This window comes from Copadichromis virginalis, linkage group LG18, assembly GCF_057382275.1.
Source record: "Copadichromis virginalis isolate Kocher_CV1m ecotype Utaka linkage group LG18, C_Virginalis_male_GT1.1, whole genome shotgun sequence".
NCBI classification, from domain to species: Eukaryota; Metazoa; Chordata; class Actinopteri; order Cichliformes; family Cichlidae; genus Copadichromis; species Copadichromis virginalis.
In genome coordinates, this window is record NC_140635.1 from 29,545,327 (window position 1) to 29,751,138 (window position 205,812).

The 205,812-nt window shown below is 40.6% G+C and overlaps 15 protein-coding genes and 1 long non-coding RNA gene across 29 annotated transcripts in view; 6 read left to right on the plus strand and 10 right to left on the minus strand.

Annotated features, from left to right (window-relative positions):
• The first annotated feature begins 6,784 nt into the window (after positions 1 to 6,784).
• On the plus strand, positions 6,785 to 19,905 carry xirp1 (xin actin binding repeat containing 1). Its single transcript, XM_085440424.1, has 7 exons — positions 6,785 to 6,909; positions 7,050 to 7,104; positions 7,186 to 7,425; positions 9,381 to 9,477; positions 11,368 to 11,519; positions 11,735 to 11,776; positions 12,758 to 19,905. The coding sequence occupies exons 1-7, from the start codon at positions 6,785 to 6,787 to the stop codon at positions 19,616 to 19,618; spliced, it is 7,572 nt and encodes a 2,523-aa protein (XP_085296550.1). The 3' UTR covers positions 19,619 to 19,905.
• A 7,362-nt stretch (positions 19,906 to 27,267) lies between these two features.
• Positions 27,268 to 29,149, minus strand: LOC146688242 (uncharacterized). The gene is made up of 6 exons (XM_085439015.1): positions 28,997 to 29,149; positions 28,808 to 28,879; positions 28,607 to 28,725; positions 28,460 to 28,520; positions 28,237 to 28,331; positions 27,268 to 28,153 (listed from the first exon to the last, which is right to left on the minus strand). The coding sequence occupies exons 1-6, from the start codon at positions 29,030 to 29,032 to the stop codon at positions 27,367 to 27,369; spliced, it is 1,170 nt and encodes a 389-aa protein (XP_085295141.1). The 5' UTR covers positions 29,033 to 29,149; the 3' UTR covers positions 27,268 to 27,366.
• Positions 29,150 to 32,689: 3,540 nt separating this feature from the next.
• LOC146688243 (solute carrier family 22 member 13-like) lies at positions 32,690 to 43,849 on the minus strand. 2 transcript variants are annotated; one of them, XM_085438536.1, is made up of 11 exons: positions 43,121 to 43,849; positions 38,803 to 40,761; positions 38,586 to 38,689; positions 36,025 to 36,179; positions 35,236 to 35,404; positions 35,033 to 35,153; positions 34,657 to 34,751; positions 34,245 to 34,459; positions 34,042 to 34,150; positions 33,729 to 33,935; positions 32,690 to 33,640 (listed from the first exon to the last, which is right to left on the minus strand). In XM_085438536.1, the coding sequence occupies exons 2-11, from the start codon at positions 39,229 to 39,231 to the stop codon at positions 33,580 to 33,582; spliced, it is 1,665 nt and encodes a 554-aa protein (XP_085294662.1). In that variant the 5' UTR covers positions 39,232 to 40,761; positions 43,121 to 43,849; the 3' UTR covers positions 32,690 to 33,579. The 2 variants fall into 2 exon arrangements, with proteins under 2 accessions (XP_085294662.1, XP_085294663.1); XM_085438537.1 differs by lacking the exon at positions 38,586 to 38,689 and having other exon boundaries at positions 35,236 to 35,376.
• Positions 43,850 to 49,509: 5,660 nt separating this feature from the next.
• LOC146688244 (solute carrier family 22 member 13-like) lies at positions 49,510 to 59,292 on the minus strand. Its single transcript, XM_085439680.1, has 10 exons — positions 58,864 to 59,292; positions 58,645 to 58,748; positions 55,020 to 55,174; positions 52,898 to 53,066; positions 52,695 to 52,815; positions 50,874 to 50,968; positions 50,456 to 50,670; positions 50,253 to 50,361; positions 49,940 to 50,146; positions 49,510 to 49,852 (listed from the first exon to the last, which is right to left on the minus strand). The coding sequence occupies exons 1-10, from the start codon at positions 59,290 to 59,292 to the stop codon at positions 49,792 to 49,794; spliced, it is 1,665 nt and encodes a 554-aa protein (XP_085295806.1). The 3' UTR covers positions 49,510 to 49,791.
• Positions 59,293 to 68,047: 8,755 nt separating this feature from the next.
• On the minus strand, positions 68,048 to 74,458 carry slc22a13a (solute carrier family 22 member 13a). The gene is made up of 10 exons (XM_085438790.1): positions 74,084 to 74,458; positions 73,899 to 74,002; positions 73,595 to 73,749; positions 72,339 to 72,507; positions 72,135 to 72,255; positions 71,719 to 71,813; positions 71,407 to 71,621; positions 70,440 to 70,548; positions 70,136 to 70,342; positions 68,048 to 70,054 (listed from the first exon to the last, which is right to left on the minus strand). Exons 1-10 carry the CDS (start codon positions 74,456 to 74,458, stop codon positions 69,985 to 69,987), a joined length of 1,620 nt encoding a protein of 539 aa, XP_085294916.1. The 3' UTR covers positions 68,048 to 69,984.
• Positions 74,459 to 77,270: 2,812 nt separating this feature from the next.
• On the minus strand, positions 77,271 to 88,117 carry LOC146688246 (serine/threonine-protein kinase OSR1-like). Its single transcript, XM_085438587.1, has 17 exons — positions 87,877 to 88,117; positions 86,872 to 86,984; positions 85,786 to 85,894; positions 84,797 to 84,938; positions 84,044 to 84,099; positions 83,832 to 83,941; positions 83,605 to 83,706; positions 83,277 to 83,410; positions 83,093 to 83,141; positions 82,923 to 82,988; positions 82,612 to 82,734; positions 82,098 to 82,133; positions 81,833 to 81,982; positions 81,302 to 81,404; positions 81,137 to 81,205; positions 80,430 to 80,494; positions 77,271 to 80,268 (listed from the first exon to the last, which is right to left on the minus strand). The coding sequence occupies exons 1-17, from the start codon at positions 87,944 to 87,946 to the stop codon at positions 80,194 to 80,196; spliced, it is 1,572 nt and encodes a 523-aa protein (XP_085294713.1). The 5' UTR covers positions 87,947 to 88,117; the 3' UTR covers positions 77,271 to 80,193.
• A 2,933-nt stretch (positions 88,118 to 91,050) lies between these two features.
• Positions 91,051 to 100,658, plus strand: LOC146688247 (1-phosphatidylinositol 4,5-bisphosphate phosphodiesterase delta-1-like). 2 transcript variants are annotated; one of them, XM_085438910.1, is made up of 15 exons: positions 91,051 to 91,596; positions 93,305 to 93,463; positions 94,035 to 94,263; positions 94,840 to 94,969; positions 95,234 to 95,462; positions 96,857 to 97,058; positions 97,927 to 98,071; positions 98,172 to 98,324; positions 98,479 to 98,622; positions 98,703 to 98,856; positions 98,936 to 99,052; positions 99,149 to 99,327; positions 99,419 to 99,551; positions 99,632 to 99,781; positions 100,009 to 100,658. In XM_085438910.1, exons 1-15 carry the CDS (start codon positions 91,563 to 91,565, stop codon positions 100,098 to 100,100), a joined length of 2,250 nt encoding a protein of 749 aa, XP_085295036.1. In that variant the 5' UTR covers positions 91,051 to 91,562; the 3' UTR covers positions 100,101 to 100,658. The 2 variants fall into 2 exon arrangements, with proteins under 2 accessions (XP_085295036.1, XP_085295035.1); XM_085438909.1 differs by lacking the exon at positions 91,051 to 91,596 and adding an exon at positions 92,955 to 93,090.
• A 1,703-nt stretch (positions 100,659 to 102,361) lies between these two features.
• On the minus strand, positions 102,362 to 118,866 carry LOC146688248 (CTD small phosphatase-like protein). 5 transcript variants are annotated; one of them, XM_085440071.1, is made up of 9 exons: positions 118,149 to 118,861; positions 112,251 to 112,408; positions 112,006 to 112,038; positions 110,243 to 110,344; positions 109,547 to 109,603; positions 107,459 to 107,551; positions 106,770 to 106,955; positions 105,558 to 105,679; positions 102,362 to 102,535 (listed from the first exon to the last, which is right to left on the minus strand). In XM_085440071.1, the coding sequence occupies exons 1-9, from the start codon at positions 118,222 to 118,224 to the stop codon at positions 102,451 to 102,453; spliced, it is 912 nt and encodes a 303-aa protein (XP_085296197.1). In that variant the 5' UTR covers positions 118,225 to 118,861; the 3' UTR covers positions 102,362 to 102,450. The 5 variants fall into 5 exon arrangements, with proteins under 5 accessions (XP_085296197.1, XP_085296199.1, XP_085296198.1 ...); XM_085440074.1 differs by lacking the exon at positions 102,362 to 102,535 and adding an exon at positions 104,347 to 105,474 and having other exon boundaries at positions 118,149 to 118,859; XM_085440073.1 differs by lacking the exon at positions 109,547 to 109,603 and having other exon boundaries at positions 118,149 to 118,866.
• A 775-nt stretch (positions 118,867 to 119,641) lies between these two features.
• On the plus strand, positions 119,642 to 128,611 carry hhatla (hedgehog acyltransferase like, a). 3 transcript variants are annotated; one of them, XM_085440068.1, is made up of 13 exons: positions 119,642 to 119,953; positions 120,940 to 121,067; positions 122,495 to 122,562; positions 122,661 to 122,774; positions 123,204 to 123,224; positions 123,463 to 123,657; positions 124,510 to 124,719; positions 125,049 to 125,220; positions 125,516 to 125,660; positions 125,770 to 125,805; positions 125,897 to 126,098; positions 126,957 to 127,098; positions 127,366 to 128,611. In XM_085440068.1, exons 2-13 carry the CDS (start codon positions 120,962 to 120,964, stop codon positions 127,506 to 127,508), a joined length of 1,554 nt encoding a protein of 517 aa, XP_085296194.1. In that variant the 5' UTR covers positions 119,642 to 119,953; positions 120,940 to 120,961; the 3' UTR covers positions 127,509 to 128,611. The 3 variants fall into 3 exon arrangements, with proteins under 3 accessions (XP_085296194.1, XP_085296195.1, XP_085296196.1); XM_085440069.1 differs by lacking the exon at positions 123,204 to 123,224 and having other exon boundaries at positions 119,644 to 119,953; XM_085440070.1 differs by lacking the exons at positions 119,642 to 119,953; positions 120,940 to 121,067; positions 122,495 to 122,562 and having other exon boundaries at positions 122,750 to 122,774; positions 123,204 to 123,219.
• A 2,637-nt stretch (positions 128,612 to 131,248) lies between these two features.
• On the plus strand, positions 131,249 to 136,351 carry LOC146688250 (kelch-like protein 40a). The gene is made up of 6 exons (XM_085437858.1): positions 131,249 to 132,483; positions 132,630 to 132,790; positions 133,084 to 133,191; positions 133,619 to 133,804; positions 134,059 to 134,208; positions 135,861 to 136,351. The coding sequence occupies exons 1-6, from the start codon at positions 131,362 to 131,364 to the stop codon at positions 135,970 to 135,972; spliced, it is 1,839 nt and encodes a 612-aa protein (XP_085293984.1). The 5' UTR covers positions 131,249 to 131,361; the 3' UTR covers positions 135,973 to 136,351.
• A 1-nt stretch (position 136,352) lies between these two features.
• LOC146688251 (vasoactive intestinal polypeptide receptor-like) lies at positions 136,353 to 159,604 on the minus strand. The gene is made up of 13 exons (XM_085437859.1): positions 159,392 to 159,604; positions 158,017 to 158,110; positions 156,932 to 157,045; positions 148,360 to 148,466; positions 148,187 to 148,284; positions 146,968 to 147,094; positions 142,050 to 142,203; positions 140,689 to 140,749; positions 140,173 to 140,239; positions 140,000 to 140,091; positions 139,649 to 139,778; positions 139,057 to 139,098; positions 136,353 to 138,940 (listed from the first exon to the last, which is right to left on the minus strand). The coding sequence occupies exons 1-13, from the start codon at positions 159,449 to 159,451 to the stop codon at positions 138,749 to 138,751; spliced, it is 1,338 nt and encodes a 445-aa protein (XP_085293985.1). The 5' UTR covers positions 159,452 to 159,604; the 3' UTR covers positions 136,353 to 138,748.
• Positions 159,605 to 161,248: 1,644 nt separating this feature from the next.
• Positions 161,249 to 164,191, minus strand: LOC146688252 (uncharacterized). Of its 3 annotated transcripts, none has more exons than XR_014916505.1 (5): positions 163,911 to 164,191; positions 163,439 to 163,474; positions 162,928 to 163,080; positions 162,481 to 162,571; positions 161,249 to 161,886 (listed from the first exon to the last, which is right to left on the minus strand). It is a non-coding gene; the product is annotated as an uncharacterized LOC146688252 (long non-coding RNA). The 3 variants fall into 3 exon arrangements; XR_014916503.1 differs by having other exon boundaries at positions 163,439 to 163,502; XR_014916504.1 differs by having other exon boundaries at positions 162,928 to 163,474.
• Positions 164,192 to 174,333: 10,142 nt separating this feature from the next.
• Positions 174,334 to 177,022, plus strand: mul3 (mitochondrial E3 ubiquitin protein ligase 3). Of its 2 annotated transcripts, none has more exons than XM_085439057.1 (5): positions 174,334 to 174,446; positions 174,849 to 174,973; positions 175,049 to 175,136; positions 175,224 to 175,344; positions 175,422 to 177,022. In XM_085439057.1, exons 2-5 carry the CDS (start codon positions 174,857 to 174,859, stop codon positions 175,912 to 175,914), a joined length of 819 nt encoding a protein of 272 aa, XP_085295183.1. In that variant the 5' UTR covers positions 174,334 to 174,446; positions 174,849 to 174,856; the 3' UTR covers positions 175,915 to 177,022. The 2 variants fall into 2 exon arrangements, with proteins under 2 accessions (XP_085295183.1, XP_085295184.1); XM_085439058.1 differs by having other exon boundaries at positions 174,341 to 174,411.
• A 4-nt stretch (positions 177,023 to 177,026) lies between these two features.
• On the minus strand, positions 177,027 to 182,684 carry eif2b5 (eukaryotic translation initiation factor 2B, subunit 5 epsilon). The gene is made up of 16 exons (XM_085439056.1): positions 182,469 to 182,684; positions 182,120 to 182,244; positions 181,851 to 182,036; positions 181,586 to 181,763; positions 181,418 to 181,498; positions 181,256 to 181,333; positions 180,852 to 181,164; positions 180,606 to 180,751; positions 179,708 to 179,849; positions 179,531 to 179,632; positions 179,341 to 179,442; positions 179,120 to 179,210; positions 178,899 to 179,022; positions 178,655 to 178,780; positions 178,418 to 178,528; positions 177,027 to 177,275 (listed from the first exon to the last, which is right to left on the minus strand). The coding sequence occupies exons 1-16, from the start codon at positions 182,625 to 182,627 to the stop codon at positions 177,213 to 177,215; spliced, it is 2,127 nt and encodes a 708-aa protein (XP_085295182.1). The 5' UTR covers positions 182,628 to 182,684; the 3' UTR covers positions 177,027 to 177,212.
• A 1,363-nt stretch (positions 182,685 to 184,047) lies between these two features.
• Positions 184,048 to 189,822, minus strand: LOC146688255 (crystallin J1A-like). Of its 3 annotated transcripts, none has more exons than XM_085439448.1 (10): positions 189,682 to 189,801; positions 188,997 to 189,063; positions 188,129 to 188,305; positions 187,627 to 187,725; positions 187,461 to 187,553; positions 187,224 to 187,380; positions 185,369 to 185,484; positions 185,072 to 185,149; positions 184,784 to 184,923; positions 184,048 to 184,700 (listed from the first exon to the last, which is right to left on the minus strand). In XM_085439448.1, the coding sequence occupies exons 2-10, from the start codon at positions 189,061 to 189,063 to the stop codon at positions 184,599 to 184,601; spliced, it is 1,029 nt and encodes a 342-aa protein (XP_085295574.1). In that variant the 5' UTR covers positions 189,682 to 189,801; the 3' UTR covers positions 184,048 to 184,598. The 3 variants fall into 3 exon arrangements, with proteins under 3 accessions (XP_085295574.1, XP_085295573.1, XP_085295575.1); XM_085439447.1 differs by having other exon boundaries at positions 189,649 to 189,801; XM_085439449.1 differs by lacking the exons at positions 184,048 to 184,700; positions 184,784 to 184,923; positions 185,072 to 185,149; positions 185,369 to 185,484 and adding an exon at positions 186,109 to 186,493 and having other exon boundaries at positions 189,649 to 189,822.
• Positions 189,823 to 196,757: 6,935 nt separating this feature from the next.
• casq1a (calsequestrin 1a) overlaps positions 196,758 to 205,812 on the plus strand; it is an 11,947-nt gene continuing 2,892 nt past the window's right edge. Inside the window, exons 1-10 of the mRNA XM_085438559.1 lie at positions 196,758 to 197,239; positions 200,682 to 200,775; positions 200,938 to 201,038; positions 201,202 to 201,313; positions 201,564 to 201,637; positions 204,898 to 205,028; positions 205,134 to 205,179; positions 205,284 to 205,338; positions 205,484 to 205,584; positions 205,710 to 205,784. Of these exons, the coding sequence (XP_085294685.1) occupies positions 197,003 to 197,239; positions 200,682 to 200,775; positions 200,938 to 201,038; positions 201,202 to 201,313; positions 201,564 to 201,637; positions 204,898 to 205,028; positions 205,134 to 205,179; positions 205,284 to 205,338; positions 205,484 to 205,584; positions 205,710 to 205,784 (1,026 nt within the window). The 5' untranslated portion in view covers positions 196,758 to 197,002. The remainder of the gene's footprint in view (positions 197,240 to 200,681; positions 200,776 to 200,937; positions 201,039 to 201,201; positions 201,314 to 201,563; positions 201,638 to 204,897; positions 205,029 to 205,133; positions 205,180 to 205,283; positions 205,339 to 205,483; positions 205,585 to 205,709; positions 205,785 to 205,812) is intronic.

Consider the following 205,812-nt stretch of genomic DNA (forward strand, 5'->3'; position numbering starts at 1 on the left):
TACGTGATCTTTTTTTCCTTCTTTACTTCAGGTTTACTCATCTCATATAATTGGTATTTGTGTCTGACGCAATCACATCAGAATTTTAGTCTCTAGAAGTTCAAAAGGATTTTCTACTACAACCCCTAAAACTTGGTTTTAATTATTAGAAGGCTTATTCTGCTCATTTCTAGCTCTAACTTTTTAAATTCTTAGATTTTATCAGAGTATCTCTGCATGATTTACAGGTCAAAAATAACTGATCTTACACTGGTCCCAGCTATTTTTTCCATGAACTGCTGCTGACTCACTGATCATCTAGCTATTTATCTCTATGAAATTGATTTTTTAGTAAAACTGTAAGCCCCAAATAAACTAGTAAATTATTTCATATTTGGGTACCCAGTGGTATTTCAAAATAGCAATAAACAAAGTTGTAAAAGAGCACAGAGTGGAATCTCACAGTTCATGGAAAAAGAAGAAGAAATGAAAGTCTCACCTTCTCCACTGAAGATACAGATAAAGACTACCGGTAAAATTTCGCAACTGTGACACCTTAAGTGATAGGTCAACTGCCATCCTTTTGTCTGTGCAGTACTAGCAGTTCAGGGGGTGACACCAGAGAGCTTCCTGTGTCTCTGTGGCCACAGAGGGTGATATGTTATCTCTGAGGCAGCGTTAGAGTGTGCTCTACATGCTTAAGCTCTACAGTTGATATGGAAAAAGTGTCATGGTTGTGTGTAATGATAAAATGTTTATGCAAAAATAAAATGATGTTTGCAATAAAGTGCATTTACTTACTATCACTGCAGCATTAGTTGCGGCAATAGTGGACGTAAACACACTATTTTATGTGATAACACGAGTATATTTCCACACTTATTTCCCAAACACCATCCACTACAGTACTGTTTTTTAATGCGAGTCGAGCTGCAGCTCAGAGTGCAAAGTAGGTTGCACAACAATTTTCTAGAGAAGTGATCTTATCTGTAGCTTCATGTGAGCGACTCAAGCTGTAACAGCAAAGCAGCTGTATGATTGGGTTTGACATCTCCCACCCCCCTCCCCTTCAACAATGAGCCTTTTGTCAACAAGAGAGCTGTGGTGACCTTTCTCACAAAACTTAAAAACTTGCCTGAGTGATGCATCGTGCACCCACAAGGCATTTTCCACCAGGGTACATAGTAAAACGCATCACTGAGTAGAGATATATTTCCTTATGTCTGTGCTGCAGCAGCTTCATTATGCATTCACAATTAGAGACTACCAAAGTTGTGTGAGTGCACAAAGCGTGTCTGTGTGTGTGCATGTGTGTGTTCCCTTTCTTATGTCGCCCCAGCTGATTGTGCCTGGCTGTCAGCCCTGCAGTGGGAGCTCCCGTGCTCGCTGAGTCCCAGCACAGTGTGCTCTGCTGTTGGTGTTGCCTGTCACATGTGGCTCCATGTGAGGCTTTTGCAGGAGCATGCAGGAGGAAGGAGACCTGCTCTGTTCACAGCTGTTCAGGCCAGTACTGACTGTTCTGTGGAACTGTGTGGGTGAGACTGTCTGACTCCCCCCCTCCCTCCTCTACACGCTCACTGATTGCCTCTCTCTTCTTCCATTACAGCTGGCAAAACACATGCTAAAGGCTAACACTGTTAGAACCACAAATCTTTAATTCTCTTCGTGATTTCTGACCACAGTGTTCCTGCTATGCATTGTAGTGTTTGTGCACAGCAGGTTGCTTCTCCCAAAGACAAGAACTAACAGACTTAAAAACTCCTTTGTCCCACACGCCATCAGACTGTTTAACTCCTCTCTGGAGGGGAGAGGGAGGGGAAACAGGAGGACAAAGGAGGGAACAACTAAGCTGTAGTGCCTCTTCACCTCACTGTGCAATACCTTTTGTGCAATACTTTTGTAAATAGTCAACGGTGCAATAGACTCAATACTTGAAATGTGCAATTCACTTGTATTTTTATTTTTATTCCTATTTATTCTATTTATCCCCTTCGTATATTTTATTTATATTGTCTCTGTATTTATATATATGTGTGTGTGTATAACTCTGTAACTTCTGTCGGTGCTGTGCTTTTTTGGAAATCGAATTTCCCAGAGGAACCCACCCGAGGGATTAATAAAGTTCTATCTTATCTTATCTTATCTTAAATGTGCAATGAATATATGTTTGTATGCGTGTGTGTGTGTGTGCTTGTGTGACCACACGCATTTTTTGCTCTTGCAAAACTGGTGTGATTTATACATGAGCACATGGCCAACTGTAAAATATGACAACAATTTTCCGTAAACAAGGAAGTAACTATGATGCCCTTTAAACTCATCTACTGCATTGTAAATGGGGGGAAGGATGGCACTCTGGCTCCATCTACTGGTGTCTCTTTTCTTTGTCCACAGATGACGTTAAAGGAACCACTTTCCTCGCTCAGGTCGGCTCAGGCCTTACAACTTTCATATTGGAAACGTCTTTTTTGTGTACATTTGAATCAGAATGACACCTGACAGCAAGCCTTCGGGTCTATTTTGTAAAGTTGTGGGGAGTCGGAGGGTTAACTCCGATAAAGTTAACGAAATCTTTGTTTCTTTTCCTGAACCTACACAACAAATTTATTTCTTTTTACTCATATAGTTTGTACATGTATGGTCATTTTAGAGCTCTACATGCAGATCTGCTCTGACACTAAATACAATTCTGTTCAAAAGCATTGAAGTACCCCTCATTTCATGCCTCAAGGCCTCAAGATGCTCATAAAGCGCCTTGAGGCAACTTTTGTTGTGATTTGGCGCTATATAACTAAAATAGAATTTAATAGAATTTCTTTATATTTTGTTAAGCCATTTAACACTGTTATGGGCCATTCGATCCCTACACAACCGTTGCAAGAGCTTGGTTCACATTGCCGGCAATAAGTCGGGCTCCGCCAGGGCTGCCCTTTGTCACCGGTTCTGTTCATAATTTTTATGGACAGGATTTCTAGGCGCAGCCAAGTGGCGGAGGGATTTCACTTTGGTGGCCTCAGAATCTCATCTCTGCTTTTCCTCCAGTTTTAAATTGTATCTTAATGCACGTTGTTGCTAGCCGCCTGTCACAAAAACACACAATATTTTCTCATTTCGTTCGCTGAATTTACAAAAAATGCCAAAGTTAACACAGTTTGACAGACATAAAACTGTTCTTTTGCACCAACAATGTGATTCCTAAATACTACATTACAATTTGGTACTTAACCATGGTAAATGGCCTGTATTTGTATAGCGCTTTTCTAGTCCCTAAGGACCCCAAACACGTTCAGTCATCCACCCATTCACACACAGGTGATGGCAGCTACATTGTAGCCACAGCCACCCTGGTGCGCACTGACAGAGGCGAGGCTGCCGGACACTGGCGCCACCAGTACCTCTGACCACCACCAGTAGGCAACGGGTGAAGTGTCTTGCCCAAGGACACAACGACCGAGACTGTCCAAGCTGGGGCTCGAACCGGCAACCTTCAGATTACAAGGCGAACTCCCAACTTTTGAGCCACGATCGCCCATAAATCATAAAGACCATAAATTGTTTGGCAGGTTGCTCTTTTCTTGTTTATTGATGTTGTTGTCTCAGAGCCTTTAATAATGAATACTTTAAAACTGTCTGAAACTACAACAAAATACATATGAAGGTAAATATGCTGCAAAATGTGAGATCTTGTAGAATAAAAAGTGAAATGCGTCGTATTTTACAAAATGAGCTCACAGTTCCTGTTTTTGGCCAGATAGGGGCAGCAAAGATAAGTAGCAAACACCTCTCTTTTCAGTTTGGGGTTGCTGTTTGTTGGCCAGCAGTTACCAATTTACAAATTTATCTCATATGGAAAATATTTAGGTTTGTTTATTTATTTATTAATCATTTGTCCACCCACTGATAAATTTGAGTACTTTCTTTATAGCTTTGTTTTTGCTAGGAAACAACTCCTGCAGTAACGTGTTACTTCTAACTATCAAATGCTCCACTAGCTGTCAGCTAACTGTGCATTTTCTTTTATAAAGGCTACAGAAAGCTTGATCACTATTACAAGCAAGAAGTGTGACTACAAGCAACAAAGTTATTGCTGTGAATTTGTCCTAAAAGATAAGTAAATATTTATTTAACTCATTTTAAACAAGATAAAAAATGAAAAAACACAGCTCATGGAGAAGCTTGTGTTGCACCTCCCTTTGCTTTCACAACTCTCTTAATTCTTTATAACATGGTTTCATTTATAGCAGGTGCTGTAAACATTCCTCAGAGATTTTCTTTCAATATGGACATGACAGGATCAAACAGTTCCTGCAGATTTGTCAGGTGCACATCCCTGATGAGAATCTCGGTTACATCAAATCCCAAAGGTGGTCTGTTGGATTCAGATCTGGTCATCTGGTCATCTGTAAGAAACCAGTGTGAGATTATTAAGGGTTTGTGAAATGGTGCATTATCCTGCTGGAAGCAGCCATAAGACGATGGGCACATTGTGGTTATAAATAGATAAACACAAGGAGACTGTGACATTTAAAACAATCCTCAGTTACTATGTGGCCAAAGGTGTTTAAAAAAATATCCCAACACCATCCCCACCATGCTGTACTGTTGATAAAAGGCAGGATGGATCCATGCTTTCATGTTCTTTATGCCAAATTTTGATGCTACCATCCGAATTTTGCAGCAGAAATCGAGACTCAGCAGACAAGGTAACCTTTTTTTTTCTTCTATTGGCCAATTTTGTCGAGCCAGTGTAAAATGTAACCTCAGTTTTCTGTTTGTAGCTGACAGGAGTGTCACCCAGTGTGGTCTTCTGCTGCTGCAGCCCTTCCGCTTCATCGTTTGATGTCCATTCAGAGTAGCACTTCTGCATCTCTTGGTTCTAACCAGTGGTTATTTGAGTTACCGATGCTTCCTGTCACTGCAAAGCAGTCCATGCTCCTCTGACCTCTAGCATCTACAATGCACTAATGGGATATTTTCTATTTTTCAGACCATTTCAGACCAAAAGCAGTTTTTAAAAAATACTCAGACCAGCCCCTCTGGCATGTTCAAAGTAATTTAAATCACTTTTCTTGCCCATTCTGATGGTCAGTTCGAACTTCAGCACCTCATATGGACCATGTCTACAGGCCTGAAAGCAATGAATAGGTGCCATATGATTGGCTGATTAGACATTTGTAATAATGAGAAGCTGAACAGATGTACCTAATAAAGTGGCTGGTGGATATGTATGTCATCACGTTCACTTGTAAACACAGAAAAGCAGTTGCAGGTGAATGCAGGCCTCGGCTCTCTCCTATTGTGACAGAGCTGCTCTGTGAGTCCTTTGCAGGTTGTAGGCATCATAAAACTGTAAACCTCTGCGAACTATAAAATTCCTTTGGGATAATTAGGGTATAAAATTGTATGTGCCAACAATTTAGAAATATAATATCACCCTTTGAGTACTAGCAGACTGTAATCATCAACAGAAATGGGTTCATCATCAACTTAAAAGCACCGTCAGCGTTTCTGGTACTGGTATCAGCAGAATCAGCTAAACATGTTATCTGTTTGAGCACACTGAGGAACAGTAGATGGGTGAATGTGGCCCTTGCTGCTGCTAACACAGTTTCTAGGGTAAGGCGTGAGAGGTGCAGATAAAATGCTGCCGCTCTGGGTTTTGGTTTGGAATCCAGTAACAGAGCGGCTATGCCAGGCATTTCAGCACGGACATCTGACTGGACCAGCTGTCACGCAGGTCGGCTCTCTGGCTTCTCACTGTTTTGAATGCCTCAAACTGTCAGCATGGTCATTAGTGTTTAAAGTATCAAATAGAAAGCATTACAATTTACAGACACATGGATACTAAAAATGTGTTTTGGTGATATGTTTAGCGTAATAAAGACAAACAGAATTTTGGGAAATGCGACTTTTTACTCGGCGTACATGTCTCCTCATTTATAAATATCAGAGTTTTATTGCTCCATCAGACAAATTCATCAGGTGATTCTATCATGGCAGATATCACATCCGGAAGACTTGAATCACAAGGTGTTTGAGGACTTTGACCACCAGAAATTGCTGTGTCTTGTGAGAGATGCTCCTAAACCACGAGTAAGACGGAAAGACAGAAATGCAGTGGTGACAACAACTTCTTCTTTTCAGGTTTGGAGCTGAATATTTATTAGATTTCTTTTAGGTAAAAAAAACATTATTTGCATCATTATTATTGCAACGTTATTGTAACTGCTTTGTAGCTGACGGAGCGGCATCTCATATGTGAGTCAGACAGAATATATATATGTGAATATGAATTCTCTGTCCAGAATTAAGATGTCTTTCTTTCTTTCTTTCTTTCTTTCTTTCTTTCTTTCTTTCTTTCTTTCTTTCTTTCTTTCTTTCTTTCTTTCTTTCTTTCTTTCTTTCTTTCTTTCTTTCTTTCTTTCTTTCTTTCTTTCTTTCTTTCTTATTTGAAAGCATTAAATGTCCTTTCAGCTACAGCAGTCGTGTATGTATCACACTGTTATAAGACGGCATCTCGAGCCAGGACTCTGGGTTTGCTGCTTGAGTGCATAAATTCATAAACATTAACAGAGTCAGATGACTGTCAGTGTCAGTGTCTATTGTATAATAACTCAAAAGAAGTTAAACCTCAGTTATGTACTTGAATTTAAGAACGTCAGATTTAGAGTTTATTGATGAGTCAAAGGAAAACATTTGTGGATTTGATCTATTCTGATTTAAATGACAGCCTGGTTTTAAAAGCTTGCAGTTTGGTGAAAAAATGCTGTTGCTTTAAATTGCAGCTGTTGTTTAAAAGAATACAATGGAGGTTTTTGGCCTGAGGAGGACCCAGTCCTTGAAGAGTCTTTCTGGGATTCAGGAAAAGTCGTGGGTCAATGCAGTTTCCCCCAGCTGGAAGAGAAAGTCTGTCTCTCAACTGGTGCAACAGTAAGTTCTACTGAGGCACAAACTTGTGACATTTACAGTTTATTTACATTATTCACAGGTGCTGGCAACGTTTACTGACTGTGTGTTGTCTTCATTCACTCATCTGTTAATATATATTGGTATTAAATTTGTCCTAATAGTTACCAAAGCTGCTCTGACCTAAGGAGTCCTGATAGGGCAGAGCAGAATCTTGAGGTAGGTGTCTACACTTGTGTTTGTTAAATGGAAATACTGCTAAAACTGAAAAAACACATAAAAATCAACTACTCTCTTTAGCTGTCGGAAAGCTGGGTGGATGGCGGATGGAGAAGAGGGGACAGCAGAGAGAATGTGGTCCTCTGGGGCTCAGGAAGGCGCTCTAATCTTTCCAGGAGTCGCTCCATGGAGTTCCTTCCTCAGAAGGAGGCTACGGGCACCAAAGCTCTGTGCGCCCTGTTCGAGTCCAAAGCTACCCTGCAGCAGTGCTTCAGCAGCAGCCCTCGGCTGAACATGGCATCTGAAACTGACAGTGTCACAGTGAGAGACTACCCTCTGCAGGACAGGAGAAGTCATAACACTTTTCTTAAGGACACAGCTACACAGGTGTGTCAGCTGCCTACTTGAGCAGTTACAAGTAGTGTTACAATACAGTGCTGGTCATCCAAATGACACAAGCACGTGATGTGAGCCTGGTTCTGCTAAAGGTTTCTTCCTGTCAAAAGGGAGTTTTTTCTTCCCACTGTCGCCAAGTGCAATGTTGGGGTTTTCTCTGTATTATTGTAGGGTCTTAAAGCACCTTGAGGTGACTGTTGTTGAACCACTCACCTGATATGTTTGCACTTTACATCCAGAACCAGGCAGTTACTCTATTTGTGTAAAAAAAAAAAAGAAGAAAAAAATCTGGACCAGTTAATGTGGTTACTTACTAATCCTGCATATCTTTCCTGGCTATGTGTTACTGAAAGTGACATGAGTGTCATCCAACTCTTAACCCAGCTATCATGGATTTTAAGCTCCCTCTATTTTAAGTCTCGACAGCCCGACTCCACACCCACCAAAATGAGACACAAAACAATCATATATTGTCTGTTATAATTCTCTTGACAACATAATGTGCTGTTTATCCACAGAAAGCCACTCAAGTGGGTGGAAGAAGGGCTGTGAATGGGCTTCCAGAGTTTCATGACAGAGCACGCAGACACTTGCCTGGTGAGCAGTGGTACTTTATTTCATATTTACTACAATCACTGACATCTAGGACGGGATAAGGGATGGGTGCCAGAGTTTCCTTGAAGCTTTGAGGTTCATTGTCATGTAAGGTAAGACGAGTGGACACTTCTCAAGCTGTTTAATATATATGTTCCTGACAGTTCTTTGAAATATGAATGTAGGCACATTCATCTTTGCATGTCAAACAGCAGTTCTCAAGCGTATCAAATGAATCTATATTAGGTTGCCACAGAGCAAACAGTTCAGGATCAAGGCCTAGTATTTAAAGTGTCACCATGTAAATCCTGACCGAGTTTACGAAGCAGTGGCAACCCATGTGGTGTTTGGTGGTGGGAGGAAAAAGAAGCTAAATAAAGACAAGGATGTAGTGTTGTAAATGCATAACTATGTGCCCGGCACACATGCTTAAGATAGAACTGAGAGTGTCACCACCAGTTCTGACCGTGACGCAGGCCTTGGCCCTCTGAGCCATGCCTGTCCGCGACACATTACTGATATTGCTTCAGCAATACTGACGTCCTTACCCTGTGATGAACCTGGTATAAGTAAGGAACAACCAGTAACGTCAGCTGTGTTTGTTCCAAAATAAAGCTGAAATATTTGGTAGCATTTCATAATACAGCCCATGGCTTATGGTGTAATTTCCCAGTGTTTGCCATCTAATTCTGTTGAATTTAGGGTGAGATTTTGTCCTAGTGATACTTAAAGTGTAGGTAGTGTGGAAAAAGAGAGTGAGAATTAGCATTTTAAAAGACTGGACTGAGATCAGGGCAGTTTGGAGGCCAGATCAGGTCCTTTGGATCTGTGTCATGTTCCTTGAGCTGTTCATGAGTACGTTTGGCAGTGCGGGGGGTGTACATTGTTCTGTCCAATGGGACACTTGAAGGTGTATGTTGGCCGAAAACACTGTTTAGGCGTGTGAGTGACATCCTCATGAATGCCAGGACCCAAGTAGAACTTACCAAAATAGGACCATTTGTCTGTATTTTTTCTTTCAATATATTGGCTGCCGAGCACCCACTGACACACATACTATTGGTCCCACCCAGTTCCTGTTATAGCAGGTGACAATGTATCTGTGGAAATGAGGGGTGTCCCAATCCAACAGTGACTAACAGAGGTGATTGACTCAGGCGAGTAGCAGCAGCCAGCCCACCATCCCAAAATAGCCAAAGTCTTCCACTGGGGCAGCAGGCACTGATAAAAATCAGCTGTCACCAAGGCCACGGGACTAGAAAGAGTTCAGTCACAGAGAGCACTGAAAGAGGAGACAGGCTCTACTACACATCACACATCACAGGGGTCCTGGGAGTGAACACAGCAGAAATACACAGGGAAACAACGCTGGATGGTGTTTTAGTGAGTATTTATTAACTTTCTTCATATGAGGCCAAATAGCGTGACTGTGCCGCTACAGTAAAATGACAATAGCACTATATAATGACAGAGAAAGGTTTCTGGATGTACATGTTTTGTATTATTGGACTTTATTTTGTCAAATTTCATGCTGTTATTGTTGAGACAAGATGAAGTTGTACTGGAAAAACAGATTTTTTTCAACAGCAATCACAAAGTATAGAAAATTCTGAAATTTGCAATTTTGCTCCTGTCTTTTTATGACTGAGCTATAAAGGCAGTAATTTATGAATATAATGCTCTCTTCATTAAGTGTTAAGTGCTCATCAACCGTCAGACCCCATCGGTACGCTATCCCTCAAGTTTCAAACAAATGGTGGAAACTGGAAGTCATATGTTAGACAGTCTGTTTTCTTCTCTATATCTTCAGAAACATTGGAAAATGAAAATCAAATGAAGGGGAAAAAATGAACTCCTAGAAGTAGGCAAATGGTGTAACACACAGTGCTATATGGGGGATCTGGGACCCTATAATACAAGTTGTCCTTTGAGATGTTGGTTTTCATTACAGTCTATGAATGTAGCTACAATTGCCAACAGCTGATGGAGGTAAAAGGCTGCGGTGGTGGTGAAGAACAAATGCCAGCTGCATTTAACCATCATTTGTACAGCTGCCAGCATCCCAAAATTTCCTCCCATTAGCATGCTGCTAATAGCTCCTCTTCATTCCTGAAGAATTAACCCAGATCAAAGAGATGTTGGCAGACATTGCTCAGAAAACGCTGGAATCACTGAAAAAAGTTTCCAGTTGTGTCATTGACGCTTAATTTCATTTTCGAGTCTGTAAGAATGAGTCTTTTCATTATTTCCTCTGTCGAGACAAGTTTGCGTGGATGTTTGTGAACACACGTCGATGATGAGTGACAGTTGACCTCTCGGTTTACTGGGTGAGGACTTTCATGGGGGGGCATGGCAGTCGGTTGCATGATTCTGTCTGCTCACCCATCTGTGAAAATACTTTAAGTCCAGACTCGTGAGAGGCGCCGGCTCGCCAGGCCATCCTTTTGTCCCGTCAGGGCTTAGTGCGTGAAAAGGGAGGTGTGTTTAAATCTGGCCATTAGTTACAGCTGGATGGCCTGTGCAGCATACTGTGCTGTTGACCTCTGAACATATTTTTCATGATGCTGCTGTTGATTTTTTTTCTAAACTCATTATATTTACTTAACTCCAGCTGAGGAACAAATTTCAGCTAATACAGTCTGATTGCAGGGTGTTTTTTTGCATAAACAAAAATCAGTTTCAGAACATGCATGTGGTTTACTGGGCTGGGCTGTTGCATTCTTTTGGTCAGGTGTTGATGGTTTGATGGGAGAGAGCCCATTCAAACAATGTGCAAACAATCTGTGTCCCTCAAGCTGAGCTAGCAGTTGCTGTTTTTTCTTCTTCTTGGGTGTCATGGTCAATCCGTGGAATGCATTTTGATGATAGTCCTGTGCAGCAGGGAGGGCTGTGTGGGCCTATTTATCTCCCGGGGATCAAAGCTCGTAATCTGACTTGATTGTTACAATATCTCTCTTTACTAAAACATATGCTGTTTCATGGCATAATGCATGTGAACTAGAATCCATGAGGTAACAGGAAGCTACAACAGTGATAAGACAGATTCCACCATAACTAAAAATACACAGACACAGCGTTATCATTCAACTTGTTGCTGACACTGGACACGCACAGCTTTGCTTATTATAGGATACAGCAGTATCCTGTTGTTCCACTTTTATGCATGTGTGTGCCACTAGGTTTAAACTAGAAATCCCAAGACTCCAGATGTATTATTGGGCAAATCTAATAAAGAAGTCAACATTAATTTGATGTCGGATCTTGCTCTTGCAGAGGACAAATACAGCTCTTCACTGACTAAAGGGGGCACCCCAACGAGACAAACCAGAGACAGAACATCTACTTCCTTCTCAGTGAGAGACAGATCAACTCTCTATCTGTCAAGAACAGCAGCCACTGACACCACAGGAGGCCCAACACAACCAGTGAGTTCCTGAAATGCTTCTCATTCCTCCCCACAAAGTGAGGTCAAAGGCTTCAATGGGGAATTTTCTGTGTGCTAGGTCACAACAGGAGCGCCTCAACACTTTAGTGCATGTTTGAAATGTGTGGAACACAGTGCTAATGGATATATTTAACAAATAATAAAGTTCTGTGTGATTCAAACTGATTTAAATCACTCTTTGCTTTTGTTTAACAGGAATTCATTGGTACACTAGGAAAAGGGGCTAAAAACAGTAAGGTACAGTATACGTCATTTAGAAACCTTTACAGGAGAATGTGGTTTCTCAGTATTGTGTGCTGTGCATCTAAGTCTTTGCTTCCACCATCAAACACACAGTAAACCTACGAGCTCACATTAAATGCAACATTCAGGATGTTACTTTTTCACAAAGGGTCAGGTATGTTTAAATCATTTAGATAATTTATTTTTGTTTAAATTTTTCTGGTTTGTAATTAATTGTAGTTGTATGTAGTTATGTTGTTATGTTGAAAAACTGAGAATGACCACAAGGTGGTGCCTCCATCCTTTCTGTTGAGCTGAGCTCCAGCACAGAATTGAACACAGACACAGAGTATCTCCATCAGAATAGTAAAGATCAAGGGTAATCATTATACCAGTGAGTTGCTGGTTCTCCATGGACACCAACAACACAAAATCTAGCTTTTGTTATTTCTTCTGAATGTTTATTTTGGGATTGAAAGTGAATCATCTCTATTAGGTGTTTTTGTATTCTGTTTTTTGTTTTTGTTTTCCTGTTTCAACAAGCGTCTCTATCAGTGCATGTGGCATATCTCTGTGAACATATCAACAATAGCTGGTTGACTGATGGCAGCCTGTCCAAAACTTAACAATGCCCAACCCTAGTTTACACTGCAGCCAGAAAAAAAACTTAATGCAGATTTAAATTTAACAACGTTTTCGCTTGTTTTCACCTAAAAAAGTTAAAAACAACTAGCCACACTAGCAGCCTCGGCGGCGTGTATGTGTGATATTTGCCTACTAACAGCTGTGAAGTGTTTTTGGTAACCCTGGTGTGACTGAGGATGGTTTGGGGTGAAAATGCATAAAAGAAGCGAAGCGAGCATAAAAGAAGGTAAAGTATGGCTTTCCTTGCTATGCATGTCATTCTAATATTTGCATGTATTGTTTTAATGCTCTTTTTGTTGACTAGATCACTAGATCCTGATAATATTCTTGAATTTCTTTTATTGTTTCAAGATGGCTGACCAGACCAGAAAAGTCACAGTTTTACAATCATCTCCTGAAGAAGATGACTTGCCCTTCCCCCCACCTCCCCCAGTACCACCTAGACCTCTCAACTATGAAGGGCCTTCATCGTTAAGTAGCCTTCCCCTGCCTCCACCTAAAGAAACCTTCTCCACATTCTACCAGCAACGGCAGAAAAATGAGCTGAAGAGGCTCTTTAAACACATCCACCCAGACTTACGGGCAAGTCTTGATGACGCAGTGGATGATGAGATCATGAAGGCAGTGCAGTCAGAAAACACTCAGGCAGCAGATGCAGCTTATCAGGGGGAAGTGCAATCCATGAGGTGGATCTTTGAGAACTGGACTCTGGACAGTATTGGAGATCCTCATTCAACCAAAAAGCTGATGGATAATGAGGAGTTAAAAGGTGGAGATGTAAGAAGCACCTCCTCGATGTTTGAACATATTGACAGCACCCAACTACAGTCTGCCAAAAGGCAGATTTCTGTCAGGGGGGATGTGAGAACATCAATGTGGTTGTTTGAGACCCAGCCCTTGGATTCCTTAAATAGATCCGTAAATGAAGAGGGTGAACTAGTTGAGGCAGTGCTGAAAGAACCTGTGCAGCCTGGGGATGTAAGAGGAACTCGTCTGCTTTTTGAGTCTAAAGCACTGAGTGACTTGGGGCGCTGCAACTCTATTGAAGATCATAGTTTCCTGAAACTGAGGTCTGAGCTTCAGGAGCTGAAAGGTGATGTCCAAAAGACCGTGAAACTGTTTCAGGCAGAACCTTGCTGTGCTATCAGAGACAACAGTGGCAATATGCATGAGATTAAATCCATCTGCAGGGAGGAGATCGACAGTAGTGGTGTTTGCACTGCCCGCTGGCTTTTTGAAACCCAGCCTTTGGACCTGATCAGTAAGGGAACTGATGTCGTGAAAATAATTCGGGGCATATCGCTAGAGGAGGGTCAACGAGGAGGTGTTGACCGGAAGAGGTGGATGTTTGAAACTGAGTCATTTGACAGAATACCTGAGGTTGTAGGAGAGAACACATTTGAAGGAGCCATAGCTGAGTGCACAGGAGAGGTTGATGTCATCAACAAGAAGAAATTCTTTGAAATGAAACCACTGGCAGCAGGAAACATGGCAGAAAAGTCTTTGGAAAAGGGAGACGTAATTGGGGGAGATGTCAAGACCTCCCTTTGGCTGTTTGAAACGCAGCCCATGGAGACGCTTAGTGATAGCTATGAAGTCGGGAGCCTGAAGAAAATTACCCTTTCAGCTGAAGAACAAGGTGAAGTAAAAGACAAAAAACAGTTATTTGAAAGCTGCAGCATTCAAAAGAGCACTTCATTAAAAGAACAAGTGATTGAAAAAGGTGACGTGAAGGGATTCAAAGAACTTTTTGAAAAAATTCCTTTGAGCAAAATTGCTCCTTCTGGGGAGGAGATTACCGAGAACGAAGAGTCTATTGCAGTTGGAAATGTAAAAGGTAACAGAGAAATATTTGAAACAACTCCATTATATGCAATAAAAGACAGCTCTGGAAACCTTCATAAGGTTACAACAGTCAGCCGAGAGGAATTCACTCAAGGGAAAGTCAAAAAGTATAAGTGGATGTTTGAGACGAAGCCGTTAGACCAACTGGTAGAAGGAAAAGGAAATGTGGAAGTAATCAAAGGCATCACAAGACAGGAAGACAACACAGGTGATGTCAAAATGGCAAAGTGGCTTTTTGAAACACAGACAATTGATGGGATTCATTCAAAGTTCAATCAGACAAAGCAAAACTCTTCTTTGGAGGAGGAGCCGCATAAAGGTGACGTGAAGACCTGTAAATGGTTGTTTGAAACACAGCCAATGGACATTTTGTATGACAAATCCGAAAAAGCAAAGGATAAAGAAGCCATTGAAGATACCAATGTCAAGTCCATTACATGGCTTTTTGAGTCACAGCCTCTAGATAGCATCAAAGATGGGGAAAAGTACAATTTGAAGCTATGCAGCACCATACGAGATTCAGTCCAATCAGAGGTTGGTGTTCAAACTGTGAAACATCTTTTTGAAACAGAGGCCTTGGACAGAATAAGAAAGGATACAAATTCAGACCAAAATCTGAGATGTGTCAGCCAAGTGAACTTTCAGTCAGGGGAAGTTTCGCGAGTCAAAGAACTCTTTGAATCCCAGTCTCTTGACGAAATAGGATCAGAAATCATGGCAGCATCTGATCAGCAGAACCAAGGAGAACAAATCGAGAAAGGTTCTGTAAATAAATTTACTTGGATGTTTGAGAACTGCCCCATGAGCCAGATCAACAAGGACAACAATGACACAAATACGCCAAGGGTTGAGAGTATTGAAAGTGGTGATGTCCAGAAGAAAAAGTTTATATTTGAAACATCGTCACTGGATAAAATTCACGATGAACCCGTTGAGCAGAATTGGGTCAATGTGGAGCAGCCTGTGAGCAATATAGACGTGAAGTCAAGCACTATGATGTTTGAGTCCCTGCCACTGTATGCCATCAGAGACAAAGAGGGCCAGTTTCATGAAGTTACAACTCTAAAAAAGGAAGAGGTAATGAGTGGTGACGTAAGAGGAGCAAGGTGGATGTTTGAGACAAAACCACTTGATGCCATCAAGGCGGAGAATGAAGTTTACGTCATACGAGCTGTCACCCAGGAGGACGTCAAGAAAGGAGACGTTAAATCAGCCAGGTGGAAATTTGAGACACAACCTCTTGACTCCCTTACGAGTCGAGATGAGCTCTCAGTCAGGGTGACTGAAGACTTTGGAAGCAGTAATGTGCAGCTAAATAAACAATTATTTGAATCTGAGCAGCAGTGCAAGAAGTTTGTGAGAATGGTTAGTGTCACTGATGTGCAGCGTGGCGATGTCAGGACCTCCACCTGGCTCTTTGAGAATCAAACAATTGACAGCCTGAAAGGGGAGCCTCAGGAGCAGGGTCCAGTAAAAGCAGTCCACAGGGAAGATAGCCAGAAGGGAGATGTGAAACGCTGCACCTGGCTCTTTGAATCGCAGCCCCTGGACAAAATTAAGGAGCCAGAAGAAACCACAGTGCAAAGTGCTAAAGATATCCCAAAAGCTGATGTGAAGTGCACCACCTGGCTCTTTGAGACCACTCCACTAGACAAAATCACCGCCAACAGTGTGGCTGATACCCTTTCGTATTTGAATGAAAATGCTTTTGTTCACTCAAGCGGCATCATAATAGAGGCAGATGGCAGCAGAAATGTTAACATGGCAAAATACATGTTTGAAAACAAAGAAGGGGTGCAGATTGAGAAAGAGGATGTTGTTGAGGGTAACATCAGGAACATCATGCTACAGCTCTTGGTCAGACCGACTCTCAAACCACAAGTAACTCTTCTGAGAGAAACTGAAAAAGGTAAAGTTAACATAACAGTAGTCGAGCTTCCAGTCTCCCAGGCGACCGGCACAGTCAACATCGAACACGATCAAAGACTACAAAACATTGCCCAGGTAATTGATGACTTGCTCATTCCACAAAATAATTTGAAAAAGGGAATAATATTGCAAGAGACTGCAGCGGGACAAGCAGAGATGTCCGTTTATTCACTCATCTGCAATTACGAAATCAAAACCGAGAGTCTGGTTACAGAGAGGGGAGATGTCCAGTCTACAATTGGAAATTTGTTAGCTACTGCCAGTTGTCAGAGGATAGCAGCGTCGTGCAGAGTGGACGAAACAGAGAAGGGAAATGTGAATTTGTACAAAAGCTGCATTGAAAAGGGAGATCTGCATTATCTCAAAAGTCTTCACACCGAGGCGTCTGAAGACGAAGCTGATCAGAGCCTTCTGACTAAGGAACAGATTGAAACAGTTCAGGGGGGTGTGAGGGAAGCAAAGAGAAGCCTCTATCAGCAAAAAGAACAGGCAGAACGAACAATTTCTGATGTTTTACCAGGGGACGTAAAGAACACCAAAAAGGTTTTTTCATCAGAGTGCTCTATCAGTGTTGACAGCTGTGTACCAAAGGAGGAAATTGTCCCTGGAGATGTCAAGGCAACAATGCAATCATTAGAACGTGCAAAGCAACAGAGTATGTGTGTGGAGCGGGAGGTCATTACACCTGGAACTATTTATGACATGGACCTGTCAGCTCAAGGTCCTGAAAGCGAAGGAAACCAAGCACAAAAAGAAGTCATTATATCTGGAGACGTAAAAGCAGCTAAAAGGTCTCTTGAAATGGCAAAGCAGCAAAGCATGCAAGTAGAGCGGGAAGTCATCATTCCTGGAAAAATATACAACCTGAATATGTCCGCACAAGAGGAAAGCTCATCAACAGTGGCACAATCAACATGTTCGTCCTCCTCAAGATGCCAGCAAATCAGGACTTCTCCGAAGGTCAGTGATACAGAGAAAGCTCAAGAAAGCCATATCTCCTTTGAGGCTTGTCAACAGATTGCAGCTATAGACAGTAATAGTGCCCCAGAATCACTGCCACCTTTTGTAAGTTGCGAGTTTAATAGTCAGACAACTGAAGATGAGACAGAACAAGTTATCAGAGGAGATGTGAAAGCAGCTATTAGAGCTCTGCAGAGTGCAGCGACAGAGCAGAAGCTCCTAGATAAGGAAAATATTATAAGCGGTAATGTGCAATTGGCTCTCAAATCTCTTGAGAAGTCTAGCGTAAATGTATCCAAAGGAGACTATAAAGCTGCCATGATATACAGAAATTCAGGCAGGGCTTGTTCAGAGAGGAGCAAGACTGTTCACAAGCAGTGTGTTGTGGTGCCTGTGCCTCCATCTGACGCAAAATTATCTCCTTCAATTTCAGTAACCTGTGAAGGACAACCATCTATTTCAACACAGAATTCAGCTCCCAACCCCGTAGCAAATGGAACCTCTAAATCACCCCGCTCTGAAAGGCCAAGTCCACCTCCACTGCCTCAAAAGACTGAGAAACCACAGGAGCAGAAGCCAGCTTTACCACCAAAGCCACAATGGATAAAATCTGTAGTTGTGGAAGAACCAAATACATCACCTAACAAAGTTTCCTGCCCTGTTAAAGAAAATACAAAAAGTGTAGTAATTCGTCCAAAACAAAGCCAGTCGTTTTGCTCTGTGGGTAGCCAAGAAACTACAACGCATGGAAAACTCAGTAAACAATGCTCACATGAAACATACCAACAACAAAAATGTGTTAGTGAAGAAATGCAAGTCGCAAATCAAGCAAATGTATATCTGCCAATCAAGCCAAAGGCTCAGGAAAGCAGCAAGAAACAGGAAACAGCACAACTCACAGAGAGGAAATCAGACTGCAAAATGACCGTGTCAAACAGCAGTGAAGTGAAAACAGAGAAAAATGTGAAACAGAAAATCAATGCAGCTGAGGAGATACAGATACGTATGAGGGGTTATGAAGATGGTGAGCATGAAATCAACACGAGCTCGAAGGCAGCACTAAATAACTTTGAAGGAAAGGACAGAGACACTTCCAAGAAGGCAGCAATCACAGATGATAACGGTAGAGGTCATAAAAAGACAGAAAAGACTTCTGTTCAAGAATACAAATCAAATCTCAAACCTCAAGAAAAACAGCACGAGCCCGGACTGCAGACATCAGTCACTACGGGCCATGTGCAGGAAAACAACCCGGACCAAAAGCAACCAACTTTTGAGGATAAAGTTGTTTTAAGAGAGAAGAAGGCAAGAGAGACAGAGGATGAAAGACGACAAAGGCTCTCTGTACACATGGAAGACATCGTAAAAGGAAATGTAAAGGCAGCCATGGAAATCTTTGAAAACTTTAGGAAAAGAGAGGAACTCAAGGGGATCCTGTCTCAAGTGCAAGAAATAGAGGGAGAGGCCAGCAGTGTAGATGACACTTCACTGAATACATTATACCAGAATGTCCCTACTTGGATGGGTACATCAAGGAGAAACGCTAAGCAAAGTAAAATGGAGGGAAAGAAAGTTGAAGCAGAAACCCAGGATGATGATCTTGAAAGCATCTCCTCAGTTGAGACGGCATTTGAAGATCTGGAAAAAGCAAGCAAGGAAATAATGAACCTGAAGGAACAGACTTTAGCAAAGCTGCTTGAAATCGAAGAGACGATTAAAAAGGCTCTGTACTCCGTGTCTAATCTGAAATCTGAGGCCGACATTGCAGGGTTGTCGGGGCTGTTCGATGAGTCTTTGAAATCTGAGCAAAACTTTCAACCTGCCAACAACATCAGGAAGATAAGCATTGTTTCAAGCAAGGCCAAATCAGGTCAGACAAAAGAGACAAGCGATGTAAATCTCCAGACAGATTTGGATTCAAGTCTTTCCAAAGAGGAAGTGTCGAGAAAAGGGCACAATAAGCCCCTTATTAGACAGTCTTCCTCTCAGTCTTCACCATCATTCATCTCCATTCACTCAGCTGCCAGAAAACCAAGTGATCAACCAAAGCCAACCATGTCAACATTTAAACCAAAAACTAATGGCTGCTCTGACAGTTGTCAAAATGTGAACAGCGATCTGGAGTCCGCAGCTGCCGAGTCTTCAAAAAATGGCCCACAGCGCAAGGTCAGTGTTCTTGAAGTGCAAACCGCAGAGCAACCCGCAGGAATAATTGGCACGAAGACTGTCAGTGAAACTTATGAAGAGAGCGACGGCTTTGGCAATGTATTTGTTTCCTCCAGGACCTCAACATTCGTCACCAAACAGTCTGACAGTAAAACATCGGCCCTGTTTGAAATTAGTCCAACCAGATACGAAGTCATGACATCCCCACTGATGCGAAGGTCCGGGCGCTTTTTTGAAGATAAAGTGTCGAGGAGCACCAAGGACGACGGGACGGTATTTGTAACATTCGGCCCACCAAAGGAAACGCACTGAACGAGCCACTTATTAGTGCGTTCCACGGTCCTTTAACTTTAGGAAAGCAGTTTTATTTACGTGTGTTTTCATCCCATTTTTGTTTTATTAGTGAAACTGTTTTGTTAGTCTTTAAACTGAACTCATGAAATCATGAAAATGTTACCTTTAAAAACTTTTTGTCTTATAGATTTTATACTGTAACCACATGATAAAGTGTTAAGATCTTTTAACAAGGCTAAACACAAAGTTAGCACTGTTTATTCTTCTGTTTTAAACAACTGTCAAATAAATGACAGGTTAGAAGATGTGACTGTTATCGGTGATTTTTTTCTTTATTCTCATTCCTTGAATTATAAATATAACAAATGGCCACAGAGCAGCCATATCATTATCACCAACCACTGATGCTACTTTTCAGCATACTATAAGTAGATTAGCTCACACACAGACAGTGTTGGTCAAGTTACTTGAAAAAAGTAATCAGTAACTAATTACTGATTACTTCCCAAAAAAGCAATCCCGTTACTTTACTGATTACTTATTTTCAAAAGTAATTAATTACTTAGTTACTTAGTTACTTTTTAAAAACACGATTTACAACCTGAATAGGTGATAAAGCGATAGATCTTTCAGCCCAATTCTACTTTTTCTACATAATCCATCATACACAATGTAATCAAATGGAAAAATCTATTTTTTTAACTTGTTTTATCAGTTTTAATCTTTTAACTTTATGCATCAAGCAAAAATTTAATTATATGCAACATTCTCTGACTTGAATAAATTAGTTTAACATTTAAACCTATTTTCTGCACATTCCAGCACATAAAATAAAATATTTTTTGTGTTTACACTCACTCTTTCAAATAGATGCAAGTCAAACACAGCAGAACATAAATAAAGTCAAAGACTCAGCGGTCCTGTTGCTCTATTTTCACCTATTAAAAAGCACTGCGGTAGGCGGAGGTTTACCCTGGTGCAGGTGTGCCGCGGTCAGTTGAAGAATCCGCGAGTTTCTCTGTGAATTTCCCATTACGTCGTTGCGCACTCGGTGCTTGCTCGGAAGTTTAGGGTTTTTTTCGCTGTAAAAAGAATTTTTTTTCCCACGCACAACGGACGCTAATGTTTTTGTCACTTTTTATGGAATCAAACTCAAAGTAAGGTCAGTACTTCCACGCTTTAAACGCTGCACGCTCATACTCTCTCCCACAATCGATATGTGATCCATTGTTGATCTGCACGCAGCTGTTGTCACTAACGGCGCACTCGCTTACGTCACTGTCGTGAGACATTCTCGCAAAAAATCACGGTTTTAGTAACGCAGTAACGCAGTGTTCCTACGGGAAAGTAACGGTAATCTAATTACCGTTTTTGCAATAGTAATCCCTTATTTTACTCGTTACTCGAAAAAAGTAATCAGATTACAGTAACACGTTACAAGTAACGCGTTACTGCCCATCTCTGCACACAGAATTTATAACTCAATTCCGTGTATATCGACTTTGCTTGGCCCGAAATCAAAGTGATGATAATAAAATGTAGAATCTCTAAAGTTAAATGTCCCTGCTGATTTGAGATCTTGTCTTGGTGGAGATGCCAGGCAAAATGCAATTCAGTAATGACAATTTTTTTTTAAAGGGGTAAAAAGAAAATCAAGCAAAAACTTAAATGAATCTAAAATCTTTGTGTGGCTGAGACATGGCTTGATTATTCTACAACTCTTAATTTGTTGTTTAAATATTTTGCCCAGCAAAATTGTCACTTAACTGTATATAAACAGAGATGAAATGGCGCAGCCACTACGCCTTGCTGCCATTTTTTTTTTACGGCAATGGAAAATGTTCCCGTGGCTCCCAAAGCCCATTAACTTGTAAACCACAAATATAAAATTGACTCCTTTTTAAAAATCCAGTGGTATTTAGTTTGAATGAATATCCAATCTCTAGGCTAATATATGAAACAGTAGTACATTGGTGCACAACCAATAATTCACACAATACTCCTAAGTTACTTAAGTAAATTCTACAAAGAGTATTTCTTCACCAATTTACTTCATAAATTGCCTTTTAAAGGAAACCTGGAGTCAGATGTTGCACAGTTGTAATGGATCTATGATGAGAAATCACACCACCGCTATGCTTTTTAAAATGTCAGTTTCTGTTTTGGTCACGTTTTCTCTACTTTTGCTCCAGACCTTCATTTCAAAATACCTCTCTTTTCTTCTCCTGTTGTTAGTTGGTTTGAAAATACAGGATTTTGCAAACATCAAACACATCTGAAAGCCTCACTGTTGCTGTTTTTACCTAAAGTTGAATACCTCATAAATGTGACATTATCTAGTTATGTAATTGCTAAATACCAGGAATCAAACTTGTCAGTGGTCATGCGACATTAGGAGTACACCTTAAAACATCTTAGATGTGAGTTGTAAGTAATTCCTGTGCGTTTCTTCTAACTTATTATTTTAAAAAAGTACACATAATTGTAGATCATAGATCTCTCCACTACAGGTGGCTGCATTTGTAAAACATTACAGAAAAGATCCTGTCATGTCAAACCTACAAGACAAATTAACCTTAAACTAAGTTTGTTTTCATCATCGTAGTTCCAGCCGCCTGCCAAGGAAATGTGTTCTGCCTGTTTGACACCAGTCTACCCAATGGAGAAAATGGTGGCTAATAAACTTATTCTGCACTACAACTGTTTCTGCTGTAAACACTGTAAGAAGAAGCTCAGGTGAGATGTTAGAACAAAATTATAGAAATTGGAATATTTATCATATAGAACCCAATCAAAACTACCAAGATGAAAAGATTTAGTATTTGCATTAATAAATGAAACACATACATGAAATAAATCCTCAATATCAATGAATAAATCATTCACACAAGCTGATCTAGCACAACAAATCAATAATGTGAGAGAAACAAAATTAGATCTGATTTTATATTTGGGCTTTTTCATTTCATTGCAGCACACACAACTATTCTTCTCTTTATGGTGAATTCTACTGCATTTCTCACTACAATCAGCTTTTTAAAAGAAAAGGAAATTATGACGAGGGCTTCGGTCACAAGCAACACAAAGACCGCTGGCTTGATAAAAATAAAGGGACAGATGAGCCAGATGCTAAGCCCACTCCCAAAATGTCAAAGAACAAGTTAAACATTTCTAATGGCTGCAGAGAGGCTTCTGCTGAAGCGTTTGCCACAAAGTCATCCCTGAGAGCGTCGGGAGATAAAAGTGTTGCTGATGTTAAAGGTAAACTAAAAATGAGCTGGCCACCAGAGAAGAAGAATTCTCCGCAGCGAACATATGAACCAGCTCTGAAAAATAAAATCTCTGACATCAGCAGAGCAGGTGCAGTTAGCATGAGCTTTTCAGAGCATTGGAAAAGCGACAGGCTCAGTAACAGAGAAGGAATGAGAGATAAGAGGGGGAAGGAACAGTCTACAACAGCAAGCTTTATCTCAGCTGAGAAGTTTCCCTCAGAGAAAACAAAACCAGTCAGTCCTGTCCAAACTAACCACTCAGAAGCGAGAATTTCTGTCACGAATCAAAAAACAGTTCACACAAATGTGGCCCCCACCTCAAAAGCAAACCACAGCCCAGTGGCCAACAGGCTGGACACTTCTCCAAATAAAGCTCGGAAATCCGTAAGGTTTGCCCCAAATATTGATGTCGCTCGATACGACCGATCCTCTCAGCTGAGCTCAGGTACAGAAAATGAAATGGTCGCAGATCAGTCTGAACAAATAAATAAAACCAATGATGGAACAGACGTGAGGGAAAACACTATACTCGACGATTTGGCATCTGAATCCAGCGAAGAAAATAGAAAGAGTGAGATGTACCTTGAAATCCCTGAATATAAGCACCGTGAAGAAACAGCCAATATGTCAAACCAAGAGCATGATGCGAACGTAGGGAACAGTTTCAAAACTCCGCAGAATGATATTGCAACTCTGAACGGGGATGTGCACAAGGTTAATGACTCACTCATCACCCAAAGTCTTACTGAAGCTTTCACTTCAACTCAAGACATCATGACACAAAAAGAGCCTTCTGAGAAACTGGATGTCAGTCCAGGGAACCCTGTTAGCGAGCATGAATCAGAAAATGCTGACACAGCACAAAGTCCTGCAGGACCCGTGAATGGAGAGGAAGTCAGTCTTGAAAAAAGTAAAAATCAGCCTGAAAAGGTTCATGAAGAAGGTGGTGATCAGAAGAAGCCTGTTGGGAGAACAAATTCTCTGAAAGGCTCTGACAAACAGGCTGAAAAGGCCAAAGGCAAACTGGGATCCTGGTCCAAAGGAAAGAGCCCCTTGTCAAAACTCTTCACATCGAGTGGAAATGACAAAACAAACAAAGCAGAACAAAAGGATGCCAGGAAAGCAGATGTCAAACCTAGCAGTGGACTCTTAGGAAGGCTACTTCAGTCATCCGCAGAGAAGGCTGAGGACATCACAAAATCAGCTGCTCAGGACAAGCGAAGGGATGAAACTCATGTTGATGACAAAAAAACAGAGAATGAAAAAGGCTCTGTTACAAAAGATGCACAAAAAAAAGAAGACCCATCTAAAGTCCCTCCTCAAGAACAAGCGCTTCAGAGCGACATCACGGACAAGTTACAGTCCGCCGAGCCTGATGCACTTAATAATGACTGTAGATCTTCAGAACCTTCCAGCCTGTCCATGATAAGTAGTGAGACAGGTGATGATTTAACATCCATAGCGCAAACGGATGCAATTCTAACTGGTGATCAAGAATCTCATTCACAGAGCAGTGAGGCTACAAACCTGCCCGTCTCTGATCTGGAAATAGAGTCTAAAGATCTTGACCCTGCAGCACAATTACTGAGCACACCGCATGGGCAATCAAACAGTGAGTTAATACCTGAGAAAGGTGATGATGCATTAAATGACGTTTTTGGAGATAGTGTCACGTCACCCTTTGCTGACCCACTGGCCACAGAGATAAAAACAGATGAATCTGCCCAACAGCTGAACAAACATGACCCACCGGTTGAAGGAGGAGGGAGCTTGAGCAGTGGAATGCTTTTTGATCTCATCCACAACAGTGCACAAGATTCCTCTGATTTCTTTGGTCTGCCTGACACCCCCAGCACATTTTCAACTTCTATGACTGACACAGCTTTGCTTGAACCTGCTTCTACTCAAAGCTCCAGCCTGGTTGACTCTGGACCAATATCATCTGAAAATGAAGCAATCATTGGCATGTCAGATCAACTCACCATCCCTGACTCAACACCTATAAGCCAAGATGTTAGTCAACCCTTGGATCCTTTTGGCAGTGAGAAGCAGACAAGTGAACAGGACTTTGACATATTCAGCTCTAATGATGATCTCTTCAATCAGCCTCCTCCGGTTAATGTGCTCGATCATGGAGGAACTGCTTTCCCTGATGACATCTTTGGAAGCAGCAATGTCTCAAACAGTGCAGATGGGTTCACAGGTCTACCAAGCGGTCAGGCTGCTCAGAGTTCACTGAATGATTTGCTCGGCTCTGAAGCATCCTCTGTTGTTGCACCTTCAGCTCAGATGGACCTTTTTGCTGATGATATTTTTGGATCAGAAGCACAACTACTGCCAGTGTCTGAGCCAGGTGGTGCAAATGTATTAGCTGATAGCTTGTTAGCATCTGAAGAAAACAATACTGAGCAAAAATCAGAGAACAGTAGCTGGATGGATGATTTGTTGGGTTAAAGAGATGAGTGTTATAGTAACTCCAGCTCAGCCTACCTATGCATATGTGGACGTCTTACTTTGTCTCTCTTCAGCATTGGGTGCCACCCTTTTATGGAGCTGGTTGTACTTGGCATTCAGGCCAGAACAATTAAGCTCAGGGAGAGGAGGGTGTTCAGATCGGTTAACCTGTTTCAACTTATTCTTTTGTTGAGTGATTTTAATTTGCTCTTACGACTGCCACCGCTACTACTAATAGAAATAAAATAAACACTTTTTCACACACATGTATATAATTAAGCACTTGACGTTTAAAAAAAAAAAAGTATAACTGATTATGTTTAAATTCAAATTACATTTTATTCAGAAAACTGCATCAAATATTGTAAAAGTTAAAACTTTATGGTAAATAGCACATCTTCACATTACATCTGCAAAATGCATGCATTTTATTACATTTTACAAGGGCAAAAACTACATTCAATGAATAAATTGATGTGCAGTGACATGTTTTATTAATAAATACTGTATGAAAAGTAAAATATAACATTTAAAGAAGATTGTAGATGAGATTTTCTGTTGTCTGTAGTGAGTGTTGTCAATATGCTAATGTGAAAATTTAATTATGAATTATTAAAATTAATAAAACAACCTTTTTAATGTTTTCTCAGGATGACACTTAAATACAATGTGATTCATTAATAAATTTAAATAACCTAAAAATGTTTTCTTGAGCTGTGTCTTGGGTCTCTTTCTGCTTTATGTGTTCTACACTCACAACCACTTCACTGGGTACACCTGTTGAGCTCCTCATTATCTGATAAGCCAATCACATGACAAAAACTCAATGCATTTAGTCACATAGGCTGAGACTTCCTGCTGAAGTTCAAACTGAGAATCAGGATGGGAAACCTTTGAGTGATTTTACACACAACACGGTTGTTGGCGCCAGACAGTTTTCTGTGTATTTCAAACTGCTACAAAATCATCTCATGGATTTACAGAAAACGGTCTGACAGAGAGAGTTTTCATTTCTGCTGTGACTGGGTCAGAGCTTGGTGTAAACAGCATGAAAGCATGGATCCATCCTGCCTTCCAGCAACAGTTCAAGCTGCTGGTGTTAAAATCGCGCCCCTTAGTAACACCTGAGCATTGTTGAAATCCCGCAGCCTAACTGTGTATGGAACATTGTCCATGCCCATCCCTTTATGATTGCAATATGGTAATAAAGGGCGTCAAGGGTGGAGAGCTATAAATACAGCTCTTGCCCTTCATGCTTGACGGTGGGAACAAACACTCCGATGGTGCTTGGAATTCTATATCATCGATTAAAAAACTAAGATAGTCAAATTGATGATTTGAGAAAGTGTCCTTGTTCAAATGACACATTGTTCTGAACCTAAAGTTCTATGCAAATGTAACATTTCTGTAAAAACTGGCACCTCCATAGAGCGGCTCTTAAAATAATTTATCTGAAAATCAAATCTTTTGGAAAGCTACGAGAACGTGTGTCTTTTCCCGATACCAACTTCTGCATAGTTCTCCTTGCTTTCATATTTTCAAATATTTGCAATTACCCAACCAGGTACTCCGTTTTCCCTATTTGAAGATTTTGATTTTACAGATTTTTACTTTGGATGAAATAATGCACTCACTGAAATATATTGTGACTCCATAACAGGCATCTGTTTCACGCATTCTGTTCAATGACTAACCATTAATGAATGAAACTTTATAAGTTATAAAACATGAATCTTTAGCTAAAATGGCAGTTTTTGTAATGAATCCCTTAATGCTGACAGTTTTATGTCTGACCAGTACAGCTCTGTTCCTAAACAGACTGCTGAGGATCAGCTTTGCAGAGTGTAGCTGCTCCCCTACTCACTTGAACACTGCGGTCCTGTTGTGAGCTGATTTTTTTCTTGATCCTAACAAAACAAAGAATTTCCAGAGTAGCAGACATGAAGCAACGTGAAACTTTATTGAAAACTCTTTGTTCTTGTTTGCTTTTTGATACAGAGAAAAAATAAAGAGAAGGGGTGATAGGAGTCTTAAAGACAATCAGTCAGTTGCTGGGAGACTGACGCAGAAACAGAAACAGCACAGAGCTTTGAAGAGTTTTTGGAGGAAACCTTTTTCTTTCTTCTTGGTTTTAAGGTCTTCACAGCTCTCTGCAGTATTGGTAACTGGTATAAGTGGTTCACACATGGATGATGTTTCTGAAGGGTGTTCCTCACTGGCTTGAACCTCAGACAAAAATGGAGATTCAGCAGAGGCTGATAGAGAACCTGGTGTTACCATGTCATCGTTAATTTCTGGACTTGTTGATTCTTCCTCAGTTCCAGTAATGTTTAAGTCGTACTGATCTCTTGTTGGGCATTGAGCAGCTTGTGTGTGATGAACTGGCTCGTTGGGGATCTGGGGCTGCAAGATCTTACAAATGTGGTTTGTTGCTACACCAGCGATTGTAGTGAGCAGGGTAGTGTGGTTTGCAGTGTTGCTGAGCACAGTGTCGTCTGGGTGTTTCTCTCTAATTTCTGCCAAGATGGTTTGGACCATGTCATCTTGCATGGAGCGAGAGAAGATGGCCTTGCTTTCCTTTGCTCTGGGAGTGTTGGAGAGTTGATCCAGAGTGGCTTTCGTAACACAGGTGGAGAGCTCGCTCAGACTCTGAGATGCCAGGTTCAAAAGGGGGTAAGGAGGATGCTCCCAGAAGCCTTGCAGGACTCTGGGAACTACCTCTATCCCTACTTCTTGGGGGCTTAGCAGTCTGGAGGTCTGTGTTTCCTGCAGCTTCTCTTTAAGGATCTCAAGGTATTTGTTGAACATGCTGAGGAGTTTAGGCGTTCTGTAGATTAAAGTTATAAGTATTCAGATATATTGAGACACTGTAGCTGAATTTTACATAACTGTATGTCAAATGGGACTCACTGAAATTTGGGAGGTATGGCCTCTGGATATTTGAGGAGCAGCCGAGCCTGTAGCTCAATGTCCTTCATTTTATTAATAATGTTCACTGCCCACACCTGAAACAAATCAAATCAAAACAAAACAAAAGAAGAAAAACACATATAAAGTGCATTTCAGTTGTTAATGAAAATGCTTTTTAAAAATCTACAAATTACTATAAGGTCCATCAGTTTTCTTGTCTTACCAGTTTCAGAAGACCTTTGGTTTCATTTTCTTCCAATTTCTCAATGTCAAACTCCCAAAGTCTTAAAATGGACACAAAGCAGGTTTTATCTCAGCATCATCACAAACAGACGTTCATCTATGGTCTGTTGGTGTCACAGTAACTCACCGCTCTCTCAGTGTTTTTTTGTTCTCCTCCATTAAAAGGTTGATCATATCTTCAGCAGTTATATGAGGTGGTATCTGATTTTCCTGCTGAAGTCCAAGGAATGCCATCATCACTGCAATCTAAAAATAAAGAGACATTTAATCATGAGCACTAAAAAAAAAATCAAAATTTACCAGATATTTTACGCCAGTTGGTTCTTACCTGAGTCTTGTAGCTTTGAGGGTGCCAGCAGGTCTTTAAAGCTGTGTTGTACTCAGGTGTGTCAAACAACACCTGTCAAAGAAACAAGAAGTTACTCATTATTAGTTAACTTGATTCATTGTATTTTTTAAAAATACACCAAATTCTTCATACTGTTCAAATGCAGTAAAATTAAAGACTCTCACATACCCCAGTAGGTTTGTAGACTCCAATACTTTCCTCCATTAAAATGTTGTTGCTGAGTATAGCAAAAATGGTCAAATACAATGTGAGCACTTAGCTAAAAGGTCAAGATGAAAATGGTTGTTTCTCCTGCACAAATGAAGTTTGTTATGATTGAAGCAGAATTCTAGAACTGTCTTACACATCGCAGCAGGTCACTATGGTGACACCATGCAACTTTCATGTTGTTAAGTACTATCATATTTGTGTTTATTTTACTACACTTTGTTTTCTGAATAAATAAAGTGTAGGCTATAGCTATCCTTAAGTTGCTGCAGTGAAAAGATGCATGCAAGTCGTCATTCAGAAAAAAGGGAAGGAAAAACAACCTGAACCATCATGTTAATTCATATTATTTGCCTGCTTATCTCCATTTTCTCATTGTAGATGTCAACTTATAAGGTTTCTTTAAAGCACTGGGTTATGAGTTGTGGAGAGGAATGATGCATGCATTTGAAGCGTGACAGCACCGGCCCTTAAACAGCCAAGAGGGAGAGATCTTTGTGTGTTCTGTAGTGGGATTGTCACGATACTAAAATATGAATTACCAGGTAAATTATACCATTTTTGATACCACTGGAAAACGTTTTACCCCATCCCACAAGAACAAAAGTTATGGTGAAGAAGTCATATTTAAAACAAGTTGTTAATTTTCAACGAATGTTCGAAGATTTAATAAAATAAGAATTTAAGATCAGTTAAGTTTAGATGGTCTTGATGCATTCTCAATCATCCAGGTAAGTAAATCTCCAAAAGTTGATTCTGTTCATCTGGACGTAGCGTTTTGTGAGAGAAACATTTAGATGGTTTATACATTTTACATATTATTTAGACAATTTCATTAATGACCATTAGTTATAGTGATATAAAGACATCACTATAGATGACATTTTAATAAATTACTGTGAAAGGAGAAAAGTTAAAGTTCATTTTCCACATTCCACATCTGCCTGCAGCCTGTTTTTTATCCACGACTCACACGGCTCCGCCTCAGTCTCCAGCTCTTCTAATTCTTCTAGGCAGGTCTGATTCTGCTCTGGATTTCACTTTTTATTTGCTTGTATTACGTCTTCACACTCTGGGCTCTCAGTTTCCGCGGCTGCTCTGCACAACCACAAACCTGCTCGGTTCTTCACCCGTACTTAATCTGCTCTGCGGCATCTCAATATCTCACAAGCATCCCACAGTCCGGCAGCTGCTATGTTAGTGACAGGTTGATAATGTGCCTATTGGTTAATTCCTAATAGTTAAAGGTCTACTATTAGCGTGTGCGACAGCCAGATTAACATTCTTGATAATTGTTTAATGCTTGAATGTTGTTGAGACGGGAGCTTTACTGACACCTGAAATTCCTACTAAAGTGCTGTTTAGTGTTATTGTCACAGTCCTGGGTCAGTTGACCCAGTGTTTTGAGATTTTGGGGGCTTTCCAGTTTTTCTTTATGTATTATGAGATATTTGGGATGTGTAATGTTTGTATTATTTCTTCTACTCATCCCATTTATGTGTTTAGTCTTGTTCTCTCTCTCGCAAATTGCTCTAGAGCTCAGCTCTCCCCTAGTGTTCGATCCTCGTGTCTGTTGCTCTTTTGTCTGTCAAGTTTGTGTATCACATCCTGGTTTCAGTATTCTGTCACCTCCTGTTTTCTCGTGTGCGTTATGATCTGTTTTACTTCCCATGTCTCATTAAAATAAACATCTTCCCTAATCACCTTTTTGTGTATGTATTGTTTTTTTCTCCCATGTTCACTGTCAGGATGTTGAGTCACCATCCCTCCTAGATGTCTCCTCGGTCCAGTGTTCCTAGCCCTTGTGTTGTTCCACGTTTACTTTTCAGTAGATGATAGTTTTCAATTTCCTTTCTTGTGTGTTATGTAAGGCTCACTTTCAGTTCACCATGGTCTGCTGAGTGTGTCTGCATTTGGCCCCTCTCGTTCCTCGTACACCCTTATACATGACAGTTCTGAATGTTAACTACTTCAGCTGTTAATGAGGGGAGGAGCTGTGTTCCTGTCTGTGAAGCTGTGCTAGTTTGGTTTCTTCGTGCCTATGAAGCAGACCATTTTTCAAACCAGGATCTAGTGCTGAGACGGTGAGGTCTGCAGCTGTGCCAGCCATGCTCCAGCTTCCCCCCACAGTCCAAAAATATGCATGTTAGGTTCATGCCTATGGTGTGAATGGTTATCTGTCTCTATGTATTGCTCCTGTAATAGACTGGTGAACTTTTCAGAGTGTGCTGTAACAGCCCCCCTGCTAGTCTAAATTGAAAAAGTGGTTAAGAAAATGCATGTATGGATAATATATTGTGTGTACCATACACTGCCACTGTGGGCTGTATCAGGGACAGGAGGAGTGTGGTGGACAGCTTTGTTGAGTGGTGTGAGCTAAACCATCTACAACTTAACATCACAAAGACAAAGGAACTGATCATGGACTTCAGGAGGCATGCTCCTCCTCCTCCCCCTGTCACCATCAGAGGGGCTGACGTGGTGGGTACACATTGACTGTAAACTGGACTGGTCCAAGAACACCAGTGCTGTCTTTAAGAAAGGGCAGAGTCGGCTGTTCCTACTGAGGTGGCTCAGGTCTTTCAACGTTTGTGGGAAATGCTGACCATGTTCTATCACTCTGTGGTAAACAGCGCTGTGTTCTTTGTGCCGGGGCAGCTGATGCCAACAGGCTGAACAAGCTGATTATAAAGGCTGGTTCTGTCCTGCGTGTCAGACTGGAGAACCAGGTGGAGGTGTCTGAGAGGAGAATACTAAAAAAGCTTCTCTGTGTCATGGACAACCCCTTCCATCCCATGCACGCCTCCATGATGGACCATCGGAGCACACGCAGCAAAAGACTCATCGCCCCTAAATGCAGAACTGACCGCCACAGGAAATCCTTTCTACCCATGGCAATAAGGCTGTCCAACTCTTCTTTTGTTTTACCTGATATAGTTACATCATTACTTGTTAGAGTTATTTTGATACTATATTTGCACTATCCTACTGTATATTACCTTATCCTACAATTCTTATAGTATATTATTGTATATCTTTATTCCTCTTGCTTTATTCTCTTGCTTTATTGAGCATGTGTCTTGTCTTATCTTATCTTGTCTTATATAACAAAGTAAAATATTTCAAAGCAAAAACAGAAAAGGCTCAGTATTACACTATAAAGTGTATTACACAGTATGGTGCACTAAAGTAACTTAGTGTGTGTGAAGAGTTGTGATAGTCAGTGCAGGTTGAAATAAACTCGATGTGAAAGAACAGATTGGAGGTATGGAGAGAGAGCAGTCGACCGCTTTTACTTTATTTTATTTTATCACATTTGAAAAAAAGTATTAACACAGAAGCAATTTTTTGTTTCTTTGTTTCATTTCTTTTATTTGTGGGAAACAACTGGATTTGTGTTATATAACATGCCGCCCATGAAATTTAAATTTGGTGTTAAATCTTTTTTATATTTATATTTAAATTACATCAGAATGAAATTATGACTTTGCACGAACGTGCCAGATAGTTTAGGTGCCAGTCTCAGGTGATGCCACACTCTACTTTCACTGAAGAGTATTTTTGGATTTAATGTTAAACTGTTTGCAAACAATGCCTTTACAGAAAAGATTGAAAGTCAATAATTTATCACTAAATTATAACATAAAAAACATGTAGTGCTTAGAAAAAATTAATTTATAATTATGATGAACAAAGTTATAATAAAGTAAGTCCATAAACTGATGCCAAATCGTTAAAAAGCTCATATAAGACTGTATCTAAATGCTTGCATTATATAAAACTAAGAGATCTCTTATATCAAAAATCATTAATACAATAACGGTATTGTTTCACAGTTGGTCCATACAATACAACTCTGTGGAGGTACGGAGAAACATACAAAGCAAACACTATTACAGTGTATCTGCTGCAGAATAAAGCAAGGAATGATAAAGGGATCAGATTATTATGAATCATGGATTAATTAGTAGAATACGTGTCTTCAAATTTGAGGATATTGATGATCTCGACAGTGCAGTGATGCTCTGTCATAATCTCACTCCCTAGTTTAGTTATCCATGGTTCTAATTCTTAGTCCCTCTCCTGATTTAGTTAGTCCCCTTTCGTGTCCAGTTGTTCCCTGTCTCATCTGTGTGTATGTCTGTCTCCTGTATGTTGTCATGTCTTTCCCTGTTTGTCTGTGTCAAGCTCACATCTTCTGTTTTTTGTTCTTTGTCTCTGTTCCGTGTTTGTCACTTCCTGTTTTATTTTGTTAGCCGTGGTCTCTGCATTATGTTGAGTTTTGCTTCCTCTGCCTCGTCAAGCCTAATTTGTTCCTAGTGTGTTCCCCAGCTGTTTCCACTACCCTTATCACCCACCTGTGTATATATGTCCCAGCCTTGTTTGTCCGTGGTTGTGATTTCTCTTATCTGTCTGTGTCCTGTCTTTTTAGAGTTTCCTGTGTTAGAATCCCCACATATTTGAATTAAAAACATATAATTATTTTGGTATATTTGTAGAAAGAGTTAAAAACTCAATACAAAACAAAGTCAGTACACAAACATCTACATCTTGGTTGAATATGAATGTGGACTGGTAGTTGTTCTTCTTGTGGAACTAACTTGTCTGAAAGATATAAAGCAGAAACAGATGAAAAAAATGATGACTGACAAAATAACATGTTTGAGATGCTGCAGTAGTTAAACACTGATACCCATTGCGCTCAGCCTCTTCAGTCGTCTCAGGAAGCTCTTTTCTTTTGGTTTCGGGAAGCAAGAAGCCGAGAAATCCACCTATCAACGTAAGGCAGCTGAAGACTGTGATGGGTATGACCGAGTGGTACATGGCCAACAAGTTCAGCAGTGGAGCCAGTAATCCACCTAATCTTGCTGATATGGATCCTAAAGCTGTGGCTGTTTGTCTGAAACAGGAAGACAAATGGTATACTCACTAATTCCTCCCGTGTGTTCTTTTCACACAAGTCAGGGTATTGTTCACAAACATGAATAAAAACTGTGACTGCTTACCTAACCGATGTTGGAAACAACTCCTGCATAAAGACCATACAAACAGAGCCAGCCCATATCAAGAAAAAACGAGACGCAACAGCTAAAGATGTGACAGCAATGGCGTAACCTGACATAAAGGAAATAAATAATTAATAAAAGTGAACGTAAACATGATAAGCAGACAATTGAAAATGTATTTTGCGATATAACAAAGCTTTTACCATCAGGAACAGCTAGGATAAGTATGGAAGAGACTCCTCCGATCAGAAGGGTTGCTATGAATAATATTTTCCTCCCCAAAATCTCCAGCAGCCACATGGAGAGTAAAACAGATGGTACTTCAAAAACACCATAAACCAGTTGGGTTACAAAGATGCTCAAACCAAAGTTTTGCATGTCTAAGTACAAACTGTAGATGGAAAGATTCACGGAAAACCTTTAAAAGAGAAGAGAAACACATTTAATCAGACACAAAAGTCCTGTATCATGAACCATTTATAACACATTTATGAATGGCCATTTAATCATCAAAACATCAAATTGCCAATCTTAGCATTTAAAAACAGCAACATGTTTTTGCATTGAAATATTTCCCTTTTAATGTATTAACCTCACTATAGATGTTGAACTTACCATGACAGTATTATAATAAAGAAATATCTGGTCAGCAGTGATGATCTGAAGAGGATTTTTATTCCTCTGTTATTCACAGAGTTATTCACTTCAATCTGTGGGAGAAGTCACGCTTGCTGTAACACCATCATAGCAAATTAAGAAAAAGGACTTGAAATGAATCCATCAGTCTAGTTTTTTCCAGTTCCAGTTCAGGGTTGACATTACATACAGTGAGAGACACCCTGACCAGGTCCCCATTCTATTGCAGGGCTAATACATAGATACATCTCTTGTCATGAATATGTTGAATAGTAAACATAACAAATAAACAGCTATTTTACAGGTGTCATCGATGTTCTTGAAAACTCCTCCCCTGATGAATGTGATTCACTACCTTGTCCAGAAGAGACTCTGACACAGGGTGTTTGTTAATGGCTGCTGCTTTGACAATGAGCTGTTTGGCTTCTTCTTTTCTGCCTCTGCTTAACAGCCACCTGGCTGACTCTGGAATAAACCTGATAGGAAGAAAATTGAACTTCAAACAAACAGACATTTTGAAATGTATAAATAACTCAATAAATAGAGTGAAATACACACCATATGTAGATAATAAGCACTGCAAGCGGAACTGCTGTGATCAGCTGAGCCAGTCTCCAGTTTCGGATGCCATAGATCATACCAGCGAGGACGCACTCTCCAATTGCACTAAACAGCTGAGTCACACAAGCTCCCCATGATCTTTTGGATGTCCCAATCCATTCAGTGGCTGCAATAAGGAAAATATGTTAATTGTTTGTTTATTTTAGATTAAGACCTCAGCTCAAATGGAACAAAATAAATACATAACAACAAAAATAAGTAAAAACATTGCACATCAGCTGCTATGAATATCTCGGCTGACTGTACATATATTTTTCTATTACTATTTAATACCTAATCAGACAGAACATCTCAGTGTGAATGGATAATGACCCAAACCAACCAACAACAACCCAAGAGTTTCTCAAGTATGTGTTTAGTTGAAGACAAAACCCCCTGTAGAAAGATGGACACAAAATTACATAAATGTGTCTTTGTCCTTTGTCCAACATCTTTATGTTTAGAAACTGATTATCTTTTGTCTCTTATGTAAATGTAAATATGTAAAACGGTCACAAAGGCAACAGTAAGATAAAAGTAACAATAAAAATAATAAATGGGAAGAGGTGGAAGTAGAAAGTTTGAATGGAAAATATCAGATCAGTACAGCCTTGTTGGACCTCTAAAACATTATAAGAACATCATCTTAGCCATTGAGAGAACAACTGGCAGATTATTTTACAATGAAAACTACTGTTAGTTGTAGCCTTGTCCAGAAGATGTAAAAAGTTAGTGTACTCTTCATACATAGTATGATGCTGTTGACTCGATATCCTCCAGCTCCAAATCCCACCAGAAACAGAGATACTAAATATAAGTAGACGTTGGGACAGAGAGCTGTTGTCACGGTGAATACAGACAACAGAACTGCTGGAATCTGAGTTGCTCGTTTGCGGCCGAATCTGAAACACCAAGACAAACACACAGGGATACATTAGCTTCTGTTATGTAAATCACAAGCAGCGTTGGGGAGTAACGGAATACATGACCCGCTGTTACGTATTTATCAGAATCAGAATCAGCTTTATTTGTCACAAGCAGGTTGCCCTGCAGTGAAATGGGAGAGCCGCGAGCCTCCCCATGATGGTATCAAACTTCTGTTCCGTGGTGTTGTCATTCTTTTGATTCTGAGACCTCACAACTGCAGTGATCCGTTCCGCGATGTGTTCCAACTCAAGGGTCTCATTTTGAGCAGGCCTCTCTCTGATGTATCCCCCCATACGCTCAGTGGTGTTGTTTTGAGCCTTCACAGCAGCTGTAAGCATCTCCAAGGTGTTAACCATATTACGTTCATTGTGAGAGGTCGCGCCTCGTCCCATCGCTTCGATTCCAGCGGGCAGCCTTGGGGGGGTTTGAACAGCCGGTTCCGCTCTCTTATTTCTCCAATAAGCCAAGGGCCAAGCCAGCTCCGATCAGCAAGAACCCTGTTATCATGGTTCCGAATAGGTAGATATCTTCAGCGTCCTCGATCGATGTATTCTGTTACAGTTACCGTTTTAAAAGGTGGTATTCAGAATACAGTTACTTTGTTGAAATAAAGGGATTACACGGCAGTCTTTTCGTGTTTCATATGTTAGGCTGTCCCCTCTCTCTTGTTGGTAACTCCACGCCAGTGGAAACCCAAACAAAACACGCATTATGAGGCTCTAATGCCTGTGTCTCAATCTTGCGGCCCATGTCACCTCTACATGCAGCCCGCATAATGATGTGAAAGAAATATTTTTTAAAATTAGGTGTTTGTATGGCAAGTAACCTTCAGTAATAGTAATAAATCACACAGCAATAGTACATTCATGTAGTTGTAAAACGCTTGATAATATATTAAGTAATCCAAAGTATTGAGAATACGTTACTCTCATTGACTAACGCAACGGAATATGTTACAAAATACATTTTGGGGCATGTATTCTGTAATCTGTAGTGGAATACATTTTAAAAGTAACCTTCCTAACACTGATCACAAGAGCTGCGGGTTAATGTTGTGCCATTAAAGAGATAACAGTAATGCAATCATGTAAAAATAGAGTTTTTTCACGGGCAGTCCTGTGAAAAGCCACACCCCATGTTTCAGTAACACTGAGGAGGGTAAATAGCAAGTGCTGTTAATCAACTGCACTATCACATAGAGACAGACAACCATTTACACAAGAAGCACCAGTTAATGTGACCCTAATAACTGCATGACTTTCAACTGTGGGAGGAAACCAGAGTACCCAGGCAGAACCCACTGCAAACTTGACCAGATAGTGGTTTTGAACCCAGGACCTTCTTGCTGTGTGAGGCAACAGTGTTAATCACTGCGCCACCAAGCTGTGAAGTGAGACTTACAAAAATAGGAAGGTTATGATTACAAGGCGTGATACAGAATTTTCTGTACGTTTTTGTCCTCGACAGGTTAAACCACAATAAATAGCAACAGCACATATGTGGTGTGTGTACGATTGTCTGCCTCTTATTACCCCAGTGATTTTCCTGTGGTTTGAAATCGTGTATGATCTTGTGAATTTTGTTAGTTCAGTCAACTAACCACTCTAACTAGATTGTATTATGTCATCTCAACAAGAATAAATTAAGTTGCTGAATTTCATGCAAACCCTGCATGATTTAATCATTAACCATAGAAACAACAAGTTTGAATCTTGTTAATATAACAACCACCCAGTTTCATTTTTTTGAGTGCACCTAGATTTCCCTCAGCATCAATCTGGGGAATTGCTGCCAAAGCAAGTTATTTTTTTCACAGGACTGCACAGAGACTACACAACAGTCCTCTAAAAACTCTCTTTTCAGATGACTGTATTTGCAGTTTTGTTATGTATGTAGGGAAGCAACCCTTTAACATACTACATTAAAGATCTATAGAAACGCATATGGAATACTGACTTCATACAGATTTCATTGTAAGTCTAATTTAACATCAGCACATCAGGAAAATATGGGTTTATTTGAAAAATATTCCATTCTGTTTCTACTCAGATTTTACACACTGTCCCAACTCTTTGGAATTGGGTTTGTAGAAATATAGTTTTATATTTTGAGATACATATATCTTTAATGCTGACTAATTATTAGGTAACATTTAGTTTGTTGAAATCTTGAAGAGTGTGTACAGCAAACTCTTCACACGTCTATTTGTTGTTAAACTTTGAAAAATTGTAAAAATTCTTTGGTTAGCTGTTGCTAAGATAGAGAAGCAAACATTTGTTTTGTAAAGGTGCTGAAAGACAAAAGTTATTCATTCCCTGTGAAATTGTATTAAAGTATTTCTGTATTTTGGAACAATGAACTACTGCAAGGAGCACACTTACGATTCAGCAAAAGGTCCAAATACGAGAGAACCAACAAGAACTCCAGCCATGAACATTGCTTGAATCACTTCCACCAAGCTGGCCTGGCCACACACTAGATCAAACTGTGAGTATTTGTAATAATAATAATAATAATAATAATAAAACAGACAAACAAAATAATTAATGTAATGTTTCATGGAGGTGAGAGATCTACTGAACAACAAATTTCACTTACATCAGTGACTATGGTGGCTTTATAGAGCATGTTCCCATACACCCATCCATCCTGGCACCCTGTGGTCTCATTGAGTCTGTACTCTCTGATAGTATCAATGTCCCAGCTCACTGGGACAAACATCTCACACTTGCTGAAGGTCCCATCCTCCTCCCGAGGCACGGTCAGGTTGAGCTGCTCCTCTGAGGTCAGGTTAGGAGCAGCACTGAGGATCCAGTCTGTGTTGCAGTGTCTGTCTGGATCTGATTGGATGAAAACAAAACTGGCAAAGAGAAAAGTCTGAACAAAGTTTGGAAAGCAAAGTGCAATTAGAGTGATCTTCTGGAATAATCCAAATTCCCCAATGTTCCTTAGAATCTCTCCAAAGTCTGTCATTTTGAGCTTGATGGTGAAGGTCTGAAAAACAAAAGAGCTGCAGCGCCGACTCATACAGTGACTGAAGGAAACGGTTTCCAGGGCCTACTCCGTGGATCGACTTCCTCCGAGGCGTGGACGTCTATCAGCAGAGAATGTACCTTCACCTATCAGCAGAGAATGTCCCTTAGTCTGTAACACAGTCAAATATATTCTCAAGCAATATTCAAGCATGCCATTCAGCGTGTTAGTACGAGCTCGGGAGCAGCTTGGGAGAACAAGAAAACAGAGACTGCTTCAGGTTGTCTTCCCAAATTGACTCAACTTTATTCACAAGTACAACAGTTTATATAGAGGGTAAAATTCATGAGACAGCAGATTTATCAGTTTAAACCAGTACAGACCAAGATAAGGCAGCGTCTTCCTGCCCTTGGGTGAAGAAGCATCCTTTGTGTAGTGTATCAGTTCAGCTACAATTGTGATTATCTCAGCGACATATTTTCAAGGCACAAAACAAAGAGTTCTTACATTAGTGAAATCTGAAACAAACCATTTGGCCTCAACAGGCGTCTCCTAAAAGATTAAGAAACTAATGTAGCTGAGGGAGTGATCTCTGTGGTATTTCAACCTTGTACCAGCCTGTGATTCTCACACATCAATTCTTGGGTCAAAGAGAAAAATAACTAAAACAAAGGGGCCTTATTGAATGACAGAGTTTTCCTGTATAATGTCACTATAAAACAATATCCAGTAAATGCTACCATGGTACTAAAATACCTAACAGTTCCCCTCTTTTATTATTTTTTAAAATAATAACTCAAATAGAAAGGAAAAATCACAAATGTAATAACATAATATAAAAAGCAAATCATAAAATGTAATAGTTCACAACCTAATGTTCAATATACACATCAGGAACATCATTGGTAACATCTGGCACATCCTCAGGATCAATTTGTGCTAATTGCAAATACATTGAAGTAGCTGTACTGGTAGCTATATGGGTTATCATTGAGAATGTGGCTTGCAGAAATGTGAACAGGGTTGCACTTTACAATACGAAATAGTAAATAAAAATCCTAAGGTTAATGCAGTAGATATGATTAATAACCTAAATATATAAAAAAGACAGTTCTTTAGTCGTCTCCTGGCCTGGTCCCAGGTTCGAGAGACACCGTATAAGCGTCGTGTGATGACAATGGGCATTTCATTTTCTCCATTATCAGGATGAAACGAGTCTATCTTTATCAGGTTAGACATTGTGTGGTACTTTCGGCTTTTTATTCCTGTTGGATGTTCGAGTACCTTGCTGTGGCTCTTTCAGGCGTTGTGTGTTAATCAGTGATTGTGTGTGTGTAGGTGTATTGAATCCGGGCGTTGGCTCGCCTGAGTCGTCATCTACTTGATCCGACGCCTTAGGTGGTTTGGTGGGGCTGGTCTTAACCCTGCTGGCATGAATCCACTGAGGTTGTCCGTCTGTTAGGATGCTGGTTCTCGTCACTGCAAGTACAGTCTGGGGGCTGGAACACGCGGCCTCCCCGAGTGCCCTTGGTTTTAGCGACTTTACCAACACCGCATCTCCTGGTTTCCACGGATGGGTTGGATCTATGGAAGGGCAACCCGTTCTCACACAAAGCGTAACATTTTACGCTAGGTGACAAATCGTCACCATATTACGTTTTCGGCTACCCACCACGTTCCTAAATGACGACCTCGGAAAAAGAGGAAATATGAGAACCGTCTGGACTGAACCTACACATGTTCGCTCTTTTTCTTCAAATCGCTTAGAAACACGCTATTTAACATCATTAAAGTCCTGGTTAAGGTCAGGAATAAGGTTATGGTCAGGGCTAGGGATAAGGTTAGGTTTAGGGCTGGAATACAGGTCTGGAACGTCTACTACCGCGGGAGCGTCATTGCACTGGATTCCAGCCATAACCCGCCGCGTACCATAAGAACGCCGAAGGTCTCCTTTCGCGTTCCTCAGGAACGCCGCGGGACGTGACAAAACGTCCACATGTTACGCCTCGGGAGTGAGAACGCTCTGGGAAGGGAGAGGCTGAGAGAGACAAACTTTCTGATAGTTATTATTCAGTGTTTCTACCAGGTTATGAACATAGTCAGACAATGCAGTGTCTATGTCCCCTTCCAATAGCGGTGCCCCTCTGGAGGCTGACCATGGTGTTGGAAACGGTCTTCCCATGATTATTTCAAATGGAGATAATTTGGTTGCTGCGGATGGAGTCATTCTAATCTCGCAAAGGATTTGAGGAAGTAGTTTGATCCAGGTCATTCCTGTTTCTATCATTGCTTTAGTCAGGCGATTTTTTATGGTCCTATTCATTCTTTCTACAACTCCTGAACTCTGAGGATGGTATGGCACATGATATTTCCAGTCTATTGCTAGAGTTTTAGCACACTTTTGAATTACTTCTGATGTGAATGAAGGTCCTCTATCACTGTTAATTTGGTGAGGTATTCCAAATCTGGGTATTATTTCATTGCACAACTTTTGACAGACTACTTCTGCAGTTTCTTTTGATGTTGGGTAAGCTTCTACCCATTTACTAAATTGGTCCACTATTACCAGTAAGTACTTGATGCTTCCTTGTGCTGGCATGTGTGTAAAATCAATTTGTAATGTATGAAATGGGAAATCTGATTGTGGTAAATGCTGATGTTTTGCTTTTGGTTTTCCTACATTAGTTCGTGCACATGTTAGACAGGTTGCTAATATGCGTTTTACTGCGTGTGATGTTTTCTCGATTACAAATCTTGATTTTATTGCTCCTATTACCCCTCTTTGTCCGACATGACTCACATCGTGAAAATGGCGGACAAGGATTGACAGTAGTGAAGATGGGAGGGCAATCAAACCCTCAAGATTTTTGTATAAGCCGTCTCTGTTATCTAAGGTACAATCATTATTTTCCCAGTAAGTGTAATCTAAGGCAGAGGCTTGCTCTTGTATGAATTTTAGGTCAACATTTGTTTCTAAATAGTCTGGGAGTGTGACAAGTGGCAGCTGTAAAGGCAAAGATAATACTTCCTTTCTGGGTGGTTGCTGTGAGGCAGCAGCTGCTTTCGCGGTTACGTCTGCAAGAGCATTAGAAAACATAGCTGTTATCAGTATCTGCAAACATTTCACCCTTTGTGTTAAATCATGACATTCTATCATATATTTTTTACAGGACTTTTTAATCAGCCTACTTTCCTTATCACAAATAGTATTTAACATTTCTACTGACCTGTTTTCTGGCGATAATCGTTCGGGATAGGGCTCTGGAAATACACTAGGATGCATTAAAGTTATAGTTCTTAAGTTCGAGACGAAATCAGTCACGTAAGCACTTCCGCATGTTCTGGATACGTAATCATGGAAGTCTTCATTGATTCGCGAGCGTGGGTTAAACGTAACCGGAAGTGGGAGTCGTACTGAGCCGCTATTTGTGATTTTATATTTTATTTTTTTCGGTTTTACAGTTAATTTTGAGTTTTTATCGGACCCGTCTAAGGTCTTTGAATTATTCTGACCCATGGTCAGTGATTTCCAGAGGGGTTTAGACGCTTTGAAGGATTTAAGTTAGTTTTTATTTTTGCTGTGGCACACCTGAGGTTACTTGATTTTTTGCTAGCAATTTTATCTTTTTAGTGAGCAACTTCTCACTTTTTAATGAGCAATTTCTCGTTTTATGACCCCAGGCAACTTCCTGTGTCCTTTCTGCTGGTGAGCAACTTCTTAGTTTATGACAGCAGGCAACTTCCTGTGTCCTTTCTGCTTTTATTTACAAAACAACAGGCAACTTCCTGTGTTTCTATGTGGGCCACTAACGAAGGCTCCTCAGCGTATCCCACTTGTTACTATGTGGGCCACTGAAGAAGGCCTCGTCAGCGTATCCCGTTTCTATGTGGATCACTGAGAAAGGCATAACACAGTCTTATAAAATAAAAGACGAGTGCCTACCTTCGTCAGGATCCCACTTCTGACACCAAAATTGAAGGAAACGGTTTCCAGGGCCTACTCCGTGGATCGGCTTCCTCCGAGGCGTGGACGTCTATCAGCAGAGAATGTACCTTCACCTATCAGCAGAGAATGTCCCTTAGTCTGTAACACAGTCAAATATATTCTCAAGTAATATTCAAGCATGCCATTCAGCGTGTTAGTACGAGCTCGGGAGCAGCTTGGGAGAACAAGAAAACAGAGACTGCTTCAGGTTGTCTTCCCAAATTGACTCAACTTTATTCACAAGTACAACAGTTTATATAGAGGGTAAAATTCATGAGACAGCAGATTTATCAGTTTAAACCAGTACAGACCAAGATAAGGCAGCGTCTTCCTGCCCTTGGGTGAAGAAGCATCCTTTGTGTAGTGTATCAGTTCAGCTACAATTGTGATTATCTCAGCGACATATTTTCAAGGCACAAAACAAAGAGTTCTTACATTAGTGAAATCTGAAACAAACCATTTGGCCTCAACAGGCGTCTCCTAAAAGATTAAGAAACTAATGTAGCTGAGGGAGTGATCTCTGTGGTATTTCAACCTTGTACCAGCCTGTGATTCTCACACATCAATTCTTGGGTCAAAGAGAAAAATAACTAAAACAAAGGGGCCTTATTGAATGACAGAGTTTTCCTGTATAATGTCACTATAAAACAATATCCAGTAAATGCTACCATGGTACTAAAATACCTAACAGTGACTGTTACAGTTTTTTCTGAATGCTTAAACCCTAACTGTGATTCCTGTAGCACAATCTCTAAAATTATTCAGACTTATAGCAAAACCACTCACTGAGTCTGCAAAACTAAAAGCACAAAAACTGCTTTGCACTCAGTTTGCAATTTTGTAACACACACTTTGCAAAACTGTAGGCACAATTCACTGCACAACACTCAATTACCAAATTTCCAACACACTCCTAGCAAAAGTATACACATGTATGGCTATCATTAACACTAATTTGCCAACTGTCTGGCACACTTTCACATGTGAAAACTTTTTTAGATAATTAGTTCACTTTGCAATCAGCCTAAGCACTATAATACAGGTAAGCTGTGTGTGCGGAGTACAATGGAGGGAGCAGAAAGAGTGAGAAGTAGAGGAGGCCGAGGAAGAGGACGTGGAGGTGAAGAAGTAGGATGAAGAGGACGACAAGGACAAGGAGGAGCAAGAGGAAGATGAGGAGGGGGGAGAGGAAGATGAGGAGGGGGGGGAGAGGAAGGGTAGGAAGAGTAAGAAATAGAATTGCTGATGACATCAGAGCTACAATAGTGGACCATGTAATCAACCGTGGAATGACCCTGAGGGTAGCTGGCCAACGGGTCCAGCCTAACTCGAGCCGCTACACTGTAGCAAGCACCATAAGGACATCTTGAAATGAGAATCGGTTAGTACAGTCACTTCGCACAAAGATTTGTAGCACTGCCATATGCCAATGAGAAACACACCAATACCATTGATGTAAAAATACTGAAATTGTTACTTTACAGAATTGCTAGATGACCAGATGCTGGGGGCAGAGGAAGCATGTTCACTGCAGACCAAGTAACCCATATAGTCATTATGGCGATTGCAAATAATCCTATACTTGGAAATGAACACTTGTGTTTGTTTTGATGTGTTTGAATAAACACCAGTACTTGAAGTTTGGATCCCTCTATGCTTATGGATCTATGACAGAAGTATGAGCTCAAACTGACATAGCCTACCTTGTGCACAGAGAAAGCAAAAGCCAGATGTGTTTTATATTCATACCATCAGTGTGCAGTTGGCGCATTGTGTGCTTAGTAGATGATGGCTTGTGTGTACTGTTTGATACGGAAACACCATTTTTATGAAGGTGTGAAGAGTTAATCTAGCTGTGTTTGCTTTTACAAGAGAACTACAATGTTTTGATGATTGGGTGACAGGTTTTCTTATTTGTGTGTAGAGTTTTGCAAAATTAGCCAATAGTTACAAAAAATGTGCTTAAGCAATCAGAAAAAACTGTAATCTTTAACCCAGCTATATTATCTTTTTAGCACACAAGACCCTTTATTTTAATTGTTCTTACTTGAAGGTACTGAACTGCTGTCATGTCAGCACATTCGTATATCCTTTATACAACTGTGTAAAAACTCTTATCACTTATCTATATGCTTACAATCTGATCATTTCTTTTAGTGCTGTTTCAAAAGTCATCACACACACACACACACACACACACACACACACACACACACACACACACACACACACACACACACACACACACACACACACAAACCCAACCTATTGTTGATTTTAAGTCTGCTGCTGTAAATATTTAAGTTCATTAGGCTGCAGAATATCTGAGTCGGCAATAAGCAGTAAACAGAGCTAAGTCTCTTAGTGGTGTGTAATCAAAATAGCTGACACAAAAAAGCAGAGAAAGAGAGACAAGTAATACTGCAAGTCAAAAGAGATGATGTAACAATGTTTGCCTGCAATCAAGAAAGATCATATAGTTTATAATTTATGCCTGAACAGTAAAGGGATTAATGAGTAAAAATGTAACTAAGGAAAAACTAAAGGATTGTTTGCTTTTCGCAGTGTTAGCACACTCAAGGTATAAACTCCAGTTGTATACATTACTCAATAGCAGCTATAAACATTCTCAGTTTATCCAGGAATACATTTGCAAAACAGACATTTAAATGTGTAATGGATGTGTTTCTAATGGAGGTGTTTCTACGGTTTGTGTGGATATATTCACAAAAATGTGACTGATTTATACCCAATTAAAAGGTTCAGAAATCCCTCTTGTTTCAGTCTTGCACAATATGCAGAACATAAACACTCAATGACCACTTTATTATGTACGCTTACTCAGCTTCTTGTTAAGACACATTGGCAAATGGGCTAGATATGACATTAGGGATGGATGATATGGCCCAAACATAATATCACGATATTTCAGAGTATTCTCATGATAACGATAAATTTGACGATATGACAAAATACAGAAAAAGTTATTAATTTGACAAATTAAACATAACAGGTATATTTTTATATTCTATAAAAAGAAAAACATAGCTAAATTACACAGGTAACTTTAATGTATTCAGTCTTAAAGTATAAAAATAAAAATTCTCCCTCTGTTCTTTGGATTGAAAAAGTTTGTATAAAACATAAATACTAAAAGAATAAAATAAAATCCACCACAAAAAAGTGCCGTTTAGAAAAATAAAATGAATAATTCTCAAATCTTTTGAGCATAAACAATCAAACAAAAAAATAAGTTGCTTTTACAGTTTTTTCTGATTGCTTAAGCACATTTTTTGTAACTATTGGCTAATTTTGCAAAACTCTTCACACAAATAAGAAAACCTGTCACCCAATCATCAAAACATTGTAGTTCTCTTGCAAAAGCAAACACAGCTAGATTAACTCTTCACACCTTCATAAAAATGGTGTTTCCGTATCAAACAGTACACACAAGCCATCATCTACTAAGCACACAATGCGCCAACTGCACACTGATGGTATGAATACAAAACACATCTGGCCTTTGCTTTCTCTGTGCACAAGGTAGGCTATGTCAGTTTGAGCTCATACTTCTGTCATAGATCCATAAGCATAGAGGGATCCAAACTTCAAGTACTGGTGTTTATTCAAACACATCAAAACAAACACAAGTGTTTATTTCCAAGTATAGGATTATTTGCAATCGCCATAATGACTATATGGGTTACTTGGTCTGCAGTGAACATGCTTCCTCTGCCCCCAGCATCTGGTCATCTAGCAATTCTGTAAAGTAACAATTTCAGTATTTTTACATCAATGGTATTGGTGTGTTTCTCATTGGCATATGGCAGTGCTACAAATCTTTGTGCGAAGTGACTGTACTAACCGATTCTCATTTCAAGATGTCCTTATGGTACTTGCTACAGTGTAGCGGCTCGAGTTAGGCTGGACCCGTTGGCCAGCTACCCTCAGGGTCATTCCACGGTTGATTACATGGTCCACTATTGTAGCTCTGATGTCATCAGCAATTCTATTTCTTACTCTTCCTACCCTTCCTCTCCCCCTTCCTCATCTTCCTCTTGCTCCTCCTTGTCCTTGTCGTCCTCTTCATCCTACTTCTTCACCTCCACGTTCTCTTCCTCGGCCTCCTCTACTTCTCACTCTTTCTGCTCGCTCCATTGTACTCCGCACACACAGCTTACCTGTATTATAGTGCTTAGGCTGATTGCAAAGTGAACTGATTATCTAAAAAAGTTTTCACATGTGAAAGTGTGCCAGACAGTTGGCAAATTAGTGTTAATGATAGCCATACATGTGTATACTTTTGCTAGGAGTGTGTTGGAAATTTGGTAATTGAGTGTTGTGCAGTGAATTGTGCCTACAGTTTTGCAAAGTGTGTGTTACAAAATTGCAAACTGAGTGCAAAGCAGTTTTTGTGCTTTTAGTTTTGCAAACTCAGTGAGTGGTTTTGCTATAAGTCTGAATAGTTTTAGAGATTGTGCTACAGGAATCACAGTTAGTGTTTAGGCATTCAGAAAAAACTGTAACTGAGCAGGCCTATTACAGGTGACAATGTTCTCTTCTGTGCTGAACAACCTATCAGAGGCTGCACTTTGTGGCTTGGATGCACAAGTACTTTTTTGCCAAATGACTGACCTGAGGACAGTTAACCTCGTGCACTTTCCACCATTTGAGGGGATCATTGTCACCATCTGCTGGGGGACAATCTAGGTCGTTTTTAACTCTGCCTGTCCCTTGGAGATGGTCCCAGTCCTTGCTGCTACCCTCTTAAAAAAGCTTCCAAGGGTCTTCTTTGGCAACTTTGCGCTTTGGCCCAGGTTGTCTTCAGCTGATCTTGAAGCTTGTGGTGGTGTTTCTGATTCTACTGACCACGCAGTAATGATACAGTTTCGCTGACTGCTCATTCTTTGATTGCCTGGCTCTTTACTAGAATCAGGTGTTGATGCTTGAGATTGTGAAATAAATTAGAGGGATTTCCCCTTTAGATATTATAGCCTTCGTGCACTCCTTACATATTATTGTAGTTTGTTCTGTAGCTCCTCGTTTGTATCCAAAATAATTAAACAACACTGAAGAGCTGCGCTTTTGTGAATTAAATCTTCAGCCATAACGTTTTCTTCACCTTAACAACTTTAATAACTTCATGCTGCATGACCCACGTGACTGTAATCCACTGTGTGATGGGGTGATGTGTTTACACCATGAAATATCATGATATCAAAAAAAAAAAATTACCTGTATTTTTGTGAATGATATGACATGGCCCACCCTCATCCCAATGGCGTTGAGGGTGTCATTAATTAAACCGTTGCTTAAAAACGCATCACGTGCCCCAGCTGTCTTAGATAATTATAGGCTAATCTCCAACGTTTTTTTTTAAAATCTCAAATTCTTCCTCGCATTATGGAGTTCCACAGGATTCTGTGCAGTTCTGTTTATATTATACATGTTTCACTTAGGAAGTATTATTAGAAGACATAATTTACATTTTCATTATTATGCCAATGATACCAGCTTTACATATCCATGAATCCAGATTACACACACCAATTAGTTTAAACTGCAGTAATGCAGTGATTTGTGCAATACCTCTAAAATTAGAAAGATCCTCTTTAAGAGTAATGATGAAAAACTAGTTCATTAATTTATTACTTCTAGGCTGGACTAGAAGTAACTTACATCAGTAAGTTATCAGGGTCTCCTAAAAAGCCATCAGTTGGCTTCGGGAAACAAAGTGCTGCAGTGAGCAGTGAGAGTACTGACAGGGACTAGAGAATCGGTCTTAAGTAATCTTAAAGACCTCATACTACCACACCATCCCAATAGAGCACTTTGCCCTCATACTACTGGCCTACTTGTGGCTCCTAGGACATAAAGCAGAATGGGAGGCAGTGCCTTTAGCTTTCAGGCCGCTATTCTGTGGAACCAGCTCCCAGTTTGCATTCAGCAGACACACACCCTCTCTACTTAGCATTAAAACATTCCTTTTTGATGCAGCTCATAGTTAAGGCTGGATCAGGTGACACTGAGCCTTCACTTAGCTATGATGCAGAAGGGCTAGGTTGCTGGGACCTTCCCATCATGTAGTGAGCAATGAGTGATTGTTGCTCCTTCAGGTCTTTTCACTGGTCATGTGTTTGCACAATATTTCAAAATAATCACCCAAAATAGTTTCTAATGCTGAGAATGATTATTATAATTATAATTATGCACACAAACTACTTGGTGACATTTATGAAAAGATCATAGTTTGGATTAAGATTCACCTTCACAAAGTTAAACACATGATAGAATAACAGCAGGGTTGCTTTCAGAATGTGATGCTGCAGCAGTTAATGGGAAACAAGTAGTGGGAATAGTGTTTAATTTTTTCAAGGTGATGGAAACAGTGTTTATTTAATCACTTATTATTACACTTGGTTCTTTGTACTGCAGAAAGTTAGCCAAAGTTACACTGTCTAAAAACTAAAGTGTTAACAAAATGATAACTTATTAAGACTGCGGTCTCCTCAGATGTATCTTCAGACCCTGAGTCCAGAACCAGGGACGTCTATAGAACATGATGACTGAGGTTGTGGTTCATTTAAATACATCACATATTTGTAAAGATGAAATCCGTACAAAAACATCTACATCTTGGTTGAATATGAATGTGGACTGGTAGTTGTTCTTCTTGTGGGACTAACTTGTCTGAAAGACATAAAACAGAAACAGATGAAGAAACGATCATTGACAAAATAACATGTTTGAAATGCTGCAGTAGTTAAACACTGATACCCATTGCGCTCAGCCTCTTCAGTCGTCTCAGGAAGCTCTTTTCTTTTGGTTTCGGGAAGCAAGAAGCCGAGAAATCCACCTATCAACGTAAGGCAGCTGAAGACTGTGATGGGTATGACCGAGTGGTACATGGCCAACAAGTTCAGCAGTGGAGCCAGTAATCCACCTAATCTTGCTGATATGGATCCTAAAGATGTGGCTGTTTGTCTGAAACAGGAGGACAAAAGGTATACTCACTAAGTTGGTCTTTTTTTTTCAGCGTTCTTTTCACACAAGTTGTTCACAAACATGAATAAAAACTGTGACTGCTTACCTAACCGATGTTGGAAACAACTCCTGCATAAAGACCATACAAACAGAGCCAGCCCATATCAAGAAAAAACGAGACGCAACAGCTAAAGATGTGACAGAAATGGCGTAACCTGACATAATGAAATAAATAATTAATAAAAGTGAACGTAAACATGATAATCAGACAAAAATAAAATGTATTTTGTGATATAACTAAGCTTTTACTATCAGGAACAGCGAGGATAAGTATGGAAGAGACTCCTCCGATCAGAAGGGTTGCTATGAATAATATTTTCCTCCCAAAAATATCCAGCAGCCACATGGAGAGTAAAACAGATGGTACTTCAAAAACACCATAAAGGAGTTGGGTTACAAAGATGCTCAAACCAAAGCTTTCCATGTCTAAGTACAAACTGTAGATGGAAAGGTTCACGGAAAACCTTTAAAAGAGAAGAGAAACACATTTAATCAGACACAAAAGTCCTGTATCATGAACCATTTATAACACATTTATGAATGGCCATTTAATCATCAAAACATCAAATTCAAAAGTCAAAATCTTACGATTTAAAAACAGCGACATGTTTTTGCATTGAAATATTTCCCTTTAATGTATTAACCTCACTATAGATGTTGAACTTACCATGACAGTATTATAATAAAGAAATATCTGGTCAGCAGTGATGATTTGAAGATGATTTTTATTCCTTCGTTATTCACAGAGTTATTCACTTCAATCTGTGGGAGACATAATGTTTATCGTAACACCATTTTAATAATGGAGATTTGTTATGCCTCCAGTGGTATTACTTTGAATCAAGGTAGAATTTCTTTTAGCAAATTTAGCACAAAAAAAACCAAATACACATTGATCAGGTCACCACTCTAGGCCTAACCCATCGACATCAACACCGTTTACACCTTCTGCAAATTTAGAGTGAGCAATTACCCTAACATGCATGTCTTTAGACTGTGGGAGGAAGTCAAACAGACACAGGCAGAACATACAGAGTCACTGTGTTGCCTAAATCCATATCTCTTGTCCTTAATATGTTGAATAATGAACATAATGTCTTCTCTATTCATGACTCTACTTTCCTTACTCAATTTGTTTATTTGATTAGCAACATTACGCAAAAAACACCAGGGACAGTTTAATGTCACTGGGTGGAGGGGCAGAGGCAGAGCTTAAAAACCTTTAGACACACCACCACCACCATTTGCATGAGTAATAGTGGAGGACTGACTCTTTAGTAGTCAGAGGTTATTGCCATCTTGATGAAAATGGCATAAAAGTCCATTATAAGAAAGCCTGTGCAAACTTTATTGAAAAATAATTAAAAGAATACCAGGCATGGTACCAAATCTAACCAGTGTTGGTCAATTTACTTGAAAATAGTAATTAGTTACTAATTACTGACTACTTCTCCAAGAAAGTAATTCCGTTACTTTGCTGATTACTTATTTTCAAAAGTAATTAGTTACTCTATTACTTAGTTACTTGTTAAAAACATGATACACAACCTCAATACATTATAAAGCAATAGACCTTTCGGCCCTGTTCTACTTTTTCTGCATAATCCATCATAAAAAATGGAATCAAATGAAAAAATTCTCTTTTTAAAACTTGTTTTATTAGTTTTAATCTTTTAACTTTATGCACATTGCATCAAGCAAAAATTAAATTATATGCAACAGTCTTTGATTTGAATAAATTGTTTAACTTTTAAACCTATTTTCTGCATATTCCAGCATGTAAAATGAAATAACTGTTTGTGTTTACACTTACTCTTTCAAATAGATGCAAATAAAAAACAGCAAGAAATAAATAAAGTCAAAGGTTCGGCAGCACTAAGTCCTGTCGTTCTTAAATCGATTGTCACCTGTTTAGCAGGAGTGGGGCCGGTGGAGGTTTGGCCAGTGCTGCAGCGGTCATGTCAGTGGGGGGATCTGGGGATTTCTCTGTGAATTTCACACTCCTGTGGCAGGGTGCTCGGTGCTTGCACAGATTTGAAGTTTAATTTTTCGCTGTAGAAAGAAGTTGTCTTCCCACGCAGAGTGAACAGTGGTCGCTAATGTTTTTGTCATTTTTTATGGAATGAAGCTAAAAGTAATGTCAGGACATCCACGCTTTAAACGCTGCACGGTCGTACTCTAGCTCGCATTGTTGATCTACACATGTCTGTTGCTGCAACGGACGTCGTACGCTCGCACGTCAATGTCGTGAGACACTCTCACAAATAAAATCACTGTTTAGTAACGCAGCGTGCTTACGGGAAAGTAACAGAAATCGAATTACTTTTTTTTGCAATAGAAATCCCTTTCTTTACTTATTGCTTGAAAAAGTAATCAGATTACAGTAACCCGTTACTGCCCATCTCTGAATATAACACACTTATTTTGAGGTATTTTACAGGTGCCATCGATGTTCTTGAAAACTTCCCTGATGAATGTGATTCACTACCTTGTCCAGAAGAGACTCTGACACAGGGTGTTTGTTAATGGCTGCTGCTTTGACAATGAGCTGTTTGGCTTCTTCTTTTCTGCCTCTGCTTAACAGCCACCTGGCTGACTCTGGAATAAACCTGATAGGAAGAAAATTGAACTTCAAACAAACAGACATTTTGAAATGTATAAATAACTCAATAAATAGAGTGAAATACACACCATATGTAGATAATAAGCACTGCAAGCGGAACTGCTGTGATCAGCTGAGCCAGTCTCCAGTTTCGGATGCCATAGATCATACCAGCGAGGACGCACTCTCCAATTGCACTAAACAGCTGAGTCACACAAGCTCCCCATGATCTTTTGGACGTCCCAATCCATTCAGTGGCTGCAATAAGGAAAATATGTTAATTGTTTGTTTATTTTAGATTAAGACCTCAGCTCAAATGGAACAAAATAAATACATAACAACAAAAATAAGTAAAAACATTGCACATCAGCTGCTATGAATATCTCGGCTGACTGTACATATATTTTTCTATTACTGTTTTATACCTAATCAGACAGAACATCTCAGTGTGAATGGATAATGACCCAAACCAACCAACAACAACCCAAGAGTTTCTCAAGTATGTGTTTAGTTGAAGACAAAACCCCCTGTAGAAAGGTGGACACAAAATTACATAAATGTGTCTTTGTCCTTTATGTTTAGAAACTGATTATGATGATGAGATGATGATGAGATGAGATAGCCTTTATTTGTCAGTTGCAGGTCTTTTGCCCACAACCGAGATGACAGACCTTGCTGACCGTACATACAATACACAAACATCACATTGGGGAGACAGGTCAGGCTAGGTAGCGAGGAAAAAAACATCGAAAGGTGTAACACAAAAGGATATTGCAGGAATGCACAGATATCAACACACCATAGCACAATAAACACAGACAAGCAACATGGGAAAGTGTTCCAGTGTGTACATCTGATCTGGGACCGCTGCAATCTTCGACTGCGCCTCCAGCTGACCCGATGTCCACATCAGAGGGGAGGTAAGCGTTGGAGGTGGCGTTGGATCCGGGTAGGGAGGGTGATGCGTCAGTGAGTGCTTATCAGTATCAGTATATGTATGTGTGCGTGTCCATAGTTCAGCTGAGACAGTGTCCTTCGCCCTGCCAGGCTAAGTAAACAGCCTTCCAGCCAACCCAGGTGGCCTTGCATGGAATGAGAAGGAACAGACTCAACACAGTCGTTATCAGGGAGTTTTTGTTCAGCTTCAGCCTTGAGCCCACAGCTGGCGCCGAAGGGGTAGCCGGATTATGATGGTAATTTTTCATTTGCAACAACTCATGAGAATTTCAAGCTGTTCTTTAACACTCCGACACTGGTCTCTCAATCTCCCGTTGGATAGCCGCGAGTTTCTCCATGATGTTATTAACCTTCAGTTCCCTGGTCCTGTCATTCTTTTGCTCAAAGAGCAGATTCTGAAAACTCACGACTGCAGTCAGCTGTTCCAAGATGTAATCCAACTTCTACTCAGAGGTGTTGTTCTGAGTATTCACGGCAGCCACAAGCTTCTCCAAGATCTTATCCATGCTGCAGTCAGTGAGCCCATTCTGAGAAGTTGCGCCTCGTCCCATCATTTCAATCCCAGCGGGCAGCCTTGGGGGGGTTTGAACAGCCAGTTCCGCTTTCTTAATTCTCTGATAAGCCAGCTCCGATCAGCAAGAACCCTGTTATCATGGTTCCGAATACGTAGATATCTTCAGCGTCCTTGATTGACAGTCCCGCCAGGCACATGACCCTCCATGTCTGCCACCCGTCCATCGTGTATCCAGCGGGGAAAGTCCCTCCAGGGCACTCAGGCTCTCCCGAGCCCAGACTTCTCGTTGAGAAAAGGGTGTCAATAGCATTCAGAGACCAGTTTACCAGGGAAAGTAATACAAAAAACACGAGACTAGACAAGGACATAAGAACTAAGCAGGGAAGATAAGGGAGAGGAGAAAAAGTGCGTCCGCCTCCTCCGAGAGCCAGCAGAGTACATCTTTTGTCTCGTATGTAAATGTAAATATGTAAAACGGTCACAAAGGCAACAGTAAGATAAAAGTAACAATAAAAATAATAAATGGGAAGAGGTGGAAGTAGAAAGTGTAAATGGAAAATTTGAGAAAATTGGAAAATTGGAAAAAATTTGGAAAATATCAGATCAGTACAGCCTTGCTGGACCTCTAAAACATTACAAGAACATCATCTTAGCTATTGAGAGAACAAGTGGCAGATTATTTTACAGTTACAACGATTGTTAGTTGCAAAGTTTGTGCAAAGTTAGTGTACTCTTCATACATAGTATGATGCTGTTGACTCGATATCCTCCAGCTCCAAATCCCACCAGAAACAGAGATACTAAATATAAGTAGACGTTGGGACAGAGAGCTGTTGTCACGGTGAATACAGACAACAGAACTGCTGGAATCTGAGTTGCTCGTTTGCGGCCGAACCTGAAACACCAAGACAAACACACAGAGATACATTAGCTTCTGTTATGATACTAAGCACACTAAATCACAAGAGCTGCTGGTTAATGTAGCATCATTACAGAGATAACAGTAATGCAATCATGTAAAAATAGTTTTTTATGGGACTCTGTGCAGTCATGTTGGAGTCTCTCGCTGTACTGGCCATATCTCGAGTTTTTTACTGGCCTATAGAGGTACAAGACATTCCTTTAATTGGAGAGGGTCATGAGTGACTAGAATAAAAGCATGCAAACAACACAAATATGCAACATATAAAAACAAACTAATAAATTACACATAAAACACACAGAACACAACATTAAATTACTTACACTGCTTGACAGGGGCAGCTGAATGAAGAAATAAAACCACTATGGTAGGGAACCAGAGCTAAGAGATAAGCTTCTTATATTTGCAAAGTTATATTTGAATAAAACTACAAGACCTTTGAAACAGGAGGCAGTTTAGCACACTGGTTGTCTTATGGCTAAAAATACAGCAGCCTGGGTTTGAGTGTGACCTTTGAGGGTGACCTTGCTGCATGTCTTCCCCTTTTCCCCTTCTCTCTTTCCCGTTCAATTCAATTCAATTCAATTTTATTTATATAGCGCCAAACCACAACAAAAGTCGCCTCAAGGCGCTTCATAACGGTCTATCCTGTCTACTGTCTACCCCCCCCCCCCCCAAAAAAAAAACAAAACAAAACAAAACAAAACAAAAACACAGCACACATGCACAAACACCTCGTACGAACTGTCAAGCACAGCGGTGGAGGAGTGACGATGATTGTTTTGTAGCCACAGCATTTGGCCATCTTGCAATCGTTGATACAACCATGAATCTTTCTCCATACCAAAGCATTCTTGAGTCAAACGGGAGGGCAACAGCTGTCCAACAGCTAAAGCTTGGCTGAAATAGTCATGCAACACAACAATGATCCCAAGCACAGAAGCAAATCTACAACAGAATGACTGAAAAAGAAAAGAATCAAGGTGCTGCAATGGCCCAGTCCAGACCTCAACCTGATGTTTGACCTCTCTTCTTCAGTTCTAAGAGCGAATGGTGGAGAGTCCCAGATTTTAGGCCTTAGTGGGAGTTGTCAATTAAGGGGGTCGTTGACCCATTATTGATCACGTGCCTCAGCAAATGAGCTGAGGTGTAAAAAAGAGTGTGGTGTCATTATCAGCAGAGGTTTTGGATGAAACCATGTGAGACCTTGCCTCATCCTATCATGTGACCTATTGAGATCAACTGACGCAAGATTAGAGTTGGCATTAAGGCACCTGGGAAGGGATCTCAAAACTGGATTGTAGCTAGCAGAGAATTGGTGCAGTAAGCCACCCCCTCTGTTCAAAGATGGTCATTCACAGTGGACATAGGTGGCTTCTTTCACTCCTCTTTCAAACCATGTGTCTTGGTCCTTTAGATGCAGATGTACAGCTCAGTCTCGTCCAGTAGAGGTGGCTCTTCTATGTTGTGCCATGGGTTTGTCAAGCGGCTCTGTGGTTTTTCCTGTGTAGAGGTCTGAGCACTCCTTGCTGCACTGCACAGCACACACTATGTTGTTTAGTTTGGGTTTGGGAGTTTTGTCCTTGGAATGAACCAGTTTTTGTCTGAGTGTGTGCATGGGTCTGAAGGACACTGGGATGTGCACTTCTTGAGAACCTTCTATAAGCACGACATCTCAGTGCATCCCAGTGCATCCCAGTGCACTTTAAACCCAGCCACAATAAAAATAAATAGGTCACTAAGATAAAGGTCACTATGATTACTATGTTACTATGAGCTGGATGGCTGGAAACCTACACAGACGTTTCTTCAAGTTATCTCCTCAAGATGGTTCTGCAGGCTGCTGAATCATCGGGCGCACACAGAACTGCACAGAGTCCCCTCAAACTTATTTACATGATTGCATGTGCAGTTTTGGTATATATGCAGGGAAGCGGCATTTTAACGGACTGCATTAAAGTATTAACATAAGGCAATAGAGTACATACTTAAATTATTTATTGATTTATGAAATACACATAATAGATTCCATTCTAAGTCTAATCCAACACAATTGTGGAACATTCATGTTATAGAAACATTATAATATTTATTTGGTAACTGTCAGCTCATAGTCAGAATGTAAGATTCAGAGAATCTGGAGATATCTCTGTGCAATGCCGAAAATAAGTTTTTCAAATGTGTTGTTGCAGTCAAATGCAAAATGAGCAAATATTTTCCTTAAAATAGCATTAATTTAATATATTTTCTGTGTTTCATTGGGAAAAAAATACAGGTTTATTAGATTCGCAAATCAAAGCATATGACTCAAAATTAGTATTTATTTTTGAAGTTAGTGAAAATATTTATTTGATAAGCTGTTGCTAAGGTATCAAACCTAACAAATTAAAAGAGACATTTGTTTTGTGAATGTGTTAACAGACAAAAGTTATTCATTCAGTGTAAAATTATAGCAGTGATGCACTGTCAGGACAACCAAGGCAAGCTCTGCTTGTCCTAAAAATAGACATAAATAAAATGTACCAAAGTAAAGCAGTCACTCACTTTTCATCTCAGACATGATGGATGCATGGAGCTTTATGACAGTGCTTGTCATAAAGCTCCTCAACTGTTTGCCTCTTGTGGCTGCAGTTGCCTATTGTCACTGAAAGCTCTGCTTGTTTACTGCTCATAGAAACTGTGGCTCTCTCTGCTTTACAGCTGCGTCTGGCTTCCATTAACAATGACCTCAGCTTGGTAAGATGTGCTATGGTTTCTGGTGCTATGCACGTGTGCAAACAGCTGGTCTGACAGTAACCTGATGAAAAACCAGCATGGGAGGCAAGCTGCTGCTGGCTCTGCTTTTACTGCTTTGAGGTCAATTACAATTTACACTCTGTGTGATGTAGAGAATACAGAGCGTGGAAATTTTAATATACTTTTTTGAAAAGGCCTGTGTTTTTGAACTCATCCATTTAATGCAGTTTTCTGCAGAATAAATATGAATAATTGTTTTGACTTGTAATATTTTATGCACAATTATACAGTAATAAAGGTTTATGTGTATAGAGGTATTTTCAAGATTTGCTTCTTTTCCTAAAGGAATGGTTTGAAACATTTCTCAGTCACTCATCTTTTTCAGCTAATGGTAAATTATTTTTGGTAATATAGCAGATATTTATTTATTTAACTGTAGAAGTATTAATATTTTACAATTTTTCAGCCAGGAAGGAGTGCAGAAAGATGAAGATGTTTATGTACAGTGTAGACTGTTAGTGCAAACAATATTTTTTAATCTGATATGACTGAGCTTGTGAAGTTGCAAAATAATGGAGGAAGATGTTTTCATGTGTGTGTGTATTGGAGTGGAGGGACTGTATTCGCTTGCCTTTCCGTAAAAAGCTGCCATATTTCTGTATTTCGGTGCAAAAGGAACCATGAACTACTGCAAGGAGCACACTTACGATTCAGCAAAAGGTCCAAACATGAGGGAACCAACAAGAACTCCAGCCATGAATACTGCTTGAATCACTTCCACCAAGCTGGCCTGGCCACACACTAGATCAAACTGTGAAAACAAATAAATATAATAATAATAACAATAACAATAATAAAACAAAAAAAATAATTAATGTAATGTTTCATGGAGGTGAGAGATCTACTGAACAACAAATTTCACTTACATCAGTGACTATGGTGGCTTTGTAGAGCATGTTCCCATACACCCATCCATCCTGGCACCCTGTGGTCTCATTGAGTCTGTACTCTCTGATAGTATCAATGTCCCAGCTCACTGGGACAAACATCTCACACTTGCTGAAGGTCCCATCCTCCTCCCGAGGCACGGTCAGGTTGAGCTGCTCCTCTGAGGTCAGGTTAGGAGCAGCACTGAGGATCCAGTCTGTGCTGCAGTGTCTGTCTGGATCTGATTGGATGAAAACAAAACTGGCAAAGAGAAAAGTCTGAACAAAGTTTGGAAAGCAAAGTGCAATTAGAGTGATCTTCTGGAATAATCCAAATTCCCCAATGTTCCTTAGAATCTCTCCAAAGTCTGTCATTTTGAGCTTGATGGTGAAGGTCTGAAAAACAAAAGAGCTGCAGCGCCGACTCATACAGTGACTGTTAATCTTTAACCCAGCTATATTATCTTTTTAGCACACGGAGCTCATTATTTAAATTTTTTTTTACCTGAACATACTGAACTGCTGTCATGTCACCACATTCAGGGCTCTTTCAAAAGTCATTACACACACACATAAACACAATTTCTGATTTTAAATCTGCTGCTTTAAATCTAAAATCATCAGGCTAAAGCATCTCTGAGTTAGTAGTAAGCACTGAACAGAGCGGAGTGATAAAGTGGTGCCTTCATTTGCAGTTTATTTACATTTTTTAAGTTAACAGACCTAAGTTTCTCTCAAACCAGCAGTTTGAACCGCAAGAGTCAGACCTTTCTGCTTAAATCTATCCAGAACACTGAAGCTGACCTCTGTCAACATACCTAATTAGAGGTGAAAATATGCTTTTTCTCCTTGACTTCTTATATGTGTTCAGGGCCTAATGTGCATTTTCTAGTTTTATTTTAGGAAATCTAATTCTCATTGTGTCTGTAATGAGAATTTAGTCCAGTGTGATCAAGGGAATGAATCCCAAAGTGCATCTTTAAAGGGAATAAACTCAATTTAAAAAAATATATGATGACTGCGTGACGTAATTAATGTATAACATGTATCACAATTACTTTGTGTGTATTATAGGAGACACTGTACTAGCTGCAAAAGACTGTGAACACAGTAAAACTGTGAAGGAAAGCAAAAATTATACAGTAAATAAAGGCTTAAGCATTCGCTGGGTGCTGGTCTTTAATCTGGGGAAGTTCTGCTCTTTCTCCTCACTCCTGTAAAAAAGCTGACCCAAAAAAGCAGAGAAAGAGTAATGCTCTGGCTCAGAATCTGATTTTGAAGAGGTGTTGTTGGGTAATGTAATAAAGAGCGTTTGCTTGTAATCAGGAATGATCATACAGTTTATAACGTATGTGTGAACACTGAAGAGGTCAGTGAATAAAACTGTAACTAAGGTGAAACTAAAGGATTGTTCGCTTTATGCCGTGTCAGCACACTTAAGGTTTACTCAAGTTGTATACACTGCTCCACTGCAGCTGTTACATACATTTGCAAAACCTACATTTAAATACGTAATGGCCATATTCAAATTGTAGTTTTCAATACTATGTATGGCTATTACTCCCAAGAATTGACAGAATTATACCCAGTTAACAGATTCAGAACACTGTCTATCTATTTGCAGTCTCCTACGTGTAGAGTAAGTACACCTACCCAGCTGATTGTAACACAAATGTCAAATCAGCCAATCACATGGCAACAACATGGCAAAGACGGGCTGCTAAAGTTCAAATCAAGAATTAGAATGGTGAAGACAGGAGAAGTAAGTGACTATATATTCTGCATAGATGTTGGTCCATCCCTTTATGACCATAGTGTACCCAGTTTCCAATAGCTGCTTCCAGCAAGATAATGTGCCATGTCACAAAACTGATATATATGTGGTTATATATATCAGAGGAATGTTTCCTTGTTGAATCAATGCCATAAAGAATTAAAAGTGTTTGAAGGCAAGGTGGTCCAACCTGGTACTAGTAACTTGTTCCTCATAAAGTGGCTGGAGTGTGTGTAAAATCAACACTGACTTGAAGTCTATAGATTTTATGTGGTACACATTGTACATTGTATATCCTCCACACATTATATCACCAGCCTGAGCTTATTACACATGGCAGGATGGATCCATGCCTTAATGTTGTTTACATTAAATTCTGATCCTATTATCTGAATTTCTGCATGTCTCAATAATGTAGACAACATTTTCCAGTCATTTTCTATTCAAATTGTACTCTGTACTGTACTGTGTGATCTTCTTTAAGATGTGATGAGTTATGCATTCAGAGATGCTCTTCTACCTTGTTTGTAATAAATGGATATTCCAGTTATTGTTCGCTTCCTACCAGCTCAAAGCAGTTTGACCATTCTCCTCAGACCTCTGACATTAACATAGGAGAACAAACCTCTTAATTTTGTTTTTGAACTGAAGAAGCCTCCTGGATGAGAGGTGAAGCATTGTCATTAAACTTAATGAAATCCAGACACTTCCTTTCCATCCAGCCTTATGTTAGAAGGGGCACTTGGGCCAGTAAAGTATCATTACTAAAAGTATTTTTATGAATATGGGTTATAGTTGTGCTAGAATTTTTTTTTAAATTCAGTAAAAGGGACTAGATGTTACAATCCCTGATTATCCATTGCTTTAAATGGAGAAAATCTTGAGGGATGGCTGTTATGAGGAAGGGCAGCCCAGAAACTTTACCAGTGGCACACATCGTTGTGTGCCTCAACCTTTGGTCTTTTACCCAACCTAATCTGCCATTTTTCCTATATGATATTTGCATAATCAGTGACACTAGCACCACTGACTAACAGTGCCCCCATAATCATTAATATGCAAATTGTCATGACCATTGATCAATGACCAGGAGTACAGAGAGACCTGGAGAATGGCTGCAATCACAGCATTGTAGGATAATGAAAGATGTGCCCTTAGGCCCCCTCCTTGATTCAGAAATGGTCTTTCCCTTTTGAAATAAATGGCTTCCTTGACTCCCCACTCAAACCAGTAGGTGTAAATAGACTGCAGAGTCCTGGCCTGACAAGGTGGCTCTTCTGTGTTGTGCCATCCGCTTAGCCAGAGGTTGTTTGGTTTCCCCGATGTATAAATCCTGCCAATCCTCCTGGCACTTAACAGCGTACACTATATTACTCTTTTTGTGGGTGGACCAACTTTTGAAGCAGCACATTTTGGGGTTTGAAAGCCACAGAGACCTGGTGTTTAGAGAAAATGTGTCTCAGCTATTCTGATACTCCTGACACATGGGATCACTAGAGGTTTTTGCTTAGGCAGCAGTTGTCCTCTCTCCTGGATCACTTGGAGCATTCTCTATGAGCTTTCCCAGCTTTGACAAATGCCCAGCTGGGATAACCACATTTACTCAGGGTCTTATTGATATGATGTTTTTCGGCTTTGCTGGCCGCTGTATCTGTGCGGATGGTGTTCGCTCTGTGTTGTAGCGTCCTGATGACACCCAGTTTATGCTCCAGTGGATGATGAGAGTCAAACCTTAAATACTGATCCGTATGCATCGGTACACATCAACTTTAAATGTCCCCCATTACTGACAGGGTAGCCCAGGGGTCAGCAACCTTTAAGACCCAAAGAGCCACTTGGACCCGGTTTCCACACAAAAGAAAACACTGGGAGCCGCAAATACTTTTTGACATTGACATACCGGTACTATGGGAGCCTTGACCTGACTTTTAAAAAAATAATTGGAAAAAAAGCACTATGCTGCTAAAAGATGAAAAATACTGCCTAAATATGTATTTTACCTGGTTAATGTGTGTGGCGGGGCGTGGTCTGCAGCACCGCTGCAGGGGAGGCGGACGCACCTGAGCGGCACCCGCAATCACGCCTCGCCGCCTTAACGTCTGTGCTATCTATGCTGTTGTTGGTATGTGTCGGGCTGTGAGCTGAAAAGCTACAGCCGGCTGTATGCGTACAGCAACCATGTGTGAAAAGTGGTCAATAAAGAGATGCTGAAAAGCGTGTTCATGCAAACATCGTCGGGTCTGCCGTGGTATGTTTACAATGCGACTTCTGCTCCTGAACCTCTGCGCACAGCGTCTGCAAATCGGGGCTGTACTTTCATCTTTACTCAGGACTGTAAACTGTCATCTGTGAGGCGTGAGCGGTGTTTGTTTTTAACATAGTTCATGGTGGAGAATAGCTGCTGACATAATGTGGATCTGAAGATCCATAACTGGCCTACCTGGGGCTGAAAGTCTCGATAATTGCACGGCGTTTCGGCGGGTACACCGGCTTCTGCGAGTGTGACGCTTATTTTGAGCGATGAACAAAATAATAAAATATAATTTTATTTTTATATTTCAATGTCGCAATAATCTTCCAATTTAGAACTACAAGTTAAAAAAAATAACTAACATAAATAAAATACACTTCAGCTAATTACTTCTAATTTATTTTCCCAAACCACGCGAAGCCACACTATAAGGACTAAAGAGCCGCATGCAATTCCGGAGCCGCAGGTTGCCGACCCCTGGGGTAGCCTGTCATTTTTCACATCCTCCCTGGTGAACTTGATGCGTTTGTCCACTGATTATTTACTTGTGGCACATCCTGAGATTTGATTTTCACCCAGATTTTAAGTTCAAGTTCAAGTTCAAATTTTATTCGCCACATGCAGTGGCAGGTTGCCCTGCAGTGGAATGAACCCGCCCCCCGACCATACACAGACAACACAGACATCACATGGGGATACAAGTCAGAGAGCGGTTGCATTACAGAAAAAAACACTGAAATATACACTACAATGGGAAAGTACAAGAGGAAAAAAAGAGACCTCTGCTCATGCTGGGCTATAGGAGGACAGCATGAGAACAGGAAACAAAAAAACTCCTCTACACAGAAAGCACATACAGTGGGGCAAAAAAGTATTTAGCCAGCCACCGATTGTGCAAGTTCCCCCACCTAAAATGATGACAGAGGTCAGTAATTTGCACCAGAGGTACACTTCAACTGTGAGAGACAGAATGTGAAAAAAAAATCCATGAATCCACATGGTAGGATTTGTAAAGAATTTATTCGTAAATCAGGGTGGAAAATAAGTATTTGGTCAATAAAAAAAATACAACTCAATACTTTGTAACATAACCTTTGTTGGCAACAACAGAGGTCAAACGTTTACTATAGGTCTTTACCAGGTTTGCACACACAGTAGCTGGTATTTTGGCACATTCCTCCATGCAGATCTTCTCGAGAGCAGTGATGTTTTGGGGCTGTCGCCGAGCAACACGGACTTTCAACTCCCGCCACAGATTTTCTATGGGGTTGAGGTCTGGAGACTGGCTAGGCCACTCCAGGACTTTCAAATGCTTCTTACGGAGCCACTCCTTTGTTGCCCGGGCGGTGTGTTTTGGATCATTGTCATGTTGGAAGACCCAGCCTCGTTTCATCTTCAAAGTTCTCACTGATGGAAGGAGGTTTTGGCTCAAAATCTCACGATACATGGCCCCATTCATTCTGTCCTTAACACGGATCAGTCGTCCTGTCCCCTTGGCAGAAAAACAGCCCCATAGCATGATGTTTCCACCCCCATGCTTCACAGTAGGTATGGTGTTCTTGGGATGCAACTCAGTATTCTTCTTCCTCCAAACACGACGAGTTGAGTTTATACCAAAAAGTTCTACTTTGGTTTCATCTGACCACATGACATTCTCCCAATCCTCTGCTGTATCATCCATGTGCTCTCTGGCAAACTTCAGACGGGCCTGGACATGCACTGGCTTCAGCAGCGGAACACGTCTGGCACTGCGGGATTTGATTCCCTGCCGTTGTAGTGTGTTACTGATGGTGACCTTTGTTACTTTGGTCCCAGCTCTCTGCAGGTCATTCACCAGGTCCCCCCGTGTGGTTCTGGGATCTTTGCTCACCGTTCTCATGATCATTTTGACCCCACGGGATGAGATCTTGCGTGGAGCCCCAGATCGAGGGAGATTATCAGTGGTCTTGTATGTCTTCCATTTTCTGATGATTGCTCCCACAGTTGATTTTTTCACACCAAGCTGCTTGCCTATTGTAGATTCACTCTTCCCAGTCTGGTGCAGGTCTACAATACTTTTCCTGGTGTCCTTCGAAAGCTCTTTGGTCTTGGCCATGGCAGAGTTTGGAGTCTGACTGTTTGAGGCTGTGGACAGGTGTCTTTTATACAGATGATGAGTTCAAACAGGTGCCATTCATAAAGGTAACGAGTGGGGGACAGAAACGCTTCTTACAGAAGACGTTACAGGTCTGTGAGAGCCAGAGATTTTCCTTGTTTGAGGTGACCAAATACTTATTTTCCACCCTAATTTACGAATAAATTCTTTACAAATCCTACCATGGGAATTCATGGATTTTTTTTTCACATTCTGTCTCTCGCAGTTGAAGTGTACCTTGGTTGTCCACAGTACAACATTATAGAGCACGTGACCAGCAACAAGGTTGGGTAGGGGATGAGGAGTAATCCCAGGCAACACAGCAGCCATCCTGCCACTGCGCTGACTCTCCAGCGCGGGCCCAGACCCGCCTCGTGTTCCCAGGAGGCAACAAGCATCGAAGGCATTGGAAGGGGAGGGGGGATGTGTGAGTACTTATCAGTGTAAGTGTATATGTGTCCTTTGCCCTATCAGGCTAAGTAAACAGTCTATCAGCCAACCCAGGTGGCCTTGCATAGAGTGGGAAGAATAGTCAACACACAGTCGTTATCAGGGAGTTTTTGTTCAGCTCGTCTTGAGCCCACAGCTGGCGCCGAAGGGGTGTCCGCATTATGATGTTGATGTTGTTGATTTTTCTTTTATGCGAGCAGCTCATGAGAATTTCAAAGCTGTTCTTTAACACTCCAACACTGGTCTCTCAATCTCCCGTTGGGAAACCGCGAGTTTCTCCATGATGTTATCAAACTTGCGTTCCGTGGTCTTGTCACTCTTGTGCTCAAAGAGCAGATTCTGAGACCTCACGACCGCAGTGAGCTGTTCCAAGATGTAATCCAACTTTTGCTCAGAGGTGTTATTCTAAGTATTCACGGCAGCCGTAAGCCTCTCCAAGATCTTAACCATGCTGCACTCTGTGAGCCCATTCTGAGAAGTTGCGCCTCGTCCCATCGTTTCAATCCCAGTGGGCAGCCTTGGGGGGGTTTGAACAGCCAGTTCAGCTTTCTTAATTCTCCGATAAACCAGGGCCAAGCCAGCTCCGATCAGCAAGAACCCTGTTATCGTGGTTCCGAATAGGTAGATATCTTCAGCGTCCTCGATCGACAGTCCCGCCAGGCACACGACCCTCCATGTCTGCCACCCGTCCATCGTGTATCCGGCAGGGAAAGTCCCTCCAGGGCACTCAGGCTCTCCCGAGCCCAGACTTCTCGTTGAGAAAAGGATGTCAATAGCATTCAGAGACCAGTTGATCAAATCCATAATTCTCTTATAGGTTTTAGAGAACAGACTGAGAGAGAGTGTTCCAGGGAAAGTAATACACACGAGACAAGACAAGGACACAGAGGCTAAGCAGGGAAGATAAGGGGAAGGAGGAGAGGAGAAAAGTGCGACTGCCTTTGCCGAGAGCCAAACGAATACCTGAACCAATAACTTGGTGTTCCCAGGTAGGATAACAGAGCCCTCTTTTCCACTTTTTCCATGTAAGTGTTGGCCACAATGGATGAAACTGGGAAACCCATGGCACACCCATCTTTCTGCCTGTAGTACTCACCCTTGTATGTGAAATATGTGGAATGAACACAGTTCCAAGAGCAAACAAACTTGGTCAGTGCTGAGAGTGGTCCTGTTGCTGAGATTGGGGTCATCCTGTAATCTCTTACGAACTACCGGCCTAGTCTATCCCAACCCCACCCTGTGACCACCTGGACCACTTTGAACTTAAAATGCTGGTGAGCCAGATACCACCGCATCCATGCGGTTGAGCCATTGCAGCAAGGCATGATCCGAAAAGAGGATGAAAGGGCAAGAGGTAATAACAAAGATAGTTGACTGACAGTGGATGGCCAGGCCTTCCTTCTCTACAGTGCTGTACCTGCCCCCCTGCTCTGACAGGTTTCATGCTGATGTACACCACTGGAACAAAACGCCCCCCAGCCCTGTGTTTGGGGCATCAGTCTGAAGAATAAAAAAAGAGGGATAAGTTAGGCATCTGGGTTCCCCACAGAGACCCTCCTTCCCCCGCACAAACGCCACCTGGCACTACTTTGTCCACTGGGGCACCCTTCCAGGTGAGGTCGGTTAAGGCTCCACAAAGCCTTTATGGTGAAATAATGTTCTTTCCACTTCAGGATTATGGCTCCAACAGTGCAAATTCTTCTGTAACCTATGCCATCAGTATATTTTGCAGCAATACGGTTGCAAATATCTCGAGGGAGCTTATTGGTTTTATGCATCAAGAGATGTTTCTTATGTGACACCTTGGTAATGAGACACCTTTTTATATCAGTTGGGACTGAACCAGCTGATATAAATGTGCACTAAGTGGCAGGGTTACTTTCTAATTTCCAATAGATGTCAGCTGGTGTCATGCCATTTCCCATCTCCCTTTCTTTGTGTGTTCAATACTTTTTTCCCGTGTGATTTCTCATTATTAAACATAACTTAGTTTATGGATATATGTGGTTTGATTACTTTACTTGTGTGGATTGGATGGGTCTTGGATGTTTACCTAAAATATTGTGGCATGTTCAATACTTATTTTACCCACTGTATCTTTTGATAACAGCTTGCACCAATGACCCACTGGGTTTCTTTCAGGATGAAGCCAGATGTTCTGGATTTTTGACTTCAGTTGTTGCCATACTGGTTGGACTGGACTGGTTTTGGGGAGGTTGCTCTTAAAGCTACAGCATTTATAAATGAGCAGTGTGTTTGTGAACAAAAAGACACAATCACTGCTCATTACTATTCAGAATTAACCTCAGACATCACTCTGAAAAGTTTGAATGAATATAAATTTATTTGTATATCTCTTTGTCTCTTTATTTAATCAACTTGTTACTATTCAACATAAAAGCATTTGAGAATGAAATAAACAATTCAGTCTAAAGTAGAAGATATAACGTTATTGATCATTGCTTATTCAATTAATAATTAAGTAAAAACATAGGACATCTGAACAAACCACAAAGCTTCTAAAACAATGTCCTTTGGACAGGTGAGACCAAAGTGGAGATGTTTGACTGCACCATGTTTTGTGAAAACTAAACACAGCATATCAGCACAAAAATCTCATACCAGTTTTCACCCACGTTGGTGGAGGGGTGATGATTTGGGCTTGATTTGCAAATTTGTAGGAACTTGCCTTGAGTCTCTTCTATACTAAAATATTCTAGAGTCAAATGTGAGGCCGTCTGTCTGACAGCAAAACCTTGTCTAAAGTTGGGTCTCACAATCAAGTCAAAGTTTAAACTTGAACTTGACAGAAATGCTGTTCTGGCCTATGAAGCAATGATGTTAAGAAGAGTGGGCATACATAATAAAAACCATAACATAATAACATAAAAACATAATAAAACCATACAGAAAATGATTACTTCAAGTTAGGGCTGGGCCATATTATACCGTTCACGGTAATACTGGTATAATGTTAGGCAACGATAGGAAAATGAAATATCGCGATAGAATATGAGTAAAACGCGCATGCGCAGTGCCTTTGTTTTCATACGCACATGGCCGATTGTTGAGTGAAACAGATGAACCAGAATTGGTTTGTAAAAATGGTGCAACTTCATTGATGTGGAACTGGTGTGGTGTTTGTCGGTCAGATACACGACAAAGCACATTTTTTTGCAGAACATGCAAGCGGCCGTCGTTATTGTCGTATTTGTCGGACTAAGATGCTCTTCTGGGAGTAATCTGGGTCCTAAACTCCGTACACTTCAGGTCAAAGGAACACTGCAGCATCACTGAGAGTTAAAAACTGTCTAAATTCTTTCATCTTTAATAAAACGATCAGCATTGCTGCTTAACCAGGTGAAACTATGAAGTTTAACTTCCAGGCATCCATGAAAACAAAATTTATTACATTTAACGGAGTTAGAAGTTAGCAGGAAGCTAGCGGAAGTTAGCTTGCTAGTTTCGCTAGTTACCTAAGCATGATATAGCATGTTCTGACAGAGATTTCTGGAAAAATTCAAACGTACAGCTCTGCTATCACGTCCAACATACATGAAGACAGGAAACTAAACAGCAGTGACGTTTGTAGGGTTACTGAAGTTGGGCTAGCTGGTATATAATGATGTGCTACCTGACTGCTAGCGACACAGCTATGTTAGCATAACATAAACAGTGAAGCTGGAGGACGAACACTAACACTTTTCCACTTATAAAAGTTAACGTTAAAGTTCCTGATAGCTAGAGACAAATGCAATCGCATGGCAGGATTCTGTAAACGGACCAAACTTCAGTCAGGAGAATAACTGAGATAATCCATCCACAATACAAGGTTAGTCATTAATATACTACAACAACATGGGAATAGAGCAGAATTCATTCATTAATAAATCAATGGTACAGAAGTGGAGGAAGCAAGAAGAATGAGTTTAATAAAGTTTGATTTATCTGACTGCTTTGTTTCGCTTAATGTGCCTTATAATCCCGTGCACCTTATGGTCCGAAAAATATGTACTGCACACTGCAGTTTAATGTTGCAAAGCACCTCTTTTTAACTTCAGTGGATATTATACATGGTTATGCTCAGGATATGTCAGCCCATTTCTACTGGAAATGCCTTTTGGTTAAACTTTCAGCAAGGAATTTGCATTTGCACTGTTACATTTTTTATAAAGCTTTTAATGTACATAAAAACCAGCTTCTTGTTTAAGTGAAAATAAATGGAAGGTTGTCTTTTTGCGCTAGTAATGTTGTGGAGTTGTATTTTGTCTCGCATCAATTATATCGTCGGTTATATCGTTATCGCAAATTTTCAAATATATATCGTGATAAATATTTTTGGCCATATCGCCCTGCTCTACTTCAAATTATTGCTGCTAAGGTATATGAGAAAAACAGTAACACTATCAAGAGAGACTTGACTTTTAAAAATCAAATTTTCAATCAAGTTTTTGCCAGCTTGTGTGTTTGTTGTTTGCTGCAACAAAACAGGAAGCAACTGAAATATTCAGATTACAGCTTAGTTGATTTTCTTTGTGGAGGTAAGTTTGATCCACTTTGGTTCCTCTCCATAGTCTTCGTCCTGCAGGGAAAAGGAAAACAGAGAGGTTAAAACTATAGAAATTGTTTGAAGAGTTTGCCGTCTCGCTTGCAGCTTAATTACCCATTGGCTTCAGCTTCATCAGTTGAGTCTGGAAGCTCTTTTCTTCTGGTCTCAGGAAGCAAGAAGGCAAGAGCTCCACTGATGAGTGTAAGGCTGCTGTAGACTATGATTGGTATGGACCAGTGGTAGATGGCCAACATGTTGACTGGTGGAGATATCAGACCACCAGTTCGATACACAATAGAGCCCAAACCAGAAGCTGTTTGTCTGAAACAAGAATGTATATTTTAAGGACTACAGAGTTTGAGAGCCACACTAACATTATGGCTGCAATGGCAAGGAGAGAGAGAGAGACTCAGCTCACCGAAAAGATGTTGGAAACAGCTCCTGAACATACACATTGCACACGGAGCCTGCCCAGTTAGTGAGAAAACGTCCACAGGTTGCTAACGCAGTAACAGCAACAGCATAACCTGAAACAGACTGACAGATTAAGTTTACTGCTTTCAGAAGCAGCTAATTCATATTTCCTTCATCATTCACATAATAATTTTAGAGAAATTTAAGAACCCAAAGGTCTGTCTGTAAATCAGCAAAAAGGGTCCAGGCCCATTTCTTGGAATCTGTGACTTACAAATTCACTAGTCCCCCATCTCTTTCACAGTTTTGTAACTGTACTGGGTTTCCACGGCTGTAAGTTTGCACTCAATGACCTTCCAAAGATTTCAGGATGGAGCTCATGATAGCTGCTTCATTATTTCCATTTTATCAGGTCTGTGTGTTGCTGCAGGAGTTTCACCCTCCTCAGCAGATTTTAGTTTAGGCTTTACCACAGAGACCCACTTATGGTTTAACAGATGAATTTTGTTACTTGCAAAGTTACACCTGTATTTTACCATGACAGTTAGAAGCCCTTTAGTGTTTAGTATCGTGAGATGACTGAATGGCACTGCCATCTAAAAACAGACAATATCAGAGGAAAAAAAATAAACAAATACATATAACTGGACCATGTATTGATGGCCCAGCATTATTAGCTATGAGCCGATTCATAGATATCAGCATTTATAACAGCCAGTGAGTGAAAATTAAACAAGTAAAGAAGAGACACAAGAAACACCCTTCTGCCATGTTGTGGTTTAGAGGTATTTGCGGGGAATATTGACATCTCATAGACTGTCCACCAGAGAGCAACCTGCAACTTCCTTTTTGGCAACACAGGTGCTTTGTAAGCAGCTAACACAACAACCAGCTGATCTGAGCAGAGTCAGGACAGACCAAACAAACCAACAAAACAACAGTCCTGAGTGAATACATCTGAGGAGCTCTACCTTGAGGAACCGCTAGCATTAAGAGACACAACAATCCTCCAATTAGAAGTGTTGCCATGAGAGATGGTTTTCTTCCCACTGCTTCCAGCAGCCAGATGCTCAGAATATGAGCTGGTATTTCAGACAGGCCAAATACTGCCTGAGTCACGAAGATGTTCAAGCCAAGTTTTCCCACACTGAATGAAAGGCAGAAGTAGGCAACATTCAGCGAGAACCTGGGGAAAGACAGAGATGGATTTCAAATACAAGTTGCACAACTTGATCTGACGATTAAAGGCTCGGTAGAGCAGATAGGTGTAAAATATAACTTACCATGCCAATGTTATGGTAAAGAAATATTTCCTAAGCACAGCTGATTGGATAAGAGTTTTTATGCCTCCCTTTTTCTCAGGGTCTTTCACAATAATCTGTAATGCACAGGGGTGAGCACAACATCATGCTAACATGAGCAATGTTAGCAATCATTTAATCCTACAGCCTTACAAATGTAAGTCTGACTTACTGCATCACAGTCCATTAAATTATTATCCTTCTAATGCAACTTTGGCATCAGAAGTTGACACGGTGTCCTTGTGGTTCTAGTAGGCTTACTTTATTAGAGTCCATCATTACCCATCATTTGCTCATTATACTGCTAATATTTTATTACATAGCAGCTTTTATTATTGCTGCATGTAATATTCCTTTCAAGCCTCGATACAAAGGGAAGTGAATGTTGTGAAGGGTACCTGGTCCAGCAGATAGTTTGGAACCGTGCGCTTGTTGATGGCTGCAGCTTTTTTGATTAGCTGTTTAGCCTCCGTTGTCCTTCCAGTGCCCAGCAACCACCTGGCTGACTCCGGGATAAACCTGTCCAAAACAGGCCAGTGGCACTTAATAAATTCAAATGTACCAGTCATAAGGGATGGCATCATGAGAGAGTTAATGCACACCATATATAAATAGCAACCAATGCAAGTGGAGCTGCCGTGATCAGCTGAGCCAGTCTCCAGTTTCGTACAAAGTAGATCATTCCAGCGAGGAGGCACTGTCCAACTGCACCACATAGCTGAGTCACACATGCCCCCCATGAACGATTGGACACCCCGATCCATTCAGTGGCTATAACATTTTTTTATTTAATTTTAAAAAAAAAAGGTCAAAAGACAATGTTGACAGGAATTACAGAGCCCTGAATGCAGACAAAAGGTAAAATGCTGTCAAATAATGTTTTAAAAAATCATTAATTGAAAAAAGAATGAATAACAAATTATTACCAGTACTATAGAGCTCAAGTCAGAAAACAACTTTTAAACCGATAAAAAGGGACCATATAAGAAACATATAAAAAATAAAAATATAAAAAACATCAGTACAGTTTAAAAAGAGGGAAGTATAATAAATTAATAAATATAAAGTCAGTGATACATTTTTTTAAACAATTCATTTATCAATTAACCATTCAATTATTGCACAAGAGAAATGTTGACTGCACTTATGTCCCCCAATGACTAATATATTACTTGAAAGTTTGGAGATGATCAAATGGAAGCTGAAGCTTTTTCCTAATTTGTATGACCCTGACCTTTGACCTATGACCTTGAAGCATTACATACTAAAATGGTGTATTTTATTATCTTTATCAGTACTGATGGAGAAGAACTGACTGAAACATATGGTTTCTACAGGCTGTAAAAACTTGAGATTTTTCAACTCTCTCTATGCCCTTTCATATGATCTATTACTCAATATGGTTTATTTTATTTTTTTTCAAGGTCAACTTTCACCGTGCGCAGTAACAATGAAGACCTCCCCAAAATTAATCAGAAGTCAGCAATTTTTCAATTTTTAGTGAGGAAAAATGTTTTTTATCTGTTATCAGGTCTGTGTGTTGCTGCAGGAGTTTCACCCAGCGAGCACTACAGGCTTGAGCAACATGCACTGATAACAACATTTAATTCAGACATATTTAAGACAATTACTTACTCAAATTGCTTCCAAACCTGGTGCTTTGCAACCAGGGAGCTTCTCAACTACCTGCTATGACATAACCTTTTCATACTGAATATAAGCATTATAAATATTTTTTTTACTTAAACATGTATTGCTATCAAACAACAGCTAAGATATAAGTCAGTGAGTTTCAATATAAATCAGACTTATATACCTGTTTGACACAAAGTACGATAAGAAAGGGATAATACTTTACCCAGGATAACGCCATTAAGTCGATATCCCCCATAGCAAACTCCCGCCATGAACTGGGATGCCAGATAAAAGTAGAAGTTAGGCGATAATCCAGTTGTGACAGTAAATATCACCATTACAACAGCTGGGATTTGACATGCTCTTTTTCGACCAAACCTGCAACAGATAAGATCCCTTAAGTCACTTTGTCTCCTCTGGACAAATTAAATATTTAGTTGATGTTTCACATTAAGTGACAAAAATATCACAAATGCACCAAAAAAAAAAAAAAAATCCAAACGTTAACACTACAAGTATTTACTTACGACTCTGCAAAAGGTCCAAATAAGAGACAGCCAATAAGGATGCCAGCCATTAGGACAGTTTGTGCTGTCTCCAACAAACTAGCCCGGTCACAGACTAGATCAAACTGGGGAGAAAAATAACCCATATTACTGACATTCATTCATAAAAGTTCACATTATTTACATTATAAAAGACCAAGACCTACATCAGTGACTATGGTGGCTTCATACAGCATGTTCCCATACACCCATCCACTCTGGCACCTTGTAGTCTCATTGAGCCCGTACTCCCTGATGGCACCGATGTCCCAGTCCACTGGGACGAACATCCGACATCTGCTGAAGGTCCCATCGTCTTCCCGAGGCACGGTCAGGTTAAGCTGCTCCTCTGTGGTCAGGTTAGGAGCAGCATTGAGTATCCAGTCTGTGTTGCAGCGTCTGTCTGGATCTGACTGGATAAAAAGTACACTGGCAAAGTGGAAAGGTAGAATAACATTAGGGAAGCTGAGAGCAAAAAGGGTGATCTTCTGAAATAACCCAAACTCCCCCATACTCCGCAGAATCTCCCCGAAATCAGCCATTTTCAGGGCGCCTTCTTTCACTTTAGAGATGCTGGCCGACGACGACCTTTAAACAGTGCCTATTAATGTTTAAACCCCAGATCATGTATTTCAGGAAGGATGAGACAGCATTTCAGCAGACATTTCATTTTATAGAGAAAACTCCTCTCACTGATGGAGATGATAGTTTAACCTGACATGAGCCTTTTGTTCATTTCACTTTGTTTAATTAGTTTCCTCTGAGTGTGGTCACCAAAAACCTTCAGCAATTACAAGAGCTTTGGCAGTGTGGCAAATTTCAATAACAGACCCAATCCCAACGCCTTAATTCAGTTTAATTTGCTATTTCCAACAATCCAATTCAATTCCATTCAAATTTATTTATATAGATTTACAATTTACAACAATAGTCGCTTCAAGGTGCTGTATGTTGTAGGGAAAGACCCTGCGAGTTAGAAACATAAGTGACAGTGCAGTATATAACTTACAGTAAGACACCTTGCAGATAGCTTAATAGATCATCCGCTAAGTTTTATAATATTCCTTCTTATAAAACCTGACCCAGTGCTCTTACATAACAAAACAAGCAGATGTGTTATGTAAGGTGGAGATGCTGTAAAAGTTATTGTACACTCGATAATAAAATGGTCTTATCATGCCGTGGTCTGCAGAAACATTCAAAAGATCATTGAGCAATAAAAGTTTGCTTCCCTTTCTTCTTTTTAAAATGCATTTTTTGTCTTATTCAGTCTCATCTCCATCTCTTTTGACTGTCCTTCCTTTTAATTTGATGTAGAAAACAACAGAAGAAGCTAAAGATACAGAAACAGATCCAGTCTAAACATGGGTCAAGGTATACCAAGGCACACAACATAGATGTAAAAGATAAAAGACCAGTTATATAGATAACAGATCAATGCATGCATGACTACAGTATATATATGTGACTGTCTGGCTTTTATTGAAGGATACATATACGCACGGTAAATCAAAAACCTGCCATTTTTATGTGAACCTGTAAAAAATCAATCTTTTTAAATCTAAAACTATTAAAAAAGTTATGACATGTACAAAAAGGAGGACCAAGGTTGGCAATTAAATGCAAACATATTTAGCGGCACTAATCTATACACCAGATCACACTTCCTTTGAAGTGCTGTTTGAGGAACACACAGATGGATCAGTTCAAATAAATCAAACTTCAGCCACTGTTCCAAACCCTGGGAAGAATCTAGGACACACTTCCTTTATAGAAAGGATAACACTGGCTGTTAGCTAGCCCTTCCACAGGAAAAAAAAATATGCATCTAACTGCACATTTAAAACACAGAGATAACTGCTGAATATAAAACTCAGCAGACTACATCAGTCCACATGTAAATGTGTAACTTCCATGGTAAATATAGCAGTGACAGCCCATTTAAAGTATTATTGGCTTGTTTACCACCTGATAAGAAGCTGTCAAAGGGCTCCTGGAGGTAACAACTCACATTTCTAAAACTGAAAATATTTTCAGTAGGAAAACGCATTAAATGCAGACATTGTTGATGATTTTAAAGGAACATTTGTTCTACACTTGCTTTGGGTATCACACTTTTGCATAAAGAAATTAATGGATAAAGAAAAGTTGGGATAACTGAACACATTTATCTGTCTTTGACTGGCATCCCTCTGAGCCACTTATCTACCAACACTCATTTTTTACTATTAGGAAATGGCTGCTACCTCAGGACAGCACCACACTGGTACTGATTGTAGTTTCTCTGGGTAATGTATGATTTTTATTCGTTTCTTCATGAGACCAGTTTCTAGAAACACCTGCAGTCAGGAAACAATTACTCAAAGAATCATTTATGAAACTCTTAAGTGTTCAAATTTTTCTAGTTCCAAGTTAGAAACGACAAAAACACCTAAAAACAAAAACAACAACAAAACAGCTTTTTAACGAGTTTGGGTTTTTTTTGTTTATGTAATGATAATAATAATAATAATTATCATTATTATCACTAATGGTCTCTTTATATGATTAAAACATGGGAATCACAAAAAATTCATTGTTTTGTTATTAATTTTTTATATGAATGTGGATCACCTAATAATTACTTTATACAGATTTTTTTTTTTTAATTTAGCAGTGTTTAATATTTTTGTTTCATTTCTATTTATCGTGTCTAAAGGTTTTGAACTGTGACAAGCTGCTGCATGAAGGAAATGCACCAAAGAGATAATAAAATATGAAAACGATAGAACACCTGCTGAAGGTCCCACCCTCACATCGAGCTGCTCCTCTGTCAGGTTACGACCCGCACTCAGGATCCAGTCTGTGCTGCAGTGTCTCTGGATCTGACTGGATAAAATGAAAACTACAATACAAAACTTCATGTAACCAAAAAGAGTAAGCGTTTGAAAGAGACCAGCTTTCACATTTAAAAAATTGAAGAAAAGAAAAGAAAAAAGCTGGAAAGGAAGAAAATTTTGTTTTACTTGAAAAAAAATAAAATAAAAAGTGCTGGGAGCTTTTCCAATCAGAATTAGGTGTCTGATGGCACGATTGTGCCAATCTCATTTTGCTTTTCCAAGACATGCTCTATAAATCTCTATAGGCTCTTGTTCATGTGTTTATCTGTTTATTTAATCATTTCCATTAGTGTTGTTTCAGTCATTACATTATATGAAACATAGTATAACATGGCAATGTCTAAGTTTCTGTGTGTAGGAACTCATCCCCTCCCCCCACTCATTAACAGTTCTACTTTGGTGGGTGTGAGTGTATGAAAACCCAGTGCTACTAAAAGACAGGACACTTTAAATAAAAGCATCAACACTCATTGAATACCATCATGTAACTTTATTCAACAACTAAAATAAAATAAAAACAAAAAACAATCAGCTTGCATGTGCTGAAATTTACTGACAATGTATCAAACTGGTAAATCACCATTGCATCTCATCACAAATACTCTTCAAACTAAGCATGGGTGGATATACACATTTTATGATTAAGCGTATATTTTTTTTTTTTTTAAATATAGGTACTGATCTGTAAAACAAAGTTCATACATACATGCCAATCAATTGATTAAAAATAATACTAATCACTGAGTGCCCTCATAAGAGGCAGAATGACTTTTTAAAAGTAAACGATAAGGAAGATGTTTAGAAAGTCTTTGATAAGCAACCATTTAATGACCAAATCACACATACACACACACAGAGGGTAGGGTAACCTGTGCCGTTCATCGTCTAGTTAAAATTATCTATCAATCAGCCTGTAACTGGCTTCCATGAGGAAACACTACATATCATGACATCAACGCAGAGTGTGACTTCAAGCCCAATGTAATTAAAAAAAAAAAAAAAAAAAAAAAAAATGTGCACGTTAACATATGAACCAACTGAATAATCCACACATGATTAGTGATGCTCAGGCAAAGGCCAACAGTGGAAAACACTACAAAACAAACTGAATTCTGCGTGCTGAACATGAGTCTCAATCTGTTTGCCTTTAATCAATATTTACAAGTAATATGTTCCTTTAATCTGACATGTACACTTCAACAGTCAATGCAACGACATCATTACATACAAACCTCATGTCTGTGCGACAGTGCGTGGAGTTGCCATCATATGTACAGTTACAACATGTTAACATACACCATTTACATCAGTCCTTGAACTAAGAGCTGTGTCACAGCCCTCTGCACATGGTCCAAAACCACCACAGAGCTACACTGGGAGTGATGAGTGACTTGGTGTTCATAAAGCAAAGACACTACAGTACTGAAACAACTTGCCCAGTGACAACAAAAGCTTCCAATGATTTTTAAAAGGTTGCTAGCTTTAAAGAAATTTGTGGGGGGGAAAAAACAAAACAAAAACAAACCAAGATAATGCTGTCATTGATTTATTGTGTTTTGGCAAATGAGTAAGACTCAAAATACGAGTGTAGGGAAGTAGAAAGAATCTGCAAAATAACTGAGCAAAGCTGCAATTATTTACATCACAAGTGTGTATTTTTAAAACATTTTAAACATAGTCATTACCAGTATTATGGTGACACCTTCACCGCACATTCTAACATGTTTTTAACAAGTGTATTGACCATGCTCACCTTCTCAGTGTGTTTGTGATGAGTGTTCGTGTTAAAACATTAAGTACCAGACAAACTGAAATTTGGACCAGATAGTGAAAAAAAGAGGAAAAGACCGGGAGCAAAGCGGACAAGGAGTCCTTAATACCTGTGCCAAATTTAGTGACAATCCAATGTATAGTGGTCTGAGATCATTTAAACAAAACAAGAATGCCGAGCAGCTGCTTTGTAAACTCTCGTGCCAATCGAGGCGATGCCAAAACATTTGACCAAGAAAATAAAAACTTTGAGGACCACCAGTGTGCACAGAATATATAAGTATACACATGTAGTAAATTTCATGCCAGCCACTGATGAAGCAGCAATACCATCAATCAGTGCTTGAAAGCAGAATCCCATTCATCTCCATTGTACTGGGGTGGAGGCAAATAAGCCAATAGCTATCTGCATGGCTAGCTGTCTTCCCCTTCTAAGCTTCATATGAGTATGTGCACCTTTACAGAAGTTCATCAGCACTCAAAACCAGCATCTGGGAATTGTAAGAACTGTTAAATCAGCTATTGCGAGATTCGATGACAACTTAAAGGGGAATAAAAAAGAAAAAGAAAAAGAGAAGCAGTCATTACCCGTGTTTGTGGATATGAAAGTTAAATCTTACAATGGGCTCTTAGCGATGTCAGTTTGGCTGGTTGACTCGTTATGAACTCCTTATGAGGTACGAAAAAAGAAAGAAAATGTATCCAACACAAAGGAAATGATTAGTAACCAGTGACCACATACCGTGAAAAGAAAACAGCTATTGCATAGTACAAGAATATCAGGCATTCCCTCAACCTGTGAAAATAATGTGTCTTTAATACCTTGGGATAAATGCCAACTGACCGAGTGTGGCACTGTGGGACAGAGGGGCTACAGTTGATTTAAGCAGTGCAGTTAGAGCTTAAAATCCTTGGTTATGTTTTGACAAAACCACCACAGATGCTGCGGAGGAGAGAGCTGATCACACTGCCTCGGGCTGGATCCTTTTTGACATAATAGGTAAAAGTTCATCGGAATTTATGGACTTTCATAAAAAACAAAAACAAAAAACCTATGCTACGACATATCTGTATCGATATTACGGGGATTTTCTTAGGCGTACATGTGAAATACACAGAGTACACAAACTACCACCAGTTACACTGGTAAGGTCTAAAGTAACTAAGGCTGAACTTGCTTTTTAATTTCAATGTATCATAAAGTGCCACACAAAGGTGGCCCGACACTTCAGAGTTTTGTGGCACAGTTAAATGTTTGCTTTTTTTTTTTTATAAAACAATAAAAGGCAATCGTTTCCAGTACTGGCAGGAGACGGCTTGGATTGTGCTTGTGTATGAAGACAAAGAATGGAAACCGGAAGAAAATAGGAACTGATATCTGATTGCATCTCTTCCCCCTCGTATAAGCGCACTGTAAACTTTTCAAGAGTGACTCCTGTGATGAACTGAACCCCCTCAATGTGGTCCTCGTGCATGCTGCAGTAGTGTTACACTCCTACCAGGCTTATGCCTCCTTCTCTTCATCATTTCCTCCTCCTCCCTTTGGCAGAAGTGGTTTTTGGAATTGACTACAATGCAGCTGTGCCATACCATTTATTTCTGTCCTTTGTATCTGGCTCTGGTTGGACTTAACTGATACTGAGCTGCGCAAATCCAATGAGTTTAATATCATCGGGAATTTCAGACTCTTCCACTCCAGACGCCTGGAAAAAGAAAAAAGAAAACAAAACTAACTGTTGTTACTAAATATCTGAGAAGAAATACTGACCCATACACACAAACTGTGTTAATCAATGAATATGCGACATATCTGTACCAGAAAGTCACAGCATTACTTCATAAATAACTCGGTTTGTGTGCTCACCAGTTTAAAGGTCACATTTTTGTTACTGTGTGGATCGTCAACAATCTTTTGCAAATTGGCAGCAACTGTAAAGACAGGAAAGTTAGAAAGCTGTGAGCAGACTAAGGCTACATTCACTGCAGACCTCAGTGCTCAATTCTGATTTATTGCTCAGCTCAAATTTTCCTTGAGGATGTGGCTAATGTCCTTTACCCACGTGTGCAAAGGAACAGCAAAGACATCATACAGATCATTCTGCTGCATCGAAGGAAACACACGTGGGTCGCCGGAACCAGCTTTCACAATTTAATTTGGATGTGTAATAGAAGCCTATGAAGTTGTGAGAAGATGACAACGATGACGAGACACCCTACAAATGTTAACAGCATTTGTGATTAATAGAAGTAGTTAGATTGTTTCCTAAATGCTGATTTTATTGAAAAGACCCAAAAGGATGCGAGCAACTGATCTGGAACAATATGAAAAAACTCAACAGATTTGCATTCTGCACTGTGAACTTTGCATCCAGCTGCTGTGATGCCCAACACCTAAGCGAACTCTGAACACTGAGGCTGCAACAAGCTTTACTGATGAGCATTAAAACGCTTTCAGTTAATTGCAAGACTTGATACCATGTTTAAAGAAAGAATTGAATGCAAAACAATCATTAATATTGACATATTATCTTAGCAATAATATCACAACATGTAGGGCTCTGTCGGACTCACCGATGACTAAGTCCCTTCCATCAACCAGACCAGCTGAGACCAACTCCTGAGAAACTCCATCAGCAGAGTCTGAGGACACGAGTGAAAAGATAAACCACAAACAGAGTTAAGAGACTGGAGTGGAAGAGCGTGAGAGAGAAGAAAGAGCTTTGGGAATATTTCTACCTCTGCCAGGCATGAACTCAAATCTGATGTCATTGAGCTCCTTCTTGGAATTCCTCAATCTCAGGACGAGACTGATGGGAACGGTGGATGAGGCAGCTGGATCCTATCGAAGGAAAATAGTAAAGGACTTACGTTTGGGAACACGTGTCTTTGTTCTCGAGTTATCGCATTCACAAGCTTGGGTGTCCACATCGCTCGCAGAGCAGGGTGACTACAATTCCCATCCACAACTGTGCTTAAAATGCATTTGGTCTGGAGAAAACTCCACCACGCATCTTTAAAACACATGTAATGCCAAACAAAATGGGATTTACGGTCACAAAACAAGATACCAGTGAAAATATCAAAAACAGCAGGGGTGAGTTGGGGGAAACAAAACAACCTATGCTTCTAACAGGGAACTTATTCTTGAGAATTTAAGTGTAATTACTTCATGAACGAGTATTGTTGTGGATGCCTTCCCCACAAATACGCCACCAAAAATTCATTTGTCCCAAAAGCTCTGTTTGTAACTTTTTAGGTAACTGTTACCTGAACAGCAGGCCCGTGTGAAGGGCTCGCTGTCTGAGCGGGAGCCTGTGGTGCCACGTGTTCTCCTGTTGGACCTGCATTCGCAGATCTCTCATGTGCCACGCCAGGTGGCTGCAGATGTGCACTGGAGCCATCTGCTGGTGGGAAAAGCTACAAGATACCAATTTCAAAATTAATCAGTAGTCAATTTTACATAAATGCAAATCAAATGGGGGGGGGGGCATAAGACAGATTTGCAGGTCATGTCCACTACAAGAGGACTTACCTCCATATTCTGGGGCCCGTCCTTTACTCTTGGTGACTGCAGAATGGACATGACAGATTATCAGGATTAAACACATGCAATTCTCCAAAAATGCCCCATGGACACATGCCATTTAGCATGAATTGTGATATGCCAATTATAATTCCAGCTCCTTTTATTTTTATTTTTTTTAATTTGTCATTTTGGGGGTAAAAATCAGAATCAGTAATTAGATTTAAAAAACAAAACAACACAAACTACAGTTCTACACAATAATTGCATCTTTACTTGCTGAAACCCCCGCTATTCTTAGGTCGAATAAAGTTCTGAAATCTGGAGTTTCTGAGCTCTAATCTCAACATGAATTAAGTAAGCAGAGGAGCTCACTAGTACTGCATTCCTGCTTGGCTAAACATATGCTCAAACTAACAGTAAAGCAGCACCATCTGCTGGCCAAAGGACGCTGTGCACTGAGAAATAGCCGCCGTATAAAATAACCTGGACTATCAGATGGCGCAGGCATGCAGGGCCTTACCCGCAGAGCTGCTACAGCAGCTTTGCCCTCCTCGCTCTCCTCATCCAGCTCGTCATCGCTCCACTCCCAGCCACCATCCTCCGTTTTGTGGAGACGGCCGCTTGAGCCAGGCACACGACGCACCTACACGGCGCAGTGAAGAGAAGCAACAGTGACTCATTCGTCCTCTCTAGGAATTTCCCAGCAATCATTAGGCAGAGCGTTAGGAAAACTGGGACACGCCCTGGACGAGACAGCACACCTTGTCTTGATAAGAGCAATGCACAGAAATACTGGTGAGCGTGGATTCAGTGCATGAGTAAATTATGTACCTTTTTAGATCGCTCTGTTATTGTTGGACCCTTATACAGGAGCTTCTCATGTAGGAACTCATTGTTCTGGAACACAAAGGCAACCATTTCTTACAGGATCTATAAATACTCTCTTTGAAACCTACAGCAATATTTTCAGCTTATTTTTATATCCGTGATGCATGGCTCACCTTGGCTTTCGTGAAGAATTTGTGCTTCAGCAACTCGGCAGCAGTTGGCCTAAATAGGAAAGAAACACGAGGCTTTTCATTATATTTGTTCAGCAACAGGGGAATCTAATAAGCAGAAAAATTAGCACAAATTGGGTCTGGAAGTTTGCTCAAAAAAAGAAAGAAAAAGGTTTTGCAGAGTAACCTTTTTTCAGGATCTTTCTGTAAACACAGACACAGCATCTTCCTGAACGATTTTCCGTACTTCTTCACCATTTCCTTATCTGTAATACCCGTCTCCAGGCAGGGAGGGTCGTTTTGCAAGGTCAGCATCAACACCTACAGACAGGCAGAGATCAGCCTGAGCTGGTGAACAGACTAAAAAGTGAAGATATCCTTACAATGGTGATGTTAAATGTCCTGCAGTTTACACAGAATCAAACCTCTCCACACTATAAATGGTCTGAGCTTTGAGCTTTTTACCGTGGAACAAAGAAGCTGTTTGGATCACTGTAAACTCTGCACATATTTACCTTCATTGGTGGGTATTTGTGATATGGTGCTGCCCCAGTGGCCAGTTCAATAGCAGTTATCCCAAAACTCCAGATGTCAGCTTTGAAGTCATAGCCACGGACCTGCAGATTGAAAACAGAGCCGAGTGAACAAAGCTCTCGAGTTGTCCTTTTATATCCAAGCTTGTGGCACTGCAGAGAAACTGGAGAGAGGGAAAGAAGAGGGATAAAGCAAGCGAGGCTTATACCTGCTCCATGACTTCTGGGGCCATCCAGCACGGCGTCCCCACAAACGTCTTCCGAACCTTGTTCCTCGTCATGTCTCCACCTGTTGCTAGAAAGGCACTCACACCAAAGTCTGGTGTTTTGAGTGCATGAAACACAACAAATAGGAGATGATGAAAAACTGCCTCAAATGCCACAAACCACAGTAAATGCAGACAAAGCAGAAACACTTTACCAGCTATCTGCACAGAGCCATCATCCCCGAGAAGAATATTTCCAGCCTTTAGATCACTGTGCATGAAGCAAAGGAGGATTAAACCACAGACTACAATTAGAAGCCCACAAAGAGTGGCTGTGCCCCGACACAGATGTGGCTCGGCTCCAGAAATGAACAACACTCCAAATATTTTACTATTCCACAGAAACACGATAAAGCCTCACCTTTGATCAGGTTCATTTTAATCCACCTGTTTTCTGTTTGTATGCTTTACACCGAGTGGAAATATGCGCAAACAACTTGAATGGGTCACCCTGAGCCCAGCCTGACTGAATAATCATTCACTCTTAAAATATCAGAAAATCTAATCTCTCATGATTATTATTATTAGATTTATCTAATTAAATACATAATAGATTGCTGGAAATGCTCCTTTGACATTATTTTTTTTGTGAATGGGACTGTTAATTTACAACAAGTACAGTTGTCACACATCCAGGATACAGAGGCCTTTCTTTTCACTGGTGGTCCACAGTGTTCCTGGGAGGAACTTTTATGTAAAACAAACCTCCTCAATTATGCAGCTTCACTGTATTAAATATTGAAGGAGTGAGGTCTAGTTCAAACCGCACACTCATATGCAGAGATGAAAGGCCCAGAGCCTGACTGAGTTGAGATGGCAGTGTACGATGGGACATGTGAGCTACAGAGAGTGCAAACACTGTGTACAGTAATCACTCAGCTGCTGCGCAATAAATCAGCACAACCTACCGATGAATCTGCCCGTTTTTGTGGAGGTACTCGAGCCCCTCCAAGACTTCTTTCAGAATGGTGGCAATGCAGGCCTCATCCAACACACCGGTCTTATGCTCACCGCGAGAGATGATGTGCTTGATGATGTCCAGCACCGAGCCTGAGAAAGAGCGAGTGAGTGAGTGAGGAAGAGGGAAAGACAGGCAGAGGCTTGTCACAAGATGTGCTCGCAGCACATGGAGAGAGTTTCCAAGTTGGTTAAAAGAACATCAAGTGGAATTCAACCTAGGCTTATACTGTAAACAAACCCTGCAGCTGTGCCCTGTTAACTAAACAAAATACAACCTGCCAGAACCCCGCAGAGTACAGCAGCAACATGCACAACAACCAGTGGAATAAAGTAGTGGCAAATTTGTTTCCACTTGGTGGAATAGATGTGCAAACATTTACATATGCAAAAGACAACAGTGGCAAAAACTGTAGACAGTAAATTCCCTGACAACATAGTGCAATATGAAATTATGAACTTGTACAAAAGAGGGCGTAACCTCGATGGGTAAACCATCAATCAGTCGGTTAAAGCTGGTTTTAGACTCCACACAGAAGCACATATTTTAGCAAAAATATGAACAAAATAAGACCGACAGCCGGTCTGCACACAGACTTACTCACCATTACTATCAACACAGTGTGGTATAACATTGCTACAATCTCCCTCTCTATGCTAAATGATGGAGCATGTGTCCTGCAGAAAAGATGCAGAACACATTAAGGTTTAAACAGAGAGTGTTAAATCAGTAGTGGATATATCACATAAGTGTGTTCTCACAGAAATGATCGTGAAATTAAAGAAGCCCATAAAATAAATCTCAAGAACTGGTTTTGTGGGAAGTTAATCTCAATATTCATTCCAAGTTCAAACTTGAGCTTATTAGTAATACAAGAAGACAGGTTAGCCAAGAGCAGGTCAAATTAGGAACAGGTTTCATCAGTGTAACAACACTTACCACCACTGAGCAGCTTCATCACCAGCCACAGCTCATCCTTCACCACAAAGGAGGTATAATAAGACACAATGTTTGGATGGTGGCACTGGCTCATAGCTTGAATCTCTTTCTGCACACAGAAGAAAAATGTTGGATACAAGGTCACCCAGGAAGCATCAACTGTGGCCTATCAAGCCAAGCACAAACTGAATCTTTATGTTAAACTTAAAAAGACAAACTCGATCTCAGTCACAGGATTTGATCTTTTCGAATATTTAATAAGAGCTGGCTCAAGTGAGAGCGAAATGCAACAGCTTAATGTGTGCTCTTCCTCAAAGACAAAATCTCCCCTATTAAAAAAAGCAAAACCTGAAAACTTCAGCTTCAACATTATTACAAAGCCACCAAGCAAAGACATTTTTAACCCAGCATTTAGACATAAGAGGATTCAGGAGCTTGACATTATATAAGAACTGAGTAGGAAGATAGTGAAATCAAATAAAATATTTACAGCAGACAGCATACACTGCTATGATGGTCCTTAAGAAGAAATAATCAACTGGGGATAAAAATGAAAAGACTGCGGCAAAGCCAAGTAATCTCTGGTGTTTTACTCCAACATCTCGTGATTATGATCTTTAAGTTAAACAAAATAAATGCTCTAAAATACTTTAAAGTGGTTGACAAAGGTCCTAAGATGTATAATGTGTGACAGATCCAGCTGATAAAATGTTGAGAGTCTATTTAAGATCCTGGATGAATTCTTACTTTCAGGTAAGTGATTAATCCAACAAGCAAACCTGTTACATGGCACTAACAGCTTTTACTGGAGTTTGCACTACAGCTATTGATTCAGTAAATATAAATCAATAGCAATAGTGAGGTATTGACTTGTGACGTATTGAATTCACTGGATTAAACTAAAGCTAACTTTCACTGATTATTTTTGTCTATTATTCCTCCTCTCAAAGGAATGTTATTATATACATCTTTCCAACTTTTTCTCAGATAACTGCTTAATCAATCTCTTGTGCGGATTGTATGGAAAACATTCTCAGCAAAACACAAACATGAATTTCTGCACCACCTTCCGCTGTAGTTTCTTACCAGAAGCTCATCCATGCTAGTCTGACACTTTTCCAGGTTGATTCGTTTGATGGCCACCTTCTCCTTTCTCGGCTTGCAGTAAGCTGCCTGGACAACTGCAGTGGCTCCACTTCCTGAAGAGACCAATAAAAAAAAAAGTCCAGCTATCCCACTGTGGAGCGGTCTCTGATACTCAGTCAGCATATGACCGCTGTACTGGGTCTTACAAGTACAGAGTAAAGACATGTTTCTCACACTGGAGACTAGTCTCTCTCTGTAGACTGTAGTCCTTGTTGCTCTTTAAAAAAAAGTAACGGACATAAGAAAGCTACATTCAGTGCACACGTTTTGGGAAACTTTTAATCGTTTTCTTAGTTATACTTAATTCACACTGTAAATATGTTTCTTTATCTTTGTTTTTTGTTTGGGTTGTTTGTTTTTTTTGCAAATATTGATCTTTGTGTGTTCTTATTCATGTTCTTAACCGGGAACTGAGTGCAAATTTAGTTTCACCTCATGTGAATACATGCCAATAAAATCCTTGAATAAAGTCATTAACTGTAAGAAGCAGGATCAAGCCAAACTCAACAGCGTTGTGAAAATGACCCTAACTCTCTAACTCTTCTGATCAAAGTCATGTTCCAGTTATTTGAACTTGTGTAAAGTATGACTGATTCACTACATGCCATATCACACCTTGGGCAAAAGAGCACCACCCATTCTAACAACGGAAGAATCTGGACGTACTTAAAGCTAAACTGCTTTAGCTAGCCGTTTAGCTTCGTGCCGGATAGCAGGAATACAACCTTACTTTATGTCTCCTGCTAGCAGAGACAGTTAATCGGTTTGCCCTTCTACGGAAAAACTTCTGAGCTGTTAGCGTTACTGCAGTGTAGCTATGGGTCGTAATTGTACTTCTGCTAGCTGCAGACATACAATGCTACTTGGCTAATAGCAGCTGACAGCCGACGACAGTGTAAGCCAGGGAAGGCTACAATGCTAACATTAGCAAGCTAAGCTTCTCACCTATCACCTCATTGAGTTCATAGTCATCTTTGTCGATGGACCAGGGCTGAGAGGACTGGTCATCTGCCATGGTCGTGGTCTAAATGGTATAAACAGCACTTCTGAATTTAAAAAGAGACGCCTGTTTGATGTTAGCTTTGTGATTACTCCATTCGATGAAGCTTGCTACTGCTCCGCTGACAACTCCTGCTGCCGCTCCTGTCAACACAACTTTACGCGCTACTGACGAATGGCGTGACGTATGGAGAGAGAGGAGGGACGAAGAAGGCGCCATCTTGAGTGGGGCAAGCTATAAAACTTTAAGGACGTTTAGTTAAACAAAGGCAAAATGTATAGTTTTCTTTAATAGATTTTAAGTGAAAATGGGTTTAGTATGCTTACGGATATTATAGTTCTTTCAATCAATTTTACCCGCACATTCAGAATAGTTTTCAGTTATGGGCGGCAGGGGGTGCTAATGAGGGGAATGTGACTCACTCCCATTGTCACGATGAAGTCGCGATAAATAGCAGAACATAGGGTGTGTTTTGTTTTGTTTTTAGGTTACTTGAGTAATTTATGTTACTTCAATGAAATACAGTGCAGTAAAAAGTGTTTTTTTAATTTAAAAAGTTTTATCAAGTTGTTCCACCAAACTGTGCTAATAACTCCTAAAAACTGACCGTGTTTTTTCCTAAAACGCTGAACTGACTCAGCAAAAAGCCATTAAATAAACCCGCCAAAACACAATAACATCACAAATGACTCAAATGAATTTAAGCTGTTACTTGTGGAACGACTTTACATATCTTCTTTAAGTAAATTAAAAATAATTTAGCATGCCACTGAACCTTGGTGAGAATATAATCCCATCTCATAATTTATACAAAAACACCATTCTGTTAATGACGACAGTTTACTGTATGTGCTGTTTCCATTTCTATAACCTGCTATATTTTGAATTTTCAATAACAGCTCACAGTTAAAGTATTACACAACTGGAGAGGGAAAAATGATTTACATAAGCCATGTAAATTCAGATTATTATTGTATTATCTTTTTACAAATATCTATTTGCGTATTGCCAACCTAGGATTATAATGCCTTTTTTAACTTCAGTTCACAGAAATCCTAAACAGAGAGGAGACAATGAGTTCATCTGGCTCATCTCTCAAGCAGTAAATTAATACTAATAGGATTTATTCCATTTTATTGGCTACATCTTTGTTTTTAATTTGACCTGCATCGAACAACACAGTAAGAGCACACTGGGTTGAAGTAAGACACACATTTTGTAGTCCATTGTCTCGATATTGTAGTCTAAACAAAGCACACATTCAAGTCAAGTTAAGTCAGCTTTATTTGTATAGCATGTTTACAGAGGCACAATGTAATCAAATAAAAGAAAAATTAAGATAAATGAGGTAAAAAAAAAAACATTACAAAACATCCATATGTATGCACACAAGCAAACAATTATACACATGTCTATACAAGTATATATGTATATACAACATAAACACACACACAGGACATGAATACATGTATACATATACACATCATCAAATGAGATAAAAGACCAAAATAACTAAGACCGAATAAACGCAGTTTCAAAGAGATACTTTATCACGCGTTGGATGTCAGTGACATTCCACAGTCATATTTTTGTAAATGCCAAGTAAAGAATGACGTAGTGAGTGGCCAGGTGGCATTAATTTAAAGTGATTTGCAAAAAGCAGGGTTGTTCAGTTGACGTCAATGGGTTATCTTTGTAAACTCCTACATGTTAAATGTTGATTAAAAAATGTATAATTTTGGTCTAAAACCTTCTTGGAATAAAGTTGAAGTAAAATACTTTAAATTAATTACAGTTCTTATGTAGCTGTATAATCTAATGGCCAATACCGAACCCCAAAAATACCATAGACTGGGTTTAAAAGACAACCTGTTTGAGGTATTTAGCAGTTTATAACATTCATATGTTGAAACACTGCAGCGATAATGAGAACCAGGTGTACTGTGTGCTGTGCCGTGGAACTGTAAACAGATAAAGGTGACTTTTAAACTATGTACTGCAGGTAAAACATCAGACAAACATCTCTTTCTGTAGTTCTGTCATTCTTTCTTTCATACAAAATGTTTCCTGTCTGGATTCCTGCTGCTGACTATGTCCTCTGGTAACACCAGGCATTGCACAGTCTGTGAGTAAAGCAGCACCCGTACTGCACAGGGGGTGTTTTGGGGGAAAGCAAAACTATGGATGGTATCAATGGTATGTGAGGAAACAGCTGGGCCTGTTCCTGCTTGTTTTGCAAGCACAGACACTAAGCAGAGACAGCTTGTACCACTGAAAGAAGCCTCATGATATCTGCTTCGTTTGTTTTTTTGTTGATTTTCATTATCTGGTTAAAGTGATTTTCTTGGAAAGTTTCATTTTCCTTTGTTTCACACTTGGTACTTTATCGCCCACCTTTGATGCAATGACTTAAGTTAAATATTAAAGTAAATGCTAAAGAACTCATTGTCTTGTCTTTTACAGTAATAGCAGTGTGGAGTTCATTAGTAACCATAAATCTTGACCTCTGCAAATCTAGTCACGGTTATTTATTTATTTAATTTTTATTTTTAATCTTGTCTCCTTTCCCCACACCGCCTGTTTTCCCGACCCCCGGTCCCTGCGTAGATTTTGGAGGTGTCATCCCCTCCCCTTGTGATGGTGCATGAAAGCTCACTCATCCTAATGCTGACAGTGCGTTGAATCTAAGCCAGGCCTGAAAGGGAAGTGCTGAGAGCCACAGGAGCCCCAGCACACCAGTGATTGCAGGGCTTTTATCTCTCCAAAGGAAAGCTGTGCATGAACAGAAAAGGGCGAAAACTTTATCTGCCCCATTCAGTGCAACGAATATGCTCAAAGTTGGTTTTTTTTTTGTTTTTTTTTTAAAAAGGGAAAAGAAAGAAAAGAAAACTAGGCTATGCGTAGTGGCAGTTAGCCAAATTTGCTATTCAGCCCCTTGGTGGAGTTTCAAAAGAGGAACAGGTGTCCATAAAAAAGAGAAAAAAAAAACACTGCAAAGGGCTTTAGCAGAAGTTGATTGTATTTCCACGGGTTATCTAAGCTTGCATGCTTCTCAAATGAACGACCCCTCCCTGTTTATTCACATGCAGAATTACCTTTTGGTGAGGAATAGACTCCGAGGCTCAGGGAGTGGTAGCTTAAGTCTTGTGTACATACAACAGAATTAGAAAAGGTATGCGGGATTGTTTCCCCCAATTTTTGGCTGCAGGTGCGCGGAAACCTTTCAGCTAATGACGACGTAAGCTCTGCATGCTGGCTACAAGGTCACGCTAACCAGTCCCATCGATGCAGGATGGCAGAAGCTCACCTAAAGGTCTAACCTGCTGTGACATCAGCACCGCGGCTTGAATGGCAGGCTCGTCAAACCGGTGTTGAAGCCCGCGGGAGTCACTGACACCGTTCAGACTGCAAGGAGAAACCCACGCGTGTGCCCGCGTTCGCTCGCCTTGTACCCAAACTTGGCAGAAGCCTGTTTTTATAAAAAAACAAAAACAAACCAACAGCAGCAACAAAAACAAAAACAGGTTTCCGTTCAGTGTATATGGGAGAAAGAAGCGGCAACTTTTCACGAGAAGCTGCATGAAGTGAGTGGAATATTGGGCTGCGTAAAGTGGAGTGAACTCAAGACGGGATGGAAACGAACGGGCTCGAAAATAAACTTAAAGGTAGGATGCATTTTGGATTAAGTCACCATGTTAAAATATACTGTGCCTTTCTTGGATTTGGCCAACTTCCACTGTTTTCCAAATCCGATAACCCCTAAGACAAAGATTACATGTCAGCAAAGGTTGTTTTTTTTTATACCTTACATTTAAAAAATCTAATTTTCTGCGTTGAAATATATCGGTCCTATGTATATTTATTTTTACTCTTATTGTTATTTGTTTTTTGCCGCTTAATCTAGCGAAAAATCCCAAGACAATCAACTGTGTGCATTTAAACACTCAAAAAGGTGTGGCACCTCTCATTCAGCTCGGTTTCACCTTGCTGCAAGCTCAAGGAAATGTTACCAAACTAAGGCGGTGGACGTACTGCTTGTAGAGTCAAATCAGCCTTTCACATTCCACTATAGAGGCTAGGGACGAGGAAATATTACAGGAAAACTGCTTGTTGTCCTGTAATCGCAGGCCTGTTTGCTTGTTTTATTTTATTTTTAATAATGAGAAGTTTAGTAATGTGGCGTTAAATCACGGCGCTTAGCAGTACCGCCTTGTCACCACTAGATGGAGCCCATAAGATAACTAATGCAGAAGTCAACACTAGGCAGGCTCCAGTGCAGGTATCAAACCTGTGTTTGTAGTAATAATAATGATGATGTTATATTCTTGGACTCTGATATTACAAGCCTCCTATTAGTTCAGCTTAAAATAAATAAATAAATAAAAATCTCAGCCTATTTACAGCTTCCTAGCAGCAAGCCACTGACCACCTCAGGGAGAAGCAATAATAGCGCTGCAATTTCACAAGAAATATGCATCACATACAGTCCCATTTGAGCCTCGGGTGGTTCTGACCAACAACAAACAAAATTTTCCTTTTAATTGTATGGAAGTACTTCAACCCCTCCAACAGCACCATAAAATGAAAGGCGGTGTGTATTATTGAAAAACACCAGTCATTAATGATGTCACTGCAGTTGTCACATTTTGCAAAGCCATCACGGTGGCCGGATTGAGGGCCGGAGCCGCATGTTTGACACCACTCCTCTGCTCAAAGTCAAATCTTTTGTAATGCAGGCATTTGACGCTAATTATGCCCTGTGGCTGCTTTTATTTGCTAGCAGGTAATTTACGCTAATTAAAACGTCTGAAGTTAACAGTGAGTATGGGAATGCTGATCAAATCCTGAAAAATGAACACAGGAGCAATATTCAAACAGACGAGTATGGAGTCGCTTCCTTTTCCGCGATAGTGTTCCTGCACGAGCAAGCTGTCAGCTGACTGTAAACTCAAGGGGACGTGACGGAGCTGAGTGAACTTTGAGTGGGAATGGTACACGCCCTTCTCCTCCACACAGTGCCTTGTGAACACAGACAGTGTCGGCAGCTCCGGGTGGCACCATGTCGTGCATACGAAAAGAACCCGAGAAAAGCAGGTCTGAGGAGTTACTCCAGTATGCCAGGGGCCAGAAGGTGATACAAATGAACGTAAAGCTCCTAGGTAGGCTGCGCTGCCAAGCGGACGAAACCAAACTGTTATCCAGGGTCAGACTGCTGCTACATTGTTGTCACAGCGTAAAACCTTTTGTGTGCGCGTGTGTTTGCAAAGCCATGAACTTTTATGACTTTCTAATGATGGCCTGCTTGTGATTTCTGAGCGTTTGCACTTTTCCTGCAGTTTCTCTAAAGTGGTCTTCTGTTCCCTGCTTCCTCAGGTTTGGAGGGTGATCCCGACCTCCAGTTTCTCCTGAAGGGGGGAGACCTCCTGAAGGTCCTCTCCCCAAGCTGGAAGAAGACTCGTTACTTCAGGCTCCAGGAGGACTGCAAGACAATGTGGCGCGAATCCAAGAAGACCTTCAAGAAAAATGATACCTGTGAGTGCTGCCCTGTCTTCCCAGCAGAATATGTGTGACGAAAACCCACACATGTGCAAACCCCTGGCACACATCTGTCTAATCTCACACCGTCTCTTTACTTTACACTTTTTATTACTTTGCATTAGCAAACACTTTTGGAGTTCCTCTCCCGCCACAACCAAAACTTTGTGGATTATAAAAGGATTGGATTGATCACAAAGCTACACAAAGTCCTTGGTATTATCATACACATCTGGGTTGCTCCTGATAGCGGTGTGGGTGTGTTTGTAGAGATAGTGATTTATTTTATAGTGTGTTGTGGAGTGGGAGTGGTTAGAAATAACTCTTATTGTATTTTCTGCTTGGATGACACCCAGAAACTGCTGTCACATAGTCATGTACATCCAACGTCTCCGCTCATTACTGACTTCAGTGGGAGGCAGGGGAAATTGCAAACATCAGGCTTGTACGTGTGCTTGAAAATAAAGTGTTGCTTTTCAGCAGTGTGCCACATGCTACATGTTTGAATGACAGGAAGTGGATTTTTAAAAAATAAATGAATGTTGCATAAAATTCGTTCTGTCTTCAGTTTCGCTTAATGACATCTCGGCGGTGCAAATGGGCCGTCAGTCGGAGGGCTTGAAGAAGAACACGGAGGAGCAGGTGGAGGACCGCTGCTTCTCCATCATTTTCAAGAGCCGCCGCAAGAACCTGGACCTCGTCTCCAGCTCGGAGGAGGAGGGAAAGCAGTGGGTTAAAAGCCTGCAGAAAGTGGTCTCCAACCTAAACAACCTGAGTCGAAAGCAGAAGACAGAGCAGTATCCTTTTACACGACAGTGGAAGCTGTACTGTGAGCAAGCTGAAGCTGAGCTCAAACAGGTGGCTGTTTGTTAATAACCTGTTATTAAGACTTCATTGGTCATCACCTATCGCATAAGATGTTCCTGCACTTTATTTTCACCTTTTGGCTCCACTAGAATGACTTTGCCTTATTGATAGTTTAATTAATTTATTATTTATTTATTTTGTGCAGAGCCGGCTAAAAGTTTGAAGCCGTTTTAGTGCCGCTCCCTTTAAGGCCACCTTCCATGTTTGCCGTCTTTTTTCTTCTTGAGCAGAGCCGTGGGAAAACAAATGCTCAAACGAGTGCTCAGAGATTATTTCACATATTCTGATTCATTATTTAAAACTGTGACCTTGTGTAATATGAGCATCTCATCCACCACTATAACAGTATATATGACAGAAAAAAGGACAAAAGCACTCCAGGTCCTCTTTAATCTATCCTGAGCTTAGCTAAGCAAAGGTGGTATAAGTAAATAAGTCACATTCAGTTGGACAGCGCTGAGTGACAGGTACCTGTTTATCTCCACCTTAAATCACAAACCTTCCAGCTGGATCTTCAGCTGCTTGAGGAAAGCAGACAAGAACAAAGATGATAACCTGAGTCCGTCAGAGGTCAAGAGTTTCATGCATCTGATCAACATCGAAGTGGATGATGAATACGTGGAAATGCTTTTCAAGGTTGTTTCCTCAGAGCTTCTTAATGTTTCCTAATGGCAGAAACTGTTTTAATGCATATTCTTGGAGCCTTCCTGGCTAAGCTGTAGTAATCCATTGAAACTCTAATGAAATGCTCCAAGAGGAAATCAGTGCTAACTTGATATTTTAGCCCACATATTTTTTTTCTTTATTGTTAATAGCAAATCCAGCTTTTAATAGTTTTATAGTGCATTATTTTCAACTTAAAATGTTGACTAATCTTTGTGTTACTTTCCCCCAATGCAGAAATGTGACAGGTCCAAGTCTGGAACCCTGGCAGGAGAGGAGATCAAACACTTTTATGATCTGTTGACCCAACGGGACGAAATTGATGTTATCTATGGGGAGTACGCCAAAACCACTGGCTTTATGAGCGCTCAGAACCTGGTGGATTTCCTGCTGAAAGAACAGAGGGAGAAAGCAACGCTGGCTGATGCGCACAGAATCATCGAGACGTATGAACCAGATGAAAACGGTCAGTACACAGCCCTCTTTCAGGTCTTCTCAGGACCGCAGCTCTGCTGGTTTTCTTCCTGTAAAAATCAGTGAGCTGTATCCCGTGAATGGTCTAACTGCATATGGTTACCAGGGTTAAAAACCACTGTTTTCAAGCTCGTGGTTTCCAGCTGTGTATTATTCTGCGTTCTGTTCCTCTGGAATTGCAGTCTATGGCAGCCCGAGTCTAAGGCTCCAACACACTGCGACCTTTTGCTAAACTTGTAAGTTCATTCATGTCAGGTCTTCCAATCTAATAAACTTGGAATATGCACAAACTTTGATGGACAAAGATTGAACATAGTGGCTGTTGAAAGAGATGCTATGATGTATGTTCCTCTGCTTCTCTCAAAGCTTTGTCTTCCTTGGTATGTTCCCCACAGCTTGTGGACTAGATTTTCTTCTTTGTTGGAATTTCAAACATTTCTTTTTTGCTATCTGGGTTTGTTTTGTCTTTTTCATGAGTGTCAGTGTATTACTGCTTCGTACCTTCATATCTGCATTCCCAGTAGATGTAGATATAGCTGCAATCATGCTGTGAGATGGCAATCATAGATTTCAGACTTTGGTCACATGACTACTACTACATAGTAATTGTACAGATTTTGGATTTCCAGAGGTTTTCTTCTGCAAAGCTGGTTTAGGAACAGGAAGTGTGAATATGCATCTAAGCAACAGTTTCATGTAATGTCAAACCTGGATTGTAGCCACAATATAAGCAGAAGTAACCTTCATTCATTTGATTAGTCTGTATTCTTCTCAATAAGGTAGTCTTACCTTCGACCTCAGTATGAAATATTAAAAAGGGAAATATAATTTTCTCAAGCTGGTCTCACACCTGCAGGAACATCCTAAAACAAGTGTGCCAAACATAAGGTCCGAGAGCCTGAATTGGCCCAGTAAAGACACCAATCCAGCCCAGTGGATGGCTTTGGAAAATGTGAACTGTATTTTGTTGTTAGTATAGTTTCTCCTAATGATAAAGACCTCAACCAGTCATGCTGCAGTAAATTAATTAACCAATCCACAAACAATGAAGCAACAGAAATCTTGTTGTTTTTTGACTCCACTGTAGAACAGTCTGGCCGATGTGCTACCAGAACTTTTTTTTTTTTGATTTTACGGTTATTTCTTACAGTTTAAGAGTCCTGCTGACAAATGTGTTTCTTTTTTTTACAACAGCATTTCTTTATCATGTAGAAAAACTCAGATCTATTATTGAAATTGCGCTTCTTTCTGTCCAAGATGTCTCTGGGATTAAGAGTCTCATGGAGTTTGTCCACAGATAAATTACTGACCTCTTGTTGTTGTTGTTTTTTTTAAATGCACTGTAGACTGATCTGCTGCATTTGGTGTGTATGTGTGTCTTTTCAGCCAAGGAGAAGAAGCTGCTGTCCAAAGATGGCTTCCTCATGTACCTGAATCACCCAGATGCCATGATTCTGAATCCAGACCACAAGGATGTGTACCAGGATATGAGCCAGCCCCTCAACCACTACTTCATCTCCTCCTCTCACAACACCTACCTCATGGAGGATCAGCTCAAAGGCCCCAGCAGCACAGAGGCGTACATTAGGTAACACTTTCCATCCCGAGATTCAGTAATTTGTCCTTGATGAAAGTTTTTGGCTAGTTATTTATCCAAACTTGATCTTTAGTCATCTTCCTATCGGTGTGCAAAGGAACCACAGAGATGTAATCTCATTTTTCAACCCCAGATCAGCTAAAAAATAACTGTTGGAAGCACTCAGCTGCACCATCAAAACAAACAACCCAAAACATTAACTCACAGTGCAGTCACTAACATGAAATAGGCATGAAAAGACAGCAGCACTGTTTTTGTCAGTAGGAAGTCCATCACTTTTACTGACTTTAAATAGGACCTTTCATACTTGTTCTCGTTTTTTAGTTCTATAGTTGTTATTACAATGGTGGAAGCTCAGCATTAAACATGGCCAACACTTAAAATAACGAGAACAAAGGTCAGACATCAGATTTCTCTGATCTGTTGATATATATCTGTCTTAGAGAAGGGGTCTTCCAAATACCCCACCCATCTGTTCAAATCCTGCATTTGTGAGGGGCAGCCAATCAGAAGAAATTTACCTTAAATGGAAGGGAACTAAAATGGCTTGTTTCATTTAAGACAAAAAAAGCTCATTTTGAACTGCAAGTCATGCGAAGTTAGTCTACTAGAGTCAAAGACTAAAAATGATGATGTCCTTTAATGTCTTGGTTAATTGTGCTAAGCAGGCAGTGAGGGTAGTTTGTGTTTATGTGCCATATAATCTGTCAGTTCTTGAATCACTGAGACCAATTCATTACAACTTGGAATTTTAAATAGTTTCTTGTAACCATCTCTCGCCACGTTGCGCCGTTTCACTGATGGAACTGTTAGTCTAAACAGCATATTTGGTCACTAATGCTCACTCCAACACTCTCAGGGCTCTGCAGAAAGGCTGCCGCTGTGTGGAGCTGGACTGCTGGGACGGATCGGATAATGAGCCCGTGATCTACCACGGCTACACTCTCACCTCAAAGATCCTGTTTAAAGATGTGATCAAAGCCATCAGTGAGCATGCCTTCAAGGTATGTTTAGCATCTGTTGGTATCCAGCATGTCTTCACTCAACATCCAGCAACACACTTATATGTGTTTGTTTTGGGGGGGGTTGCCTGCTTTTCCTCAGACATCCCAATATCCAGTGATTCTCTCCTTGGAGAACCACTGCAGCGTGGAACAGCAGGAAGTCATGGCCCGCCACATGAGCTCCATCCTTGGCAGTGCACTCATCACCTCTCCTCTGGGTGATGGCATGCCCACAAATTTCCCATCTCCTGAGGTTAGCATCCGTTTCACTAGTTTTATCAGGATTGTCAAGGCTGAACCGATCATAGGAGATAAATGGTGTGTGTGTGTGTGTGTGTGTGTGTGTGTGTGTGTGTGTGTGTGTGTGTGTGTGTGTGTGTGTGTGTGTGTGTGGGGGGGTCCCCCAGGAGCTAAAGGGGAAGTTCCTGATCAAAGGGAAACGTTTAAACAAACTGGAAGACACTTTTGCTGAGGCAGCTGCAGATGACAACGATGTGACGGAGGAGGAAGAGTCGAATGATGAGGATGCGCAAAAGGAGAAGAATACAAAGGTAGTCGAGCCCATGAAAATAAGCACATTACCACACACGTGATGTTTACTCACCCTTAAATTCTGCGCAATATTTCAAAGAAAAAGCTGAAGCTAGCGAAGGAGCTGTCCGACATGGTCATCTACTTTAAGAGCGTCCACTTCCACGGCTTCGAAGATGCCCAAAAAAACCTGAGCTTTTATGAAATGGCATCCTTCAAGGAGGGGAAGGCCATGAAGCTGGCAGAGGAGTCGGGTAAAGGAAGAGAAACCATGAGGAACTCACAAACTTTGATTAAGCACTGTCAATAAATCTTGTTTCCTCCCCCCCACAGCAAACGCCTACGTGCGCCATAATGTGGAAAAGTTTAGTCGCATCTATCCAGCTGGCTCCAGGACCGACTCCTCAAACTACAACCCGTTGCCTCTGTGGAACGCTGGCTGCCAAATTGGTAATGGCTAACAGAGGAATAACAAACACTGATAATTATACAGCAATGGCCAAGAGCTCATGTTCACTGTATTCTCTTTTTGTTTTGTTTTTTAAGTGGCCTTAAACTTCCAGACTCCCTGTACAGACATGGATATGAACCAGGGCAGATTCCTAGTTAATGGCAAAAGCGGCTACATCCTGAAACCAGCCTTTATGAGGGACGTAGCCACAGAGTTTGACCCCATCACCCTGACCCGAGGAGACTGGCTGACGCACAAGACCCTGCATGTCATGGTGAGGCCTTCATTGTGCAGACACACACTGGAGTTATTTGATTTCCTTTGAGTCCCGTTTAAAGTTGAGATCATTCTTCACCTGCCAATAGGTCATATCAGCTCAGCAGCTTCCCAAAGTGAACCAGAAGAAGTCCTCCATAGTAGACCCGCTGGTTAAAGTGGAAATCTATGGAGTGCCAGCTGATGTCGCAGAGAAAGAGACCAAACCTTTTGATAACAACGGTACCTCACGTTCACGTCCTTTGTTTTATTTTAATGTGTCCGCAATGAATCAAGACAATACAAAATTTTCTGTTTTGAAGGCTTTAACCCTTCCTGGAATGAGAACTTCCAGTTTGACGTGTATGTGCCGGAACTAGCATTGGTCCGCTTCAGCATCGAAGACTATGACTCCAGTTCTGATAATGACTTTGTCGGGCAGTACACGCTTCCCTTCAACAGCTTGAAAATGGGTGAGTTTTGCTGTATTTGTCAAGTCTTTTTTTTTTCTCCTTACTATAATCCAGTGATGTGAAACCACTGATAGTCAGTTATTCATTTATGAAGTGTGAAAACAGAGATGGGGAAGTGTCCCTTCTCGGTGGTGTGACATAGAGAACCCAATTCATCCGCTCCACAAGGAGCACTTCATGTTGTCCTGTGCCATCACTGACCGCAGCCCCTTTGTGCTCCCACACAGGATACAGACACGTGCCGCTGTTCAATAAGAACGGAGACCTACTCCCCTCAGCCGGACTTTTTGTACACATTATGGTCCTGGATGCCGAATAAGAAGTCTCCAACTCTAGGACCTCCTTTCTACAGCCATGTTTTAAAATTTTATCTTTCATTTTGGCTTCACAGTTTTAGCTCATGATTAACTTATTACTTTAATAAGTCGAATTGCGACTTTTCTCTCTTCAGTCTAGAGATTCTGATTTGCAGCTGAATGTTGGTTGTATTGGGAGGTGGGTACACATGCACACACTCTAGGGCTCCCTAGACTTTATAACACTCCATGTATATATGACACTTCACTTTTACAAATTGGATTAATTCGTACAAGCAGCACTCACTACATACCAACTTCAGTTTGCATTAGGATGAAACTTTTTAAACTGCTTGTCCCTTATTTTTAGTCTGTTCAATGTCTTTTTTTTTTTTTTTTTTTTTAAACCTTTTCATCCAAATGACAATTTTGACTTTTAGAGAAGCACAGGCCAATGTGAAAGCTATAGTCTTTGTTTTCATCAGTAATTTTAGTCATCCATTATGATCATTTCTCATGTAACATCTTGACTTTGCCTCTTTTTGTAAATCAATATGAACACATAAAAATGTTAAACACAATCATCATCAAGCACTGTATTCATCTATGACTTAACAGTCCTCATCCAGTGGAGCCACAATGAATGATGCAGCATTATAGTCCTTATAAACCTCCCCAATCTCCCGACTCTGTGACAGCGACGATACCTGTATATACCAGTCTCCGGCTGAAACATCTTCATGAACTATTTAATTTTATGCAAACAATACTAGAAACCAGTTTGCAGTGAGCCACATCTGCCTTTCCCTAGAAGGAAACTACCTTGTGAACTTTGGATACACTATGTAAACAGTCACAGCAACGATGCACACAAACGGAGAGCTCCTGTTGAATGAAAACCTTTAGGAGTTATTTTACATCTTAATTGTGTAAAGTTGCTCAAAAATAGTTTGTACAAAAACGCATCGCAGGACTTCTTCCAACAGACAGCTATCCTTTCCACCGTCATCAGCTTCACAAGAGCGTTTGGTTGTTTTTTTTTCCCTAAATGACATCAGAAACAGCAGTATGCGACATTACGTGATGGCAGAGCTTCAGTTCATCCTTTGTCATTTTTTTTTTTTTTTTTTTTAATAAATAGGACAGGGGGAATGAATGAGAGAGAGAGGGGGAGAGAAAGAAAGAAAACCAAAGGGGAGAAGAGACGGTGAGAAGGGGGGGGGGAAGAGAGACAAAAAAAACCAAAAAACTCCTGGGTCACCTGTATGGAGAAAAACAAACAAACAAACAAAAACAAACAGAGGAGACAGCAAACAACAAAGAGCAACATAATAATAGAGAAAACAAAGCACCATCACAATAAACTAGCTAGTCATAGATATCAGTATTTACTAAGTAATAAACGATATTGTGCAGCACGCAAGATAGACAGCGCACAGTGTGCTTTGAGGCAGCAGCCAAGAAAGCTTTAGTCCGCGTCTGTGAATACCCATGTGTGCATACCTGTGTGGATCAGCATGCTTGCATTCCAAAGGTTTCTCCATGTAATGATCTGCTAGGGAGTGTGGGGGGGCCACAGCCCCGTCCTCCAGGGTGTGAAGCGGGTATGGAGGAGATCAAAACTCCAGACATCCAGAGGCCCCCAGAACACAAGAGACCATGGAAGACCAACATTATAGTCCTTATAAACCTCCCCAATCTCCCGACTCTGTGACAGCGACGATACCTGTATATACCAGTCTCCGGCTGAAACATCTTCATGAACTATTTAATTTTATGCAAACAATACTAGAAACCAGTTTGCAGTGAGCCACATCTGCCTTTCCCTAGAAGGAAACTACCTTGTGAACTTTGGATACACTATGTAAACAGTCACAGCAACGATGCACACAAACGGAGAGCTCCTGTTGAATGAAAACCTTTAGGAGTTATTTTACATCTTAATTGTGTAAAGTTGCTCAAAAATAGTTTGTACAAAAACGCATCGCAGGACTTCTTCCAACAGACAGCTATCCTTTCCACCGTCATCAGCTTCACAAGAGCGTTTGGTTGTTGCCAGACTGGCAGTTTTGTTAGTCAAAGCTCTAAATATCCACCGTACACTACCAAACAAACTGAGTTAACCATGTAGTACCTAAACAAGGTTAGCAGAGCCCAAAGGTTAATCACGCCGTTACCATCTTTCAGCTTGTTATAAGAAAATATGAACCCACCGCTGCCAGCTCACTAAGACAAAACAGAAACAGATGGTGTTAGTCTGATGACAGAAGACAGGCAACAATCCTCCAAAAATGTGCTTTTATTGTGACATGTCTGAAAGGAACGGTAAAAATAAATCAGGTCGACTGTAAAAGACAGAAAACGGTGACATTCTCAACTTTCAGTAAACATACCATATGAGGTACATCGGAGATGGTGGAAACCGCAGTCACGCCAGACTGAAGTGAGGATCTTTGGCCTTAATTCATGAACCACATCAGATGTGTGACAGGGGGCAGAGGAAGAAAAGAAAAAAAAAAAAAAGACATGACAAAATTGTTTCAATGAAGCCATTTATTAAAGAAAATAAAGGGGGAGAAGGTGATGCTCAGAATGACATGCTGCCAAAGTAGGAAAAAAAAAGTGAGGAAATTGATTAAAAAAAAATAAAATAAACTCAAGTGTTTTAGAACTTTGGTGTTAACTTAGTACAAAATGAAGAATGTGATTATGAGTGAAGTGACAAAAGGAAAAGTGAAAGGCAGCACACATGAACGAACATACACACACACGCTCACAATCGTCCCGATAGGTGGGACGAGACCTGACTTATTTTTCTTACCAAAGGCAAGAGAGCAGGAAAATACCGATCTGAAAGGATATAGGAACAAAAAGCTGGATATAATGGGTAATATGCAACTTTTCAAACCCAAATACTGACAACATGTAGGTAGAAAAATATATCACAATGATACAAACAACATTTTCAGAGAAAGGTCATCATTGAGAGGTTGAGAAGACCAAACGCTCCTTATTTAAAAACAAAAACATTGCACTGAAACCATCGTGAGCTGCACACTCGCAACACAAATGCTTATGCGAAGAGAATGAAAATGTCTGAAGGAGCAGCAGCCTTTTAACTGGGGGCGTAAAGTTGGAAATTATTAGTGTCTCTTAAATATAAACCCCATGACCCACAAACCAAGCAGTAAAGGTTTGTTGGAGGCAAACAATCCCTAGATGGCACCATAGAGCTTTTCACATCCTCCATTTTACTGTTACACAACCCACCAGAGCCAAATATGCTCTACATATATGGCTGATCACTTTTCGCACTCCATAAGAAAATACTAGAGATGATGCTAAAACAGGGAGGTGTAACCTTGGAAATAATGAAGAAACATTGCTTTGTGCCTCCACAGGCAGTAAGGCATTAATGCCATGATGAGGTTGTTCACAGTCCTGATGCAGTGCCCCAGTAGTGTTTCATTTAGAGCTGGACCCAAACATTGTTTTTGGAGGAGGGGGCTGTCTGGATGGGCCCGGACTGAGCACCCATCTGCAGGCTTGGAAGGCGTCCTTTTGCTCCACAACAGGGGTTTCTTACTATAGAGACACAGGTAACCACGTTTGGCTACCGTTTCTGAGATAAACCAATCAAAATTCAAGTTGTTTCAGCACTGCAACACTTACATGTCACCAGATCAAAAAACAAACAAGTAGATCTAAATATTATATGGATGTCCGGTTTCTGGATCCACTCATGTGGACAGAGAATGTTACAGTGGTCTTACTTTAACAAACCCTCACTGGTTAATTTATTCAAGTGCTCTAACCCAAGTGCCCAAACCACCCTCCCCCTCCAAAATAAAAGCGGTTATTGCCATGGAAGCTAATGTTGCAGCATTCGGTTTGCTGGGCTCCTCTCATATGTAGGCACTGAGGTGAAGAGCAGTTTAAAAAAGGAAGGGGAAAAAAGGAGTCTGGGAAAATAAACGCCACAGGTGGCATTTCCATTCGATTTTTTTTTTTTTTTTTTTTTAATTACGAGGGCTGGACAAGGGCAGGCCACCACTGTACATCAGGGGAATGGTGTGATTTAAACACTGTCCAGACTCTGACACTCAACCCTATTCTGTAAAGACACTGATGACATGGAAAAACTGAAAACATGGCACTCGACCTATTTGCTGTAAGATCCTGGACCAGTTTAAAAACACTAAAGAACACCTTTGCAAATGTGTACAATTTCAGAGGAAGTTCTGCCCTCTAAGGGTGAAGCTGCACCACTTGTGTGCATGCACACACACAAAAGTTTTTTTTTTTTTTTTTTTTAAAGTGATTAAAAGCTAGCCATCTGATCTTGTAATATTAAAACAAACAAATTTGACATCTATTTGTCAAAATAATAAAACCTATCATGTTATTCTTACAACTAATAGACTAACAGTTGTAGCTCAACCCTGGTACGGATATGAAGCCTGTTTTAAAAAAAAAAGAAAAGAAAGAAAAGTTCCTTATTTGGCAAATTATTAAAAAAAACAAACAAACAAACAAGGAAATGGCACATCTTTAGCCGAGCTTTCAGATGAAATTATCAAGCGCAAAGAACTACTGGACTTGCTGCAGGTGGGGCGTGAATGTCACAACTGCATACATCCTCCGTTTCCTAAAACAAAATCAACCATTTCTACTTATAATGAAAGCTGAAAGAAACAAAGTCACATCTATATAATGGCACAAGCTTACTGGGAAAACAGAAGAACACTATGAGACAACTGCCCAGCGTTTGATGACCAAAAAAAACAAAATAGTGAATTCAAACTTTCATATAAAGATATTTGTGTGTCCACTTTAAAGCATATCTGTATGTGAAAAGACCAGAGTACTCTGGAAATATGCCATGTAGAAAATATCTCCCCATATAAACAACAGTCACACAAGGCACTTCATTAAGTATGAAAAGAGAATCACAGTCCTTTCTACTACCAGAAATTGCCTGCATAGCAACAATATGAGGACAAAATCTTTTCAGACTTTTGTGTGGTACCACAAAAGAAGTCTCAGACAAAAAGTTGTTTTTGTTGTCGTTTTTTTTTTTTTTTTTTTTTCCTTGCGTTTAAAATAAGCACTTCACCAAATAGTAAAACTTGGTTGATTTGAAAATAAAGATTAAAGTTCGTTCCTCTTAGTATTTTGTCCCCGATATTATCAGCTTAGGACACTCTACATACTTTCTGGTGTGGTTTTTATTATTTTTGTGAGACACAGTGCTCCTGGGATTTTGAATGTTTTTGTTTTTCTGATGGCACTCAGAAGGCAGCCGGTCGCCAGGAGATGAGATCAGAGACAGGGTTATGATGTTTTCCACAGTGAGACTCCAAGGCGTCCCCTTAGTGTGGGAGGATCTGCCCAAGTCTGAGAGATACGGTCGTAGAAAGGAACAGAGATCAATACAGGAGACTGGTGGGCACAGGCGGTAGTGTGGGCTGTCCTGCTACCTGCTCCTTAGATTCTGCAGGACTCCGTAAACCTCTTCTTCTTTGCTGAGTCCCTCAAAGAAAGGCAGCAGGTCCAGGAGTTCTGTGTCATTCATATCGTCAAACCAGGACTGAACTGGGACCTGAGGAGAGGCACAAACCACTGAAAGTTAGCCTTAAGATGTAGAGCTGAATGACAATTACAGCATAAAAATGCAGACACGTTAAGCAAATTAGGAAAAGTACACTACTGGAGAAAATGAATTCTAGTGCTCTTAATAAATTATTCTGATCCTGATTGATAAATACCACAAGAAACCAAAGAAATTATGTAACCGCTCAATAACATGATTATTTTAAAGACGAGAAGCAAGTACTTTAAAACAGAAACTAATCACTGACACACGAGTCAGAAACACAAAACTAAGTTGTATAATAAAAAACAAAACAAAAACAAAGTACGAAATGTGATGGTGAGACAAAGCTAGAAAATGGTGTGGAAGATCAGTGACCAACTCAGCATGAGTCCAAAACACAGCTGCTGCAGAAATCAGAAGAAAGGCTGCAGAGGCCATCCTCCTAAAATGATGCCACAGGCAGTGAAATACCTACAGATACAGGTATTTTGCATAATGTCACACTCTATGAAGGGCTTCGGGAAGAAAATAAAACCAAAAGGCTTAAGACTGTCACGTCTGGCTCAGTGAAATGTATCTGGTGTAAAAATGGCCAGGATCACCAGAGACAGTGAAAACCAGAGGTGTGAGTGTGATGATGTGAAGCAGCATGAGAGCAAAAGGTGTTGGACAGACAAAGACACAAATGACATTTAATAGGCGGCACTGTGAATGCCTGAGGCTACACCAAAATACTAACTGCAGATGTTTGACAAAAGAGAGGATTATTCCAGCCAGGTGACGTTTCAAAGCACACTGCTAAAATTACACGAGATTCTAAAGAGAAAAAAAAAAGAAAAAACTATGTCCTGTACAAGTATGAGGCTTATTTAAATCCAAAAGATCACTGCTGGGATATTTTCAAGAACCCCAGAGCAACTCAGCTTCTGCAGCAAAGAGCAGCTGAGCAGCTTTTTTCCCTCCTCTTTCTAACTTCTGTTGTTTTCCATCATCATATTCAGCATGCAACAGAAGGCTACTTTGTAGCAAGAAAAATTCAGAGTCTAACAGATGCAGTGCTGAATGTAACAAATATATTGGAGGATTGGGAACTCACAGCATTTTCTGGATGGAAAATATAAGAAGCAGGTGAATTATCAACAATGATAACATTGTGGAGTTCTCGCCCCAGCCGGCTAAGATCTTTGACGTAGTTGCCTCGGTGAAAAACACAGGATTCTCTGAAGAGCCGCGCTTGAAACACGCCCCACTGGTCTAGCAGGTCTGCCACAGGGTCTGCATACTGTCCAAGCAAAACAAACAGAGGAGAAGCAAACGGTTTTTAAAACAAGGAATATAATAAGACTAATATGACTTGTGAATGTTGGGACGATATACATCACATCTTTATGATCACATGTTTCAACTAGAAACAAAAACAACTCACAAAAGCTAAACGCTACACTAGGTTTCCAAAAGGAAGCAAAGCATGGTGTCCCTCATAACAGCACTTGATTAACAGGGAAGGTGCCACTATGCCATAACACAGAAAAGCGCATTCTAGCTTTTAAGGAATATATGTTTCTAGAGAGGAATTATTCCCACAGCACAGTTTCTTTTGCTTCATTCATTACACTTACCCATGCATTACTGGCTAACATGATGGAGTGACAGATGCAGAGCATGATAACGGAGATGTAAAATTCAGAAAGCAGAAAATTAACGATGTTCACAGTTCCACAGGTACCACTGGCTTGTAACCAAAGCACACGTCAAAACAGAAAAAATGTCCACATTTGAACATACCTTGGCAAGACTGGCTGTGAAGAGCACACATTCAAATAGTTCTCCCATCTTTTGAAGAAACTCATCCACGTGTGGTCTTTTCAGCACATACACCTGCAAGATAGATCATCGCTTTTAAGACCAGGGGTCCGTTCTTCGTACCTCGCTAAGTAAGTTAGCTGGATTTGATTGTTGACGATTTTGCGTGATCTTGGATCGTTCGGTTCTCTGAAGCTCATCCGGGACTTGCTGTCATAGCAACAGATCCGTAAGCGTAAACCTGCTTGGGAGCAGGCTCACTTTATGTAAACAGGATTAGATCGCGGCCACTCAGGTATGTCCGCTTCATTTATACAAACGCAACAGCGATATTTTACCACTGTTTTTCCATAAATAAATATTATCAATGTAACTAAAGATAATGCAGTATTTGATTCTTTTATTGATTCCATACAGATACATACAGGTCATTTCCTAAAAAAAGGGAAATGTACTATTAATCATTCTATTTCATGTATTTGATTATTTCAGATGTAATTCATATTTCAGAGTAGTAATAGTAAATTACTTCGTGTAATCAAGATGAGAGACCACGGCTATAAAAGCGAAGGTGGATTTGGGAAGTCTGCCGCAGCCATGTCCTGTCCGTATACGCGAGCAGCCCATTGCGGAAGGTGCAAGATTGATAAGGAGAGTTCTCAGAATTCAGCGTATATTGCGGGACAGACAGGATCCTTTAGCTCAGCGCGACAGTGTGCTCATTGAGAGATATCGATTTTCCCGTGAGGGTATTATTTACTTAACCAACTTGTTGACGAGGGGGTGCAGGACCACCACCTGTCTTTTTTTGCTCTGCCCTTTTCTTGGTTGCTGTTATAAACAAACAGATTATTTCAGGGACTCTTTTCAAGAGACTAAAAGCAATACAAGTGATAAATATTACCATTCTGTAGAATATTATATTTCACTTTTACTTGTTCCCATGTTCTAGTGGGCCCTGTTGTGGCTCTAATGTGAAAGAGGATATAATGTAATATAATATAATATGATATAATGTAATATAATATAATAAATTTACCCTACCGCCTACTGGTGTTGGCCAGAGGGGCCGATGGCGCGATATGGCAGCCTCGCTTCTGTCAGTCTGCCCCAGGGCAGCTGTGGCTACAACCGTAGCTGCCTCCACCAGTGTGTGAATGTGAGAGTGAATGAATAGTGGTATTGTAAAGCGCTTTGGGTGCCTTGAAAAGCGCTATATAAATCCAATCCATTATTATTATTATTATTATTATTATTATTATTATTTAATTACTTCCGAGTTTAATTTGTCAGCAACTTTCTGCCAGCCCTCTCTCCTTGCTTTTGCAGCCTTTGCAGTGTTCCCTTGGGTTTTAATTAAACTCTGAAACTCCTGAAATCCCTCAATCAAGAGTTCTTGCTCTGCTGCCGAAAAATACTGAGCGCGCTCCTTCGACATTTTCGCCGACCAAAGGGTTGCCGATCAATGTTTCTACTATCGATGCGTAGCCCCTGTTAAGCCACCCAGTGATCTCACATTACTTCATCCAGCTGTACTAATCGTCAACAACAGGTGTGTTCGGAGAACCGGAATAGCGAGCTCAAAGTTGGCGCGATGATTTGATTTTGGATGTAGTAAGCGAGGTACGAAGAACGGACCCCAGATTTCAAAACAACAACAACAACAAAACAAACCGTGGTGTGACAGGAGTGTCAAACACTACAGATACATTATCTGTACTGAGGGCACTTTAGGTGAACAGTGTCATTTATAAGAAAATATATGCGAAAGCTTCAGGATGGCTACAAAATAATTCCTGTTACTCATTTCTGGAATTATTCAAAATGATCAGACTGTTTACCATGTCACATAACTTTAGATGCCCCCCACATCCCCTTCGTACAGTGGCTGCCACCCAGTGCAAGTAATCACGAATAGGCCATCCAGGATACACACAGCCTATCCTGGATTACTTGAACTGGATAACAGCCTTTTCTTCAGGATCTTCACATCAGAACCAAATGGAATCCCCCCTATTAAAGAGACAAACTTCAATACAATTTATTAGTTTTTAAAGAAATCCACAATACCTGATGAACTGTACCATCGATCTCTACTGGGACAATGAAATCAGCGTTGCTGATAGGCTGTGGGAAGAAAATACAATTACTTTTGTCGTACTACCCCAACTGACCCCCAGAGGTCGTACTATTAACACAAACTCAATTTCCAGACTGTCTAATCTCTGAGGGCAAAAAAAAAGTATGTTTTGCTACAACAACCTTTATCATCACTGCCCTCCTTTAACCTCTGTAGTAATTTAAGACAGCAGACAGAGCATTTGACCTCAGGCAGAAGTGGACAGCTTGAAGATTTAAAAAAAAAAAAAGAAAAGAAGAAAGTGCACAGAAAGTATTCTTCAGTGCAAAAAAATATGTTTTATCGAATGGAGATGGTTGCCAACACAGCCTGGTTGTCTGCATTTTCCTGTTACAATCATGTACCCATTATAAGCCACAGTCAGTACTGTAATATTACGCTCGCTCACATCCTCTGCCGCCTGCTCATCTCGTTCTTTTGTGTACACAGTGATGTCATGGATTCAAACAGCTTCAACTTCCTGTGTATCATTAGCGGAACTTTGGAAATAATGACAATGTATAGACATAAACTAAACAATGGTTTGCAGAAATATAGGCAAACCTAATATTGGCTTTTAGTTAAACCTGGTAGTAAAAGTGCTCATACTGTGCAGAATTTCAACAGTAGTTTTAGCCCCTTCTTACCTTAAATGAACTGTGGACAAGTGTTTCATCCAAGTCAATCACCACACACTTTTTGCCATAGTCAGATATTTTCATCTCTGGTAGGAGGTATTTGGCTGGCGGCTATAGGGAGGACAAGTCAGATAATGTCAGAGAGCAGTACATGAGAGAGAAGGACAGGCAGAGCCAAAGAGAGAACATGAATGCTGTACACTTTGCATTAAGTAAGGTTTAAGCCAACAAAAAGCCAAAACCATGTTAGAGGAGATAGTTTTTTGAAAAACCAACTGAGATCAGTGACACTACAGAATTCAAGCGAAAACAAACAAACAAAAAACCCTTTCATCTCTTTACATCTTTATTAGGTCAAGTTAGATTTCACAAATCTGTATCATGCATAAAGCTGTCTGCTGCTGTTAAGCCATCCTAATTTTGCTGGGATCAATCAAACTTAACTGTTAAGTTTGGAAATGCCAGTACACTATATGAGAGTGTGAAGTGAAGTGAGAACTATGGCTCAGTGCTGGAATTGACTGGATGCTCTTTTAGAATGAAATTATATCAAATCACTGTTGGTTATTCTCACCAACTTTTCCTTGGATGGGTCGCAGATCACCGAATCACATCTCAGTCCTTCCTTGAGTGTAGGGCTGTGCGATATGACCAAAATCTCATATCCCGATATAAGAATTCTATCGTCCCGATAACGATATAAATCACAAAAATGTAACATTTTCTGTAAATTCTATGAATCTCGGGCAGCTCGACTTGCGGGAAGTGTTTCCAGCTGCGCGTCATGTAGCTGGAGTCGAGTGTTTTAACCGATGCATGAAACGATACATTTTTAGACACAAGTTGTAACGGCCGCCGTTTTCTTTGTGAGCATTTATTACACAGCTGGCTGCGGGGAAAGTCTAAGGTTTATTTTTTTAGCACCTGGCGGCTCTTTTTTACTTCTCATCCGTAAATAATCTGCTCTTTCACGTGATTCAGTTTATTTTGAAAAGTCTCAACAGGATCTTGAGCTTTATTGTGAAAGGTTTATGTGGAACATAAACAAGCGGACACGCGATCGTGTTACCGTCGTTGTTGCTAACCACAACGCATAAAAAACAGGCGCTTGTCCATCCGTAGTGTGGTTATATTAAATATAAGAGAAAAAGAGAACTTTAAGAAATTAATATAGCCACTACAGTGACCATCAAAACTATGAAAAAAAAATATTGCCGTAAACAGTTTATTTTGCGACACCACGAAACAAACTATAGCGTAAAATGAAACGATAGACGTTTTTATATCGTCATCCGATATATCGTTATATCGAACAGCCCTACTTGAGTGACAGGATTAATTACTTTAAGTCTGTAGCTGAGTAGCCAAACTGAAAGACTAGGAGCTAATGTTAATTCTCACTCTCAAAATTACTAAACTGCATAGATAAGTAGCACAATAAATGGTTTAATGCCTTGCGTAGAAGCTCCGGAGGCAATTAACAGAAACAGGTTTGCACTTAAAAATGTTAGCTGGTTAGTGTTACAGTGTTTCTGAGAGCATACAAACCACAAAATGTCACTAATGCAGATGAAGCACTGAGACATTAAACCCAAAGGTGCACGTACACCTTCTACGCAGCCAGACAGTGCTACCATCGGCTGAGAGTGAACTGCGGTACGGTAGCAGAGCTAGAGCTCTCTGAGGAGCAGTGGAGCCCACACAGACAGGATGTGCCACCAGCCCACTCACCCTGCATGCAAAGGAAAAGAAAAAAAAAAGGCAATACATACACTAGGGACAGGGATGACCTCGACCTGGTCACACTACAACACATACAAAAACAGGGTGAGGGATAGGAAGTAAAACAAAGGAGAAACCCCCCAAAAAACAATGACACATTGACAGAGATAGCACAAAGAGAAAATACTACTCACAAAAACAGACAGTTTACAACAGATGGAAAAGACTTGCAAACTGATATTTCTAGAGTTCTCAACAGGACAACAAGCAACAGTTTAGTGGTGGAACAGCTCACCTTGGGAGGCGATCCGTTCTCCTCAACTGGTGGAGGCGGGGAGCTGGCGTTGGTGTTGGTGGCTGGAGAGTCCACATTGTAGTTGCGGAAGCAGCAGAAAAACGTGCTGAAGATGCCTCGGCTCCTCTGCTTCTTTAGGCTGCTGTTTGACTGGGACGCTGGCAAAAATAACAGGAAGAGGGTGGAAGAATAGAGGATGAACAAGCGGATATGCAAACTGACGTTCTACGATAAAAACGCAGCAGGATGAAACTGTGCACCCTTTACATCTGAATATTTGCATGCCAGGGTGTAGATCCTGTTTTAATAAAACAGGCCATGTGTTAGCCACAAATTTTCCTAAGTGGCCACAGTGGTGTGAGCCATGCTGAATGACAATAGGGGAGACCTTTACAGTCTGATTAAATGGCATTAGGTTTTGTTTTGTGCGCTCGCCCTGGCTGAACCACTGATCAGAAAATAACTTAGGTGGCCGGGTGACCTCATCAGTCACACTCAGTGACAGTTCAGAGCATGCTCTGCTCCGATTCCAAATCGCCTCTCATTCCTGAACCACGAAGCGCGGCCTAAATGAGACACTGAGCTTTTATTAATAGTGACAACTTGGAGGGTGTACACACTTCATTCTTTTGTTCTCTCTCTCCTTTATTTTTTCGTATTTGCTTTTGTGGCTACCACCATTTTGAAAACTTGACTTGATTCCCTCCAACATTTCAACTGGCAGGTGAGTGACTGAAGCAGCCTGATCATGCACAAGAGAAGCAGAGAAGGAGGTGGGAGGCCCTCAGACCCCTCAGAGCCTATACAAGGCTGCATTCCTCTCCACCCATTCCCCCTGCCCAGCCCACCAGAATGCCTTTGCAACTGAAGACTGTGAAGAGTGAATAGCATTATGTCATGTCTTTTGGTATCTTGATATTGTGGCACTTTGTACTACAAACAAATGTGTAAATGTCTAAACAAAAAAACAAACAAAAAAAACCCCACATTCGGAGCAAAATATTTCTGCAACTTGCCATCTCTGTCTAGTGCTTTATTATAAAACAGTTTTGTGCATCAGAGGATCTTGAAACCACAAAAGCAACAACAATCTTTTAACATGTTAGGATGTGGAGCAAGCACATAATGCGTTTCAACAGATTAATAGCTCGCTCTTACAGTAAAGCTATCAGAAGCTGACTGACTAACAGCATGTCACAGCTACATTAAACACTTTCTGCACTCCCGAGCTTCTCTGTCATTTCCCTCTATCACTGTCTTCCAGTAATGTTAATTACAGCCTTTCAAGCAAGGGCATGTTTTACTGGGTATCTAAGTTGTATCTTATCAGTGCCATAAGCTCTTCCAAATCGAGTGGACTATAATCTGCAGCCATCGACAAGGAAAAGAAACAATAACAACAACAACAACAGATTTATTGTGTCTTCTAAGAAAGCCGAAGCATGTGGATATCTTGCTACAACCCAATGTTTCAGAGAGACCCAAACCAGCAAAAACAACATTGTAACTACCACGAAATACCAAGGCAGCAAACACATTTAGAAATTTGTTTGGAAAATTACCAGCTTGAAAATGAAGAATGTTTTCTTCAGAAGTTTTCAAATTACTCTCTGTTCTCTGTGTTTTACAGGCTTAAGTTAAAAATACTCAAAGTGGCTACACTGAGCTCAGTTTTTATCTGGCCATAATCAGCAGCACAATTTTTTTTTTTTTTTTTGCTTAAACAGGGCTTTATGTTTTCATTTCAGCTCTGTAAAACTGGGACAGAGAGGCAGTTGTCAGCTCCCTGTGACTCATCACTACAACCAGCCGTGGTACTGACTCCTGCACAAAGACCCTTAGCAAATTCACAGTCAGGCACAGAGCACAACTGTGTCTCAAATATATCACTCACCTGGCATAAAAGCAGAGCTGTAGTTCACTAATGAGGTGCTGAACTTCACAAGCACAAGTACCTTTACTCACAACACATTCCAGAAAAACAAACCAAACACCTTTTGGAAAGAGCAAAAATATTCCCAGTGTTGTTTGACTTTTCTCTAAGCTCAGGTAAGAGTCAGACCAAGGGACATGACCTCTCATTCTACTTGATAATTCTTTTGTTGTTTCCTAAACTGTTTCCATCAGATCACACTGAATCAGGAGAATGCCATGTGGATATTTTACACAATTGTCATTTCATAACAGTAGTCCGCTTCAAACACATTGACAGTACTGGAAATACTGTGTGGTATAAGCGAGACAGCTGCATGGGTGCATGTATACAACATTCAGGAGACAGCACCACGCACTGAATGCTCCAAATTATTAACTGCATTATTCCCCACACTGACACAATATGACATCACATGGACATTATACTAGTGGGCTGCAGGTTAAATACTGCCTAATGTCCGATCTGACTAATGTGGCAATTTGCTTCCATACATGCATCTCAGCTGAGTGATGAAAAAAGGTCAGCCATCCAGCGCACATGTGACAAAATCTACCGACTCCTGGGTGGGTTTGTGACTGTTGACACAGTCTACAGATTTGACCAAGGATTAGTCAAAGAGAAGCCTAAACAATTCCACACCTCCTCCTGTAAACAGTGCAATCTCCAAGTTTCCACGGCAAGAGACGTTTTTCTAAACAACACCTTTCAACTCTTTCAGTACTGATACCTTTTTTCTGTACTGTTTCTGTGTTTTTAAGACTGTTTTTAGATACAAGTAATAAAACTGTTGCATTGACTGTGAAAACCTATGCAGAACTGTTTTTTGGCCAGGCAGAAAACTGATCAGTAACCCATGAGAGAACCGATAGTCAGACTTCTGACCAGAACTGATAGTGCCATTAAGACTTTATTGATAGCCAACCCAAGTCCTGTGCTGTTTTTTGTTGTTGTTGCTTTTTTTTCTCCCTTTATTGAACTTTTCTTAGCGCGGAAAGGGGTCTTCTTTTAGTAGCAAACAAAAAGATCCTGGCATTGGCAACTGATAAGCTTGTAGGCTTATAAATCCCATGGATTGGAAAATGTGAAACTGGCTGAGAACTAAATGGGACCAAAAGAATTAAGACAGTATTTTAAACTACAACTAAAAAATGTATTCCTGCAATTTTCCCACTAAATTTTGATTCCATTAGTAACCACAGAAAAACCAAAACTTATTAAAAATTGAATGCATAGTACAAAATATAAGTAATTTCCAATAGATACATATATTTTGGTGCTTTTCTAAACTATTATTAATATTAATCTTGACAAGTTTAATGCTTGGGAAATATTTATATCCTATTTTGCTAATCGAGGACTTAATTAAAGCTAAATCTGTAGCATATTTGAATGTATTTAGTGCTTCCTTCTTTTTATTTAAATTCAATGTGTTCATGAGGTTAAACAAATATAGACAGGAAACCCCAGAACTTAATAGCAGAAGAGGCTAGAAGAGGGCTCAGTCAAGGTCACCCCATATGAATCAATCTTCCAACACTATTAGCAAGGAATTTATCGTAACAGTAAATGGATCATGTGTAACACTCCATCCATCTCACAGACATATTAATAAGATCTCATTACAACAATCTCAGCTGAGTGGCAAGTTTAAGTTGTTGAAATCAACAAGACTCTTCAAATTCAAGAAAAAGACCCACAGAAATCACTGCTCTGATGGCCTCTGTTTGGAAATGAAGAGCTTTTTTGTTTTTGTTTTTCCCTTTCAAAGTATGTCTGTGACAACACAGAAAATGATCACTGTCATCTTACAATTAGTTACACTTGGCTCTGGGGTTAGTGCCCTTCCCAGCAAGACTGTAGGTCTATATATAGGCTGCTGCTGCTGCTTGGGAGCCAAACCAGTGTGAGAGGCAGGCACATGTTGTAAGACAGCCAGCAGAGGAACATTAAGAGCAAAGGTGGTCAGTTTTTGCCCAGACAGTTTGGCGCCTGTTCAGGCTATTGGAAGACTACCTATTTAATTCCTTTAAGACAGATGGCCGCATGGGCTACATGTTAGGTGATCTCCAATAGATAGATGACAATCTGACTTTGTATTTACATTAGAAAATGTGTATAGAAATAATGCTGTTAAATATTTATAGACTTTTTAAATTATGTGATTATAAACTTCCACCAAGTGCCAAATGTGGACAGTTTTGTTTGGCAAAATATTCTATTCTATATAAATATTCTATTCTATATAAAAATTCTATTCACAAAACTGGCTGCTAATTAGGAAAGAAAAAAGAAGAGAGACTGAAATAAAAACAAAAAAACAAGTGCTGTTACCACATGTTTGTTGTAATTTATATGCACAGTCCTTCTGTCCTGCCATCTGTTTTGCCCCACCTGTATCTTGTGAAGACCCACCTGCACCCTATCTGACTTTTTTTTGCAGATTCTGAAATTGAATTGCCATTTTTCCAGATTAAGAACAAAGGGGAGAAAGGACAAAGACGTATACAATTGTTATAATGATTATATTATTTGTTGTGAGAAGCGAGCATCCACGTCACTGCTCTATTTCATCCGGTAACTCAACTGTGTCTTGTTACACGCACACTCTCGCACCTAGTCTTATATTATTTCATGCAGCAACCCAACACACAAACAATGAATTCTAGCAGAGTGAATGCTTGTACTCGACCGCCTCTGTTGGCAAACACACTGAAATCATACTAAAATACTACCTGGGTGCAGTAAAGTGCATGTCTTCAGAAGCAGACCAACTATCTGTAACAGGCTTGCTAAACATGGTATATGCTTACTGATCTAGTAAGCTGTCTTAACACTGTTATATCACCGTAGTGGCATATGATTAGTTTAATTGCCATATAACTCCACCTTAAGTGTTAAACTCCAGCACACATGCAAGAATAACCTCCCAAGACAACCCACGTATATTCAAGTGACACAGAATCCACAGCAGTTACTCTGGGTCACTTTTATAGCTTACAGGCAAATGCATTGTTGTGCTTCAAAGACTCAAGTTCTCACATTACTGATGGTCTGAGAAGAGAAGTTTGAGATGTGATATTGATACACACCCTATGCACCAGGGTGACCCGGTGCATAGGTAAAGTGTCAAAGGGCGCCAGGAATGAGAATCACTGGATATTAGGAGCTATGGGCTTGTGGAGAAGTCATTCACGTTTAAGCAAGCACTTAAAAAAAACCCCAAAAAACAAACCCATCTATTACAGAGGACAGAATATTGTTTAGAAGTGGAGGTTAATTTCACTGCATAACACACAAACCTCACAAGAAACAATAAGCGCGGATAAAACAGTTTCACTGTTTACATCTCAGACAAACCGAATAAGTTTCCCATAAGCTGCACAGATAGCTTTGCTATGTGCATGAAGTAAAACTGAATCGATACACAACACCAGCAGCACAGTTCTCTTTAGTCCGCGTATTAGCTTCGTCCTTAGGAACTTCTTGCCAATCTCAATCCAAACCACCGAGAACTCGATCCATACATGAATCAACTGTCAGAGCTGTCAGATCATATGGTCCCGTTATATAGTCCAAACGCATAAAGAGAAGTGTACTTTCCAGATGTATTATTGCAAATACTTTTACAAAATATGCGTTAACTTGATGCAGACAGTGAATTTTCGTTAATGTTAAAAGGGAAAAAAAACGCGCTGGAGCGCTTTTCATTTTGAAAACGCAATGAACAAACGTTATCCTAGTTGGAGAACTTACCCGGGCAAGGCCCCACTGACAAACTTGTTGCGTAGTTGAGTTTTTTTTCTTTTTCAACAAAAGACGTGTTTCCATCTTTTCACACAAAGGCAACTGAGGTCTTTAACAACTACAACAGCTAGCAAGTGCGAATAAAAGCTAACGTCAACAGAGAAAAGTAGTCAGCCAGCTAGCATTAGTTATGTACCGTAAATTGACTTTTTCCTTACCTTTTTCCTGGTTAAATGATATTATTTCCTCCTCCTTGGGGTTAGAAACTTGGGTTATTATGGACATGTGGTCCATTTAGACGATTGGTTATTCCTGTTTTAGTTCCCACAATGTCAATAGTACAAGCGCGCTTGCTTCCTTTGCTAGCTACTGTTAGCTAGCTGTTTAAGATGAAGGTAACCAGCTAGCCCACGAAGCCAGGAAAGCGTCCGAGGCGAAGGGGTTGTGGCAGCGGTGGTAGCCAGCCAGCTAGCACAGTGGTGAATGGAAGCCAGATAATGTCTGTCATTTATGGCTTTCCGAAAACTACCATCGCTACAAACAACTATGTTTGTGGGCAACACGAGGAGCGTGCGTGACTATAAAAAACAAATAAATAGAAAAGACGCTGAAATTGCTAACTAACTGAAGTTAGCAAGTAGCTTAGGTTAGCGAGTTAGCCGCAAACCTTCGATTATCCAAAATGCGAGGCCGTGTCTGGAGCACCGCTGAAAATACTTGGAAGCCCAGATGGTTGTTCTAGTTCAAAAAAATGCAACGACCGCAGGTTGTTCGGCGTTAAAGTTACCAGACACTTTTAGGCAGTCGGTTCATATGTGCTGGCCCTACATTCCCTGTGCAACATGGAGGCTTTATGTATTTTGAGTTGCATCTGAAGCGGGGGCACCGTGAGTGGGAGGGGGCGGTTTGTTTCTGTGATGGATTCTCTCAGGCAGGCAGCACAAACTCGCCGCACTACATTGCTCAAACCATGCAGCTGGCTGGACGCGGCTTTCTTGGGCTGTAATTACTGATGTCCGCAGGCAACAGACTCTTTACTATTAGCATTTGGGGGGAAAAACTCTCCCAAACAGAATATGCTTAATGGGGCCGTTTATAGTGACACTAAGCTATCGATTTAACACTGCTCCCAGGCAAACAACAAACCGAGCAAATACTTGACGTTGATCCAAAAACCCCTGGTATTCAGGCACCCTTGTCATTTGTAATAAACCGGGAGCGACACCTAGTGTCTAAATGACAACAATGCTGCCTTAGTAACTATGAAACAGCGCCTGCATGCATTCAATCCCATCAGTCGCAGTGTGATTTGGAGTGGGTGGTTTCTTGACAAATGACATTTTATGTTGTGAGTGATTAAAAATAGAAAGACTCAGATGTGATGTGTGTGTGCTGAAATGGGAAAGCACTGACTAATATATGAAAATTCCCCAAATTCCTTAGGCATTTAATGCGTTTTATAATATGGCGGTCTTCGACGATATCACAGAGTACAGAAAATTATTTTTAAAAACAGAAAAAACCCAATTTCTTTCAAATTGTAGAAACATTGCCTTTGTTGCATCTAACCGGAAAACGTGAAAGACTTGGGTCTGTAACAGTAAGTGCAATCATATTTCATTGCACTTTTAACATCCGCATATAATTTATCAAGTCAGATTCATTCTATCTTTGATTGGCTCTCAATTAGGCTAATTGCTACTGATTGACTTTCTTTTTTCGACGTTATAAACCATGTTTGTGAGTAAGATCCGATGGACACGGTGTGGACCACCCCTCATTGCGGTGCAGTAGTGGTGGATAAATATATCCCCCTCCTCCTCCTCCTCCTCCTCCTCCTTTCGTTGGGTCCGCAACATCCTGACTGCCAGAGGCTGGTGATCAGAGGCAGCGGCAAAGCCCCCGCAAGACGAATGAAATGAAATCTGCTTTTGCCGCCACCTGCTTTCCCCCAATTTCTTTGGTCTACTGAAGAACTGGCTGTAGTGCTGCCCTCATCCTGACAGTGTAAAGCGGATATAAGGTTAGTAAAACAAGTCTTGTATTAATGCAAAGTGATAAATATGACGGAAACCACCGGGGGGGAACAATCAGAACAAACAGCCGGTGTGTTATCGACTCTGTGCGCACAGAGCATTGAAAAAGTAAGCCTCAATTTGTATGCATGCCGCTTTGCGGGGGATCTGCATAGCCATGGTTACATCTTGGCACTGGCATGCCACACTTGTTCGTCCAACTCCTTTAAGTTCAACTCAAAGTGCGCTACATGAGCATGAAGCACACGCCCTAACACAGCCAGGAACCCGGGCTGTCCACCTGAAAACTAACGGTTTTCCCACTCCAGTGCGCCATTCTTGGCCATTCCAGTTAGGGCTAATTATTCTGTGAAGTGAGTCCCCAGCGCCTCCCAGATCACATAGCACTGCAGCTGCCCTGCTGTACAGCAAACCAACTGCAAGACAGTACTATAATAGGAAGGAGAGGTAGGGTTGCGCAGCTGACGGTGCTGATTCCGAGGAGCCAGAGCTCTGAAGTCCTATTTAAGTCACTGGGCTGTCGATCCGGGAAGCTTATTAGTAAAATACCACCTCGGTGAAACACCCCGGTCTGTCTCAGACCAGTCAGGAACTTGTGTTATTACTGCGCTGACCCGTTTTTGTGGGTGTATAGTTTCTATAGGCACAGGCTGATTTCCACTGGGTAACACTGCCAAGGACATCTACCATAAAAATTAACTGTACTGGGTTTCTCCTCATGTTTTGTCCGGTTAATCCTGCGGAGCATTTTATTTATCGAGGAACCTGTCAACGTGCATGCTTTCATACTGACATGTCACAGCAAACTACAATGTAACAATTTCCAAAGAATAACCTGGTTCAGTAAAATAAACCTTTTAACCCTGCATTTCTCTCAGAGCTTTCCTGTTTTTGTTTTGTTTTCTGTTCATTTATACTGGTTCCCTTCACTTAGGTCTAACATTATGTGGCTGATTGCTTTTCAACCCATTAGGCTTCAAGTGTGCAGATTCACCATGGGGATCAAGACTGCCCTCCCTAGATATGAGCTGTATCTCTACACAGCTGTACTTGCTGTGGCCTTGATATGGGCAGGCAGTTGGATATTTGAAGCTTCAAGTGGTGAGTGCACAACGTGTCAAGAGATGTCCGGAGTGCATGCATGCGCGCACACACACACACACACACACACACACACACACACACACACACACACACACACACACACACACACAGGCTGTCGGTGTAACTGAGAAAGTCCAAAAAAAAAAAATCAATATCACAGTGCTTTAACATTTATAGAGGTTAATTGAAATCCACTGATATTCCCTAAAGTTGGAGAGAATGGACACTTTTATGCACCTACTATCAGCTTTAGGAGCACAATTTTCACTCATGATCTGATAAATGTCACTGAAAGCCAAGTGACAATGCAATTCAATTCCAATGCAATTTAAAAACTGCCTCAAAAAGCACCGTCCTACATCCTACAACAGTGCTCTATTTAACCTAAAACAGGGCAGAACAAAGTTCATTTAGTAGATGAAAAGAGACTGCTTCCCCCCCTGCGTGTTCTTATTATGTGAAGACAATTTGAAAAAATGGTCCACTTACTCTCTAATTATTTCCCAGATGGAGATATTTCTGACTAAGTTACACTGAGCCAACTAACTCCAAACCCTTCATCCTGAAATAACACCAAATGTTTGCATGCATTCAGACTATGACATGCTTTGACCAGCCTCTTCACAAACTGATCTGAGTGGACTGAGTGCAATCGGGTGACTGGTGCTGTCTGTCACCGTCTGTGCTGTCATACAGTCTAGATGTCAATCATCATTTTAGTCCAGATATTTTTTCTCCTTCAGTCTCTGTCTCTTAAAATGGTCATTTGTAATACTCAGGTCTGCATGCTACAGTAGCACTGTATACTGGCAATAGTAGTTTGGCTGTGTTCCCAGAAGTAAGAGGCTTTCCCCGAATGACCCTTACATTTTGAGGCTTCTCCAGCTTTGGCTGGAAAAACCTACTCCCCACTGTGGTGGTGGTGGTGGTGTAGGTTGATCACATTTGTTGCTACACTGATTGCTTCAACTTTGGTCACCACTGCGATTGTTTTTGGTGTTGTGTTTGTCATTTATGCGTTAGCGCTTTGTTCAGGTTATATAGAAAACTACTCTCCTGCAACAAGATTATGTCTACATGAGACTAGATGTCAGCCTCAGAATAGAAAGCTCTGCAGTGAGTGTATTATGTAATATTTGGTGTTATAAAATAGACCAGAAGTGCTCTCAGGCCCTTAAATTTGCAATAATCCAATGAACACACCAAAGCTCTTCAAGCTGTGACTACCTGCACGACTGTTTTCTTACAGAGGAATAACCAGCTCATATAAAAATGCCCAAAACAAAGCTGCTCAAAGCCTGGATTCCCTAACACAGAGGCTTTACAGTGTCCTGCCATTACTTAAAGCTGTTTTGCATTATTAATAAAACACCTCAGCATGCACAAATGGAGATTATCGTTTTTTTGTTTGTTCGTTTTTTCAGAAAATGCAAACAGAAAGACCTTCAAGGAAAGCGTCAAACCAGGATGGCATTATTTTGGCAGGAAAATGGTAAGTCCCTCTTCTTCATGTATTCTCTATACAGCTGCACAGCGCCATGTTAAGCGAGCGGTTGTTATTTGATCCTAATGCATTTTTCCTTGCTGTAGGATGCTGCGGACTTCGAATGGGTGATGTGGTTCACGACATTCCGCAATCATATCCTTTTTGCTCTCGTTGGTCATGTGATCTTTGCCAAGATATTTTCCCTGGTGGCTCCAAAGGTGCGCGGGTGTGAATGCTCACGAGATACTCCTGGGTTTTGAATAAATACACGTGCGGGCTCATGGTGTTTTCTCTGTAAATATGTATTTCACACATATTTGCATGTGCTCAAGTGTGAAGAAAGATATTACAGTAAATGCAAAGCTGCATTCTGCTGATGTGAACAGAAGGCCTTGAAGTGATTAATTAAATGTAGTTTTATTCCATTTTTATTCAATGAGATGTTTTTCTGTTCCAGAACAAAAATGTTTCTCGTGGCTTTTATTTGAACCTCAAGGCCTGACAGAGTGACTCAACACAGCATGAGCTGCTTTCTTTGATACCAAGTTCCCATCTGTTGCGTCTCTGCTGTGAATATCTGGACATATTTAAAACAGTTCATCATGTTTTAAACATGTTTTCTGTCTTGTTTCATGTTTACAATGAAGATTGGTATAAATGGATGTAAGGTAACATTAAAAGATCTTAGAATTTCACAACATTTGCCATGCATTTCATTTAAATTGTGCATATGTGGACTGTAGATTTGTTTTCATTGCCCTGTAATTTAATCTTCCCATCCTTAGGTATTTTAATTTTTTGCAGTGTCATGAGTGTTATTATACTAACACCACTCTTCATGTGTGTTCCTGAATTCTGAACTATATCCTGATATCTTGACTAATTCTGGCTCCTTCTTATCCACAGCACAGATCCTTGGTCTTTGGGGTGTATGGAGGTTTGGCAGTCCTGGTAACGATGGGCTGGACTTTCTTGGCTCTGGTTCTTTCTCATTGCATCATACTATACAGCGTGGCTATATTCAAAAGTAAATGGATGTGCTTCGCTGCAGGCTTGTGTACGCTGGCCTCCATCAAGCTGGAGCCCTTTAACTCCTGGCAGGTGAGGGAATGGTAGCAAAGTAGAAGTTTAACAACTTCACCTACTTCCAAAGTCCAGCGACGCATGTAATAAATACTACAACATTTGTGCTCGACCACCACATTTCTTCCTAATGATCCTAATGGAAGTTCTTTCTGCCCGTCCCTGAGCCTGGTTCTGCTGGAGGTTGCTTCCTGTTAAAAGGGAGTTTTTCCTTCCCACTTTCTCTCAGTGCTTGCTCATAAGGGGTCATTTGATTGTTTGGGTTGTCTCTGTATTATTGTAGGGTCTTTACCTTACAATATAAAACACCTTAAGACAACTTCATTTGTGATTTGGTGCTATATAAATAAAACTGAACTGCAACTTTTCTGGAGTTTAGCTGAGTTTGTAGGGGTGTTTCCAGGATTTTCCAAAATGTGGGGATTCAGACTCAGAAGCAGTTATTGAAGCCCACTGGAAATAAGTGAGGTTTATTAGAAAGAAACAACCAATAAAACCATTTGAAAATTGGTTGAATTTAAATGCAGACAGACCTCCAGCCTCCCTAAACATGCACTAGAAAACGTGAATGCCCTGTAGCATCATAGTTTTCACATTGCTACACACAGTTGTTGTTGGCCCCCCTTTATCCACACCACTGTGAAAGGTTTCAGCTGTAGGTGATCTTAGAAGCGTTACCAAACCGGAGAACGATCCCGAAACACTATAGATAACATTACAAATTATAGTATTTGGTCTAATATGTAATGTATGGACACATGATTACAGTACTGACAGCATACAGCTTCTGCCAGATTGTTATTGTCGTCCTTATGCAGACTGGTGTTTGAGGCTCAGAATAACTTTTATCCCCCCACTGCCCCACAACAGGAAGCCTTGGTAACTGGTTCCTTCAACCTCCAAGATATCCTGTTCTATGGCGGTTGTGGCTTCAGCATCATGCGCTGTATGAGTTTTGCTTTAGAGAACTGCGAGAAGAAGGAAGGCAACTACACGTTCTCAGACCTGGTGAAATACAACTTCTACCTCCCATTCTTCTTCTTTGGACCGATAATGACATTCGACCGGTTTCATGCCCAGGTGAGGATTGAAATCAAACGGAATATAAAGATAAACTGGTGTTTTTTTAAAAAAGAAACCCTAATATTTCTTTTAATCAACAGTAGGTACATCTATTCTTTAATTAACTATTTTATTAATGTGAATAATTAATTGGTCCAAAAATAGTTACAAATCTGTAACTCTGCTATTCTGAATGGAGTAATCGTCAAATATTCAAGTTTCTATGGAATATGGCAGGGATAGCTCAGTAGGTAGAGTGGTCGCCCCATGATCATGGGTTCAAATCCCCTGAATGGCTACCTGAGCAAGGTACTGTCCCTAGTTTAGTGGAAGCTTTTGTTCTGCAGGCAAATAACACTCAGCTGATCCGTAAAGAGAGGGAGATGTGGAACATCACCACCAAGGCCTTGTTGCACCTGGGAGGTATTCTCGTGGTGGATGTCTTCTTCCACTACCTTTACATTCTGACGATACCCAGTGACATGAAGCTGGTCGCTAAGCTTTCTGACTGGTCTCTGGGTGAGTAATTAAATCCAAAGCTTTTTCCTTTCTTTCGCACTTGCACTGAAGTTTTCTTGCTTCAGTCATTTGATTTCTTGTGGTTTGAAATAACATTGTTATTCCCTAAAATCATACTATTTCCAAGGAAAATCAGTGAAAAAATGAATAATCTAAAATTCTAATGAGACATCATTTCAAGTTAATCTGCTACTGGAGGTTTTCTCAGAGGCAGGACTTTAAATAAATGCCTGAAAAGACTGTGGGATATATTCTAATTAGGAAAGATTCAGATTTGTTTTTATGTGATTCACAGCTGGACTGGCTTATTCCAACTTGGTGTATGACTGGGTGAAAGCGGCTGTAATGTTCGGCGTCATCAACACCGTGGCAATGCTGGATCACCTGGACCCTCCTCAGCCTCCCAAGTGTATCACCATGCTTTACGTCTTCGCTGAGACGTACGTGCGACTTGCATCAGCAGTGTGAAACCACAGTGTAGTTTCTTGGTTCGCTCTGCAAAACCGTAAAATGTGTGAAAGTATTCATGAAACTTTGTGTCTTTTGTAGGCACTTTGACAGAGGCATCAATGACTGGCTGTGCAAGTGAGTGCATGGATGATTTAAATTCATGGGCATAAAGAACCGAACGCGGTATAGACAAGAGGATTTTGACTCATCGTTGTGTCACGTGCAGGTATGTTTACGACTACATTGGTGGAAATCACGATCAAATCTTCAAAGAACTTCTTGCAACCATCTGCACTTTTGCCGTCACCACCCTGTGGCTGGGCCCATGTGAACTGGTTTATATCTGGTCCTTTTTCAACTGCTTTGGTCTCAACTTTGAGCTGTGGGTGGCCAAGTTCTTCTCCCTTCCACCACTTTCTACCATAGAGGTGAGAAACGATAAGGCAAATAGTAATGCCCCTAGGCATGTTTGAGCATGGATGAAAATTCTTGCCTTGAATAACAATTTGTGTCTGATACATTTAAAGAAGAAATTAAATTACTTGGTAAAAAAATTCTTTAGAGTCTTGACACAAACACAGGAATCTATCAACATTTTGTCACTGGATACAGAATCTCTTCTTCATCACTGATAGCGATCTTGGTATTTAATGAGCACTGATTTTAAGTCACTCTATCACACTTTGTGGAAGCTGCGTAATGGACTGAGACAGAATAGTGTGTATTTGGTTCCTGTTTCCCCGTGCCCTTCTTGTTTCTCTCCTCTTTCCCCCAACACCCCAACTGGTCACGGCAGATTTCTGTCTGGCTCTACCAGAGTTCTCTTCCTGTCTAAAGGAAGTTCTTCCTTCTCACTGTTGCCAAGTGAGCCTCAGGGGCTATTATCTAATTCTCTTTAATGTTGTACCTTTCATTATAAAGGGGAGTGAACTGGCAGTTAATAAATAAAACTGGTGGTTATCAACTTCACAGATCCATTTCTTAGTTTGATGGGCCTTAATACAGTACTGACCTGAGAGCAACAGGATCAAAAGTAAGCTGAGCGACACGATTTTGAGGTGTGGAACTATTTTTATTCATTTAAAAAGCCATTATTAAAAGAAGTGGATCTATTATATTTGCCCCAAGAATATAATAGACAAGAGAAAAGCAAAACAGATCCTAATTTAAAGATGGACTAAGCATCTATCAAACATTTCACAGGTCTGCAGGATGGCAGCAGAATTACATTTTTTCTTTTTCTGTGTTAGTTGTAATTTTGTGCTCTGTTGTGTGTCTTCTGTTAGAGTGCCATGGGTGAAGCCATGTCACGCAGGATCCGCGGTTTGTTCAATGCGGCCAACTTCTGGGCTATCGTCCTCTACAATGTTCTCTCCCTGAACAGTTTGGAGTTTGCCAAAATGGTGGGAAGGAGACTGATTTTTAAAGGTGGGGAACAACATCAGTATGAATAAAAAACAGGGTTTTTTCTCAGTTCCAAAAGCACAGGAAAACAAGAAAAGTAAAAACTTGAGGGGCTTAATGCTCCACAGATCATTTGACTTTAGCATCGCTTCTGTTTTCTTCATAGCATTAAACATTCTGTGACACAACTCTGACAGGGCTTGTTCACTGGATTATCTGCAGTATTTCCTTTAAAGTTCTGCTTTAATGTTCTCACCCCCCCTTCCTCCTTCTTCTTTGTCCTATTGTTAGGTTTTCCTCTGTCGACCCTCTCTGTGTTACTCGTGACCTACTGTGGTGTGCAGCTGGTGAAGGAACGAGAGAGACAACAAGCCTTGCTGGAAGATCCAGAGCCGGTGAAGCCAGTAGATGGTGGCAAAGAAAAAGCAGAATAACCTGGCAGAGAAACAGTTTCACAGACTTAATGGTCAATGGGCGCTCACGTGGTTCTATCCTCGGCCTTGCATGCTGTAACAGAACCATGCTGGTTAACAGCCATTCAGCACCTATATTGTTCACAAGCCGGTGTTTTTCCTTTTGTTTGTCGGAAGCGAGGCAATGATTCGAACTGTGAAAAATCCGCAAGTGCACTTGCTGTTGATAATCAACACATACTTTGGCACAAACCCACCGACAGTGCATTTAGTATTTGTATCGATCTGGACTAAAGATTGTTTAAAATCTATCTATCTATCTATCTATCTATCTATCTATCTATCTATCTATCTATCTATCTATCTATCTATATATATATATATATATATATATATATATATATATATATGTTTAAAAGTACTTAAGGACATATAGTATTGTAAAGGAAGAATTACTTTTGGCCTGTGTGGTTCTGTTCTCCTTCACTTTTATTTCTTCTTCCTTTTTTATCACCATCTTTGTTTTTTATTTAATTGAGATGGTTGAGATCCAATCTTATTGATCTGTAATCAAGCTAAAAGGGTAAAACTTGAAGAAAACTTGAAATCAGGGCGTCATAAATGGAGTGCAATAAAGAAAATAAAAAGGGTGCTATGGAGGTCCTCCACATAGCTTGCAGCTGATTGTAATGTACAGTATAATTGTTTTACTCTTACTAAGAAAAATATATATGACGGTAAAGCACTGGTATTTTAGTTTGATTATGTATCAGATCTCCTGTGATTCTGAGTACTGAATGTAGCTAAGTCACTGGAAACCATTCAAAGAATGACTGCCTTACTCTACTACTGTCCACAGGAGATTACTGTGGGTGTGGCGTTTTGGTCCATCTCTCCTCGGCCCTCACTCACATAATAAAGACCCCCACTTGAAAGGCCAGAAGCCCAGCAGGGGACATGGGTCAGTGTTATGCTGCCTGTCAACAAAACCTGCTGTGTGTCTTCAGTGCAGCAGTCAGAGAGAGAGAAAAACTCGATGCAATGTTTTTTCCCACTTTTGGGTATTCATTAAAGGTGTTCATTTCAAATGTTTGACTTGTAATAAAGTGGTGTTTCGTCCAGAAGGGACACTCCTGCTGTGAGTTTGTTTGGTTGCTATTTGCAGTGAGATTGCTGTGTGTACATGTATGCACCTATGAGCTGTTCAGGACGGTCTGCATTAAAACATTTGAACAAATTCATTCTCTTTGAATGGACGAAAAAGGCTCTCCTGCTGATTTGTGAGACACTGCCATTCATCACCACCAGATGGCCCAGTTTGTCCAAAGTTAATTTCTGCTATTTCCTTTGTGGTTACAGCATGGATGATTAAAAACATCCAATGTTTGCTAAACTTTTCTTTTGGCCTGTCCGACAGTGTAGCAGTTGTTGTCTGAAGGCCAAAAAATGCCACACAGATTTACTTTCCCACGTGGACCATTACTGTATTTGCTATAATGGTCCACTTGATAGTTATATTTCATTAGAATTTTATCAGGATTTTTAATTTTGAGTTATTATAATGACAATGGACAAGACTGAACAGAAAAGAAAACAAAGAAAGAGAAGTTGGGAAGAAAGAAAGAGGGAGAGAAAGGGACAGAGAAAAAAAACACATCAACAACAGAAGTGGGACAAAACCACCTCTTTGCCAACAGGCTACACTACATGTCAGGATGGTTAAAACATACCCTTTTAGAAAAGCCCGGGCCAAATTAAGTAATTCACTTGTATTTGTTGATGAGTGTTCCTTTTATGAAACCAGTCTGGCCAGGCCGTATTATGAGGTGGGTTATCTTTTCTAATCTTTTAGAGTTTTGTGACGTCAGTAACCAATACAGTGTGACACCCAAAAAGCATTGTTGGCTTCATGTTGAGATTTACTGGCACAGAGCACAGAGAATTATTTAACACGATTACCTAAACTTTTGTTATTTTTTTTAAAGCTGCTGGCAACCCAAAACGTCCGCTATGCTGAAGCTTTATGCAGCTACAATGTGTCGTCTTAGTTTATTTGTATAGTGACAAAAAAAGAAGAAGCTTGGCAAAGAATAAGGCTATGTGAGATTTTAAACTTTGAACTGTTTTGAGTTTGAGGTTCATAAATCAGACGCTGAGGCTATAGTGGTGTAAACCTTTATATGGCCCGCGCATGTCAAACCTCTTTTATCTTGTGGGCCCAGAGAGCGCACTTTGAGCTTGGACCAGTGAAACTCCCCTTTCTATCATTCAATTACACGTTTATTCCCTGGGAAGGATTAATGTGAGGGGAAAAGGTGCATTTACGACAGTATTTCTTAGTTTTTCAACATGATAAATGGATTATATTACATAAAAGTTTAGGTTTCATTGCCTAGACAAATGTTTTAGTGCATATCTGTATGGTAGGTGGTGAAAAACAGGAATCTTGTTTTTGTATGGTATGGGCCGTCATGTGGGAGGTCTTTAACAATAAGAAAAACTGTAAAAGCTGTGAAATTATAGATAAAACTTTTATATCCTCCTTCACATTTTCCAAAGCCTTTCAGACCGTAGTCTTTGCTGGGCTGATTCTGGTACCCGGGGCTTTTGTTAGACATCCCTGATCATGACTTTTAATTCTATACCAGGGTTAGGCCACTCCAGGCCTCGAGGCCCGGTGTCCTGCAGATTTGAAATCTCACCATGGGTAAACACACCTGAATCAGATGATTAGTTCATTATCAGGCCTCTGGAGAACTTCAAGAGATGTTGAGGAGGTCATTTAGCCATTTGAATCAGCTGTATTGGATCAAGGACACATCTAAAACCCGCAGGACACCGACATTCGAGGCCTGGAGTTGCCCACCCCTGTTCTATACCTTCTACATATATGTGATGCACTGGTCACATTTTTCAGACTCGCTTTCAACCACTAGATGCCAGTACTGTTTGTCACTTAGCATACATTGTTGTTGCAAATCACTTAATGTTGGCACATGTATACATACATACATATGGAATAAGTAAAATGTGGGATATCACATAATAATAATAATCCTCATTTATACCAGATGTATAAAATATTAAAACTTTTGCTTGTTTTTTGTAATTGTGGCTGAAACAGTTTGAAAAATATTTTAATCACAATGGAACTAACCCCGGCACTGTTTTTATACACCAACTGTGAAGATTTCAGTTGAAGGAGCAACTACAGACTGATGATCTGGAAGGGATCTGTCAGAGCTAGAATTAGGAAAACACAGTACAGGTATTACGATAAAAAAGAGAACACAAAGCAGTTGACCCACAGTCCATCAAAGCCTCATCAGGCGAGTCATATTAATTTTTTAAACTAACAAATATTAAAACTTCGGATATTTCCTCCCTCTGTATATATTTGTTTTATGATATGAGTCGGCACTACTCATATACTCCTATACCTCTATTAATATACTTACAATATGATAAACTGACTCTGTGTGAGGCCAGTGTGATCACAAATTAAATCAATATTTGATTACGTGTGTGTGAAAGTGTCGCTGTGATCAGACCCAGCGAAGCTGCTCGATGAGTTGTTCTTCTGGATTTAACAGCCCCGGTCATTCAGCTGTTTGTGGGGGTCTGTGTGGTGCAGCAGAGGATAGGTCCCCCTGTCCACCAAGTTGGATGCCTCAGCTTTGTGAGGGTCCTGTCTATAAATACCCCTGACTTGCGTAGTGGCTGACAGCCACAGACAGCTGCAGCCACAAGCCATCCAACTACACGAGACTATTCAGGGCAAACTGAGCCACCCTGTGCACTGAAAGTCCCGCTCTGTTGTGGGGAGAGTGTAGGGAGCCCACGAAACCCAACCCGCACACGGCAACAGAACAAAATGTCTGCCATGACTATAGATCCAGTGGCGCAACCTCGGATGTACCAGCAGACCTTGCTTCAGGATGGACTGTGTGACCTCTTAGAAAATGACAGATTTGTGGATTGTGTCCTCAAAATCCAGGACAAGGAGTTCCCCTGCCACCGCTTGGTTCTGGCAGCTAGCAGCCCCTTCTTCAAGGCTATGTTCCTGTCTGACTTGGAGGAGAGCAAGAAGAAGGAGGTTGTCCTCAAGAATGTGGAGCCTGGGGTTATGGAGATGATCCTGCGGTACTTGTATACATCTGACATTAATCTGACAGAACAGAATGTTCAAGATATATTCATGGTCGCCAACATGTACCAGATCCCCTCCATCTTCTCTGTGTGTGTGTCCTATCTCCAAGAAAAGTTGGTGCTCGGGAATTGCTTGGCTATCTTCAGACTGGGGCTGCTTCTGGATAGTCCCAAGCTTGCTCTTGCCGCGAGAGACTTCATCTGCGAGCGCTATCAGGTTGTTGTCAGGGACCAAGACTTTCTGCAGCTAGCTCCCAGCGAGGTGGCCATCATCATCACCTCAGACGCCCTTAATGTTGAGCGGGAGGAGCAGGTGTTTGAATCCCTGATGGACTGGGTCAAGCATGACGAGACCAATCGGGTCAAAGATCTGCCCGAACTGTTGCACTGTGTTCGCTTCAGACTCATGCCTTTGGATTACTTCAAAGAAAAAGTGGAGCGTCACCAGTACATCTGCTTCAGCCAGGACATCAAGAAGGAGCTGGATCTCGTCAGGGACGCTCACAGAGGGCGGCTCCCTAAGCCGAAGAAGCCTGCAACAGATGGGGCAAAGGGGGGTGAAGGCAGTGAGGATGAGGAAGATGATGAGGACGGTTACCTGCCAGGCATACTCAACAACAATCCTCGTTTTGGGATGTTTGAAATGGACCTCATACTTATGATCAGCGACACAGGGACTGTGGCCTACGACCCGGCAGGAAACGAGTGCTTTGTTGTGTCAGAATCCACTGAAATTCCCAAGAATCACTGCAGCCTGGTGACAAGAGAGAACCAAGTGTTTGTTGTGGGAGGACTTCTCTACAACGAAGAGGACAAAGATGAACCATTCAGCTCCTACTTCCTGCAGGTAGTGTGTAATCTATGAAAACCATTTGTAGCTCTTTACAACCTGAACTCTGACGATGGCTCCTTTTCAAATCTTAAGGTATTTTAAAAATATTTCTGGATTCTTTTGTATTTAATTCCTCTCACATCACTTTTATTTATCCCCAGTTTGACCCAGTCAGTTCAGACTGGTTAGGGATGCCTCCACAACCCAACCCACGCTGTCTGTTTGGCCTGACTGAAGCTGAAAACTCAATCTTTGTTGTTGGAGGAAAGGAACTGAAGGACGGCGAGCACGCACTGAGCTCAGTCATGATCTATGACAGACAGTAAGTTTAATATGCTCTAGTGTAATGGAAAATGCACATCTTATCTAAATTATGGCCATCTCTCTTGGAAATATAATTGCATACGATAGTAAATACGATTTGTTTAAACTTTGACCTTAAAATTCAAAATCATCAAGTCCGGAAATGTGTGTTTTCCTTATAAAAGGAACAAAACAGCAACTCCCAAGCCTCGTTTCTTCTTAGAATCACAGTTTGCATGAGTCACTCACTTTATCATCTGCAGAGTCTGTTCATGATGGTACATGTTCTTCTTCATTTGCACATCTGCACAGGTCTTTCAAATGGGGAGAATCTGATCCCCTGCCTTATGAGGTGTATGGCCATGGAACTGTATCACACAAAGGGCTCGTCTACGTCATTGGAGGAAAGTCTGAAAGCAGGTAAGTGCACTACAGGCTTTAAAAGCCCACATTTTTATGATAATGTCGGTAGGAAAAAAAAGAAAAATCATTATTAAACCTCATTCATCATCAGTCTCATAGTTTTATTTTATTATTATTTAATTATTTTGTGTTCTGCGGATTTTATAACTCAGTTTATAACTTTGGCTAAACAGAACTTTTAAAGTCTGCGGTGGCTGAGCACAATGTTTCATTTTGTTATTTTAATGGGGATCAGACCAAAAACCAACCAACTTAAAAAACAAATAAATAAACAGTCCTGGCTCCTGCAAAATCAAAAACATCAGAAATGAACAGGATTAGAACATATATGACGAAACTCATGCATGAACTCAAATAATCCGTTTAAAAAAGCATATTTTGTCTGTTTGTTTGCACATGCGTGTTTGCGCACGTGTGTGTGTAGGAAGTGCATGAGAAGAGTGTGTGTCTACAATCCCACTAAGTTTGAATGGAAGGACCTGGCCCCTCTGAAAACAGCCCGCTCTCTGTTTGGTATCGCCGTCCACAACGACCAGATCTTTGTGGTCACAGGAGTCACAGACTCAGGCCTCACCAGCTCTGTGGAGGTCTACGACATTGCCAGCAACAAGTGAGACAATGTTTTATTATATATATATATATGACTCGCTTTATTACATATATATAACCCGCTTTATCTACTCGTAACAAGGGGAAGCATCTGTCCGCATTAGTGAAATGACTCACTGAGCACAAACAAGAGATCATTAGATCATAAAACGCCACTCGTGGTACTGGTACGGGTGTCATTCAGTATTATTGAAGCTTGTTTAACACCATCACGTCCCCGTGTGTGTTTGTGTCCTTATTGTCCTGTTATTCCAGGTGGTCTGAGTTCACAGAGTTCCCTCAGGAGCGCAGTTCCCTTAATCTGATCTCAATGGGGGGGTTCCTGTACGCTGTGGGGGGCTTTGCCATGATGCCCAGTGAAACCAGTGAGGAGCCCGTCCCAACAGAGATGACTGACATTTGGAGGTGAGAGCCTACTAGACATAACAACTGAATGTAAGGTCACAGAAAAACAAAAAAGGAGGAAAATCACTTTATACACACAAATGATCATTTAGGTGATGAAGGGATTTTAGTGAGCGAATTTTATCCAACAGTAAAGTTTTATTCAGACTCCTTGTAAGAGTTTCAGAGTGAAAGACTGTCTTTAAAGTTTATAAAGTCTGCTGTTACAAAGGCTTATATTAAACATGTCCAAAGTATAAATAATGAAGTCATGTACAAACAATCCTTATGAGCCAAAGCTAGGGATTCGGGCTGCTCTAAACACTCAAATCCAATTGTTGGTGTTTTGTTTTTTCCTTTTCACTCTGCACGATGACGAGAGACGCACAGGCTGATCAGTTTCAATCAACCTGATTGGTTGTAAGCACAGAGGCCCCGCTGTCCTGCTGTTCAAAACCTCTGCTTAGGAGGGGCAGCTGATGTGAGACAGGGGAAAGGACACCAAAGGAGCTTGTTTTACATAGTGGATGAACTGACAGGCGACACCAAGGTTCACTATGGGATAAATAAGACCTATACAAATACAACAATTCTGAACAATGCAAAGTTAAAATACAAGAATAATATTCTGGAGTTGTAAATGAGCACAACAGATTTACGTTAAATTCTTATGGTAGTCTGAGAAGCCCGCTGCTGTTACAGGGTCCCAGTGCTCCTGTTTTTCTGTATTTTCAGTAGCATTAACAGACACTTCAGTTAATAGTAAAATGGACATTTCAGTTTATGTTACCATTAGCAGGCATTTCCTTTCGCTGTAACTCATTAAATTAACCTTTAAGCATGTCTTTAAGCATACATGTCTATGCAATTACAGCTTATCTGGTATTTGCTCAAAGATTCTTCATCTTGTTTATAATCTGTACTTATTACTAGGACATTTAATTGCTGGTACTTGTCGCCAAGTGCTTGCTCACAGGGGGTCGACTGATTGTTGAGGTTTTCTCTGTATCATTATAGAGTCTTTATAATATAAAGCACCTTAAGGTAACTGTTTTGATTTGGTGCTAAATGAACAAAACTGAATTGAAAGCAATTTTCATCCAACACTTCACAGTGAAGATTATTATTTTAGTGATGTAGGAGAAATCTAAACACACTCCATATTCATGGATTATTTTCCAGGGAATTTTGGTAAATTATAGCAAAGAAATTAATTTTACAATATTTGGACCATTTTATATGTTTTTAAACATTTCTTGAGGTAAGGTTTCAGCAACAAAGCACAATCTGAGCACATCAAATAAGAGCAGAATAGCAGGAAAATCACTGAATAATTAGTACCCTTCATTTATGTTAAAAATAAAAACATTTGACCTAAACTACAATTTTGACATGTTTTAAAGTTTTGCATCTAAAGCTGGAGGACTTGGACTTGCTAATGGTACATAGGCATTGATTAGGATCTTTTCAAAACATTTGTTGTGAGGTATAATAATGGCTGCTGTCTACAGTGCTGTTAATAATAGCTTCATTTGATACACAGCTGTCAGGAATTCCTTTTGTGCCTAATCATTCTGTCTAAATGAAAAATATTGAGATTGCATTGTTATTACTGTATGCTTTCCTAAGATGCTATGAGGGGAACTCAGCTGACTTATTTATCTTCTCTACAGACATGATGAGTCAGACAAGTGCTGGACTGGGATACTGCGTGAGATAAGCTACGCGGAGGGATCTACTATTCTTTCAGTGCGTCTCAACACTCTGCGACTCACCAAGTTATAACTGTACCAAACTGTTGGCGCCATGAGGTGAATCGTAACTTTAGCGCTGTGTTAAACGGATGCACTGATTAGCTGAGGGTCAGAGAATGTTTCAGGGTAAGGAGTGAACATGGTGCGCGGGGATGGAAAAGTGTTATGAAATAAGCATCAAAAGAGTTTTATCTCTCTTTTGCAGTAAGGGGAGACATATACATGCTGTAGCAGGACACGAGTTAGAACATCACACAAAAATGTATTTTCTAAAATGCTACAGTGTTCCTTTGTACATGTTTTTGTAATATCATTTCTTGATGTTTATTATCTGTAATGCTTCATTTTAATGGTAATAAAATATCAGATTGTTATCTTGCTTTCAGTGCATGAACAATGCTGGAGCCGTCCTCACAGTGCAAATGATTTTATTCAACTTCATTAAACATTTTGTTCAATAACGTATTTACATGGCAACACAAGAGAGACACTGTCAACATTACACTGACAGTAAGCAAATATCACGAGTAAGGAAGTACTTTCAAATGTAAACACTTATTTCCAGTTGACACCTGAGCACTAAAGAGCATCACCGTAAAACTCACAAGAAACCAACTCTTTATCCACATCACTAGCTCCCTGTCTGAGGTACTTTTAGGTTAGCTTTACCTCAGTTTCAGTTTACAACACACACACACCACAAAAACTGGAACTAAAATAAGCACCAGCATGACTCTGACGGAATCTGACGCCGAACATGTAAGCGTACAAAACTATTCTGCAGAAAATGCGTGGGCAATGTAAACGTGACGCCAACAATTGTGATGTCTTTTAGCTTTATAAATTGTCAGTGAGCTCCAAAGCCAGGCAGGCGGTGCTCAGCGCTAGCATTTATGTAAACGTGCTCCCCGTAACAGCAGGTGAAATGTTTACCGTGTTAAATCAAATCAAATCAAATCACTTTTTATTGTCACATCACATGTGCAGGCACACTGGCACAGCACATGCGAGTGAAATTCTTGTGTGCGAGCCCCACAAGCAACAGAGATGTGCAAACACAACAACACAAACGAGCAAAATACAAGAATGGCCAACCTGAAACTAATAAATATATGTACAATATATAATATTGTTAGTCTCACATCTCTCAATTAGCACTAAACAGAAACGACAGCTGAAGCTATAAGTGTCGCCTATAATTGGCCACAAATTAACTAATTTGGCAAAATAAATACTTTGACCTGATTATGAAGAACGCTGAGTAATCATGTTGTTACAACCTGAGGGAAACGTGAATGTCTCAACTAATTTTGATGTACAAGGGGTGATTTTGTTTTTCTAAAACTCCTCGCTCATTTACATTGTATTAATCTCTGTTTTAATACATTATTAGGACCGTAGTCAGCTGAGTGGCAGGTCGGTGCCAACAAACTCTCTGCCAGGCCTCACCTCAGCTCATTCAAGTCACTGAAGTGGACGTCTACACCGTGTCTGTGCTGTTGCACAAAGTTCTAACAGACAGTCCAAGAAGTTTCGGTGTATGATATCCTGTTATTATATTTGTATGCCTAACATTCATTTTTATGCATCTCTCTGTGTTATGCATCCACGCGTTTTACAAATGCAACTTGCTAGCAAAGCTTGCTTGCATTAGTTAATAATCCTTGTGTAAATATGGTCACTTCTACCTTCAAAAACCCAACATTGCAACAGCCACAGTTAAAGTTGACACTTCAGAACAGGAGTTCACAAACCCACAGGCGATGTCACGGTGGCCCCCTCCATCTTTTATATACAGACTATTGTGTGGGACCAGTGGGAAAAGTCTGGGATCCGTGAGCATGCCGATTCATGTTGTAAGTAACAAGATATTTTACAGCTAATGAAAACTTTGACCTGCTTGTCTCACTAGAGAAATAAAATAGATGAATACATTTAAAATAAATGCAGCGGAATAAACTATCCATGCAATCCAGTTAATGGAAGTAAGTTGTTGTTACTGCGTATTTATTTACAGTCTTGTAAGTTGTGGATTAATAGAATACAGCTGGTCCATCTGTTATCTGACTGCGCACTCAGACAAAAACTAAAAGCCTCTGTAATCTGAACTGAATTTCACAAGCAGAAGATTCAGTCTCTCCTCTGGAATGTTAGCTGGCAGTAATTCAGCAGAGTATCCCCTGAATAAAACTGTCATAGGCAGCATTAGGAACCTCCATTGCACTGCCTGTGCTTTAGATTCACAGCAGCCTGACACAGTCAATAAAGCTGCTTCCATTGTTCCCTTAAGCAACATGGGCCATTAGTGGTTGGAGACCTCCTCTGTCACACACCCTTTTGATAAACATCTTGCAGCTTGTCTCTGGTGTTATTGGTCAGAGGACATTGAATTCACTTCAGTGTCCATGAGGGTTAAGAAGAGCTTTCTCTTTGCACGTTACTGTCATTATTGTTACACTGAGGACCAACTTTTTATAACTTGCCTGTAGCCTTTTCCAGTTCCAGATATCAACAAAGCACTAACATGCAGTATGAGCCCATCTGTACATATTTCCACATGACATTGGCTTTCATACAAATATCAGAAACCAGATTGTTGGTGCAGACCTCCCTAACCAAAGGCCTCTCATTACAGCGGTTTTACCTTTCAATTCTGGCAAGAAAAATTCAGTCTCACTCAATTTTTGACAGGCAATCGCTAAAAATACTCAGTAACCAATATCGATCCTGTGGCAACAGCGTATGCGAGCCACACATTCAGTGCCTAAGGATTTAAATCAAAGAGCGACAGTAACTTTAACTGGATATCAGATGGACGAGAGGCGCTCCTGACACGCAGATGTCCGGCGTGTTGTGGGGCTGCATTTGGTCATCATGGTGATCTGGGTGCTGAAGTTGTTGCCGTTGCTGCCCATGGAGGGCTGCTGGTACTTAGTATCAGCACCCAGAAACCTCTGCAGCATCCACCTGCGCCACTTACGCTTAATCTCCGACTGCACCTGCAGGACAAGCAGAGAGGTAGACAAACAGAACGAGGAGCATCGTTAAGCAGGCATGAAACACAGGATTTAGCTAATTTATCTCAGAGAGCTTTTTTTTGTTAGAATTTACTCACCTCTCCATTTAGAAAGCAGTACAAGACAGCAACCACAAAACCCTGTTGAAGAGATGGGAAAAAACACACACACTCCGCCCTGTAAGAGCTGTTGTTGCACATAAATATAAGTATGATCGCACAGCTGGGGAAACACTCAAAATACTTGCGTATGAATAATGATGGTAAAATGACGACCAACTTCAGGCTCAGACAGCAAGTTTATCATCCAGATCCCCTGGGAAATGTTCCCAGAAGATATCACTTTGAACTACAACGGTTATAAATTGAGAAAAACTTTCCATTGCACAGCTTCCATCACTGCACTTTGCTCTCAGAGTTTACTTTCAATTTAATGCTCAGCAAACGAGCAAACTCGTTATTCAAGCGTACAAAGTTAAACATGTCAGCAAAACCAAGCATTCATTTGCTCCATCTGACAAACTATCTTCATAAAACTTTGCAATCAAATGAAAGGATGTCCACTTGCGGCAGCGGTTTCGTCTAAAACACAATATTTCAAGCATAAAATCCGCACATTCATCTATAAGTAGTGCTGCCTGCTTCTGTGCACCATTTGGAAAGTGTTGCAGACTTAATGCAGGGACGTTACCTGAAATGACCCGAGAATAAGATCGAACACCATCCTCACTTGTGGGTGAATGTCATCGGGGATGAAAGCAAAAATAATGTAGTTTATGCCAAAGAGAGGAATCAACAACAGAGTTGATTTAGCCAGTCTCCTAAAAACATGAGATGGGAGGAAAAAAAAGTAAAGAGAAAGCTCATGTTCAGCCGTGTTAAGGTCCACAAAGGCCAGAGTCGAGTATCTGTCACTGTGCAAGAGCTTAGTCAAAATAAAAACCTAACAGCAGCAAAATTAATTAAATTAGCATCACCTGATAAGAAATGACTGCAACCTGCACTATGATCAAGATGCTGACATTTTGCACTGAATACCTACGAGTATTGATTGGACTCCTTTCTTCCAATGTCTGGGCAATTCATCTTCTGCCGTAAAATCCGGATGATACAAATGAAGAGGAAAAAGTTCACCTGCCACGAAAGTAGCAGACTGGTTAATTTTGCATTAAGCTGAGATTGGAATGTTACTCACAAAGAGCTGCACTGACTCACAAGTATGGTGATTAAAATGGGGGTTTTGATGATCCACCAAGGGCCGTCATCAATGGTCTCCCAGCATCTGACAGGAAAAAAGGAAATGCAAACAAGAAGTTCTCAATAAGAGATCATAAAAAAACATCACTGGACTGTAAATAGAGGCAGCAAAATTGCTCCGAAGACCAGCTGTTAATCTTTGTAATGGATGAAAGAAGAGGAGCTTTGACTTTTCATGAAGACTTCTTAAAGAAATTACATGAAAGCTGACTAAGAGTTTGTTCATACCAAATATTGAAAATCATTACAATGATACAAACTCTGGTTTCTTCTTATATTTCCATGGATGTATGCACGCTTCAAAAAGTCGCTGCACTTATTTTCAGAGCAAAATCTAAAGTATGGCTCAAGGCTTTTGCACAGAACTGTAATTCTAATATCTGCATCAGTATTGGCTAAGACTTTCACAATCAGTGCATCCCAAACGATAACTTCACTTTAATCAACAAGAAAACATGATGAAGATGAACTCACCCAGGGTGATCTAAAAAAGCCTTCGTTATCGCCCACGCTGAGATAAAGATGGTCGGAGCCCCTGCAGACAAATTACAACACAAACAGAATTACCTCTAAGTTATTTCAACATTAAAATGATCTCTGTTTCTCAGAGAGAAATGATCAGCTCTGTGATTTATTTTATAGATTATTTTATATACTTATTTATTTATCTGTACCACATTTGGGCATGAGCACACTGTTAATCTTATGAATGCGTTTACAGCTGAAGCAATATTGCTTTTTAGCTATGCTTGTATATAGTATTTTATTTTATTCTATTCTGTACAGTTGTGTACTGTATTTATTCTTATTGTATTCTAATTTTTGCCTCATAACTTTTGCACTGTCCACTTCCTGCTGTGACAAAACAAATTTCCCACGTGTGGGACTAATAAAGGTTATCTTATCTTATCTTATCTTATCATTCTTAACACGACTCATGTGTGCTCTGTGCCAATACTGATTCATCCTGGGTATCTGTGGGAAAGGCTTGTTTCCATTTTCCTGCTTGCAGACACAACATTTCAAGCCTATTTCTAGATTTATTTCACTGTGAAGGGAAAATAAATATTGTTGAATATATACGTCAAAGGCAACTGAAGGATCAAAAGGTAAAATATTTTCAGATTTTAACTGAAAATAAGATGAAACTCCTCAAAGGTTCCACCTAGCAACTTTTTTATGAATATATGAATTTTGATGAAAGCAGGGACCAAATTGCTGTTGAAATTGAAATATAGCAGTTCAGGTCTACTTGTTTGATCTCTAAGTTCAGCAAAGAATTTAATTTATTTATATGTTACGTTTGCCATACATACATAAAGCTATTTGCCTTCCAAAAGCATTGCTGGACTCTTTGACTGAATTCTAACAATGAGGACGGGTGCCAGCCGCCTGCTGCTGCTAAACTAAGGAAAACTCATTCATGTGCAGATTGAAAGTTCAGTATTTCTCTGAAGCAGCTGCATGTATTAAACCTCTTTTACATAAAATAATATATACTCCAGTTCCCTCCCATAGTCCCATGATATGCATGTTAGGGTAACTGATGAGTCTAAGTTGGCTGCAAGTATGAAAGTGTGAATGATTTCTGTCTTGGCCCTGTGAAGGCCCAACTACCAGTCCAGGAAGTATCCAGCCTCTTGCCTTATGCCAGCTGCAATAGGCTTCAGGACGGATCCAGTGGTTGTAGTAAAGACTAATGAAGGCATTCAGGTTGCCTGATGGCTGCACTGACACTACAGACAAATGGACACATCCGATCCCCTTGCAAATGAGATTCTGAGAGTGACCTGTAAGCCTACTCATCAATAACTGGCATGAGAGCTAACACTTACCCCACCCAATGAGGATGTACCACCAGAAGTACTTTCTCTCAGAGAAGAAGGACACAGCTAACAAAGCATGAAGATAGAGGCCCTCCACAAGCAGCCAGAAGTAACTGGCCATGACCCCATAGTGGAACAAAACCATCACTGCCTTGCATCCCACCTAAAAAACATTAACATGTTATTGGCTTTACCAGAAATGTGCAAATGAATGTAGATACATATATAAATCTATTTCCATTTAAATGATTCAAAAGGTTACTTGAGGACGTTTTTAGCAAACTAATCCCAAGGGCACAAAAAATAGCAATTAAAGGTCAATACACATGTGCTATCTTGTAGTTGGGCTGATTATACTGACAGAGTATTTGACCATTTAGATCTGTAATCTGCAGTAAATGTAACTGAAATCCAAGTTTAAAGCTCCTTGCTGCAATATTAGGAGAAACCACACTGACCCACTGCAATGTCTGCACCATAACTTAAAACTCCAAATGGGAAAATGTTTTCAGGCAAATATTGTTATTGAGTTAAACAGAACTAGAAGAAGCCTAAAATTCCACTCTCACTATCAAGACGGCCTAAAGTTGTTAATCAGCTGAGCTAAGCAAACAACTTAAGGTTAGAGAGCAGGAGCAGGATAGACGGAACAACTGACGGAAAAAGTGTGGACTTTATACCAGTTTTTAAATTGTGTTGATAGGCCACGTAAAACCAGAGTTATGATAAAAATATGCAATGTTTGGTTTTTTCCTGAATACTGTCGTTGTTTATATTTACTGCAGGAAGAAACGGTAAAAACAGCATTTTATAAGGAAAACGCTTGAAAGCACTCTCCGCCTATGAGCAAAAACAAAACCAAAAAAACCCCCACTCTTTCCTATTGGTGGAAAAATGTACCATGTCGACCAATCAAAAAATGATATGGCAACATGGCATTTTGTTGTTTAGGAAGGGGGGAGTTTTAGGAGTGACGGCGGTGTTTTGAGATGTGAGAGATTTGCAACGTTTAGCGCAAATCTTGTGTAGTTAGTGTGTAGTCAGTGTGTAGTGTAGTCAATAGTTTTGTTGTGTGTGTCAGAACAATGAGGCGACTGCTGAGTGTTACAGCAGTGATACATCTCCTGTTGTCAGGCCTGCAGGTATCAGGCTGTTGTTCTCCTTTATCTCATAGTGGACAGAAATTATTTTTGGAGTGGCACAAATAATTTGTGTGGCATCAAATTTGATGCAGAACAGCTGATTGTTCTGTAAATAGTTTGAAATGTTTATTTTTTAAAAATTGCCTTGACTGCATTTTTAGGTAAACAGCTGCAAAACACTTTGTTTGCATAACTCAGTTACTTTTTTGAAGAAGTAACTATATAATTAATTGCCCAACATTTGTCATTATTTACTGTATTTTGCAGACAGAGAGTTACAGGACTCTCTCTCAGACCACAGACTCATTCTCATAATACTGGTCAGAGCTTTATTTTAAAAAAAGAAAAGAAAAAAAGAAAGTTTTGTTTTCAAGATTTTCTTTTGTTTTTTTTTAATTTTCATTGTAAGTGGGCTAAAGCAGGTAATTAAAAGTAGTCTAACATAAATGTAAATGCTGTAATTTGATTATTTTAATAAACCATGTAACTTGGATGGATTCGATGCTGGCGTGACCACAGTGCACACGTCTAATGTTGCTCACAGTGGTCCAAGGGACCGCTCAGGAGGTTTGCGTGTTCGCTCAGACACATGAAAAATTAGAGGGAACATTGGTTATACCTCACAACATAAAGCACTTTCAGCTAATGATTGTGAATTGCAGCTATTGCTAAAAGCATATAATTGAGCAGGTGGCAGAGTGGAGTACCCACACAAGAAAGATGACATCACAACAAGATTTGTAAGCCGATCCATAATGTGTTAGATTAGCTTTTGAGACGAATAAACAGGAAGCACACGTGGGTGCCTGGACCATTATTTCCAAAAGTCTCAGTTTTGTCCTGCTGCATGCACACTTGAACAAGGTTTCAAAACTAAAACCAGCATTGTTTGCAGAAGTGTCCTAAGATGCTTGTATTAGATATCAAGTTTAAAATAAATCCTTTTTACTGTGGAATTTGCCTTATTGTACAGCAGCAACATATGGTTCAATTCTGATGGCATTATTTACTTAACTTTTCGTTCATATCACGTTAAACACGGCTGCAGAGATGTATTTTTTTACCTAAAACATTCACACTTTAAAGGTATATCCAGAGGAAATGCATTGACCTTTAAAAAGATGAGGACAACATAACAGACTAGACATTTTAAACTAGCCAGGCCAGTTTTAGTCCCCGTGGGCCAAGCTAAAAAAATTATAGGATTTGTTTTCTTGTTCAGAACAATGTGAATATTTAACATATTTAACAGACAAAGTACTGTCAGTGTAAAACATTACACAGAACCAGCCTCTCTAACGCTGTCAGGGAGCTTCTGTTCCACTAACATCAGGGTCATTCTCACTTATCTAAGATAAACAATCACACTTGATACACATTAAATGCATATGTTTGCAACTTAGTTTTATTTCAGTGTTATCAAACTATACTGTTGTTCTATTATTTTTCCATGTTCTTCATTGTTATCAAATGTAACATTGCTTGGTACTCTCTGTCCTGCTGGGTTGACGTTATTGGCCCACTCTTCTGTGCAACATTGCTTCAGTTCATTGAAGTTTGCAGGCATTCATTTATGCACAGCTCTCTTAAGGTCCCAGTAGTGCTGTCAGGGTCCTTATACACTGGTAGGATCACGAGAGGATGGGGATTAGTAATCTTTGGTTTCACCCTGGTTTATAACCATGTTTCGGTTTCTGTTTTGCATTTGTAGCTCTCTAGTTCTTCTGGGTTTGTGATTTCTAGTTCTTAGATTTAGTTCTGCCCTCGGGTTTATTCTCTTGTTCCCCAGTCAGTCATGTGTCTGAGTGTACGTGTCGTATTTTCTGTTTTATTTTCATAGTCTGTGTCCTATGTCAGTGTATCTAGTTTTGCCTTCCCTCGGATGGATGACTGAGAACCTTCACAGACATCTTCCCTCGTCTCATTATGTCTGATTTGCCCCAGCTGTGTTTTTTTCCTGCTCTCCATCCTCTCGTGATCCTCCTGTGTATTTTAGTCCTCAGTCTTCCCCTGCTTGTTGTCACGTCGTTAACCTTCACACACCTCCTCAGTGCTGTGCGTTTCCTCTGTGTTCCTAGTCTCCGTAGCTCCTGATTTCTTGTTTTCCAGTTCCTTGAGTCCTGAGTTTGTTAGCTCTAGTTATTATGCTTCGCTTTTTGTTTTCTGTATTCGAGATTTTTCCCAGGAATAAAGCTGCGCGTTAAGTTTAACCCTCCGTCTGTGAGTCCTGCATTTGGGTCCTCCTTCCTGCCTGCCCCACAGCACTAACCATGACAAGTGCATTTCAGTCAGGTTGAGATCTGAACTGTAATTATTGAAACCTTTTCTTTTTCTGCTATTCTGTTGTAGATTTGTTGCTCTGCTTGGGATCATCATCCTGTTACATGGTCCAGTTTCAGCCAGGCTTCGGCTGTTGGCCTCACATCTGAGTCTAGAATACTTTGGCATACAGAGGAGTTCATGGTTGACTCACAGGTCCTGTGGCTGCAAAGCGAGCCGAAATCATAATGCTTCCTCCACCGTGCTTGACAGTTGGTTTTTAAAAGAAAGAGGCTTTGTCCTGACAATACTTACAAACCCTGGTTCAGTCCTTTTCTAAATATACTGTCATGAACTTTAACATTTAACACACTAACTGAGGTCTATTGAGTTTAAAATGTAGCCCTTGGATTTTTTGCAGTTTCTGAGCATTGAACAGTCTACCTATCCATGTAATTCCTTCCTTAATTGGAAGCAGTAAGGGTGTAGTTAATTTTTCACACACTGCATCTTGCATTTTGGTTTAAATTGTATTTAATATGTCATGTTTCATATTTCTTCTTAGGTTGTATTTTAAGACCTTCTAAAGACCAGGTTTTTATAATGTCCTGAAATGACATAATTTAAACAGGACATATTTTCAATTTATCAGGTCTGTCTATAGTTCGTTATCCACATAAATGAAGTGGTGACACAACATTTGATTTGTTTCCAGGGTTAGATTAAAACTAGGAATGTGTGTTCTTGCAACTCTCTGTGTTATTTTGCACGAGGTTTTCCGCTTTCACCCCAACTGTATTTTTACAAGCTAAGCAGTGCGCCTTACACCAAGTAAACAAAAGTTTACTCCTTTTGTTTTTGCTTTTTCACTGAGGAGTTTAGAAATCTGTGAGATATTTAGCAGCTGTGTTTAGGTCAGGGCAGCCGGTGTACCCTGAAGGAGAAATGTCTAAACTCAGCCATTAAGCAACAGCACTTAGTGATATAGTAAAGCGGGTGATTTATAGCGAGTTGATCCAGTCCTCTCTGGTAATAAAGTGGCAAGAAAGCAGCACTAACATTGGTGACTTGATCAATCACATAAGAGGGAGCAATGCCACATCTAGGAGCTTATCTAAATACTTAACTTATCAGTTATGACGTTGTGGCATGTTGTGGTAATAAAGTCAATACAGCACTCTGAATGTGATTTATTGACAAAGCTGTCTGTAGTTCAGGCTTAATGTTCAAGTTCAGGCTTAATGTTTGGCAAACAGGAACTCTCACAACATCCTGGTGCACAGATGAAAAGGGAAACATCATTTTAAGAGCAGAAGTGCCTCGGCAAACACTGCTACACCCAGAACGCTGAGTAAACTTTGAGACAAAGCATTAAAGTCAGAGTGGGAAAGCGGCTGCTGAGCAACGATGCCGAACTTCAGTTAGGCAGAGAGGGAAATCAATTCGCGCAACCAGTTCAATAATAGAAAAATCATCCTGCAGAGCTTTCAGCAGCAAAGAGAAAGGACGGTGAACGGCGTACTCACAGATGCTTGGCAATCTGTCTCGCCGACTTCGTACAGAACCACGTCCTTGATGAAAACAGTCACAGCTTTCAGTATGAAAGACACAAACAGATGCATGTGGATGTAGTTTCTTGTGCACTGCAGCTTCCTGAAGAAGAATACAAATACACAGAAAATGAACAGGCAAAGTACTCCTAATGCATCCCGACTGGTTACAATGAATGAGCTCCTCATGTGTCTCGGAAATCATCAGAAAAAAAGCGTGTATCAAGAGAATATGCACTAGAAACTTCACTGACTTAGTTCAGATGAGCACAGAACAGATGTGCGTTTCAGCTCAGGACAGCAGCCATTCTAAGCACTTAGTGTACACGATTATCGCCTTGTAATTTCCTACCACCGTGCTCTGCTGTGCTGCTATCTAAATGTCACAATTCATTTAAACCCTGCAATTGTCATGAAAGGCTTTCTGCATGTCTCCCACTTTGGATGTAGCTTTTTCAGGGACATAATATTTATCAGGGATGCGGAGCAAGGAAACAAACAAGAACAAATCGGTGTGTAGGGGGAGAGAAGCAGGGGGTGCTGAGAAAATGTCACTAATGTAAATTCTCTCTTTTGCCTGCTTTCAAACAAATACCTTCCCCGTGACACGATGACCTTGGGCGAGTTACGTAAACGCAGCAGGACAGTTGAGCTGCGATGAAGTATCGCTCAGCTGCATGAACGCCACATCTGCACCCCGACATAAACAGCAGGCGCTGCCAACATCCTCCAGGATGCAAACCCGATCACATGTCAAAAAACCCAAAGAGTAAACACAGCGCTTGCTGTTTAGCCCGCGACACACAAACAGCCTGAAATGCAAGCACAGCCAGCTGATGTTTATTAGACGCTACACACACTTGCCACTTAAACCTGTTCTAATGATCTACGCCAACAATCACTCACATGCGTTTTTCTCCACGACCTTGTGACCTTAAGGTCAGGACAGAGCATACAGTGAATAACAGATGCTCATCTAAGTGATCTGACTTCACGGTTTGACTTGGTGACTGCTTGCACCCACCCACATTTGGACGACTTCTCCCACTTAATCCAGTTACATTGCTGTTTAAAAAGACTGTAAGACCTCAATAAAATGCAGGAAATGAGAGATCGACGGGGTTTTCTTGCTTTAATAGGTGTTTGATTGTCTTTATGTGGGAACATTAAGCAGTGTTACGATGGATCACCTTACCGGAAGAGACACAATATGACGATAGCAACTGTCAGAGAGATGAGCGACACGCTGTGACCGATGGTGTATCCCACTTTGATGGCGTGGAAGAATACCTCCTGTAACAATACGTTTCAGTACACAGGTCATCAGGTGTGGGACATTTCACTTAAAGTTCCAGTTGCCACACTTACTTCATGGCTATCCATGGTGGTGTTGGGATTATATCCACAGTCTGCTATGTAGGAGTCCATGCTGACTGAGGTCCAACCATCCGCAGTGCAGGTCTTTGACAGGTTACCTAATGAGCAAAGGGACAGAGGAACAACACTGGAAATTATTGATATTTCTTTACGCCGCTCTTCCTGCTATCCTTTAACAGTACAATAAAGTGCTTGTTGAGATGGGAGTTGTAAGAGCTGCAGGGCAGACATACCACTGCATTTAATTAAAACATGCTGAGACTCATGTCTCCCTGGAATACACCCAAATAATCAAAGGAAACAGAATGAATGACTGAAGAGGCTCAGCCGCCCAACTGGCTCAGAGATGCTGAGGCAATTCCCATGTGCACTTGCTTCCATCTGTTTCTTAATTATGTGAAGGCTGTACACACAAACACCAGGTGGCCATCAGTCAAGCAGGGATATTTTGGTCTGTTCTGCCCACAGAGGGCAGAGGTGAAAGGTGCATTTAGACTGACAATTAAAAAACTGCATGACCAAAATACAGTGTTGCAAATTTGCGGTAACAAAAGATAGAACTTTTTAAAATTAAGTGTAGAGTCAAACTTGCGAGAACAATGAAGTAAATGAAATTACAGCAAGATAAAGTAAAGCTTTTTGGGTTAAAGCTGAGTCCAGTAGTTGTCCGGAGTAGCGTACAGCAGGCCAGAGATTTTCTGTATTGGAAGTGCTGAAGATTAGATATGTCTGTAGACATAGATATGTATGTCCTGCTCTACAGGAGAATGGAGCTTAGCTTCGTCACTGCGAGCCTCCAAACATCAAACCTATTTGAGCCTAAACAGAAACACATGAAAGGCAGTCCTGCTTGTGTATTAATCACCAGAGGATGTGGTATAAAACAGATGAAAGAGGCAAAAGTGTGGGCCATAGTCAGGGGTTAAAGTGGGCCTGCATTTTTATATGTTTGTTTTATTATCATTATTATTATTTTTGGCACAACACTGGAACAACTGCAGGTGTCCATAAGTTATGTTTGTGGTACTTCAGCATCTAGCTAGCCCCACAGAAGTGATCTTTTTTAATTCTCAGGTAATTTCAAATCCAACGCTGCTATCAGCTCAACAAACATCAGCAAACACATAAACTGTTTGTGTGCAGTTTGTCTCACAGTGTGTTGCTAGCTAAAGGTCCAGTATTCCTGTGCTGTATTTTACAGGGAGAGAAAAGAAAGAGCTAACTTCACTCAGAGATGGAGACAGATAAGAAAGACAGAACAGGAAAGGAAGAAGAGGGGTTAAAGATAAGGACTGATCAGTGGTGTTTGATAAACTGGAAATTTAAAGCTTACATGTAAGTTCTCACATTTTTAAATCAGATATCTGGTCTGTACACATGACATTACGTTTTTTCATATTGTGAAACCTGCTGCAAAACAAACTGACGTAGACTCGCTGTGTTATTTAAAGGTTGCATGAAAATCCTCTGCAGAATAAACAGGTTAGTTTGCTGTGAGGGGTTTAAAGTAAAGAACAGTGTGTGACTGGTGCACAGTGGCTGTGGTTTCATGGTCAGAGTTAGGTTACATAAAGTGTAGCAGAGATGAATCTGAAGTTAAGCTGATGATGCTGAGATTCATTCAGCGAATTTCACCTTCATACCAATTTTATACCTTCTAGAAAAAAGACAGAATACACACTGTACTGTCAGTGTCGAGGATGGAAATCAGCCAAGACAACTCATAAAACATCTGCTGACATCCAGTTGAAGCAGCAGATCAGCTGATCACAGCCTGTACACTAAGAAAATCTACTGGAGCTCCCAATAGAAATTATTGTGATTTATGATTCTTTTCCCCACACTGAGGCAACTGATTTCAGGGTTCCCCACATGCTGAATCCTCTACAATGTAAGAAACACAAAATAGAGCTGTTTTTTCATTTTCTTTCTTTTTCTCTGCTCATGTTCTACTTACCTGATTCAAGCTTTATTAGAATTCAAATTTAGACTGGAATAAAGTTTATATTCACATCTACTAATATTATTTTATTTTTACAATGATAGAGCACAAGGTTCAGATAGTGTTGCACAAAAATTAGTGGTAGAAATGTTCTTCAAGGAGCTACTTTTCACTTTCTTACTGTGAGTACGTTTAAGAGGCTTTCTGGAGTATTTTTAACACTAGTATCTGTACTTCTACGTAAGTATAGAAAGTCTATACTTTTGCAAATCTGCTTAGCTGAGTGCAGGACCCTGCACAGATAAGTGGAGCTCTGTACAGTACAGGTCAGACCTCAGTGCTAGGCAGATTACAGCAGAAAGTTTCTATTTCCGAAGTTTTGTGGAAAAACAAAAGCAAAAACAATTGAAAAGGCCTCTTTTTGGGTCCTATTTACGTCCTCTACACTTGTTGCATATGTAATAGAAAGGCAGAATATGTGGCATATGATACAGAGAGGATTTAGATTTTTACAGTGTGACGAAAGCTAGAAATGGATCCATGAACTAATTAGACCTGAAAACTCATGTCCCTCCCTTCATGAGCGTCTAATCTTGAAGCATGGATTGACTGCTCTGTGCTTTTTGTTCAGTCTCTTATTATGTCATACTTCTTTCCTCATCTCCCTTCCTACCAGTAAAGAATGGAAGCTCCGTGATCTGGTGACAAATTAATCCACGTCCTGAATGCTGCTGTGGAAATCAACATGTAGGACATTCCACACATTGCGTAATCGTATCACTCCGCAGCCGCTATCAAATCAGCACCGAGTTGGGAAATGACCAACAAGCCAAAGTCTTAGAATGTATTTGGCACCAAAATTTGGTTCGCTCACAAATACCTGAGCAGCGTAATGCAGAGAAGATGGAGGCTTAGCTTCCTCAAACAACATGACAAGACACAAAGGCGAAGCTAAGCCCCTGCTGTTTCAGCCCATGCCACCACTGGATTTAGCCTGTTTGAGGGATTGCCAGAAGAATGCTTTCATCATTCCCCAAAACATGACTGCAAGGATTTTCAGTGTTCAAGTTCATCACCCCATAATCATTTTTATTTTCTTTTTACTTCTTGGCTTTTCCCTCCAGTATTGTACAGTCAAAGCCTTATCCTATCTAAGTATATCCAAATGTTTGATCCATAGTATTATTATAAATCAACTTCATGTCAAATTCACATTGCAGCATGTAGGTGAACCTGTTGACAGCTGGGCACTCTGTCATTCTCAGCCTGTAGAGAGGGTGAGCGCTATTAAAAGAGATGAATGGCTGCATGTTTGTGTTAGATCTGCTAGGTAAAGAGTTCATGAGAATGGCAACTCTGTCTCAACTAAATTTATGACCCCGAATCTCTATGGCGCCATGTTTCGCAATGCTTGTTTTTGTGTGTGAGGCTTATAAAATGAATAGCTCGGGATGTGTCAATACCTTCAGTCTTTTGCAACGATTCTCAGGAGTGAGGTTAAATTAGACTTCATGACATTCTGTGAAACACGCTTACAAAGAAGAATGTATGCATCGTGTGTCTGTAACCTGCCGAGGCCTTAAAGAGCTTTCGACAACTAAATAACAGGAAAAATACACAGTGGTTCAATGACGTAAACTTTTTTTTTCCTGCTTTCTTGCACAGAAAGTGATGCACGTTCATCATCACTTCAGTAGTCCTTCTTTCATGACCTGAATGTAGACCAGGTTTAACCATCAGACACCTGTGCTGATAAGGTGATTTGCTGCATAATTGATATGGTCCACATCAATGCAGCACAACACTGCACAGAGGGGGCTGTTGATCCTGTAAACCTCCTGACATGTCTGTGAAATATGCCTCCTCTGACTTCAACCCCACAGATCCAGTGATTCTTCATCTGCCCCGTCTTTTCCCTGGAGTGCTATCCGCTCTCATATCATACTATCTCCCATCTGGGCCACATAACAGCTTCCCACACAACCTTTCTTCCCCTTACTGAGTGTTCATGTAGCTGATATTTACTCGATGGTGCAAAATGTTCTAATGTACCCTGCATATTCCGCAAGTACTGGCTAGATTACAGCTATAGGACCTCCTTTCCAGGTTCAGTATATGATACAAGCAGTGTTTTCATTAACAAGTACGAGTGCAGGTGCGCTACACCTGTGGCAGCTCGTTTATTTTGCTCTCCACCTTTTTTAAATGTCAGGTGTTATATATATATATTTACAGTATATGCAGCTGCTGACAGGGTAAGACTTTTGGCACACCCATCAAATATTAGCAAACATACCTCAACGTCTGTTCCAGACTGTTGGACAACATTTCAGGAAACCTGCAATTCAACCCGGAGATGGTAGCAAGACATCGCACGCCATTATCCGGTTATAGAACCGGATAATGGCTCTGGGGTTAAATGTGGGCGTAGCAAATATGCTGTACTGAAAAGTGTCCTGTACATTCCCAAAGACAAGCAGTGCACATAGAACAGAGCTGAGACTATGTACCATTATGAAAGTGGGTAATACATGGGTGGATTCATATGTGTTGTTCAGTCTGGATTTTCATTATTTGATCCTGTTGACCAAAACAATTCACTTTTATGATATTATTATTACATCTATACATCTATCTATACAAAATATCCAAAAGTGCTATTAGTCAAATTCATCTTTAATTAACGACTGAAGTGCACTCGGAGCAGGGGAGTCAGGATATTATGGGTAGTACTAACATGATATCAAATTTGAATTTTCAAATATTATGTTTACTGGTGTAGACTGACCATGCATAACATTATGAGCACTGACATCATCATTCATAAAGTGAATAACACTGGTCATCTATTCTTCGTGGCTCCTGTTAGTAGGTGGGATATATTAGGGAGCAAGAGAACATTTTGTCCTCAAATCGTAAGGATTTGAGTGAGTTTGACAAGGGCCAGATTATGATGGCTAGACGACTGAACGTCAGAACATCTCCAAAAGTGCAGCTCTTGTGAGGTGTTCCTGGTCTGCGGTGGTTAGTCTCTTTCACAAGTGGTCCAAGGAAGAAACAGTGGTGAACCTGCGACAGGGTCATGGATGACCAAGGGTTATTGATGCACGTGGGGACAACAGATGACCTACGGAAGCTCAGACTGCCCAAAAAGTTTATGTTGGTTATGATAGAAAGGTGTCAGAATACACAGACATCAGTCGTTGTGTATAGGCTGTAAACTGCCAACAATGGCCACGCGAGCACCACAACTGGACCATGGAGCAATGGAAGAAGGTGACCTTAACTGAATAACTTTCTTTTACATCACGTGGATGACTGATACGTGTGTGTCGCTTACCTGGAGAACACCTGGAACCAGGATGAATTATGGGAAGAAGGCAAGCCAGCAGATGCAGTATGATGGTTTGGGCAATGTTCTGCTGGGAAACTTTGGGTCCTGACATCCATGTGGATGTTACTTTGACACGTACTACCTATCAAACCATTCTTGGAGACCATGTGCACCCTTTCATGGAAACTGTATCCCCTGATAGCTGTGGCTGAAAGCAGAAATGGTTCAGGAATGGTTTGATGAGCACAACATGTTTGAGGTGTTGACTTGGCCAGATCTCAATCCAAACTAGCATCTTTGGGAGGCGCTGGACAAACAAGTCTGATCCATGGAGGCTCCAGCTCACAACTTACAGGACTTAAAGGATCTGTTGCTAACGTCGATGGTTCAGGGTTGTTTTGGCAGCATAAGGGGGACCAACACAATACTAGACCGGTGGTCATAATGTTATGTCTGATCGGTGTATAGCGTCTCCTTTAGTGCTACAACTCGGCCACTATGTTCAAAATATAGAAGGGAGAGGTTTATTCATATGTTTTCACTGTCTTATCAGCAGCAGGAGCTGAGCTAACGGACCAACCACAACTTTACAAACACGAATAAATCAAGAAAATATTACTTTTGAAAACAAACAGCTCAAACATGCAGCTTTGTTGTCACCGCCAATAAATATTACACAAAGCGTGGTAAATTTAGCCACTGCAAACTTCTTCTTTTTTTATGATTAGCATAGCTTTATAAAGAGCCACACCTGGGATTTTACAGCTATGGCTGTTTGTACCTGATACATTTCTCAAGGCTCCAATTTTAAATTAAAGCCCCTTTGCCAGTCAACTACAAATAAACATCTCCATCAACTCTTACTTCGTGATTAACTGAGGAGACGCTACGTGGCGATTATTGACAAATGGAGATGTTGAGGAAACTCGAAGGGGTACATTCCCAGGAACTACTGTACAGACATGGTGCAATTCAGCCAGAAAATTCCCAGGATAGTGTTTTCCTTTACAGATAATTAGCACAACTTCCCTGTTAGGCTTTCACCAAATAAAGAACAAATAACCAGTGTGGCTCTTTAATGAGTGTATGGCGTCTACATGGGAAGTTGTTATCTTGTTTCCTGCTACTGTTTTGAATTTTATTGTATTATTTATGATATTCAAGATGTGGTGGTAGAAAAGATAAGAGATTGTAGGGCCAAAATAGCATCATGAGTATGAGCCACTAGGACACTCCATAATTTCCATTTCTGGTCTCAGATATGGAGCGTGATGATACTGGCACAGGCTCAATAGCAGGGATATTTGGAACAATAAAAACAAAATGGAAGTTAAGGAGGGATCGAGATGAGCAGCACGCCAGCATCTCTCTGATTCATTTTAATATCCCATGCTTAACTCATGTTTCCATGAATACACATTTAATTTCAGGTTAATCTCAGACTCATGGATACAGACATAAAAAAGAAAAATGGCATTACAAGGCTTAGTAATCATGTGATGTACTATTTATAGGCATTTTAAGACTGAAATTGTTTTTATTATCTTGAATGTGGCATGTTTGCCAAACTACATTAAAATTCTCAGATAGATTTGTTATTTTTTAGAGACTTTAAAGCATCTTAGCAACTAGGTGACTATTCACAGGCCACTTTATTAGATACACCTTGCTAGTACCAGGCCGGACCCCCTTTTCCCTTCAGAACTGCTTTAATTGTCAGTGGCACAAGCTGAACAAGATGCTGGGAACATTCCTCAGTGATTTTGGTCCATATTGACACCATAGCTGCTCGTGCATGACATGAATCTTCTGTTCACCTACATTACCTACTATTGATTGACATGTAGTAATGGTGGAGGGCATTTTAATACAGTGAATTCACTGTCATGTTCAAGAAACCAGTTTGAAATGATCTGAGCTTTGTGACGAGCCAAGAAAATGTCCTCCATCCCACTGTACCATCGCCAGCCTGAACTGTTGACTTGCATGTTGTCTTCACCAAATTCTGACCCTGCCATCTGAATGCTGCAGCAAAAATCAAAGCTTTATCAGACCAGGCAACATTTTTCCAATCTTCTGTTGTCCAATTTTTTTCAAGCCTGTGCAAAGTGTAGTCTCAGTTTCCTGTTCTTAGCTGACAGAAGTGGCACCGGGTCTTCTCCTGCTTTAGCCCATCTGCTTTCCAGAGCGGCAATTTGTGCTTTCTGAGATTCTCATATGCACACCTTGGTTACAACAATAGTGCCATGGTGGTGGGGTGGAAAGCACTGTTCTCTCACAGAAAGGAGGTCAAAAGTTAAAAGCCACTAGCCTCTTGGGGCCTTTCTGTGTGTACCTGCAAGGATACTTTCTGGCTTCCTCCCACAGCCCCAAAACATGGTAGTTTAGTTGGAGATTCTAAATTACAATCAAGAACATTAAGAGTAAACTGGATGAGATGAAGGCAAATTATTCTTTAGCCTGAGGCTACTCTGACAACAGCCAGAAATACAAAACATAAAGGCTTTGAAATTCAAAATTGGTCAACAGGTTTGTGGCCCTGTAACATCAACCACTGCAATAAAGATCATTGACATATTACTACGTTATACACAAAGTTAGCGAATGATAGCAAACCATTGCATTCTGCAGATACTGAGTTCTGTTTCCGTCTGCATGACGAAAGTAAAACCAATATTTTCTGTCCTCTGAGCTTGATTTTGGTCTCCTGCAATTCTGGGGGAAATTTCCTCGGACTGTTTCTACGTTCTGCTACTGGGGACTGAATGGATGATAAATCTGTGCATTCATTTGCTACAGGTAACGTTTTTACTTTTATGACTTGATGTTAGATTTGTTGTTTATATCAAAAGATGACTTAGAGCAGCTTTAACTCTGCTTGTAAATATTTTTTAAGTCACAGATATATTTAAGAAATCACTGAGGTGCATGTTCAGTGTTGTCCGTCTGTCTGTCTGCAAGATTACTCATCCATGAAGCTTGATGGGGAGGTGAAGCAAGTATAAAGAAACTGCCTTTAATTTAGTGCTGATGCTGATACCTTTGCAAAAATGGGCATTTTGAGACCTTCTATAATTTCTCTATGTATTTACCAATAGGTGTCAGTGACTTTCCACCACAAATGTATGGATTCTACCATGTGCTTTCACTTTTTCTAGTCAAATAACTAAATACTAACTTATTACTGTAACCTTCTAAGAGTAAAATTAACTAATGTGCTTTTTCTCTTCTAACTCTCTTTAAAACACACACCTATATGCAACGTATATTGCAAGCTTGATTCTTACGTTCGCGATCATCCTCGGAGTGAAAGAAGAGAAATTTGGGGCAAAGGATGGTTACCACCTCTCCCACATCAGCACTGGGCCAGCAGGTGATTTTGTCCCAGATCCTACTGCAACCTAGAGAGAGACAAAGAAGGAGAGGGACCAAAAACAAGCATGTTACCTAAACTCACATGCCCAAAGATAGAGAGAAACTTAATTTTGCTCACATTTTGCTCAGTGTTTCACACATGAATCCCCTCAAGTGGGAAACAGCAGCCTGTTTAAGGTGAAGGCGGAGCACTGGCGTTCCCATGGCAGCCAATACGTGTGAGTTTAGGTCAGCTGGCATTACAGCCATGCTGGGCCCATAACAGCAGATGACCTGAGTTAACATGCTGTCACGATGACTAATAAAAAAGCTCTGTGCCCTTCGTTACACGCTGTTATTTGAATTCAACAGATCTCCGTGTCTTTCCAGTGTGTATCCTCCCGGGATGCACAATCGGCTCACGCCACTTTCACAGCGCACCTGCTCAACAGTTTGTCGCAATGAAAAATCTCCTTACCAGGGTACATTTGCACGATTACCCTGAGGATCTGACAACATTTAAACCTATTGCAAATTTAAATTAAAAACATAATGAGAGTTTAATTACTTTTGCATTGCGTGGAAACAAACAGAGTCCCATAATGCCTCCAACAGTGTTTCAGTCACTCACAGAGGCTCTATGAAACACAACTATCTTCATGTACACACTGTGTATAATGTGCTGCAAAAAAACAAAAGCATAAAAAAACTACAGATCAGGTGAGCTTCACTGTTGCACTGTAAAAGCATTTGTTAATAGCATTTCTTTTAAATGAAAAACGGGATCAGTTTTCTCTGTAACTGAATCTGCATATGTGACAAGGGGCTGACATTAGGTGGAAAACAGTGTTCAATCATGCAAGGTGTAAATCTAAAGCCAGACGGGAGGCTTGGACAGCTTTTGTTGTCTTTGGAGTTCACTGTGTCACTTCAATCAGAGCTCACTTGTATCATTAGTGAATTAAGATGAGACAGAATAAGTAGCTCGTAGTAAACACATACGAAGCATCTGACATACCTGTTGTTCTGTTTTCAATCTGAGCCTCGCATATGATCCTCTCCTTATCGATTTCATTCATCATGTCGCACATCTGTGTGGCCACTGCAAACACCTGTGAAGAGAGTATTTGCATGTATTTTACATACTTCTCTTTGGCCAGTGGTCGCCTTTTAAAAAGTGTTAGCAGCACTGACAGGGTGCAGGTGCATGCAAAAAAAACTTTGGCACCATTTGACAAATCGTTAATCTTTAAAGGAAATGTTGTTGCAAAGTTTTTTTTCATGAACTTCAAAAAGTGAATCTTTAACTTTGACGCGTGAGATGACCCGTTCCATTATATCCCTCATTCCTCATGATGTACTGGGAATTATGAAGTGATTCGGTGTGAAATATGAGGATTTACCATTGGGACGTATACAGACCATCTGCAGGAGCAGAAGATTTACTGCTCTTACTTGGATATATGAGTCTCCTCTCTATCGCATTAATCAGTCGGTATTCTGTGGCTATTGTTAGCCATGAAAATGAGCCCATAGGACTCCAGTTTCTCTCCATACAGAAGATGACTTCCTCATTTAGATTATGATTTATCTTGCACCTGCAGGCTCTGCAGCATCACTTCACCCATGATGATGGCCAGACAACAGGTTGTCATTAACCAATCAGTGCAGCCTTAAGCAAGTTGGAAAGAGGGAAACTTTCACCAGCCTAATCATCGTTCTTATTATCAAACTCATGTGCTAAAGAGCCCAACAGTCTGTGAGTTTGCACAGATGATGATGTGCAGGTGTTCTATTGTAGGGGATTTTATCTAAATTCCAGTATGATTCATACATGCTTCTCTACATTAGACAGTTTGAAGAGAATCGTGGTGAGGACCAGAGAGGCTGCAGAGGCAGACAAATGGGGCCGTTACCATGGTGTCCTGAAGGGAAACCAAGTTCATTGTTTCGCCTGGTAATGCATCTTAACCTTGGTCATAAAAGGACAATGAATGTCCCTCAATAACGATCCCAGTCAAGGACCACCGTTTTGTTTGCTGCTGAAAAGAGAAACCTGGAGCGAAGAACTATCTGAACTTGAACTTCGTTCCAAAAATTTAGGTTTAAAAAGAAAAAAAAAATAAACCCTTAAAAAAACACCCAAATTAGTCCCGTCATCCACACATGCTAAACGGAATTAAGTTGCACACGGGGGCACAGCGGTGCGCCCTGCATCCACACCTCTGGAGGACCGCATGCGTATCAGCCCTAAACCCGTTTGCTGGCTTATCGCAGTGACCTGCGTGGTCAAGCTTACGCTGTTAAATCAGGCAAGCAGCTGTGGCACTCTTGACAGCGAGCCCAAGATCAGGTCATGAGAAAAGTCAAGTTTTTAAGCGGAGTGTACTCACGGGTTCCAGCAACACGCAGGAGAACAGGAGGAAAATGCCATTTGAAAATCCCACCAACATATCCAGTGAAATATATAAACCATTAAAAAATAGTTTTAGGAAGAAAAAAAATTGGTGACAGTACAATGAGAATCCGTCCCAGGACTGCAAGAGTGCACCGGCTGGTTTTGTGCGGTCTTGCGCTCTGAGCGGCGTGAACTGCTCCGCTCCTGAAGTCTCCCTCCTCCTCCTCCTCCTCCTCCTGCTCCCCCACCCCCTCCCACACAGGATTTACCTTGAACAGCCAACGAGTAACCAATGAAACATCACCTGTGAACGTCAGTACACGAGGGCGTTGACGCCTACAAAGAAAAAAGATTCAATTTACTGTATTTGTCGATTCAAATGAAGAAAACAATAAAAGTACTTTTAAACTGTGGCTGAACTCTCAATGCTACCGTAAAAACGGGATATGACAGAAAGAGCTTTATCCCACTTAAGAACTGTAGACTTTTGAGAGACTTGTACTTTAGTTGTATTTATATTTTTGTTTTGTCTTTTAGACTATGTCATACAGATTGGGGGCAGTCAGGGGCTGTCATTATTTAGCAGGAAGATTTTGTCAGAGGTGGGGATCCCATAGAAACGGCATCCATGGAGAAGTTAAAATACAGCAGCTTGCGTAGTACTGAATGTTTTCCTTCTGCTCTCATGATTTTTTTTTTTTTTTTTTTTTTTTTTTTTGCATAAACTAACTAACCAACCTGACCTTTAGGGCATCGCCAGCTGGAGGGATGGCAAAGAACTGGTAGAACTACTGTAGCAGGTGAATCCAGGCAATTTGAAACTCATATATATTTTCCACATTGCACAAGTCACAGTGACAGAGCTGCACAAAAGGATCTGTAAGGACCAATAAACAAGACTCACCAGCCTGTAATCTAACTCTGACCAAACTTAACAGCAGTTAAAATTGTGTTGCATGCTTGTAGCTTTCAAAGTGTTTCCTCTGACTTTAGTAAAGTACACTGAAAAAAATATGTTGTTGGATTTACTTAATTCAATGGTGGACATTTGTTGCACACAGATGTTTTGCTTTGGCAGCAACTTAAACAATTGAATTAAATTAACACAATTTATTCATGTTCAATAAACTTGTGCAATTTGTGTTGATAAAATGTGACTTAAACATGTTTTGATGAAGTAATTTGAGCTCTTGGAATATTTTAGTCCTTCACAATTTTCTCACGTTATCCCAACACGATTCAATAACTTTTACCCAATACTACTTGGTCACTTAAATACTACATGTTATCTTCAAATTACATTTTGCTATTATATTCTAGTATCAAATACACAATTTTCAAATGGAGGCCTTATAACAGATTGTATTGTTCTCTTCCAAGATGGTTGCTGGCATCCACCAGTAACCTTTCAAAACAACATGTCTAATTTCACTGCAGTAGGTAAAGAATTAAACTGACATTACTCCTCTACTGAATCTATATAAATCAACAGTTAAATAATGTCAGTTCTTCCGTGTTCTCTGGAATCAATCACAGCAAAGAAATTGGACTGTTTCTTTTGAAAAATGTTGGGAAAGAACAATACAAAACATTCTATTTAAGGCCTCTAACGTCAAGATTCAGTTAAACAACAATTATGACTAAACAATTTGAGGCAATGTTAGTTTCCATTAACATTAAATTAGGTTACTGAATTGGCAAACACCTTCCTATTAACACTACCCATTTTACCCCAATAACTAAAGAAATTAGCACTTGCAGGTCAAAACCTTTATTCAAGAGATGCAGTGACTGTCAAAAATTACAGCACTGATCATACTGTGACATCTTGGTTCAAAACAGCACACTTAGAAATATTCAACGTTCTTTACTTCAACTGAATGAAACTGAAAATACCATTTCACACGACCCATATGGGATATTTAGACTGTATAACTGTTCACGCTACATCTCTTCACTAGTAAAAGAAAGAAAAAATACAAAGAGAAATTTAAAAATGCTGCCAAACAGACAAACAGAACTTGTACAGAGCAAAAGGAAAAACAAACAACAACAAAAAACGGCTCGTCCTCATGGCAGTTGCAGAGTATATAAAAATGAACCCTGCGATCCGTTCCTGGAATTGAGCTTCAAAAATGCAGCAGAACAAGTGTGAGATTTAAATGTCCTCTCACCTAGAGCTGGTCACCTCACATGCATAACAGTGAGCTTCGTTGCAGGAGCAGTTTTGTCTTAGTTGTGAGCTTTTCTTGAGAGCTGAGTTGCATCCAACTCCATTACCACCCATTGAATCACCTCAAAAGTGTAGCAGAGTTGTGATGGGTAACTCATGTTGAAGGAATAAAAAAGGTCCAAACAGCATGGCTACTGCAAAGGTCACGTTATCCAGATCTTGAAGAACAACATCAGAAAAGTCATTGCCTGCCGCATCCTCTGGAGACAGATGTTCATTGTGGTTTTCTCAATCTGTGCAGTGGCCTCAGTCAAGTCCTGGTTAAACACAAAACATTTCTTTAAGATTCCTTTTTAAACTCATCTCTTTTGAATCTACCAGTTCTAATGTTAGAGTAATTTAAACCAATGCAAGCAACATAGTAAATAGCTATAGCCAAAGAGTGGCCTGCCATGCTGCCATTCATGGTCTAACAGAGTTTCTAAGAGAGGGTGAAAAACATAATAATTTCAAATGCTTTACATTAGTTTTTGTTAGAAAGACACCGGCCCATCAGAAATCCAGGTTATGTCACTCAGAAGATGTTAGAATTTAGACTTTCAGCCCCACAATTTGGTTAGCTGTTGGTCAGTTGGTCATTTTTTCAAACAAAAGCTAATATAAATATTGGTGGGATTTTCCTTTGTTCATTAGAATGACAAATTTAAAGTTTTTTCACACTGATGTGACCCCTAATACAGGGGTGGGGATGGGGCCTCAAGGGCCGGCAGCCGAGTTCACTACCAGGCCTCATGTGAACTTCAAATTATTAAAGAGGACTACTGGTCCTAACCAGTCCAATGAGGATCAAGTGGATAACTAAATGCATTTTTAAAGGTTGCAAATCCACAATCTACTCATAAAACACTCACCATGAACTCCTGCACCAAGATGTTGCAATTGTCTTTCACACAGATGCGGAGCACTTTGATGAGGGACTCCGAGCATTAATGTCATCCTTGACTATTATAACAAAGAAAACAGAGATTTGTGAACTTTTCAGTAGCACAGAAGAAAATGATCCCAGACCAAAACTTAAACCAGTCAACATGCAACACCAGCATCTACAAAGCAATATCAAAAGTTCCTGTTTGACATCAACTTTATGGATATATAGTTTCCAGAACATTTATTTTTAAAAAAAGATAATTTTTTCTCAGTGGGCCAGTAAATGCATGACGAAAATTATGGCATCCTTTTAGTGGAATCATTACTCACAGGTAATAGTTGACTGTTTCAATGGATGTAGCATAAAAATCTTTTACTGACCTAATGCAATACATATACACTTTGTAGTTAAAGAATTTTAAAGTTCTTACTGTCATTATGGCAGCTACATCCTTTAGCTTTGTGCCCTGTTCCCCTGATCACTTTGCAAACACTTTCAGCAGACTGTCAGAGAAAAACTCAGCTCCGTCAGAAACCTTGACTGTAAAGGCATGGTTGGGATGCACTGGAATGCTGCATTTTATCTGAAATGACATAAAATTATTTTGAAATAACAGCAGGCACTGTGCTTGGTTAATCAGTAATGTTTTGTTGAATAAAAACTGTGTTTCCAGATCTTATGGGATTAAAAAAAATCCAAAGATGTTTGTTTCTGATTTGCAACCCAACAACCCACAAGTTACAACCTCATTTCAGTTCAAGTGTGCATTAATGCGAGTCCAGTAATCACCTTTCTGGCAATACATACAGGTATAAGTTAAACCTATGGCAGATTTTGGATCTCTCAGTTGTATTAATAGGGTGAGTATGCATGCACCTAATAATTATAAAAAACCTATTATAATTAAGTTACAGAAACGAAAATAGAATATACTTTCTTACCATAACACCTTGAACCCACAATCCATCAGCTGACTCCTGGTGAAATGCAGAATAGAGGTCATCTCTCAATGTGCAGCAACAAAAACAAAAGGACAGCAGGTGAGGGCAGGAGGGGTAGGGATGTAAGCTAGCATAATGCCGCTGATGATATTAGCTAAAGCTGTTCAATGTCCAAAATCTCACTAACACCACGGTGCAGTAAATACACAATGTAACTGAAGAGTCAGTTGACAAATCTATTCACACAGAAAACCAAATTATGTTATGAGTGCCTCGTAATTAGGTTTAATGTGATATTACGGCTCTTGTGCCAAAGACAAATTCAAATGAAAAAGCGCCAATTCTTTGACAACAGATAAAACAGCAAATAAGCTAACGGCTCTTTTTTAGCATGTTACATGGCGACACTCTAGACGTTTAACTACATTTGGCTGAAATATGGTAAAAATGAATTCAAAAAATCAAGACATACCAAAAACGTAGAGTTGGCTGCTCGACTTGACTGAGATGGATGCCTTTTTTAAACCACGATCCAAAGCCCGCGAGATGAAATCACGCGTGGTTTCACGAGATTTAACGTTGCTATCTTATTGACTTACTTCACCTGAACATGATATGAACAATTTAATACACCCTTTCTGCATATCATGTAGTTTTTACACTATATAGTTACATTTAACTTTAAAACATGAGGCAATTGTGTTAAATGCATGCAAGATGCTTACATAAATCCAAGAGATGGCCAGTCCCTTTTTTTCAGTGTAAGAGAGCTGCATGCAATTACCCATGTTGCATGGTTGCAGTTACTTCATTAATTATTAATGACCATTAATTATTTCCAGCATGAAGACAAAAATTAGCATATCAAAAACCAGTGCCTCCATACTTTGTTGTCATGTTTGAAAGCGGGTTTCCAACCACAACCAGCATCTTCCATTAACTTGTTTTTAACTCGATGGAGTTTGGTTGTGGTAGTTTTGAGAAAGTAAAGGATAGTAACTGATAGTCCATCAAAAATGAATAGTAAAATTATTGTCATTAAGGTGACTAACAACAATGTGACACAGTCATAGAATGGGTCACTAGTTTCACTGCATTAGGACGTCACATCTGTAGCCCAACTAAGGACATGCTAGAGTCATCCACCCATCCATCCAATCATCCATCCAATCATCCATCCATCTTCTCCTGTTTATCCAATTCAGGGACCTGAAGCTTGTCCCATGGGACGAGTGGAAGGGGCAATTCTGCACTGTCACCGCTCTATCATAGGTCACTTTAGAACCATCCATGCTTGTTTTCTTAAAAAAACAAACAGAAGAGCATAAAGACATTCACATGACCTCTTTATTTACACACATAAAAATGATTTTGTTAGTTCCTGGAAATGAAGCCTGTCATAGCCGGCACACTGTTCCTAGATAAGATTCAGTAAACAGTCAAAGAATAGAGCTCATATGCATGTGAATGTGATTACAGCATGCTGTATTGAATGCCCTCAAAGGATTGTAGATGAACGGTGCAGACTGAAAACATGAAGAATACTCACTGCTGGTATCAAAACCAGAGACCAAGGCCTTACTTTAAATGTGCAGACTCTTCCAGTGGCACCACATGCTTTGGAAGAAAAAGCAACATTTTGGGGCTTTTGAGTTCTGATAAGTAAGGCCTGTGGAATTTTAGAGACGATAGAAAGCTTTTTTGATTTTGAGCCTTTGGTGTTTATCAGGTTTGGGCTACGTCAGAAGCTGTGTACAGTCATGTTGCTAAACAGAAAGCTTTTCAGATAGCTCATTTGTCAGAAATGTGATGAATTATTAATACCTCTCTCATCGTAGTGACAAGTGGTTTCATTAGAGCAGTCATTTTGCCACTTTCCTAAACATGCTGACAGCAGTCGTCTTTCGTTGCTGTTGTCTTGCAAATTAAAAGCACCTTTTGTCATAAACCCCGATTCTCTGTTTCTTTTTGTTGGCTCACAGTAAAATAAGAGACATCGTACAGGTTTGTGCTATCAAGCAGTCCAACAGCATCTTGTGCAAAACCTAAACGTGACGTCAGGGTGAAATATGATGACAATCAGAATCCTCATTTGCTGCCATGAAAGCAACAATTGCTCAAAATTAAAGTGGGAGTTGGTTACTGCAGATAATTGCTATGTAAACTGCTGGCTTTAACACACAAGCTGAAACATAACTCCTCGCAAGCAGCCTGTGAGGTTCATTTAATACTGAAACAGACTTAAGCTGTCAGTTAACACCTTGAATATTTAACCCAGTCAGTGATGGTAATTATAAAGATACACCAGAGTCATTAGGTTGAAATTATGATGGGCAGCAGGGAAACTAAAAGCAATATAAATCTGTTTATGAGTGCACTATGACGGAACTTTATTAATGAATCATCAGAAAGTGTGAGCACCTCTATGAAAGATGTTTTGGCAATTAGTTGATCGGGAGCATTCAGGTGTATGTTAACACAGTGCCAATGAAGAAAGACGGTAGCAAAGATCCCAGAGAAGCAACCTCGGAAGGATTATAAAGCCACTTCCAAACAATCTAAAGTCCCTAATTCTACAGTGAGCAGAGTATTTACATGTGAAAACAGACAGCTGTTAATCTACCCAGGAACCTCACAGCAGATTCACACCAAGGTCAGAGAAATGTCAAAAAAACCCAAGAGCTCCATCTCAGACTCTCTAAATGGTAAATGGCCTGTATTTGTATAGCGCTTTACTAGTCCCTAAGGACCTCAAAGCGCTTTACACATTCAGTCATCCACCCATTCACACACTGGTGATGACAAGCTACATTGTAGCCACAGCCACCCTGGGGCGCACTGACAGAGGCAAGGCTGCCAGACACTGGTCTCTGACCACCACCACCATCTGCACAAGAGCTAAAGCTTGGCTGAAATTGGATCATGAAACATGACAAAGATCTCAAGCACAACAGCAAGTCTACAAGAGACTGGCTGAAAGAGAAAACAATCAAGGTGCTGCAATGGCTATAGTCAAAGACCAGACCTCAATCTGACTGAAATGCTTGGAGAGCTGTGTATAAACCAAATCCTGTAAAATTCTGCAAACTGAAGCCGAGAAGTGGGCCAAATTTCCTTCATCATGATGTGAGAGTCATGTTATTTCTGCTAAAAGTGTCTCTATAAGCCACTGAAGCAATGTGTAAAAAACTAAGGACAGTTTTTTACACATTGCTTCAGATTTGTTTTCATTAAGGTCAAAGAGTTTGATCTTTGTTTTATTAGACCGGTTATTTTGTTTCTCATGGTTTGAGAGTCCTTCAGGTGCCTTTTGACAACCTCGGGTGGACTGTTATGTGCCTTTTACTGAGCAGTGACTTCTGTCTGGCCACTGTACCATGGTCGTCCTTCGTCGACCTTCTGGAAGGTGTTCCTCTCTCCAGAGAACAATGCTGGAGCTCTGTCAGAGAGACCATCAAGTTCTTGGTCACTTCCCTGACGAAGGTCCTTCTCTCCAATCACTCAGACTGGCCCGACGGCCAGCTTAGGAAGAGACCTGGTGACTCCTAACTTCCTCCATTAACAGATGATAGAGGCCACTGTGCTCATTGAGAACTTCATTGCAGCAGACATTTTTCTGTACTCTTCACCAGATCTCAGTGGAAACTGCTCTCAGATCAGTGCACCTGAGTTCAAGTTTGACTGTCATGGCACAAGTTATGAATACTTATCTGCATGTTATATTTTTCTTCTTCATTAAACTTGTGTGTAATTTTGAGATGAAAAAGAATTTTGGATTAAGGCTGTAACACCACAGAATTTGGAACAAGTGAAGCGCTGTGAATACTTTCTGCATACACTGTATGTAAAAATTCTGAAATCATGGAGGATTCATTCTCTTTTTACCATGACTGCAACTACATACCAAATGGATTTGCACTAAATTGCATAAAGATATGCATGGCCCCAGAAGACGGAGAACACTATTCTGGGAATCTTCCTCTGATGTATGATTTGATGATTTGATGTGGGATTTGTTAAACAGGATGGCACAGGTGGGAAAAGTCATGACAAAGTCATGTGGGCGAGGGCACTTTGGGACACACAATCTCAATTGTAAATAATTAACACAAAGCTTTTGTTCACATTTTCTATTTAATGTCTTATACAGTAGCTTTATTTACAATTAAGGAAGCCATCTTTCCATGTTCTGTTCCCCTTTACTTTACTACAGCCTTATATTCAAAGACAGAGAGAGTTTTGGGAGGGTGGCACCAGGAGGCTGTTTCAGGTAATCAGACAAGTGCTCATTTATTGTAATGCTGTTTGGCTGGAGAACAACTGTGTGCCAGAACCGATCTGTGTGTGAAAATACTCACCTAAATAATAAATTGAACAATAAATCAGAGCATTAGTAAGTCTGTAAAAATCTTGTTTTGACTAATGAATTCTGAAGGTTCCAAAGCTACGTCCATCAAAAATCCAGCTGAAGGCCTAACAAGGGCATTGTGAGCAACACTGACATCAGCATGCAAATGAAAGCATCACCAAGACATACAACAGCTTTGCAGAGCTCTTGCATGATTGGGAATTTTTTATCACTACAAAACTGATATCACATAATTTCTGGTTATTTTAAGCAGAAATATTATAAATAGTAACAGCAGGAAATAAACAACCACACCGGCTGCCATGAAACAGTGTGTCTCCTACCAGTTCTCACTTTCCAGTGAAAGGAAAAGCCAAAGGGTGTGTGCAACTTTAAAACAAATATTAGAGGATTTAGTGATATGAAAGTAAGCTAGCAGAATTCTGGAACACTTTCTGCTCTTTAAATAAGAACTGCAACTAATCATTAGCCAAAGACGAGATTATGTCTGACTTTTTATTTTGACCGGACTGCACCATTCCTTTTTTAAAACGTCTTCATTCCCACAGAGCCAAAGCAGTTCAGGTTCACAGTTTTCATCCAGTTTTGTAACTTAATCAGTTATCTGTGCCCACTGCTGCCATGAGAGCGGTGCGGCGGTGCCACTACATCTGTTTGATTGGTGTTCCAACAATGTGAAAATTGACGTCACTTCTGCAAGATGAATGCCATTTTTCTGCTTTCAGTGGGCAGTCAAGGACAGACATACTGAAGAGGAAGCAACACCTGAATCAGGATGAGTATTAAGTACACAAATAAAGACACAAAAGAAGCTTTAAATGAAGAAATTCTTCCGCTGTATGTCATCTCTCGCCTCTCCTTGCTCTCTTTCCTCTAGCTTTTTCTGCACTGCTCTCTCCCTCTCTCTATGTGTGTGAAACTGAATGCAGAGAAAATACTTCTGTCTCGAGGAGACACATTTTCAGTTCTCTTTTCATTAACCGAAAAATAGTCTGGACACAATGCAGGAACATAAGAAACAAATGGCATGAGAAAGTATGAGTGTGCATTTAAAACAGGTGTGTATTCAGAGACAAATGTTGTTTACCAAAAGAGCATGTAGTGTTGTAATTAGCATTATGCAAAAGTGGAGAAAAAGGAAGCTAGCTCTTTGGCTGATAATTCATTAGTGGATTGGAATGTGAATGAAGCACAGTCAGAGGCTTATCTGCTGCAGACAGGTGACCTGGCCCTCTCCAGGAAACACAAGATAAATCTGAGATCATTGACATGTTAGAAAAGAACATGACCAAGAGAGAACAAGAGTTATTTCCTCTTAAATGGTTGCAGATTTGTAAGGAAAATGCATTTGAGTTGAGCAGCAGAGTTGAATATATGGTTTGTGCCCTGCTATAGTGGTCAGTGGGTGCCACATTTAACTGATCTGGATAGTACCCTGTGGCACAGGATAGAGCCTAGAGCAGGGGTCTCGAACTCCAGTCCTTGAGAGCTACTGCGCTGCAGCTTTTAGCTACAGCCCAACTCGAACACAGCTGAATCAAATGGCTGAATTATCTCTTCAGTGTGCCATCAAGTTTGGTAAAGGCCTGGTAAGAAGCCATTCATTTCATTCAGGTTTGTTGGAACAAGGATGCATCTGAAAGCTGCCAGACAGTAGCTCTCGAGGACCGAAATTGGAGACCTGGCCTAGAGCCATCTTCAAACTGAAGGCCAACAGGGGGTGACAGAAACAGGCTGCAAAGTGGGCATCCCAAGAAAAAGTCACCACAAGAAGTTTACTCACCCTGTCAGCCCTTGGGAATTTTAGGCAGTTGTCTATAGATTTGCAGTCAAGGTTTGCAGGATGATATGGCTCTCTATCCAGACAATCTCCGGTCTCATAGGCCCATCAGGTGTCAACAACATGAGCACTGGAACCTGATGGGCCAGATTCTGCCTATGGTGTTAGAACAGTAGGGTGAAAGTGTGGAGAAGACGTGGAGAATGCTTTTCTGATGGATACACTGATAGAGCGCAGACTTGTCACAAAAAAGGCTTGTCATCATTGGAGGCAATCTAAATCCAGAGGATTATCGAAAACGAGATTCTGCAACTAGCGGTAATCCCACATCTCCACAGTCTGTGTCTGAACTCTATCCTTCAAGATGAAAATGACCCCACAGACTGGGGTTTATCAGAGACTACTTCCAGAATTTGGGAGTGGGGAGGATGTTAATGACCTTAACCATGCTGAACAGTGGTTGGATCAGCTTGGGCCTGCTGTTTCTACCAGATTAACCAACACAAACACAGAAAGAAGCCATCTATGTTCTCTGTGAACGACCATCTTTGAATAGACGGAGTGGTTTACGACACCAACTCTCTGCCACTTACAATCCAGGTTTGAGATCCCTTCCCAGGCGCCTTAATGCCCACTCATATCTTACATCAGTTGATCTCAATGGATCACATGGTAGGGTGAGGCAACGACCCTATTAAGGGACAACTTCCACCAGGGTTAAAATCTGGGACTTTCGTCCTAGAACTGAAGAAGCTTCTGAGATGAGAGGTCAAACGTCTCCAAGAAACTTAAAAAAGTCAGGTTGCTTTTCTTTCCAACCTGCTTATATAAGCATGCTCTGGATGACTGAGAACTCACACAGACGTAGTGACCAAACACAAACTTTATTCATTTTTCTACCACGTTTATGTATATGCAACCAGTAATGAGAAGAGGTACAGTGTTTCAGCCTCCCAAATCCATCATGGCTCATGTCTGCAAATCACCAGGCATGACTGCATCATTGAAATTGGCAGCATTAATCAGTATAACACCACCACAACAAGCAGTAGTAAACATTTGAAGTTGTGTGAAGGACAAGCTGTCTTCTCAGAGAACAAGGCATGAAAAAAACACAGCAGGGCTTTTACAGGAAATGTAACTGATAAAAATCCAGTAAAAGTAGTGGGATGCACGGGAACAAGTTGTAAATTTTGAATTTGCAGTTAAAGAGGATTTTTGTCTTTATGTTTGATTTGAACCCAAAACGAGTAAGTCTAAGCTGTCATCCACAAAGTCAAAATTGTCTTATTTCTTGTCTGTTTATAATCTTGACCTCTCCTAGTCCTGCTGCAAGTCTGTAAAACCCACTGACAGACTCTATGTCCATCAGTATTTGGTCATATAAATAAACCTGACTTTACATGACTAATTATGGGCATTTCATTACCCATCAACAGATTTGAGTTAATGTCACTATATAGTAGAATTATTATCAGTACTAACTGGACACTTTATTAGGTACACCTTACTAGCACTAGATTGAACCGCCTTTTGCCTTCAAAACTGCCTTAATTCTTAATAGAAAAAAAAGATTGAACAAGAAGCTTTGAACATAGAAACATAATGACAATAGAAGGATTCTTCTTCTTCTCATTTGTTGGAGGCGTAGTTTTAATGTTTTATTCTGTGTGTGTATTCTGCATGGCAAGGGAGTTGGACCCAGTAAGGCCTTTCCCAGCAAGCTATAACCGATGAAAAAAAATATTTCTGTGACGGCTGGTGCTAGGGCATCTATTTCAAGACTGCTGCACCTGCACCTGAGCATGTGATATATAAGTGGGACTTGTAGCCTGGGTTTAGTTTTTAGCTTTGAAAATCCCCTGGGATTGTCTTATTGTAAATAAATGATGTTATTTGCTACTCTTGACTCATTGCCTACCACCGCCCTTTGATTTTTTCTAAACTTTCTTTCTCCTTTTCCTTGATTACACATCCGGTCCATATTTACATGACAGAATCAATCACACAATTTCTGCAGATTTATCAGCTGTGTATAATCTGTATCGCCTGTTCCACCACATCCCAAAGATGCTCGATTGGATTGAGATCTGGTGACTGTGGAGCCGCTGTCATGTTCAAGAAACCAGCTTGAGATCATGTGATATGGTGTGTTATCCTATTTATCCTACCTATCAGAACATGGGTACACTGTGGTAAAAAAGAGATGAACATGACCAGCAACAATAGGTAGGCTGTGTGCTCTCTTGGTAATTAGGGGCCCAAAGTGTGCCAAGAAAATATCTCTCACACCATTGCACCACGACCAGCAGCCTAAACCACTGATTCAAAGCAGGATGAATCTGCCTTTTCATGTCGTTTACTCCAAATTCTGACCCTACCATCCAAATGTCATCAGGCAACATTTTTCCAATCCCATGTGAACTGCAGCCTCCGTTTCCTGAGTGGTGCCTGATGTGGTCTTCTGCTGCTGTACCTCATCGGCTTCATGGTTCAACAAGTGGGTTCAGAGATGCTTTTCTTCATACCTCATACTTGGTAAAAGTACAGACATTCTGTACTTAAGTTGAAGTGCAAATACTACTGTTAAAAAATACTCCAGTAAAATTTGAAATATTGATCCATATTCTTTAGTCAAGTAAAAATAAAAAAGTACTGGCATCATTTTAGAAATGAGCTTCCTCCGAAGGGTGGCTGGTGTCTCCCTTAGAGATAGGGTGAGAGGTTCAGCCATCCGGGAGGGGCTCAGAGTAGAGCAGCTGCTCCTCCACATCAAAAGGAGCCAGCTGAGGTGGTTCGGGCATCTGACAAGGATGCCTCCTGGGTGAGGTGTTCCGGGCATGTCCCACCGGGAGGAGGCCCTGGGGATGACCCAGGACACGCTGGAGAGATTATATCTCTCGGCTGGCCTAAGAACGCCTTGGTGTTCCCCCGGATAAGCTGGAGGAGGTGGCTGAGGAGAGGGAGGTCTGGGCTTCTCTGCTTGGGCTGCTGCCCCCGCAACCCGGTCCCGGATAAAGTGGAAGAAGATGAATGGATCATTTTAGAGGAGAGGGTGACTTTGCCTATAAACACAAAAGTGTGTACAGTCAGGAGTTAAAGAGGGGCTTTATCAGGTGGGGAACTTTAAAATCGGTTGTAATGGCTCAGTGTGGGAAAAGAATCATATGTCACAATAATTTCTACTGAGAGCTCGAGTAGATTTTCTTAGTTTACAGGCTGTGATGAGCTGACCTACCGCTCTCTGTGCATGTACACAACTTAATTCAGCCAGATGTGAGCAGATGCTTCATGTGTTGTCCTGGCTGATTTCCATCCTCTACACTGACAGTACACCGTTTATGTTGGGTTTTTTCTAGAACATATAAAGTTGGTATGAAGTCAATGGATCTAAGCATCATCAGCTAAAATCTATATGAATCTCTGCTACTGTTCATGTAACCTAACTCTGTTCTTTACTTTAAGCATCACAGTACAGCAAACTAACCTGTTTATACTGCACTAACCTCCTGAGGATTTTCATGCAGCCTTTAGATAACACATCAGTCTACCTCAGTTTGTTTTGCAGCAGATTTCACAACATAAAAAACAGACCCAATCTTGATTTATAAACATGAGGACTTAGAGCTTACTTAGTGCCTTACTTATGTAAGCTTAGCTTAAATTTTCTAGTTAATCAAACACCACTGATCAGTCCTTATCTTTAAATCTAACCTCCTCTTCCTCTCCTGCCGCCTTTCTTATCTTTCTCCATCTCTGACTGAAGTTAGTTCTCTGTCTTTTCTCTCCCTGTGAAATACAGCAGCTAGACCTTCAGCTAGCAACACACTGAGACAAACCACACAGTTTATGTGTTTTCTGATGTTTGTTGATTTCTAGAATTGTAACATTTGAAATTACACTTGAAACAAGTAATCAGAAAAAACACTACTCAAGTACAGATACCTGAAAACTGCACTTAAGATCAGTAAATATTTGTAATTCATTACTTCCCACCTCTGTTCCTTGGTTGGTTACAAGTGGTTATTTGAGTTACTATTTCCTTATTGTCAACTCAAAGCAGTCTGGCCATTCTCCACTGAGGGTCTTTTTCCAGTACTTAAAACACCTCTCCTCCCCACTCTGATGCTTGGTATCAACTTCAGCAGGTGATCTTAACCATGTCTGCACACCTAAATCCATTGGGTTGCTGCTATGTGTTTGGCTGATGTTAATGAGCACTTGTACAACTGTGAATATCAAAATGTAGTTTTAATGACACAGGAGAGCTTTGATAGGTGCATCTGATTTTCTTTTTTTCAAAGCTCTCAACAATAACGATGTAGAACAAAATATAAATCATACAAGCAACAGTACAAATTCTCAGAAAGTACATAAGTAATAAGTAAATAAAAACTATATAATAAACCTTTCAGTCAGAGGTGAAGCTGATACATGTATCTGTGTACAGCTTTAACACTGCAAGGTTTTTTGGACCCCAGGAAGAATAATGCTGAGTTTAACTAATATGATTACATGTACATTTTCCACGAAGGTTTGAAAAACGTTAAATTTAATGGAATCTGGTCAAATGAAATTTACCTGATTGGTAAGTTTATACCAGGCATACCAATCCTTTGATTTTCTATATTTCAGGTTTTTGTTTTTTTGTTTTTAGCCTAATAAACTAACCACATATGCCGTGCTGCCACGAAGCGGTCAAACGGCATGATTGCAAAAAAAATCCGCTCACATTCTATTGGTTAATTAAACGTGACGTAACCCGGTAAAAACGGAAGTGTTGACGAAGTAACTGACAGCTTTTGTTTTCTGTTCCTTCAATAGGCAAGTGTGGCTCTTTTACTTGGTAGTTTTAACAGGTAAGCTTTGTGTTACTTCTCCGCAATTTTATGTAATGACAGTGCAGCATTACAAGATGTTTATAGGCACACTGCGAAGGCAGCGATGTCATAAAAGAGAGACACGACAGTCAACCAGCACTGAACTGAACTCTATGGAGTAATCCTGTAGAAGTAAAGATGCTGATAAAATGATATCTCGCAGTGGGGCTTTAAAACCAAAGTCACCGAACATTTTCAGAGGTTTTGACTGTTTAGTGCTGTTTAGTTTTTCTGTGTTGACGAACTTTACAACCTCGAAATAACTTCCTGGACCCGTTTCGTTAAGGTCGGGGTTGCCAGGTGCAACAGTGACACTGCTCGTCACTAGTTCACTGGAAGCTGTTTCCTTTCCACTCAGCTGTGTGTGATTTCTCCTCACAGCTACAGATATGAGCGACCTTCCCGTGAACCCTCTGGTTCTGATTGGTATCGGGTCCAGTTTTGCCTTCTCCGGCCTGTTTTATCACCTGTACAAAGAGAAGAAGAGAGAGTTGAAAGCGCTAAAGGCAAGTGACATGTCTGCTGTAAACCTTAAATACAGTCTGACCTTTATCATTCAAGTCAATCTTCTCCATTTTTAGGAAATCCCTGTTTTCAGACCAGATGAAGATTTGGTCAGGGTGCTTAATGCCACTCCCCACAGGCGGCTCCAGTATGTTGCTGTTGAAGGTAGAAATATGTCAACACACTGAATGAGCTCAGTCCTGGAGAGAGAGTTTTAAGAAGACTAATGATTTCCTACATGTCTGGTTTAAGGTCAGGTCCAGGCAGACGGGGAGCCTCTGACCAGCCAGTTCATCCCACGATGCTACGGTGTGATTCAGAAGATTGTTACAGTGGAGCATTGGAAATACTGGGACTCCAGTGCTGCGAAATGGTGAATACCACTAAATAATACACCACAAATGTCTTTTTATTAATCTTCTGCTCTACTGAGAATGCATTCTCTTACAGGAACACCCGGATAGGGTGCAAAAAAGAGAGCAACAACTCTGTGCCCTTCAGTCTGATCAGCCCAGACGCCTACATCTCTGATGCAAGTGTGAGGGTGCACAACCCTTTAGAGGCCTCCGGCTGCTTTCTGGAAAGGGTTTATTACAAAATCAGAAATGCTAAGGAGGACCTTGTGAACTCATTGCTGCAAACCGTGGGTGGGGAGAAACCAGTGTCGAAGGAGGAGACGGAGAAAATGCTGCGCGTGGGGACCACCATGACGGGGTTCGGCGAGGTGGTGCTGGAGCGAGGCCAGGTGATGAGGCTACAGGCCCCAAAGGGTGGCCGCAAATACATCCTGGTGCCCACTGACCACAATAGCTTTTTGGACAGCCACAGGTCGTCAGCCGCCATGTGGAAGGCGCTGTCTGCCTTTACTGGGATAACTGGAACTGTAGTTCTGGCCTGTGTCATTCGTAGCTTGATGGATAAGCGAGACGAACGATCAAATTAGGGCAGAAGACGAAGGGTTTGGTGCAGGTTTTACTGGTTGCTAAAGTTGTGTCACAGCCTTTTCAATGCCTTTGGTGTTCTTTCATAGATTCTTTAAGAAACTCTCAGTGCTGACATAATTCTCTTGCATATTTTGAGTAGTTACAACGCTCACGGGCCGTTTCCTGTCATGTTCCAAGGCAAGCTTAGGGATTTCCAATCATGACCATGGGGGTGAAAAATTAGACACACTGGTGCGAATTAAACTTTTCTTAATACACATAAACAAAACTGTAAATGTAACATCAGTAAAACAAAAAGAAGCCAAATTCATACTAGTTCTGCATTTTAAAATGCATTGGTTTTATATTTTGAAGTATTTTGTCCCTCCCAGCCACCGTACTGAGCTGGATACTTCACAGATCTGCTAAATGAAAATTGTAATAAGTGTTCTCTAAGTTAATTAGATAAAGATTCAGTTCAGAAGCGTGTAAACATGCTTAAAGAGGAGTTAAAGACTGGTTTGGTTTGTTAAAGGCAGGCTGAAACCTGTGCGCTACTGTGAATTTTTTGCTTTTTGTGACGTTTCATGTAACATTATCTTAATCAAAACTGACGTTTTATTTTTGTTATAAAATTGTATTTTTCTAATTAATTGAGATTAAATTAAGTGTAATTTTACTCTTGGGTTGTTAACACACACACTATACATTCAAGCTGTTATTTATAATGATTGCAGTTTATGCTTTACTTTTACTGTTGGTGCATTCCTTATGCAAACTCTGTCCACTCCTGACCATGAACTCATTCCACCTCCACCATAAAGAGGCTTCAAGTATCTTTAATACAGCTTATGGTCAAAAGTAAAGAAGTGTATCCTTCCATGCATCTTCTACATCCTTGCACAGAGCAGCCAAGATGGAAGGAAGCATGTTCGCATAAAGAGAAGCGTTCTCTGAATCTGCCCAGAGAATTAATGAAATGTTTCATTTTCGTCAAATGTTGACAGATGAGACAGGAAGGCTTGAAATCTTATTATACTACAGTCTCCTACCTCTTGGATACTTTCCTTCTGTTCTGTTTTTAAAGTGAACAATCAGTTTCATTAAATAAAAAAAAATGACACAGTTGTCTGTTAAAACTTTTATTCCAAGCAGACCACAGGTCCTTTATTTGGATATTGACATTCACACCAGCCTTTACACGGCGTGGCATAATGTGATTAAAATATGTCCCCTTCAGCTACGCAGAGCACGTCCAGATGGTAACTAGATGCAGAAGCGTAAGAGTTCACCTTGTCATAACTTAAACTGCTCATCATTACTCTCCATCCTCCTCCGAAGACTCCTCAGCCTCTTCCAACCACTGGATGAACTTCTGCAGCTGTTTGAGATAAATAGATAAATTGTTGTTAGAAACCATGAAACTGCTGCAGAGGCCGTGAATGTAAAGCTATACTCAGGCTCAAATGTGAGTACATGAGGAAAGAATATATATAGCAGTTTATAGGCTGTTTCTCAAACATACGTACAGCACCCTTTTTTCTGTTTTCTATCCAGATGATCCCACACGGCTTCAATAATGTTAGATCTGGGCTCTGGGAAGGCCAGCCCATCATAATGATAGTGTTTCACTACATGTTTTTGTATCCAGGTGTGTTTTTACTGCTTTGGTCGTGTATTTGGGATCATTATCATGGTGAAAGATGAAGTTGTTGCCAATCAGATGCTACTGTATTAGGAATCAAATCTGAGAGTATTTTGACAAGATCCCCAACACCACTGGGAGCAATGCATCTCCAAACCATGAATGAGCCTCCACACTGTAATACAGATGGCTGCAGACACTGTTGTACCTCCATACATACTGTCAACAACGTGAACCAGAAAGTTTCAAATTTGCATTCATCAGTCTGTAAGATCTGTCACCAATAATTTTCAGAGCACTTCTTGTGTAATTTGGCAAACCTCAGACTTGTCTCCCTGTTTCACTTCCTTAAGAGTGGCTTCTTGACAGCCACTTTCCTACTGACAGTTTCCTATGAGGCTTCATGAACAGTAGATGGATCGACTAAAGGTTCTCTCAGTCACATCTTTGCAGGATATATATATAAATTTAAAATTGGTTCTTTGGTCTGCTATGTGTAAACAGCACTGGTTTATAGTTAGATGCCTTCACAGGTCATAGGTTGGTGTTAAGTGGCTTAACAGACAAAACGAATTCCTCTGAAAAAGATCAGTTACAAGGACTGGACTAAAAGTGAGTGAAAAAGAAGCCAATGTCCAAAGAAAAACTGAAAGAGTTTCAGAAAGCCTGGAGAATTAAAATATTACAGGAATGTCTGGGCCTCTTGGAAACAAAATATAAAAAAAAATGGGGGGTAGCTCGACTGTACATTTGCACAGTACTGTAATTCCTTTCTTTACATATACATACATTTACACTAAACCTGTTCATAATGTGAATACTGAGCTTAAACTTTGTTGCTGCTCTGTGCTGTCTCCTGTAGTTCACACTGTACTTACCCCTTGGTTTTTGCGGAGCTGTCTGCTTTTGTCACTGGTGGCTCCCTGAGAGAACCAGCGCAGTATCATTTCCTCCTCCAAGATTTCCAGCTCGTACATATTCATGAGGACCTGAGTTACAAACAAAGCAGCATATTCATCCTCATCCTAACAGGCTGGATAAAGACACAGCAAACAATTCAAACCATTGATTTTAACAATGCAGTTTTGCACGTATAAGTGCTCATTGCTCCTGACCTTGACCATAGCAGCCCAGTGGCTCTCCTGCTCCAGGAAGTGTTCCTCAAAGGCAGACAGGCAGTCTAGATGGTCCTGTGCTCTCTTCACATAATTCTTAAACACTGGCGCCCATTTCTTCAATAGCTGACAGCAGCACAAAGAAAAAGAAAAAAAGAAATGGAAAATAATTAAGAATTTTTTTGGGTTTTTTCTGAGCTTCTGTTTTGTCATATTAAAAGTAATAGACTTGTATCTTATTCACCGGCAGAAGCAGAGTAACGTATTGTGAAGGGGTGAGATGTGTGCCCTGCTGCTGGAAAGGGTACTCCAGTACCACTCGGGTTAAAATCTGCATCACCTCTTTCAGACTGATATTGTAGGCATACCTGGAAAAGGGAGGTTGGAGGGGGATTGGGAAATGTCAAACTAAGCAACAATCACTGCAAAGACGAGCAACACAGGTGTGAGTCAGTTCCCCCTTACTTTAGAGAGTTGATCTCAAGTACGAGGTTGTCACAGCTGATGTTCTCCTCCAAACCTCTCTGCAGGGTCCCGAGCACCTCCATGTGGAAGACTACATAAGAGAAAAAAACATGTATTAGTATTATTATTCGTTTTGCAGTTTGTGTTGTCATTTTCGGGCCAGGAGGGGGCAGTATGAGAGTTCCACATGCAGGCTAGCTAAATGAGACATGCCCTCTCACCTTTGACATCGTCCATCTCAGGGGAAGGAATCACCGGGTCATCGGGGTCATCAGTGTCGCTGTCTTCACTGTCACTCTCAGGGTCTGGATTCAACACCAAGCCTGGGAACACACAAAAACAAGCATGCTGGGACTTCAGCTGAAGCATCATGGGAAATGCCAGTTCCATGACGATGAACTGCTGCTCTACCCCAGAGACACTGCGACAGCTCCTCTTCCTCTGTGTCATCCAGACTGCTGGCCTTCCAGATGTAGCCTTTTCCTTCTGCTCCAACTTCTGCAGGATTGAAAACTGGAAGACAGGAGAACATTCACATCAAGCAGCTTGATAACATATAAACTGATCTAATACAGACTTAATACACACCTTTCTGTTTGGTTTTGTCCGATCTTTGGCCAACCTCAGCATCATCACTGAGGAATTCATCGTCATCCTCCTCTTCCTCCTCTGGATGGTGCATAGACACCACGGTGCCTTCTGGTAGAGAGATGTTTGGTCCAATTACCACCTGTAAAACAGTTCATAGAAACATTCAAATACGCAGATACTGCAAATCTGACTTTATATCTGATGACGTTTTACAAGACGATCACTGAATGCACGTCCCTGATTTCATGCATTGAACTAAGCGCGTGTACAAATAGCTATATATTTGTACTACTACTGTGGGTAATTACTTTTGCAGCAGGAAGGTGCAAAGGAGCAACAGCCAGCAGACTGTAAGCCAAATCTGAAACCCTGTTTCCAGTTTGATTAAGACTAGTAAAATCATTCTCTTTTAGCGTAAATCAAAGCTACTTTTGGACATAAAAAAAGAACACAGAAGACTAAATATGAAGGACACAGGCAACCAACTGATTGGCTGAACTTTGCACAGATGCTAAAACCAAAATTCTTCTATCAGTATTGCTCAATATCTGACATAGTGTGGCATTGCAGTGGATATATATCAGATTATTTTTTGCCCAGATTTGTGGCATCTCTACTAGACTCCAGAGGGTCACAGCTACTACACTAAATCCAGTTAAGAACCAGATATTTGCTGCGGTTATATTTCTGCAATAACAAGCCATTTTAGATCCTTTCACAGTTTTTGTCAAATCTGCTTATGTTTTCTCTAAAAAGGAGCAAAGAAATGTCAAGAAAAATGGAAAATTTGCCAGTCAAAATGCAATATCCTTAAACGCCTTTAAAATGCAACATCAATTTGCCACCAGACAGAGTTTGCTTTGCAATTGGATATAAAAGATGATGTGGAGCTTACATCATATGCTAGAACACACTGTTTCTTAAGAGTCACGCCCTCTTTGACCTCAGCCTTGTTGCAGATGACAGACTGGATGATCTCCACATTACTGGCAATGTGAACATGATTCCAGATGTAGGCATGATCCAGGACTACATTGTCACCTATTGCAGTGAACCAATAAAAAAAGAAAAATGTTAACTACACTTCTATAACTTAAAAATTGAAGCACTGAGTTTGAGTGGTGCTGGCCAGAGAGCTCACCTATGATGCAGTTGTCACCGATGACACTGTTCGAGATGTAACAGTTGGCACCGATGCTGGTATCACAGCCGATAAGAACGTTCTCCTCCATCTGGCTGCCATGGCCCAGGCTGACACCAGATGCCCTGTAGACATTGTGGCGAGAGTATGTGCAGCTATGTCCCTCCTGGTCTGTGAAGTTGGCTTCGGGGGTCAGGGGATAGACCCACCGCCGCACAAGGTCAGACGACACTGAGTCATACATTAGAAGGTTCGACACTCGGACACCATATCCGTCCTGTGTGACATGCACATGGATCTGGTTGCCCAGAATCTAAACAAAGAAAATGAACAAGGGTCAGAAATGCTCTAAATATTTTTTGTGGCATTATTCAAATTTCAGCATAATAATGCTTCCATAGTACCTCTTCATTGACCAAAAGCCCTCTAACAAAGTCATCTCTAGTTTGGTAGTCAAAATTGTCAGTGAAAAGCTCAGCAACCTGAAAAAATGACATCAAAAACAACAATGTTACTGCAGCCAACAATGACAGTTAAATATTTCCCCTGTGTGGACCAAAACCAACCTGCGGGGAGCAGATACTGATGTGGCTGTCCAGGAGGTCATGTCTGATTTCAAATTCCTCACTTCCACTGTGGAAAATATTCTGCAAGTACGACAAAGACTCAAAAAGTCAATCGAACCCCAAAATGCATCAAAGATATAACAGACTGCCAAAGATACAACTGTTTACCATTGGAAACTGTAGCTTCTTGAGCCCTTGTGTCTTCTGATAGTGTAAAATCTGCTGGCTCTTGCTGTCCACTGCCACAATGACGTCGTCTTCCTCACAACGAGACCTGTGACCCGGCGACGATTCTTTAAAGATCATGGTCATCACTGAGATGTTCTTGTCCATCTTTCGGCGATGCCTTAAGTGCACAAAAACACAGCCTTGTGGAAACACTTAGATCAACACCATTTCTCATGTAGAAAAAGGCTGGCCGGTGGACTTTTACCTGTGCTCCTGCAGAGCCTGGCTGATATCAATATTGGATACCACATCTCCGTAAACCAATATAAAGTCTGAGCGCACCAGGGACTTTGCATCAACATCCCGTAGCACATCCCCAAGGGAGCGGTACAGGTCCGAAGTAATGATGTGGACTGTGTTTGGAGAACTGGGTCGACACCACTTTGATTTCCTGTCAGACACAATATTCATAAGTTTTAATACAATAAGCTTCAGAAAACAAAAGCTCACACACACAGTAGCAGGGAAACTCACTGCAAGTGCGCCTTGATTTTACTGGCCATCCAGCAGCAGAATACAAATGTTTCCTGCACTCCAGTAGAAGTGAGGAACTCCAAGGTGTAGTCGATCATGGCAACGTTACCCAGCGGCAGCAGCGCCTGTCATCAATGAAAATCTGACAGTTAAGTGGAGCTAAACAATCCCGAGACTCGCGTGATTCTCTCATTTTAGCAACTACTGTACAGACAGCAACAAGCACGAGTTCAAATTTTGTTTGATTAAATGCTTTCATCATCCGTATGAGTGATGCCCTGTCACTGTTTACAGCATGGACACAAGCTAGCCTCCATTAGCATTTTGGTTAGCTTAGCTCACTGCCTACCCGCGGCTGGTCTTTGGTCACTGGGAAAAACCTCCGGTTGAAGCTGTCAGCGACTAAAACCGCCTGCAGCGGCTGTTCCTCTTCCTCCTGGTCTCCTGCACCTTTTCTACATGAAAGACCAGACGCCGACCGACTTTGTTTCCCCCCCTTACTAGCCATGTTTGACTCCCAGGTAGTAAGTACCAAACGCTTTCGTCAGACACAGCTACGGCAGCTGTAGCGGGACAATTCTGTGGTAGACAATCCCCGCGAGAGCGCGTGTGTGAAGAAAATTACAGTTTAATTTTCGTGGGTCACATACACATGTGGCCGCACATGTATGAATAACGCATGTATGATAACAGTGCCAAACAGCAAAGTTGAAACAACACCACTTCCATACATATATATATATATATATATATATATATATATATATATATATATATATATATATATATATATATATATATATATATATATTCATATATATGTAAGGAAATATATATATTCATATATATGTAAGGAAATATATATATATATATATATATATATATTTCCTTACTGATTTCACTCAGGCCTGTCCACGGTGCTCACCGCTTCTCGCCCTAAGGTAGCAGAGTTCCGTTGATGGAACCAGATGTGCAGCCTACCAGTTCCAGATGCAGTAATGCACCCTCATAGACCTGATTGGAAAATCAGGTTTGTGAACTGAGTACTGATGTTTTCTTTTCCAAAAAGAACTTCGAAATCTCGATTAGTCTGACCACAAAACAGTTTTTTTTTTCACTATGTCTCACTCAATTTCAAAAGAGCTGTGGCCGCAAGAAGATGATCGCATTTTCACCTGAGTTTGTGGATGGCAGTGATTTCCATGACAGAATCATGCCTGTTTTTAATGCAGTGCCACTGGCTCAGAGTGCAGTCCCACAATTCTCTGTTTCTTGATATTATGTGTTGTAGATGATTCAAAGCCATTGGGATGAAAATTATTATGAAACTGTTTCACAATTTATAGGTTTTTTTTTTACATAGTGGTGAACCTCTGCCCACCTTTACTTGAGAAGCTTTGCCCCTCTAAGATGCTCTTTTTATTTCCAGTCCTGTTAATGACCTGTTCCCAGCTAACTTAATTAGTTCCAAAATGTTCCTCTACCCGTTTCTTTTCAGTGCCACCTACTTTTCCAGTCTTTTGTTGTCCTCATGCCTACCCTTTTTTGAGACATGCTGCTGTCATCAAATTTAAAACCTTATTTTTGTCTTATAATGGCACATCCTCTCAGTTTAAACATTTCATATGTTCTCTGTGTTCTGTGAATAAAATGTGGGTTTATGCAGTTTTCAAATCAGTGCATTCTGTGTTTAATTACATTTCACACAGCGTCCTGTTTTATTAACTAATTTGGTGTGGTTATAGATTTTAAAAGAGATTACAAAATATTCATCTGGTGTAAATGAAATCCACGCTCGAGCTGCTGAAATTTTTTAAATTACATAAAAGAAAAATGTGACCTCCATGTGGAACATGGAATCTCAGTACACTCATACAATCAGCTCCTGTTAATGTTTTATTAATTTTATGATACTGGCACTGGAAGGCTAAGTACAGCAGTTTATTTCAGCTTCAAAGGAAATTTTCATTCAATACTAAAAGGAAAGACAGATGTGTGAGTTATAAAAGCACACTGTAAAATAAATAAAGGAAGGTATTATTTGTCTTTTTATTGATGGCCTTTGCATCTCTGATGTGCTTGCTGAAGTTTATGGGCTCTTCATACAACTTGTGGCTTTACATAAATGCAGTATTGGATATTGGAAAAACATCATTTGCAAAAACTGTGGTGCATGGACTCTTTTTCTCTAAACTCCTATATTTTGTGTTGGACCACAAATCGCACTGTCAATATGAATAATGCTTAAATGACACGTATGTAGTCCAGAAATAGTAATTTAAATAGTAATTCATTTTTAAAATAATGATGATCTTTACCATATCTTCTCACAGAACATGTGAACAACCTGTTTTACTTTAACAGAAACAAAAACATCTGGCTCCTGCCATCCAGACATTTAAACAGGAACCATCATTCGCTGTTCTGTCAAAGCTCGACAGTTTGTCACACCGTTCTCTCTAAGCCTTCTTAAAAGGCATTACGCCGACAGGTGTTTGGTTATCTTCTTGGTATGCTCCAACACCAAGTCGTATTGCAGGGTCTTGGACTTCCAGGACTCCGGGATTCCCTCAAGTCTGACCTAGAAAAATGAGAACAGAACATTTCATAAATCAAACTTAAAATATGTGCATGTGAATATATTAGATTAGCAGACAGCCCCACCTGAGCCCCAAGACAGGCTCCTATGAAGGATCCTCTGCTGCAGGTGCATCCCCCGCAGCTCATGGTGTCTCTGACAGCCGTCTCATAGCGAGTGGCTGTCAGGACTCCGTGCAGCGCGGCTTGGAACGCACCGGGCAAACCTGAAACATCAGAGGCAGATGTGAATGGCATGAAGGCATTTTTCCTGGTTTGTCTCACAGCTATCCAAATTACACATACCGCTTTTTTACCACGTTACTGTTAAGGACTACACTGATGGCAGAGGTTGAAGGAGCTTATCAAAGATACCTCATGCATTTGTGAAGACAGAGGGGATCAGCTCTTGCGGAGTTTTGGATAAATTCTCCTTCACCTGGTGGATGTGTCCTGAAATCAGGCAGAGAGGGTGCAGTAGTGAGTCACACATAAGATGAGATGTTAACTAAAATACTAAACATAACTCTCTGCATATCTCTTTATCCTATCATCATTATGTCACATTGGAACTGAACCTTCAGAGAATAAGGTAAAATAAACTCTTTGATCACATGAGTCGGTCTCATGACTTTAACACAGGGAAGGAAATATGCTGCTGGCCTCACGTACCGATGACTGCTTTGTCTAAATCTTGAGGCTGCTTTCTGTTTGGGTCATTCAGCTGATTGAGCACCGCGTCCAAGGCTTTTGGATCTGGACCATTCAGGATGAAATGTTCCAGAAACCTGGGAAAAGAAGTCAGTGTGGAGCATTTCCGTTTTATGTTTTTCTTTATACATCTTTGTAGAACAGTATTAAATACACTCAACAAAAATATAAACGCAACACCTTTGTTACTGCTCCCATTCCCCATGGGATGGACGTAGAGACCTAAAATTCATTCCAGATACACAATATAACCATCCCTCCCAAACAGTGGTCACAAATCAGTCCAAATGTGTGGTAGTGGGCACATCTGCTATATTGAGATAATCCATCCCACCTCACAGGTGTGCCACATCAGGATGCTGATCTGACATCATGAGTAGTGCACAGGTGTACCTCAGACTGCCCACAACAAAAGGCCACCCTGGAATGTGCAGTTTTTTGCGCTATTGGGGGTCTGGGGACCCAGAACCGGTCAGTATCTGGTGTGACCACCATTTGCCTCATGCAGTGCAACACATCGTCGCATGGAGTCTATCAGATTGTCAATTGTGGCCTGTGGAATGTTGGTCCACTCCACTTCAATGGCTGTGCGAGGTTGTTGGATATTCGTGGGAACTGGTACACGCTGTCGTATACGCCGGTCAAGCACATCCCGAACATGCTCAATGGGTGACATGTCCGGTGAGTATGCTGGCCATGCAAGAACTGGGACATTCTCAGCTGCCATCTGCCCTGAACAATGTGAACCATGATTCATCCGTGAAGCGCACACCTCTCCAACGTGCCAGACGCCATCGAATGTGAGCATTTGCCCACACAAGTCTGTTACGGCGACGAGCTGGAGTCAGGTCAAGACCCCGATGAGGACGACGGGCATGCAGTTGAGCGTCCCTGAGACGGTTTCTGACAGTTTGTGCAGAAATTGTTTGGTTGTGCAAACCAATTGTTCCAGCAGCTGTCTGGGTGGCTGGTCTCAGACGATCTTGGAGGTGAACCTGCTGGATGTGGAGGTCCTGGGCTGGTGTGGTTACACGAGGTCTGCGGTTGTGAGGCCGGTTGGATGTGCTGCCATATTCTCTGAAACGCCTGTGGAGACGGCTTATGGTTGAGAAATGAACATTCAATGCACGGGCGACAGATCTGGTTGACATTCCTGCTGTCAGCATGCCAATTGCACGCTCCCTCATTGCTTGTGGCATCTGTGGCATTTTGCTGTGAGACAAAACTGCACATTCCAGGGTGGCCTTTTGTTGTGGGCAGTCTGAGGTACACCTGTGCACTACTCATGATGTCAGATCAGCATCCTGATGTGGCACACCTGTGAGGTGGGATGGATTATCTCAATATAGCAGATGTGCCCACTACCACACATTTGGACTGATTTGTGACCACTGTTTGGGAGGGATGGTTATATTGTGTATCTGGAATGAATTTTAGGTCTCTACGTCCATCCCATGGGGAATGGGAGCAGTAACAAAGGTGTTGCGTTTATATTTTTGTTGAGTGTATGTGTTCTGATTTTGCCTCACTACAGAGAAAGGTGTAATCAACCATGCAGCCAAACTGGAATGATCTTTAGAGACACTCAGCTTTCATGTGGCTGATCAGTTTATTAAAATGTGAAATGTGTTCTCTTCTCTATTTTTATACTCTCTGCTCCAAATACTTCTTATTATGCCCAATTTTAATTACCAGATCTAATAGTCTATTGTGGTTTCCAGGTTAAAAACTAAGTTTTATTATTAACCCTTAAATAGCCAATTCTAATCCAACATGTGTAAATAAGTGAAACTGGTGTGCTGGAAGATGTCCTGACCTCGCTGCTGCTAGAGTCTCTGCCACACATTCATCATTGTTCTGGGTGACACGGATGGCCTGTTCCACCTTCTCCAGCATATCGGGCTGTCCTGCATAAAAAGCCACTATAGGAGCCAGTTTGGCTATTCCATCAATCTGACAGTCGTTCTCACAACCTGAAGGAAACCAGCACATATTTAGGTTAGAGATGTTTGTCTTCATAACGTCAAACTGTGAATAATTTCAGAAGCTTTACCCGTCTCCTCTTTGCCTGCATCCACATTCTTCAGGAAGCTCTTTAAACTTGCATGTCTCCACGGCCCATCGATGGGCAGCTGAGGTCTTGGCCCTGCAGAAGTCCAAATTGCATATTTTGTCAAAAAGGTAACGGACCTCAGGGATATCTCCAAGATTTCTCTTACCTCCCCTCTCTCTGTAAGGATCATTGACGGGCGTGTCATACTCTGATCCTGGCCCAAAAACTTTCAGTGTGCGCTGCTTCAGGTCATCAATGTTTAGACCTGGTCAGAGAGATCAGGCATCTTAGACAGTGTGTGAAAATTCCCTACACACTGCACGAACCGAGTCCCTGCATGTAGACTATGTGGCTCTAGAGTAATGCGTAATATTTCTTTGAGGACAGCCCACTTTCTTCTATTTTCCTTATATCACTTGTACAGATATGAGGCAATTTCATGTGTCCAGTTCTAGTTAATCCCTTTATGTTGGACCAAGTGCTACTTCTGGTAGAATTTAAAGCAAATCCATCCATAACTTTATCAATAATTCTACTGACAAACAGAAAAAACAAACTGAATCAACTGCATAACTGCGCTTGCTGTAGATAGTAGTAATCTGAAACCTACTATGACCTATAGAAATGTAAGTTTAGTTTAATTTTAGGGATAAAGTCAGCAGCACTACCTCCACATTCAGACAGGGACTCCAGCAGGACATATGCCTGGTCTCCATAGCAACTCTGCTTGCCAGTCTCCCTCCTGTAAAAAGGGTTAGCGGACTCAGGGTGGAATTCTGGGTTTGGATTCAGAGCCAGGATCCCCTTTAACTTCTGGAGGTCGTACACCCAGTGGAGAGGCTGTGCTGCAAGAGACAAGATAATTACACTCTGAACCTTGACATTACTCAAAACCTAAGGAGATGTGTTAAAAATAAGGACGGACTGAAAATCCACTTCTACTCGTACAACCTGAAGATCTGAGTACTCAACTCAAACCAGGAAGCTCTCAGCTCAGCTGAAAGATACCTGCTAACCTTATGGCAGCTCAAAAGTTATAGTCTTGACAGATTTGACAGGCGACAGAGTTTATCAGTCTCTCACATTGTTGTGGAAGAAATCTGGCCCACTCTTCTTTACAAAATTGATTTAGTTCATTGATGTCTGTTTTCATTTATGCACAGTTCTCTTAAGGTCCCATAATCGAATTGCAATCAGGGTGAGGTCTGGACTTTGACAGGCCCATCGCAACACGTGGATTCTTTTATTTTTCCAGCGATTTTTTTTTTTTTTTTTTAAAGAGATTTGCTGCTGTCCTTGGATCATTGTCTTGTTGCATGATCCAATTTTGAGGTGCCTGAGGTGCTCACACTTGTGATGATCAATTAATCAGGTGCACCACTAAACTAACCCTGCCATGGAAGTAGTATGGTGATATTGAGTGTTTCACAGAACAGCATTTTAGTCCCCTATAAAAACTGTCTTTCCAGTTATTAAACACAAGCATGATTACTTTCATAGATCATCAATGTAAAACAAGTGTGACACTATTAATACCTGCAGCATCTGCCACTGCTGATCCCATGATGGCTCCTATTGCCCTGTTTGCCAGAGCTGAAGCCATCTGCAAAAATGTACAAAGAATTAAATACATTTTTAAAAAAAGAAATTTTAAATGAAATGAACAGTTAATTTCATTATCTTGGCAGAGTGGACTGTTTAAATTTTCTTAAAATTAACATTTTCTGTTTCCCGCTTTAGTAATGTGGCTAAAAATTATTTTCTATTGCTCACTATTTTATAATGACAAACCATTAATCCGGTATTCAAAAGCTTAAGCTTTGAGCAAACATAAGAGAGTTAGTGACAGTGACAGGGCATTTCTCTTATTATATTTCCCAGCAGTCGGTTTTCTACTGTAACAAAACTCTCCAGCTGATAAGCGGTCATATCGATTTCATCTGCGCTCGACTACCTTTCCTAATCACCTGACAAATCGAGCACAGCTTGGCGGAGCTTTCACCAACTTGTAGCCTGCTAAATGATTAGAAGCTTGGTAGCTACTCACAGAAATATAGCACTTGCTGTTTGTACTCGTTCAAGCTACAGCTAGCAACCACGACAGCAGAGTGCTAGCTAACATACTCTTAGCTAGCATAAACTAGCGAGTTGCTGAGGCATAAATAAAGTTCATAAAGAAAAGTCTGACCTTAGCCTGCGTTATATGTAGCCCACAGCGTACCGTAATTCGTTTAAAACCTTTTACACCAGCAGTACGAGCACCAACACCACAACACACTTTGATTCTGAAACTTGTTACGAAAGCTTCGGCACCGCCCACAATGAAATGTCTCTATTACCCGGGCCCTCCTCCGGCGAGGAGAGGAACTGTGGTCCTGCATGAGGAAGTCAGAAGTAAAAGAGAAGAGTGTGAGGGTGATGAAAGACATGAATGATGACAGCAAGACAGTAGTGAGGTCTGTGGTAGCAGCTACTGGTAGAAGGTTTAGGCATGATGTGTCATTACATAAGGTGCCCTGAGCCCCTTCTTGTTTGCAGTGGTGATGGACAGATTCCTGGTCTGGCAGGAGTCTTGATAGTCTATGATGAGAAGAAGCATGAAGGTCAATAAAAACCAGACAGAATATGTGTATTTTGTGGTTTTAATGCTTAAAAAAAAACATTAATTCACCAGCTTATATAAATGAAGATGGATAACTGAAATTCATAATGACAATTCATAATGGTCTTTTTGCATTTAATGATAGTTTTTCAATGTGCTTTTCACTGTTAGCAGAGCCAATGTTGTGTCAAAAAGGGATTGCTGTCCAAAAAGTGATTTACAGTATTTAAAGGTATCAAGTATTAGTCTTGGAAGAACACAGCTCTTTACCATTAGGCTTCCTGCTGTTGTGTAATGAAAAATTCTGGGTGCAAGTGTAACCCAGGTTATGTTCCTAAGTATGAGTTTGTGATCATTTGGCAGGCATTGAACGCATCACAGTGCTGTGAGCATAGGAGCCTAATGGTGTATTCTTCCAAGCTAGCTGACTTACTACTGGTGTAAAAGGTTTTAAACAAATTACAGTGCTATATATCTGTGTGTAGCTACCGAGCTTCTAATCATTTAGCATTATACAGTCATTGAGTTATACCCAGGCAAAAAATGTGTTCTCATTTGTGCCCAAGATGAATGTTCACTGCTGTTTAAGGGTATTGCAGGTTTTAAAACGCATTTAAATCGTTCTTATAGTACTTCTTGGGATGATACATGTAATGTTCAAAATCCACATCCACTGAACATGGATCCCAGTTGAAATTAATTTCAGAGTGCAATATGATTCAAAGAGAAACGAATCATCTGCTTTATATGAGCAAGTTCCAGTAAATGACACTTTCATTTATGTACCTATTTTGAAAGAGTTGATTTTCAAAAATGCAGAAGTTTCACAACACATGAATAAACCAGCTACTGTATGTGATGGCAGATGTTAGCGACATCAACCATTAGTCTCAAAATCCAATGGCGCACTGCAAATTTAAGTTAACTGTCAACACAGGTGCACTGCACTGTGAGCTATTCCAAACTGCTACAAACCTTCCAGGGCACAAGAAAGATTGAGGGGACTGGCAGTAATTAGTATTAACAACAAAGTTGGCCATCACATTTCTTGTAATGATGTAATAAATGATTTTGCCTCTAGAGCAAGGGAAAGCTCTAAGCTGGGAAACAAAGGTGTTAAGATGGAGTGTTGAGGAAAAACAAAAAAGTCAAATGTTTGGAGTTCAATCATTCATTTTGAAATGTAGTTCTTCCTATTTTTAGCCAAGTGTTTACACATTTTTACAGTTTTCAGAACAAATTATTCAACTTTGGGTTTGATTTATAAATCCCTTGTTTCACCTACCTCTATTAATTTACAATATTTAAACATTTCTCTGATATTTTTTTTATTTTATTTAATACTTTGTTTTGTAGATTTTCATTTATTTTCACTTACAACATATTAACTAGGTAATGTTTTATTTAAGGAGTTTTTGTTGTATTTCTATTTTTTGTAGTACTTCATTGTTGCACATTACTCTTACAGTTTATTTAAAACTAGAAATAATAAAGCAGTTGAGGTGTTTCAGCCTGTGACATTCAGTATCTGTTGGTGCTTCAGCTGTTTGAATAAGTGTAAGTCAACGCCAGGCCACGCTTCCAGCTGAGTCTTTAAGTAGTGTGTAACACCATGAATGAGGAACAGTAAATGTCAATAACTGATCAAGAGTAAGTTTTTCTTAGTCTTTCAATGAAACACATGGACAGGCACCTAGGATTAAATCTTTTGATTCGTCATCCACAGCTCTCATCATGAATGACTTCTCCTGTGACACAGAGCGCTTCAACACTTTCATCACTTCTGACAACAAGAGATTTCTGTGTGTAAAACCAGGCAGTTATGCAATTGCTCAGAAATGATCTGTCCATAGACAAGGACGCAGGTGCCCACCTATGACCTGGTTTATTAATACTAAGCTAAAGAAGAAATGATCTCACTGTAGTTCTCACAGCTCAGGACAAGCAGACACCTGATGACTACTAAATGGAACTAAAACAAGAATTCATAATTATGTTTGTCTATGTTTGATAAAACTCTGCATATGCAGTCAGGAGACTGATGACCTGTGAAATGAGCTGTTAGAAATGTGCAGATATGTGTAAACATTATATGTAGCAAAACTTCTGACCTACAGGAAATGATGACATCGGATATGATGGCTGCTATAAAACAAAAAATCATTCATATGATAAAAATGAACAAGTTGTGTTTCCAACTTTAAAACATCTTAGTGTCTGCTGCACTTTAATTCAAGATGAATCTCATTAAATGTATGAGAACATTTAATCACATGGCCCCATAACAGCTAGGATGGCTCCAACCTTGAAATGAACAAGCAGAAGGAAGTTGATGGATGGATAATCCAATGGGGAACATTAAAGACCCTCTCACCAGCTTTCATTTATTAAATTTGTATTTACTGAACGATTTCTGCTGTGTATTTGCATTGATACTCAGACAACAACTCACATGTCCTCTTTCTGTTTGTGGTGCATGATTCAGGCAAACACATATTACATATATAGATTGTTATGCTATGACACAGTTTCACATTTAATGCTCTATGATAATGATGAGGTCCAGTTTAATAGTACTGCTAGTGTCTAATGAAATGAATTGAACACATGTGATTTTGGGGTCCAGCAAAGTGAATATTTTTCACTGTGGATAAAATACATGGAAAGGTTTAATGAGTCATCAGCTACTTCACTACAAAGATGATGTGATTAAAGGTTCTCATACATTTAATGAGATTCATCTTGAATTAAAGTGCAGCAGACACTAAGATGTTTTAAAGTTGGAAACACAACTTGTTCATTTTTATCATATGGATGATTTTTTGTTTTATAGCAGCCATGATATCCGATGTCGTCATTTCCTGTAGGTCAGAAGTTTTGCTACATATAATGTTTACACATATCTGAACATTTCTAACAGCTCATTTCACAGGTCATCAGTCTCCTGACTGCATATGCAGAGTTTTATCATCATGTGTTCATGAGAGACAAACATAATTATGAATTCTGAACATTATGAAAACCGTTACTTCAGTTTGTTTCTGGTTTGTTGTAAGGAAAAGAATTCTGCCAGTGGAACAACTAAATTTACTTGCAAAGTTATAAAATTAGAGAATGATTCATCATAACCAAGAATTGAGTTCAAACCTCACTTGTCACCAGTTACTTGTGCAATCATGCCATAGACAAGTTGTTCATTCAATGACACTTTCATAGCACTGTTTTCTAATACCCAACATCATCAGCAAACGGAGTGAGTATTTTGTCAGCGCCATGTTTCTTTGTATTTTGGGAATGAAGCAAAGAAATGAGATGAATGTTCATCAATGAGGAATTCAGACTTGGTGGTAAATTGCACACATCCAGACATCCAAGCTTCTGGAGGCTTTGTCAAGACCCTAGGGGGATTTGATGTTTCAAAGTCCTCATAAAAAACTTAAATTTGCAGTGCGCCATTGGATTTTGAGACTAATGGTTGATGTCTGTAACATCTGCCGTCACATAAAGCCTCACACATTGCTGGTTTATTCATGTGTTGTGAAACTTCTGCATTTTTGAAAATCAACTCTAAAGTTTTTAAAAAGAGGTACATAAATGAAAATGTCATTTACTGAAACTTGCTCGTATAAAGCAGATGATTCACTTCTCTTTGAATCATATCACACTCCCAAATGAATTTCAACTGGGATCCATGTTCAGTAACACCTGACTGATGTGCGTTTTGAACATTACATGTATCATCCCAAGAAGTACTATGAGAACAATTTAAATGCGTTCTAAAACCTGCAATAACCTTAAACAGCAGTGAACCTTCATCTTGGGCACAAATGAGAACACATTTTTTGCCTGGGTATAACTCAATGACTGTATAATGCTAAATGATTAGAAGCTCGGTAGCTACACACAGATACATAGCACTGTAATTTGTTTAAAACCTTTTACACCAGCAGTACGAGCACCAGCACCACGACACACTTTGATTCTGAAACTTGTTACGAAAGCTTCGGCACCGCCCACAATGAAATGTCTCAATTACCCGGGCCCTCCTCCTGCGGACTGAGTGGAGATTATGTGGAGATTGCAAAAATGAAATAAAACATTTCTTTTTAGTGTAACAGTAATAATTGTGCTGCATATTTTAATAGTCTATAGAGATTTGATGTTTGCTTCGAGACTGTGGCTGTAGAAGTATAGAGAAGGTCAGAAGGAGTTGCACTGTGTCATTGTGGATTCAGAGAAAGCGTATGAGAGGAACTGTGGTCCTGCATGAGGAAGTCAGAAGTAGAAGAGAAGAATGTGAGGGTGATGAAAGACACGAATGATGACAGCAAGACAATAGTGAGGTCTGTGGTAGCAGCTACTGACAGAAAGTTCAGCCACGATGTGTCATTACATAAGGTGCCCTGAGCCCCTTCTTGTTTGCAGTGGTGATGGACAAATGAGGAAATGAGGATCACAGGTTAAAGGTGAGTTTGGGGCAGATGATCTGCTGAGGTGACCTCTAACAGTCACAGGCAAAAGAAAGAGATTAAATATTCTTACGGTTTGAGGAATCTATCCAGAAACTGGAAGCTGCAGACTCTACAGTACACAATCTGTAGTTACAGTAGATCAGAGAGTGCCATCTCCTGGCCAGCAGCGGTAACTGCTGCAGACATGAAGAAACTGGATGAACGTCATTCTCCCTCTGTCAAAATATTACATTATTCGTATTAGAAATGTTCTATTACAAATTAGCCTGCAATCATGGGTATAAATGCAAAATAGCAAATAGTAATTCAGAAAAAGAAAAAAACACCAGCTAGCTATTGTTTGGACTGCAAACAAATAAACAACAAGTAAAAGTCTTTATTTAACCAGGTTCCAGGAGACCAGCACAGAACAGAAGAAGCTTAATTATTTAGCAGTATGCCTAAAGTCCACGAGACAGTGTATTATACACACTGTATACATCAGTTCTACAGTAGATAAACTAGAAGTTTCAAAACTTACAAGTTATAAGCTTTTGATTGCATATGTGTGTCATAAAATGAATAGTCGTATGAATTTAACAGTCTTGCATGTGTCCTGTCCATCAAAGGATAAATGATCTATAAAATAGAGGACTAAATGATAGCAAATTGGTTTTGCTTTTTCGAGCATACCTTAATCCAGGATTGGGCAATTCATTTTCCCAAGGGGCTACATAAGAAACTGGAACACACAGGCACAGCACCACAGTTCCAGTTTCTCATGTGGCCTCCTGGGAAAATTAATGTTCCAACCCTGCCTTAATCAGTGCTGGCACAGTGCATGCTCTTATCACCATTGTCAATAAAAGACTGAATGTGATATCACTGACTGAATTATGGCCAGAGGAGTGAGATGCTGAAAGCAGAGGTGCAGAGTTTGTGGATGAAGAACTTAATGACAGTTATGTGCTGTGAAGCAAAGTAGTTTGTAGGCTGAGTTGACACTAGTAACCATAGGCATACAGCACATTTTATGCCTCTGTTCACAGGTGTGGATGTGGAGTAGGGCCCACAAAATTAGTTGAGATCTAAGCAGGGCACCTGCTTAGATCTCAACTTAATGTGCTCAAACATTAGACGCACCCATTGCGCTTCTCATTCAATCAAGCCACGCATGCTCGAGCTGACTGTCACTTTTTCACGTTTAAGGCTATTAATGTAATCAGGACTTCAAACTGTTATGCAAGCTGTCGCTGCATGGTTTGCAAAGGAAGCACACTTGAAACCAACCCTCGCATATCCTTTTATTAGGTGTTTACAGTAACACAGCTGACCACAGTTCAGCTCCATGTTCTACAGTTAAGCCACACGCAGACGCGCATGGTGCACCTTTTAAGCCGTTTGCTTAGACAAAAAAAAATGTCTGCGTTAATGCTGTAAGCTTGCATGTCTTGTTACAGAAAAGAAGGGGTGTGTTGAGAGCTGGATGAAGTATTACGATAGCCTGTATTTATTTATAGCTTACCTCTTCCCTTTCAATTCATAAAGTAATATGACAGGCAACCATCTCAAGCATACATGCAAACGCTGCACAGGACACATGTGTTCAGTGTGTATCAGGGTCAGATTCACAAGGATTCCAATAAAGCTTCCACATGCATGCCCAGCCCCTGTAAAACATTATGTTTCACTTTCTTCTTGAGTCAGGGCTAAGTGACCCCTGTGCTCCTCAGCAAGTGCACCGCCCTCTCCTTTCCTCATCTCCTCTCCTCTCTCTCACTCCAGCTTCATGTCCCCGAGTGACCCAGCTTCACATTCTAGCACTGCACGGGTGCCAGCAGAAGCAAATTAGACACCAGCACCCCCTCCTGATATGTACTTCTCTGTCCTACATCCATTATTTTTAGCTGGGATCCAAGCCTTCATCTTCACTTAATAAGGGAAAAGAATCCCTCATATTTGTACCCACCCCTAAATCCATCATATCAAAGTTCTTCATCACAAAACGGACACACTCACACACCTATGTCCTATTCTATATGATGCCTTCTCTCTTTGCTCACACACCTCCTTCCATCTCCACAGCTGTCTGTGTATGTTCTGTGTTGCATGCAGAGAGCAGGTTGGTCATCTCCCCCTCACTCCACCCTCTTTCACTGGTTCCTAACATACACTCAAGCACGCACACACACACAGAAAGCTGTCACCCCAGCCCTGCCTCATCTTCTCCATGCTTAATTACGTGCCACATAGGACCACGGTCACACCTATGTCAGACTAAGCCCAACCCCTCTTGCACCCTGAGCCCACTGCCAGTTGCCCATGTGGGGTTTTTAATAAGGTGGATGCAGGAGGCTGTCTTGCTCTCTTCTGGGTGACGCGGATTGGAAGGGGTTCTCCATACTTTCACCAAACTTTTTTTTTCAATATTTTTCGCCCCTTTCATTTACTTTCTGAAACTGTAAATACATCCACATTAGAGAGGAGTCATGAAGTGGACCTGGGTGCTTGTAGTAGTCTTGCTGTCCTTTGGGAGCATTTCACTGGGCAAGGAGAGCTTGGACTTCCCTGAGTACGATGGCAAGGACCGCGTTCACGACCTCAACGCCAAGAACTATAAGTCCGTGATGAAGAAGTATGACATTATGGTGGTGTACTACCATGACCATCCCGGATCCAGCCGCGCCGCCCAGAGACAGTTCGATATCGAGGAGTTGGCCCTTGAGGTGGGTTAAGATAAGAACTGTGGATAGATGGTGATGAGGAAGCTGTAATATTGGTATTTTATTCATGAGCACATAGATGCTTTCAGCATATTTAACTGCGGTTTTAAAAAAATGGACTGAATAAACTCATCTCCTGTCAGTGACTTGCAAAGAGGAAGTTATTATGGAGAACAGGAGATAAGGCGGTAGAAAATAGCTTTGCTGGATTGAGAAATGCTGAGAAGTGAAGTCCCAAAAATGTGTCACAAGCCTACGGTGTGTCGTCATGTCGACCACCCCGAGGCAAAGAGCTGAGCTGTGAGGACCCAAGGTATCATTTATTTTGGCAAAGGCTGAGCCTGTGTAGAGGATGTGTGTCTGTTTGTGTGCGTCTTTGTGTGATACTGTGTGTGAGGCGAGCAGTTGATGCACTTAACACTCCCTCATCTGATTGCTCATCAGGCCTCACGCCAGCCTGGTTCACATTCCCATAAAAACACACTACATCCCTTTCCACACAAACCTTTCCACTTGTTTACTGTAAGTAAACAACTGTAAGTAAACAAGTGGAAACCACATTCCATTTTCCAAGAAAAGTTCAATTTATCACTTCAAGCAGCTGACTCCATGTTTGCAGACATGCTGATTATTTATACAGAGAGCAAAATTCATTTTTACACTATAACGATCACAGACACAATGCAGAAGTAAGAGGTGCCCAGAGAGCATTTGAAGACACACTTAAGATAAGATAAGATAAGATAAGATAAGATAAGATAAGATAAGATAGAACTTTATTAATCCCTCGGGTGGGTTCCTCTGGAAAATTCGATTTCCAAAAAAGCACAGCACCGACAGAAGTTACAGAGTTATACACACACACATATATATATATATATATACACACACACACACACACACATATATATAAATACAGAGACAATATAAATAAAATATACGAAGGGGATAAATAGAATAAATAGGAATAAAAATAAAAATACAAGTGAATTGCACATTTCAAGTATTGAGTCTATTGCACCGTTGACTATTTACAAAAGTATTGCACAGTGAGGTGAAGAGGCACTACAGCTTAGTTGTTCCCTCCTTTGTCCTCCTGTTTCCCCTCCCTCTCCCCTCCAGGGAGGAGTTAAACAGTCTGATGGCGTGTGGGACAAAGGAGTTTTTAAGTCTGTTAGTTCTTGTCTTGGGGAGAAGCAACCTGTCACTGAACAGACTCTTCTGATTGTTTATGGCCGTGTGCAGAGGATGCCCAGCATTGTTCATAATGTCCATCAGTTTCTTTAATGTCCTTTTCTCTGCCACTGTCACCAGAGTGTCCAGCTTCATGCCGACCACAGAGCCAGCCCTCCTGATCAGTTTCTCCATGACTTGATATTGTCTAAAGAAGCAGTTATTTGAGAACTGCACTGAACATTGCAGTTCTGAGAAACCAGGTTGATTTCTGATTTATGGCCTGCACTAGATCACGTAGCAACAGTATTTTATGGCATTTGGCATGGCTAATGTACAGTGTAATGTCAAGGCTGCTACCCCATATGCTTGTTGCATTATTGTAATTTGCAAGCCTGGTTTGTTGACTCCTGTTTAAATTTTTTTTTATTTTTATGACAACTCTAGGCCAAAAAGGATCATATAAGGAACTCTCAACAGCCCCTAAAAATAAAAATTGTGACAAATATTCTGACTTTGCCTAAACAAATATAGCAGAAATTGTGTGCAATGGATCTCATCAGTAACCAAATCTCATGTGAACAAGACAAAGGAAAAAGGATGAAGGGCTAAAAAAAAAACTAGTAATAAATAGCAGTAATGAGGAAAATATTAATAACAAATCAGACAGAGAGAGCAGGAGAGTGAGAGATACGAGAGAGGCTGCTCTCCTTGGCGAATCACATCAAGACCCTCTGGTGTCTGCGTATAGGGCACTGTTGCTCAGCCTTGGGGCTCCAGGCCAGCGCTTGAGATACTGGCTCCAGTAGTGCCAGCTCAGCTCTGCGCTGTGATTGACACATGCAGTACTGTACTTGTCAGCGGATCCCAGAGTATTGAGCATCACTGCCATCTCACCAAAATAGTCCCTGGGGCTGGTGTGGCTTCTGGTGCTATATTTATCCTGAGCTGCTTTTGTGGTGGGTTGAGCTCCGATGGCTTGTGTTTCTCCTTCTGAATGTATTTTGATTTACATTTAATGAAGCTTTATTTATAGTAAGAGGCAACTGCAAAAGGTGCAAACATTTCAGAGGTCAAGGAGCCCTGTGGGGGTTAGTGAAAGTCAAATGAAACATGACATTGTGATGGTGATAATTAAGTGCTTTCGTCCATGCCATTTGAACTTGGTTGATTTTGTTATTAAAGTGACCTCTCAGGTCTGTTACGAATGCTTTGTCAAGGGAAGCGCTGTAGACCAATGTAAGGAAAAGCACCTGCATTCTCCAGACAGATTGCAGGTGCTTTTACACTTCAACACTGAATGGCACACATGAAGGTGTACATGTCTTTCTTTGTTACTCTGCTCATCAAAATGAGCAGATACAGTCAGGTGCTGCACCAGCTGAATATCACTACAGTTCGTAACAATATTGAATAATGTGCTTTATTCAAATGGACATTTGGTGAAATTCACTACTAGGTACTACCAAAAAAATGTATACACATATATTTTTTGGGGAGGCTAAATATGTTTATAGACTAAATATAGCCTGTAAATATATGCCACAAAGTAAATGTGATATATACAACCATGAAGCATTAATCCATTTTCCTGTAAGAAGTTTTATTTTAGTCTGTGTAAATGCCAAAAGGGCACAGTCTGCAAAAAAGGTATAGTGCAATGAAGGGAATAAGTCTGTATGATGTGTAACTTAAAACTAAGCTGCAAATTTTAAACTATTTCACTGTGCCCCACTCATCCAAAACTCCAGTCAGGTTAAAAGAAATTCAGAGAATTATCTGCACAACAAACTGCAGGACAGCCTGGTTGGGCTAACTATTTATGCCAGTAAAGCAGCTGCTCAAGATTTCTGACACCAGTGTACATGTATGTGTGTGTGTGTGTGTGTGTGTGTGTGTGTGTGTGTGTGTGTGTGTGTCTGCAAGAGTTTGTGTGCACTGTTTACCCTTCAAATGCACTGAGACAGCTCTCAAACAACTTCCTCAATGCAGCTGAGCTGCAAGTGTGATGCTGTCATTGGTGGACCCAACTGTCAGTCACAAGGTTCAAGTTTCATACAGATTTAGAAAGTGCATAAGCGGCGCTCTGAAAAGCAGGCTTTTATGGTAATGAAACTACTGAGTGAGACAACTTTGTCAAAAGGTGTAAATAATAGTGTAGGGGTGTAATGGTGTAGCCTTCCAAATGAGTAAAACACACTATCCCACCACCCCACCCTTTTTTGTGTTGAACTAATAAATTGTTTAATTATTTATGTGCAATGTTTTACAGCTTGCAGCCCAGGTCCTGGATGAGTTTGAAGATGAAGATATTGGAGTTGGTCTCATTGATGCAAAGCACGACAAGGCTGTTGCAAAGAAATTAGGTAAATACAGCTGCAGGCAGTTGGTACATGGCTTATTGTGCAAAAGTCAGACTAGCCAAACAATCACAGTTAAGTTACTGTAACAGAAGTTAGCTAAAATATAATCTGAGCTAACCTGTTCAAAAGCCGCATGATTAAACACAAAATGTTCTTTCCCCTTAGGCCTTGACGAGTCTGACAGCATCTTCGTCTTCACAGACGATGAAGTCATAGAATATGATGGCGAGCTTGCAGCTGACACTCTTGTGGAGTTCATCTATGATGTTCGTGAGGATATAATCTCCCAGTTAATAGCCTGCCTTATTTTAGCAATAAAATCTCTAAATACTGATTTTTCTTCCTTTGAAGATGACCCACAGACCTTTATTCCAGTTTATTCTCCTCTCTGTCATCTCTGTTGTCTCTCCCTTTTCTCCTTTTCCACAGGTTCTCGAGGACCCTGTGGAAATAATTGACAATAGTAAGGAACTAAAAGGCTTTACAAACATCGAAGAGGACATCAAATTGGTGGGCTACTTTAAGAGTCACAAGTCAGAACGTAAGAATCCTGTGATACTGTAATGTCATGATAGCCTGTATTGTTTTTAGATAATTCCACATCAAGCAAATTAAACAGCATCCTAACTCTAGGATAATTATCAGAATGTTTTCATTGCAGTTGCTACTATTTGATTTAAGTGAGCACACAAAAACACCAGTAATGATGAGAACAAGAAGTCTACATTCTTAGATATTTCATACATATAGCAATCTACTGAAACAACTTGATGGATGCCTTTAAATTTCAGATTTTGAGGCTTATGCTGATGCTGCTGAAGAGTTCCATCCACACATCCTGTTCTTTGCCACATTCAGTCCCAAGGTGAGTAATCAAAGTAAGTTACTTGAGGCTACTATGTGATTAGTCTAGTTTCAGCTTTCAGCACAACTGGTAAAGCTAAAGTCTTTTGAGCACTACGGATATGGGGATTGTTTTTGTAAGGATGATCAGACTCAAAAATTTAACTCAAACATAGAAACATTAAAATGAATTTCTTGGAAACTGTATATTTGCTTGCATGTTTTAATTATCTGAAAACATTTTATTTTAAAAAGTGGCAGAGGGCCCAAGATTGAACTCTGAGGCACTCCATATTTTATGTATCCAGTTTTTATGTGCAACTATAAATACAAAAGCTTTCTAAAAAAAAAATCTGAAAAATATTTTAAACAAGAATTTTAGATTGCTCCTCCCCTTTTTTTCCTCCCCATCCCCAGCTGCCTCCCTCTTCCCGCTCCAACACACCCACCCACACAAGTAGGGCATTGGGGTGCGGGCGTGTCACCAGGGTGCAGGGGAGGCATTCCCCCCCCCCCCGTCCCCTCCCCGTCCCCTTCTGGCCACCTGTGCCTCAGAGCCGGCGGGCACGCCACTGCAGCCTCCTCTGGCTTCTGCTCCGTGGCTACTGGGTGACCCCTCATCTGGGGCTCTCCTCAGCTCTCCCCAGGAGGGTGGCACGGATGCCCCTCCGGTGGTCCTCCTTGGGCTCTCGCACTCTGGGGCCTCTGGATGTCTGGGGCCTGGATCTCCTCCATGCCTGCTTCATGCCCTGGGGGACAGGGCTATAGATCTCTACATCCTCTAGCACAGCGTTCCCCAACCTTTTTTGCGCCACGGATCGGTTTATACGGACCGGCCTTTAGGGTGTCGCGGATAAATACAACTAAATAAAACTAGTACCGGTAAAAAAGAAGATTTATTCATAACACACGTGAAAAGACCCAGGAAAACCGAGTTAACGATAAAAACGATAACAAAATAACGCTGAAAACCGATAAAAACCCTGAAAACCATACATTTAACACCTGAGCCTCAACTCTCGCGGCCCGGTACCAAACGACTCACGGACCGGTACCGGTCCAAGGCCCGGGGGTTGGGGACCGCTGCTCTAGCAGACCATTACATGGGGAAACCTTTTGAATACAGTCATGTCTGTCCCGTCTGTAACAACTGAAAATAAAATAAAATAAATAATAACAACAAAGATTGATCAAATGGACCAATATGGCAAGGCCGTGATGATCCATTTGGCAAAGTAAATTCATTGGGTATCCTTGTTGGTCTTCAGACAACAATTCTGACGGCTAAAGAACCAAATGGGACAGGCAAAAAAAAAAAAAAAAAAAAAATTTTAGATGGCAAAGGGCAGCCCTAGCGGAGCCCATCACCCACCGGGAACGAGTCCGACTTATTGCTGGCAATGCGAACCAAGCTCTTGCGACGGTCGTATAGGGATCGAATGGCCTGTAGCAATGCGCCAGACACCCCATACTCCCGCAACACCTCCCACAGGACACCCCGAGGGACACGGTCGAATGCCTTCTCCAAGTCCACAAAACACATGTAGACTGGTTGGGCAAACTCCCATGCGCCCTCAAGTATCCTTCAGAGGATAAAGAGCTGGTCCAGTGTTCCTCAACCAGGACGTAAAACCGCATTGTTCCTCCTGTATCCGAGGTTCGACTAACGGACGAACTCTCCTCTCCAGCACCCTGACTGAGACTTTCCCAGGGAGGCTGAGGAGTGTGATCCCCCTGTAGTTGGAACACACCCTCCAGTCCCCCTTCTTAAAGATGGGGACCACCACCCCGGTCTGCCAGTCCAGGGATACTGCCCCTGATCTCCACGCAACATTGTAGAGGTGTGTCAACCAGGACAGCCCTACAACGTCCAGAGCCTTCAGGAACTCGGGCGGACCTCATCAACACCAGGGGCTCTGCCACCAAGGAGTTGTTTAACTGCCTCAGTGACCTCGCCTCCGGAAATTGGCGGATCATCCCCCTCATCCCCAGACTCCGCCTCTTCCTCGGAAGACGTGTCAGTGGGATTAAGGAGGTCCTCGAAGTATTCCTTCCACCGCCTGACAATTTTCTCAGTCAAAGTCAGCAGCGCTCCGCCAGCACTATACACAGTGCAGGTAGAGCACCGCTTTCCCCTCCTGAGATGCCTGACGGTTTGCCAGAATCTCTTCGAGGTAGTCCGAAAGTCTTTTTCCATGGCCTCTCCGAACTCCTCCCACACCCGAGTTTTTGCTTCAGCCACTGCCCGAGCCGCATTCCGCTTGGCCTTTCGATACCTGTCAGCTGCCTCCGGAGTCACACAGGCTGACCAAGCCCGATAGGACTCCTTCTTCAGCCTGGTGGCTCCCTTCACCTCTGGTGTCCACCATTTGGTTCGGGGATTAACACCACGGCAGGCACCAACCACCTTGCGGCTGCAGCTCAATGCAGCAGCTTCAGCAATGGAGATGCTGAACATGGTCCATTCGGACTCAATGTCCCCAGTCTCCCTCGGAATGCTGTTGAAGCTCTGCCGGAGGTGTGCGTTGAAGATCTCGCGGACTGGGGCCTCTGCTAGACGTTCCCAGCACACCCTCACTACACGTTTAGGTGCACCAGGTCTGTCCAGCGTCCTCCCCAGGGAGGTCTGGGCCTCTCTGCTTAAGCTGCTGCCCCCGCGACCCAGCCCCGGATAAAGCAGATGAAGATGGATGGATGGATGGAAGAATTTTAGATGCATCTTACATTGCATCGTTTTGAAGATTAAAGTTATGGTTACATTATTATTTGTCCATCATGTGATCATCACGCAAGAAATAAAAACACTGTGTGATTACCAGTATTTGTGAAGCCATTGGATCAGGGGGCGAGCCTTTCCAAGGTATCCTTAATCAATTCATTCAAGTTAGTGAGGCCTAAGTGATCTTTCTTATATCTAAATATCAGACAGATCTTCCACTAAGATGTTAAGTATATGTTAAGTAAAGCATTTTACACTGTTGTTTCTCTTCCACCCATTGTACACTCACAGATCAGTGGTGGTGAAAAGTGCAGAGTAAGGTACTAGCTGAACTGCTAAATGGAGTGACTTAGGCTTGCAGTGTTTTGCTCAAGTACATTTTAACATATGGATTGAAACATCAACCCTGCAATTAGTCACAAACCTTGGCTAACTTACTAAACACAAATATATATTAATAACACTTTCATTTTTCTTAAGCAAAAACAAATAATAAATAATACACCATTAATATATCCTTTATGGTCAGATGAGGGTTTGAGTTCTTTGGCCCTGTCTTACAGGTCGCCAAGGCTCTGGACCTGAAGCTCAATGAGGTGGACTTCTATGAACCATTTATGGATGAACCAGTTGTTGTCCCAGGAAAACCTTACTCTGAGAAGGAACTGGTGAAATTCATTGAAGATCACGACAGGTAAGTCCTATTTTTGCCACATTAGAAGGATCTCGAGAGGTACAAGCTTCATGATCTGAGTTCCAAGTAAAGGGCATTAAGATTTGAGTAATCTTTGCTTGTTAGACCAACCCTGAGGAAGCTGCAGCCCCACAACATGTACGAGATCTGGGTGAGAAATTATAAACTTGAATTATATTTCCTAGACATAACTTTAATAAGATTGTAACCTAATGTTTTACAGTTTCCCTGAAATTCCGGCCTTTTTTCCCACAGGAAGATGATGTTGATGGTGAACATATTATTGCCTTTGCAGAGGAGTCTGACCTAGGTAAAGGAATCTTAAATGAAGTATAAAAACATATCTATGAGCATCTGTAATGACAGTTGTTTCTGATCATCCTGTAATGCTGTTTAGTTTTTGTTATTTAGATAGCTGTTTAGCTTAGACTGCGATGTACTTTTCCACTACTCAGATGGTTTCGAGTTCCTGGAGATTCTAAAGCAAGTTGCCGAGGATAACACTGACAACCCCGACCTCAGCATTGTCTGGATCGACCCTGATGACTTCCCTCTGGTAACAATATGAAGCAGTGTAATATGCTCTTTAGAAACAAGAGGCTGTGAGGCACTCTGCACAGTTTTACTGATAGCAGTTGGGTTGATAACAGCAACTAATCTTTTGCTTACTTTCCCCTGCAGCTCCTGCCACACTGGGAAAAGACTTTTGGAATTGACCTGTCGCACCCACAGATTGGTGTTGTTGAAGCTGATGATGTAAGTAATATTTTGAGTATGACCTTAT

What these genes read in the sequence shown, in the direction of transcription:
- LOC146688243 (XM_085438536.1), bottom strand. Translation starts at nt 39,231, where the DNA reads ATGAGTCGGCGCTGCAGCTCTTTTGTTTTTCAGACCTTCACCATCAAG. An exon ending in AGTCAACAGCATCATACTAT is followed by an intron (nt 35,405 to 36,024) that starts GTATGAAGAGTA and finishes TCCTTATTGCAG; the next exon opens with CCACTGAATGGATTGGGACA. An exon ending in TATCCTAGCTGTTCCTGATG is followed by an intron (nt 34,151 to 34,244) that starts GTAAAAGCTTTG and finishes CCTTTATGTCAG; the next exon opens with GTTACGCCATTGCTGTCACA.
- mul3 (XM_085439057.1), top strand. Translation starts at nt 174,857, where the DNA reads ATGAGCGACCTTCCCGTGAACCCTCTGGTTCTGATTGGTATCGGGTCC. An exon ending in GAGAGTTGAAAGCGCTAAAG is followed by an intron (nt 174,974 to 175,048) that starts GCAAGTGACATG and finishes CTCCATTTTTAG; the next exon opens with GAAATCCCTGTTTTCAGACC. An exon ending in GACTCCAGTGCTGCGAAATG is followed by an intron (nt 175,345 to 175,421) that starts GTGAATACCACT and finishes ATTCTCTTACAG; the next exon opens with GAACACCCGGATAGGGTGCA.
- LOC146688255 (XM_085439449.1), bottom strand. Translation starts at nt 189,063, where the DNA reads ATGGCTTCAGCTCTGGCAAACAGGGCAATAGGAGCCATCATGGGATCA. An exon ending in AGCAGTGGCAGATGCTGCAG is followed by an intron (nt 188,306 to 188,996) that starts GTATTAATAGTG and finishes TGTCTCTTGCAG; the next exon opens with CACAGCCTCTCCACTGGGTG. An exon ending in GTCCCTGTCTGAATGTGGAG is followed by an intron (nt 187,726 to 188,128) that starts GTAGTGCTGCTG and finishes CTCTCTGACCAG; the next exon opens with GTCTAAACATTGATGACCTG.
- LOC146688250 (XM_085437858.1), top strand. Translation starts at nt 131,362, where the DNA reads ATGTCTGCCATGACTATAGATCCAGTGGCGCAACCTCGGATGTACCAG. An exon ending in TCAGCTCCTACTTCCTGCAG is followed by an intron (nt 132,484 to 132,629) that starts GTAGTGTGTAAT and finishes ATTTATCCCCAG; the next exon opens with TTTGACCCAGTCAGTTCAGA. An exon ending in GTCATGATCTATGACAGACA is followed by an intron (nt 132,791 to 133,083) that starts GTAAGTTTAATA and finishes ACATCTGCACAG; the next exon opens with GTCTTTCAAATGGGGAGAAT.
- LOC146688246 (XM_085438587.1), bottom strand. Translation starts at nt 87,946, where the DNA reads ATGGCAGATGACCAGTCCTCTCAGCCCTGGTCCATCGACAAAGATGAC. An exon ending in ACAAATACCCACCAATGAAG is followed by an intron (nt 83,411 to 83,604) that starts GTAAATATGTGC and finishes GCCTGTCTGTAG; the next exon opens with GTGTTGATGCTGACCTTGCA. An exon ending in ACGGGCCCCAGAATATGGAG is followed by an intron (nt 81,983 to 82,097) that starts GTAAGTCCTCTT and finishes GGTATCTTGTAG; the next exon opens with CTTTTCCCACCAGCAGATGG.
- eif2b5 (XM_085439056.1), bottom strand. Translation starts at nt 182,627, where the DNA reads ATGGCTAGTAAGGGGGGGAAACAAAGTCGGTCGGCGTCTGGTCTTTCA. An exon ending in GGACAAAACCAAACAGAAAG is followed by an intron (nt 179,633 to 179,707) that starts GTGTGTATTAAG and finishes CCTGTCTTCCAG; the next exon opens with TTTTCAATCCTGCAGAAGTT. An exon ending in GCTGTCGCAGTGTCTCTGGG is followed by an intron (nt 179,443 to 179,530) that starts GTAGAGCAGCAG and finishes GTGTGTTCCCAG; the next exon opens with GCTTGGTGTTGAATCCAGAC.
- LOC146688244 (XM_085439680.1), bottom strand. Translation starts at nt 59,292, where the DNA reads ATGAGTCGGCGCTGCAGCTCTTTTGTTTTTCAGACCTTCACCATCAAG. An exon ending in GTGCTTATTATCTACATATG is followed by an intron (nt 52,816 to 52,897) that starts GTGTGTATTTCA and finishes TCTTCCTATCAG; the next exon opens with GTTTATTCCAGAGTCAGCCA. An exon ending in TTGTTTCCAACATCGGTTAG is followed by an intron (nt 50,147 to 50,252) that starts GTAAGCAGTCAC and finishes CTCCTGTTTCAG; the next exon opens with ACAAACAGCCACATCTTTAG.
- LOC146688242 (XM_085439015.1), bottom strand. Translation starts at nt 29,032, where the DNA reads ATGGAGGAAAGTATTGGAGTCTACAAACCTACTGGG. An exon ending in GAGTCTACAAACCTACTGGG is followed by an intron (nt 28,880 to 28,996) that starts GTATGTGAGAGT and finishes TTTCTTTGACAG; the next exon opens with GTGTTGTTTGACACACCTGA. An exon ending in AAAAAAACACTGAGAGAGCG is followed by an intron (nt 28,521 to 28,606) that starts GTGAGTTACTGT and finishes GTCCATTTTAAG; the next exon opens with ACTTTGGGAGTTTGACATTG.
- hhatla (XM_085440068.1), top strand. Translation starts at nt 120,962, where the DNA reads ATGGGGATCAAGACTGCCCTCCCTAGATATGAGCTGTATCTCTACACA. An exon ending in TTTCCCTGGTGGCTCCAAAG is followed by an intron (nt 122,775 to 123,203) that starts GTGCGCGGGTGT and finishes TTTACAATGAAG; the next exon opens with ATTGGTATAAATGGATGTAA. An exon ending in CACCACTTTCTACCATAGAG is followed by an intron (nt 126,099 to 126,956) that starts GTGAGAAACGAT and finishes GTCTTCTGTTAG; the next exon opens with AGTGCCATGGGTGAAGCCAT.
- LOC146688251 (XM_085437859.1), bottom strand. Translation starts at nt 159,451, where the DNA reads ATGTTGGTGGGATTTTCAAATGGCATTTTCCTCCTGTTCTCCTGCGTG. An exon ending in AAGGAGTCCAATCAATACTC is followed by an intron (nt 139,779 to 139,999) that starts GTAGGTATTCAG and finishes TCATGTTTTTAG; the next exon opens with GAGACTGGCTAAATCAACTC. An exon ending in TTATTCTCGGGTCATTTCAG is followed by an intron (nt 139,099 to 139,648) that starts GTAACGTCCCTG and finishes TCTCTTCAACAG; the next exon opens with GGTTTTGTGGTTGCTGTCTT.
- LOC146688248 (XM_085440071.1), bottom strand. Translation starts at nt 118,224, where the DNA reads ATGGACCACATGTCCATAATAACCCAAGTTTCTAACCCCAAGGAGGAG. An exon ending in ATCATTTAACCAGGAAAAAG is followed by an intron (nt 112,409 to 118,148) that starts GTAAGGAAAAAG and finishes TATTTTTGCCAG; the next exon opens with CGTCCCAGTCAAACAGCAGC. An exon ending in AGAACGGATCGCCTCCCAAG is followed by an intron (nt 112,039 to 112,250) that starts GTGAGCTGTTCC and finishes TATGTGTTGTAG; the next exon opens with TGTGACCAGGTCGAGGTCAT.
- xirp1 (XM_085440424.1), top strand. Translation starts at nt 6,785, where the DNA reads ATGGAGGTTTTTGGCCTGAGGAGGACCCAGTCCTTGAAGAGTCTTTCT. An exon ending in GGGCAGAGCAGAATCTTGAG is followed by an intron (nt 7,105 to 7,185) that starts GTAGGTGTCTAC and finishes TACTCTCTTTAG; the next exon opens with CTGTCGGAAAGCTGGGTGGA. An exon ending in CAACGCTGGATGGTGTTTTA is followed by an intron (nt 9,478 to 11,367) that starts GTGAGTATTTAT and finishes TTGCTCTTGCAG; the next exon opens with AGGACAAATACAGCTCTTCA.
- slc22a13a (XM_085438790.1), bottom strand. Translation starts at nt 74,458, where the DNA reads ATGGCTGATTTCGGGGAGATTCTGCGGAGTATGGGGGAGTTTGGGTTA. An exon ending in AAGCCACCATAGTCACTGAT is followed by an intron (nt 74,003 to 74,083) that starts GTAGGTCTTGGT and finishes TTTTCTCCCCAG; the next exon opens with TTTGATCTAGTCTGTGACCG. An exon ending in TTTACCATAACATTGGCATG is followed by an intron (nt 71,622 to 71,718) that starts GTAAGTTATATT and finishes GTCTTTCCCCAG; the next exon opens with GTTCTCGCTGAATGTTGCCT.
- LOC146688247 (XM_085438909.1), top strand. Translation starts at nt 92,991, where the DNA reads ATGTCGTGCATACGAAAAGAACCCGAGAAAAGCAGGTCTGAGGAGTTA. An exon ending in AATGAACGTAAAGCTCCTAG is followed by an intron (nt 93,091 to 93,304) that starts GTAGGCTGCGCT and finishes CTGCTTCCTCAG; the next exon opens with GTTTGGAGGGTGATCCCGAC. An exon ending in TCAGTGAGCATGCCTTCAAG is followed by an intron (nt 98,072 to 98,171) that starts GTATGTTTAGCA and finishes GCTTTTCCTCAG; the next exon opens with ACATCCCAATATCCAGTGAT.